The sequence below is a fragment of the Lissotriton helveticus genome, chromosome 12 (genome assembly GCF_964261635.1).
Source record: "Lissotriton helveticus chromosome 12, aLisHel1.1, whole genome shotgun sequence".
Classification (NCBI taxonomy): domain Eukaryota; kingdom Metazoa; phylum Chordata; class Amphibia; order Caudata; family Salamandridae; genus Lissotriton; species Lissotriton helveticus.
The window spans coordinates 825,432,685-825,679,505 of record NC_136073.1 but is presented as its reverse complement, the minus strand read 5'-3'; the positions used below and the strand labels follow the sequence as shown (position 1 = coordinate 825,679,505).

Genomic DNA, 246,821 nt, shown 5'->3' with positions numbered 1-246,821 from the left:
GATAGAGTGAGTGCGATAGATAGATAGAGGGAGGGTGATAGAGGGAGGGCGATAGAGGGAGGGAGGGTGATAGATAGAGGGAGGGAGATAGATTGAGGACGATAGATAGAGTGAGGGAGGGAGGGCGTGAGGGCGGTAGAGTGGTAGAGTGAGGGCGGTAGAGTGAGGGTGGTAGAGTGAGGGCGGTAGAGGGAGGGCGGTAGAGTGGTAGAGTGAGGGCGGTAGAGTGAGGGCGGTAGAGTGGTAGAGTGAGGGTGGTAGAGTGGTAGAGTGAGGGCGGTAGAGTGGTAGAGTGAGGACGGTAGAGTGAAGGCGTGAGGGTGGTAGAGTGAGGGCGGTAGAGTGGTAGAGTGAGGGCAGTAGAGTGAGGGCGTGAGGGCGGTAGAGTGGTAGAGTGAGGGCGGTAGAGTGGTAAAGTGACGGCGGTAGAGTGGTAGAGTGAGGGCGGTAGAGTGGTAGAGTGAGGGTGGTAGAGTGGTAGAGTGAGGGCGGTAGAGTGGTAGAAGTACAGGCTACCTGACTCTTCGCAACGCACCCATTCAGTTGTTGGCCTCTCAGCTGAGTCTGCCAACTAGACAAACAAGCATTTACAATTCAACGGTTTCACCTTTGCAAAAGTTAGAGCTATTGGCATTGTCAATGACAACATTTTTATTTATGTGTTGGTTTTGAAAACAGATAAATAAATGGCATTGTCATTTACAATGTCAATAGCTTAATCTCTCGCAAATGCCACACACACACACCCACAGAACGCCAGGCGAAACCTAAAAAACATTCCTAATTGTGTGCATGCTTGCTTACCTCTACCGGCCATGTTGCAAGTTTGGAAACAAACGTTCACAAAAACAACAACTCTATGCCTCATCATAAAAGGCGACAGTAGGCTTTGTTGACTCTTGTCCAGTAAGTGGCACAAGGACCCAAACTAACAAACCAGAGCAAACCGGGGCCTAACCCCTCGCTGGTAATCTGGGGCCCAGTCCTGCACTTGCAGACGTTTTATCTGTTACAAAAGATGTATTCGCAATAGTGCTCACATTTAACGCAGTGCTGCTGCTGGTCTTTAAGCTCTGGTGACGCCAGAAATCACTCAACTTTCCCTGTCCCGTTCCTTGAGGCCTAATAGCGCGGTTATTCACGGCTGTCAATCTATACCGCTAAACTCTGATCCCCACCGAAGCAAAGGCACCACAATCATAGGTGTGCGCTCCCTGCCCCCACCCACCACCGCATAAGCTGCACTCCGCTCCGAGACATAACAGCACATAATTGTCGTGTTCTGCTTACATATTTGGAGACGGGCTGTCTGACAATAAGGACAAAGGAATGCCGATGCTGTAACCAACACCGCGCAGCTGTTATAACGAGGACTTCTTTATTCCGCCTAATGGGCAACGCTATCCCCCTGAAAACGGCTCCCAAAAATCCCTTTGTTCTGCCCCTCGTGAGGCACATCGAAGCCCGCCAGCTCTTCCCAGACTCCATCCACGTGAGCCCGGCCCTCGCCTCCCTTTAGTTTGCGAGTCTTTACTGCAAAACAGTATTTACCTGCTGTGCCACTCAACTTTCAAGGAGCGGTTACAAGGAAAATACTCATCAATTTCCCCCTTCGCGGGCTGTAATTTCAGCATTACGGCTCGAATGCACATGCATTAGTCACACCAGCCCGCTGGACGGGAGCGCGCAGGGACATTCCATGTCTGAGGCTGCTAAAACATTCAGCACTTCAAAGCCTAAAGGTGGGGGTGATTTATTGGAGCAGTGATGGTTAAACATTTACCGGCTTGCACCCCGTGGACAGTAAGATTTATTCTGCTTTAATTGTACAGAAAACATTAAGGCCGACGCCCGTGGAGGGCTGTTCTACGCACTACAGTGCCTTGATTTTTTGCCTCTTAAGCCCGACGTGAACGTACTCATCGTGAGACCGCGGCGGGAGGGAGGAGGCACGGACAGTGGGCGGGCGGGCGGGAGGGAGAAGGCACGGACAATGGGAGGGAGGGCGGGGGATAAACAAAGGTTGGACAGCATCGAACACGGACAGTGGGCGGGCAGGAGGGAGGAGGCACGGACAGTGGGCGGGCGGGAGGGAGAACTTCGAGAAGGCAGGGACAACGGGACGGAGAGAGGGAGGGTGTGGGGGGCGGGACTTAAAAAAAGACCAAGAAACGCCCCCGAATCGCGTTCAGACGGGGAAAGAGTGATTGACAGCCAATCTCTTCCAATGGCTAGCCTCCATTTATGGAGCTAGCCAATAGAAGACAGAGGCAGGACAAAGCCCCATACTGTAGGATCATAAGATTTCGCCTGGGCGGAGCACTGCTTCGCAGTGCTACGGCCAGTCGAAACCTAAAAAGTGGAGGTGTGGCGGTTAACTAATGAGGCAGTAAAAAAAAAGGGCGTTCTGAATTAGTGAGACCGTGGCAGAAGTGCAGGCTACCTGACTCTTCGCATGCACCCATTCAGTTGTTGGCCTCTCAGCTGAGTCTGCCAACTAGACAAACAAGCATTTACAATGCAATAGGTCTCGCATTATTAAAGTTTGAGCTATTGGCATTGTAAATGACAATGCCTTTTCTTCATTTGCACCGTTGCGTAAACAAGCACTTTGCACTTATAGTCCATGCTTATGAGAAGCAAGGCTGTAAGTCTCTTTTACTGCCAGCTTTGCTCATTGTAAGCAAGGAATATACGTTCAAAGTGCGTGTTTATGCACCGATTGCAGGTTTTAAAAACAATGAATAAAATACATTGTCATTTACAATGCCAATTGCTCCAACTTTAATAATGCGAGACCTATTGCATTGTAAATGCTTGTTAAGGTGTATGTTGTCCGCCAAACTCAAAATAAGCCTCTTGGTCTGTACCTTATAGGTCGCTTCACCCCTCTCTCTCCCCGCTCCCAGGGTGGAGCATCAGCGAAGAGCTCTTGGATGACTTTTTTGACACACCCGAGTGGACCAGAGACAGCAATGTCAGGAAACAAGAGCATTGAGGTGCAGGTAGAACATAGATAGATAGAATGAGGGCGATAGATAGAGTGAGGGCGATAGAGTGAGGGCGATAGAGTGAGGGCGATTGATAGAGTGAGGGCGATTGATAGAGTGAGGGCGATTGATAGAGTGAGGGCGATTGATAGAGTGAGGGCGATTGATAGAGTGAGGGCGATTGATAGAGTGAGGGCGATAGAGTGAGTGAGGGCGATAGATAGAGTGAGGGCGATAGATAGAGTGAGGGCGATAGATAGAGTGAGGGCGATAGATAGAGTGAGTGAGGGCAATAAAGTGAGGGCGATAGAGTGAGGGCGGTAGGAGTGTGTGTGTGGGGGGTTGTGTAGGGGGGGTTGTGTGTGTGGGTTGTGTGTTTGGGGTTGTGTGTGTGGTTGTGTGTGTGGGGGGTTGTGTGTGGGGTTGTGTGTGTATGGTTGTGAGTGTGGGGAGTTGTGTGTGTATGGTTGTGTGTGTGTGGTTTTGTGTGTGTGTGGGGGGGTGTGTGTGTGGTTGTGTGTGGGGGTGTTGTGTGTGGGGTTGTATGTGTATGGTTGTGTGTGGGGTGTGTGTGTGGGGTTGTGTGTGGGGGGTGTGTGTGTGTGTGTGGGGGGGGTTGTGTGTGTGTGTGTGGCAGTGTGTGTGGCAGTGTGTGTGGGTGTGTGTGGCGGTGGGTGTGTGTGGCGGTGTGTGTGTGGGGCGTTGGGTATGTTATCCATACAAACTGGAAGAGCTTCCCTCTTGGCACATGTCTTCCGTTTGTAGGATACCAACGTGTTTGTATAGCTACATAATTTTCTTATCACAGTTGACTGGTGGCGTCACAACAGTAATAAGGAAATTAGAGACCTCTTTTGTACTGAAAATCCAGCTTCTATGTATTATAAAGCTATATTAAGTCAGTGAGGGGTTCCTTTATATGGTCATGGAACTCTGAGGAGGCTTGCAATTTAATTTTCAACATCGGCAGAGGGTAATTTATTATAGTACATGGTGACACCATTACCCATCCCCAAAAAGCATAAATCCTAGGCCTTTTGCTCTTTTGTATGAAAGAGTACAGTTGCAGATATATATAAAATCAATGCAGAATATGAGATGCAATGGTAAACGCACCAATATGCAGCTAGGAATTTGTTGGAAAAAACATCGAAAGAGATTTATTCTAAGAAACCTTCTACAACGGTTGCACTTAATAATACCAGTTAGCATGCAAGTGGAGTCCTGCTTTCTTTTGAATAAGAGCCCTGCTAAAAACAAACAGAATCCCATAACTGTCTCCTTTCTAACTGTGACTGTTCATTGTAGGGAATCAAACAACGAGAGCTAAAAAGCTCTTGTAAATGTGTACTGTGCACTACTTTCCTTGTCAAGCAAATGCTTTAATACATTATTATAGTTGAGGAGCTATGTCATTTTCTTATTCCAGGTGGCCAGCAAGATCTCAACTAGACTGCAATATGGAAATAGGTTTTTATACAAGGATTGACTGCTTCCATTGTTATAGTGAGCTATTCATTGACTGATCTACTGGGAGCATCATATCTTGGTGAGGGGATGGAGAGAAAGCTAATATTGGGTTTTATCTGCAGGAGCCTCCACATGGAATGTCCGATAGGGTCTTTCAGGTCACTCCCCTCACAGCTCTTGATCATGTCTTCTTACCCATCTATGGGCATTGGGCCACGTCTTTCCTCGACAGCAATAGACTAATGGAGCAATAATAAGATCGACCTGTCCTGCTACACTGCTCCAGCATCCTTCGGCACTCCTCACCAAGACAAGATGGCAGAGCACTCAAGACCGAACCCCGCAGCTTATAGGCCCATGGCTGGAAAGGTGTGTCAAGTAAAGGCTTCTTATAGGGTATTCAAGAAATCGGACAAGCAGCTAGGGGCAACAATCTATGCATTTCTGTTTGATGCTCGACTGACACTATATTTGCACTCACTGCTTCCCCGGCCCTATTGCCAATCTCATCAATATGGCAACTCTAGATGGCATAGATCGGGAACTATAGCAAAGGGCAGCTGAACAATCTCAGGGCGGGGGGTCCAATGCCTTATTCTTTGTGGCATAAACTGTATAATAAAGACCAATGCTAACATGGTTGTTATCAGCATGAGCAAATTAGTATATTCTTGCAGGTAGGTCTTCTGCACACATGCAAACTCGCAGCTTCAAAATTGCTATACAGGCACAGCACCAAAACATTACCCACAGAGACCACACCACTGAATCATTATCTAGTCATCCATAACTAGCATCTAATGCGTAAGCGTCCTGTCTCGCGCTCCTTTTCACTTTAATTCACTCCAAGGCACTGCACCGATATCTGAATAAGAGCACAACTTTGGGCCTTACGCTACAAATTCAAACACTACCCATATATGCAACATGACAGACACACTTTTGCATCTATAATCCGCCCACGTACTGCCTCCAGTCTGCAAATGTACTCGGAGCCTCCTCTGGATGGAAAAGTACTCTCGAAATACAAACACAATCCACTAAGTATTCAATACCGATGAGGACCATTCAGCATGAAAGAGCGAGAACATTGCTAAATGGCTACGAAGTGGATCACACTCCCTCTCTGCCCAGGTGCCCAACATGCAACTTTGCTACGAGATCACATAAGTTGTTCACTGCACCCCTTCTGAATTAGAACTCTCTACTGGCCTTGTAACTTTTAGAACAACGTCTAAACAGGACACGCCCTCTTTTCAAGCAATGCATTTTAACATTCCTCGCGTTTTTAGTTTCTCCTTCCTAAAATATCTAGAGCTGTAAAAAAAAAGTTTTTTTTCAATCTTTCTCTAGTGTTGACAAGTACTGCAGGTGTGCGGATTTTTTGGTAATAAATTATCTTTCAGCTGAAAAGTCTAAAATAGCAGGAGCATGAAGACGCCTTGAACAAATCAGTGTGAAATTTAAATAAGAGGGTCACAGATTTGAACCTCGGTAGATCGATTCAGCCAATCATCAGTCACCCAGATTCATAACATGAGAGCAGTTGAATTAAGCAAACTCATCACCTGCTGTACAGCGCGATAAAGTTGCAATACTGCGAGCAACCACACAAATACAGGTTACTATTCAAAACAAGCACTGAGCAGGGAAAACATTACAAGCATTACCCCTTCCTCCGCCTCCGTTGCTGCTCGTCTTGTCGGCCTGCGACCAGGAAGTCAGGCAGGCCGGCGCGACAACCGGAAACAGGAAGTAGGAGGGCGGGAGCCTACCCCGCCTCCCACGGAAGAGCCGCGATTGTATGGAGCACCGGAGCAGGCAGGAGCCTACCCTGCGCCCCGGTGCCGAAGGAGGGAGGAAGAGTCCTGCTGCCGGGCCCTGCAGCTGCCGATGAGGAGAGCCAGCCGCCGCACCAAGGAAGCCGGTGAGTGGGTTGCTGAGCTGCGAAGGCGGGGGGGGCGCGGCCTGTGTGTGCGCGCGCGCGCGTGCGGCGAGGCGGGGCGGGGGGGGGGCTGTGCCGCGCGGCGGGGGGGGCTGTGTATGTGTGTGTGTGCGTGCGTGTATGTGTCTTGGAGTGCGTGTGTGTGTGACTGTGGAGGGGGGGAGCGAGTGTCTGGCTGTATGCGCGCGCATGTGCACGGCCGCTGGACAGAACGTGCGCGTTCGCGCACCCAAATCCAGGGGAAAAGCGGGTAACACCCTCTTGTCCTCCTTCCCTCGTGACAGGCAACATTAGGTCTCTAGCTGTTACCAGCTCGACCTAAAAAGTGGAGGTGAGGCGGTTAACTAAAGAGGCAGTAAAAAAAAAAATGTGTTCTGAATTAGTGAGACCGTGGCAGAAGTGCAGGCTACCTGACTCTGAACTATCCCCCAAAGTGGGTCATCACACTGCCCTCCAAAGTCCGGCCAAGGAAAACTAACAAAGGGAGCTAAGCATGCATGCAGAGAGGCGAGTGAGAGACTAGCGCTGCCTGCTCTGTAAGCATTAGAAACAAAAGTGCGTGGCAGAAGTACAGGCTACCTGACTCTTCGCACGCACCCATTCAGTTGTTGGCCTCTCAGCTGAGTCTGCCAACTAGACAAAAAATCTCAATTTACTAAACTACCCATAAAACTGTAATGGGATCCATGCCTCGTGCGGTGGGGATTATTCAAGCAGAGTCCCGCTCGCGGGCAGATGTCAGAGGGGGCGGGGGTGGGATGCGCGCGCTCTGGATGAAGTCGGCCGATCTCTTCCTGAGCCCACGGGTCCCGCTCGTGCAATCAGGACATGCCGTGGATCACATAACATGAGCAAGACCAGCAAGTAGCACAAATTGATGCGGAGACCACAAGACGCAGCTGAGGGCCTGAGTGCATTTCTTCTTAGAGGGTGGATTTTAAGTGAAGCACATAGGAGGTTACCATGGGAAACACGAGGGAATGAGGTAGCATGAAATGGAGGAAATCTAGAAGGTTATTAACGGAAGCCGAGCTGCAGGTTACTTTGACAGTGAGGCAAATGTTGTTTAAATAAGACTGTCCGGAAATATAAACTCACTCTAAAGAAAAGAAATAGGGAGATACTGCAATTCTCAGTGTAATGAGCTCAGAATGCAAAACAAGCATTTGCAATGCAATAGGTCTCGCATTATGAAAGTTTGAGCTATTGGTCTTGTAAATGACAATTTTTTTATTTATGTGTTGATTTTGAAAATAGCTAAATTAATAGCTTTGTCATTTTCAATGCCAATAGTTATAACTTTCGCACATGTGACGACTATAGCATTTGTAATGCAACATGTTTTGTATTTACGTGACTTAGATGTATTGATATTACAAACAGCAACGGCTTTTAATTTTTTTAAATAATTAATACTTAAATAAAAGTGATTGTAATTTATATTGGCAATAGCTTAAACTTTTGTAAATAACGTTTGTGAAGATTATGTTCAGTGTATTTTATTGTGATGAAAATCCAAGAACAGAAGTGAAATAACATCTTTTTGTGACATTTGTAATAAAGCTTGAAACATTGAGAGAACATAATTGAACCAGTTGTTGTTGAATGGTTGCACAGATTGATGCTGTGGTGGTGGTGCTGCTGAGTCTTCTCTGAATCTGCACCCACAATCTGCACCCTGAATCTGCACCCTGAATCTGCACCCTGAATCTGCACCCTGAATCTGCACCCTGAATCTGCACCCACACTCTGCACCCACAATCTGCACCCTGAATCTGCACCCACAATCTGCACCCTGAATCTGCACCCACAATCTGCACCCACAATCTGCACCCACAATCTGCACCCATAATCTGCACTCTGAATCTGCACCCACAATCTGCACCCACAATCTGCACCCTGAATCTGCACCCACAAGCTGCACTCTGAATCTGCACCCACAATCTGCACCCACAATCTGCACCCACAATCTGCACCCACAATCTGCACTCACAATCTGCACCCACAATCTGCACCCACAATCTGCACCCACAATCTGCGCTCACAATCTGCGCCCACAATCTGCGCCCACAATCTGCGCCCACAATCTGCGCCCACAATCTGCACCCACAATCTGCACCCTGAATCTGCACTCTGAATCTGCACTCTGAATCTGCACTCTGAATCTGCACTCTGAATCTGCACTCTGAATCTGCACTCTGAATCTGCACTCTGAATCTGCACCCACAATCTGCACCCACAATCTGCACCCACAATCTGCACCCACAATCTGCACTCACAATCTGCACTCACAATCTGCACACTGCACTCTGAATCTGCACTCTGAATCTGCACTCTGCACTCTGCATATGGTATGTTATGCTTACATACGTTCCATATATTATCCATGTATATGCCACATTTAGTTAAGAATATATGTTCTGTTTAGTTACATTACTTTGTTTGTATACCCTTTTATGCTGCTCTAAAGTTATTTCAATGGGTGAAATGGGAGCCTGGGTAGCAGGAAGGAGAAGAAAACAGTACAACTTAACAATACTAAATATATTGTAAAAAACACAAAACGCTCGATTTCAAAGTGTTGTTGTTTCAGCTGCTGTATTGTAATTGTTGTTGATAGTTTAAGAATCTTCTAATAAACGACTAACGACCAAGTAAAACGGTTAAAAGGAAATGTAAAGAAAAAGAAAAGAAAGGGAAAACAAGGCAGTGCTGGGAGGGGGGCTGCGCACCAACTGAAGTGCTCTGGTTGCACGGCCTGCGGCCGTGTGAAGTGATAAGCCTTTGAAGTATGTCACGGCGCCTGAGGGGAGAGCAGAGTTCTGACGGCAAAGTTAGGGGAGGAGAAGTAAAGGCTGTGTTTGCGAGGGGAGGTGCTGGTGTGGGAGGAGTGCTGCTACGGCCTGGGGGAAGCTGGCTATGCAAGTTTATGGCCCAAATGCGCGTGCCTGTGGCCACGTGAACGTCATGAAAACGCCAGCAAAAAGCTGGTGGTTTCATGAGGATTTTGAGCACTTGAATTCTCGATCCCTCAATGCGCTTGCGCGCATTGTAGGTCACGAGACCTAAAAAAACAAGTAACGCGAGACGAGAACGTTAGCAGCCTTTGATGTCTGATGGTGGTGTAAGAGAGACAAATGTTGGTGTGCGAGGCTTCCTTTCAAGTCGGGTGGGGGGGCGGGGGAGCGAGCAAGTGGGAGGGAATGAGCATGGTGGTGTGCGAGGTGAACGGGATTTAATTCACCAACCTCATAATAATTATGGAATAAGCCGATTTTATCTGGTTATTCAGTCTGAGTGAGGCCTGCAGGCTAAAAATTGCGAAAGCAAGCGCTGGAGCGGTTTAAAGACTCTGCCTCCTGTCGGGCTTGTGGTGTCTAATATCTGCCCCTCCACTCGTTACTGTTAGTGTCTTTGTAACCGAGTCATATAACAGAGAGAGAAAGGGTGGATAAAGACCGAAGGAGGGAAAGTGGGCGAAAGGAGGAGGGGAGAGAGAGTGGAAACTAAGAGAGGAAGGAAAGATAGAAAAAACTAGGCAAATATTTTATTTCACTGAGCCTTGAGTTCAGAATGTGCGTCCTACAGACACATCTTGTGGAGAATTAATTGATCACAATGTTGCTCCATCTATAATAAGAATCTAGACCGCATACACAACAACTGACTTGCTTCTTAGTTTACAGGTGATATTGTCAGGGGCACTCTGTGAATGTTTCTAAATTCGTGTTTAACAACTATCAATTGCACTTTAAATAAATGCTTCTCAAATCAGTGATATTGTGGTAAATAAATAAATAATACCTCTATTTTTGGATGAATAAATGAATAACAGATAGCTCAATCAATAAGAGTCAAGATTCGAGGTAGTAGGAGTTTTGCAGGTTTAATACAGCATAAGGACAGGAACAGGACAACCTGCATAGGACTAGGATGGCAGGGCCCAGCAGCTGCTGGGGCTGGATCTGGGATGAGCGCGCTCTAACATTTAATAACAATACACGATCATATATACTAAAACAGTTGCATTACAATACATACGATAGGCGGAGCAGTGGGTGTGGTCAGTAGCAGTCGCGAAAGATAAGGGTGAAAGTGGGTGTAACAGGGCGTATACATAGACATGTGATGCAAACGTAACAGAATATGTCATGAATGGGGCGGAGACATGGAGGGGGCTACCTAAGGAGCCGGGACCTCTGACCTAATGGTGCGCGCAAACTGGCAATGACGTATTACTAGGAGAAGCTGGGGGCTTCGAACTCTGTGCTAGGAGCAGAGACTGAAGTCTGGAGAGTCAGGGCGACATGTACCTAAGCAGTATCTAGTATCTGATGTTTAGAGAACATGTTGATATGAACTAAGAGTCAGGAGGGGAGAGGCTAACGGACTCTAAGACTGGAGCATGCATTATTCTATATGTAGTGCGTGATGAAGAATATTAAATGACCATTAAAATGCAGTATTTCTCTAACGTGGAGACGTAAAGGCTAGACAATGACGGAAACTATTGATGCGATTCAGTAGCTTTAGGAATGCAGAGAAGGAGGACTGAACTGATAACTGGAATCATAACATACTCTTGGCAGACTCAGAGGCAGAGCCAGGCTGAGCCGGGCACTGCGAGGCAGGAAGTAAGTGAAGGGTCGAGGATACAGGTGGGGGCTGTATCGCTCCTCAGCGAGGCTTCAGGAGACAGGAGACAGGAGCTGAATCTGGTGTCCAGGCCCTTCTGAGGCCTAGAAACGGGGACTTTACAATGGAATAACGTGCACACTGAGAAACGTGGCAACGTAACTTTACATAGGCCTGATATTCGTAGTATTCACGAGAACTGGAAACTGACATACTAGAGGTGGACACAACTGTAATTGCGTCTTTAATCGAACATAGGGAATACATATGCATATTAATCATGCACAAATAACATATGATGGATGACGCGTAGGGACACAGAACATGGCAAAATTTACTTTTCCACATTCCCTCCTTGTCACTACGTTTCCATCAGGAAACATCAATATTCATGATACCATCTATCATTTCATACAGTATCATTTGCTCGTCTCGAATTATCCTGGAACGGGATCTAGAACGGGGCTTGGGACTAGGAATACATGATGTAGCACAAATGCCGCAAATCGCAGGGCCACATTGTATACAGAGGCAGCAGCTGAATATGATCGCTACTGCAATACCTAGAAAGGACAAGACTTTCCATCCCCAGGCGGAAATTATATTCCAGAACCAACCGGACCATGTCCAGGTGCCTGGATCTTGGTGTAACAGATGGGCAATTTTATGGAGTCTGGTTATAGCTGAATAAACAGACGGCGCGTTATTTGGAATGAAAATGCAGCAACTAGATCCGATGACTCTACAGGCCCCGCCCCTATCGGCCAGTATGGCGTCAAGGACGAGACGATTCTGTAAAACGACAAATCTCATAGCAGATTGCTCTTCAGTTAAGTTACCTAGAGCAGAGGCAGTCTCATTGACTACTACTTCAAGGGTTCTGGTTAACCTACGGATTAGCTTACTATTCTGGATAGGTCCTATAAAGAAGAAGAAACCTCTGTTGAAATCTGTATACTGTTCTAGGGCAGTTTCAGTATAATCGACAATGGGGGACTCCCTTCTATGTCTAATGTGTACTAGATGTGTATTTCTATGATAATCAGATGGGACTAGGAAAACTGGTGGCAGTAGGAAGGCAATGTAACAGGTTCCCTCCCAATCGAGGGGCAGACGAACATATGCAGTTTGACCACAAATAAAATAAGAATGACGTGAAGCTTTGAAAATAGATTTCCCACTGTCACTATACTTGACAATAGTAGTACAATCGCTATGTCCTAGATGTACGGAACCATTATTTCTAACACATAATTCGCCTTTGACTGGTAGTACTGAAATAGCAGGTAAGTCTGGAGTAGTATCAGACTGAACATTCAGGACCATGAAATTCGAAGAATAATTACCTAAATTGTAAACTTCGTTTTCTAGATCTAACCCTGTTCTGTGGGGAAGACCTTGCTTGTCTGGAAAACATGTACTGTTAAGAAAAGACATATCTGTTGAGGATGACGTTAACGTGGACCATGCTCCACACGAACCATTATGTGAAAATGGATAAGGAAAGAGTGGCAGAACTCCCTTCGGTGTCTGGAAAGGGGGGAGTCGACCACACACCCAACAATTTGTGGCATTGCTGGTCTGGTGTGAATAATGTAACATGCGGATGAAAGAATTATTACGCATAGCGAGGTGGTAAGAGAGTTCATGAGGAGGCAGATCACTAAACGTGTGTTCTACTGTAGCATTAGCAGACTTATTTACATGAGAAACTGAAAAATACAGATAAAATGCATAACTGGTGCAGGAAATCATAATGCTGAGAAATAATATGAAACATAGAAAAACGATACATCGGATTGAGTTTTGACTAACTCTCTCACTATGGGGGTCTATTTTATACATGTCAGAAACAGTCTAACCGTTTCACCTAGGGGAGGACTTAGACAATCAAACTGGCTGACTTATTTTACTAGACCGGAGTTTCAACTTATACTCCTGTTGCGGTGTTTTCTCTAACGGGGAGGGTGCAGTATCATTGTTCTTTGCGGGACAGTCCTTGAGAATGGTACTTTGGCAGTCCTTCGAATCCTGGGAAATGTTCTTTGAGACGGGTTTCAGTCCATAAAATTTCTTTACGTGCGAAAGGTGCACCCAGCCTTTGCGTCCCTCCAACTTCACGGCTGTACGGGTGGCGAGGAGGACCTGTCGGGGCTCCTTCCAGCGAGGCTCTAGCGGACTTGAGCGGTCAAAATTGCGAACCAGGACCATGGATCCTGGAACGATTTCATGCGGTGCCACCTCGGTATTGTCTGGAAATGCGGCGGCAACCTGTGAACGACAAGAGTTGAGGGCAGATATCAAGGAAGCTAGGTAATCTGTCAGCATATTACTTGAAACATCAGTAATACTTCGGGGTCTGGGTGTACCCCACATGTTAGGGGGGCGGCCGAATACGACCTCATACGGGGACAGGCCTGATCTGGAATGTGCGACCATGCGCATGTAGAACAGAGCAACTGGCAGAGCTACTAGCCAGTCTACACCTTTCTCTTGACAAACTTTTGCGATACGGATTTTCAAAGTCTGGTTATGTCTCTCTACGAGACCGGCTGCTTCAGGATGGCGTACACAATGGAACTTCCACTGGTACCCTAACAAAAGGGAAACATGTTTCATTAATTCTGAGGAGAATGGCTGGCCGTTATCAGAATATACGACCCTAGGGAGTCCATAACGGGGGAAGAACTCACGAACCAACTGCTTGGCAGTGGTCGCGGCTGTGTAATCTGGGACCGGATATGCTTCTGTCCACCTGGACAAAGCGCATACAACTACAAGGACATACTTGAAACCTCGACATCGCTCCATCTGAATATAATCCATCTGGAGGACTTCAAAAGGGTGGTCAGGAGGTTGGAATCCCCCTTGTTCCACCGGGACACTTTTACCTGGATTAAACTGGCAACATATCATACAGGTACGGACTTTCTGTTTGGCTGCAGCTCGTAAATGCTTGTTAAACCAAATGTTCTGGATACTGTCTAACATAGCTTTTTCTCCTAAATGTGCTGGACTATGTGCGGTATTGATAATGACTTGAACCATAGAGTCGGGGAGAAACCATGTGGCTTTTCCTTTCGTTAACCATCCTTGATCTGTCTGGACCCCTCCTTGTTCAGACCATTTCTTGATTTCATCGGGAGTAGCATGTAACTGGATATCTATGACATCTTGAGTAGGGTCTTTAACTGTCATACATGTAGTCGGATCTGGAGTGTGTGTCGGTGTCTTATTTACTGGAATGTCTGGGGTCTGAGCTGTAAGCTTGGCTGTGCGATCTGCTAGATCATTACCTTGGGAAATGGTGTCAGTAACCTTCGTATGTGCTTTGCACTTCATGATAGCGATAGATGTCGGTAAATGTATGGCATCTAACAGAGCCTGAATAAGGAGACCATGCTGAATCTTGGTTCCATGAGAAGTCATGAAACCTCTCTCTTGCCAGAGCACTCCGAAGTCGTGTACGACTCCAAATGCGTAGCGTGAATCTGTGTAAACATTAACTTTCCGGTTCTTGGCGTGTATGCAGGCTTGTGTCAGAGCAACTAGCTCTGCTGCTTGAGCGGACAGGGTGTCAATACGGTGTGTCTTAATAACTTCAGTGTCAGTAGTCACTGCATACGCGGCTACTAGTTCTCCTGTACTAGTTCTCATGCATGAACCATCCACATAAAGTGTCAGGTCTGGATCTGGAAATGGAATATCTGTCAAATCTTGTCTTGGCTTTGTCATGATGTTAACTATTTCCACACAGTCGTGTGTGGCAGAATTCGAAGTAACTGATGGTAACAGTGTAGCAGGATTTAAAATATTGCAGCGTCTGATTTCTATGTGTGGCTGAAACAGTGTCAATTCATAACCTGTTAAACGTGCAATTGTCAAGTGCTGAGTTTGTGTTCGGTTTAAAAGAACTTCCACGGAGTGTGGAACCTGTACTGTCAGGGAGTGTCCTAATACTATGGAATCACTTTGTCTAATAGCTAGTGCTGTGGCTGCAACTGACTTGAGGCACGCAGGCAGAGCCTGGGCTACAGGATCTAATGTGCTCGAAAAATAAGCACATGGCTTGTATTGTCCTGCTTGATCTTGTGTGAGAACAGATAATGCTGTACCTTCGCGTTCAGTGACGAAAAGTGTAAAAGGCTTACTGTAGTTCGGTGTTGCTAGAACTGGAGCTTGACATAGGGCTTTCTTTAACTCATTGAAACTGAGTGTATGTTCAGATGTCCAAGGGAGGACAGTCGATACGGCTGCCTCCTGTGTCGTTAACTGTATCAGTGGCTTGGCTAGAAATGCATACTGAGGAATCCATTGTCTGCAATAAGAAGTGAGGCCGATAAAAGCACGTACCTCCTTCTGGGTCTTGGGCTGAGGAAGACTCGCTATTAATTGAATACGGTCTGGTGTCAACTGCCTACCCCTCTTGGACAGTAAGTGTCCTAAGTAGACCACTTGCTGGACACAGAATTGAAGCTTCGAAGGGGACACCTTGTGTCCCATCTCGGCTAGGAAATACAAGACTGTAAGGGATGCTCGCTCGCAAGCACGTTCAGAACGGGCTGTGATCAGTAGATCATCGACATACTGGAGCAGGGCAGTGTCAGTTGGCATGTGAATGTTGTCTAGTTGTCTCTTGAGTGCTTGACTGTAAATACTAGGACTTTCTGTGAAACCTTGAGGAGCTCGTGTGAACATATAGCTCCTTCCATTTAAACAAAATCCGAAAAGAAACTGGCTGTCTGGATGAATGGGGACACTAAAAAAATGCATTCTTGAGGTCTATGACTGTAAAAAATGAAGCTTCGGAATCAATGGCTGTCAACAGGGAAGAGATATCTGGGACAACTGGATACTGGGGAATAATACATTTATTAAGTTCTCGGAGATCAATCACTAATCGATATACTGGGGATGCATTTGGATCAGTACGTTTCATGACTGGAATGATCGGAGAATTGCATACATTGGAGTCAGTTTCTACAACCACTCCTTGAGCCATGAGCTCGTCAATAATTTTGGATAAGGCTGCTACAGCCTCAGGTGGCAATCTGTACTGTCTGATTCGTGGTAACACTACACCTGGCTTGAGAGTCACACGATGGGGTGTGATTTGCATATAACCAACATCAGTTGGACCTTGCGCCCATAGATGCTGCGGAACATTAGACAATCTGGGATCAAAATCTCGTAATACATAGTGACCCTTGAAGTCACGTAGGAACAATCGTATTCCCTCTGGGGAACAGCATATAACTGCACCTAATTCTTTCAATGTTTTAATGCCTAACAGATTTTCTGGACATGACTTAGTAAGTAACAGATCAGTAGTGCGGGACAATGGACCTACTTCTAGAGTAACTGGCTTTGATATCTCATTTACGATAGGTTTTCCTGAAAATCCAAGGGAAACATTTCTTGAGCCTGAGAGCGGAGCCCCTGGAACTTCGGCATGACTTATAGTGGTCCTACTTGCCCCTGTATCGATCAAAAACTTTCTGTCTTTCCCTAATACTTGACTGTGAACATAGGGACCTTCTTGATCTACAGGTATCTCGATGAGAGGCAAGCCTACCTCCCTCTCTAGGCTGTTTCATGAATACGGCTGATACTCTGGATACTCAGACTGTGCATACTGGTACATCTGCTGTGTAACGTGCTGTGTTGCAGCGATAGGCTGCGGAGCTGTAACTGTCTGTGGTGCATTCTGTGGCTGAGGAATCTGTGAAACTTGTTCTTGTCTAGGCGGACGTGGTCTTTCTTTAGTCTTACCAGTAGCTATGTTGTGTTTCAGAACTGCACACTCGTTTATAAAATGACCTGGCTGTTTACAATAATTGCAGTTCCCTTTAACGGGAGCTGCAGGATGACTGGCTTGATTTGGACCCCTCTTCTGACTGTCTTGAGGAACGGATTGTGCAACTAGTACTTTCATTTTCGTGTCTTTCATACGCTTTCTCTCGTGTTCTTGCTCTTCCCTGATTCTATTCTGGTGGTATTGGAGCATCTGTAACATCTGGGACGGGGTATTACCTTGCCAGGTACTTTCGACTTTCAAAACTCGATTTTTAATTTGTGGGCTTGAATTCTCGACTAATTTAGTAACAAAAAGATGAGGGTATGACTCACTACTTGTCTTGAGGCCACTGTTTATGGTAAAACATTTCTCAAATCTAGAATAAAAATCACTAATGTCTTCGTCTTGTTTCTGTTTACAGGCTGAGATTGCATCCCAGTCTTCCTTTCTAGTTGTCAATAACCTAGGCAAAACTTGTATTAATAATTCTGGTAATTCTTTACATTTTGCTCCAAGACCGGTACCTGGTACTCGTGCCTTGTCTTCAGCTTCCAGAACTGCCCAATCGATCTTTTTCTCTCCCACCTCCCATTCTTTTTCCTTGAGCTTTTCATACACCCCTGCGGGCAGCAGAACCTTTAACATTTTAATTATATCTGGATACGTGTATTCTCCCATACGGAGCATGTCTTTTAATTCTCGATGGAACCCTGCTGGATCTTTATCATGACAGGGGATTAATTTTTTCATCTCTAAGAGTTCCATCTTTGTGATCGGAGTGTAAACAAACACTCGTTCTAGTTCGCCACCCGTTCCTCTAACTGGGTGGACTTCTCGTAACGGATTCTGTCTCTCCATGTAAAATGGTTTACTTTCTGGGGGTGAGACATGAACAAAATGCGGGTTCAGAAACGTTCTATATTTGTGGCGCTGTTCTAGAATGACACTAATTAAATCCGTACCTAGACCTTTCCATCTATACTGGAGTAACTCGTTCAGGATATCATGTAACGGGCCTGGATCAGAGTGTTGACCCTCATACAATGTAATGAGGTGCTGGATCATATACATACCCGCCAGTCGTTGCTCGGCTGGGGGCAATTTCAGAAACATTTGTGCCACTATTTCGTCTGGAAAAGTGGTAGAATCAGTAATCCATCGGACTGCTGATCGGACCAGTTCTTGTTCATGCATAGTACTTAACTCACTATAACCGATTCGTGATTTCAGAATGTGATCGGTAGCTTGAAATACTTGTTCTAGAGAACCTTGTTCTGGTGCTGGATGATGAAAAATAGACTTGTGTTCTAGGCGTAAATGGCGATCTGGAAATCTAGATTTTCCTACATACGCTATTCTGGCGGGATTCTCGTCGTCTACCTCTTCAGTATCAGAGTTACTTTCTTTCTCGCTTACTTGTGCTGCTTTACGCTGTTCGTGTAACTTTATTATTTCTTTACGGATTTTCTTGTACATACTTTCCATAGCACTGATGGTCCTGTGCTTACCCTCGGCTATATTATCACTCCACTTTGTCAGGGTTCTCATTTCGGCTTGATCTTTGGTCGGATAATCTTGTTCTCGTATTAGACAATTAATCAAAAACTTTAATAGCATGAGCTGGACTTCAGCTTTTCTTTGGCACATGACATCACTAATACTTTCTGGATCATTCCCTGTACGGATGAAACGATATATTCTGTCTAGATCTTCTTTCATATCTGGTAGGGTGACTAGATACTCGGTCACCTTTCTTACGCGTAATGAATATAAAACCATACTATCCTCGCCTGGGACTGGATCATAGCCACATTCGTTAAGGGCTTTTCTTATTTCTGCAACAGACTGATACCTGGGCGTACGCTGTGACGCTTGTGCATGTAATTCGGCTGACGTTAAACGCTTATGTGGCGGCGGGGTCTGAGGAGGACCTCCTCCTGCGGCCCCTAAACTAGAATCGTCGACTGATCCTCTCCGTACTAGTGTGGCAGGAAATTGAAATGCGGGCTGAACTGGTATGGCGGGCTGGACCGGGGGGACCGTAACAGGTACTGCAAGGGGTACCCCGGTGTCTGGAGGAACGGGAAGTGCCTGATTTACAGGGACTGGCGGAGCGCGAACAGGATTTGCATATTCTGGAACTGTGTCGTCCAAATAGGACGAAATAAAAATATCAGCTGCGGTCGGTTTATGACGTAGCTTGGTCGGAACTAATGGTGGCGGGAAATTACTGGATGCCTCTGGGGTCGCTTTTGGCAGGCCCTCGGCAAGAAGAGGATACATACCCTTAACAAGAGCATGCCTCTGTCTGTCTGACTGTTCAGTTTTAACTCGTTCACCAATCTCGATTAATTCCCTTTCTTGGGCTCGTTCCAAGGATTCTCTACCTAATTCTGACTTTCTGATTTCTTTTTCGGTTCTTTTATAAGCTTCTTTGCGCCATAACTCGATGGCATCTTTCTGTGACTGTCTGGCTTTCTTTTTCCATAATGCTTCTTCTACTCGCATGATGCACTCGGCATCCCATGTACCCGATACGGGCCATCTATACTTTTCTTCTAACTGTTTGGTATACTCTACCCATAAATCTAGATATAATATGGCACTTATGCCATGCTTCTGATACATAAAATGACCTGGACTGTCCCTAGGCGGAACTGGAACTGCTGCTTCCAGCAGACCCTTTCTAGTTTTTAACTGACGTAACTTAGAAAACAAGGGCATGACTGGACTGTAATCTAGACACAATACAATACACAATGAACACGATACTTATTCCTCATTCATACCACGACATTAAAGTACATGAAGAACATTTAAAATAACAGTTCGGACAGAATACTACCTGGAATACGGAACACAGAATACATGAATTTTTCTCCGGAACAGAACGGACTGGAACAGAAACTAGATGCACTGCTGAAACAGTACGAAACTTACCGGTCTCATACAGAGACACGTCAGGACCCGCATCCACCGAAGTGGACACTTCGTTTGTGGGACTGTGTACCACCAACCCACGGACCAGAGTCAATCAGATTGACCCTGTCTAGATACTACCCCAGTAACGGTACTCACCGGGCAGCAAGAACGGAAGGCCTCGGACTGGACTGTACTGCTTCGACGTCGGACGGACGAACTTCGGACTTCTGTTACGGGTGGGCCTCCGGATACCTCGGACCTTGGACTCTCGGCTTGGGCTCTGGTCGGGACTCGCCGCGTTCCTCCACCGCCTCGTCTGGATGCTGGACCGCCTCCTCCGTCTCCTCCGTGGGCCTGAGGGATACTTGAGGCAGAAATATCTGCACGTGCACGGTATGGTTCCGTCACGGCTGCAGAGGGTCAGGGGGCCGGCGTGGCTTCACCGGCGCGTGGGGAAAGGGCAAGTCCCTATTCGGGCGCCATTATGTGGTAAATAAATAAATAATACCTCTATTTTTGGATGAATAAATGAATAACAGATAGCTCAATCAATAAGAGTCAAGATTCGAGGTAGTAGGAGTTTTGCAGGTTTAATACAGCATAAGGACAGGAACAGGACAACCTGCATAGGACTAGGATGGCAGGGCCCAGCAGCTGCTGGGGCTGGATCTGGGATGAGCGCGCTCTAACATTTAATAACAATATACGATCATATATACTAAAACAGTTGCATTACAATACATACGATAGGCGGAGCAGTGGGTGTGGTCAGTAGCAGTCGCGAAAGATAAGGGTGAAAGTGGGTGTAACAGGGCGTATACATAGACATGTGATGCAAACGTAACAGAATATGTCATGAATGGGGCGGAGACATGGAGGGGGCTACCTAAGGAGCCGGGACCTCTGACCTAATGGTGCGCGCAAACTGGCAATGACGTATTACTAGGAGAAGCTGGGGGCTTCGAACTCTGTGCTAGGAGCAGAGACTGAAGTCTGGAGAGTCAGGGCGACATGTACCTAAGCAGTATCTAGTATCTGATGTTTAGAGAACATGTTGATATGAACTAAGAGTCAGGAGGGGAGAGGCTAACGGACTCTAAGACTGGAGCATGCATTATTCTATATGTAGTGCGTGATGAAGAATATTAAATGACCATTAAAATGCAGTATTTCTCTAACGTGGAGACGTAAAGGCTAGACAATGACGGAAACTATTGATGCGATTCAGTAGCTTTAGGAATGCAGAGAAGGAGGACTGAACTGATAACTGGAATCATAACATACTCTTGGCAGACTCAGAGGCAGAGCCAGGATGAGCCGGGCACTGCGAGGCAGGAAGTAAGTGAAGGGTCGAGGATACAGGTGGGGGCTGTATCGCTCCTCAGCGAGGCTTCAGGAGACAGGAGACAGGAGCTGAATCTGGTGTCCAGGCCCTTCTGAGGCCTAGAAACGGGGACTTTACAATGGAATAACGTGCACACTGAGAAACGTGGCAACGTAACTTTACATAGGCCTGATATTCGTAGTATTCACGAGAACTGGAAACTGACATACTAGAGGTGGACACAACTGTAATTGCGTCTTTAATCGAACATAGGGAATACATATGCATATTAATCATGCACAAATAACATATGATGGATGACGCGTAGGGACACAGAACATGGCAAAATTTACTTTTCCACAATATGATAAAGTGAAGTTTCCACATGCTAATGATCTATATATATATATATATATATATATATATATATATATATATATATATTTTTTTTTAAGAGACTTCATTATAATGTGTACGATGCTTGATGTATATTTTCACGACTCCGCTTGCACACAGGCTCAATACAGTACCTAGGAACATAAACATTAGTCTTCTACGCGGACGCCTTCAAACATTATTGGACTAGCTAGGGCAAACAACATGGGCAACAGGTTAATGCATGAAAACACGGAGACTTTAAAATAAAGGAGTAGGTGTGGCCTGATATCCGATGGGTTTCACTCCCAGTCGACTCAAGCGTTGTGAAGCCCTGTGGTGCAAGGGGCAGCCCGCAGCCTAGACCGCCTGCGGGTGCAGAGCGTGTGCGCCCTGTCCTGCAAAGTGGCGCACAGGAAAAGAAAACCCGGCCGAGAAACTCCTCGCCCGTGCTGTAAAGGGCAGCCTATGCGAGAGCCAGAGAGAGCTTAGGAAAGGACCGAAGAGAAGCTGGGCTAATAAGGCACAGATACAGGCAGCCAGGGCGGCAGTGACAGGCTTGGAGCGCCAAGGACAGGAGTACTCTAGGGACCGTGTTCTCGCAGTGGGTCTTACCTCAGTCCTGATAAAGAGATACAAGTGAAGAGTCAAGCAGCCCGCCAATGACGAAAGGTAGCCACGGGCAGCACCGGGACCTTGCATTCAATGGGAAACCATCGGAGCCAATGAACAACAAGCAAGCACTTCCCCGGCTAATCGTAAACCAGCGTAAGAGTATTCGAGGGAAATCAGCGGGTGGCGCTTGTTTCAAAAGATCTAAAAGGAGGGATCATTGTTAAATGTTTACCACGGAGACGGACAGGGAAACAGGGATGTTAACTAGGGGGGAGGAGAAGTAAGTGAGGCCGAGCCCACTGGGGGAAGCAACAGATGGCTTCGTGGGGACGCGCTTCGCGCGCTGGATGGAAAGCGCGTGCAGCAGGGGGCGGAGCGGATCCCTTTGAAGTGACGGTTAGAGTTGCATCAGGAAAGCTAAACCAGCAGGCGGATGCGGATCACATGCACTTGTGGAAATCCGCCGGCTGGTTTAGCTTTCCTGATGCAACCCTATAATTCTCGCTATTTATTCCTTGCGGAATGGAATAGCGAGACCTAATAAAGGACATTAATTGCGGAATATCCTCTGCAAAATCTGAATTTTAGCCTGTCATGTGTGACAAAGTATTTGTCGGAACGGACAAAATTTTCACTCTCTAAAGGTATACACGTCCGTAGACCTGACATTGGATTCATACACGTGATCTATCGGCTTGGGTAACTCTTTGTGCATGTTTGTGGGAACAAAGTCTTACCTTTTACAATTACACAGATATTGGTTGTGGCTTTTCATGATGAAGGCACAGTTGATCAAGGTGTAAAAAGAGGATTGGCCTCGGACCACCTCTCTGCAACGCAGCTCTGTGGCACTTACTGGAGGTACCTGGTGGGCTAGGTGGCCCCCTGTTGCAGAGAGGTGTAAAAAGGGGCGTGGCCTCGGACCACCTCTGTGCAAAGCAGCTCTGTGGCACTTACTGGAGGTACCTGGTGGGCGAGTTGGCCCCCAGGAACCCTCAGGATTCAAGAGGACTTAATCCTCCGATTTACAACGTGCTAGGGGGCGTGTTTGCACAGTGGTGCAGGGAGGGGGCGCGCCCTGATATAACAAGTTAGCAATTCTGCTGTGTGGGTCTTACTGGTGGTAATGAAAGGGGTAGTTGGCTCCCATGGTTGACGTTGGGGTCTAACTACTCCTGTTACCTCCAGTAAATCCCACACAGTGGGATTGTTAAGAGGTGTTTCGGAGGTCACGCTCACCTTTCTCCAGCACTCTGGAAAAGCGACTAGTATGTTATAGTTAGAAATTAGCATTTAAAAATTCTTTGAAATTCACTGAAAAAAACATAGGTTTCAGGGACGTTCTAGTTAGTTGGACATTTCACTCGTACAAAACCAGAGAAATTCCGCCGTTATAGTTAGTTCAGCTAACTATAACTCGCGCCCCTGCAACGCACTGCTGATGACGTCAAATATTACATCATTCAAGACATGATTCCCCAACTCGATACTTGCCCATGTGGGCGTGACTCCAAGCAGAGCATCCTGGTATCTGTAGTGCACGGCTGATAATCTTTGTCGATTTTCGCTAATAAATCCCAATTGGGTGGCTTTGAGTCACGCCCACATGGGCAGGTATCGAGGTGGGGAATATAAGTGCGCAAACTATTCTGTGCTTTGTGAGAAATATGCCTGTGAAGAAGTGCAACACTGCACGAAACGCGTCGGCAAGAATATTTCGAGGCTTTATGAACTGATGCAGGATATCCTGACTACTGTGCTGCAGCTTCCAATAAACAAACCTAAGCAAACCTACCTGCGTTGTGGCTCTTCCGATGGGGGCAACTCTTTACTTTAGATGTTTTACGGCTAGCTCAGCCGTGGAGGAAGCCCACGCTTGTCATGAGCGGAAGACAGCGATGTCACTCGACAATGCAGTCAGCAGGAGGCGGTTTTTGGAGGTGTTATGCGCAGCCCAGTGTCAATGAAATACTTTGCACACCCACTTGGGATTTATTAGCGAAAATCGACAAAGATTATCAGCTGGGCACTACAGATACCAGGATGCTCTGCTTGGAGTCACGCCCACATGTGCAGGTATCGAGTTGGGGAATATAAGTGCGCAAACTATTCTGTGCTTTGTGAGAAATATGCCTGTGAAGAAGTGCAACACTGCACGAAACGCGTCTGCAAGAATATTTCGAGGCTTTATGAACTGATGCAAGATATCCTGACTACTGTGCTGCAGCTTCCAATAAACAAACCTAAGAAAACCTACCTGCGTTGTGGCTCTTCCGATGGGGACAACTCTTTACGTTGGATGTTTTACGGCTAGCTCAGCCGTGGAGGAAGCCCACGCTTGTCATGAGTGGAAGACAGCGATGTCACTCGACAATGCAGTCAGCAGGAGGCGGATTTTGGAGGTGTTATGCGCAGCCCAGTGTGAATGGAATACTTTGCACACCCACTTGGGATTTATTAGTGAAAATCGACAAAGATGATCAGCCGTGCACTACAGATACCAGGATGCTCTGCTTGGAGTCACGCCCACATGGGCAGGTATCGAGTTGGGGAACATAAGTGCGCGAACTATTCTGTGCTTTGTGAGAAATATGCCTTTGAAGAAGTGCAACCCTGCACGAAACGCGCCGGCAAGAATATTCGAGGCTTTATGAACTGATGCAGGATATCCTGACTACTGTGCTGCAGCTTCCAATAAACAAACCTAAGCAAACCTACCTGCGTTGTGGCTCTTCCGATGGGGGCAAATCTTTACGTTGGATATCTATACTACTATTATAAAGGAAGAACTTTGAACCTTTGAGGCGAGTAAACTCGGGAACCACAGCGCCAATCCACACACCCGATACATCGTTGTAATCGTCAGGGTGTGCAGATGGACATAGGCTATATAAACTTAATAAATATACGTAATTTCAAAAATTTACCCCCAAAAAAAAGTAGTCCCTTGGAAGAAGCGCCGGCCGCGACGTGGGTGCTGACATTAGGAGCGCGGGGAGGAGCGGCGTACAGGAGCGCGAAGAGGACCGGTGGACATGAGCGCGGGGAGGAGCGGCGCACAGGTGGGGAGGAGCGGTGAGGAGCGGCGGACAGGTGGTGAGGAGCGGCGGACAGGCGACGAGGAGCGGCGGACAGGCGGGGAGGAGCGGCGGACAGGCGGGGAGGAACGGTGAGCGGCGGATCAGGTAGGTTATTTATTTATTTATTTAGGAGCGGTGAGAGGCGGCAAAATACAAAAGCAAACGTTACATTAAATGAAGCAAAAATGACAATCGTGAGCCACCAAAATACAAGAGGAAGCAAACGGTGCATTACAAAAGTGAGCCAAACGGTGCATTACAGGAGGAAAAAGTGACGTGTGCAGGTTACAAAAGCGTAGTGCATTACAAAAGTGAGCCAAACAGTACATTACAGGAGGAAAAAGTGATGTGTGCAGGTTACAAAAGCGTACAAAGTAAGCAAGCAAACGGTGCATTACAAAAGTGAGCCAAACGGTGCATTACAGGAGGAAAAAGTGGCGTGTGCAGGTTACAAAAGCGTACAAAGTAAACAGAGGTATAATACTGCATTACAGGAGGTAAAAGTGACGTGTGCAGGTTACAAAAGCATACAAAGTACACATAGAGGTATAATACTGCAATATATGGAGGAAGGCTCCGGGGGACCCACGGACAACGTCGGGCCGGGCGGGGGCACCTGAAGCCTAATTGCTCCCGGACAACGTCGGGACGGGCTGCTAGTATATATATATAGGACGGGCTGCTAGTATATATATATATATATATATATATATATATATAAACAAATTGGAATCCACTAAGGGGTTAGTGATGGTCCCTACTGTGGTGGGGAGCACACCGTGTTGTTTGAATACCCCTCACACACCAACAGGCCCCTTGGTGTCATGCTTTTTTCTCCCACGAGCCAGGTATTTTTTAACTATCACCATCACCACTCCACCACTCACGTATAATACCCCACACACTTTAACACATAGTTCACAGGAAGTGCTCCCTACGTAGCCGTAGGTCGCAGCACGCCGCATCCCGTAGAGGGGTGCGAAGACCCCAATGATGAAGCATGACACCAAGGGGCCTGTTGGTGTGTGAGGGGTATTCAAACAACACGGTGTGCTCCCCGCCACAGTAGGGACCACCACTAACCCCTTAGTGGATTCCAATTTGTTTATTTGTAAACGCCCAGGGAGAATGAATCCACTGTTTCTCTCCCTCCCTCCTTTGTTATATAGTTTTATATATATATATATATATATACACATATATAAATATATATATATATATATATCATTCACAACTTCCTTTTTCCAGGCAATAATCCAGCACTCCAAGGGGGGTAGTTTACTCAATTTTTATTGGAGTGATGGTATATATATATATATATATATATATATATATATATATATATATATATACACATATATATATATATATATATATATATATATATATATATACACACACACATATATCCTGATTCCAACAAGAAACTTCAGTTGAACATCAACATGCCCAATCCAACAGGCAAAGACAAACTTCCTTCGCAGCGATATAAATGATCAACCACCAGTAAAATGGTAGCCAGCTTCAAGTCGATTTAACATCCGTTTCTGAAAACAAAATATCGATAATAATATCGAATTCCTTAAAGATATTACAAACAATCACAGGTGAGAAAATGAGATAGCAATAAAGCAATGCAGCACAAAAAACAGCAATAGCATGTAGAAGGTAGAGGCCACAGTTAAACAACGTTTAGTTTCCTAGGGTGGGATAATCCTCGCCTCTGTGTCTTTAATAGAATTGAAAATTCTTAGCACGTCAGCTAGAAAAATGTTCATTTTATAGCAGGACTGGGGCTTCGGATTATGTTAGTTTAAAATTGAGCCACCACCATTGATGCAAAAATCCACAATAGATATATTATAAAACATCTTAAAGTGAAATCAGAAGACCAGCCCCACGCAGCCATAGTGTCCTCCAAACTAGAACCAGTAGAAAAAGCTTTAGAGGCCATAGCCCCTCTCACAGAGTGAGCACCAAAAATGGATACCTCAATACCAGTCTCAGCCAACAACCATTTAACCCATTAGGCTAAAGTTCTGTAGAGAAATTAGCAATTGCCCCACAGAATCTCTCCGCAACCCACGGGTACACTGCTCATAAGATTCATGGCATTTAACCACACATAACCTTTGATTATGAGGGAAAGCAGGATAACTGTTTCATCTCAATGCAGTTTTAAAATGCCTTGACCTAGAGAAAGACACCCCAGAGGGAGAAAATACTCTCCTAGCTAAGTCCAAGGCACTCACATCCGAAACACATCTACATGAAAGGACACTCAAAAGAAGCGTCAGCTTTGCAGACGGCTGATTGCGAGAGTAATCTTCATTTGCAGGCCAAGCTCTGAGAAAACACAAAATCATGTGAACATCATGTAACATGGAATACTTTGGTTGAGGGGGATGGACCAACTGAATACCCCTAAGCAACTTGCGTACTAGGGTATGTTCACCCACATATTTGCCATCCAGATGAGGATGTCCAGCAGAAATAGCAAAACGGAAGTAGTTGACCGTCCTATATGCTAAGTCCTGAAACGCCAGTTCAGATAAGAAATTCACAATCATATGGACATCCTTATCAGCGGCAAGCCACCTATTATCGTTTGTGTGTAGAGGGAGACCAAGACTGTGACAAAAAGAAAATAGCATCCTGCGAAACTCCTGGCACTTGCCAGCTTCGCCTGAAAGTCTCCATGCCATGAGGGATGAGTGCCCCTGAGTCACCAATGGGTGTGGAAGACTCATCGGGTTGGAGAGACGATTCAGGAAGGAAATAATCCACACTGGTGGAGCGCAAGACAGCAACGTCACTACAGGAAACTAAGACTGGGCCATTCAACAAGGGGTCACTAAAACCAACTCTGCTGTCTGCCGACTCAACTGCGAGAGTACCCTCTGGATCATAGAGAATCGAGAAACATGTATAGCAGACTCGTCGACCTGGACTGAAGAAAAGCATCTGAGTGGCCACCAGAGGATCCAGCTTCCAACTGTAAAAGATCGGGAGATGTGTATTCAGGCAGGATGCAAATAGATCGATCATGCAAGGACCCCAAAGCAGATTCAACTCGTGAAAAACTTGGGGATGGAGTCTCCAATCACTGGATTCGCGTAGGAAGTGAGAGTTCCAGTCCGCTATCACATTGGACTGACCCAGAATATACTCCGCTGTCGCAGAGATTTGATGCTGGAGACAATAATGCCAGAAATCCTTGGCAATCTCCACCAAAAGATGGGATCTTGCCCAGCCCAGACGGTTGATGTATCCTACAGCTGATACATTGTCCATTCTAAGAAGGATGCAATAACTTGTTTTGCGCGGGGATGGAGTGTGAAGTGCAAAGCACCCTGCTAACAGCTCAAGGAAATTGATGTGGAGATAAAACTGGTCCGGGCACCATCTGCCCCGCATCCCCACTGGGCCACACCAAGCCCTCCAACCCCATCAACTGGCATCCGCTTCTATGATCAACTCCAGAACCAATGCAGAGATGGCTTTACCATTCCACGTATCCATGTGATTGAAATTGTGCAGGAAGAACTGTATGCTTTCCCGCACCACAGCCTCTGAAGTTGGGATAACTTTCACCTGATTAAGTGGCATCAGCAGCATTGTTTCCGCGCCTATACCTGCCTCGCTGGGTGTTGGCACAGCCTCCTCTGTTGCAGGTGGGGTAGAAGTTGGAGGAGCCGGAGGGAGCAAATCTGTCTCTTGATGCATATCTACGTAAAGCCTGGTTGAAGTCAAGGTCTGGCGCACAGCCTCAGAAGTGCCCGGCCCTGGCAAAACGGCCACCAGAAAAAAAAATTCTCATGGATGTTTGGGCATTAGCCAATGCAGAAAAAGTGGCAACATACATGCAGAGGTCCTTGACTAATTTGTCCCCAAATAGTAAACCATTAGCCATAGTGCCAGCTTCCGTAGAGGCCCATTCAGGTCAATCCGCATGAGGAAGGACTTGTGCCGTTCTGTGGATCTTGTGTAGGTAGCATTGCAGAAAAGGCACAACGTCTGCTGCGCCCATTCAAGGACCTCCCCAAGATCCATCTGGGAATTTGCCTCCGTTGCCTGGACAGCCAAATCTAGGATCTCAGTAATTGGCCAGGAAGGATCCAAAAGTTCATCTTGGCATCCACACCACACCCTATCCAGGCCCTTTTTGGAGTCCTTCACAAACTTTTTAAGGAAGGTCGCCATAGTGGGATCCAATTCTGGTGCATCAGCAACTTTGCCCAAGAGAGAAATAAAATCCAGATGTTCTGCCCACCAAAGTGAGAAAAGTCTAAATTTTATGGCATGACACGGAGGCTAACATTATGCAACTTTAAAGTGCATTTAATACATTGTCAATTGCACTTGTAATAGGTCTAAAATAGCAAGATTTAAACATACTTTCACTGGTCCTATCCGCGGCCCTAGGGATTGCCTATAAAACTTCTCCCAGGAAGAAAGCTTGGGAGGATGAAGAAATCCCTAAGGGAGTGTGCCTCAAACATAGAAATATGTACACCACCGTCTTTCATTAATTCTATCACCCACCGTGCTAAGGTGGGAGTAAAAACTGCTTGATGAGGTGGTCTATGAGATATTAGCAGTTGCTCCGTATTTGCTCTCAGATTCACAGTCCTCCTCTAATACTCCATCAGGCACTTCACTATTTCATTCTGTGGAAAGAAAGGGTAGAAAATGGAAGTTAACATGGTCTTTGTGCCTCTTTTTAGATAGAAGCAAACCCCTTTGGGTTGGTATGCTCCGTTGGTGATGTCTAGTGCTCTCACATCTGAGGTCCTTCTACGTGATACTAGACAGAGTAGGACAGTTAATTTATAGGAAATACGTTTTAGGGATAAGCTAGATTTCTCGCCCCAACTCAATAGGACCTGTAGGACATCTCTAATGCCCCAGAAGGCTGTGTATTTTGCAGAAGGTCGGTTTAGTACCTGCATACTTCTCATGAGTTTTTTAGTCAATAGATTTTGTCCTTCGGAAATTCCGTCTATAAGGTCGTGGCCTGCTGCAATAGCGGATCTATAGACATTAACTGTTCTATAAGAGAGTCCTGATGTGAATAGTTTGGATAAGTAATTCATTACATGTACTAGATCAGTTGAAACAGAATTGTAATCTTGTTGAAGACACCAGCGAACCCATGTCTCCCAGGCCAGTGTATATGCTTTCCTTTTGTCAGGGGTCATGACTCCGATACAAGTCTGAAAGCATCTGCCGAAAGGCCTGGGATTTGCCACTGTCGCCTGAAATCCTCCAGGCCATCATTGTTAGAAGGCCCTGCTCTACAAGAGGGTATGGTTCTCCTTCTGGGTCTCTAATTATCTCTCTGAAGGTTAAGATTAGGATTGTTAGATCTATGCTCAGTTCTAAAAGGATTGGGAACCAGGCCTGTGACATCCAGTAAGAAGTTCTCATTAGCAGGTTTTCCTTGCTCCTGTGTGCGTGTAGAAGGAGTCTTCGTAGCATGACAAATGGAGGGAAGGCATAGGGTGCTAACCCCTTCCAATCCTGAAGGAAGGCATCCACTCCTTTGGATTGAGGGTCTGGCCTCCAGCTGAAGAAGTTTGGTAGTTGGATGTTCAGTCTGTCTGCGAAGAGGTCCACCCCAAAGGACCCCCCATCTCATTTAGATCTCGAGGAAGATTCCCCTGTTCAATCTCCAATTGCTGGAGTTCTTGAAGTTTCAGGAAAAACACCATTGTTTAACCCCGGATATGTTTTGCCACTATTGAAATCCCCTTGTTTAGGCAGTACCCCCAAAAGTTCTTGGTCAAGTCTTCGAGTCCCTTGGAATGAGGGCCCCCCATCTTGTTGACATATCTGACCGCAAATACGTCCATGCGTAACATCACAGAACATTTCATTGTGTTCTTGGTGAAGCAACAAATTGCAAAAGAACCTGCTAGTAATTCTAAACAGTTGATGTGCAATTCCTTCTCCTGATTTGTCCAGCGCCCTCTGTTTGATGAGTCGCCACATCTCGCACCCCATCCTTCTAAACTTGCATTCCATTTTATCACTATTTCTGGTTCTTCTCCAAAAATGGCTCTCGCATTCCATGCTTCTGCATTCTTCAGCCACCATACTAGTTCCCTCTGGTAGACTGGTTCTAGACACACTGTTTGATAATAGGATTGGTTTGTTCTCAAAGCTTTTGCTTTGGGTCTCTGTAGCACTCAGTCGTGCTCGGTAGTGTAGAAGACCTGGGTAGATTGCTTGAATTGTTGAAGACAGCAGACCTAGGATCCATGCTAAAGCCCTCAGGCGGAATTCCTTTCTCCCTAGGATTTTTTTCAAATCCTTGCAAAGTTTTCGTTGCTTCTCTCCTGGTAATTTCAATTCTGTCCATATAGTGTTTACCATAAATCCCAAGCATTGCATTTCCTGACATGGTATTACTCAAGATGTTTTCTTGTTAATGAAAAAACCCAGGTGTTCTAAGATGTTTGTGGTAAATTCTGTGTGACATGAAACCATCTTCCTTGTTTGGGGCATAATTAGAATATTATCTAGATATAGGATTAGTCTCACACCTCTTGCTCTGAGCCAACCTGCTACAGGGCGAAGTACCTTGGTGAAGCACCAGGGGGCCGAGGAGAGTCCGAAGGGGAGGCTGCAAAATTGCCAGTTTGTCCTTCCAGGTAAATTGGAGGTATGTTTGATGGGTTTCCACATTGGTATAGTCAAGTATGCGTCCTTTAGATCTAGTTGTGTTAGCCAGTCCCTATTCGTAATATATCTCTTAGGAGATGTACTCATTCTATTTTTAAATAGTGGTAGGCCACCCATTTGTTCAGCTCTTTTAGATTTATTAGTGGTCTCATCCCTTTGTCTTTCTTTTCCATTAAAAATATGTTGCGGATGAAGCCTAGCCCTGTCGCCTCTCAAATTGCCCCTTTGGTCAACAGGTCCTTTACCTCTCGTGAAACTAGGGTTGAATCTTCCTGTGAGAAGATCATTTCCAAAGGAACTTTGCTTTGTATTGGTGTACCTATGAATTCCATATTGTACCCCATTAGCAATTGGATTTTTGGTAGGCTAGGGCATGTGCCAAAGCCAGGCAGAAACCACCACTCCAGTAAGAATAAGGGAGTTACACTCCTAAAATAACCCCGGCTCACCCCCGTGGTAGCTTGGCACGAGCAGTCAGGTTTATCTTAGAGGCAGTGTGTTGTAAAGCATTTGCACATAACCAACAGTAATACAGTGTAAGCACTACAAAAGGACACCACACCAGTTTAGAAAAACTATCCAATAGTTTTATATACTTAAGACAAGACCAAAAATGATTTAAAAAAATCCACAATACAGTACTTAGAAATCTTCAGTTATCAAAATAACCTTGAAAAACAGTTCCTTGAAATCAATAGCTCTGTCCGGGGCTATCACGGCGTCGTGAAGAAACAAATCCAAACAGTTCTGGCTAACCGCGACGTCGCGGGCCAGCTACGATGTCGGGAAGACCCGCAAAAACAGCACCTTTTTGGATTGCAGGGCGTCGGCGACCTCTTGTTGAGCCTGCGAATGCACGGAGTCCGCAGGCGTCGGTTCCAGAGGTCGGTGCAGGAATCGTCGGGGCCCTTGAAGTCACATGGGTTGCCGATCGAACTCCTCTCTGTTGAAGTCAGGGGCGCTGGCGTCGGGAGGCGTCGGGTGCTGCGGGGCGCAGTGCAGTGCAGCGGTGCGGTGCCCTCAGGTCGCGGTGTGAGCAGCGGCTCAGTGGCCGCGTCAGGTGGTGTCGTCGGTGAAACCAGGGTCGCGGTGCGAAGTGTATGCGGTGCTTGTCGCAGTGCTTGCAGGTCGCGGTGCAAGCAGCGTCGTTGTGGTTGCTGGAGCGCTGTCTTCCTTTAGATTAAAAAGCACTGTTCGTCTGCCTTTGCCTTTAGCCTTCCTGCTTTCAATGTTTTGCCTTCAATAGTCCTTGAAGTTCATTTCATTCCATCTGCAAGCTGGCTTCAATCCACAAGATTGGAAGGCTAAAAGCAAAGGCAGATGAACAGTGCTTTTTAATCTAAAGGAATTTGCTTTCACACAATTATCCTCTGTGACGAGATTCGACAATGAAGGATTCCAATCTGACACGACTAGAGATATGACCGACTCCAGGTCCTGAGGAGAACCCCTGGAACAATTAGGGTCTTGAAACACGTTGACCCATGCCCTTGGGAAAGAACAGCTGCATCATTAGTCTCTGAGAAGGATCTAGCATTGTAGCTACTCTCTCCATGACAACATAAAAAATGTGCGACCCCGGGGCAAAAAACATTGGCAGGACATACTATATATAACATAAAGTGAACAATCCGCCTAGTGTTAATGTGTTAATGAAGGACAGGTCAAAGAAATATTTTATGTTATTTATGTATATGAATATGTTAGTAGGTCATTATATGTTGTTTGGTAATTCATATATATCAATTGTGCAATGTTTGTATTTTGTCTTTTCAAAACTAAGGGCCAGATGTAGGTCGCCCAATACCGGTCGGTAACGGCCGAAATTACCGAATTTCAGCCGTTACCGACCGGTATTGGGCTTTCCAGATGTAGGTGGCATTTTTTGTAGGATTCAGTATTTTACTGAATCTGTAATTCAAGGATTCGGTAAAATACCGAATTCTTGCTGATTCGGTAAATTACTGAATCCAGGATGTAGGGAGCACTTAAGTTAGTGCATTCCTCAGTTAAGGATTCGTTATTTACCACCAACTAGAAGTTGGTGGTAAATAATGAAAACCTTTGAAAAAGCATTTTTTTTGCTTTTCCAACAGTGCCATGTTGCAGACATACATGCCCTTAGGGCATGTATGTCTCAACATGTGCACCCATACACATTTAAGGGGTGCAACAGGGTGTCAAAGTGACACCCTGCCACCCTTCAATGTTTCCCCCTTTTACCGAATCGGTATTTACCGATTCGGTAATTGAGATTCATTCCTATGGGCCTCTAGGCCCATATGAATGAATGGCAATTACCGAATCGGTAAATACCGATTCGGTAATTACGGAAACTTACCGATTCGGTACTTTTTACAGAAAAATTACCTACATCCCATTTACCTGTTCTTAAATACCGAATCGGTATGATTAGGTATTTAAGAGTAGGTAAACTGGGATTACCTACATCTGGCCCTAAGTGTTGCCCTTGAGACATGCCTTAATAAAAAGTTTGCTTTTTTTTTTAAAGAAAAGTGAAATAAACCACAAGGGCTAATGAAATCAGAACATTGGTACCTTTATTTTTAAATAAATCAATAAATATGGCAACTAGATACCTTTTTAGTTTACACTAATGGATTTGAGACATTGTGACTCAAAGTAATGAGCCTATGTGTCTAGAGGCATGAGGGGGTCCATACACGAAAAAATATCATAGTAGCTGACGCTCCAGATCAACATCCTTTTTTTAGGTCTCCCCTACGCAGCACGCATGCGCTACTTAGGAGGACCTTTAGCCGTCGTACTGCTCTTTTTCGAAACACATACTTGTGCTTGTGGCGGCATACAGCTTGCGGGAGTGTGCAGCGGTGCACCACAAGCACAAGTATGTGCTTTGAAAAAGAACAGGCTGGGTGTGCACGCATGCAGCACTCCCGGGCTCTTTCTCTCACTCTCTTTCTCTCTCTCTCTCTTTCTCCCTGTCTCTCTCGCTCTCTCTTTCTCTCTCTCTCGCTTTCTGGTTCTTGTTAAGAGGTTCTGGTTTCCTTTTTCCTCCTGGGTTGACATTGTGTTCACCATCTTTTTCTTTGTGTGTGGATCTTGTCTAAATTGCTTTCCCAGCTGTCACTCTTATTTTTTTGTTCAAACCTCCAATTTCCTTTTTTTAAATCAAATTGCACCTCGATTCCCGGGATCAATAACAGTAAGTCATGGTGCTTTGCCTCCTCACTAGTGCGCTGCCCTGGTGCATTGCCTCCTCACTACTGTGCCGCCCTTGTGCTCTGCCTTCTCACTACTACGAGCACTGTTGCTCTGCCTCCTCACTACTGCGCCGCCCTGGTGCTCTGCCTCCTCACTAATGGTATGTCCTGGTGCTTTGCCTCCTCACTACTGTGCTGCCCTAGTGCTCTGCCTCCTCACTACTGCCCCGCCCTGGTGCTCTGCCTCCTCACTACTGGTGTTCATTACACATGTGGTGGTTTACGTGAACAGCTTTAAATGAATGAATCAATCATTTGATGCCGGTTTTCACCCTCCAGATGCGCAAATTACGTTTTGCATACAGTAAGCATTTATAAGGTTATGGAAAAATCACAATGTATTAACATTACAAATCCCCCCACCTCCCCCACCAAAATAAATTCCTTTCGTACACAGCCTGCAGTATCTGTGTGCACAGATAGGAGGAGCCCTTTACTGCTCCATCATGTTCTTTAACACCCAGGTCATTTGTAAGGTTAGCTGCTCGCGTGAGTGCAGAAAATGCAAGTCGGATATGCATACCTTAAAAGTTCACATGGTTTGCCTGAAAAGATCCTGCCCGATCCACACTTTCTGATAAACACATCCATTAAAAAACAAGCACAAGCACAGCCAAACGGCCGGGCGCTTGTCACCAGCCTTTTCACTTTGTCAGTGCTTTTCTCAACATGGGTTTTGCAAATTATTGTTGTGAGAGCTGCCGGGCCCTTGCTGGTGTACTGGAAAAAATTCTTCACTCTGCACACATGGCTAAACATTTGCGAGGTGAGCATTGTGAAAGGTGCGACTCCTCACTACTGCGCTGCCCTGGTGCTCTGCCTTCTCACTACTACACCGCCCTGGTGCTCTGCCTCCTCACTACTGCGCCGCCCTGGTGCTCTGCCTCCTCACTACTGCGGTGCCCTGGTGCTCTGCCTCCTCACTACTGCGGTGCCCTGGTGCTCTGCCTCCTCACTACTGCCCCGCCCTGGTGCTCTGCCTACTCACTACTGCCCCGCCCTGGTGCTCTGCCTACTCACTACTGCCCCGCCCTGGTGCTCCACCTCCTCACTACTGCGGTGCCCTGGTGCTCTGCCTCCTCACTACTGCGGTGCCCTGGTGCTCTGCCTCCTCACTACTGTGGTGCCCTGGTGCTCTGCCTCCTCACTACTGCGGTGCCCTGGTGCTCTGCCTCCTCACTACTGGGGTGCCCTGGTGCTCTGCCTCCTCACTACTGCACCACCCTGTTACTCTGCCTCCTCACTACTGCCCCGCCCTGGTGCTCTGGCTCCTCACTACTGGGGTGCCCTGGTGCTCTGCCTCCTCACTACTGCGGTGCCCTGGTGCTCTGCCTCCTCACTACTGCGCCGCCCTGGTGCTCTGCCTCCTCACTACTGCGGTGCCCTGGTGCTCTGCCTCCTCACTACTGCGGTGCCCTGGTGCTCTGCCTCCTCACTACTGCCCCGCCCTGGTGCTCTGCCTACTCACTACTGCCCCGCCCTGGTGCTCTGGCTCCTCACTACTGGGGTGCTCTGGTGCTCCGCCTCCTCACTACTGCGGTGCCCTGGTGCTCTGCCTCCTCACTACTGCGGTGCCCTGGTGCTCTGCCTCCTCACTACTGTGGTGCCCTGGTGCTCTGCCTCCTCACTACTGCGGTGCCCTGGTGCTCTGCCTCCTCACTACTGCACCACCCTGTTACTCTGCCTCCTCACTACTGCGCTGCCCTGGTGCTCTGCCTCCTCACTACTGGGGTGCCCTGGTGCTCTGCCTCCTCACTACTGCACCACCCTGTTACTCTGCCTCCTCACTACTGCCCCGCCCTGGTGCTCTGGCTCCTCACTACTGCGGTGCCCTGGTGCTCTGCCTCCTCACTACTGCGGTGCCCTGGTGCTCTGCCTCCTCACTACTGCCCCGCCCTGGTGCTCTGCCTCCTCACTACTGCCCCGCCCTGGTGCTCTGCCTACTCACTACTGCCCCGCCCTGGTGCTCTGCCTACTCACTACTGCCCCGCCCTGGTGCTCTGGCTCCTCACTACTGGCCTCAGGCCTCCCTCCTTTGTCTCTCTGGTGCTCTGCCTTCTGCCTCAGTCCTCGCTCCCTTCCTTCCTCTCTCCTCGGCCTTCTCTTCCTCTCCCCCAATCTACTCCTCCTCTGTACCAATACATTTCCCTTCCTCTCCCCCATCTTCCCCTGCCCTCCCCCTAGCCCTCCCACCCCCGCAACCCCTTCTCGTTCCCCACACCCATCTCCTGCCTGCGCGCGCCTAGCAAAACGCAGTGTGTTCTTTGTAATATTTGTAAACTCTCAGCTTCTATGCTGCATGGCTAACCACTTATATGGTCCCAAAGGCGAGACCTCTTGGCTATGCCAATGCTTGTTAATTTAATTGTATTATTGGAGACTTTTCTAGAGTGTTGTGTTCTAATTTCTCTGCTTGTGCTTTTATGGTTTTATTAAATCGAATAAGGAATGTTTTGACTGACTGTTCTGTGACACCTTCACACAAAGGTAAACAGTTCACAACACAGAGTTTAAGAACTTGAGGAAACACTGAATAAGAAATTTGCCTTGAATCTGTTTTTTCCTCCTGGACAAAATAAAGGTGAAAGCCCCTGAAGTAAACAAGCATTTACAATGCAATGGTCTCGGCATCATTAAAGGTAGAGCTATTGGCATTGCTCATGACATTTTTTTTTTCTTTAAATCATAAATAAATGGCATTGTCATTTACATTGTCAATACACACCACTCTGCACTCAACTGCACTCACCTGCACTGCACTCAACTGCACTCACCTGCACTGCACTGCACTCAACTGCACTGCACTCACCTGCACTGCACTCACCTGCACTGCACTCACCTGCACTGCACTCACCTGCACTGCACTCACCTGCACTGCACTCACCTCACTGCACTGCACTCACCTGCACTGCACTCACCTGCACTGCACTGCACTCACCTGCACTGCACTGCACTCACCTGCACTGCACTCACCTGCACTCACCTACACTGCACTCACCTGCACTGCACTCACCCGCACTGCACTCACCCGCACTGCACTCACCCGCACTGCACTCACCTGCACTGCACTCACCTGCACTCCACTGCACTGCACTCCACTGCACTCACCTGCACTGCACTCACCTGCACTGCACTCACCTGCACTGCACTGCACTCACCTGCACTGCACTCAAAGAGCATTTTGGGAGCATTATACATAGACTCATATTGCTAAACTTTGAAAACGCGTGTACACATTTTTATACTGGCACCACTGTCAATAGGGCAGGCGGAGCTTACAACATTTACTTCGAGCGCTCGCCCTAATAATTGAGGCTTGCAATTATTGAACCATAAATATAAGTTTGAACAGCATTAACATATGGGCAAAAATATTACCTTTTCTGCACTGTGCCCTTTCCTGATCCATAATGTGGTATTGCAAACTGGCAGCCAAAGGGTTTGTGCTGCAGGGGGTTGGGCCTACTTGTCCCAAGGACAAAGTACACATGAAAACTTGTTGCTCTTGACCCCAAACAATATGTCCTGGGCGTTGGTCTACAGGAATTCCACATTCCTGCACTGCAAAAGGGAGTTGTTTTTTTTTTGTTGTTTTTTTTTGTTTTTTTAAAAACCTTTATTGTACAGAGAGAGCTCACAAATACGGGCCTACAACCCACCGGGCTGGCCACCACAGAGCCGAATGTCAGGAGCAATGCACAGAGTATCACAGTATACAAAGGCGAAGAAACAGGAGAAATAACAAGCATCTTAGAGCGGTCACAGGAGATAAGAATTAGAAAGGTAGTTTTCTTATTTTTGAAAGGACGAGTTAGGGAGTACAGGAGTATGGCGGGCCGAGAAACAAACCAGAGGGGTGGGGCCGCGGCGGGCAGCAACACAGCGATCGTAAAAAACACAGGAGAAACAAATACGAAATAGGCATACCAATAAGCACCGGTCAAAACAACGGACATGAGGAAAGGCCACTGCACACATCGTCCAATGCCCGCCCACCGCAGCTACCACCCGTCCCACCGAACAGCACCAAAAAGGACCCAATTACAAAAACAATACGAAACGTACCCCCAATAAAAGAAGAGAACCCCACATAAGGGGGGGGGGGGGGGAAGGGAAGGGGGAAGAAGGAAAAGGAAGGGACTCTCACCCATACACCCGCCCCCGGGTGACGAAACAGGAAAACAATAACCCGGTACAAAATAGACATTAAAAATAAAGAAAACACACCCAGCAAATCAGAGACATCGTGATACCGGAAAAATATCCCAGAAAGACACCAGGGGGACAGACGACGAGACAGAGCCCCGAAAGAGGGGATACACAAGGGCCATAGAACCAAAAGGGGAGAAGAAAGGAGGAAAAAGATCCCCCAAAAACAACAACAGACCCCCCCACCCACCCCACAAGCCCACCCTACACCCCTGCAGAAGGCTACGGCCAACCCCCCAGCAGCGTGCCTGTCGCCCTAAATAGAACCCGAAATTTAGAAGAAAGAAACAAGGTAGAAACAAGGCAAAAGAGAAGGGCCAGGGAAAGGAGGGAACAATACACACGGGAGAGGGCGAAAAAACAGGATTATCTGCAACCATCCCACCACCTGTGAAAAGGGGCGAAGCAGGGCCCACGGGAAGTTAATATCAGGATGAGTTTCAGGAGTCTCACGAAGTTACGCAACATCACAACAGCACATGTCGGTCTTAGTTCAAAAACAAGACTACCGCCTATAATAAGTCATTTCAGCCCTGACCGCTTTTGTCCAAGGTTGTAATCATCCAAACAAACAAAGTCCAAACGACGAGGGACACAGGGTTCAGGAGTAATTCCAGCGGCAGTCCTGAGAAGAAACGTGAAAGAAAATACGGAGGATACAAAGAAGTTACGGTACAACCTTCGCACCGCAGGCACAGTTCTAAGGACAGGTCCAACGAGGCAAGCCCAGCTGGGTCGGCACAGGCGCCCCGGCCGGGGAGCCGACGCGATGAGAAACAGAAAGGATCCTCGAGGCCTGGACAGGATGCAAACGGACCGCAGACCAGCGGCCGAGGCAACAAAGCAGGACGACGAAGGGCGTCGGAGAGTCTCCAATCCAAGGATGCGGTCTCCGCCGGAGGCACAGTGACCAGGAGCACACCAGCCGTACCCTGCAACGAGGAAGCCAAATCCGACGATGGGGGCCCGCATACTTCGAAAAGTGGGTCGGCCTCCACAGGGGAAACAGGCGCAGCCACGGAAGACCGCCAGGAGTATAGTGCATCCAGGACAACTTGAAGTGCAGGAAACCCTTCACAAGATCCGACATCCGGGCCGTGCGGCGGGCCCCCAGTGCTCGCCCAGGCCCGGCAGAGACTCTCAGGGTCGGCCGCCATCTTAGGAGCCCAGCAAGCCCTCGGTCGTCGGGGGCCCCGGCCGGAGCAACACCAAAGCAAAAGGAGGTCAGCCGAACTGCGGCGGGGCGCCCCAAGGCAGGAAGGAGACCCACCAGAAGAAGGATGTTCGTCGGCCCTCTCGTGCCGCCGGCCCCGTTCTCCGAGCCCGGGCGGAAAATCCAAAATGGCCGGGCCGGGGAACAAAGGGGGGGACCAAGCCGGATAAACAAAGAGGCTCTCCCGCAGGAGGCAGCGCCCGCACCCCAAGGCCCAGGCCAGTCGGGTCCGCCAACGGGCACAGCCGGCCTATTCGCACATCAGCCTCCGCAACCAGATCCACAGCGCCAGCAAGGGCCGACCATCGCGCTCCGTCACGTCCCGTCGCTGCAAGGAGGTCCAGGCCAGTCCGCCCCGAAGGCTCCGAGCGGGACCACCGCACAGGATCGACAGCACCCAGGATCACCGGAGCAACGGGTAAGTGTCCGCAAAGTGCCCGCAATACCGAAACACAGCAAGGAGGGCTTCCCGGGGCAGGAGAAATACAGGATAATCGAAGAAAACAGGCGGTTGAACGGAGCCGAGCTAAAACGCGGCCATCTCGGTCGCGAGCTAGGCTCCTCCCCAAAAGGGAGTTGTTTGAAGGCAGTAAAGGAATCTATATATTTACTTGAAATGTGTTAAACTGGATTGCTAGGTGTTTAAATACATATAGATCTGGATATATCTACACAGTCACATGTAAACATTTTTTACCGCGAGTGAGTGTATAAACACGTACACACTCAAAATAGTTGCTATTAGGAAGTGGCCCCACTAGTTTGATCCGAGCCCCTCCGCAGTTTAAAAAAAACAAGAAAAAAAGAAATCTAAAAATGTGACTGCCTGGACTAGCTTGGCATTAGAAAACTGATCATGAGCACTTCAACAGCGCAAAATAAATCGGAGGTAACCAAGCGCTATAGACCAACAGAAGCATAATTTAAATTTTAAACCAGGAAAAGTTTTAGAACTTCCTTAAACTATCAATCTAAACTACCACTGAAAATGCAGTCAAATTGATTTAACAAGTTAAACAGAAGAGTAATCTGCAATCTGCGGATTAAGAGTCCACATTAGGGGTGCTTTTAATACGTTTTTATTTTTTGACGCAAGTGGTAACCGGGATTTTTTTCTTTTGTGTGTTCCCTACACGCTGGTTATCGCTGCTCACGCATTGGACTGTATATTGAGTACAAGGTGGGTTTCTAGGTCGACCCCATGTGTGGTCTAGGCAGTCCCAGTGGGGCTCTGCAGCCATTCAGAGTGCACCCCAAAAAAATGCCATGCTCCACAATGACTTGGGAACATCAACCTGCTCCTTCCCTTAAAGCTACAGAGACTATGGGGCATGCCCATGGGGTACTTATAACAAAACAACATACATGTAATTGTTAAAACAAAAGCAAATTAACAGAAAAGTATATTTTGTTAGGAGATAATTTACAATTTGGAAGAACAGAACATGTAAACCAAATCCAGCATTAACAAACTTCATGGCTGTGTCAAGAATAACTCAAATGAAAGATAACTAAGTTCCAGTGCTGTGGAAGGCTTTACAGCCAGTGAAATTCAAAAAATGTCTACATGCCAACAAAACACACATATGCCAGTCTTGATAGTGATCCTAACAGTTATGCTAATGTCATTTTTAATATAACGTACCTTTTGCTTTTTTAACACGAACGACAAACTATTCAACCTTCATTCGGGACTGCATACTCCTTGACTCATCCTTCGCACTTTGAAAACAAGAAAAACAGAAGACGGAAAGAATCCACGGACGGAATACACGGAGGCCGCCCCGGAAGTCAGGCACGGTCGCCTGTGACGGGGGCGGGGCCACGTCCAGACCGGAAGAGGAGGCAGGCGGAGTCGATGCGTCTCGCGGCCCGGGGCTCCTGTGAGCGGTGTGGAGACCCGGGGCCGCGCTAGCAGGAGGTTGGGCGCCGCGTGCTGAGAGAAGAGTCCCCGACATTGCCCAGGTAAGTTTCAAAAGGCTGGGGGGGCTTGGTGCACTTGTGTGTGTGTGTGTATGCTCGTGTGTGTATGCGACGGCGACGGTGACGGCGGGGGAGGGGGGAGGGGGGGCCTCGGTGCACTTGTGTGTGTGCGCGCGTATGTGTCAGGGGGGGTGTGTCTCTGTATGTATGTATGTATGTGCGTGCGTGCATGGGCGCTTGTGTGTGTATGCGCATGCGTGTGTGGTGCTTGCGCTTCCCAGGAGACAGCGCCTGGCCACAGCGCGCGTTCCCGTTTCAAATCGGCTCCAGGGATGCGCGCGCCCCAAACTGTCTCCTGGGGAGCACACTCCCTAACATAAGATCTCGGCGGAGACGCGCTTCCGCGCGTCTTTAGCCGAGACCTAAAAAACGTGCCAGTTGGTCTAATGCTTTTGATAGAGCAAGATTTCGCATATTACGCGACTTGCTTGAGTCATGAACCTCGAATCTGTTATAACCCGGTAATCCAAATTGTTCGTATTACTAATTTCCTTTATTTTTGATGTATGTGTGTCTTAGAGACGCTTGCTTATGTGTTTTACTAAAACAAATAACTCTCGTCCTTAAAAATGGCCGCTGCTTTGGAATTTGCTTCTGCGCATGCGTTAGTCACACTCACGTGACGTGACATAGTTGGAGTTCTGGTGGGAAAAAGGTGCGCATGCGTAATAGCCACAAGATGGCTGCTTATGTATTAACGTGGTGAAGCTTGCAAAGATGCTCTTGTGTTATTGTGTACTGCACTAATCTATAATTGCATAGTATATTTTCATAAAGTGGAATATAAAGTACCAACACATGAAATGTAGTACATTCATTTATTTCTATGTTTTAAATTTGTTTTCGCTTACTTTTCATGTACTGCGGTGTTGTGTGTCTGATGCGAGGCTCAAGACTCCATGTTAAGACGATAGTCTGCGCATGCCTGAGCGATGGCTGTGGCATTGACCAAGTGCCAACTGAATGTCCCTGCCAAGATGTGCCTGGGAAGATGCACCTTCACCCAGCCGGAGACACAGAATTTGTACTGCACTTGCAACATTTGTAATTTTCTCCATTGTATTCTGTAGAATAAGTCATGGGAACCCCAAATCTGCTAGGCGGTACCATAAGATGTAAATTAGGTCTTGCAGAAGTCTGTTCTGATTGGTGTGTTAACCTATCCTACTTTGGGACCAATCGGAATTGGGGATTCTGACACTATGCAACATTGGGGGGTGGTACACTGACCCGAAAACAGTATATCTAGCCTAGGTTCAGCTAGAGAATTTGTCCGACTTGTCCGAATAGCTGACCTGTCACTGACGCAACGCACTCAATAGGTGACAAATACAGAGGTGCTGCGGAGCACTCTGTCCGAATTTGACCATAGACTCAAGGGTTTTACTAAACCTTAAGTGCTGGCGGAGCACTTTGCTGGGGAGTTCGCTAACCCAATCGGGGTTCTGACTGATAGCTGCAGAGAGGGTGGAGCGCAGGCGTTGCTTCCAAACTGCGGGTGCTGGTCCTGTCCTGGTGGTCCTGTCCTGATCCTAATCTGGTTTTCCTGTCCTGACCTGGGGTGTCCATTCTGCACCTGCTGTCCCATTGATGACTGTTCTTCCTTGGGATATTTCCTGTCCTTGACTGATCCGTGGCCAGGGTTGGTTTTCACACCATTCTAGGTAAATATATCGCTGAGAACTCTGAAACTGCACCTTTCTATTTTTCTGTCTTTGCTTTAATAAAGACATACCTTTGCATACGTAAATTTCCATGCTTTCCGCAATCATCTAAATGAAAAGTCTATGCATTTATTTCCATAGCATGTTCCTATGTTTCCCTACCTTTTAGATGTACATTCATCTCAGCTGTCTATGAACTATAGATGTGGTTTACAATTTTCCTTTGCAAACTGAGTGAAATACCATTATTAGATTTATAGCTTGTTCCTCTTTTCACCCTTCCTATAGAATACAGGATCCCAGTAGTGTAATCTTAGTACGAGCATAAGTTCGCCCATCTATAGACGGTTATCTTTAAACTGCTTAGTGTATTTTCCTGTTCACCTCTCATATTAGAATTCATAAATGGTTGCTTTGATTTATTTCCTATACGGTTATGTGTTTTTCGTTATTTTGAGTATTGATTGCCTTTTAACTGTAAGCATAATGCTCTCTGAAACTGAATACTAAGATAAACTTTTAAAACTTCCTAGTTGTCCGTGGTCATTTCAATGAATATAAAATAAGGTATAAGAATTTGGTATTTGTATTTTGCCTACCTTTTCTTTTACAGCTAGCTCCCTGATCTATCGTAGTCATAGGTACCCGTAACGGTGGATGGTAAGTCGGGTACACTAGAATACAATAGGAAGGAATCAGGGTTACTGGTAGTAGAATCGTGAAGTCATCTGATTTATGAATAGGTTGAACTGGAATTTATGGGCCCGGAAAATATATGGTAAAATTATTGGTCGGGTGACCCACGATCTCTATCAGTAATTTTTCTGGTAGCAGAGGATATGGTTAGGGACTAGTTAAAGTTAGGTAGGACTAGTTAAGCTAGATAAGTTGGATGCTGCTAAAAAGTTTTTTTGTGTTTATGCTGTTACGAAAAGTGAAACAATTCCTGTGAACTGATCACTCACATGAAATGTTTTGTTTTGGAAAATTATGAAATGTTTTAAATTGTTTTTCCTATTATTGTACTGATATATGTATTAACACATTTGGTAAGTTAAGCATTATATGTTTGTTGGGAATCCCCGGGGAATTGAATAGCGAGTGGTGAAGAGAATCCACTTGCAGTGAGGTCACTGGCTCTAGGAAAGTTGGTGCAGGTTAGGCAGAACTGGAAGCACTAACTAGGGTTTCTGAATGTATGTATGAATAAATAATAGCAACGAGAACGCTGGCGAAAACTCAATTGTGATATAACCTAGTAAGGGTCACATCGGAAGGAGTAGCAGGTTCGTCGAAGCTTGGGTGATAGCAAAGGGGTTCGCGGGTGAAACTTTAGACTTAACATATATCCCAGAAAGTGGATGAGTCTATGGAAGTAACAGGTTCTCCAATGCTTGAGTGAAGGGTAGGCGGAAGAGATCTATCCGTAGTGAGTGAAAAGTAAATGGAAATAGTTTACTTGCAGTGAAACAAATCTTTTCTGTCTAGACACTTGAGTACAGTGGCGAATGTGTATTCGTTGTTAAATAACCAAGCACAAGCACTTTAGAGAGAAATTTAGTTGCCGTTACCTTGTGAAGGAGGGAGTCAGTTGCGAAGCTGCTCTGACGTCACTCTGTGCCGCGCTGGGATTGGTAGACGCAGCGGGTGTGTAGCGGAGCTGAAATTGTAAAGGAGGGGTGAGTGCCGAAGCGTGAGAACTGTCTCGCGAAAAGGCCGCGCACCCATTGGTCGAGACTATTTGAATTCGTGCATTTCATTGGTCGCACGGAAAATAAGAAACGCGTTTGGATTGGAAGTAATTTGTAAACAGAGTCCACAGCAGAAATTATATGTGGCATTCGTATAGACCGCATACTAGACCTGATCCGCGATATTTAGGGTTTGAGAACGATCAGTGGAAAGGGCATAAAACCGACATTATGTACGGAAATAAGAGAAAAATATCCCTTGTAAATAAGGTGAAAAATTATTTTAAAAAAGACAAACCAATTAGAACCAGAGAAGGTGTTGTCATTCCGCCACCTAATACTCCCGCATCTTTCATGATGTTTGATAAAGGGTATCACTCATGTGTATGGTTGGAAAACTGGGCGGAATACACAAAATATGATGGAGTATTGGCTTTTCCGTTAGAAGGTACATTTAACGGCAGGATTCTATTTAATTTGAGAACCCGAATGAATGATTTACATCCCAGAATTAGACTAACGCAGTATGAAGCACTAGAGGAATGGGAAATCGATGCTTTTGAAAGGGATAAGCCCCGAATGGATAAAGGGTTAACAAAATGTTATCCGAAATTGAAGCAAGAGACCCGAGACAAAAAGATGAAACAGTGGAGACAGAATATGATTGTAGAGGGACTGTTTCCAATGATGCCAGCGGGTGGTCCTCCCGGGGGGGGAAAAGAAAACAGAAAAATGCAAACACTGGGTACCCATTGGAGAGTCGGATGATGAGTTATTAGATGACATGTTTACAAGAAGTCCGCCTCCTTATAATGAAGGACACCGACCTTCTAGTAAAGGGGATAATTCTCGAAGACCTCCGCCCCAGGAAGAGGCCAGATCCGCAAGTGTAGGAGGGGGTTGTCATATACCTCCCTATACTGAGAGCCTAGGACCCATAGATGCTAGAGAAATGTATCCAAGAATACCCACTGGTGGAGAAGCAAGATACTCGCGAGAAAGGGGTTTTTGCTCTAGACTTCCCTATGAAGGCGAGGCAAGATCATCCAGTTCAGGAATGCCGTCCTTAAACCCTCAATATGAGGAAGAACCAAGATCCCTAGGTACAGGAAGTTTGTTTCCAAAACCTAATTATGGTGAGGGACCAAGAGAGACGCATCCCACTGCCCCGAGTTATGCCCCAACTTTGACCCCACAGGTATTACATGACAATTCAGTCGAAAGAATATTGGAGGACAGGGAAAGAGAGGCTCTAGCCAAACAGAGAGCTGAAATAATTCAGAAAATCTCCCAGTTAAATGCAAGTCCTGAGTCTTTAACAATCCCGGTTACTATTGGACCAGTGGTTCCATTGTATGGGGACCGACAGGGGAGTCCAAAAACTCCAGTTATTACCCCAGTTGTAGCACAGCCGAGACCAGAACCCTTAATTGTAGATGATCTAACAAGTGAATGTGAGTCTGAAGTCTCGCTAATGGATCTGCCCATTAGGGAAACAGGAAAAAGGATGCAGAAAAGACATAATCCCTTCAATACGAGGGAAATTCAAATGGAATCAGCTTCAGGTACTAAGAGCGTCACGGTAGTGACTCCTGAAGAAATTGACAGATGGAGTCGAGAATTAGAAAAACAAACTCTTCAGTCGAAACCTTTAGACCTCTACAAACTGAGAGTAGAAATAGAAGAATTATTGGCTGGAAATGTAGGATTAGATAGACTAAATACATACTCAGAAGAAGAGCTGTTGTTTATATGCAAAAGCCTTACTCGAAATGCCAGAGTACTCCATGAAAAACTAACTGACACTGCCGCTAGTATGGGAATAGACATTTCAAAATCAAAACCTTTGCAAAAACCGTACAGAGCAGATTTCTCAGACAAGGATCTGGAAAACCTGAATGTGTCAGGGAAAAAGGCACAGGTCAAAGAATTATTGACAGTAATGCAGAAATGGGGAGATGTGGACAGATGGAAAGCCAGGTGGGCCAGAAAGAAAGATGAGGCTAGATCAAAACAAGTGACTGCTGAATTCGTTCTAAAGGAAGCTGACAAACCAGAGCAGTTATATCCTATGCGCGAAGTGCCAGGTGGAAAATACGTGCATGTCCTCTGGTCCAGGCAGGATATGGTGTCCTTTACAAATGATTTCCCAAAATTACGATAAAAGCCTGTGGACTGGTACAGGCAAGTGGAAAGGTTTGTAAAAGTACAGAAATGCCTGTGGAAAGACTTGGATGGGTTCTTTGATATAGTGGTCCCTATAGATTTATGGACCGAGTGTAAGATCGCCATAGCTTGGCCTAGTGAGGAATACCCGAGGGATGCAAACACAGGAGCACCCTCTGATGAAGTAATGAAAAAATATGATCAGGTAATTTTACACCTGAAGCAAAAGGTGCCTGCAAAGGAAACTGACTGGACCAAGATAGATAGAAGCACGCAGGAAAGGGATGAGACTGTGCACTCTTTTTATGAAAGACTGTTGCAGGTGTTCAAAACGTACAGTGGTATAGATAACATCGAGATGAAGGACATGACCCACTTCATTTACAGGTTTGTAAACGGTTTAAGACCCGAAATTTGCCAGTGGATTAAAGACAATAAGATTTGTTGGCAGTCTAAGAAAATGGATGAGGTCCTACGGTACGCAAAGTACTGTGAGGACGAGATGGCAGATAAACGAAAGGCTTTAAAGGAGAAAGTGATGTAGGCACAAGTAAAGTTAGCAGAACAGCAGGAAAAGCAACTGAGTAAAATGAATAAGAATACCCAAGTTCAAGGCTCTGGGGGTGGAGGGAAGCCCAAAGTAAAAATGAGCAGAGAAGAAGCTAAAAAGAAATTTCCCTGTCACCAGTGCGGAGAAATCGGGCACTGGAGAGACGAGTGTCCATATTTACAGCATGATAATGCCCAAACCCCTGATTTAATTCCACAGACGCAGAATGAAAAACCAAGAAAGACCCAGCATCAGGTAAAAGCAAGTCAATTGCCCAGAGCGCCTAAGCCAAATTACAAGGGAAAATCACCGCAGGGTGACGACATAGAAATCTGGGGAGGAAATTAGAATAGAAATGCAGCAACTTCGCAGTTTCTGTTGAATGACACTTTTTTCTGTGATGACCAGTACTGACGGGGCCTGAGAGGGGAGGACAAGGAGTGTGTACTTGGCGCCTCCTTGCCGGTAGACCAGTCAGGGCCATACATTGAAGGAAAGGTTGATGGAAATGATGTCACCTTCCTATTGGACACTGGTGCTACCCGTTCTACTGTAAGAACAGCGGACGTTCCAAACCTACCCCTCTCGGGAGAAGCAATCCAAGTAGTGGGTGTATCTAATCAACTGATTAGTACCCCCGTTACCGAGCCCATGGAGATCACAATAGGGAATTTTAAAGAAATGCACAGATTTGTCGTTTGTGATACCAGTCCTGTAAACTTACTGGGACGTGATTTGTTGTGCAAAATGAACTGTACCATCTTTTGCTCACCAAAAGGCGTCGAAATTCAAACCCCAGACGAAGATGGCATCTACAAATGAATGTTAATCAGACATGGCTCAGAAATTAAACGAATGACTATACAAGACTTACCCGAAGAACTCCAACAGACAGTGAAATCAAAAGTATGGGGCTTTACTGGAAAGGATGTAGGATTAATGGCAAATGTAGATCCAATACAAATAGCCATGAAGGAAAATGCAGTTTACCCCAATACTAAGCCATACAGAATGAGTGCAGAAGTGAGAGCAGGAGTTGCCATTGAAATACAGAAGTTGCTAGAAGCCAACATCATACAAGAAGTAATGAGTAGCCCATGTAACTCTCCCATCATTGGAATCAAGAAACCTAGTGGCAAGTACAGAGTAGTGCAGGACCTGAGAAAGGTAAACAAAATTGTGGTTCCTTGCTGTCCTATTGTCCCGAACCCAGCAGTGATCCTGTATCTGATTCCCTGGGATGCTGAGTGGTTTACTGTGATAGATCTATGTCATGCATTCTTTTCGATCCCATTGCATCCAGATAGCAAATTTATTTTCTCATTTGCTTTCAACAGTCACGTGTATGTTTGGAATCGTGTCCCCCAAGGGTACACAGAAAGCCCCTCTATCTTTAATCAGATCTTGAAAAAGTGCCTTGAATCGTTAGTCTTACCTGGAAAGTCTGTATTGGTGCAATATATAGACGACCTCTTGGTGGCATCTAAAAGTCATAGAGATTGTGTGATTGACACCATTGCCTTGCTGAATCACCTAGGTGAAAAGGGACATAAAGTGGCCCCTGAAAAATTGCAGTTCTGTTCAAAGTCAGTGAAATATCTGGGGCACCAGATAGAAAAAGGCATCAGAAAAGTCACCTCCGAGAGAGTCAGAATAATTAAAAAAATGCAGTTACCCCGTACTCAGAAAGAGATCAGAATGTTCCTTGGGGTTGTAGGTTACTGCAGGCAATGGATTGTGGGATTTGCAGTCCTGGCAAAGCCTTTGATAAATATGACAAAGAAAGGAGCAAAGGACCCAGTGGAATGGGATGATGAAAGCTTAACAGCATTCACTACGAGATTGTCTGTGTACAGCCCCTGCTTTGGGAATGCCGGACTATTCTAAAGAATTTGCCCTGTTCTGTGACACGCGAGACAATTGTGCACTGTCAGTCTTAACTCAGGAGCATGGTTTGACTAGACGTCCAGTGGCATATTTTTCTGCCACTTTGGATCCAGTGGCTGCTGGATTACCTGGATGTCTGAAAGCAGTAGCTGCAACTTGCACAAGTTTAGAGCAGAGTGAATCTATTGTGATGGGACATCCTGTACCTGTATATGTTCCTCATTCAGTTGTGATTTTGTTGACCCGAACTAAGACTCAATATCTCACCCCTAGTCGGTTGACTAAATACGAGAGGATTCTCGTGGGTGCTGCAAATGTAGTCATTGCTCGATGTAATATTCTGAATCCTGCCACCTTACTCCCTGACTCAATGATTGTAGAAGATGAAGGAGAGAACGAGCATGACTGCATTGACCTGACCGAATTCAGTACTAAACCACGCCCAGACATTAAAGAAACACCTTTGCCTGTAAATGATGAGGAGTTCTTTGTGGATGGTTCATGTATGAGACACGAACTTGTAGGCCTAAGCGCTGCTTATGCTGTAGTCACTCTAAACAGCATTACAGAGGCCTCCTGTTTATTTGGGGTGAAGTCTGCACAAGTAGCTGAATTGATTGCATTGATAAGAGCCTGCAAAGTTGGGAAAAACAAAAGAATAACAGTGTATACTGATAGCCAGTACTGTTATGGGGTTGTGCATGATTTCGGCCAATTGTGGCTACAACGAGAGTTCCTGACTTCTTCAGGTACTCCCATTCGAAATGGGAGGGTGGTACAGGATTTACTGGAGGCAATCCAATTTCCAAAAGAATTGGCAGTGGTCAAATGTGCTGCTCATAAAAAGGGCCTTGACCATGTATCTTTGGGAAATAATTTTGCTGATGAGGTGGCCAGACATTGTGCAAAAAGCTGCATGTCTGTAAATATTAAATTGGGTGGATCTGGAAACAGCTGCCAACTTATGGTGTTTGAAGAAGTGCCTACCTGGGAGGAGGTGAGAGATTGGCAGCATGCTGTGCCATCGGAGGAGAAAGAAAAGTGGAGGAAACTTGGTTGTCGACCAAGAAGTGAGGATGGTGTCATTGTGGGCCCAAATGGTATGCCTGTGTTGCCTAGACATGTGCTTGCTTCTATGGCAAAACTGATACATGGAAATTCACACACTGGTAGGGACGCCATGGTTCTGGTTTTCCAACAAACTTGGTACAATCCGAAGTTCAGGAAGGTAGCAGAATCACTCTGCCAGAGGTGCTTGACATGTCAGCAGTTCAACGCTGGCAAAAGAACAGTAGTTGAACTGGGAAAGATTGGGAAATCAGGGGGTCCCTTTGTGAGAATACAAATTGACTTCATTACCATGCCTCGTTGTGAGGGAAAAAGATATGTCCTTGTCATTGTTTGCCTGTTTTCAAAATGGGTGGAAGCCTACCCTGCCAAACAGAGTGACGCCATAACAGTAGCCAAATTGTTACTACGAGAATTGATACCTAGGTTCGGGGTTCCAGTCACTATTGAATCAGATAGAGGAAAACATTTTCAGAATGAGGTAATCGATTAGCTCTGCAAAGCATTCGGGATCACACAAAAACTGCATTGTGCATATCGTCCAGAGGCTTCTGGAGTGGTAGAGCAAATAAATGGCACTATAAAATCGAGATTAGCAAAGATGTGTGACTCTACTAGCATGAACTGGATAAATGCCTTGCCTCTTGTTCTGATGGTACTCAGGAGCATTCCAGACCGAAAAACAGGCCTGAGCCCCCATGAAATCCTGATGGGAAGAGTGATGAGACAAGCATGGGTACCAGGATACAAACTGTTAAACATTTCTGATGATTTGGTACTTGAGTACTGCAAGCAACTAGGTGACAAAGTGCGTTCTATCTCTCGCCAGATTGGGGAAGACGCCGTCGCAAATCCAACAACTCCAGTCCACAAATTGGTTCCTGGCGACTGGGTTGTACTCAAGAAACATACTCGTTCGAGTTGCCTTGCACCGAGGTGGGGGAAAAAGCGCCAAGTGATACTGATGACCACGACAGCGGTGAAGTGTGCAGGCGTTCCCAAGTGGATCCATGCCAGCCATACACAGAAGGTGATTCCAGACAAGGAACCTTATGCTGAAGGTTGTCCAGCTGAGGGGTCTGCAGACGTTGGTCCTGAAGTAGCTGATGACGAGCAACCGAGCACCAGTAAAGATGATTGGATACCCATAATCGACCTAATTGAAGACCCAATCAGAACAAGAGAGCGAACCTACGAAGATAGAGAGTGGAGTAGAGAGGAGGAGATAGGCACAGGCGAAGAGCCTCAGATCATTGAGATTCACGTCAAATCTGAGGAAGGAGAAGGTCAGACAGGGACAGAACAGGTGATTGACACACCTCCACAAACTCCTGAAACTGAAAAGGGACAGATTAGAACTAGTCCAAAAGTTCGAGCAGAAGAAAATCAAGAGATCGAAGTGCTTGAACAGGATCAGATAGGATTAGAAGAACGTGTTCAGGACTCAGAAATAGAGACATTTGAAAGCCAAAACGAAAATTCTCCTGAACCAGGCCAGCTTAGTAACCAGGCAGAAGAAACAGATACAAGACCTGGGACTAGTCAGACAGGAAGGGAAGAGACAGAAGCAGAAGTGCCACAAACAAACAAAAATAAAAGAGCATTAGAAGAAAGCCAAATCACAGTGCCGGCTAAAAGACTCAAGAAAAAGAAAAATATTGAACCAGGATATATTAAGAAACTGAGACTGAGAATAAAAACAGTAGAAGAAAAGCTTGCAGAAAGAAGGAAAAGTTCCCGTATTTCAGAACAAACTGGAGAAAACTCCAAAAGAAAGAGTGATCGAATAAAAAGACTGAACGAGAAATACCAAGATCCTGAATGGACATACCTAATTTTAGAAGAATTTGAGGATCTTGATATAACTGACGAAAGTGACGAAGAACAGATTGCTGATCTGTCGGCCGAAGAAGACGAACTCACTTGAAGTTGCTCAGTGTAAGCTACCTGTGTAAAGTTACAAAGAGGGGTTGAGAAACTTCTTCTGAACGAAAAATGTCTGATTCAAACTTGAATGGAAGGCCTAAACGCAATTGTTGCAAAACATGCTGCAAAGTATGTATATGTAGTATAGCTATAGTGATAATAATATGGATAGGACTAACAGTTTTCATTCCTTTTATGGTGAGCAAAAATACTAATATTGACCCTACACAGACTGTGACTACTGACACTGAAGAACTGACAACACGAAGTATAGAAAGACGTGAAAAAGCACTCAGACAAACAAAACTAGACTTAGAAGCATCAGATGAGGAAGGACTACATTACCACGGAGTTAGGAACCAGACTCATTTAAACGTTTTCGCAAACCTGCTAGTGCATTATGTAGAAACTATGGAAATAGAAGACTGCTATGTCTGCATGAAGCTACCAACTTCTGTAGCTGAAGGCGTGACTTATCATCACCTGCCCCTGACTTATGGAATTTCCTGTAGTATTTTAGCAAGCTTATTTTACAAAAGAGGACCGTTACAGTACTACAACTCTAATGCGGACGTAATATTTTCTGAACTTCCTATACGTGGGAACCTGAATCCTGTACATACCAAAAGTGACGTTACCCGGTATATGGGAGAATACTTTCTGACTATAGGTACTATAGACTTAAATGAAGCACACAGAGACAACTTGACCTGTTCATTACATGAGCAAGAGAAAATATTCTTAAACATGGCGGAGAAAAGAAGGGAGAGTTTCCAAAGAAAGGCAAATGACAAAAGACAGAAAACTCCTAAATGGGCTGAAAACATGGAAAGCACCTCAAATGGTGGGGCTGGTCCTGCTTTGTTGCTGGATTTCGAAAGGAAAGGGAAACTCTGTCTACACCGCGAAAGGACTAGTTATTATAATAACATTTTCATTGGTTCCAGTCAATGTGAACACAATTACAAGGTAATTGGAGGTTGGGGTTTCAAAAATGGGTCAGAACTTGTGTTTCCCGGAATTTATTATATATGTGGAAACAAGGCTTATTTTAAATTGCCGGATCACTGGTATGGAAGCTGCTACTTTGGCATTGTCTTCCCGAAAATATACCATGTGAATGAAATTGCTGGAAGCAATGAAAACACTAATGGCTTAGTGCGTAGTAAAAGAGAAAGCGTAGGTGAAATAATGGGTAGTATTTTTAGTGCACTGATACCTGGAGTGGGAGTGGTTCTGAACACACACAGAATTTGCAAATTATCCACAATAGTGGATGTGCTGTCTACTGACACAGCTCATGGATTTCTGTTGGTCAATACCGAAATGGTTGCGATCAGATCAATGGTTTTGCAAAACAGACTTGCGCTTGACACCTTATTAGCAAAAGAGGGCGGAGTCTGCCGGATGCTGAAGGCGCAACATTGTTGCACTTACATACCGGACAAAAGTGTACAAATCAAAAGATATGTGAAAAACATTACTAATTTGGAAAAGGAACTCAAACCACTGGAGGTTGACAGTGCCTGGAAGAGACTCGTTGATGGTCTCTCCAACGTAGGTCATTGGTTTGCTAATTTAGGGAAAAGTTTATTGTTTAAGGTACTGATGCCAATTGGAGTGATAGGTTTCCTCATTTTCCTCATATTTGTCTGCTGCAAATGTCACAAACACACAAAGAAATACACTATGAATAGAAGAGGTGTGAAACGGAGTGTGGATGAACTTGAATTGGAAGACTTGAATAATAAGATTTACAAAAAGGTGAAAAACTCTCACCCTGATAAAGATGTGAAAGAGAAATTGAATCGAATGTTGGAAGAGATGGAAATGTACAAAGTGTGAGAAAAGTTGGCATCTGGTTCCATTAGTTTGTGATGATAGTAAATATCATCAAAGAGGGGATTGATAGAGCAAGATTTCGCATACTACGCGACTTGCTTGAGTCATGAACCTCGAATCTGTTATAACCCGGTAATCCAAATTGTTCGTATTACTAATTTCCTTTATTTTTGATGTATGTGTGTCTTAGAGACGCTTGCTTATGTGTTTTACTAAAACAAATAACTCTCGTCCTTAAAAATGGCCGCTGCTTTGGAATTTGCTTCTGCGCATGCGTTAGTCACACTCACGTGACGTGACATAGTTGGAGTTCTGGTGGGAAAAAGGTGCGCATGCGTAATAGCCACAAGATGGCTGCTTATGTATTAACGTGGTGAAGCTTGCGAAGATGCTCTTGTGTTATTGTGTACTGCACTAATCTATAATTGCATAGTATATTTTCATAAAATGGAATATAAAGTACCAACACATGAAATGTAGTACATTCATTTATTTCTATGTTTTAAATTTGTTTTCGCTTACTTTTCATGTACCGCGGTGTTGTGTGTCTGATGCGAGGCTCAAGACTCCATGTTAAGACGATAGTCTGCGCATGCCTGAGCGATGGCTGTGGCATTGACCAAGTGCCAACTGAAGGTCCCTGCCAAGATGTGCCTGGGAAGATGCACCTTCACCCAGCCGGAGACACAGAATTTGTACTGCACTTGCAACATTTGTAATTTTCTCCATTGTATTCTGTAGAATAAGTCATGGGAACCCCAAATCTGCTAGGCGGTACCATAAGATGTAAATTAGGTCTTGCAGAAGTCTGTTCTGATTGGTGTGTTAACCTATCCTACTTTGGGACCAATCGAAATTGGGGATTCTGACACTTTGCAACATTGGGGGGTGGTACACTGACCCGAAAACAGTATATCTAGCCTAGGTTCAGCTAGAGAATTTGTCCGACTTGTCCGAATAGCTGACCTGTCACTGACCCAACGCACTCAATAGGTGACTAATACAGAGGTGCTGCGGAGCACTCTGTCCGAATTTGACCATAGACTCAAGGGTTTTACTAAACCTTAAGTGCTGGCGGAGCACTTTGCTGGGGAGTTCGCTAACCCAATCGGGGTTCTGACTGATAGCTGCAGAGAGGGTGGAGCGCAGGCGTTGCTTCCAAACTGCGGGTGCTGGTCGTGTCCTGGTGGTCCTGTCCTGATCCTAATCTGGTTTTCCTGTCCTGACCTGGGGTGTCCATTCTGCACCTGCTGTCCCATTGATGACTGTTCTTCCTTGGGATATTTCCTGTCCTTGACTGATCCGTGGCCAGGGTTGGTTTTCACACCATTCTAGGTAAATCTATCGCTGAGAACTCTGAAACTGCACCTTTCTATTTTTCTGTCTTTGCTTTAATAAAGACATACCTTTGCATACGTAAATTTCCATGCTTTCCGCAATCATCTAAATGAAAAGTCTATGCATTTATTTCCATAGCATGTTCCTATGTTTCCCTACCTTTTAGATGTACATTCATCTCAGCTGTCTATGAACTATAGATGTGGTTTACAATTTTCCTTTGCAAACTGAGTGAAATACCATTATTAGATTTATAGCTTGTTCCTCTTTTCACCCTTCCTATAGAATACAGGATCCCAGTAGTGTAATCTTAGTACGAGCATAAGTTCGCCCATCTATAGACGTTCATCTTTAAACTGCTTAGTGTATTTTCCTGTTCACCTCTCATATTAGAATTCATAAATGGTTGCTTTGATTTATTTCCTATACGGTTATGTGTTTTTCGTTATTTTGAGTATTGATTGCCTTTTAACTGTAAGCATAATGCTCTCTGAAACTGAATACTAAGATAAACTTTTAAAACTTCCTAGTTGTCCGTGGTCATTTCAATGAATATAAAATAAGGTATAAGAATTTGGTATTTGTATTTTGCCTACCTTTTCTTTTACAGCTAGCTCCCTGATCTATCGTGGTTATAGGTACCCGTAACGGTGGATGGTAAGTCGGGTACACTAGAATACAATAGGAAGGAATCAGGGTTACTGGTAGTAGAATCGTGAAGTCATCTGATTTATGAATAGGTTGAACTGGAATTTATGGGCCCGGAAAATATATGGTAAAATTATTGGTCGGGTGACCCACGATCTCTATCACTTTGATATCCAGCACTGTGGATAGACACAAGTAAGATTTGTAGGAAATTGTTTTCTAGACAAACAGCGATTTCTAGCCAATTTTAAAGAAATATCAGAACGCTTGAAACATCATAAATAATATTTGGGTGGGGGGGGTAAACAAAATAGATGCCTTTGTGCAGTTTAGAGACAAGGCAATGTTCATCCATCCAATGATCCGCCACTGGAGTGTTTCCTGGGAAAATGGCTGCCGGATATGAATTGATGTTCTGGAAGAGAGGCCCTCAGCTTCAAAGATGTCCATGAAATCGACTATAAGCATCACATTTCCCCCCACGGGGTCAAGATCCCAATCAGAACACCAGAGTGCTCAACTTTCCCACATTGTATAATACAGTTGGCCAGCAGAAACTGAACAGGCCTTGTCCCTGAAAAAGAGAGATTGGGTCAGAAGTCCTGGCTCCTACTAAGGAGCCCTGAAAGATGTTTTGATTGTATTTGAAGCTTATTCTGAAGTGCCAGGGAGGGAGGTTGGTTCATACTGGAAGGAAGACAGCAGGACAGCTCCATAGGAATGGGGAACAACTGTTGTGTCCTCCACATTGGAGTTATCAGGAAGACCTCTGCTTCCAAACTACTTATGTGACAGGGTTATCTCTGGTAATCATCACAAAAGCGGGAAGGCATAGCTCTCTAAGACCACTTCTGTAGAAAGGCATCCACTGCTAGGTCTAGGGGGTCTGGTCTTCATCTGTAAGATACCAGGAATTGAAAAGTCAATCTGTAGGCAAAGAAATCTATCCGACAATTGCCCCAGGGTGTCCATCGGCCTCAAAAATATGGTGGATGCAGTTTCTACTCACTGTAGGCAGGGGCGGCTCTAGGCTCATGGCGGCCCTGGGCAGGGAACTTAGGTAGGGGGCCCGGAAGAGGGGGTCCGGGCGGGACGGAGCGCAGAGGCCAGTGAAGAGGGAAGGTCAGGGTGTTTGGAAGTGGAACAGAGCCGGAGGCCACCAAATCCCTGCCAGGGGCCGCCACACAAATATGTATCCATCCTCAGAGGATTATTATATTAAGGATATATATTGGCGTGGTGGCCCCTGGGTTTGGTGGCCCTGTGCAGGTGCACAGCTTGCACATGCCTAAGGCCGCCCCTGCTGTAGGCACGCAGAAGAATCAGTTACTTACCTTCGGTAGCGCCTTATCTGGGACAAACATGATCTAGCTGCAGATTCCTTGCCTTTGGACAGTGGCAACCAACACAATAAAGAGCTGGTAAGGCGGGTGGAGGGGGCACTGGGGAGCGCGTGGGGCAGTTAATAATAAAATATAAAAAAAACGTACCTGGAGCGGTCGCCGGCCTCTCTCGTCGTGCTTCCATCTTCTCTTCCTCGTCCTAGGCTCCCAGCATACATTGGGACAGACTCCCTGTGCAATCCCCAAGCTGCTCTCATGCTATGAGAGCAGTGTGGGGATTGGTCTGAGCGGGCTGAGAAGACTCTCCGCTCAGACCAGGGAGTCTGTGGTGTTTCTCGAGCCCAGATGTTCAATGTAGCCGGGCCGGAGAAACCTAAGTGCGCATTTGTGTTTGGCTTACCTGAGACGGCCGGCCAAACACATATGTGCACTTAGGGAGTACACAGAGCACTCATCCTCCCCTTCCCATGCCCTGGCCCACCCCTCCCTGAACACGCTGGCTCAGAGCCGGCAAATGAAAAATAAAATGATTTAGATAATTGTTTTATTTTTGACCTGCTGGCTCGAAGCCATTGAGGCAACGCTCTTCCACCATTGTGGAGGAGCTGCCCCTGCCTTTGAATTTCCCGGGTGTCAGACTGGATCCAGAAGATTTTTCTTTGAGCAATACCCCTACACGCTCGTAGGTGCTATCGGTCGGCTCCACGTGACATTGTCAGCGTGGTTCATGCTGTTGTGACATCTGCGTCACCTATATAGACACCACCTCACCTTGGCGCACTGATGTCAGTTACTTTTCACGACTTTCCACAACAAAAGCACAGAGCCATGAAGTACACTGACGTTGGTGTGTTTTGAAGAGTTAGGGCCCTGAAAGGGTTCAGCCCTGACCCTAAAAACCTGTCCGCAGTGCAGGAAGGATGGGTGGGTCGGTAAGGAATCTGCGGCTACATCATGTGTCTACCAGATAAGGCGCTACCAAAGGTAAGTAACTTGCTCATCTAATAGAGACATCTAGCCACATACTCCTTACCTTTGAATAGATGCACAAGCAATGCCATCCCCAGCGGAGGAACTGCAAATATGTTTAGACCAGGAAATCCTGCAGGACAGAGCATCCAAAAAGGCCATCCCTGCGGACTTGACGGTCTAGGTAGTAGTGCTTGGTAAACGTGTCCAGGGATTGTCCACGTTGATGCCTGTCAAATGTCGAGGACTGAAAGTCCACATTTCTATGCTGTGGTGGCAGCCTTTGCTCTGGTGGAATTAGCCCTTAAGCCTTCAGCAGGCTTCTTCTTGACAGAACGTAGCAAATTTTGTTGCAGAAAATAAACCATTGCGAGAAAGTCCTCTTCTACACCGCACAACATTTCTTTGTTCCAACATACCCCACGAAGAGTTGGTTGTCCACCTGGAACTCTTTAGTGCAGTCAATTTAGAAGGGCAACTCCCTTTTGGGGTCCAGACGGTGGAGTCACTCCTCTTCTTTAGAGGGGTGCGGAGGAGCGTAGAAAGTGGGCAAGGTGACAGATTGCCCCACATGGAATGGTGTTACCACTTTCGGTAAGAAAGAGGCCCTAGTGCGAAGCACCAACTTATTAGGGAAGATGGTCAGGTAAGGTGGCTTGGATGACAGAGCCTGCAATTAGCTCACCCTCCTGGCATATGTAGTTGCCATTAAAAGGCTGTTTTGATAGTAAGCAGCTGGAGGGTGCAATTGTGCAAAGGTTGAAATGGAGCACACATTAGAAAGGTGAGAACCAAAACAAGGTCCCACTGAAGCATAATGAAAGGAGAAGGCGTGCTAATTTTCAGAGCACTACAGTGACTAAAAAACTTGTATGCACTGGGAGGAGTGGAGGTGTTTTTGATGAGCAGAATGGTAATGTTGATGAGTGGGGGGCAGAGTGCAAAAAAGAAGAGAATTACAGTGTTATAAAGCCAGTTCCAGGTGGGTAAACAACAATTTTATTCTGGTGCTCCCATCGGATAGGATTTCTTAGATGAGGGAGCCCTTAATAATAACAGGGAGGCCCTTCTAGAAGCGCATCCAAGATTGAAAACAGAGAGACTAGTATGTAGGTGTAACACCCCTCTCCTCCCAGTGCATTCAGGAGTTGTAGCCCACACAAGGTACCTTGCGGTCCTTGTGTGAGGAGTGAGCCCTATGATGAAGCATGTCACCTTCCTATGAGTGAGGGTCCTCGTCCTTAACAGCTAAGTTCTCCTCTGGTATACTTTGGTATACTACCAAACGTACAAATAGTGTGCAAGACGATAATAAAATTGCTTGTCTGGATGAGAAAAAAAAGAACTGACATCAGTGTACCATGGTGGTCCCTATATAGGTGACAGGGGCATCACAACGGAGCAGAGGATGCCACCGAAGTCATGCGGAGCCGACCGACGCCATCTACCGTCGCACAGGAGTATTGCTCGAAGAAAACTCTTCTAAATCCAGTCTGGGAAATTCAAAGGTAAGGAATCTGTGGCTAGATGTTTCTATCAGATAACGTACGTTCCTGTCTGTAGTAAGGTTGCTGGTGCAAGGAAGTTGGACTGCTAGCACCAAGGTGTTGTTGGTCAAGCTAGTTATAAAAGCCCTTTGCAGTGTCCATTATTCCTCACAAGCGGCTGATATATCGAACCTCTGAATTATTATCCATACAGAGAAGAATGCAACAAAAGGAACTCTTCGGAGTTAGAGAACAGACTGCACATGATTCCCCCAGAAGCTCCTGACAGTTAATACATAACTGTCTCTATTCCTGTAACCATCAGGTTCCAGTGGAGTCCTCACTGCAGCTCTCTCCACAACCATGAGGCTGGTGTGATTTGATCAGTACGTCTGGGGCCATCGTAAAAATGGCACGACCATTCCAAGCTTCTATGTGGGCTAAACTACGGCTGAAGTACGTCTCACCTCTTGAAATGTAGGAATTGCTTGAGCATATGGAAGTTCTTTTCTTAATGCAAGATTTTCAGTCACTGTAGTGCCCTGTAAAGTAGCAGACCTGTAAAAATAGATTGGATGGAGGCATATAGCAATCCCGCAGACAAACAATCAAACCTAGGGTGACTTTGTCCTTTACTTGGTTATGTCTAATGTCTGGGCTGGAAAACTGTGCACCAGCAGGCAGACTGGTCAAAGCAGTAAGGCAGCTCAGGCGGATAAAAGCAAAAGAGGTGTGCACAGAGGGTTTTTCGGTTAGCCCTTTCCATTTATTGGTATGTCGACTATCATTCACATTTTTCTTCAGACTACCACAGCATACAGCATCGTGCAATGGGCCACCCTCTTGAGTATTTGGCTCACTTGTACTTGAGTCAACACATCTTTGCCTGATCACTTGTGCACATCTGTCTAAAAAGAGTGTACTTCAGTAACAGGTCATGTGGGCCAATACTTTACCAATCTTTTCTTTCTATTCTTTATCCTTTTTATGTATCACCTGGAGATAGTTTTAGTCTACTGGAGACATATTGTAACCAACACATATTTAGGGTAGGCTTTGGGACATATTGTAACCAACACATATTTAGGGTAGGCTTTGTGACTGTTCCTTGGTTATAAATACTGCTCCATTTGCTGTTTTTCTTAATTGTACATACAAAACAGACAGAAAACCATCTAGTTCTATGCCTATATTTAATGTGGAAATATTTATATAAAGCAAACGAGGTCTTTTATTTCAGTGACTTGGGTGTTTTTTGTAGTCATGTCTGCCAGGTCAATTGGTTTTCAGATTGATATGCAGCAGAATTAGTAGAATAAGAGGTTTCAAAATGACATAACCAGCTGGAGATGTGCGCATGTGTTTCGACTACAACTCATATCTCATATGTGTGTTAATGTAACACGTGGTACATATATTTTTAATATGCATCATACATTCTGGCCTGCATATGCACATATTGCTTAAATAAATACAATACTGTACTAGTTGCAGATGTATTTTTTTCACAAACCCAAAATGCATGTGGATAAATACAGATAAAATGTTCAACGAAAAAATATGGGTAAATACAGACAGAAATGTCAGAAAAAAAATACTATCAGAAAACTGTGAGCCCTTTTCATGATTCCATGACTTTCTTGTCTAGGTTTTCTGCTACTTATTCAATGACTTTCTTGTTGTCTAAGTTCCTGCCCCAGATTCAATGGCTTTCGCCCTAGTCTTATATTTGACCCGTACAGGTAGCATTTTGTTTTCATTGTTTTCCAACTGGATGAGTTATACTCCTTCCACTCCCAAAGTCAGGATCTTGCAAGATAGACAAGGACTATTTTTACCTCTATTCCTTTTTGATATACAGCTCCCTCCTTAGTGGTGTCCCTATTCAAGGTATGTAAATAAAAAGCCACACTATCCTAGCCCCTGCTTGCCAGTTTGTACATTCAGCACCCCAGCTGACAGCTTATACTAATATAGCATCAGGGGGAAAGATGGTGGCTCTTGCATGGAGATGCACAGCGGCTATGTGTGGATGATTTTCATTCGGTCGGAAGACCTTTCCTTTATGGCTGAAAAGCATGTAGGTCAGATGTGGCTGGTAACATATGAAAGTGGTGTGGCGAGTGAAGTGCCCCACCGCTTCCAAAAACAGACAAAACAAGAATGCAAAAAAAAAACAACCACACTGGCATGCATTACAATGAAATTAAAAAATACAACAAAGGAACTTACCCAGGCTGCATCCTCCGTGTCCTGTCTGGCTCCGAGCATGATTCAAACTGTAAAATTCCCTAAGTAATCCTGCCGCTACTCGTGAGAGCAGTGCATGGATTGGATGGAGTGGGCTGGTTAGACGCTCCATCAGGCCCTGGAGGTCTGTGCTTGGTCTCCACCCAGCTGTGTGGGGATATGCAAAGTGTGCATGTCAGGCTGGCCATCACAAAACAGCCGAACATACTGACATGCCTACTTTGCAGTGTCTGGCCAGCCTTCCTCTAGTCCTCCATACTGCCAATCGACAGCAGAGGACTGGACACGCCCCCATTTCTCCGGCTCCCTCAGGGGCAGACTGACTGACAGCTGCAGCGCGCCTAGTGAAAATTAAACTGGCAATTAAATCAATTCATAGCCATTTTATTGTTCACATTTACCGCAGTTCACAGCGGGCAGGAGGGCGACTTCCCTGCCCTCAAGAAGAAACCCCTGCTTATGTAGGCACACACGAATAGCTAGATTGTTAGCTCGCCAAGACCTACCGTCTAAAATCAAATAATACTACACTGGGTGGGCATTGGGTGAACCCCTTCCACATGGGTGGGTGACTTTATTGGCTATCTCAGTTTGATGGCCTTAATTACATGTCTTTTCTTTGTATTCTTGTTTTTGACTGACCCTAGGAACATAGCTTCTTAGTCATCATTTTAATGGGATGAGATGTATCCTTCTTCTGCTAATATGGAGAACTATTTTTCATTTGTCTTTTAAAACTAAAAATTAATGGCTTCCTAGCTCTCTTGTTTGTTCGCTTACCACCCCTTTTTGTCCTTGATCCCCGACTCTTGCACTACAATGTTTTTTAGGTCTCGCCTGAGACAGCGCATGCGCTACCCTGCAAGACATTTAGTAAGTGGGTTTTGAAAGTGCTACCAAAGGCTTTTGCTGGCGTCAAGCTTGCGGTTAAGTGCGCGTTCACGCGAGCAGCCGCCATCTAGCATTCCTATCTTTTCATCATTAAGGGCATCGCTCAAGCGCATCGCTCGCGGGCACCCTCGCAATCACTTCCACTTTCGCGCGCGGGCGTATTGATCGCGGGCACATTCGCGATCACTTTAACTTTTGCGGCGCTCAGTGCTCCGCACCTCCCCCACCACAGAGCGCGTCCCCGGGATGGCGGATATTTTTGCTTTCACGGACGAGTTACTTTTACGGCCGCGCGGCCAATGCTTGTTTTGAAAGTGCCTGGGCTCTTTGAAGGTCAAATCTCGCCTTTAAAGTCCGGGTTGGACTCGTGCCCTCGATTCGTCGTGGTGTGAGCGTAGTCTTCTTGAACACTGTCTCGCAGCCAACATCCCATGACAGGAGGGGGAGGGGCGGGAATGCAAGTGTGGAGTCTGTCTCCGGTGGAGACTTGCAATGCTTCAAGGTCATTTGATAGCCTTGTGGCCGAGAGATGAGCAGCAGGCTCCCAGAGAGACTGAGAAGAGCTCGGCTGATTTTGCGACATCCGTGCTCTTCCCCTGGCGTCGATGCTCTAATGGTGCCGTATGCCGCCTACTCTGCTGCGTGATCTCAACTGCAGCAGGCTACTCCAACTAGGTAGCGTTACCACCCATCTCACTGCCACTCTCGATGTCGCTCAACTCTTCTCTAAACCGAGGCAGCCGCATGCTTTACATCTTAAGATAAGTATCCAATATGTATAATTAATCACAGTTCCATGTGGGCATCTCACCTGTCTTCAATGAGTTCTAACCATGTCGCTGAGATGCAATTGTACAGTTGGGCTATAGCTTCTAATATATTATGTTGGTCCATTGCTCCTAATATATAATGTTGGTCAATAGCTCCTAATATGTTATGTACTCAGGACCGTTATGTAACTGCTCTGTTATCTTGTAACTTCTCACGTTACTCTCTCAAACCCACATCTTGGGTTTGTTTCCAAGTGCCACGGACCTCTGGTCCATTCTACCGCCTTAGATGTAGCTTCCATGTTACTTTCGCTTCGTGAAGCCTGTGATTGAAGAATGATGGACTGGGGGTTGTCCCCGCATCCTACTGGACTCCAGCTGAGAGAATCCTATTTCCTGTTTGTTTTCCTTCACTCTGTATATCTCAGCGCTAGGAAGGGACCTTAAATGACACTAAATACTATAAAAACATCTAAATAAAAACACAATATTTGCACCATTTCTGTATGAGATGCCAACCAAATAGATTAATGAAAATATATATAATTTTTCATAGCCGGTTTCTAAGCACTGACTATATTTGACAACAGCATAGGCACATCTAAAACGAAAAAAAAGGATTTGCCAAAGTGTCATCAAAGAGGCTTTTCTAGCTCCTTAGTCAACAAATTAAGCACTGAATTACAAAAAATGAAATGCGAGAATGTAAGAACAATTCTATACACAATAACTAATTTGAATATTTTTTTTATTTGAAAGGTTTCTCTTCTAATTAGGCCCTGAACACATTTTTTGTTACGACGGTGTAGTCTGGTGTAATTTCCTGCACTTTCTTGCACTTTTTTTATATTAAGTGCCCAAAATTATACAATGACGCATAATTTTCAATTGTATGGGGAATAAATCTTCATGTGGGAGCAGAAGAACAAGGTGAACAAATAGAATGCTAGAGACTACTGTGCTATTAAGTATTATTTCTTAACGCAAAATGCGCCCTCAAGCTGAAAGTGGACACGAGGGCGCACATTTGCGACTAAACAAATTGCTAAAAAGCATTTGATTTTTGTGTAATTTAGCCACAATTTCACATAATTACACAAAGGAATATTAAGTTCATTTTGTGCACCTATATTGTTATTCACTTAATAGGCAGTTTTGTCACAATCTTCATGTCGCTTTCTGCTTGCATTATAGATTGCAGATCTAAAACACACAAATACAGATTTAATCTCAGTGACTTAAAAAAAACAAGCATTTGCAATGCAATAGGTCTTGCAATTGTTAGAGTTTGAGCTATTGGCATTGTAAATGGCAATGCCTTTTGTTTATGTGTTGTTTTTTTAAAACATAAATAAAAGGGTTTGTCATTTACAATGCCAATAGGTTACACACTCGCAAATGCGCGACCTATTGCATTGCAAATGCTTGTATATGTATTGTTTTGATTTTAGAAGATTGCTTTAGCAAGGGATTGGCAGTTAACTTCTACTGAGCCCCTTGTGTCCGTATTTTTACATTTCTAACAGGTCTCATTCACCTAGCCTTTTAAAAAATGTTTGTATATTTTTTTTAATGTTCTCACTATAAAATAATCAGATAATTCCCATCACAAGCTCTGCAATAATTCCATCTTTACCTTCCACGTACACCGGTTTAGGGCAAACCTTCTCGGTTGTCACACAAAGATTTTGGAACGGCTTACCATTGAGTATTAAAACCCTTAATTACCGCAGGAATCACCTTCAGGATAAAACTTTAGATCTGAATAATGATGCTCCTTTTGTTGCACCCCGAGCAACCAGAAAGGGAAAGTAAGCTATTTAGAAATCAAGTATATGTCAAATATTTTTGCAATGGTCCCTCAACTGTTTCTACATTTTTCTACAGCATCTCGGGCATACCTTAATCTGCACCCCCCAGGATTTTGCGGCTTTGGGTGGCAAATTACGCTGCAAAAAAAAGCAAAATTTGAAGCCCAAAACCTCAAAATGCACGGTATTTTTACAGTGGCCAAAGATTGTGCCCGCCTCAAAAAAACCGAAGGCTTGTGCTCTGCCGCTGCTGGAGACTGTGCTATGTCACGATCTGTAACTTTCACAGTCTCCAGAAGCGCAGCGCCTGGAATCAGAGGGTGTCTGATGTCAAAAAGAGCAGATTACAATAAGAAAACCTGCTCTTTTTGGCATCCAACAACCTATGCGTGCATTGCAGAAAGGGTGGAGGGAGGGTGGTGGCAGAGAAGGTTGAGGGTAGGCAAAATAAAAACCAATAGGAGACATGTGGGAGGTTAGGGGTTAGTCCACAGGGGGCACCAAAACGTGTGAGGTGGCAGGATAATTGCTCAGGAGGGGGCGAGGTGCATTTCAAAGGCAGGTAGAAGAGGCATTTAACACCTCTGCTGCCTGCTGGCCGGTTGTTCACCATCTCTTTACTGGCTCAGTGGCAGCGCAGACCCAGTAAAGAGAGGGTGAACCGCAGTTTTTTTAAAAACATGTTTTGTGGGCACGTTTGTAAAAATCGCTGCATTTTTACAAAAATGCTGATTTTGCAAATTGCCAAATCAAGAAAACCTGGGGGGTGAGGAGGGGGGTCTGTTTAATTTCTTAATTCACTATTCCAGAATGGTTGTTCAGTGTCTTGGAATGGTACATTTATAATAATGTTTCAAAATAATCCAAGATGGCTGTTTAGCGTAAACATGACTACACATGAATGCACACGTAGCAAAGGCCTTCTTGGAATGATTTTTCGTATACTTTCAGTTGGGAGTATGTTTTCTTATGATAGGCATTAGAACTAGAAGTGTTTCTATACCTGCTCCAAGTGTTATCTTCCTGGTCATACTCCAGTTTTTATTTTATCTTCTTTTAATTTTTGTGGCATATGACAGTTATAAAAGTGAAAGGAAACAACAATCAAAGCAGCTTGACAAGGCCAGACATATTAGCTTCGCCGATGCTTCTTTTATTTATGAGTGACAACAAAACCAAACAATGCTAAGCCGTGAGTGGGTCTAAGTAAGTTTTTGGTACAGTCCACAGGAGGTCTTTCACAAACAATCAACTGAAGTAACACCTACATCTGTAAAGTAATCAGCTATGTCAACATGACAATATTCCCCTAAAATTCTCCACCTTTCCAAGAAGCAGGGAAGTCCTTCAAATAATTTATAATGTTGAAAATGAAAAAAAAATGTGTGCTGCTTCTTTTGACCATATGCATTAGTTTTAGTGCTGTCCATTAAGAAAAAAGATGTCTTTAACGAAACCAGAGAAGCCTAGGATAGGTGTACCAAGAAATGTGTAATTTTTATGAGTTAGGAATTGAGGAAACCTCTCCAAATGTGCACTATGCTCCACTGTGATATCCAGATTTCCGTGTGGATGTGGTAAGAGGAGAGCAAACAACTGTGCCTTCTGAGCCAAGATTTTCAAACAGCATATTTTGATGCAATCCCTGGGAGTGCAGGAGACGCGTATTTGCACAATGGTGATTTATAGGCAGACTGTGTGCTGTTTTCAGGTCACACAGCCCATTGGCCTCTTGCAGCACCGCCATTCCCCATGGAACACGTGCAGGAAGGGTGGGAATTAGGTAGGGCTGCTATGATTAACTGCTATATGTTCCAACCTAGCTTTTTGGGTGCGGCTTGACATGACTGTTGTTGCCAGCCCGCATGTGATTGACAAAAAAAGGAACATTCAGACTGATAATGGGAGATGGGCTTAGGCTCCATCCATACCCATATGCTGATCCTTCTGAGTACTGGATTTGATTGGACATAAGTTGGTTGCTTCCACTGAAAAGAGTGCTCTTTTTGTACTTTCTGGCTTGTGGCAAAGGTTACAATCAACAAAGATGGACCGAGTTGAAATAAGTGCCGGGGCTCTCGTCAAGAGGCAGCTTGCACCAGCCCAGATCTCCTGGTAGCTCCACCTAAAAAGAACCAACTACTAACCATGAAAGTGGGGAGAGAATGTGAGGTAATGGCCAGAGCTGCTGACTTCGGAGCTGGGTAACTGGGTTCGAGTCTCAGTGTCAGCTTAACATCCTGTGATTCTGGGCAAATCATGTGATTTCCCCGTGATGTGTCTTTAAGTGGTGCTCATGAGAAGTGCCGGTGTTGATGATTAAGTGCCAGTGCTGAGCACAGGAGACCACCAGCTCAAATGAAGCACTGCCATCTGTCACAAAACGTGGATATATGATTTGCTCTATGATAATCCTTATTAAGAGATTTTAGGAGAGAAGGTGTCATGCAACAAACAGTACAAATATCACTCTCACTCTGTCAGGGGGTTTGGTAAAGTGAAAGAAAATTTACAGTGCTCACAATTTGTGCGTTACCCACTCACAAGGGAGCAAGCCTCACAGCCTTATTGTGCCCCTGTCGGCTACTATATGCCAAAATACTTTTGTATGGCAGCTTCTAAAAGATCTTCCCAAATGTCAGTTTTATACAATAAAATCTTAAGGACAGAGATAAGCTTTGTCTTAGGGTAAACCACTCAAGCAACCTAGAGCTCTTTTTAACAACGTATGATCTTTTGCAAAGATCTTGGAGTTCAGAAAATAATATAATATTCATATCTGTAATTTTATAAATTAGTGTAGTGTAGTGTAGCTTAAATGCTATCCACATAACCACTAAAGCAGGTAAAGACACAAATTAAGGACTCATACATCGATTTATTAGTGGTCGGGCAACAAATAATGTCCCCCACCCCACCTTACATTCTTTCTTTTACTTGTGATGACCAAATCAACCTCTCTGGGTTTAACTGGGTCAGCCAAGTCATCGATCTTAGAACTAGTTAAATAGAGAACTTAAGGGTTATGATCACTCTCATGTCTGGGGATAACTCACACACCAATGAACCGTGTCACGGCAGTGATGAAAATTGAGAAGGTAGTCACTATTAATACAGTAATCACCCCTCCTAAATGCGGGAACTGCCATTCTGTCTGAGCGGCAACAGCCAATACATGTCCATAATCCGTATGACAATGTCATGTCCACATGTTGCAGGGCAGACCTACTCAGTTGCCACTTGGAGAGTATGATTAACAAGGGATGCCCAATAGCCATCCGCTTCCAAAGTCAATACCCTTATAAATCAGAAGGCTCAAACGACGTGCTAAAGTCACCCGCAACTATAACATGGGAATCACGGCCATAGGACTTTAAAATATTGTCAAGGATTAGTAATGTTGGAGATTCTGCATTCCTATATCTGCTACTGGTATAAATATTAATTAATAGTGTGTCACAGTTACTTGGGGAGATCATCACGTCCAATACATCCAGAGAACTCATGTAAATTTATTGGTTCAAGAAATTGTTTTTTTTAACCCAAACGCTGATTGCACAACCAACGTGCAAGGTCAAAGCTTCAATGTAAAAACTTTAATAACCCAGTCTTTGGACGCCATCAGTGGAATGTTTCTTGAACTAGACAGAACTCAAAGCTATCTACCAATGACCCACATTCATTGTCTGACAACTTCAAATGTATCAAATTAATCTGCAATTTTCCAGCTGATCATCGAAACGTAGAAATGTTTTTGAGGGTAGTGAATTTTGGGTGCCTACTAGTTGCAAAACTAATTGCCCTTTTAGCATCTCACATGTTTGTTGCCATTTCAAAATTATTATCCCACTCTTCAGCTGGAACATCAGCTCTATCAGTTGCAACATATGCTATCAACAGATGCAACAAAGTACTACTCTGCTGGGAAAGGCCTTTGTAGTATGGCTGCTAATGGTGAATCGAGTCGCAGAAGTCTGTTTCCTGTTTGAATTAGTGGGTGGTAATTTTTTGGGAGTAAAATCTCCAAGGGTGCATTGGGGTGGGCAGTGTGAGGGATTCTTGTGCTCCTTTGGGTCACCACTCTCCTCTCCAGGTAGTCAGTGAATCTCTTTAGAAGCAGTCAGTTAGTTTGTCTTGTATATACGTGCCTGTTTCATAGACTCTTTAGATGTAGAATCTGACTGTTCCCATAAACTTGGGCTTGTTGATGGGTTAATTTTAAACTGCATCTCAGATCCGAAAGGCGGATTGGACAGAGATCCAGTTTATGGTTACTACTTATCGGTGTGTGGAAGTGGGTGACACACTGTGGAGAATGTAATCAGTACCTTGTGGGATAAACCACATATTCCCATCCACAACCACTAAGATCTAAGCTGTAGCTAGCTCAGCACTCAGGATGCATGGTGCAGAGAATAAAGTTCAGTCCTCAAACTCCCAGGCAAGAAGCTGCAGACCAACACAGCAAAGCAAACAACAAATTGGCAGTCCCTCCTCGCAGCACAATAGCTCTTCTTCCTGGGAGAATGTCCTCAGTCCGGAGGAGTTCTGAGTATATGGTGTCAAAGGTCTAGTACTTAAACCCATTTTGATCTTTGAAGAAGGGAGACTTCAAATAAATGTCTTTGTAGTGCACAAAACCAGGACCATGGCTCCAGACACACAACAGGGGGTATGCAGCTCTTTGTGTGGGGACAGGCACAGCCGTATTAAGGTGCAAGTGTCAGCTCCTACCCCCACTGTATCTCAGGAAGGCTTATCAGCCTGGTGATGGGCCATCAAGGTATGCAGGGCACACTTCAGCTCCATTTGTGTGTGACTGTCTGGAGTGAATTCACAAAGCCCAACAGTCATCCAACCCAGACGTGTATTCAAGGGACAGGCCGTGGCACACAAGGGTTAAGTAAAAAATACAAACTTTCTGAAAGCGGCAATTTCAGGCCAGCAATTTACAAACCAACGTCACTAAATGATGTGTTTTGAAATTGTGAGTCCAGAGAGACCAAACTCCAATTTTCTTTCTGTTCCCAAATGGAAGATACAAGTGTACGATGTAACAAGGCAGCTCCAAAGCTAACCTATGGAAGAGATAGGCCTTGCTGGATTGAAAAACAAATTTAGCAGTTTTTCACTATCAAGACATGTAAAACTCATGAGTATATGTCCTATATTTTGAATACACTACCTAGGTCCTACCTTAGGGGTGCCTTACATGTAATAAAAGGGAAGGTTTGGGCCTGGCAAGTAGATGGACTTGCCAGGTCGACATGGCAGTTTAAAACGGCACACACAGGCCATGCGGTGGCAGGCCTGAAACAGGTTTGAAGGGTTACTCATGGGGGTGGCAGCACCAGTGCTGCCGGACCACTACTAGCATTTGATTTACAGGCCCCAAGTGCACACAGTGCATTGTACTAGGGACATATTAGTAATCAAACATGCCAATCATGGAGAAACCAATTGCCATTACATTTTAGATACGAAGCACATGCACTTTATCACTGATTAGCAGGCGTCCTAAAACCATTAAAAATGAAGTTCGGTACACAGTCTAAAACAGGAGGTCAGAAGCAAAAAGACTGTGGAAACCACACCAAAGGATGCCATGTCTTTTAACCTGGTTGTGATTCAATAATGCATGGAGCTACATAAAATAAGGAAGTGAGTGCTAGGTGGCCTCCTTCTCATTACCAAGTAAGTGGTACTCATATATAATCATTTTCAAATATAAAAGAACTTGGTAGATCCATTGGCATACAACCCTAGCCTTTTTGTAGGAGTCCTACCAACGACTGAATCATTGGTGTTCCAAGACTTGGCTAATATGTGGCCGTTTTGGTACTTTTGTTTCAGCAGGGACAAGATCGGATTTTCACAAGAGCTGCTGCACCTTGTCAAAGAAGGCAATTTCAGTTGCTGGTTCCGGGTCTTCTGGAAATGAGTAAGATCACGGTAAGGCCACAGAGCCAGTCACCATCGCAAATACCAAGACTACATATATCAGCTTTTGAAAGGATTATAAGGGCTTCCCTTCATCAGTTCAGGAGCTGTGTAGTGTACTATACCACAAGAGTGGACTTCAGGTTCTCTTCAATTCCATTAATGGATATGGAAAATGCATAGTCTGCCAATTTTAATAATTTATCTGATGTCATCGGGATATTTTCTGGATTGACAGCTCTGTGTTTAAGAGCCTTGGCAACCTGCACAATAAAAGGTTGAGCTTGTTCCTTGGAGAGATGGGCCTTATAGTCCAATGATTCAAAGAGATCAGACTAGGATTCTTCCATAACAAGGCATACATAACAATTTGTGGATACCTTGATCTAAAACTTTGACTCTGCTTGGAGGGGGGAAACGGGGTAGTTATGGCAAGCTACCTTGAAAGGAATTTGCTGAGGTAATCAGGTGGCAACTTATGAACATCAACTATTTAAATGGCAACGGCCTGGTGATGTTTTTGAGACAAGGCCCTCTTATCTGTTTACTAGGCATCTTCTCCCAGAATCTCTCCATGGTCATGCCGTGCACTGAGAGCAGTGGAATATTCCATTTTGTGATTTGTCACCTTTGACTTTCCTATTGCAGAACTGTCTTCTGCAGAAGCATAGACCCAACATGGGAATAATACATTGCATTTAGCAGTATGTTCAATTCCAAGAACATATGTAACAGCCGGAATTTGTGAATGCTGTTCTAGAACATCCATTATTGGTAGTCCAAGCTACTGAAAGAATCCAATCCGGCTGAAAGTCACATTTAGTTTCTGCTGAGCAGACTATACGTAACAGGGGTGCACGTTTCCTCCCGAAGCAGGCACATAACTGTGGTAGAAAAACAGGATGGGAGAGTGGATTGATGTACCCTTGTGCGTGACCACCGCCAGGCTGGAGTGCCAGAAAGGAGTTGGGAGAAAGGGAATAGGAAACGGATCTTAGACTGCCCAAGACATGACGTTACCTGTCAAATCACATAAATGTATGTCAAATTGTAGTAGCATATATCTTGGGTATTTCTTTACAGCATGCATGATTATCTCATTTGTTTAGTCTATTGGTTATGTTCATTTTGAAACCACCTCTACTCATCTGCAATTCCATAGTGTCCAAGCAGTTTGATTCTTTCTCAGTTGCTGGTCGGGATGAATGACTACTTTTTTGGACTTTCTTCATTAATGAACTCAACTTGTTTTTTCGTTTGTTGCCTGTACGATTTCGAACTTCTCCTAAAACCCTACACTACAAACACTGGTTGTTCGGCAGAATTTGTGATGATCATGAAATGCCTATCAGGAGCCTAATGTTCTTCTTTCTGTCGTCTTTATGGAAGTGCAAAACAAAGAAATCCATTATTCCCTTTAAACGGTAATCAGTTACCTGATGGAGAGCATGATAGAGGCATAACCTATATCCACTGATGTTCTACCTACTGATGGATAATTGCAACAACACAGTCAAAAACAGTCACAGCAAACACAATTCTTAGTTGCTTCCATTTAGCAAGAAGAGGCTCTGGCCACTAAATGCAAAATAGCTACCGCTGATCAACTGCTGTAGTAAATGGAAAAGCACCGCATGCATGTACTCCAGGCCCAGACAGCAAAGCGCGCCTTAATAAGTATTGTGTTACACTGCGCAGATAGGTGCTATGAAGTAAAGTCAGAACTGGTAAGAGTATACACTTATACAATAATGCCTTATTCATGACTAATGGTAGAGGTATTGTCAAAGCGTCTTCTGCTTTTATAAAGTTTCTTAATGTACGACATATTCTTTCTACCCCAACTACGCAAAGAACAAAAAAATAGCAAGCACTATTTACCTGCTGGCAATCTGTTAAGCACCCGAGGGTGTTAAAGGTAAGTTTCTGTAGCACACAAAACAATTTAGTTTAGAGGACTTAAATTTATCTAACAAAGCTTGTCCTTCGGCTGAAAGTTTGGCTAGCCATAGGACTTTGCAATGTCTGACCAGAGCCCTCTCCATTTACTCTGAACATAACACATGTTGGAGTGCAGTTGTCTGCATCTCAGTGGTCACAGAAGAGTTCTCTATTACTCCTTGTCACTTTTTTTTAACTATGGTACTTTTTTCATCTCTTACATTGTTTGTATTTTGTCCACTATAGTTATTACACATTTCATCGCCAAATGTCATTTTTTAGTTATTGTGTGTCCAAAGACTCTTTGTGGAAAAACAATTTGTATTTGTTAGATCCGCCAGAAGAGTTATATAGTCTACTGATTCCATCCACCTTTTAAATCTATTAAATTTGCTTATGTAATCAGTGGACTTGCAAATCTATACGAAGCTGGCATTCTCAACACCAGTTAACCAGTCGAGAATGGAGGCCTCAGAATCAGGTACATGAAGGACCCATTCACTCTGAAGCCCACGTTATAATTAAGGTGCACATCGCAGTGCTTTTGCTGCCCATGCATAGTCACATGTTCTTTACTGTCTGATAATGCTGGTGGGAGACAGCAGTGTATGGACAGTGTCACACACCAACAGTCATTAGTGGACGAAGGGGAAAAAGGAAACTAAAAAAGAAGTGGTAACCTGAATTCAAATAAAAAATTGTTCAAAACGTCAACATGCTATTACTCTCCTGATTCCCTTTCTTCACAACTACATCCTTTATATTTGCAATCCTTACCAACCACATTCAGATTTGACAGTTTTTCCTGTTTCACTGCCACCACACTGTGAGGATTCCACACGGAACCCAACCATGGTACTTACAGTGTTGTGCAGCATCCTTCTAACTTTAAGTGGGTCAAAATACCAATTGCACCTTTCAAATTTCCATCAGGTAGTTTTATACTTGCCAATCTCTCACATCTGTGTCCTTTGCGTTTTCCTAACATTGATTTATACTCTGCGCACCTTTCCTGGTGTTTCAACCATAACCCGACTTTCTTCTCCACACACACCATTTTACTTCTATTCATCTACCCAAGACCTAATCTGCAAATGTGTTCCATTCATCTTCAAGGGAATCAATCATTGTACCATTCACAATGATCTACTTATATGTTTTGTTGCATTTCTCCTCCATTCCACTGGCTTGCAGGTGGTAAAATACTGCAAGCTTCTGCTTTGTAACATTAGTTGTCAAAACCTCCATCTCACGGGACAAACATATGTACACGATCTTCGCGTAACCACTCAATAGGATGAACTTCTCCAAAGAATAGGGTATCCAAAAACATAATTATCTTTCACAACGCTACACTTCGGCCATTTGAAATAGCCTAAATGTTTCATATTAAAAAAAATTATTAAGTGGCAGTGCACAACAACCTCAACAGATAAAAACACGATTTGTAGGGATAACATACAAACACAAATCACCACATAACAGAAAACAAGATATTCAATATAGAACACCAACAGTGCAACAGTCTGGCACCTGACATAGCTCCTAACACAATCCTTTAACAATACCCCCTCATTCAAAATGGTCATCAATATAATCTTCCTGGAGTCAAAAATCTATATATTCTCTTCTTACTTGCTATGTCCAACAGCAACACTGGAACTTGGTTGCAGAGACAGAGTCTTCTCACACCTTGGACTCCAGTGAACGATCTTCCTAAGGTTTCTGCAAATTCTCTTGTCACACAACATGGAAGGATATCACACATGCACAGCTGCCACTTTTAAACAGTCACTGATCTTGACCCTCTAGCCGCTACTATTCATCTGTTAAATGTTAGTTGATGTTCTCACTTCTACAGCAGCAGCTCTATCTTTCAAAAAGGCTATCCTCCTTACAGACCTGCTGAACCGTACAGACTCATGCATGTTGAAAATACGTCACAATAATTCATTGAGGATCAGTGAGAATGCATTGGGCTCTGGATATCACTATTGTCACAATATTCTAACGTTGATCGAGGATAGTAGCAACTGACTCGCACAAGTTCTACTGCAGCGACTTCTAAAAATTTGTGAAATAAGTACTCCATTCAGCAAGGGCAACGCTTTGCTGTACTACTAGTATGGAAACAAACAGTACTTATGTCACAATTTTTTTATAAACGCCTGACTTACCAATCGTCACTCATGGCACTATAGTCAGTATGTCAAGGCTCTTGTAGACGTCATTACCAGTGTTGAAATGATACACTAGAAGCAAGGTACAACTTTAGAGAATCACATAAATATTTAGCTTCATATGCAGTGAAAACCTCAAACCACCACAACGCATCTTAAGTCTCCGGTGATCATGGAACAGTTACATCAAATTCAAAGAGTAAAGAGGGCTAAGAAATTGAAAGTGATTCCAAGGAGTGTGCCAGCCTACAAAGGAGGGAGAGCTGAGAGGTATGCAATACATCTCCACTCTCTCTAATTTAGAGGGCGTCACTCACACTTTTGTGACTATGCGGAAAACATTATGGCATCTTAGTATAGGATGAAAAAAGTATTGTAAAATGCACCATTTTTCCTAATGTTTTTGAACATTTAGTGGGGCGTGACCCAGCAAAGCTGATTTTTGTCTGTTAAGCTTCATTATTTTACCAATAAATATTTGTTATCAATTTGGTTTCACCCATACATTTTATATTTGTTTAACTGCACTGTGTTTATTTTTTTAATTGCTGGGATTTACACTACAGAGTTAACTCCTTAAAGCACAGTCCCTGCTACCTGCAAATTAAACAATTATTTTTATTTTAAAGAGACCTTTGATTAGGTACTCTCGGCCATTTCAGACAGGGTTTGCACTGGGTGCTTAGAACTTGTATCAAAATCTTTACCCATTCTCTCCCTTATCCTGCCAGTGTGTTTTCATAAATCAACAATTGTAAATGTAATTTGAAACTACAAATTAAACTACTGATATTTGTAGATGATATAATGCTTAATATAGACTAAAAGGTCAGTACAAAATGATGCGAGTATTACTAGCCACTCTTTAGAGAAATGGCTATATTCCTCACAGAGCATAAGTACTAACATCTGCAAATTACAGGTTCGCTCATCACGCATACTGCAATATGGGTAGAATGATAAAAAGAAGCCACAGCTTAAGACTATAGGACTCATCAAAGATGAGCATTGAGGAATCTAAAATGGCAGCACGTGTTGTGTGGACATTTTTGCTTCCTGTATACTCCGTTGTCGATCGTGACCCGGATACGTTTATCGAACTAGCAAGTCTCCACATGCTGATCCATTTTTTACTAGCAGTTCTGGCGCGTTTATCCTCGCTAGCCAGTATCGTATAAATCGGCAGTAAAACTCCTCACAAAATAATTTTACACGCTCGGAGTAACGGATAATGTTAAACCAGAGCTAACTTATTATTTCTGCCGGTTTGCAACAGTGGAGGCGAAGCATATTTGTCTTACATCTACGAGCCTTTCTCCTAGTGTGAGAAGTCGTGCTAACAATACATATTGTGTGCATGCATCATTTTTAAAAAGAATCTGAGAAATTGTTTGTCTTGAAAAAGGCGCTGGTCGCCGAAACGCGCGTCAACAACATATTTCATTTATGTTCCAACTAGGAATTAATATTATGTTTTTATGAAATTGTGATTGTTGTTTTTTACTTTTTCTTATTATATTTCGTTTAATTGTTCAACTGTATCGCATGTTTTTACATGCTTTTTTAAAAATTAAATATATAAAGAATTCCTTTGCTATTGTGGTTTTTTATGATTTTTGTTTAATTAAAAAACTGTCTTTGCTACAGAAGTGGGTTATTGTGTCCTACTACTATTATGTGGGCAAGTCCAGTTCATTACCGCCTGGGTTGATATCTTCGCAGTGCTTTTTCCCTGACCTAGGGGTTACTATTATCCTCACTACAGGGGACCCTTGTTTGCTACAAGCATTTTTGCTTTCATTACATCTCTTAATTTTTACAGTGCTATTGGTAAGTAATATATGCACTTATATTATAGTTTTTAAATCTTGAACCTTCATCTTCACCGTATGGATATTCAAATAACACATGCTTCTATGAAAGACATTGCCAGAGAAAAATAAATAATTTTGGGCATTTCAAATTTCAAAACAGTAGGCAGGAAAAGCATTACAATATTATTTGAAAATATGGTATTTGGATGTTCCTGGTTGTTATATGAATGTACATGAATGTATCAATTGTCTGTTTATTCAAATGAAATATTCAATGTATACATGGAATACTTTTATTTATTTTCGAAAGTATGCTTAATACAGTTATGTTCAATCATAGTCTGTTGAGGCCACTTAAACCATGGAGCTCCTTACATATTAATGATCTGTGAGGAACATTGGAAGAAAGAAATGTATTTTCCAGTAATCGATTGTATAACTCCTCTTTCATATGAGAAAACCAGAGCAATCGTTAAATAGAATACACAATTTTTCTAGGCCGCAACGCGACCTTTTACCAAGTGTACTCCATGGCGAGAACAGCTGAGAATGTTCCCAGGATGCAGCCGCAACGTGTTTTCAAACGTGGGATCTTTATACAAAAACTTAAAAGGAATTTTATAATAAACGTGAAAAGATTAAAATACTTAAACAAATAAAATAAATATTGGTTTACACTTTTTTTCATTTGTGTTTTTTAACACAATACAATTTCTATAAAGAATAGCAATATAATACATGGAAATTACATTGTCTCATAACAAGATGCATTCAATGCAAAGGACCATTGGATTTATAGCAACAATAAAGATTATCAGCTACTTGACCTCTACTTTTTCATTGTGAAAAAGCAACAAGACACCTCTAAATAAGTTCAGGCAGTCTGCTTCTATACTGAAGCTCAAATAAACATATACAGAGATATACCATACAAAGTACTGAAAACACAAAAATCTAAAACATGAAACTGGGATTCTACCCACTCATGTTGTAGGAAAAAGAATTGCAGCTTCATGGCCATTCTTGCCATTTTTGTCAAAAAAGTGCTAATGTCACAATGGATTTTGAAAACCAGTAAAAAAGGGCATTCATCCACGTAATCATCCTTTGAGGGTGTCCTCACCTTAAAATGTGTACTATGTTTTAAAACCACTGATTTGGCACAGAGGCAGTTTTATTAGTGTCTTAACTTATGCTGTTATATATTTGTAAGTCAAATGATGTGTAAGGTTAAATAGGCTCTTTATAATTACTTTTCATCAAGAACATGTGGTTGTTCTTAGCTAGTTTGCCACTCTTCGAGAAAATGGCCAAAGAACAAATCATACTGTAGTTTCATCCGCATTCTTCTTGATCAATTTTGCTGACAGCAAGGAATGCTGTGTCGTGTGAGAGTTCTTAGAGTCTGGAATCAGTAACAGGACTTTCTGATTGGTCCTTCTCCATTCTGAGTATAACTGGCAATGATAGCGAAATGAAACCTGAAACAAACATGTAATAATTTTACAAATAGTTCACGTAATCTTTAACAACTTTAATGGAACAAATGACTTGCACAGTCCTACAATTCTTTTATGGATTTAGAAGTGAAGTAATGTTTTGAGACAAGACACACAAGTTCTTGAATTGATGGGACTAACCTTAAACTGAGCCAACTATTATGAGTCACTACTGTACTCCAAGTCCTACAGAGCGGTCACAAATCAGGCTAATTGCTAACTTTACGGATTTGCTACCACTTTTTCTTATTTACTAAACCCATTTAGAAATTCAGATAAGTGTTTTCAAAATGCTACAGGAATTTTGAAATGTTTAGAAATGGTTTCCGAATCACTATTTGGTATGCTGTATTTTGGGCCTTGCTTCTAGACAGCGATTCAGACTCTGATGTAATTCCAGTCACTAACCACTGTCCTGTTAAAGACTCCAAAAATGGAAAACAGTAACTTCACCTTTGCTTAAGTTGATCCCTTGAGATACGAATGAACATTATTTCCTTTATAGTTTCACCATCACAATAAGATAGTCATTAGGTGGCCCTTAGTCATTTTTAACACCCCACTGTTTTTCTCTAATCTACACATTCAGCACCCTCATTTCAGGCTCATTAAGGCAAATCACGTTAAAAGATAACTGGCAAAGAGTCCCCCTCGATGGGCCCATTGGGCATTGCAGCACCTGCCCAATGAGGAGCTACTCGATGATGAAGCATGACACCCATTTGGATGGGCAATGGCTCTTGAATATTTATATTACACCAACCATTCTTGGCATGAGAGGGCACTAATGACGTTCCCCTCATAAGATGGATTTAGGAACTGCATAATCTTACTGCATTGATTATGGTAACTTGATTCACAAAGTGAAAAAGGTCCCCTTTGGATTCATTCCCTTTTGGGAATCATGGTGGCAACTTTAGTTAGAGTACGCCAGAGGTCTTCAAACTGGGGGGGGGGGGGGGGGGCGTCTCCCTGAGGGGCGCCAATGCCTCTGGAATTGCAAGTAAATGAAGATGGCCTGGAAGTGCGGAGATGTTTCTTTGCTGCATTTCCAGGATGTCTTCATTTACTTAGAGCCCTCATGAGGGCTGTGATTAGAGTGCCGTGGGGGCGGGGGTGAGAAAGTATGCTGGCAGGGTCAAAAAGGTTGCTAAAAAACACAATCATTTGCAATGCAATAGGTCTCGCATTTGTGAGAGTTAGAGCTATTGCATTGTAAATGATGTTTCTTGACGAATTGCTGAAAACAAAAGACATTTATGTATTTTTATTTTTGCCCCATTTCAATTCCTGACCCATGTGAGGATTGCTCAAGAATGTATTCAACTAACATCCTGCTAACAGCAAGAGTACCAAAATAAGTGCTTCAAAGCCCATTGAAATTCACTGAGTTAACAACTGGCAGTATTTATTGTAATGCATAAACTTCAATAGTTAGGCCTTTATTACAGAAATTTCCATAGTCCCGAATCTTGCGGAGCTGTTTTTTTTGCTTGAATCTTTATTATATGATATGTGGTAATTACAGAACAACACAGTGTTGGTAAATTAAATTGTTATTTCCTATGAAGTTTACACACATGGAGGGACTTGCAGGGCACTGGGTGGATTGGTAATAACTGCCGTCTTCACCCTGGGAGATTTGGGCGATGTAATTGCTTCACAGCACTGAATTCACAACCGAGCAGTTACTCAAGGGAAGCACTGAGACTACCAGCCCACTCTGGTACAGGGACAATAGGCTTTAGCAGCAGGTTGAGCACTGGGAAAGAGATGCAGTCAGAGAAAGAGGTATTAGTTATAGAGGTCAAGCTCATCAAAACGCACTAAGGACTAATTTAGAGGTAACAGGGAAAAGAGCAACAAAAAGTAATAGGAGAATGGTGAAATGAAAGGAAAGCAGGCTCCGTCCAGGGGCAGATAGGCTGGTTCGGTGCAAAGAAATATTGGAGTCAGGAGAAATGGTTTGTCACTAACGGAAGTTGTCAAAATGAAGTTAAAGAAGAAGTTGTTAAAGGGGGTGGGAACTGTTTAGCGGCAAAGGGAATAGTTAATGTTTGTTTGAGTGCTGTGAGGACATATTAATCTGTGCGGCAATAAGATGGTTGGTTTTATGTACTGGACCTCAAACGGCCATATGACAACAGCAACAAGGTGTCCGTGGCGATTACATCCCAAAGTAGGTATGGGAGACTATATGGCTGCTGAATCCACGCTCAACATATTTAAAAAACATAGCAGAAGACCACAAAAGAAGTGAATTGTGCAGCAAAATAAACCGCCACATACATAGAACTAGGTTCACTTAAAAACATAAGTGTGCAACAAGAACGCATTTATCTTCCTGTACTGCACAATAAAGCAGAATTATAGAAAATACATAAATCTGTCCTTCAGAATAGAAAGTTTGTAAGTATTAGTTTACAGCACTGAAGAACTGGACATGCAGTACTATGCAGCTGAAGATGGATTACGTAGCAAATGCGGTAATATAAGTGGCCTCCCCCCCTCCTTGTTTCTTTAAAAAAGGCCATTCGTTAGTGAAGCAGGTACTGCTGCCAGGTTTGTAAGTGGCCACTGCTGGTTATCAATAATTAAGCAGATGCAGCCGGACTGGGGCCCATGGGTTTAAGGGGCCCATGGGTTTGAGGGGCCCATTGCATCACAGTTATCACCGTCTACCTTTAAAAAGGGGGCATGGGAGCTTATTTTCCTTTTTAGCATTAGGACCAAGGCACCTTTGCAGAAAAAAGGGAAACAACGTGTGGGAGCTTCATTTTGTTTTGAAAGAGACAGAGAACCTGATTCAAAAATCGGAGTGATGGTCTGGCATGGTGGGGAAGAGGTGAAAGATGCAGAGGTGATAGCCTGCTACTCAGGACTGCTGTTATCAATAATGCAGCAGGTGTAGTTGTATTGGGGTCCAAGAGTTTGCGGGGCTTACAACACCCCAATTATGGGGAGCAGTATTTTTGGGACCATACATGTTTTTGTTTGATGCATTTGCTGTTTTAGAAGTATCATACTTAGTGTTGTTTATGAGCTATAGAAAAAGTACTCCTGAAATCATCTCATAAGACCCATCCCTTGCACACAACCATGTCCCTCCCGCTCCACCAATCGTTGCCTTAAAGTTTTGTAGGGGGTCTGACCTCAAAACATTTCGCTTAGGGGGGCTGAGAGCAAAAAAGTTTGAAGACCTCTGGAGTAAGCAGTATTCCAGGGAGACCATCGCCAACTCTCACTGAAGGTGTGGAAAACGTAAAAAAAAAAGATCAAAAATAAGCATTTCTAGTTCCTTAAAGGAAATCGGGCTGTTAAAAAAAAAAAAAGTTTCATTTTCAAAATGCAAAGACCGGCATGGTGGTGCTCAACTGCCATTGCAGGCCACCCGCCCTATCATTGCATCCAAATGGAGTGAGCCACAATTTAAGACATGCCTAATTAATATTCATTAGGCTGGTCATTCTGTGACCCACTCTGATCTAGTATTTTGCAAACCGTCCTACACGTAAATAGGTCTGTTGAGAAAATAGGATTGGATACGGAAAAATCTGTGTCCACATTGTAACCGCCAATACTCCACCTCCATGTGCTTTCTCTAGTAAACCTAATTTTCTCAAAGTCTACACCATGTTGTAATCATCCCGACCGAAAATGGACTTGTAGAGTAGATTACATGAAAGACTTTAGGACTACGAGCATGTAGACTCAGAGGAATATGCAATTAACTCCACATTATAGCCGTTAAAAGTGGTTAAAGAATGTAAAGCATCAATACTACAAAGCAAATGGACAGCCAAGGAGTACTCAGCTGCCCTTGCAAAAACAAAACAAAAAAAAAGCTTAAGTGCAAAAGGCTATTCCTGACCTCAATGCGTTTACATGCACACCGTTTTTGGGAGGCATCATGGCCTCACAGTGTAGAAGTTCAGATTACAGGAAACAATGTACATACGGTACCATCAGGAATGAGAATGAAACCACAATCAGATGTGCCAACGGAAATGTGAGGTCGGATGATTACATTTTTTCCAACGTTGAGGCTGCACATGTGATTACTACTTCGTTTATTTACATTCATTGAGAAAGAGGGTAAAAAAACGGGATTATATTTCTTAGATTTTTAAACAGCAAACGTCACTAATAAAAAATAAAAACCAATAATAAAAACTCTTTTTAAGCCAGGCAGGCCGTAACTGAAAGTCAGCTGTCATTAAATAAGGTTTGCTAAAACATTAAAGCAGACTGCTCATACAAGTCTCCAGAAGAAAGAGTAATCCATCAGCTATGCAAAGGTAAAAATTATAACTACGGTGAATGGGGCTAGTCGAGTGGCAAAGAGTGAGGCTTAGGAGTGGACCGAGCCTCACACACTTTTTTTTTTAAACGTCTTTTTATTTAGCAGTTGATTCATGAGTCATGACATATATCAATTACAACGCATCACATTACCATGAACAGGCCAATCGCTGGGGGCCATGTCTCATTCCAACTATCGACTGTCTTGTTCTTAGTCTCTGTGGTACTCTCGTTACTGCCTAGCTAATATCGAGCAAGCCACACACTCCTAAGTTTCTTAGATTCTCAGGCGTGGACTTGCTCAGGGGTACCATCCTATGAGGGTACCTCTCACTGACCGATTAGAAGGGATGGGGTTGCAGACCATGTCATGAGCAGCCTAAGAGGCTGCATGGGACACTGGGCACTTAAAGCCACCCTGGAGAAGGTGAATCAATCTGTAAACTCAACAGTTTCACTTTGGACCCTTTTTCCCTACTTCCATTCACAACAATCTTCAAAAGGGGCAGCAGATTTCAGATGCATCATAGGTCACTGTATGGAGTTCATGCACTGTATGAGATACTCAGCGAAGTATTTAAAAGGCGTGGTCAACATCACACTGAATCCATGTGCCAGCACACAGAAAGACAGCAAAACACACAAGATGATGGACGGAATGTTGCACAATGGCAAAACATTCACTCCCAGTCCCAGATCTGGGTTTAATCCATCGTTATTTTGCTCACTCCACCACCCCAGTTCAGACATGGCCATATGCAAATCAGTCTGACACTGTGCCTCATGGGAACAGTCCAGCCCTAACTGCCAAGCCATGTCTTCCCTGGACCGGAAACAAGCATCCTAGGACCAGTTTTGGATTCATAATCCTCATCAGCCAGGCTATCTTGAATCCAGTGATAGAGTGAGCAAGGGACCCACCTCTGGGCATACCCTGCCAACTTCGGGCGAACAAAGTGATACCAAAGGGGATGATGGACGGAGCGTTTGAGCAAATCGAACAATCGCCCCCAGTCAACTGATCTGGGTTTAATCAATCACCATTCTTTAGCTCACTCCACCACCCCAGTTCAGACATGGCCATATGCAAATCAGTCTGACCCTGTGCCTCATGGGTCTGATGAAAGTTCCGTCCTTACAGCTTTCGGTTTTCTTTTAGGAGTAGGTACATTTCCTGAGTCTTAGAAGTTCTGCATTTAGATATGCTGCTATAGAATTCAATTTCCAGAGAGATGATTTGTTCAGACATTGAATCGCCCTAATGCTTGTGAATATAACTTGTCCTGCAGTGCCCTCTTGTGGAATAAAAAATACCGCAGTTTTCTATGTCTATCAGTCTGTCGAAGAGAAAGACCTCTCTTTATCTGGAGAAGAGCACTCGCCCTGCCTCTTAGAGATACTGTAATTGTAAATGTATTTATATACTGCTTACGACCCCTGACGAGGAATTGAAGGGATTTTTGCAGCGATTAGCTGCTACTCCAGAACCCAATGTTAGTAATTCTTAAATTGATAAAAAAAAATTGTTTTATTTCTTGTGCGGTAGTTGTGATAGGATGGTGCTCTTTATTTCTTGCGTGTTTAGTAGAGTTTGGGGAAGGGAAACAATGAAAGGAGTGGATTTGAAAAGGGGAAGTAGTGAGTTGTTTTGTAAGTAATGATTATGCCATATTTATTACCTGCAATAAGTTGACTGAAAAGTGAGACTCTGAGATAGGATTGTTTGTTTGGTGGGCTCAATGAGTCGACTCGCTCTCCTTCTACCTAGTAAGGGCCAGAAGTTTAAACAAGCATTGGAAATGCAATAGGTCTCGCAGCATTAGAGTTAGTGCTTTTAGAATTGTTTATGGGTTTTTTTGTAAATCTTTAGCATTTTTGTTTCCTGTAGCCAATGCTAAAGAATAAAAAAAAAAAAAACATAAACATTTCTAAAAGCTCTAACTCAAATGCTCCGAGACCTATTCCACTGTGTGAGGGTGAGGGGTTGAGGGTGAGTGAGGGTGAGTGAGGGTGGGTGAGGGTGAGTGAGGGTGAGGGGTTGAGGGTGAGTGAGAGTGAGGGTGAGTGAGGGTGAGTAAGGGTGAGGGTGAGGGTGAGTGAGGGTGAGTGTGAGTGAGGGTGAGTGAGAGTGAGGGTGAGGGGTTGATGTTGAGGGTGAGGGGTTGAGGGTGAGTGAGGGGTTGAGGGTGAGTGAGGGTGAGGGTGAGTGAGGGTGAGGGGTTGAGGGTGAGTGAGGGGGTGAGGGTGAGGGGTTGAGGGTGAGTGAGGGTGAGGGGTTGAGGGTGAGTGAGGGTGAGGGTGAGTGAGGGTGAGTGAGGGTGATGGGTTGAGGGTGAGTGAGGGTGGGTGAGGGTGAGTGAGGGTGAGTGAGGGTGAGGGGTTGAGGGTGAGTGCAATTAGGTTAATGTCAGGTTGATTGCCCATTCAAATTATCACTGTCCTGTAACTCAGGATTGCTTTTAAAACCAGGGAATCCTGTCTGAGAAAAAAGCATGAAACATGCTATGCTTGGTATAACCCTGCTGGTCACAGGACAGGTTCCTGGGTCTTTCTCTGTCAGGGACAGGCCTCTGCCTCTGTGCACAGACTAGAATAATGTGACTCCAGGGGCAAAATAAAGGTCCGGGCCTTTTCACTGAGTCGGGCACTCGGGCAGGGGAACATGTTTATCATACAGGGAACATTCACGCCCCAACAGCCATGAAAGCCATTGGCTTTGTCAATGATTTCTTCCGCTACATGGCTGCCCTGCCAGTGCATGCAGTAAAACCTTGCTTGAAGAACAATCTTTCAGAGTCAGGTGTTGTGCCAAACCCATCGGCGATTTTTTGAGTTAATATTTTCTTTGCTCTACTGATCCAAGATTATAGAGGGCTGGAAGTGAGCAGCCAGGAATTATTATTATTATTATTATTCCTGACACTGTCGTCGGTGCTGGAGTGAGCATACGGGACATGGGGCACTCGCCAGGAGGCTTTAGGTCAGGGGGCTGTGTTGAGGGCTGGAGGGCAGCCCTCGGGCCCGCCAATCGTGAAAGCAGCCACGAAGTAAAATGTCACTGGCACAGCCATGTCTCAGAACTGCATGCCAAACCGAAAATCTTTCTTTAAAAAGAATGTTTTGGCGTAATTTAAAAATAAACAATAGGTAAAGAACCCCCTAGCCTCCCTTGAGAGGATCAGAATGTCTTAAACATTTTCGGATGCACTTTTTACCTCACTATTCTTCCTCCCGTTGTAGGCTCTACGCGGGAGGAGGGGGGTGGGCAGCCATCGCTTCCGAGGGCTCAAGGCCCCAGGCGGCCGCTGCAACTGGCGGCGACTGCAGAGGAGGCCGCTGTTTCTCAGTGATCGCATTAGGTTGTTATGGTAACGCGGGCTTTCTCCGTGATTGAAAGGAGCAGAGGTCACGGGAAGAGCTGGGTGATTAGAGGAGATGGAGGGCAGAAAGAAAGAAACCCGTGCCTGAGAACAGGTCTGGAATAGCAATGAAGGAGGGAGTCAACGATGGAGAAATGGAGCAAACAGCTATGGACGAAGGGAAGGAAATCCAGGGCAGGAGGAGAGTGTTATGGAAGTTAGTGAAAGATGGATAGAAGGAAGGAACGAAGGACAGAATTAAAAGAAGGGGGGGAGGAACGAGACGAAGGCAAACAAGCAACAAGCCTTTCACCGTAACACGGCGGGCAGGGGAGGGGGCGGGCAGGGGAGGGGGCGGAGAGGGGAGAGGTGCGACACGGCAGGCAGGCAGGGGAGGAGAGTAGGAGGAGGAGGGGGGAGGAGAGTAGGGGAGGCACGGCCTAGCGGCAGGCAGGCAGGGGAGGAAAGGAGGAGGGGGGAGGAGAGTAGGGGAGGCACGGCCTAGCGGCCGTGCAATCAAGTAGTGAGGGGCGGAGCTGGGGGAGGCTGTGAGAGAGAGTAGGCGGCTGGGGGCATGTGCACGCGCATTTAAGCTCAATGCGCATGCGCATTGAGCTTAAATTTCTCGTGCACTGCAAGGAATCGCCACGATTCCTTGCAGTGTGGATAAAGAGCGGATAAGTGCCAATACTCTCGCCTTGCTCGATGCGCATGCGCATCGACAGGCGAGACCTAAAAAGCTGACTTTTGACATCCCTTCAAGGATATCCTGTGAAATATCGATGGACGCTCAGTATTTGGCCCAGGGCAAGGAAGTAGATCCTATGCAATGCCTTCAGATTTTACTTGCCTGTACTGCAACATTTTGTATATCACTGGCTACCCCAATAAAGCACTTGCCTACATGGACAGCACTCAACACCGCGTAGGATGTGCATTTGAAAGTGTGTTGTCTTTGTTTTGTTCGAGCGTGGAAAATGTTTCCACGTCGTGAGAACAAGAAAAGGAAACCTAAATGTCGTTGAGTGGTGCTGAAGCATTTAATAACTGCCCTCAATGCTTCAGGTATCTTGACATGTTAAATGCATGGGACAGTGCACTTCTAGAAACCGAAAGAAAGAGAAAAACAAGCATTGGCATAGCCAATAGGTCTCGCCTTTGGGGCCTTATAAGTATTTAGTTATGCAGCACAATATCCTTCCTGCAACCTCAACATCAACTGTTGCATGGCTAAACACTTATAAGGTCCCAAAGGCGAGACCTATTTGCTATGCCAATGCTTGTTTTAAGATCTGGAGCCCTGGTGGAATGAGCATTTAATGCCATCATCCAGAGAGTCCTTTTCGTCTGCATGGTATCATATGATTTGCTTACAGTAATCTTAATAAAGAATTTACAAAGGAATACTGACCTATATATAAACCTCCCGTTAAATGCGTTTCCATCACTAGAAATATTATTTGGTCTTAGCCTTACAGACGTTTTTGACCTCTGGCTCCCTTTTATGGCATATTCATTGAAGCCAATTCAGCTTCTCTACTTCCCCTCTCTGCGCTCCCAGTTGACAATTTGTGGTTTGAAGTACTACAAAAACTATAAATAATTGAATACAAATATATACATTAAAAAGGTGACATTCAAAACTTCTAATTGGGTAGCAAAATAAAGAATATTAAATATGCAAAGTAACAGTACATCCCTATTTCATATATACTGCACGTCAAGAACACCATCCAGGTGTGGTTGTTGGCTAACTTCTTTCTATCCAGATACCACTGGAGTGAATAAATAGACACAAGGTACTGCTTGCTGTCTGGGGTGCAAAATGACTCATTATGTTTGACCACACTCACGCTGCCTCCTTGCTTGACAAGGTGTGAGGAAGTCTCGTTCTGTGGTTAGTGAGAAGTCGCCCACGTCCACTAGATTAGAAAGTACAGCAGCGTTTGACATAAGTGTACGGAAAATATACCGGACTCAAGAACTTGAGACGTTGAAAAGGACATGTCTGTTTGTGGGATTGTTTTATTTTATTGGAGTGCGGCGTCACTATTATTTGTAGTAACCATGACACATATTTAAAAGTAGTTAAATGAGTTGTACATTGACACCCTGATTGCAGAAGCAACTGAGAACTCGTCTTGAATAAGGGTGATGGAAATCTGTTAACAGCTAATACAGCATGCTTTCTGCTTTGATCCACTCCAAACATCGATCTAGCACTATATATTGTAAATAAAAAGCTTCATGTGTTTAAACCTCTTTCAGGAGAAAATGAGCATTTCATTACCCAGAAAAGGGTGACTTGAGGGAGTAGAAACCGTACACCCTAGTATTATGTTACTGCATCGTTCACGTTGCATTTTTGGGTTTTTCCGTGACTAAGGTCCACAGAGTTCAAACGTGAAATCTGTGTACAATAGACTTAATTATTTGCCAACCACTGGTCACTTATAGAAAAAAAATAATTGCCACGGGAAAGGGGCGCACTAGGAGAGCGGCGGAAGCAACAGAGGGCAGGGAATGAATGGAGGGAAGGGGAACAACATGATGGGTGGAGGAAGGGAAGAAAAGTAACAGGGAGCAAGCTGGCGAATGCGCGCGTGCGTACATGAACGCAAGTGCTAGGGCAGAGTAACATGGAGCAAGCTGGCGGCTGCGCGCGTGAACGCAAGCCCTAGGCCAGCAGAAGCCTGGGGTAGCACTTTTTAAAGCACACAACAAAATGTCTAGCAGAGCAGCGCATGCGCTGCCTCAGCGAGACCTAATAAATAATGGAGTATTGTAGCTTACCAGGAGTGGGACTGAACAAAAAGGAAAAGACATTTACCTGTATTTCTGGTTATTCATCATTGGATTCTTAATTAAAAGGCACAACAGTGAATAATCTGTTCCAGGTGTAGGATTCAAATGCACCCTTAAAAGATACAGCCTGTAGCAAAAAAATTGTTTTTCGCAAATCTATTTGCAAGCTACATTGACTACATTTCATATTCAGTTTTAAATTAAAAATAAAGGATTCAGATAAAAATGCCCAGGTTCAATACAAGGAGGCTGAATTAAACTTTCCTGAGCGATGTTAAAAGGCGGCGAGATGACAAACTAGGAGCAGTGGAGCCATGTAAACAGCAGCTCAATGCATCTAAAAATATGAAACTACATCTTTGAGATAGCCATCCATCTAGGTGTGGAGATGCTCTGAAGCTAATTGTGACCTCCTGCATGTAATTTTTGAATGTCCTTTTGTATAACAATTTTGGCAGAAAATAGGATCTACACTACAAGAAACTATTCCTCTTTCACTCCCTTTCACACCTGCCACTATTTTGCTACATGACTTTAGATGTTTTCCTACTATTTCACGACCTCAAAGTCGACTCTTACACACTGCACTTACTGCTGCTAAACTATGTGTTTTAAGACTGTGGCAATCACCTAGCCCTCCCTCCAAAGAGGACTGGATGGTTGTGGTGATACAGACAGCATCCTATGAACAGGTAATTTATAGGACGCAAGACCAAGAACAAATATTCCAGCAGGTGTGGACCCCCTTTCTTTGCGATTCCTGAAATTCTAATTCTCTTTTCTTTCCCTCCCTATATATAGCTTTTTCCCTTCTCCTTTTTCCCTTTCCCTCCTTTTTTCCTCTTCCTTAATATATTACAGGTGTAAATTATTTGTCGCATACTGATTTATATTTACTATATTGTTTTGTAACCTATGAAATTGCCTATCTTTGAACTCCAATAAAAAATTGACACAAAAAAAAGAGATAGCCATCCACCCTTCTATCCCATTCTAGCTTACCTAGTGCAGTTTGATTTGATCTTTTTTACAGCGCTCTTGACAGGGCCACTGAACTTTAATAAATATTCATGAAAACCTTCTGCTTCTTCCATGTTGTTCAATCTGCATCACCTTTTGCTATTTTGTTTTACAGGAAAAGAATATTTTAAAAATGTTTTCTGCGGCATGAAAACTTTACAGTCATGCCTTCAATATTTGAGAAATATCCTTAAGGTGGAGATTAAAATCAAATCAGTGAAGGGCACACACACTCTTTGTGTTCCCAGCTGACACATACTCTATTAAGAAACACACATTTTATGAGAGGCCAGAAAGGTATTAGAAAAGTTCCTACAGTGCTGCACAAAAGAATCACAGTGAGAGTAGACTCTCGGTCCACTGACCAGCTCCAAGGAGATCCAAACTTAATGCTGACCACATCCTACTCTGATTCGCCTGTCATGCGGTGGGAGGAGCAGCGACGCTGCAGAGAACCTTGCCAAAATGTGGACTTCAATACCCAGTCACCATCACCTCTAATCACAGAAGTCAGAAGTGCATATGAAACGTGGGAGTACCTCAAATCATCAAGCACAAAGTCATAAATAAGCACATCGATGCTCAGCACCAACACACGCTAATGGTGAAAGGACACATGCTGCTGAAGGAAGCATGAAAAATGCAGACGTTTTGCTGTTAGGGTAGTTTGCAAAAAAAGATAAGTAGCCTCTTTAGGCGTAAAGTCTGTCTCGCGGTTCATATGGGTTTTTGGTTTTTAGGTCGAGGACTCCGTCGCACTGCGTAAGCAGTGGGCAGAGCTCCGAGATTTTATGTTTCTTAGTGTAGGGGGCTTGAACCCGCGCCCCTCTTCTCCATTGGCTGGCCTCGTAAATGCTGGCCAGCCATTGGAGGAGAGGGGCGTCACTCCCTTTAAGCCCAGTCTTTTTCGGATTCGGGGGCGTGTTCTTTAGGTTCTTTCTATCTGTGACATCATCCGTCACTCAAACCTAAAAAACACGCCCAAAGTCTGAAAAGGACGGGGCTCTTTCACGATTCTCTTCTACCCTCAATCCGAGCCCTCGCATGGAACCGGGGGCGCTGTGAAGCCCCCCAGCGTCTCTCCGCAAGGCTTCGCTCCGCACCCGGCAGCCACCATGAGCCTCTTTGGCCAGAAGGAGCACGACGGTGTGAGGTCTGAGTTCAGCTGTTTAACCCACTGACAGACCCACTCCACCTGACGGACAACACACGGCACTGGTGTCTGTAACCCAGCGTAGCTTACAATGAGCCAATGGACAAAGGCATCGTCAGGGGAAGCAATGTGCACAAAGAGGAACCATCTGCAGACGGGATAATTTATACAAGACGGATGCCGGTTGTTTATATTTCATATTAAATGGGGGAAATTACAGTAAACTAAAAATAATGAAATGCATAGCTGAAACGCTTAGCACTTATAACTTGCTACACTGCATGAGAGACATACATATATACATTAACTACATGGAATTAAATACAGTTGCGCACGTTTATTTTAAGGTTAGACTAGAGTGCTAAATTGGAGCTTTCAGAGATTCCATTTTGACCAATTTTTTATTAAAAGTCACCTTGTTCTGGGCGAGTAACGGCAAAGGGAGCAGGAGCAGTGGCAGCAGGAAAGTGATGACGACATCTTTAAGCTGCCACAGCTGTTTGCAGACGGCCAGGGCCATGTGGAGCGAACGGACGAAAGGATGAGGGAGTCCGTGGCGGCAGACAATGAAGCTCGGAGCCCGCAGCGCCCTCACAGCCGCAGTGCACGCGCTGCAGCTCCAGTCCCGTCAGCCACCCAGCGGCGTCCGTGCTGCTCCCTCCGAGGTTCTTGGGTGAGGCGTACTAAGTCCCCTCACCTCCTCGGCATGTTTGAACGGAGCAGCCCCAAGGCTCGGTTCAGGCTGGTGGACGGTGTGCCCGCCGCGGGGGTTGCAGCCCTGCCCCCATCCGCAGCCTGTGATTAGCACAAGAATCATACAGAGCTGCGGCATCAGCCAACACCGACATTTACATGTCTTTAGCAAAACGTCTTACGAGGCAGACACTTTGCAGCGTCAGGAGACGCTCACAATTTACATTCCAGCTAAAATGGGCGAATGCTGTTATCTTGTGCACTGCTCACAGATAACCTATCCTCCATTTCTGACCCTGCATTTTGGCTATTGTTACGGAATAGAATTCCTCATGCGTTAACCCCATAACTACTGCCCCCCGCCCCATAATTTTCACGGACTGCCCGTGAATTAACCCAGTCCATTGTCCATGCTGAAGATTTTGACAGACGACATCTGTCTGTAATTTTAAGCTTTTGTGCTGAAAGACCTATGTTCTAAATGCCTCGGCTGAAGTGGAAGGTCTTGTGTGATCCCGAGGGAGGGGCAGTTACGTAAACAAGAAACAAGCTTTCTCGCCAGGGTGCCAGGTGCCTGAAAAGAAATGTAGATCAATGCATCTGGTTTGTCTGTAAATGTAAAGACTGCTTGGGAGTCGGTAGAGGTGACGTTAATTGATGGACACTTTAGGCTTCCTGAAGACAAGGATTTTAACTTTTTGAGTGGTATTGTGGGGGGGTGGGGTCCCAAGCTGAGTTGTGGAGTTTGAGCTTTTAATGGACAGTTGCAAAACTGTTTGCACTAGGTGCAATCTGTGTGTGTGGCTCTGTCTGTGTGTGTGCATGGCTGTGTCTGTGTGTGTGCATGGCTCTGTCTGTGTGTGTACGTGGCTGTGTGTGTGTGCATGGCTCTGTCTGTGTGTGTGCGTGGATCTGTCTGTGTGTGTGTGTGCGTGGCTCTGTCTGTGTGTGTGTGGCTCTGTGTGTGTGTGCGTGGCTCTGTCTGTGTGTGGGAGTGGCTCTGTCTGTGCGTGTGCGTGGCTCTGTCTGTCTGTGTGTGTGCGTGGCTCTGTCTGTCTGTGTGTGTGCGTGGCTCTGTGTGTGTGCGTGGCTCTGTCTGTGTGTGTGTGGCTCTGTGTGTGTGTGTGTGGCTCTGTGTGTGTGTGGCTCTGTGTGTGTGTGGCTCTGTGTGTGTGTGGCTCTGTGTGTGTGTGGCTCTGTGTGTGTGTGGCTGTGTGTGTGTGTATGTGGGTGTGGGAGGCTTTGTGTGTGTGGCTCTGTGTGGGTGTAAATGCAATAGGTCATGCATTTACGAGCGATTAAGCTATTGGCATTGTAAATGACAATGCCATTTATTTAACGATTAAACTATTGGCAATGTAAATGACAATGCCATTTATTTATGATTTAAAAAAAAAAGTCATGAGCAATGCCAATAGCTCTATCTTTAATAATGCCGAGACCATTGCATTGTAAATGCTTGTTTTCTTTGCAAAAAGGCACGGCGACGGCTTGCAGTGTGAGGTGTGCAACGGAGGACCATGCATTGTGTAGGTGAGGGATGCAAATATCGGGGTTTTTGATTTTATGAAATTACTAAAAGGGTGACTGGTTATCAAAGGGGGGCAGAACTGAGTAAACACACCCAATTCACATTATCAACCAAATAAGTGTAGTGCAAGAAAATATATAGTACTGCACTAACACTTCCTGTACACCCATCACGTGGCACAATAACAGTAGCATGAGCCAAACAAAGACTTGAAACATTCCTGGCAGCCACAGCATTCTCTCAAAACACATAAGTATTCGAAATGGACTAGTTTCCACAACATTTTGTAAAAACATTGAATCATGAATTAATATATTGCCTTGTGAATTCAGGTAGTGGACATTTTTACAGGTGCTGAAAAGCTCCATACTGCTCTTTGTTTATTACAATGTATCTAGCTGGTTGAATATGTGTTCCTTAGTTTACTTACCAATGTCCAAAGAACGTAGATTGTAAAAAGTGCTATAGTAAGTGCTACAAGTCCTACAGCTTCCAATCTGCTGTTAAACTGTAAATGATCTTGGGCACCTCGAAGACACAACCAGCCTGAAATTGCTGCCAATGGAGTAATGAATAGAAAGCACACCATATCACAGAATAGTGTCCTTTTCTCATTTCGAGGGCCTGGATCCTTCAGCCACTAATCAAGAGGAAAAAATATTACGGAATTAGAAAGGCATTTCAGATACATTTTAAACGAAATCTACATCTGTTTAGCTTTCAATTTTTTCAGACCAGAATTTAGTAATATATAGTTACACTTAGTGCTAAATTATACAACAAAGAACTCGCTTTCATGGCCAAAAATAATGTATTATACTTGAACTCCATCTGAATCTATAGTGAACCGAAAACCCCCGAAACCTTATCCAAATAGATACCAGTCTAGATAACATTAGCCTACCAAGAATCTCACAAACCGATAAAGACAACCATTAACAAGTTAACAGAGGTAATGCGCACCACCAGGACAATGCCCTGAAATAAGAAACACAGTTTCTATCTTGGTCTAAAAAGCTGATCCCAACTCTAAAAGGGAACCTTCAAAAGCTCTTTCAAATACACAATCAAACACCTAAACAAATATTATGACACCCAGAGTCAGACACCTTCAAGGATATCAGACACCCATAACCTCAAATTCAGACTGGCAAACACATCACACTAAATACTCACAAACAAACAATCAGACACACATGTACACCATCTGAAAACCATGCATACTAGCATACACCCTAAGCACACCAGGCACCTGTACAACACACACAATTAGATGATCATACACACACCAAACTCCCATCTTCTGGCCAGACATGACAATATCCGCCATTGAACGTAGCCATCACCATCATACAAGCACACATACACCACCAATCGACTATACGCACCCGGTCAGAGACCGATGCACACTATCAGAAACCCACCCATGCTAGTCCCACATACCTCCATCAGATATCCACACAAACACGAATTACACACACGATCGGGAACTCAAGCCTACACAAACTCACCATCAGATGCCCATCTACACACAAACACTAGACACCCACATGAAAATTGACATCCATGCACACAAAGCATGCCGTAAGACACCCTCGCATGCCATAAGACACCGGACCAAAGGCAGTCAGACACACTTTCAAGCATCAAACACCCAAACAGACCATCAGAATTCCACATACCTACCATCAGACAACAAAGCACGCACCTAGAGAATTCATACACTCACCAACCATTCGACAGTAACAACAACAACATCTGAAGCCAGCACCATCACCCTCAAAAGGACATATACATAACACCAAACAAGCACAAACACATCAGATGCCAACACTCTAAGCACACGCCGTCACACCCAATCAAACACCCACACAAGCCTGGAAAAACCAAAACATACACTAAACACTTAAACATCTCCATTATCGGGGGCCATTGTAAGGTTCTTCCTCTGTCTTCCTTGGCTGACACTAATTTTCAGCCCAAGGATGGCAGGGACACGCTATAGCAAACGGGGACCTTCTCAGACAAACTTTATCCTCCAAAAATTGCTGGGACAGTTGACAGTTGGCCTGATACACTTTCTGCAATAGCAAGCAGGCTGTTGAAGGAAGGACTTAGCTTCCAAACCATTATGAAAGCTGTGCATCTACAAAATAATTATATTTGGCGGGAGAGTCAAAATGAAAGAGAAAGTACCCAGCAATTCGGCCAGTAACCATGTTGTCTTGTCTGCTCATAATGCACCAATACAATATGTCTCCGACATCATGTGGATTCTAACTGGACACCAACTTAAAGAAGAAATAACATTATACAAGTCACACACCTCGATTTGCATTAAAGCCTCGGAGATTTTAAGGTTTGAGTTTGTGTAGTGACTGATTGTGCTTCGTTGACGAGCATTCATGGGCAGAATTTTGGCAGGTTTATGTTTGAAATGCTAGAGCTCTGCATGTGTGTTTGGGTTTCCAATAAATGTTTCAAACAATTACTAGCTCTATGCATCTTTAACAGGCCACCATTGCATAAAGCCCGAGTCCCAGTCATTTTGCTTTTGACATAGCTTCTGGTTATAAGTATGGGAAATAAATTATACTCTGACCAACCCCTGACTTGCACATCTTTTACAAACGATAATGTAATTTATGAATCTGCAAACAGTAAGAGAGTGAAAACATACATAAGCAAGGACTGATACCTCTGTCAAAGGCCTTGGTCTTCTTTCGACAACAAATTCTGTGTGACACAGTTCACAGTAACTTGTGTTTGAGGAAGAAAGCCATTTTTCCAGGCAGCTTTTGTGAACTGTTCCCAGTGTTCCTGTGCAGTCACAAGGAGAGAGCAGGCCTTCTCCACTTCCACCTTCATGACATATGCGGCAAATAGGGCCATCACTAAAGTATGCACACAAGAAATGAAAAAAGAGCATGAGGACATTTTGCGGTGACAAAAACTCGTCATAACATCACTACGTTGATTTAGATAAGGTAACAATGCAGAAGAAGTATCAAAAAGAAACACAAGACAACCTCCATAAAGTGAAAAAACCAAAAGGGGAAACAAATTATTTGCACAGTTGAAAAAGTGAAAGAACGCGGATGCAAAGCAATGCACAATCCACATCAGTGAGAAAATTAGAAACCGAGTAGGCTAAACATTACCCTCTTTGGTTCAATAGTACAAAATCCAAGTACCTGCTCCTAAGATTTATATGGTGGAACAGCTTCGCACAGCTAACCGGTTTAGCTATGACATCCCAATATTTATCCTTGCAGATTATACTTCCAGCGTTATTCACCATTTTGTTCCAACCTCAAGTGAATTCTCCAAGAAATAACCCCTTCTCAGCTGTTCACATTCACATTTTTTCAAAGATTTAGGTACATCTAGTTCAGAAAACGGTGTGCTCTTGATTATAATCACTAATCTCTTGTGTCCTTTCAATATCTTTCTTTCTAATTAATAGTCATAATCTTTGCAAAACTATTCAGAGGATTTATCAGAGCACTTTATTTGTTAATGGTTCATCCTGTATATTTGAGGAGATTACGCAATCTATATTTAGCATTCTCAGTATCTGTAAGGACACAGTTGCTCCAGTAATTCGAATGCAATGTTAATATTTAATTATAGAGATCACTTGGCGTCAGAATTATTCTTTTGCTACTTTTTTCAAAAGGCGTTTTCTTAATTTTGCTTTAACAGTTTATAGCTTCGCTTTAGCAAACATATTTGAGTCAATTTTACTTATCTTTTTAGAGACTTATAGGTCTCTAGTTTTCTGAAAAACCTCATTGTATTTAGAGGCATAATTTACTGAAGTAAAAGTGCAAATGCCAGGTAACGCTTGAGGTCTCAAATTTGGATTAATTTATCATTTTGTGCATATCAAATACATTTGTTCACTGTTGGTTAAAATACACTTTTACATAATCGGGCAGGAGCAGTTCTCGAATTCCCACTTTTAAATGCTTAATACTATGAAATAGAAAACATTCCCCTACGTGTCTTGCATTTTTTGTAACATTGGATTCTTCATGAAGAAAACTGAAATCTTATCAATAACATAGTCTCGTAGACTCTTTATCTGATGGGATCCTCAAACTAAAAGTTAAAAGTCTCCAGATTCTAACAATCTACACTGCGTAATTGTAAGTGGGAAAGTTAGTCTCATAGCATCTGCTTCAAATGAATTGTGGAGGATGGGTGATTGACAGGCTTCTGTCACAGTGATGGAGGCGATAGGCTCAAAAACAATTTCAATAACACATTTGAGGTTAACGAATTTGAGGTTAGCACATAACCTAGTATGTCATCCAGCCTGGTTTTGCTACACAGATATGTATTTATGTTCAGATTTACGGTGAAGTCTGGCAAAATGATACAGCATACATTTAACCTGAAACGTATTTGGGGCAAAGTAAAATATTAATCAATTCCCAACCAAAAATACCTTAGTTTGGTTGATGAACCAATTTTGTTATTTAACCTTTTATTTCCGGACCCAGGGATTGTGAATGCATCAATGGCAATGTAACTGAAATCTTTCCAATTGCAGTGATAACATCTAAAGTCATAAGTCCCCACCCTAAGGACTTATGTCCTGGATCTAAATATATTGCACAGTGAAACAGACTTGACGTTTGCGCTTTTGTAAGAATACCGCTAGTGAAATAGGAAATGTAAAAAGTAATAAATAACTTTATTGAACAGCAACATATGTAGGTAAACTTTAGGTAATATGGTATACATTTTCTGCTGTATAGTAATAAAGTCAGTCACTAGCCCTTTTCAGGGAACTCTAGCTTTACTTAATGATAGTGTAACAGAGCCTCCTGTCGCAACTGGGTGCATGCACCCTACTCGGATGATTTTCTCATTACATCTAGTGCCAATTACTGCACTCCACCTGCTGTGCTACCATAGGCCAGTTCGCACTGTAGTGTTGCAGTTACCAGCTGAGGCATTCTATATGCTCGCCTAATGCAGTGGGCATCAGCATGCAGTGAGACTGGCGCATCCATTGCCCCTTTGGCCTAGCTAAGCTTGCAGCACCATAGGAGAAACCGCAGCTGGCCAACTCCAACGGTCTCCACACGCTGCATGCAAAGTTCCACAACACCCCCGATTCCAGCACAGGAGCTCTTCCACATATAATTCGAGGTCATAGAGGACACACACACACAAATGTCTACAGACTAACTAGTGGAGTCTACAGAACACTTATAGCAATTCTGTATTATTGGCCACTCTTTCTTTCTCCCCCCCCCCCACCTCCCATTCTCCTCCCTTTTAACTGAAATCGCTATTATATATATTGTATATATTACACTTGCAAAAACCTCACTGAGCACCAATTGTCACCAATTTTCACTTTGTGCGCCACTGTATAATGATGACAGCCTTGTGAATGTCTTAACAAGAGTACTTATAAATGATTACAATTTATAAAGTAAATTTGCGATACTCCAGATGGTTTGGATTCCCCCTTTTCTCTCTGTAATGTATTTCTCTTTTTGATTGATTCATCTTTAAATGATTGAGTATGTTCGGTAGAATGTTAAGAAAGAAGGAAGAAATATAGCGCACCCAAAAGAACCAATTGCTTATGATTTACCTTACTGCCCAGGTTCTTAGGGACACTGGGTTACCCCATTGTTACTTAAACACACACAAATGAAGCACATGAGCTCTAGGGTGCAGCCTTGACGCAAACAACTATGGTAAAATGCATCCCAGGTATTTCATTTTTGGAAACATGCAGAATACTTAGAAATTAACCATCTGTGTTGTTTGCCTTATTGAAAATAGTAAACACTGAACCAGAAGAACTAATTATCCAAATATATATATATTATAAACATATACATACACACACGCACACATACATACACACTAGGCAAATAAATGGAAACAAATAACTTTTGTAATGAGATGGAAGTTGGAGTTTGCTTCACTTTTTTTTTATTAAACATTTCCTAAATTTACAAAGACAGCCGAACTTGCTCTTATTTCTATTTATCCTTTTTCCATTGCTGTCTTTCCAAGCAGCATCGTGTGTTCACGGTTATTTTTGGCCAGATGCTACCCTGATCTTGCAACCCTTTCTAACCCATTTAAAATGTAATGAGTGACATCTCTGTTATAATTGGTATTAAATCAATTTTCTATCTGAATAATGGCAGCTTCTGTCTTCATAGGGCCCTCCAGAAACAATGTCTCAACAGCCTCAATGTCCAACCGATTAAACAAAGGAATATTCTGGCTAACCTATATTTAATGGTTGTTACTGAGGCAGGAATGGGTCAAGAATAAGGTTTTATATCGGTACTCGAGGGCCTCTTAAACATTCATAGCATGTCATTTAGCTCCTTCATTTATCCAATTTTGTTTGTATTTCCAAGTGCTGTGGGTTACATTACCTCTGTGTACCTAGTGCTTTAATCACAGTTGAGAGGAGCCGTCCATCTTTCGCCGTGACTTGTGTGACGTATTGAGGACGGCCGATGTCCGTTTCCTCCACCGTCTTAAACAAAGCTGCATTGCCAGTACAATCACACAATGAGCCAGGAAGGTGGCAGCAGTCGCCTGTCGTCATGGCAACAAGGAGTGCCTAGCCGTTCAGCACGCAGCTTCTCCATTCATGATGGATCTAGAAAAGAATGAAAAGAGACTAGCATTCCAAAGCGAACGATACACATATTTGGAATAAAGTTCCCAAACTGTGATTTTGAGCACTGGACCAGTACACAAAGTCGAATAACAAAACTAATATGGAAAAATGTATGGATAGGTGTTCCTGCAGAACTGGTGGGCATGGATTCAGCAGAAATGAATTTAAAATACACAAACAACCAGCAGGAGTGATAACACATTGTACTGTAATTGCCTTTATATAGCGCTTCTTACCCCTGGATAGGATTCAAAGTGCTTTACGCCAGGCAGCATGCTGCTCTGGAACCCAAGGTTAATGGTTAGTTCAGTGTTATTGGTTACTGTTAGTTATTGGGATTAGTCTTGTGCACTCGGAGCAAATCATTATAATAGAGGTTGGTTGTGTACAAGAGTTAGAGGAGATTGAGTATGTTAGGTGGCATAGGTATGACTTTTAGCAGAAGGAGGAGACATTATGATCTTGTAAATGAGTGGTGGGAAATTTGCTGAAATAGAGATTAGTCAAACGTGCATGTCCCTGAGTAGGTTGTGCTCAGGGAGGAGGCATTCATAGGATGGAAGGGAAAGAAAGGGGCATTGAAAGAGAGAAGGAAAAGGAGAGGCAACAAACAGATGTTTTAATTAAAGGACAGTTTTTAATCCCGGATTTAAGGAATGTATTGAATATTATTGCGACGGAATGCAGTTTAAGGATTAAAAAATGTAGAAAGAAACATTATTAACTTGTGAAGATTGTGATACATTGGGAAATTTGAATAGGTACGAGAATCCGGTAAACCATCTCTCCGCTGCTAGGCTACTACTAGACCACCATACAGCCAGCTTAGTTGATCAGTTCAAGAGTTGCTAGTGAAAAATAATGGATGGGCACATATTGAGAATATACATGGGAAATAATGTACACAGTGAAAAAGAGATTCTGTTGTTCATCCTCAGATTTGACTAAGTATTAATGGCTGCTGATTAGACTTCCTGAAGCTCTGCCCTTTTTTTTGTAGATGCTAAGGGTGAGTAGGGGTGGAGCTGCAGGTTGGACGGGACCCTTTAAGTGAGGCCAAGCATGTGTCTACCTTAATGTCACTTCAGTGCAGAGTCCTCACAACTCTTTGTGCCTTTGTTGTGGATGGTCAAGGCTGGAGACAGCCCTGCTGTGAGGGGCATCACTACACAAAACCAGTGTCTGAAGCGCAGCCTGGAACATTGAACGTATTGAAATGTACCTTTCCTATATCAGGAAAGGTAGCTGGCTCCATCCTTGTATTTTCCGACATGGGCAATTTTAAAGGCAGGATAATAGTTTAAAAGATATCCAAAAACACTCAGAACACCCGAGCATCACTGGTTAAAATGCAGGAAGTCACCCAAGAACCTCTACACAGTGCGCCTGCAAATAGCGCACAAACGTACATAGGCGCTCAAGGGAAGCGCAAAAAACAAGGCACAACATATCCAAAATACACTCAGAACACCTCAGCACTACAGTGTTAAAATGCAGCAAATCACGCACCCCTATCCATCATGAATGAGTTGTAAACCATTGTCGATGTGGGTGAATCTAACAAGTTCCCAGCGCCCACCAACTGTTTAACTCGGAAAAATAAGCTGAAGAATTAAAAGACATTCCATGGAAACTGTGCACGTCGACTTCTACTGACCACGTTTTATAGTTAATTTACACTCAATTTGTTTTTGCGCAATTACGTGGTATGCCAGAAAAAGCATAACAGCGCTAATTCTGGTCATTTGTGTAGATATTGTCTATTTACTTTTAGATCATTTATAATGCACTCCATTAATAATGTCAACAAAGTGATTTTACGTGTGTTGCAGCTAGAAATTCAGGCATTCTGGAGCCTTGCAGGACAGGTTCTACCTCACAAATAAAGGAGCGTAATTAAGGACTACTTCTATTGAATCAGGATTATAATACAGGGTTGCTACAGTCCCAGAGAACAATACAAGCCATCTGTTCGTATTTTAGGATTCTGCAATGATCAAGACATTAAATAGAACATGATATGAAATTGGAATTGTTTTTTACATTACTTTTCTATCTTTGCATTAATTATCACAGCGATCATTAAATCAGTGTTGTAGAACACATTTTAAAGGGGGTTCTTCCTATATTTAGTCTTACAAATATGTACTGATAAGGTGGTGGCAGATAATTGTGTTTAAGTAATTTTTCCAAATTTTTTACCTGCCAGGACATTAAAATACAGGTCATGCTGGTAAAAAAAACCAAAAAAACTAACAGTGTGGTAAACCCTTGGTTTACCCAATGATTTAAACAGAGGCCAAAGTGTACTTGGCTATAATTCAAATTTTCAGTAATTATTATTGAATAAATCTCAGAGACTGGATAAACTAGGAGTGGTGCTTAAAGCTTTAGACCCAGATTTAACCCTCGATGGATAACCATAAAAATCAGGATGTGGGTTTCTAGGAACAATTAACACAAGTAGTAAATCAAAATGGAGGGCACTGTGATGTTTTTAGCTGTTATAAATACCCACTCTATTACTTAGTTTCATAGTTCTCTCACCTAACTTCGACTACCGTAGTAAAAAAATAAAATATATAGTCTTGACTTATCTCTCACTAACCTTGGCTAATGTAGTAAATACGTATGTATTGTCCCTGCTTTACCCATTTCAATGCTGAAACTTGGGATATTCATAATGCTTATGAATACAACTGTACTGATGTCTTAAACGTTTTTAGGACTTATTGTCCATTTTGTAGTGTCTCTGATAAAGAACTATAAAACAGAAACAAGCACTAGCAAAGCCAAAAGGTTTCGCAAATGCAAGATCTACTGGCTTGGTCAATGTTTTTTCTAAATGTTGCACATCGGTGCGAGCTGCTGTGTTCCATAGCATAAAAAAAAAAAACAAGCAATATGATGTGTACAGACCGCGTCCTAGGGTTTATTTTTACTTTTAGCTATGCATATACAAACTAGTTAAGCTATATAAAACAAGCTATGCGCACTGGGGCAGGGGCATGCAGTGATGGGTGTGAGGTGGTGATAGAGACATAACTGAATTCAAACGCTGTAAAGTAAAAAATAAAAAAAAATACAATTGCATGTACAACCAAGTTAAAATTGTTATACTTAATATGCATTTTATATTCTTGAACAAATCCCATTCCAGTTACCAGTGTGTCAAAGTGTAGCTACCTGAATCACTGAGCCCGGAGAGGCTGTGGTGTAATGGCCAGAGCTGCTGGCTTTGGAGCTGGGGAAGCAAGTTCGAGTCTCAGGGCTGGCTTACATTACATTTTACATTTACATTACAACATCCTGTGATTCTGGGCAAATCATTTAATCTCCCTGTGCCTGTAAAAATGAATGTATCCTTTTGAAACGTAACTGGAGCTTGTGTAAAGTGCTCCAAGTCCCTCCAGGTGACTTTGCTTTATATAAAACAAGCTATGATGGAGGTAAGCAAATAGTGACGGGGTGAGGAAGAGGCATGCGGCGACAGAAGTGAGGTGGTGGGAGAGACAAGCAAGCAACAAAAAGAAGCAGAAGCTGCACAGTAAAAAAAAAAATAATAATATTAATAAGGTATGTTACAAGTGCGCAGCCAGTGGAAGGACACTGGCCACCGGAAGTAGTATTTGGTCCAAGCTCCACAGAAAGGACGAAGACATGAAGCTGAGCAGTAGGCGGCGCTGACCAACCGGAAGAAAGGAAACGAGTAATGTGGGAGCCAACCAAAGGTAAGTAATCGACGGCCTCTAAGCCTCTTTTCAGATTTATTTTTTTCAGTACATGAGATTTTGCAAGCACCATGTATGCGAAACCCAAAAAACGCATGCCTTCAGCCTTACACGAACCAGCATTGAAATTAGAATATTGAATTAGAGAATCAATCTCTACTGAGAATTTGGACTACCTGTTTACCACAACCGTACATGCAGCAATCCTTTTCGGTGGCTCCTTAACCACCTCACTCAATCCACATGGGCTGCTTCCTGCTACAGCTTAAAAGGGATCCAGTTGCATCCATCTTGAGGACTTTCACGGTCAGCTATTAAATTCTCCGGCAGCACTACCTTTATATTATCTCTTGTAGAAATTGCTCTGCATTTAGAGATCACTTTCCAGAGCTAGAAGATGTAGTGTCAGCTTGTATCACCCACTTTTTTCGGTCTCTGCTTCCAGTTTCTGGAACACGAATGAATGGTGGAGGGATCTATAGCGTCAATTAATGTATTTTGCCAGTAGCACTAAGCCCAGCCACTTTAGGTACCCTGGCTTTGTGGATTGTCCTGCAAGGTATAGTTTTCTCTAAGTCTAGCAGGTTCCTGTTGGGACCTGACCACTTTACTGATCTGCCTCACTTTGCGGGTGGCTGGGTGGAGACACTGTCCTGCCACTGCTGTGAAAAGTGGTAGTCACTTGTTATTGGTATCATTTTTATTTATTTTTTATTTGAAAAGCTTTATATAGGGCTGGCTAGACCCGAAGGTATCAGAGCACTTTACATGACATAGGACATAGTTTCAGAACATTGTTACATAGTTACATCAGTTACAGTTGCAGTTGACAGTATATGCTTAGGAGAACAATGTGAGCTCACACAATAATATAAGACATTAATGCGTAGCATATCCAAGAAACAAGTCATATGGGGAATGGAAGGTAGTGGAGGAAAGGTAAACATGGGAGAGGAAAGCACACAGAGTCAGCTAGATCTGAAGGGGAAAAGTTCTCCGGGGGAACAAAGCAGTCGAAGAGAGAGACAGATAAAACCGTGAAGAACCGTGAAAAGCAATGTCCGGTGTCCGGCTGGGTAGGTGACAGCTGAGGGGGTGACCAGACTCCGCTATAGCTGCATAGGACAGCTCCACCGGGCAGCGGCGAAGGGTACTCTGGCTCCGCGGTAAGTAAAAAGAGTTATACTTTCAGCCTGTGGGGCATCGTCATAGTTCCATAGAAGGCATCATTCCCGGTGTTACTGGGAGGCGCCATCCGCCTCGTTCTCCATCTCGCCCAAAGGTCGGAGGACGTAGGGAGAGATCACTGGTGAAGTCAAAGGAAAAAGGATCCCTAGCGACGGAAGTAGTGGAAACAAATCGCTCAGAGGGGTGTTTAGTATGTAGAGGGAAGGTGCGTAGCCGCATCCAATGACTACGATTCATGCTCACATAACACACAACATGGGTCCAGTCAATGTCACAGAAGAACACACTGTCATGAGGTGACTCCACTCATGTGTACGGTCAGCTGTGTCACACGTTGTCTGTGCATGGCTAAGTCATGTCAGCATAAAACTTGGTCACAGAGACACCAATTACGACACCCTGAAAGCTATGGTCACATCAGCCTGTGTACAGGAGTGTACTCTGTCAGATTCTGCATCTGGTCACTTATGGAGTCTCCTGCTGTCCAGTGATTCAGCATCTTGTGTTCTCTGTCAGCTGTGTTATCATTCTAGCCTCTGCATTGGCTGGCTGACGGACTACTACAGTGTCATCTCACTGGTGCTTGTGTATTAAGCTTCACCACTGAGGCACTAACTTCACATTTAATTTAATTGCGGGTTTATATAGCGCTAGGAATCGACTCCCGGAGGAGTATCTCCACGCTTCGACCGCTGGGGAACCCGTCCTGGCTCACCCTGAGAGATGGTCCCTGATGGGTATCTCTAAGGTGCGACCAAGCATCCCCGGCGGTCAGAGGGGCCGTTGTGAAGATGAGGCAAGCTGATGCCCAGAGTTGCCGAGTGTGGTTTCTGACTAGAGTAGGCACCGAGGCGAGAATTATCGAGTCCGCTGACCCTGGTCCACGACCCTGCCGCGTCGGGAATCGAACCCTGGTCCCGGGCTGTTCTCTGCTTACGGGTCTGCCGCCTCTAACCAGTGAGCCACACTTCTCCACATTTAACATCCTGGGCCTGCAAAGTTTGGATGTTGGATAATAGGATTTGCTTATCTATAAACTGGAATTGCCGCCCCACGTTATAATCTGTTTTGCTCTCAAAGTTTTACAAAGTGACCACTTACTTGTTTAGAACATAAAAATGTATCCTTTATTCTTTGTCCTTGTCACTAGTGTTCATTTACATCTATTTACTTGTGTTTTATTTCTAATAATATTAACATGCGCCATCCCGAGTTATTTTGTAAAGCGCTTTGGTATAATGTGCTACAGATCTAACGCACAATAAAACACACTTAAACAAGTTTTTTGTAAAAGCAGTCAACCATCCAAGTGGTCTAAGGAGATATAATGACTTACAATGCTGCTTCTTACGTACTGGCCCATATATGTAACACAGCAGTCTGCTCCCCTTCTCAAATACCCTGCACCAAACCAAGGTGGGACTCACATGCTAAGGGAACATGACAGACCTGGACATGCTGGGACACTATGGCACAAGACTATTGTGCACTAAAATATTTTATCATACATAGTGTTTACAAAAATAATGCCTTACGGGGGTTAATTGAAAATCTATCCCAAATGGGAGAATATTTATGTACTCAATATTTAGGACAATACTTCTCTTACTCTGTCATTTCCATCAATGTTAGTCAGTCAGACCACTGCTGGAAGGTAGTCAATAAGAGTTGCCTAGCTCCTCTAGCAAGTTGCAGCCAAAAACAGTGACCAAAGTGGTTGGAGGTTTGATACTATAGAAGCTGTTTTCTGATTATAATCATATGTGCATATTAACATGAACCTATTGAAATGGAAACGAAACACAGATGTATAAACATATTTTCTGGCTTATGCTTAACTAGGCCTTGTCTCTATTTTGAAAAACATGGCTGCTGAATCATAATAATCGTATGTTTATATTTTCTCATTCTGACACCGAATGCAGCAAAATACGCACTTCTTATTATGCATTGATATGCTATTTTCGAAGAAGTCCAAAGGAAGCCTTTCCTACTTTCTAGGCTCTTCCTGCTTACAACATGTAGACACAACATCTATGAGTCTTCTTTCCATTGCTTACTGTAACACATTTGTTCGGCCACCTCAGATGACATTAGGTCAGAGAGTTTAATATATTCATATTAGGAGACAGTACTAAGATGGTGGGTCTATAGACGTTTTACAATGCTCAACTGTGATTTGTTCCTGAAAAGATACATTTGCTCATCTGATGTCGACTGTGCATTTCTTCATTTTTTTCTATGAAAGAATTTGTATAATCACTCCTTAATTTGAGGATGAGAGAGAACTTTCTGAACCTCTAGGAATACTGCCTGATTTCCTGTTGATGTGCAGTACATCTTGAGACCTTGGTTGTATTTTTCTAATTGTGCTCATTATTGCATCTATTCCTAATGCAGAGAGCTTTTATGGCAATTAGTTTTCTATGTCCTTTGACTGGTTTACTGAACTAGGCTATATCTTTGTACTTCTGCATTGTACCTTAGTATTTTAATCAACCTTCATGGTTTTCTCTGAACTACAGATTCTGCCCTACTTTTTTAAGTCAGTCCTTCCTTTCATTTTGACTGTACTTTTGCTCATGTCTTTAGGGGCACATTGCATCACCGATTCTGGAGATCAATGCCACCCCGACCCCGCATCTAGGCGCCACTGTCATGCAGATTGTCTAAGTGACATCTCGCCCACAATACTTTGACACCAGCTTTGAGATAAAAGAGTGTAATGCTCAGGTCCCAATTCACTTAGAAGGAGGAGCAGCCTAAATCCTATGGTGTCATGGCTAGCTAGAAATCAATGCGCATTTGGGGCGAATTGAGTCACAAAAAACAGTAATTAGCAATTAAGAGTACAGGCTGATCAAGCAGACGAGGGAAAAGTAAGCTATGAATTCAGAACATGTGTGGGGCAGGGCAACCACATCACTAAATCAACAGCCGTAAGAAAAGCAGGTTCCAGTCTCATTGACTCATTATTATTTAATCTGAAAGAAAACCCGGTGTATCTCTGTGCAACTGAAGACAGCATACCTGCACAGAGTTCATGACAAATTTTCAGTATTAGTCGCACAAAGAGGTGCCAGGGTAACCATATGTTGGAATTAGGAATGGGGAGAGACCTCGAAAGTAGGCATATACCTAGGTCTACTAAAAAGTGTTCCTCCGTTCATGAACAGACTATATTCAGTGAAGTTACCGAAGATGGGGACTCAGTATTACAGGCAACTCACGTTCCTACAACCCAATTAAAAACATACCTGGGCCCGTGGAGAAGCACTCGTACCATCCAATCAAAAGCATGGAATGCCATGAGTGGTCCACTATACTTTGAATGACCATGGCCCACAGCAGACCTGCTATTCGCTGTAAATATTACTACCTGCAGGCCTGCTGCACTACGGTCAGAGCAGACCACAGTAGATAGAGCTCATTATGTAGATCGGACACACGTTACAGACAATCCTCAGAATAACACTGACAAACAAATTAAGGGAGACCATTTGGACTGATTATTCCAAAATGGCATTCGTTATATCTCTATACAAATTTAAGGAAAATACGTACACAACAAACTAAGCATCACTGTGTGAGTGGTAACTGCAAGAAAGGAGCTTATATCTCTATACAAATTTAAGGAAAATACGTACACAACAAACTAAGCATCACTGTGTGAGCTGTAGTGTAGCTCCTATTTTCCCAATAGACTCTGCGCATTGGAATAGTACCTACAGCAGTAAAGGCCTAGGCCAGACGTTAACTAGGTCTACTACTGTCGATACTAGACTTAATTTTTGGGTTTGCCAGCTAAGCTCAGAGTTCGCTAGAAACTTTCTCGAATGTTCAAGGAAGGATTAACTTCCCTGATTAGACAAGAAGGGATTTAGTTTCTGACAACCATAGAACATGACAACTTTGCTCTCCCCTAATCAAGAGTCAATCTCAAGAGTCGTGTGAGCACAAGGCAATTATTTTACTCAGTCAGTACGTGCATTCTTAGTCTCATCAGAATGTAGAGAAAAGGAAGAGACGGGCGTGTTCAATAAAAGATGTTATTTATTGATCAGTCTCTTTTCTCGTACAAGAGAAATGGATCGATATTATTGCGATACTTATAGTTAAGTAAAGTGCATACATTAGAAGCAATAGTATAAAATAATACTGTAAAAACATTGATATGGTTTCTGAGCCATATGATGTTTAAAATGATTAAAATATATTTACATACACATATACATTTGACTAAACGTACTCAACTGGTGTTTCTAAATACGCCTACCCCGTGTACCTGACCTAAGTCTAATACGTGGGCGGGAATAGAAAGTTACAGTTTAAGTTAAGTTTGTTTTTGCCAAGTGAATAACTAAAGAATTCTCTAGGAGGGGTTATTCAGTTCTGTACCTGGAATTTAGGATGAATGAGGAATGGTATCTCTTTCTCTGCTCTCGATATTCCAGGCTGCCTGCGAGGGCTGCCCAGAAGCGCCGGTGCTGGGTCTCTCGGCTTGAGATAGCAGCGCGTCTCTCAGCGCGTCAGGAAGGCGGGGCTGCTGCCTGCGGGGTCTGCTTCGGCTCTCTGCTTCGGCAAGTATGGCTGCTCCGTCTTGTCACCACGCGTGTGTTTTGCATAGGGCAAGGTCGGCAATATTTATACCTTAAAGGTGCCGGGATTGACGTAAGGATGGACATAGGTACGTCAATAAAGATGTCATACGACTTGCTCGTTAGCACATTCTTTACTAAAGTTCTCTGTGAAATCAAAACAATGGCCGCACGGATTATCCAGGTTGTCATAGGTTTGATTTGTTATGAGAACGTCGTATGCCTTATCAGGGGCTGGAGGAATATCGCTTGTCTAATTAGATCTCAAGCGTTATGACCTAATCAGATAACACGTTCCTGTGCCGTAGTGTGACTGCGTCAGATAACGGTATCTGCATCATGGGGGATTTCTTGCCTCATGGGCTGACTGTTAGTTAACTAGCTAGTAAGTTTAACCAGAATAGGGTCAGGAATAGGGGGATCGATTCAGAACCTATAGAAATACACGACACCCACTCCACGCTAACTATGGTGATATCTACTAATCTATGCATAGTATAACATAGTACAACATACTATAGAGTATAGTGTATACCTTACCACCCCAAAATACATAAATGCATTTTGAAATTTTCAAATATACTGGAAAATTGCAGTCATATATATTGTATGCACTTAAGCTATGAATTAAATGCAAAAGTAAACACGCATTGTTATGCATTATTGCTTGTTGGTATATGAGAAATACACATGAAATGGCTCTTAATATGGCTATACAGAAAAAAAGTCGAAACCATTTCATCACATAAAATATATTGTGAACATACCAGTGGGCAGCTAAAGTCTATATAAAGTCTATAAAGTATCTAAAAAAAATAGAAATCTTAGTTCTCTAGGAATAGTTTCTTACTTTAAGCAGAAGATCAGTGTCCCGGGAAAAAATATATAGAAAAATATTTTAGGGGCTTGCTGAAAAAAGTTGCTGTCCGTGAACTGGATTGTAATTGTTCATGTGACTTTATTTTTAAAGTTGAAGGCCGAATTCAGGGAACGCCGTGTGCGAGTTTACTCAAAAGTCTCTATTTCTGTTCCGGAGAGAACATCATATCATTCAGGCTTTCGAAAAAACTGTCAACAGCTTCATGGGAAAGTTCCTCTAAGTCGGAAATAGGGGTAACCATGCATTCGTGCGCATGATTGTCTCCATTGACATTCTGATTTGCATTGCTGACAGAAGGTCGTACCTGTTCGATGCTGCTTTCATCTTGAACTTCACTACTCTTCAATCGCAGTGGTGAAGATTCCAGGAATGCCGTCATCAGAATTGGCAGCCTTTGAGGGCAGCACAGTGCGTGAACCTTGGTAGGAACCAACAGTGTATCTGCATCCACCGGCGCATCCGATTGTAGCGTCAGACAGGTGTCTAACACGCATTCTTCTCCGCATAGCAGACACCTTAGTACAGGTAAAACACACCTTTGCCACATTGGTCGAAATGATAGAAACCAAGTCATGTTTAGGTCTCTAAGCCGGGAGAGTCCCAGGATTTTTGATATCCGGTCCCGGTATCCAATGGCTAGGATCGTATCTTCCATTGTCGTGAGATTTTGTTCTGTGACATGGGTTGCCATAACGAAAAATAAGGACCAGGAATAGGATTCCTGCAATTAGTCCTAGGATCAGGGGAAGTCCGCCAAAAATCGAATGGACGAAATCTGGAAAGATACCCAGTATGGCTTTGAATGGTGTTAATGCCATCGAAAATACTGTCTTAAATACCTTTGAGACCCCAGTGGTATCAGAAATATTTAAGATTTCGCTCAGGATTTCCGCGAAATGTACGGGGGAATTGGTTGATAATAATGTATGTATCTCTGCAGTCGTCCTTGCGACTTGTAGATCATACGTTTCTTTAGATGACGTGAGCCTTGTAGGCGTCTGAAGAAGCACTGTTTTCATTCTGCTTAAAGTGTCTATTCGAATAGAAGTAATTTTCAGACCGGGCCATGCCCTTGCCTCCCTGTCTGGAAAGGAGCTGGGGAACAAAGAACGTCCACAGCACTTGACCTTCGCCGTCGTAGTGACGAGATAAGGAGTCCCGGGCATAAGACTACAGCATCTGCGGTCTACAATAAGAATGTAACTCCCATTATAGAGTCTTTGAAAGAATGGTTCTATTTCAGTTGCAGGTGCGCCTTGCTGGTGACATGAAAGGTTGTATGAATTCCCTTCACAGGCTCCGTGCAAACTAATACCGTTACACAGAAGCGTGCCGCTTAGTGACATAGCACAATTGTTGCCACTAAGAAACACTTTCTGTCCTTTGTTACTGACACATGCATGTGAATAGGGCAGGTTCCAAGTTGTTTTAAGGTACCCCTTTCCCAATTTCTCGTACATGCCAGCCTGTATATATTTTTGGCAGTATTGAAACCTGAAGGTTGAGATTGGAATATTTATGATTCCGTGGATTATCCATTCACTGACAGGTCGTTCTGACATTGTCATTGGTAATCTTTCTAGTTTTTCAATGCTCAAGATTGTATAATCAGCACCCTTCTGCGCCATACCGATTTGTCTATCAGTAAGGTTAAAGATTTGGAATAGTGACGTAGTGTTGATTAAACGCCAAGGCACGTAGCCTGAACGCAGATTTTGTAACGTCCAGCCAAGCTGTACAATAGAACGCAATTGTGACTGACCATGTTGTAATAACAGTAAGTCTTGCGATAATATATCGATTGCTGAAGACACAATGCTGTCCAATGAAAAAATTCTGGAGGACAGAGTCATTAACCCATTGTCCACTACAGAAAGTGATTTTTCCAAATTAATACGGTCAATTTCCCGTATTCTTTCTGCTGTCTCAATTTGAGTAACCTTCCAGGCCTCATTGTATGCTGCATATACAGAGGCTGCTATGAAACGCTTATGACGCTGTTTGCGTGGTCCCAGTATGAAATCACGCAAGTCAGCACCATCAGTAAGTAAAGTTAGGTGTTGCTTAATTTCAGGCAGTGTGGAAGTTTGTAGCCATTGAAGGCATAATTTGCCCACACTGTAGGTTGTTATTATCCCTGGGTGATGTCTTTGGGGATATCTAGGGTCTGGCCTGTTCATTTTGAAACCCTGTGTTTTATTCAGGAATCTATCTTGACAGTTATTTGTATCTGTGGGCCAGATCAACCATTGTTTCCAATCAGGATGTGTTCTGTTTTGGTTAAGTATATGGTTTATGTCTATATCAGAGTTATTGCTAAACATTGTTGGCTTTGGAATAGACAGGTTATTTAAATCTTTGATTTTCGCTAGGCCAAGACAGGTGGTTTGTTGAACGGTGTCATTTAAAAATATCATTTGTTCTGGGATCATGCAGGCTCTAAACAAAGCTTCTAAACCCTGTACTTGCCATTCTTTTGTACCCCAAACACTTTTCAAATCAACATTTTTGTCCCAATAATCAAATCCAAAGGTATTCATTTTTTCAAAGAAAGAATCTGAATATATCAATTTTGTGTTGGTTATCATGGTTTTCATCCCTGTCTTGTTTGACAATTTGTAATAAAATGTTTCAGCATTAGTTATGTTAAAACCTGAAAAATATGAATATTTGTCATAAACGGTTCTAGAGCTCCCTTTTGGAGGTGTAGCACAATGTTCCCATTGATTATAAATTAAAACATTTCTAGGTTGTGCAGATTTATGCACGAAATGGTTACCATAATGGTTATAGCAGTACATGCTGTCATAATTTGTAGAACCCTGCAAATAATCATGTTTTGTAAATTTAGCAGACATTACTAAGTCAGACATCATATTGTTAATACTTTCAAAGTCCCAATCATCAGCAAATGAGTTTGGTTTTGCAAAGTCACTCAAAGAGATCTTAATTTGGTGTGGATATTTCAGGATCTCGACCGGACCATAAATTTCATAGTCAGTGTTGTCCCAGGCTACCCCACCAGGTATTGGAATTGCTGTGAAGTTGGCTGAAGAAAGTTCTGAAGAAAGTTCTCGTTTCTCGACGTGTGAAGATGTGTGTGGTTTGAGGACCAAGTTGATGTTCTGACTTGCTGTGTCCATTTTAGCATATTTTCCCTCAATGAAGCGTCCCAAGGTAAATACCATGATGAGCCAAAGTATGAGGATAAATGCACCAAATCCCACCCAAAATTCAATCCATGGAGAAATCAGATATGTTTCTTTTAGTTGTTTCAAAAGTTCCTTCGCTTTGTCTTTAAAGGATTTTGATGATGGCTGTGTCTTTTGTTCGCTGAAACCGTCGGAGGAATCATCGAAGTTGATGAAGTAACCAGATGCAGTTCTGTCAATTGTTCCAATTGGTTCAGGATTTTTGTTTCTTGCATTTTCACTTGGTACTTCTGTATAGATTGGTGTGTCTCTGCTAAATGTCTTTATTTGGGTTTTCAGAGGTCTTAGTTCTATTGCATTGTTGCATAGTCCTTGTTGTTCTTCTGTAGGCGTTTCGAATGTGATGAGCCTCTTTGTTAGGACCTCTGTACTGGTAGCAAACCTTGGTGTTCTGCTACTTATTGGGAGTCCACTTGGCCTACCGTTGGTTATCGGCCACATGTTGTGGTTTTACCAGGTCGATGGATACAACTCGGTTCTCCTTTTTTCCAGCAAGTGGCGGTAGTACAACTGATCTTGTCCCGTTGACAGACAATACAGGAACTGCTTTTCTGTAAGAAGGCCCAAATTCCTTCTTTACCGCGATCTTCTCCCTGACTAGATCCCCGACTTTTGGAATCCAGACAGGTCTTGCTGGGACAGGTGGTGATTCTTCAGTGGTTGTTGGCTGTTCTTTCAACTGTATGTTGCTCAGGTCTTTTCTTGTTTTGTTTAAGTCCTGCAAAATAGCCAAACGGTCTTTGACATCAAAGCTTTTTTCTGTTACCACTGAAGTCTGACTATCAAGGTCAGAGATCAACATCCTAGTTCCGAATAATAATTCGTACGGACTGAATCCCTTCAGAGAATTTCTTGGCAAGTTATTTAGACTACGTTGGACACTTATTAGATGTTTGACCCACCCAGCTCCCGAACCTAATATCCTTTCTATTATAGATTGCTTTCTGTCTTGGTTTTTTCTTTACACCATCCCATACCCTCAGGAAGGAAGTGAGAAGATTCCCGCTGGGCTGTGCTCATTTGGCCATTCTTTCCCTCCCCCAGGCTGGATTTCCTGAGAAAAAGAAAAAATTGGTCGAACGTAGCATGCTCTTAGCGTATATGCCATTTAACTCGCAAATCTTGTATAACAGTCCGGACGTCAGCCGAGTGCTGTGGATCTACATTATAAGTGGGAACTAGCCTGTATATGTTAATCGCAAGCCATTCTTTTTACTGGTAATATTATCTGCCTTGATACGACGAGGTATTAAACTGCTTCTCTCCCCACTGCGATCTCTGTTGCAGTTTGGGCAGTTTTTTACAAACATGGTGTAGTGCAGGCTCATGCCTGGCCACCAGTACCGTGATTGTAATTCTTCCAGAGAATCTTTTAATTTAAGGTGTCTGAGACCCTCGCCCATGTGTGCGTCTGCGATTAACAAGTTTCTCCTGTCCATGTTTGGAATCACTCTATCCCCCACTCCAGGGATTCGAGCAAAAGGAATGGAGTTTGCATCTATGATGTATGTGTAATTGAGTGGATAGTTGATCGGTAACGCCGAGCAGTCGCCTTTTGATGACGTTTTTACTGCCAGCAATGTTTCGCCGTCAATGTATTTTAATGTACGCTTTTTCCGATCTACGGGAGCCGGTTTACTGGCTGCCGCTGCGGCTGTTTCAGCCAATGAATTCCCTACAACGTGAACGCCATCACGCTGGTGACTCAGTGAGTGTGTCACGTGAGTCTTTGGTAGTTCTTTTTTCAAAAGAGCTACCTGTTCCCAGAGCAGTCTCTGCTTTATTGGTGCATCCGTGTCATCTTTGTAATCGTTCTGAATCCAGGTCTGCAAATCCTTGTTATATGCTTTGACGCAGAAATATGAATCTGACACTATAAGTGTCGGGAATTCGCGATCCGCATTATCTAGCGCCATTTTCAAAGCTAATATTTCAGTTTGTAGTTCTGAATTAGTTTCTACTGAGTGTGATTTTGTTAATAGAGGTCTTAGTTTACCTCCGTGCCACACTTCTTTTGTAATCTCACATGTGGGATTGTATGCATGTTCTCCCCAAACGGAGGGTTGAGCATGTCCGTCTGTATAGATTACACAGGCGTAGTGTCGTAGAGGCAGAATGTCGATTGGCAGAGGATACGTTTTTTCATATTTTAGATTTTTTAATTCTTCTAGTTCTGGATCAAAGAAGTAATATACTTTGTCCGTTGTGATTGAATTTACCCATTGTAACCATTCTGGGTCCAATGTTGTTGTTGGTAAATTACACGGTGTTGTTAATGCCTCAAAGGCTGATTCTGCTGTTCTGACCGTGATATGTCTACCGTCAGCTATGTCTTTTTCTCTAGCTATTGCGGTTTGAACTGCTTGAACAATTTTTCCTTTGTTGTTGAATCTCTGTTCAGCTTTTGTGTACAAATGTGATTTGAATGCAATTGGTACCTTATCTCCTTCATTAGAAGTCAGGTATGTGAATCCGCATCTCCCTGGGATGACTCAGATCACAAGGTTGCGTGTATTATCACGGGTTTCTAATTTTGTTTTAATTAGCATGTCTGTTTGTAAGGATCTCAAAATTTCTGTGTGTGCTTGAGTCCAACTGGATCTTTTAAAGTCTGGTTTAATTAGATCATAAAGGGGTTTGACCCTTTCTGCGTAATTTGCAATATATGTTCTTCCGAAATTTAGGAAGCCTAGAATTGACTGTAGGTTTTTTAGTGTTTTAGGAGCTTGGATTACGGCACATTTCTCTAGGAAATTGTCTGCCAGGCTTTTGCCTTCACTTGATAACTCATATCCTAAGAATAGGACAGTCAGATGGGCAATTCTGGACTTTTTGAAGTTGAATTTGTAACCCTCTGCAGCGAAACCAAGTATTATGGTGTTCACTCTTTTCAAGTGAGTCTCCAAGTCATCATCTGTTAAGTAAATGTCATCGACATAAGATAATGCTTCATCATCATATAGTTGTAGTAATTCTGTTACTCTCGCTGAGAATACCCCCGGGCTGTTCTTGTACCCCTGGGCTAACCGACAGAATTGTTTTTGAGTGCCATTTACTGAGAATGCAGTTAAATATCTGCTCTCTGGTGCTATGTTTTGACAAAAGAATCCGTTGGAGATGTCCAAGGTTGTTTTGTATTTTTTGCGTACTATGTTATTCATTAGTGCAGCACTGTGTGAGTTTTGCACTGCAAAAGTTTTGCAACATGTGTTAAGGTGTCGGTAATCCAAAACTAGACGGTACGAATTGTCTGGTTTGGAGACCGGAAACAAAGGATTGTTCATTTGTGAGGTGCAAGTTTCAATCACCCCCTGGTATTCTAGCTGATCTAGTATTTCATTTACTTGTTTTTTAGCTTCTTGCTTAATTGGGTACTGCCTTTGTGCAGTTGGTTGTGATTTTAACTGGATTTTGTGAGGAGGAGAATCCTCATCCCATCCTACATGATTTTTATATAAAGCAGGTGCTAAGGCCACTGCCCACTTTCTAGCAAGTGTGTATTTTTTATGAATCGGTATTTGATTCGAGAAGGCAGGCATAATTACTTCTTCGCCATGAGGGCACTCCCTGACAAACTCTGGTGGCCAGTCTTTTTCAGCTAGAAGTATGTCATAGCCTTTGGATAGGTTATCCCAAAATGGTCCCCTTATTTTCCTAGTCTTATCTCCCTCTATACGTAATGTTATCTCGTATATTTTGTGGGGCTTGCTAACTCTGGTATCTGCAGTTTCCACTTGAAGGTATTCATTCGTGTCCACTGTCTCCAGATGATCCATAAGGACTTTGCGAGCTATGCTCACCTCTGCTGCGCTGTCTAGCATTGTCTGAGCCCATTCTCCGTTTTTCAGTTGTGTCCTCAGTATTCTCGGCATTGTTAACTACCTTGATACTGGCTACCTTCTTTTTTGGAAATTGTGATTTCTTTTTCAGTTGAGCAGGTTCCTTGTCTTTGGACTTGGCGTGCTCTTCTGATCGTCCTCTTCTTTCCGATTTCTGCGAGGAATTCTGAAAAGATTGAGAGGGACGTGTATCAATGTCTTGATATCTATCAGGTTTTTTAATATTATCCCTATTTCTAAGGTTATATCTATTCCCAGAGGGGTCACTCTGAGGTGACCTTTGTCTCGGGTTTGGAGATTTCTCTCTTCGCCTAGGAGACCTTCCTCTGGACTGGAATTTCTTTTCTTTGGGATTGGATTGTTTGTTCCCATCCCAGTTCTTTTTTGGTGAATTATTATTATTATTAAAAAACATTTTTTCTGGACTTGTAGTCAGTTGCGGTTTTACTGGTATTCCACCTAGACTATCTCTGCCTAGTTCTTCATAGGATTTTTCTATGATTCTGGCAATTTCAGCTGGTTGGTCTGCTATATCTGTCTCTTTTAACCTCTGGCGGATCGCCACGTTTGCTGCTTCACCTTTTATGTTGGCTAGTAATATAGCCGAGACCTGCTTGAAGTCTTTCAGTAATTTCATACCAAGAGTTAAAGCAGGTTCTGGACCGTATTCATCTTGAATTTGTTTAAGCACATCTGGTATTACCGAAATGGATGGAACACCGTGTGTTTTTGTATAGATGGAAGCAAAGACTGTACCCCAAGTGTCACAGTGCTCAATGTGTGGTGCGATTCCCATTGGGAGACATATAGTCAGAATCCTGTGTTTTTCCAGCGGGGTGGTGTCAGGAAACACCGCCTCTATTTGGGTAATTTTCTGTGCCAACCAGAATGGTATCTGTTCCCGTTTAGCTGGAACTTTACCTAGGCAGGATTGGATGTTCTGTGGTGTAATTTTATTTGTGTTCCCCTGGTGAGGGGTCAGCTGTGGAAGTTTAATCGCTGGCTGAATTGTTGAAGTCCGCATTACATACTGAACTAATTGTCTGTGAATTTTTAGTAGTTGTTTTAGCTGTATTAACAGCTCTGCTGCAGGCATTCTTTCGATGTCTGGATGTGGTGTGTATCCGGCTAAGACCGGCCACGTTGCTCCTGGTCTTCCTAAAGGACCGAGCCTTGTAATGTGATTATTATGTTTTAGGGCGCCATCAAATAAGAGCAAATGCTCTTGGAATTTGAGTGGTACTTCCACCTCCTCGAAAGGAGTGTACTCATTAGGAGGTTCCTCTACTTTGTAATAGTGGAAGTACTTTGTTACAGCATTTGCTGCTGGAAAATGTATCCATGTATAGTATACCTCTGTCTGCCGATATTCGTGTGCCTCGATTACGAATATGACTGTGCCACCTCTAGGTGTCAGTCCATTTTCTATAAGTTTTAAGGTTATAGATCTTCTTTTGGTGACCGGAATGAGTATTATATCCGCGTCTGCTGCTTGCATGGTAGCATCAGCATCTGCTATTTCAGTAGCTAATCTAATTGCCTCTCTTTCTCCATCACTGTCTCCCATTTTACTGACAGGATGGTATTATTTTTATTTGCAGATCAGGTTTTTTATGGAAACAGAGATTAGATGCACAATATTCTGGAACTGTTTTATCCTTCAACGTTGACTAGACCAAAAACCATACATAGGAGTTCCCTCCTGCGAGGTTTTGGAGGATATAATAACCTTTCACCCACTCCAGACGTCTTTGGAGTATTTGGAAAAAGGGGTCTGAGTGAGAAAGCACGACTGAGTTACTCTAAATGTCTTACGTTAGTTTTATCGCCCTTTCCAAACGCGTTGGGCGCCATGTAGTGTAGCTCCTATTTTCCCAATAGGCTCTGCGCATTGGAATAGTACCTACAGCAGTAAAGGCCTAGGCCAGACGTTAACTAGGTCTACTACTGTCGATACTAGACTTAATTTTTGGGTTTGCCAGCTAAGCTCAGAGTTCGCTAGAAACTTTCTCGAATGTTCAAGGAAGGATTAACTTCCCTGATTAGACAAGAAGGGATTTAGTTTCTGACAACCATAGAACATGACAACTTTGCTCTCCCCTAATCAAGAGTCAATCTCAAGAGTCGTGTGAGCACAAGGCAATTATTTTACTCAGTCAGTACGTGCATTCTTAGTCTCATCAGAATGTAGAGAAAAGGAAGAGACGGGCGTGTTCAATAAAAGATGTTATTTATTGATCAGTCTCTTTTCTCGTACAAGAGAAATGGATCGATATTATTGCGATACTTATAGTTAAGTAAAGTGCATACATTAGAAGCAATAGTATAAAATAATACTGTAAAAACATTGATATGGTTTCTGAGCCATATGATGTTTAAAATGATTAAAATATATTTACATACACATATACATTTGACTAAACGTACTCAACTGGTGTTTCTAAATACGCCTACCCCGTGTACCTGACCTAAGTCTAATACGTGGGCGGGAATAGAAAGTTACAGTTTAAGTTAAGTTTGTTTTTGCCAAGTGAATAACTAAAGAATTCTCTAGGAGGGGTTATTCAGTTCTGTACCTGGAATTTAGGATGAATGAGGAATGGTATCTCTTTCTCTGCTCTCGATATTCCAGGCTGCCTGCGAGGGCTGCCCAGAAGCGCCGGTGCTGGGTCTCTCGGCTTGAGATAGCAGCGCGTCTCTCAGCGCGTCAGGAAGGCGGGGCTGCTGCCTGCGGGGTCTGCTTCGGCTCTCTGCTTCGGCAAGTATGGCTGCTCCGTCTTGTCACCACGCGTGTGTTTTGCATAGGGCAAGGTCGGCAATATTTATACCTTAAAGGTGCCGGGATTGACGTAAGGATGGACATAGGTACGTCAATAAAGATGTCATACGACTTGCTCGTTAGCACATTCTTTACTAAAGTTCTCTGTGAAATCAAAACAATGGCCGCACGGATTATCCAGGTGGTCATAGGTTTGATTTGTTATGAGAACGTCGTATGCCTTATCAGGGGCTGGAGGAATATCGCTTGTCTAATTAGATCTCAAGCGTTATGACCTAATCAGATAACACGTTCCTGTGCCGTAGTGTGACTGCGTCAGATAACGGTATCTGCATCATGGGGGATTTCTTGCCTCATGGGCTGACTGTTAGTTAACTAGCTAGTAAGTTTAACCAGAATAGGGTCAGGAATAGGGGGATCGATTCAGAACCTATAGAAATACACGACACGTTCATGAACAGACTATATTCAGTGAAGTTACCGAAGATGGGGACTCAGTATTACAGGCAACTCACGTTCCTACAACCCAATTAAAAACATACCTGGGCCCGTGGAGAAGCACTCGTACCATCCAATCAAAAGCATGGAATGCCATGAGTGGTCCACTATACTTTGAATGACCATGGCCCACAGCAGACCTGCTATTCGCTGTAAATATTACTACCTGCAGGCCTGCTGCACTACGGTCAGAGCAGACCACAGTAGATAGAGCTCATTATGTAGATCGGACACACGTTACAGACAATCCTCAGAATAACACTGACAAACAAATTAAGGGAGACCATTTGGACTGATTATTCCAAAATGGCATTCGTTATATCTCTATACAAATTTAAGGAAAATACGTACACAACAAACTAAGCATCACTGTGTGAGTGGTAACTGCAAGAAAGGAGCTTTTATACAAGCCTAATGCAAAACTGAGTAGAATGAGGCCAAAGCAAATTTGGCCACATTGCCCAAAATGTGTATAAATAATGCAAAATAAAATTCACCATTATGTCACAAACTATTGCCCTCTTTAAGAACAATGTTGACTCTCTGTTTAAGTTTGTCAATAAGCAATAAACTTCTTATACACTGCTGTTGTCCATTTTCTAAATGTACCTGCTGTTAAGCGTTTGAAAAAAAACATAAAAAGGATCCACGTTTAACAAAGCTACAACTTTAACACATACCTGACTGGTGTCATCTTCCCTGTGGCAATCTTCTGAATTCTGCATATGCACATGTTCTTTTCTTGTGCGGTAGATTTCATAACACCACCTGAAATAATAATGGAGGGTTGGGATCTGTGTGTTCTGCAATGATTTAGGGTTGAGCGTTTCAGAAGGCATATTTCAGATTTCGCTGCAATTCCGATCACTGATCAATTTCACCAACAAACAAGTTCAATTGAATTCAAAGTTAGCTTTTTGCACATAGCCGATTGACTCTTAAATGGAAAATACTTTGCAAAATTGTCTAAACACGGGATATTTCCTAAACAGATACAATCAATTCATTGTAGTGTTCTTGCCAGAACTGAAATGCTACTGTTCTTGCATTTAAAACGCACATATCATTTGATGGTTAATGATCAAACAAAGGGGGTTTCACAAATCCCAGATTACATTCAAAGTGACGTTTACACAGGAACAGAACTGCTGTAAGGTTCAAAATATGCGCTGATGTTAGTGAGGGCAGAAGTTGCTGAAGGCAGAGGGTGGTGACAAGTGTATACAGCTAAAACCTTTATCCTGGTTTTCAAAATCTCCTTAGAACCAGAAATATATTTCCCTTTCAGAGCAGAGCAAAGCAACACCACAGTCTCTTCTCTGCTTAATGTTTAACAGGAAGAGGCCAGGAATGGGATTACTTGCTGGCTTTGGCCCCAGTTTAAGTCAAATCTAAAGGGAAACAGTATCCGCTCTAAACTGTTGTGTTCACATTCATTGAAAAAGCAAGATGGGTTAGCTTCAAGAAAAGACGTCAGTAAACTATTTTAGTGTACTTATGTTTGTAAACTTGCCAAAAACGGAAAAAGAGTTTGGAAAAACAGTGTCTCATCAAACCCCCCAGGTATTTTCCTGAACACGTGGTACACAAAGGGCAATATAGTCACGAGAGGTTCCTTGAACTGAAAATGTATTCCTGTTGCAAGGAAGCAGTGCACTGAAAAGACATATCTACCAAGGAACTTTGGCAAACATTGAAGAAGGGCATTGAATTTTTTACATAAAAACTGCTGCCGAGTCATTTATGAAACTTTTGTCAGTGCATTAAAGGACACCCAGAAGGCACTGCACACCAGGGCCAGAGGTTAATCTGGCTTCCTGTGTTTACCTGTAAGATTTGTGCCAATGGAATAATGTGCCTGCCAGCTGCAGGGCTGCGCCTGGATGTTAAAGTGATGACGACGAGAAGCGATCCACACCAATGCCTTACCAGTTATTCCAAGTAAACTCAAAGAACACTGGGTGTTCGACCGTGATGGATTCAATTGAGAGGTCTTAGAGAATAATTATGGAGGCTACAATCATTAGAGTTCGGAGTTAAATTGGTGACATCTACATAGAGGTTATCCCCATTTTCAATACTTCCAGCCACCACCTATATTCGATGGAATCTTACAAAAAAAATTAAGACTCTTTCCCATTGTCTCGGCCCACCAAGATGTTGCCTATGAACAAAAACAAAACTTGCATGTCTTAGTTTCGAACATCAAGTAAATGGTTGTCAGTAGCATGCTGGCCAAAGGTGAAAGCAAGTTTAAATGGCTTTACAGAAAAAGACACGACGAAAATTGATAGGATACTGAGATTTTTTTACTCCCATCTTTAGATAAAGTCCTACACACCTGAGAATCTCAGACCGGGGCTGATAGATTGGTTGGAAGTAGGGAATCCAGGAAGAAATATTTTAGTCCTTTTATCCAAATTGATCAGACTATGAAATTCAAAACATTATCGGATAGGTAGGTCTTAGTATGGCTAATCCAGTTATGAGGTTAAACGTTTAGCATAATGCCAGGACAATTTTGCAGTTTAGCACAACTGCAAATATTTTGGACAACTGATACAGGAGTATGGATGGTTAAAGGTGCATTACAGAAATCTGTCCGACTGGACAGAAAACTAGGATTTAGGGATACAAATATACATTTATATTTTATAGTTAATGCCTATTTTATCAGACTTCATCTACAACCTACATCCAGGGTCAGTCACAGGTAAAAGTATACAGTAATGATTTAAAACTTTCTCAGACTACCAACTTACTGAAAAGCGCATGGTTGATTCTGCCTCCTGAATGCCTAACTTTCCACTGGAAGCTTTTATTTGGACATGGTCAGCGACTGGCTGCCGCCCCCCCCAAACCGGCACCCAACACCCAAAAAGTGAACATGAGACTTCTTTACTTTTTGGAAGGCGGGCGCTAGTCGCCCGGCCGTATTTATTAAGATATGAAATAAAAAAGGTTTTAATTGCATGGTCAACAATTATACAAAAATCAGCAGGACATTAGATACAAATTTCGTCAACAAGTTTGAGAGGCTAACCTTAACAAAAACTCTAATACATGTTGTTTCTTAACCGAGTCTAACATCCTCATCTTGATTTCTGTACATTTCTGGCCATATGGCAAGGTCACTACCGTTGTCAGGTCCTACAAGCTGCGCCTCCCCTAGAGCCGTGCGCATGCGCAGTCGTGCCCCGGGAATTGCCCGGTCTACGCCGTGAACTCCATTTACCCACTAAAGGAGGGCCCTTACTCTGCGCCAGCCGGTGACGTCATGAGTATACGCGCGCGGGGTGGCTACCAGCCTAAGGAAAGCGTGACTACTCCTACCCGCGCTCCTTTGAAGCATCAATTACCTTGCCCCTGGAGTTCTAGGAGTGGCCCGCAGGCCCCTCCCCCTGGGCGGGAACCTCCATAGGATGATGCCCGCCCCCTCAGACCTTAAATATGTGCTCACCGATAATGACCTTACCGCATACCCCATACCTAATAAATACGACGACCTATGGGAAAAAATTCTAAAGGACAGCTACACTGGCTAATACATAACAGCATCAACGTACCGCTACAAAGGGAAAAAAGGCCTAAACACACTTGGCATCAAAGCAAAAGTACTTCACACACAGTTCACTAAAAAGGGGGAAAAAATTCCTAAACCAAATCACATCATCAAAATTATACCGACCCGATCAAATTTTATTACGCATGTAAAACATGTTAACAGTATACTCGCAAAATTACGCTCAAACCAAACATAATGCAGCCACAAGACTTTTGTTCCAAGGGATGGTGGGTGGGAAAACAAAGAAGCCCCGAGCGCGGGGCACACCGTGCTGTGAGGGAGCGTCCAGGGACAAGGGGGTCTCCTGGGCGCTCCCCGCCCCTTTATCCTTAAGGGGCCAGGCGGGGGGGGGGCAACGCCCCCCCGCCCCACCCCTCTAGTAGCCCGCCCCCCCTGACCCGGACCTTCTACCTTGGTATCCGGGTCAGGGAGGCCGCCGGCCAATCAGTGGTGGGTCGCGCCCAAAGGGCCCGCCCCCACCACCGAGAGGCACCAAAGGGGAAAGGGGTCGCCGCGCCGCCATGCGTGCGGGGGGGCCGAGGGCCCCCCCTTTTCACATGGTCAGCGACTGGCTGCCGCCCCCCCCCCCAAACCGGCACCCAACACCCAAAAAGTGAACATGAGACTTCTTTACTTTTTGGAAGGCGGGCGCTAGTCGCCCGGCCGTATTTATTAAGATATGAAATAAAAAAGGTTTTAATTGCATGGTCAACAATTATACAAAAATCAGCAGGACATTAGATACAAATTTCGTCAACAAGTTTGAGAGGCTAACCTTAACAAAAACTCTAATACATGTTGTTTCCTAACCGAGTCTAACATCCTCATCTTGATTTCTGTACATTTCTGGCCATATGGCAAGGTCACTACCGGTGTCAGGTCCTACAAGCTGCGCCTCCCCTAGAGCCGTGCGCATGCGCAGTCGTGCCCCGGGAATTGCCCGGTCTACGCCGTGAACTCCATTTACCCACTAAAGGAGGGCCCTTACTCTGCGCCAGCCGGTGACGTCATGAGTATACGCGCGCGGGGTGGCTACCAGCCTAAGGAAAGCGTGACTACTCCTACCCGCGCTCCTTTGAAGCATCAATTACCTTGCCCCTGGAGTTCTAGGAGTGGCCCGCAGGCCCCTCCCCCTGGGCGGGAACCTCCATAGGATGATGCCCGCCCCCTCAGACCTTAAATATGTGCTCACCGATAATGACCTTACCGCCACAGGCCAGCATTGTTAAGAAGCCCCGAGCGCGGGGCACACCGTGCTGTGAGGGAGCGTCCAGGGACAAGGGGGTCTCCTGGGCGCTCCCCGCCTCTTTATCCTTAAGGGGCCAGGCGGGGGGGGCAACGCCCCCCCGCCCCACCCCTCTAGTAGCCCGCCCCCCCTGACCCGGACCTTCTACCTTGGTATCCGGGTCAGGGAGGCCGCCGGCCAATCGGTGGTGGGTCGCGCCCAAAGGGCCCGCCCCCACCACCGAGAGGCACCAAAGGGGAAAGGGGGGAAGCGGTCGCCGCGCCGCCATGCGTGCGGGGGGGCCGAGGGCCCCCCCTTTTCATTCTCTCTCTCTCTCTCATGAAACTCATTTTCTATTTACCGCCTTTCCCTACCTTTGGTAGTCCTTGGCAATCGGGATATAATGTTATTTCGCCTGCCTCCGGACAATCCATGCACCTATAACATACTTAATGTAGTATCCCTGAAGATGATCACTATCTACTGTCTCACCACTACAACAAGAGGACAGGCCCAAATGGTTTGTGCAATCCTCCACAAGGGCCGCTTCAACATGAAGCCATGTCTCACATGCCAGTCGGCTAGTCTTTAAGAAACCAATCTGTAATGGCGACTTGAAGGCAGACTCCTGTCTCCGGGTGGAAAGGGTATGCAGTGACCTAGGAAATAAGGAGGATCAGGTAGGCTGGTGGGAAGTATATGCTGCTGTTATAGAGCTCAATCAGGATAGGGCTCTCTTTTAGTTTTACCACTAAAATAGTACACAACAACCACCCAAACCTACTTTATACATAAAGACCTGGCTTCATTGTTTCTTAGCTGCACTCCAAAACGCAATACATTCACTACTCGCAGGTTCTGTTAAATCCTTTTTTCGGCCTTTACTAGGCTTACGTTGGGTGGAAAACTCAGAGCTAGAGGTCCATCAATAGTACCACCTTTAGTAGAGAAAGACCAGGGATAAAAAAAAAAACGATAGCTTATAAAGTATTGGTATATTTGGTATAAGGTAGATTTTTGCACTGCTTCTGGACAAGAAAGCATACCAGTGAGGCAACAGAGGTACTAGACAAATCCCAAGAATACTGCCAAAGCAGTTGGACAGGCATAGGTGGATTGAGTAGTTTTGGGCAATGGTAGCATTTTTCTACAGGATCCCTTGCTCTTGATGTAGGACTGGAGGTGAAGCCTGCACAGGTTGTTGGCAAGATGTGGCAACAGCCTTCTCATCTTTTGTTAACCTTTCTGGAGCAACAGTGACGGGGATTTTTACCTCATCGACAGTGGCTGGTAACGCTGGCACATCACCAAGGAGACCAGGAATAGAGGTGGGGCTGTGTGGCAGATGCACTATCCCCTGTGAAGACAGGGAGCTACTCCATGAGTCAGCCACCCCCTCTAGGCCTCGTATATATCTGACTGGGGTCTCTTTTTAAACACTGCAACTATGGGGCCTGCAGAGCCCTACAACAGGTAGTCAGTGTCCCCTTGTCCTCCACAGATGCTTGGCAAGTATATGTAGTGTGGCATCACGATAAGTTTGCAGAGGAGAAAGGTGGGAAAACATCTGGTTATTAGCAGATATTGTTGCTGTCACAACAGCTTCACAACAAGACAAACAAAAATATGATGCTCTAATGAAATGCACCCAAAATTCTCTTTTACAGGCCGTTCAACCATGACCAATCTCACACTTGAACTAGAGACCCTGGTGAATTCCTTTTAGTTAATTTACCACAAAGGATTTCATTCTAGCTCTCAATTGCCATACTTCCAATGGACCTAGTTTAACTATCACTGAGCAAAACAAGACGAGGATTAAGATGGGACAGAAACAGTTACAGCTCGGCCCGGATGAGTAACAAGAGTAATATGTTTGAACGGAATGCACGTTTAATTAAACTTTTAAGGCATGGGCTGAAGATTTGAACAAATATAACAAAACTTTAAAGTGGCAGGCATCACCATCCAAAATCTTGGCCTTCCAGGCACCAATAAAACGAACAGGTTACTTCTGGTCAGTGCTTGTTTACTACTTGACAGAGATCAGTGGAAAAACATCGACTAGGTAACATTTCAAGTCCTCGTTTTCAAACACACCCTAAAGCAAATAAAGGACATTTTATAAACAATGTCAGGTGTAAGTAACTAATACATGTTCACCAGACGAAGCAAATGTACTTTTTGTTAACCAGATGGTTTTTATGTACTGTTTTCAATTGCTTTGCAGCACAACGAGTGACTCACATGGAAAGAATTTACATACAAGTCCTTGCCCTGCTTTTGGAAATTGGAACAGATTCAAATATGAGGTTTAGTCAAACGTTCCATTTTTAAAAGCAATGCTGGGCTTCCCACAGAATTCAGATTAAACACTCGAAACAGTAATAAATAAATCACATACAAGGTCACAAACCACGTTGCGGGGCGCTAAAAAAATACTAACTTCCATAACAACGAGAATTGACAAATCTAATGTTTGGCCCTGGTATAATATAAGAAAAGAAACATACACAGCTAAAAATATATGTACGCATACACCACCACCTTCATGGAGTAAATTCGAGATTGCCAAATAAGCATGTCTGTGAATACCGTCTGCTGACGCACCATGTGCGGAATACCAGATATGAACCACTAAAGCACCAGACAACTGGAAAACAAGCCTATGTGAAGGCGGAGACTGATCATTTCTACATGTTCTTCTAGCTGTGTGCTCTTTAGTCATCTGCATCAATCGCTGGATTTTTTTTAAACAAAATAACACTGCAGAATGTCCATTTTCTTCTATATCCGGTAAAAAGGGAGAATCAGCACCAGACAAGATACATTTACTGTTGTACATGTAAGAGAAAGTATGGCGACATAGAACATTCGTTCATCATCTACTTCATTATACACAACACAAAAGTATTTGTGGCAGAATATACAGCAACTAGACTAAAATATCCTCTGCTACTCACGCCTACGGGCCTGAAGCTTAACCCACAGGCAGACAACAAGCCCCATGAAAATAACCCCCGCTCAGGAGCCAGATTCACCCCCGCCTCATCTTCATGCCCTAGATTGCATCATTAACGGATCCCTTAGTGCACCACAGGGCTAAGTCTGAGACTCATTTGAAGATGAGGGGAAGAAGAGGGGACGTGGGCAACCCCCCCCCCCCCCAAAAAAAATCAAGGTTTTCCAGGCCACATCAGAAAACAATCCTACCAGATCCAGAGTGGATTTAAACACACTGCCTGATTCATTCAAATGCACTAGAATGTAAGGGAGCCAGGCTTCAATGAACAACCAGAAGTTGACCCTGGAGAGAACTGAAGAAACTTCAAAATGGAAAGACATACTGAAATGCTACAAAGTGACCGCCCAAAGAACGGGCCAGGTTGCCACCATCCAAACTCCCTATATCTGTGCATCACTAAGATGATTCACACAGAGTTTAGGAAAGCCTAACCGAACCAAAGTGGGTGACAAAAGAGACAATTAACCCAACTCTGAAGAAATGATACAATGTTGGACCTGAGTATCATAAAGATACCATGTGAAGACTGAACAGGATATCCACACGGATCCAATGCCTTCTTTAAAATTTCTACTACAAATCTCTTCTCACGCTAGACGCCAGAGAGGATAAAGGTCTTGTGGCGAAAATGGCTGCGGAGCCAAGAGTGCAGCAACATCTTTCTATGGACAAGTCAATTCAAACCTCGAAGTTCAATTTGGCGCATCTAAGTCTAAAAATCAACAAGCAAGCCCAGAGAGACATCTCAATAAGAACACCTGGTACAAAATACATATTTGCTACTCTATGATCTACCTCCTCAATCCCTGTAAACCAAAAGGAATAAAGGAAAGCTAAAAAGTACTCTTCTCCGGAGCTACATTACATTCTTCCATCACCTCCGACTGCTTAGCAGTATTATCCCTTTTCTGTTCCATCTGCACAAAATCATCCTTGGAGAACCCTCTACCCATTGCTCTGATAAAAGTTCTTATGCATACCTCAAAGAGTGCAGAACCATGGCAACCGGGACATCATCTACATAAACAATGCATTTTATTAAGATAATTTTAACATTTTTTTTTAGAATGGAAAATTCCCCACCAGGCATTATACGATGATCATATCATAGAGAACAAAGCAACAGAGTCCAATACAAATTGGAAACAGGCACATAGATACAAAACATAGTAGCTCTTGCAATGAGGAAGAAATCCCTAAAGCATTAGGAACAACCTTCTTAAAAGACAAATCAAAATAGAAGCTAGTGTTATGGGAAGGAATAAACCGTCTTCCAGCTCATGTGTCAAGACCTTTCTATTCTATTAAGGACTCGGAGGAGAGGATTAGGCTTCTGCAAAACTGACAGCAGCCAATAAAAACACTTAAAATACAAGACTGCATTTCCCAAGAAAATACGTACACTGTCAATAGTATGCGGGCCTGTGAGTATTTGGCAGAGTGTGTATTCTTAGGTTTTACTGCAACCCATGCTAAGCGGAGGTAGTAGAGTGGAATAACCGATGAAAGGGGCTCTCTAGTTGTGAAAGGTTTGCATTAGGGAGAAGACATCAAAGTTGTAGTCTAGGTTAATGCAAGAGTTCGGCATTAGAAAAACATGCAGCTGTGAAAAAGAAAATCGCAGGCGATTGAGGACTGTGATTCTTTTAGAAGGCTTACGATCAGTAAATTCTAATGAGGATTCTTACGAGTAGTGTCCTAATGTGAGGATGGTTGATGATTTTTGGAATGATAAGGTAAGGATCGAGAAAAGTCTTTATGCTTTATGCTTCATTTGCTGTTTTCCGATCTACTTTCATCTTTGGGTATGTTTTAATGCTTTGTCTCCGTCTAAGGGGTTTTACAAACCACAGTTCAACGCATTAATTTTTTATTTTTTTTTAATTGCTTGAAAATACTTTATTCGAAACAAAATTTCATAAAAGTACATATACAGTATCCATAATAAATCCATAATAACTGTACGTAAAACAAATCATAATCATGAAACAATTCAGACAATGGGTACGAGTTTTGATCTAATGAACCAAGCATTCGCCACAAATTTAGCCACCCCACAGACCATATGCATTGAAGAAACATCTGTTAAAAAAATACGCATAGCTAATTTATGATCCCTCACCCCTAGGTTCCTACAAACAGGTTTCAACCACCTTCCTCTAGGTATTTTGTAGGCTACACATGCAAATAGGAAGTGGCCCAACGATTCTTTTGGACAGGGACAGCCTGGGCATTTCTGCTCTGTTCCTCTATATCCCTTCCAACCTGCCTTGAATGTGTTAAGGGGTAGAATACCATATCGGAGTTTCAAAAACAGTGTTCTATCACGTGGGACCTGGATAAAATCCAAAAAGGGCTCTAACTTCCTAAGGGGCTTGTGATCAAGGAAGGTACTAGTTAGGTGACCCCAGTTTGGATTCCTGTGTTCTTTGGCAACAACCCAATCCCAATAAAGTTTTTTGACAATTGCCTTTGGGGGTGGCAGTTGCGAAATCCAACTCTCTTCTAGACCTATTGATTTAACAAGCCTCTTTAAATTATTGAGCCATTTGATTTTATTTGCTACGTTTAAACTAATCAGCTCATCCAGAACCTGAGCATAATTATGAAGTTCTGGGGTCCTTCTAAGACGAACCCAGAATAACAAGGGACGAATTTGCACTAGATCAACAACCGATTTTTTACCCATGTCAAGAAAAGGGGGTTTCAGAGGGGCCGATAAGGGTAGCGAGACCATATCTCTAATAAACTTATTCTCAGCTACCGCTAAAACTTTGGTATTTTCCGCCCCCCAAAGTTCTGAACCATAAACTGCCGCTGCCAATGCTTTCCCTTCATAAATTGCCAGGGTTGGGGCTATGGGACGACTGAAAGATCGACGCTGGTTCTTAAGAATTACTCCTGCAACCCTTTTGAGGTTTAAAACCATTTTGGCGATATGGGCTGACCAGCTCAGGTTATTACAAAGTCTCACCCCAAGGTAATCAAATTCCTCTACCACCTCCAGCGGGGTGTCATTCAGCCTGAGGTTTACCTTCCTATGTTTCTTTTTATTAGATAACACCATCAGCTTTGTTTTTGAGGTGTTTATTGACAACCCCCTATCTATACAAAAACTGCAAAAACGATCGAGTAGTTTTTGCAAACCCATGGGGGACTTTGACATGAGCAGAGTATCGTCGGCAAAGAGGAGAGTGGGTGTTTTCTCTCCTGCAAGGACGGGGGCATCAGCAGGATCCTCCCTCAGATGGGCTACAACCCCATTAATAAAGAGGGAGAACAAGGTTGGAGCCATCACACACCCTTGCCTCACTCCCCTATTTACCGGGATCTTCTCTGTCAGTTGACCCTGGGATCCCCATCGGATCCTGGCATAGTTCCCCTCATGGAGTTTAATAATGAATTGTAGGAGGTAACTAGGAAAACCCATATCGGATAGGACCGACCAGAGCTTATTCCGTGGGATCACATCAAATGCGGTCTTCAAGTCTATGAAAGCCAGATATAGACTACCCTTAGTAATTAACACTGACTTCCAACAGACTGCACAGAATCTAAATACCTGGTCTATTGCACCTATATTGCTTCTAAACCCGGCCTGGAAATGGGACAAAATACTCTTATCCACAAGCCATACTTCTGTACGGTTTATGATCACCCTTCCAACCACCTTCTGAATTGTGTCTATCAGACTTATTGGTCTGTAATTGGAAGGGTCGTCCCTATCGCCCTTTTTATAAATGGTTATTACCTCAGCACCTTTCCAGGAATCGGGAACTGGATGACCAGCTTGTATCAAATTCATCAAATTAGAGATGTATTTAGCCCACACATTCGGTTCATACTTTAACAAGTCCCCTGGAAGACCATCTTGGCCTGGGGCCTTCCCTGGCAATAATTTAGAGATGGCATCTAGTACTTCTCTCTGGGAAAATGGATCTGTGTTGAAAATAAAATTACCACAAGGCGTGCTTTCGGGGATATTAGCTGATAATATTGTCAAGCTATCCACATTCTCCTCACAATATAGTTTAAAAAAATGGGAATACCATTCCTGGTCCGTAATATGATTTAAAATGGGACCTGCTCCCTTTCTATCTAGAGCATTAATTAATTTCCAAAAGGCAACAGTATTTTTCCCACGAGCTGCTTCTTTCAACTGTTGCCAATGCTCTTCCTCCCATTCTCTTTTGGCAGTTTTTATACTGCACGCATAATCTTTCCTGGCTAACCGGACGGCCACGGAATCCTTACTGCATATTGCTTTAGTAATTGCTTCCCTTTTGCTTCTACAATTACTCGTATACCATGGATTACTATTTAATTTGGTACCATTAGGACGGGTTTTTCCCGGTTGCTTCTTACAAAAGTGGGCTCCCACTTTACCTATTAGATTACTATAGGAGACCGACAAGCTAGGATCGGCTAGATTAACTGGAACAGACTCTAAGGCTGCCAAACTACTAATTTCTTTAAATACCAAGTCTTTGATATTTTTTCAAATTAATACGTTACATGACCAGAGGCTCGAGCACGTTTCTTCCGACAGCAGAATCACATTTCATTGGTTGACTTTTCCTGTGTCGCAGACTAACACTTCACAAATAAGAAAACAATAGTGTTCTAGACATTCTATAATAGGCAAATTAAAATTTCAAGATCGCTGCCAGGAGTGTGCCTGTTACCCAGCCCTACTGTCACCCGACACCAGCATGGTATGCTATAGTATATTAGAACCATTTGCAGACTTCTTGAGAAGTGGGAATAGAGATAGATAGGATTTTGTTTTTGATGCTTAGAAAGTGTGTCACATCGGATCTGAAACTCCACAATCAGAGCCAATCTGGTTGTGCTTTACATAAGGCAAGGTTGAACCATCAGCGAATCCAGTCAATCTCCCTGAACGGCTAAGCATGTAGCCCTGCACATCTTTCTCTGCCTCATGGGCTTTGACGCACTGGTGTTCCCTCATGCCTTCTTCACGGTGCAAAAAAAAAACAACACTATGTGACTTCAGGAGCTAGGGACCATTATATGAGGGCACTTGAAATCGAGTAATGCTGTAAATGCCACTCTACAACAGCCAGGAATTCACCAGGGTCTCTTCGCTGCATGAAACTTGCATGGGCAATTTATAGACTGAATCAGAACTAGGTGTAATTTGCAATTTAATCAGCATTTCTGATCAGATGCAGCTTAAGAAAAGAAAGCCAGATGACCACATTGTTTGTACCATTGTTTAAGTGGTTCGTTTTGAACTTAAAGAAAGCCACTTGCTTCACCAACCAAGTCCTTTCATCCAGGTCTGATACCTTGATTCATGCCTTGACTGTAAAGCCTATAGGCCCTCCTTAGCAATAAAGGATCTTCCTACAGTGCAATATGGAGCTCCCATCGGTATACTGAGAAGATTTCCCTTGTATAGTATGTAGCAACACCAGCATAGTGTACATGTACTTCTTGTACAGTGGGGTTTCCTTCTGCACAGAAAATACTTTCCTCCTGTATATTGTGGCACTTTATTATGAACATTATGAATTATGTATTATGACAAAACTGCATGTGTATAGCATGGAGAGATCCATTGCACAGGTTCCCATCTGGCTAGCTATGCCTAAAATAGTGTGAGATGCCTCATCTATGCCATGTCTCTCCTTGTAGGTTGTAGATGTCCCTCCTCTGCAAGAGTGATCCCTCACCTCCCCAGTATGGTGTGGATTTCCTGCCTGTGGATTCTGCGGCCTGCATTCTGTGCCCCTCTTACAAAACATTCCCATTTTGGCTCAGTATCAATAGTTGAACAACCCGTTTCCTTTTCCTGGAATCAAATCATAAATTCTGCTTTAAAATGTCAAGTCGAAAAAACTCTCTTCAATATTGGAATGCTCCCAATTTTCATCTCAGATCCACCGCCTCAAAGGAGGCCTCTTGCTCTGTGCACTCCATCCAAGTGGACCTTGGATTTAAATCTTTTTCTGCATCTTCCACATTTTGTAGGAAGGATGTTTAGGGCATTTATACTGGATTCCTTGCAGTAAAAACATGCCCTTGTGGACAAGGATTTGGAGGTGAAATCGAACACTCTGATCAAGCACAGCTGGAACAGGGAGGCCATGAGAAGTCCCCACTCACTCTTCTGAGCATCTCAAAATCACTCCTGCTCCAGAGTCAACTATTCATTACCCCGGCCATGGCACCAATCTGTAGGATATATGCAGGTATTCCCGACATATGCCAGTTCAGTACTTTGGAAGAGGCAGTACACTCAATTAAGCAACCCTTGCATGTGGGTAGACTTGGAGAAAAGAAGGTAGAATTTTCGCAAGGCTAGGCATTAAGACATTGGCCATAGGACTTACTAAGAACAGACCCTATACCAGAATGGGGAAGGAAGAGGTTATCCCTTTTAAAGGATTTAGCCATTCGTTGGAATTTTAATTAACTAATTGTTGGCTTAGAAAACACAACTTGCACCCAACTGGGCTACTAAGTGCTACACAGAAGGCACGGTAAACAAAAGTCAACCATGCACTGAGTGGTAGCATAAAAACAGATTGGTGCAAAGTCAATACAGATCACGATAATCACAGATGTGAAGAAAATTACAACAAACTAAGTGTATACAAAATCAATGAATAAATAATAGGAAAGCAACGAGTAATAACTTCTGATTCGGTGATGCCATAGTCTTCACAGGATAAATCTCTGTATGTATGGATTGATGAACGCCAAGCAGTGCAGCTCACCACTCTTTCTTAGGGGAACATAATCTGTGCAAAAAACACTTTTTTCACTGAGTTCTTCGGCATCTTGTGCTTACAAATAAACAAATTCTGCATCAGCAAAGGCACTGCAAATTAAAAGCATCAAATCTTTGCTTTAGTCCACACTTTGTGATTTCTGTAGTTTTTTTTTAACCCCTTATGAGCTGGGGCTTTGTGCTGAGCCCTTTTTCGATGTTTGAGACAGTCGGCACTTAAACTTTCTAAATTGTTTTTCCGCAAAAGGTATCCAAATCAAATATGCATCCCTTCCCACCATGTGTTGGGGATTCTAGAGGTAGTCAAGGTTTGTTTACTACCCTGTAGAGAACCCAGAAAACAGCCACTGAGCCAAATTTAGATTTTTTTCTTAAAATGGAGAAATAGTGCTATTCAAAAAGAAAAAGTTACTTACCTTCGGTAACAATATTTTTGCTGAACACTCGATCTACCTACAGATTCCTCACCTCTTGATTACTCCTCCAGGCTGGTCTGGAAAACTAGAAATAGAAGCTGATCCCTGCCCTGAATAGGGAGAGGGAATAACAGGAAGGATTGGCGGAAGACAGGGCATATCTCTTTTTCCACAATTTGTAGACCCATTCGTCCGAAGTTAATGTCCACCAGGGCTGTGGAAAAGCAAGCACGTGGCCTCTCAAATGACCCGAGTGTCCTGACAAGGCAAACTAGAGCTGCGTCCGCCGGTGGCTTGCGAAGGGGAGGAGGCAATGGCTGGCTGGGAAGAGATAGACCTTTTCCCTTTCCACAGCCCCTGTATTGTCGCACAAGGGTACTGTAGGCCTGTTGGTGTGCGATAGCCGCCTGACACTGGCAAAAGTTGAGGCCTCTTGCAAAACCCAAACATTTGCAAAATCCCTTGTTGTCTCTTTTGGGCTGCAAATTCAGGGATTGGGCAGTCACCGGACTGGTCTTAAAGCGTTCCAGGGCTGTGTCCGACTTGTCACCAAAAAGCTTGAAGGAATCAAACAATATGCCCATTAGGGTTGACTGGACATTTTTAGAGAATCCTAAAATCCTGAGCCATGTCTGTTTCCGCACCATACTTTTGAAAACCGAATTGCCACTGTCGAGACCAGACTGGATGACCTGACCCACAGCAGCCTGACCATCACAAATGATGCCCATAAAGTGAGACTGAAGATTGTTGGGCAGTTCAAGTGCTATTAGACTAGCCGTATCACATAAAACACAGAGGTAACTTCTGAGGAGGCCTGAGGCATTTAGACACTTTAGAGCTAGTCTCCCAGAGGTAACACTTTTTTGGGACCAGGCCTCCAAATGCTTGGATTCTCTTTTAGCCGGAGCCGAAGGGAATTTGCCAGCTGAGAATTTGGAGGATGAAGTATGACCAAGCTTTTGTGGTTAGGGTGCTCAGAGAGAAAATGGGGGTCACTCAGTGCTGGTCTAGATCTTCCTGCTATGGTTTTGATAACAGCTGGAGTAGGCAATGACTGCCAAAGCAGAGAGGACAGGATCTAGTAGGGCTTCCATGAAAAGAAGTGGGCATTCTGCTAACTGGTGTTTAGTTTGTAGGACTTCTGATCAAATGTTTGCTTTGGTCATTACTTTTGAAAATCAGCCATTCGTGCAAATGTTCACATGTGAAAACGTCACCAATTTATACTTTTTTTCTACTTATTTTCATGTCCTCTCTAACCAGGTGCAGCCTTCTACCACAAGGTAGGACATTGGAATTACCTCTGCCACCTATTAAGACCAAGGTAAACGAGAGCCCCTCAATAACAAAAAACAACAACAAAAACAGAAAAACTAATCACTTTGAAAATTCTTTGTGGTTTCTACCTACTTGCAGCATGAGGTGGAAATGGGTGTGAAACCCATGGGTGAACTTGGAATACTATTTATTTATTAAAGCTAGACAAAATTCAGAATTCTGCACGAGATCATTTATTTTGCAGATTGTCCATAATTTTCTCAAAGAAACTAAGTGCGGGGATAAAAAAAATGACATAATGAAAATAAGTAGTCTGTGGCCCAGTCCCCCTTTCCAGACAACAGGAGATGCCTCGGATAATGAACAGTTCATGGACGACAAGTACTGGCCAGAAGAGTTCAATGAAAACTACACCTAAAGAGTATGCTTGCAAAGGTGGAAGACTTTAGTTGCGATGATCCAGATTATTTTAAATGTGGACACAAACCAGTTGTCGTATTATGGAGTACTTTCAAAACCTGCGTGGCTCTTCTGCTGTAACCACTATAACCCAAAGAAATGCTGCTACTCTCTTACCAAAGAATTCCACTTTGTTAAATGGGTTACTGCTTACAGCGCTTGCCTTATGTCTGCTGAACGATAGGGTAAAAGTTCTCTAATTTTGAACCTTTTTAAACAACCTTATGTCAGTCACTTTAATTAAACACATTGTACATAAAGGGCAAGGTGGTTTGTATGTTCTGGGCATTAGTATTACATATTTTTATTTTACTTAATTCCTCTGTTGCATGCATACATTTTCTGTAATTTGTGAGTGCATTGCTTTCAAACTGGCTGGCTCGGTTTTATTTGTGAAAAAGCAAATACATACTGCTTGTGATTTCCTATTTGCCCATTACTTCCCTAAAGTATAATTTAATAATATTAATACTACTTATTTTATATAAATACCCAAAATCTTATGCTTTTTTCTATGTTTACACATAAAGTACTGTATTTGGTTCGTACTCCTGAGGCAAAACAGCCGGGAGCTTGATTTTAAAAGTATATTTTGTGTATTTCCTGTGTTTTATTAAGCCTACCTGATTGCTGCTAGCACTTTTTGCACTTCACCCCCCGAGGGCGCCGTGTAGCGGATCCAGCGCTCACGTGTCACCCTCCACGCCGCTTCCTTGGCGCCTGGCCACGCCCACCCGGAGGCCACGCCCCCTACCCGCCCTACTTAAAGCGCTGACCCACAAGCGCTCAGTTGGTTCGTACTCCTGAGGCAAAACAGCCGGGAGCTTGATTTTAAAAGTATATTTTGTGTATTTCCTGTGTTTTATTAAGCCTACCTGATTGCTGCTAGCACTTTTTGCACTTCACCCCCCGAGTGCGCCGTGTAGCGGATTCAGCGCTCACGTGTCACCCTCCACGCCGCTTCCTTGGCGCCTGGCCACGCCCACCCGGAGGCCACGCCCCCTACCCGCCCTAGAGATCCCCTATTTCAATGTGCAACCCCAGAACGCGCAGCGGACGTGCGCAGCGGGCGCGCCGTTTGCGCGCCGAAGGCGCGCCTAAGGCAAGCCCGTCTGCGCCCGTCCGCGGCCGGACGGGGCTAGGGGCACGTCCCCATGCCAATTTTATGTGCTACTCCTCTGAGGAGCTGACCTCTCTCCAGGGCCATTGGCCACTCTCTGAATCCATCGGAAAGCACATTGCATCGTTAAAACTCACTCCCTCTTCTATCCCTATACTGCTGCCGCCATTGCCGGCCCCACCGTTGCTTTGCCCTTCCTTACCTGACCCCCCCCCCCTCTACTCCTCCGTTATCTGTCATCTTACTCAATACCAGATCTGCGGTCAAACACCACCATGAGATATCCGTCCTCCTCGACTCTGAGAAGCCGGATCTATTGCTCTTGACCGAGACCTGGTTTTGTGACTCGTCCCTCCCCGTTCTCCTGGCCACCCTTCCCCCTACCTATGTTGCCCTACGCACTGACCGCCCGGCGGGCAGGACAGGCGGTGGTGTGGCATTGATTGCTCGGGCGGATTTTAATTTTCAGATCCTTCCATCTTCCTCTATCCCCTCTTCTGAATTCCTTGTTGCCCGATCCCTTTATTTCTCTCCCCCCATCACTTGCCTCTTGATGTATCGCCCACCCCAGCCCTCGCCCCTATTCCTACCTGCGTTCCAGGACCTACTGGCCACCCTGATGGTCAACTACGCTTCGATCCTGGTCCTCGGTGATTTTAATTATTGGCCTTCCGACCCTTCCGAGTGCGCCACTTCGAAGGAATTCACAGATTCTCTGCTCTCCCTGAACTTGGTGCCGCATATTTCGGTTCCCACCCATTCTCACGGTCACATTCTCGACCAGGTATGGTCCCTTAACCTCCCAATTTCCCCGGTGACTGTCTCTCCCTGCCCCTGGTCGGATCATGACCTCATTTCCTTTTTCATCTTAATTGAACCAGCGCCGAAAATCCCACGCCCCAAAAACACATGGGCCAGAAATTGGAATAGAGTTGACCTCCCCGCTTTGACCTCCCTGCTCCGGAATTCCCCTCCAACCCTTGCTGGCCTCTCGTCAAACTCTCAAGCCGAGGCAATTAATGCCTGGCTAGCCAGAGGCTGTGACTCTGAAGCCCCCTTGCGCCGTATTTCCATCCGTCGACCCAAGGATTCAAATAGATGGTTTGATGGCAACTTAAAAGAACTTAAATTGACCGTTCGTCAAGCAGAGAGACACTGGAGGAAGGACTATTGTCCTTAATTAAAAACCCTCTACCTCTCTGCACTTGCCAAATATAAAACGGCAATCCTTGATGCCAAAACCGCCTATTTTTCCACCAAAATCACGTCAGCCGAAAACAAGCCCAGGGAGATCTTCAACATTGTGAATGATCTAGCCTTCTCTGACAGAGCCTCACCCCAAATTCCTCCATCCCAGTCTTTATGTACCCAACTCAACTCATATTTCCTAGACAAGATTATTACCATCAAGGCTAACATCCCTCCCCCTTCATCTGCCTTCGTCGATCTTCCCCCTCAGACCTTCCCAAGTTGTCTTACCTCTATTCCCCCCCTTACCCAGGAAGTTTTCTTGGAGATTCTCCCTAAGGTTAAATCGGGCTCCCCTGCAGATGTCTGCCCTGCACGCATTCTGCAGCAAATTTATTCCTGCTGCCCTGAACCCCCTGTCACTGTCCTGAACAACTCTTTGGCCCAGGGAGTCGTGACACCTGCACTCAAATCTGCCACCATAGTGCCCATACTGAAGAAGCCTGGCGCGGACCCAACCATCTCAGCCAATTATCGCCCCATCTCCCTACTGCCCTATTTAGCCAAGGTACTAGAGCGCCACGTCACCGCGGTACTCAGTGCCCACGTAGAGGCAAATGGGGGGCTGGCTTCCCGCCAGGCTGGCTTTCGTCCCAGGCACTCGACCGAATCAGTCGTGGTATCGGTCCTAGATGAACTCAGGAAGGGAATGGATCACAACCAACACCAGGCGCTGGTGCTCCTGGACCTCTCCGCCGCTTTTGACACGGTTGACCATAACATCCTCTTGTCCCGTGTCAAGGCGGCTGGAATCCAGGGAACAGCCCTGGTTTGGCTTTCCTCCTTTCTGAGGGACCGTACCCAGGCGGTTCGGCTGGGAGCCTTCACGACCACCCCACTCCCCGTCACTTGTGGTGTCCCCCAGGGTTCTTCCCTTTCCCCCTTACTTTTCAACCTTTACATCTCCCCTCTTATTTTCGCTCTTCAGCAGCTGGAGGTCACTGTATTTAATTATGCAGATGACCTCCAGCTCATCTTCGACCTGTCTTCTTCCTCTCTCTCTGTTTCTAATTTTCAGTCCATTATGATTTTCATCAGGGATTGGATGAACCACAACCACCTCAAATTGAACCCGGAGAAGACCGAGTTGGTTCTCACTGGTGGTTCATCCAGTCCCTGGAACCCCCACTTTTGGCCCCCCTCTCTTGGTCCCGCCCCTACCCCTTCAGCCACAGTAAAAACACTGGGAGTGAAAATGAACAGTCACCTCACTCTTCACTCCCAAATCAGTTCCGTAGTCTCCTCTTGCTTCCTCACCCTTCGAACAATCCGTATTGTTTCCCGTTTTTTCTCCCCCCAGGCTCTCAAACTGATCATGGCCGCATTGGTAATCTCACGGCTGGATTACGCCAATGCCCTTTATAATGGCATTCCGGCATACAGCTTAGGGAGGCTCCAGGTGGTGCAGAACCACGCGGCCCGGCTTATCTACGGTCTCCCACGCTACCATCACTCCTCCCCCCTTCTTAGGGAGCTCCACTGGCTGCCTATCAGGGAGCGCTCCCTCTTTAAGACCGCCTGTATGACCTTCCAGGCCCAGCAAGGCACTGCCCCGGCCTTCATCTCTTCGCTGATTAGCGATTATGTTCCCTCCAGAGAGCTCCGGTCCTCCTCCAAAGCTTTCCTCCAAACCCCCCGTTTTAAGCGGAAAAAGTGGGGTGGTGCCAATTTCTCCACCTTGGCCCCTGCTTTGTGGAACTCTCTGCCTGATCACCTACGTTTTGCCACCCACTATGCCTCTTTTCGAAAGGATCTCAAAACGTTCCTGTTTAGACAGGCCTTCCTTTTATAAACTCGCTTACCCCTGCAATCCTCAGTAAATCGGACTTTGTTAGCGCCAAGAAACCGCTTGGTGGACGTTGCGCTCTACAAATGTTTTAAATTAGAAATTAGAAGTAGTAATGTACCATTAGGTCGGACAGTCTCGACATCCTTCAGTACCATCTCCCGCTAACGGAGCTCCAAAGAGCCAATCAACCTTGGTGGATAAAATGGGGAAAGACACTGATTAGGCACGGGTGCAGCTCATTCTAAATACATTGAACACACAGATACGCAGAAGAGTTCAGTTTGCTTTCACCTCCTTAAGTTTAGAAGGCAATGTTCTTCGCTGAGTCTGCAGACTTCAGTCTACGTAAGTCTCTGGTAACACTCTAGGCCATCTAGTTAACTAAAGTTTGGAACTGTACTTCAAATGATGCAGTATAGACATGTGCAGTTGTCCTGCACAAGAGCCTCTTACACCTTCGACGTTATGGTTGCGCATCGCTCAGAACTTGAATGCTTGGAAATTTTAGGGCGGTGGCTCATCTTTGGCAGTAGAAGCCATCCAAACTTGGATGCTGACAGGACAAAGGATTGAAAGGTAGGGTCTCCAGGCATGCCCTGGCCAAGTGGACTTCTTCAGCAAATTGAGCCTCCAGACTGATCAGGAATCGCATCTCGGCAACAAAGAGTTCTGACTACAATATTGGCAATACTATCTGTACGCCTCAAAGCAGAATGCCAGTCTCACAGGATGATTGTCACTTGTTGGCAGTGTGTGTAGGGAATCTGCTTTTCTGCATGTTCACCCTGACTTTTTGCCTTTCACTGGACCATATCATTTTACTGGTGTACTGGCTCGGTTAAATTGGCTTATTACAGATTGACACATTTAACTAGCCTATAAGTATACGGAGTAAGAAGTGCACCCAAAGCAGGGAAGTTAAATACCACCAAGGACTGCAATATCTATTGTGCCATCCACTACAGTGGCAGTGCAAACACAGCTTCAAGTTTACACTGTGTTGTCTCACTGTTGCAGTGTAAACATTCACTACGAACCGATAAAATAAACCCTTTTTGACAGTTAAAAACCTCTGTTTAAGTATTAGTAAGTCACCCTTTGTAAGCCTTGTAGCCCACAAGGTAGGATGTATGATATTTAAACGGGGGACATGTAGAATGTTACTTTACCATGTTGTGACAGTGACAAGGTGCCAAAAGCTATTTTGACTCTGGCAGGCGCTCTTATGTCCTGGTCTACCAGGACCATTTACTATCATTGGTGCATTGTGCTTTTGTTACACAAAATGATCCAGCACCAGAATCTTATTTTCCCAAATCAATGATAGTGATATGATATTTCAAACGAAAAATATTGTACAATAATAACAAAATAATTTCTTAAGGATAGGCAATTTCAACAGCTTGATTGTGCTTTTGCAAGGTTATTTCTACCTCCGTTTCCACGTATTGGATTTGAGTCAGTCTGCTAATTAAAGTTTACTATTTTTCTAATTCAATTTAGAGTTTTTACTGTTTTGCATTTTGACGCTGTTAGTATTTTGGCATTGCATGAATACTTTACATAATGCCCTAAGCTAAGCTTGTCCGCTCCGTCCACAGCAATTAGGGGTTGAGCTCGGGTTAATTTTGTGACTTGGAGGATTCATCCTAACAAGGCTATTTGTTTCTATCGTAATTACTATATGAAGTGGACAATCACCCAACTTAAATCATAATTCAATATCGTACACAATTCACAGCAAAAACCTCTCAAGGAGATCCAGGGAACTCCAACTTATAAGAGTTGTGACTGGATTTGCGCTCTCATAGTCTCATGTTTTCTCTACCGGATATGATGCCCTGAGCTTCTCTTCCGTGACAGTCTTCCCTTCTGCAGGGTCAGGCACACTTATGGGCTTTGGTCAGACCCTCCAGCAAAAAAGTGCAGGCTTCAATGTATGTACCTGACATCTAGGAGACTGGGTGCCATCCAGAGCCCAGCCTTGTTCACACAGCAGTTCTTTGGGAACTCTCGGGAGCACTCCTTAACTTGGATGATGAAAAACTTGGAATTGAAACAAAGCAATTTGGATCCCAATTTTATAGATACTTTTCAGAGTGGGATTGTCTAAGGTTTTACAGCCGGCGTTTGTTGTTTCCTTTTTCAAATGTAATTTTCGGTCTCTTTTTCTGAAACTGTCTTTAAAAAGATGTATGCTCTGTCAGGAGGTAGCATAGATACTGGTATCACACAAGAGTATCCAATACCAGGGCACGATGAAGTGTTACGCCTCCACACCTTGATGTCATTAACCTTCCCAGAAGGCAGTAATCAGGGACAGACAAAAGGACAGACTCTGACTAGAAACGTCCTCACCAGGAACAACAGAACCTGCAGCCACCGCCCCTACCCCACCTATCTATCAAATGGCAGCACTCAAATAGAACTAATCAGCAGCCCTTGCTAACAAGGCCCCCATTTAATTTCTAATAGAAGCTTGTCTCCATGATCCCTCCCTTAAGTGCCTTGGCCAACGCCATCCAGCCACATGAAAGCCTATACACTTCAACGGTCTGTGGAAGATGTGTCCACCCTTTATCTTGTGCCATGCTAAACCCAGGGCCACCAAAAATAGATTGTGCTGGTAGTACTCAGACTTTCACCACACACTGAGTGAGAATTTCACCATACATGGGCTACACATTCATTACACACACAATGTACACTAGGGCAAGCTATGGGGTTCACATTAAAAGAGAAGGAGTAGTTTCTGTCCTGTAACTCCAGTTCTGTAGTAGGGGTATCTCTGTTATAGTCATAATCTAGTGAATAGTCCCGCCCATGTGCGTGGACCCCGGAGCAATCAAAAATAATCTCTTACAGTGTCAAAAAATTCAGAAAATGCATAGACACTTAAGAGAGAATTTAAAGACAGATAAGGCAGCCAAAAAGGCTACACTGTCCAGTACTTCAACTAGAAATTCCACCATAAAATCCACAAAACAGCAAAGCCTGTACAGATTTCCCTTGCTTAACAGCAAAAAATCCCTCAGGAATGATAGAGAGAAGAACCTGGACAGACAAGCCCCATAGGCTGCCATTATGTGGCTTAATTAGGATACTGTGCCTTTAAGGAACCTTCCAGAACCTTCTCCCAGTATCCCAGAATGCATAGCAGGTCCAACTTAGTTTCAGTTCTTTTTGAAGGCGTAGACAACGCCAGACCTGTAGCATTATGAACATGAATAACTCTCCACCGGGGAGGCGGGAGGGCGCTTATGACTATAACAGAGATACCCCTACTACAGAACTGGAGTTACAGGACAGAAACTACTCCTTCTGTAGTAGGGGATCTCTGTGTATATTCATAATCTAGTGAATAGAATGGCAAGCCCATCCCCACACCAAGCGGCGGTGGAGAATAAAATAACGCCACTACTGTGCGAACAGATTCCGCAGCGAAGCCTGCCCAACCTGAGCGTCTGCCCTGGCATCAGTGTCCAGGCAGTAATGCTTAGCAAAGGTATGGACCGACTTCCAAGTGGCCGCCTTGCAGATCTCTGCAATGGGAACATTACGGAGCATAGCTGTCGTAGCAGCTTTGCCCCTGGTGGAATGAGCCTTAGGCTTACCTCCTAAGGTCTTATTAGCTTTGTAGTAACACAACTGTATGCAGGACACAATCCACCTCGAGATGGACTGTTTAGAGGTAGCAAGACCTGTTCTGACTGAGCCATAATTGACGAACAATTGGTCTGACCTACGAATATCTTTAGTCTTATCAAGATAAAACTTCAGCACCCTCCGCACATCCAGGGAATGTAAAGACCTTTCCGCTGGAGATGAAGGGTTCTGAAAGAACGTAGGCAAAGTGATAGTCTGGTTGATATGAAAATCAGAAACAACCTTGGGAAGAAACTTAGGGTGAGTACGCATAACAACCTTAGCATTATGAAACACAGTATAAGGTTCTTGGCAACACAATGCCTGAATCTCACTCACCCTGCGGGCCGATGTAATGGCCACGAGGAACGCCGCCTTCCAGGACAGGTGCTGCAACGAAGCCTTATGAATGGGTTCAAAAGGCTCCTTCATCAATCTGGACAGCACCACATTCAGGTCCCATGAAGGCGAAGGAAGCCTGACAGGAGGGAACACTTTCTTCAAGCCTTCCAAAAAATCTTTGATCACAGGGATCTGGAAAAAGGAAGTCTGTGAAGGGCCTTTCCTGTAGGCAGTCAAAGCAGCCAGATGAACCTTAATGGAATGGACATTAAGGCCCGACTGCGCCAGATGTAGCAGATATGGAAGGATGACATCTTCCTTGCATGTCGTAGGGTCATAGCTCTTAGACCTACACCAGATGCAAAACCTCTTCCACTTGTAAGCATAGGAAGTCCTAGTGGAAGGACGCTTAGCCTCCTTCAGTATGTCCATACAATCCTCTGGGAGATTCAGATGGCCATATTGCACTATTTCAGGAGCCATGCCGCCAAACTCAAAGACGAGAGGTTGGGGTGCACCATCCGCCCCCCGAACTTCGTGAGAAGGTCCGGCCTGCACGGCAGCTTCATGTGAGGAAGGAGAGACCGGTGAAGCAGGTCCGTGAACCACCACTGTCTGGGCCATTCCGGGGCAATCAGAATCATCTTTGCCCTGGATCGGGAGAGCTTGATGAGAACCGCTGGAATCAGGGGAATGGGTGGAAAAGCGTACAGAAAGCTGTTCGACCAGTTGATCCATAACGCGTTCCCCAGCGTCCCCGGCTGGTAGTACCTGGAGGCGAAGTCTCGGCATTTGCTGTTTTCGGCGGTGGCGAACAGATCGATGTCTGGAGTGCCCCACCTTGCGAAGACTTCTCCTAGTACTTCGTCGTTTAGGACCCACTCGTGGTTTTCCTGAATCAGTCTGCTCAGCTCGTCTGCCTGAACATTCTGCACACCTGGCAGATGAGTGGCTGTTATCGAGAGTCCTCGAGCCAGAAGCCAATGCCAGATCGCCTGCGCCTCCTGCGACAGAGTACGCGATCTCGAGCCCCCCTGCTTGTTGAGGTAATACATCGTAGTCGTGTTGTCCGTCTGAACAAGCAGAGAGTTGGTCTGAAAGGACGGATGAAAGGCCTTCAGTGCCAAGTGAACAGCTCTCAGTTCCAGGAAATTGATGTGGTACGTGGACTCCGTCGGGGACCACGTCCCTTGAATTTGCAGGTCTCCGGAGTGCGCCCCCCAGCCTTGGAGAGACGCATCCGTCACGATGGTCTGTGTGGGAATGTCCTTGTGGAAGGGATCCCCTCTGAGGAGATTCTCCTTCGAGCACCACCACCTCAGAGACTGAAGAGCATGGAGAGACAGTCGTATCTCGTCGTCCCAAGAACCTCTCCTCTGGTGCCACTGATCCTCCAAGCACTCCTGCAGAGGTCTCATCTGTAGCCGTGCGTGAGGAGTGAGAAAGATGCAAGAGGCCATCGATCCCAGTAGAGAAGACACCGTCCTCACAGTCGTAGACGGAGTGTTCATGAGAGCCTGAGCCTTCCGAACGAGTGATAAACGTCGCTCTTCCGAAGGAGACACGCTTGCTGACAGCGTATTGATGGAGGCTCCCAAGTACTGGATGCACTGGACCGGAATCGGGACCGACTTGGACATGTTGATGTGCAACCCCAGCTTGTTCAAGAGAACGCACGTCTTCTGGAAGTCTGCTTGAGCTTCCGAGAAGGAGGAGGCCTTGATCAACCAATCGTCCAGGTACGGGTAGACAAACACCTTGTTCTTCCGCAGGTGTGCTGCTACCACTGCCATACATTTCGAGAATGTCCTGGGTGCAGACTTCAGCCCGAAGGGTAGCACCGTGTACTGATAGTGATTGGTGCCGACTTGAAAGCGCAGAAACTTCCTGTGTTTGCATGCAATGGGCACGTGGAAGTATGCGTCCTGTAGATCTATGGCACACATCCAATCTCTTTAACAACAAAAGGAGAGGTAGGGAGAATGAGGCACTCTCTTAGTCCCCGGTTAGTTATGCAAAAACAAGAAAAGAGAGGTCAGATCAAACACTTGATCAATCTAAGCGTAATCTATACAGACCACAATTCAAGGAGTCAACACAAGATTATCACATCCGATTTGGGTGATAAAGAAAGCCCTCACACACTGACCTAGTCAGTGTCATGCTTCATCATCGGGCCCCACCGAAAGAGGCCGAATGCCTCTTCGGTGTGCTACGACGCCAGAAAGACTGCGGAGCTGGTTTTGTGTGTGGAGGGCTTGCTCTTGTTTACAGTGAAATATTAAAAGTGCCTAAAAAAAGGGTATCGAAAAAAATTATTTTAATAAATGATCCCTGAGGCACAAAGTAAAGAGTATTACGTGTCTGTATTTACATGCCAAGGTTCAAGATTGGTAAAATACAGAATATACTCAGTTTCTTTTAGTCAACATGTTTCAGCCATAAGGGTGGTATATTACCGTGGCATTCTTCAGGACTATACCCCGGCGGTATGGGCTCTCTAATCACCCACCCTGACCTGGGGACGTGAAAGTGAAAATAAAGAGTGAAAAAAGTGCATAAAAATATTGGAAGAGTAAAATACTCGATTCCAAAAAAATACTCCGTAAATTTGGAGTGTCACTGCACTTTCAAAAGGGGCGCTACTAGCACCATGGGTCTCGGGAGGGGGTCGGAGCGACCTGGCACATCGCCCTCAGCGCTCTCGACCCGCTGATAAACCTGGTTGTGGCCTCAAATCCGGACCTCCAATCTCCTCGTTGCAGCTGAGGGTAGATCTGATGCAACGACAGCATGCAAAACTTTTCTCTGCGAATCCACTTGTTTGCCTGTCGCAAATCCAGAATGGGCCTGAACTCTTTCTTGTCCTTCTTGCGGACAAGAAAGAACCGAGAGTAAAGACCTCTTCCTCTTTGAGACAGAGGTACGTCTTCGATCGCCCTCTTCCTTAGCAGAATGTCCGCCTCCGCCTGAAGCTCGCGCAGTTGATACTGCGAGCTGACGGGAGGAATCGATGGAGGAGGGCTGGTGAAACGTAGACTGTATCCATTGCAAACAATATTCAGCACCCACTTGTCCTGAGTAATTTTTCTCCACTCTGCCAGAAAAAATTGAACGCTTCCCCCCACCGGAGCGGGTAACGGACGAGGGGGAAGTAACCGCTCAGGGTCGGGACCCGGCCGGGCCCTTGGTCGCGGTAGAGGACTGTTGTCGACCTCTACCCCCTTGGAGTTTCTGGAAGGGCCGCCTGTGCTGCTGCTGCTGTTGCTGCTGTTGATGTTGTCCAGCAGACTGTCCCCTTCCACGACCCTGCGACCCAAACCGACGTTGGTACTGTCGGAAGGGTTTCTTCTCCTTGGGCTTCTCCAAGCCCACCGCCGTCAGGGTCTCCGCCTCGGCCTTCATCCTGGCCATCTCGTCATCAGCGTGTTTTCCGAAGAGAGTATCTCCGGAAAACGGGAGATTCGCCACGCGTTGCTGTGCTTCCGGTTTCAGTGACGTCAACCTGAGCCAAGCATGGCGTCTCTGGTGAATCCCGTGGCAGTATCCGTGCGCTGACAGCAAGGATATGTCCGCTGCGGCGCCGATGGCCTGGTTAGAGACCAGCATCCCCTCCTGGACGATCTCCATGAAGTCCTCCTTGCGGTCTCGAGGGACAAGGTCTGCAAACTGCTCCATCGAGTCCCACAGTGACCTGTCGTAACGCCCCAGTAACGCCGAGTCACTGGCGGCCTTCATTGAAGAGGCGGACGTCCCACACGCCTTACGACCAGCAGAGTCGATCCAGTGGCTCTCCTTGTCCGGAGGCACCGTGGACGCAGGGGAGGTGGCATGAAGCTTTCGGGCAGCTGTCACGATCACTGAGTCCGGCACCGGGTCCTTCCTCAAGAAGGCAGGGTCCGAGTCCGGAGCCCTGTACTTTTTTAGGATCCTGGAAGGCGCAGACTTCACCACTGCCGGCGTCAGGAATAGCTGTTCGGCGGGCTCAAGGAGCCCTGGCACCAGAGGTAACAGGGGGCGAGACAAGTGCCGTTTGTGTAATGTCTCAAATATCACAGAGGTAGAAGCCGTAGGCGCTTCAACCTTGATTCCCAACTTCGCCGCTCCACGCAGGAGAACCTCCTTAAACGTGCCTATATCGTCTATAGGAGACACCCTAGTCTCCGGCGAATCGGACAACGTGGGCGAGTAGGAACGGGTCCCAGAGGCAGAACGTGACCTGGACCGACGTCTCTTGTGGTGATGCCTGGATCGTGAGGAAGATCCATGCCCACTCCTCGATCTGTCCCGTCTCCCCGAGCGAGACCTCGACCTCTTGGGCCTCGGACGTTCCTTCGGCCTCCCAGGGTCAGGAATCCTAGGCTTCTTAGGAGTCTTCTTCGGTGGCGTCGGAAACTTAGGCATCGACACCGCCCTCGGCGGGACCGGGGGTGGAGGAGTAACCGGACGCGGGGTCTGCGGAGCCGGCTTCGGAGGTGGGGTCGGGGCCTTCGGAGGCGGACCCTTCGGCACAGCCGGCCGCGAAGGAGGTGTAGAGGGCTTCATCGGAGTATCTACCCCGGAATGCGCCGTTCCCGGCGAGCCACCATCCCGTCCGGAGCGTGGGGAGCCCCCCACAGTCCTGGGCCTGTCCTTAGTACCTCCAGACGCCGAAGATCGGTGCCCAGACGACGACCGATGGCCCCTCGACGTCGAACGGCCCTTCGGCGTCGACCGTTTCTCACTTCTCGACGTCGAACCGTGTCTGCGTCTCGACGTCGACCCCGACCAGATCGACGAACCACGAAACCTCGACGACGGGCGATGGTGCCTCGACGGCGACCTCGACCTCTTCGCCTGCCTCGACGTCGACCTCTTGGATCTTCTCGACGTCGACCTCTCGGACCTTCTCGACGTCGATCTCCTTGAGCGTCTCGACGTCGGTCTTTTCGAATGCTTCGACGTCGACCTCTTCGGCGCCGGAGACTCCTTCCGTCTCGACGGCGGCTTCGACGACGAGGATCCCCTCGACGGCGAACGGCGGTGTCGCCTCGACGGCGAGCGCTGACGCCGGGCCCTCCGATGTCGACCACTCGACGCCGACGAGGAGATCGACACCGGCTTCGACGGCGGCCGGAACACGTTCCTCGACGTCGACGGACAACGTTTTCTCGACCCAGAGCCCTGGGGAGACCTGGAACTGGCCGTTGACCGTCCCCTCGACGTCGTGGTCAGTGCAACTGACCCAGGCGGAGATCTAGGGCGAGGGCTGGTCTTCCTGCCCCTGGGGAGCCCCCCAGAGGCCTCAGCATGGGTAGAAGGAGCCCCTCCTGACCCACCTCGTGCCTTCAACCTTCTCTCTTCAAGTCCCTGAAGCCTGATCTTCTTCCTCTCCTTCAGGGTCCTTCCAGAGAAGCCTCTGCAGATCACACAGTCCTCAGGAATGTGGGAAGAGGGAAGGCAGAGAATACAGACCTCATGGGGGTCTGACTTGGCCTTCTTCCTTGAGCACTCAGGGCATTTGTCGAATAATGCAGGCATTATGGACAAAAAAGAGTGCAGAAACACAGAAAGAAAGTCACCAAAGTACTTTTAAAGCACCAAAAATCGAAATTAGTGTAAAACACTAACAAAACCCTTGAAAAGGGAGAGCTCAATGCTCCAGGGTCCTGCTTGCAGGAGCCGGAAAAAAGAACTGAAACTAAGTTGGACCTGCTATGCATTCTGGGATACTGGGAGAAGGTTCTGGAAGGTTCCTTAAAGGCACAGTATCCTAATTAAGCCACATAATGGCAGCCTATGGGGCTTGTCTGTCCAGGTTCTTCTCTCTATCATTCCTGAGGGATTTTTTGCTGTTAAGCAAGGGAAATCTGTACAGGCTTTGCTGTTTTGTGGATTTTATGGTGGAATTTCTAGTTGAAGTACTGGACAGTGTAGCCTTTTTGGCTGCCTTATCTGTCTTTAAATTCTCTCTTAAGTGTCTATGCATTTTCTGCATTTTTGGGTTTCGCCTGCCGAAGGCTGCTGCGCAGCCTTTCAGCGCAGGTGAAATCCTATGTCCCCAATAAGCACTTCGGGAACGTCCCCCGGCTCTCATTGGCTAGCTCCATAAATGGAGGCTAGCCATTGAGTGCCGGATCTGTCCGTCAAGGCCGGACCAGATTCGGGGGCGTTCCCGAGATTTTTTCCCAGGGCGGAGTTACGTTTTTTCCTGTTCCCTCCCCTTTCCCGCCGTCTGTGTCCTCTCCCGCCCCCCTCCCGTCGTCCGTGTCCTCTCCCGTCGTCCGTGTTCTCTCCCGCCCCCCTCCCGTCGTCCGTGTTCTCTCCCGCCCCCCTCCCGTTCGTGCAACTCGAGTCAGGGACCTTGCCGCTGTTGTGGTACCCCGAGCGAGTGCCCACCTCGCTTAATATTTAGATTTAAGGCCGGTGCCCACCCGGCATTGCTCCGTGTATTCACCGCCGCGGCCCCGAGTGAGAGGAGGAAGCAGCGCCCGCCTTCAAGCCCGGGCCGCGCTGGGATTGGCCCAGCCGGTCGAGCCCCCTTCCGCGTCATCGCAGGAGGAGGAGGAGAGAGCCGGAAGGAGGAAGCAGCCTGCATCGACCGTCCCGAGGCTCCCGAGCACAGGAGGAGCCCCGGGGAAAGAGAACGTCCCTCCGCGGCCCCGGAGAGTCCCGAGGAGCGGGAGCTCTCCTCTGCACTCCCAACCCCCCCCCCCTCAAGTGCCTGTGTAGTCTTCTCCCCTCTATTCCCGCCAGCTTGCCATTGGGAGGTCTGTCGGGCACTTTGCACGCTTTGAAAAATGGACTTAGCTTCGTCTCTGATACTGTCTTCTCTGTGCTCTGCCACTATCTTGGCGTCCTTCCCCTCGCCTCGTAGTCTCGCCGTGCTTCCTCTGTTAACCCGGAAGCCGACCGCCAAAATCGCCACTCTAGTCTTTCTCCATATTGGGGCAGCCCAACGCCAGGCTCCATGTTCTTTCACCACCACTGTACTCATATGACCTGGAGCATGGTACTGTATACTTTAAATCCTCACGCTATGTTGCCGCGCTTCCTGCATAGTACAATCTGCGCAATTTTATCAGTTTTTAGTATATGCCTCCTCTCCACCTCGTGCAAGAGCTCCCGCGACCAGCGTCAGCCCGACGCCATGTTTCCCTCCCTGGCGTTACAGCTATAATGATGGTGATACTTGGATCATCTTAAAACTGAAACAACTTTCTAGTGTCAAGAATTATGACCTCAACAAATATCTAATGTGTTTCTAACAGTGGATGCAAGAGAATCACGTCAAACCGAACATGAAGATGTTACTGAAACACAACATAAGCTCAACCCTTTTTTTGAAATGATGGACAGGATGTTGATTGTGCTAGCCATTCTTTTATTGGGCACACTATCATGTTAAGCTAAAAAGGTAGCTTGTTATTTAAAATCTCATTGGAGCTGGAAAATTGTAATGCAGGGATTGTGATCTGTGTTGATAGTTAGGTAGTGTGCTTACTACCCTGACCTTTCTCCTCATGAAGAAAAACTTGCTCTAACGCACTGAAAGTCTACATGAAATGTAATGCACTTCAAGAAATATGGGTGATCATAGAATATTTTCCCTTATTTGTAGTGAATCTATGTTGGAGAATTTGTGAAGGGTCATGACCTTCGGCAACAAATTGAAGAATTCATTCCACCCTATTACAGATATGATGTATTTGGACTGGCAGCTTTTCATGCTGGTTAATACACAGTTTTGTTTTGTTGGTGAAGAAAGGCAATGCTAAATATGTCAAAGGTAAAGGGAGTTTAATGTGTATTTTTGGGGAGGACTACAGGTATTCAACATTTATTTGCTCGTCCCTAAAGAATTTGGTATCAAGGGGTTTAGAGACATAATAATGTTAAATAACAGCAATTATTTTTGTCGATAATTAGCAAAGTTAGCAATAAAACACATTCTTCTGGATTTCAAAATATTTTTGGATGATCTTAGAACATGGCTGAGCTCAGTTTTTTCTCAAATAGGGGATGCACACTTGCCAGAATGCTATTAAGTTAATTGCACAGATGCATTTTTGTACGTTTGGATCTGGGGCTCATTTATTAAACTGAAGTGATGTTGTAAGTGTTTTAAAATGTGCTTAAAATGATATATCAGTTTGTGGCAAATTGCCTGAATGAAGTACATTGTAAACAAGCATTTACAATGCAACGGTTTCGCCTTTGGAAAAGTTTGAGCTATTGACATTGTAAATCCCAAAATGTGTTTTTATGTGTTGGTTAAGAAAACAGATAAATAAATGGCATTGTCATTTACATTGCCAATAGCTCTAACTTTTCCAAAGGCGAAACCGTTGCATTGTAAATGCTTGTTTGACACTGTAAGAGATTATTTTTGATTGCTCCGGGGTCCACGCACATGGGCGGGACTATTCACTAGATTATGACTATACACAGAGATCCCCTACTACAGAAGTTGACACACACAAGGGGTCAGCAGACCACATCATATTTGACACAGCGACAAAATATCTGGTCACACTAATGATTCACACAACTAAGTACGCTCTCACCGCCGCTCTGTGACTTACTAAGGGAATGGACCAAAGTCCTACACCCACTATGAGGGTATGCTTAGTGCGGCCCTCTAGATCACAGTCCGGGTTCCGAACCTTGCCTTACCAAGGATAGGCCAATGCCTCTGCATAAAGGCTAGATTAGTGTGACACACGTCAAAGAAAAAGTTAGGATACAAGTTTCATGTGCATATGGACACTCATGGTTACAAGCCCTTTTACCAAACAGGGAACATTCTCATACCAACAAACAATATTTAAACTTAACCCATTCAAATGCCATCAACGCAAGACAAAAACTTTTTTATCCCGAATTTAAAACATGTAGTAGGCCAGATCAAGCCCTGACAAAACAAGAAGGTAGCTTTACTAGATACAGTTCGATTCACTAAACAATATGTTTGTAGTAAACATCTATGCTCTCCCCACAGAGCTGGGCAGCAACATACACTATGTTCTGCTGTTTCATTGTTATACTGACAAACTACAACCACCAAATCCCAACTGAATGAATCTGATTGCAAGAGGTGCATTTGAAGAAGGGTAGGCCTACTGGATGGAGTCATGTATTCTAGCAAATACAATCAGACTGCATGAAATTAACATGCTTTTTCTGATTATCACAATAATTAAATTCCCAAAGAATTCCAATGGCTCAAGTTACAAACGTTGTTCGCTATGCAACAAAGGAAGCACAAACATCACTAGGGATCATAGCCATCACAACCAATGTGGAAAATTCTTATTGAGGAGGTTGTGGTGCTGTTTACTAAAACCCTCAGACGTGTTTTAAAAAAACTAGTTGCTTCAGAAGGGATACGTTTAGAGACATGTTTTCCCTCATCCTTTTTTGATATTACATTGATAGGCCTCTAGTAAATGGTCAACAAAAGGCAACCTTGGGATGGTTTGGATATAATCAAAGAAGAATGGGACACCCAGTCTCAAACGCCAGACTTAGTTTATTTTGTACAAACCCAACAGAAATTAATAAAAAAGGTATGATTGATTGTACTTAAAATAAAAATAAATTTTTAAAAGGTTAAGGTAAAAAAAAAACTACAAAACTAAAACAGATTACAGTGCTTCCAAGAGCATAACTTACTTCTGAGCCTTTTAACTAGCTTTGACACTTAAACTCTTAGGTTGGGTACATCCTATCACAGATGTACCAAGCAATCACCTCCATTCTGCACATCAAGCTGATAGATTCAAACGGCCAGTGCTACATATAAACCAATAGGTCAATCCACAGGTTGAGGTGATGACCAAAACGTAGGTGGTCTCGCATGATTCTACTATTCTAAAGTAATGTAACTCTTTCCTGGGGGGGGGGGGGCTACAGATCTCATTGAAATCTAGTCAAGTAAGAACAGTGTCATGTTGTTAAATACCTTTAAATCTGGTGCCCTTAAACAAAAAGGAAATATCTCATGTGTGCCAGAAACAAATCAACTTGAAAAAGATGAGCATGTGCATGGTTTGGTACCAAAAGAGATGTCCCCACAGTGGGTTGCCCTGACTGTCGTAAAGAAATGTACAGATATGTCTTCAAGGAAAGGTGCTGCTTAGCAAAGCAGACCAAAGCTTGACCGTTAAAATCCTACACTTACCTATGCTGATTCACCTCACCCACCTCGGGCCTAGTAAACCAGACATCTGGTATTATGTTTCATGGTATGTTTACAGATATTTCATTTGCATAAAGCCGCAGTGTCAGTAGTAAAGCCTCACATCATGAGAAAATGTAGGCTGCAAAAACAAAATGTTTTGAGGAAACGAAAGTGTCCCTGACTGCAAGTGAACCCCACTCCACAAACAACAGGGCCTGGTAGCTACAAGCAAAAACCTCAGATCCACGATGTGCATGCCACATGCTGCTCCGTCCAAAGTAAAGTCATAACTGTTATAAAAGTATTCTGGGCAAAACTGCTACTATAAACAGAAAATCCCAAATTACAACTTAATATAAAATCCAAGTCTTGTGTTTCCACTAAAAAAAGTCCTGCAGGCCCTGCTTTAGATTTTACCCAAGAGCATTAGAATGTCCTCAATTGAACTTTGTGATTTCAGCTCTGCTTTTTGTCTGACATTTTCGGTTTGTCAGTCACTCTAATATTTCTTGTCATTTCTATTTTAGAAATATGGACTGCCTTCACACAAAGCACAGCATAATTATTGCAGTACATATTTTTCCATACTCTGAGATGGAAACCAGTAGACAAATAGAAGGATTAAAGTTGTGGGTTTCCTTCTCTGAAATTATTACAGAACGTACATTCTTGGGACTCAAACACGGTCAAATGTGAGGGCTGTGATGCCTATCACAGTACGCGATTCGCAATGCAAAGTGCGGTATTCAGCAAAAGATAGTGTTGAGATGTGTTGTGCTCTCACAGAGCATGATTTGTAGTACACAACCTGCAGACTAATGCTACTGGTATATGGCCTGTATAACATCACTGAATAGTCTTGGGTAAAAGGCAAGTTGGGTCAATCCAACAGCAACATGCAAAATATAATTAAATGATAGTGGTGTGTGTGTGTACCATAGTAAACATTCTGGTACTGTCTACATTTTTACAGAGAGGTGTGGCATAATAATATGATGTGTGTGTGTGTATATATATATATATATATATATATATATATATATATATATATATATATACACACACACATACACATACATACACACACAGACACTCACCCATATATATAGCTATAAACTGAATGGAGAAAGAAATGTCTGTATGCTATCACAGTACCTCGATGACACCAACTCCAGAGAAGCAAATTTGCTCTGCATACAGGACTTGGATTTTGGGGCCGGTAAAACGCCTAAAAGGCAGTGCTCGATCAACATTTCGACTGAGAGTCTGGTTGAGTCTCGCAACAATTCCATGATCTCCGTCAGAAAATTGTTTATTGAGCGAAGGGGTAACTCGTGTGGAAAGTACGAGGACGGTAGTGCAACACAATGCTCTGATCACTACCCCAAGTGCTGAGTCACATCTATTGTGGATTAGATCCTCATAGCACAGTTTCTACCTTACCTGTCTTCGATTAAGTATTGTGCACTTTCTTTTAGTGTTCCCGCAACAAGGCATCTGGCTTCTAAATCTTCCAGAATGCCGTTCCGATAATACTTCTGTGCAGAGCACCATGCATATTATGTTGTTTTGTGCCTTATAGAACAGTCTGCGCTCAGTTTCTTCAGATTTTTTGCACGGCAGGGATTAGAAATTACATAGTAGGTTTGATACACCTACAGAGTCTAGAGTCACAAGCTACTTGTTATGTAGTTATAAATTATATATGTGGCGCTCTAGCAATCAGGAAAAACTACTGAATGTTTTAATAAAACAGTAGTATTTAACAGTATGTTTCATTGCACTTTAGAGTCCTTGTGACAGATGATAGGTCTCAGAGGGTCACTTCAGGACGCTTACCGAAGACATCTCATTTGTTATTCACGGTTTGTTAATTTATATAATGTAATTCTGTTTCTATTGTATGAATGTTAAGCATTTGTTGTGTGTTTATCTATGTGCTTTTATTGCTACAAGCCGAATAAAGAAACTTGACAGACTGATAACACCTGTTTTACAGTACATATGACTCGATATTCCACTTCTGTTTGTCAAAGTTTTAGTCCCACTGCTCTTAAAACTTATATTTAATTCATGAAAACTTCTGACATTTATATTATTACAAATCTTCTTAAAAAGGGACACTCTGCGAGTATGGTCGGCATCAGTGTGCCCTCGTCCGACATAATGGCATCCTCTATTTTATTAGTAGTTTCTTGGTCCTATTACTGAAAACAGATTACAAAAAATGTTATTTACGCCAATTCTTGGGCATGAACATTATTCTTTTACTCGTTTTGCAGAAAAAGGCGAAGAGACGCCAACAAAGATCTTCCAGAGACGATCTATCATGGGCCCTCACTGTGGCATAGGGATTTGCGATAGCTTGCATTTAACGACCTTGTTATGTAGTCAGCAGTCTAGCAGTTGGGTGGGTGGAGCTAGATGGGAGTGAGGGGAAGAGGAGGAGTATATACAGGATAGGAGTAGTTAGAGTAGGGACAGGGTCAGGATGAGACCTGCGGAATAAAGCTCCAGTAAACAGTAAGCTGTGTCTGTATTCATTAGTAGCACGATGCTACAACTGGCGACGAGGGTGGGATGAGGTGACCCACTAGCAACACTGGAGAGCAAGAAAAGAAGCTGACCTGTCCAGGACACCAGCCAGACGCGATCGCTGTTCGCGACGTCTGTGCCCCGTGATTGCCGCCGCCTCCAGCCTGAGGCCAGCGGTGGAGAAGTTGCCCACGACCAGGAGATCGTGTGTGGCCACGTTAGAGCAGTGAAAAGCAAGACGCTGCCCCTCTGGTGTCCGGCGCTCCGTTCGCGCCAAATTCGGGAGTGTGCCCCGAAGCATAGAATCAAGAAGGAAGGGACTGGGAGCCCACCCCAGCCTTCCTGAAGTGTCCTGCACAAGTGAGGAGTGCAGCGAGAAGCGAGCGAAACTCGCGGAGGCGCCAGAACAAAAGCGCCGATGCCGCCGCCACCGGGTCTCACCCCCGATGCGTGAGAAACGGCACGCCGCGGTAAACAAGACGCGGGAACCTGCATTGGCCTACCTGAATGGTGGAAAGTGGCCAGAAGGTGAAGGGGAACTGCCAAATCCTGGTTACTGGAAGGAAGGACCCTCGGTGAGTACAGAAAGAGACCGAGTGTGACTGAGAGTGAAGAGGAGCTCAAACCTCGTGGATGACTGGTGGTGGCCATCTTGGAGTCAGGCAGGCGTGAGGACAGACTCCATAGTCATTGTGTGGCGGCCATCTTAAAGGCAGGCGGAGTAAGAAATGACACGCATAAGCAGCAGAAAAGCATGAGAAATATGAGACAAAGTCAAAACAAGCACAAGTCAAGCCAAGTGAGCTGTGGAAAAGCATAAGAAGTGCGAGACAAGCTCGAACAAGCACAAGCCAAACCAAGTGAACTCTGGAAAAGTGATGACCAGAACTAAACTGCGCAGGCACCCGAGAGCGAGCGGCGAAAAGCAAATAAGAGGTAGAATAAGCGGGAAGCTCGCGCCACCAAGACGCTCCAGTGGCAAACAAGCATTGGTGCACACGAACTGTTGAAAATAAACAAGCACGGGTTAATGCAAGACTGAAATGTGAACAAGCACATGCAAATTTCAAGAGTGAACAAACACAAGCAAACGCAAGTCCTGAAGTAAACAAGCACAAGCGAACACAAGAGCCAACACAAGCAAGCACGAGCAAAGGCAAGTTCCAAAATAGACTTCAGTGCCACGTGAAGACAAATAACTAATAAGTAGAAGAAGCTAAGAAAACAAATGATCCCGAAATAGGAGCAAAACAAATATAAAAGAAGCCTTCTCTCATCAACTCAGTGACCGGATAACCCGCATTAGTCTGGAACGACACGCAAGAACAACATCAACGTTGCCACGTATCACTGCGGAAGCACCACCGACCACCTGCAGTTAGCACGAAACGCCAAAGGAAGAGGGAATTCGTAGAGCCACGAGTCACATATGGTGCAGCTGAATAGTGGCCAGTTGACCTCAGGAATTCCCGATTCAACTCACAGAAGCACACCGAGACAGTCGCGTCAAAGGCGGACAACAAAAGGCGGACAACATAAATAGTCACCTGGGAGCGAGGAACCTTACCAGAATTCAAAGGAAGCCACCAAACAAAGACTAGCAGCCGGAAGGGTCAGCAAAAGAAAACAAGAAGAAGAGTAAGGGAACAGTCCTGCGACATCGCCATGCCAGCACATTCCATCATCATGTCGGTGAGAGAAGAAACACATACATCAAGCCCCTGCATTGGAGTGCCACCCCCAGTGACACAGACTGGCAACCGGAGTCTGGGTCCAGAATGGAACCGGTGGCTGGAATCACTGGATGCATTTCTTGACGCTACCGGAGAGCGAAGAGATAGAAAACGTCTACTACTACTACTCCAATTGGTGGGTCACGAAGGCCGACGCCTGATCAGAACCTTTTCAGCAAAGGAGACAGGAACATATAGAACACTTAAAAGAACGATACGTGCTCATTTCACCACAAAGGAAGATGTCGATCATGAACGCATCGTTTTCAATGCAGCACGGCGGGAACCAAGGGAATCACTATCAAACTTTATAACGAGGTTACAAAAGTTAGTACGATACTGTCAATTCAACACATTCACAAATGAGGAAGCGGTCCGCCTCCGAGCGATTGAGAGCTGTCTAGAACCAGACGCACAGCGCAAGATACTTCGAAGGCAATTCTCGTTAAAGGAAATCATCAGGAGGGCTAAAACTGGAGAGCGAGATGAAACAAGAGAGCTGTCAAGAGAATTGCATGTCAATGCAAGAAAGGAAGATAAGCGTAAGGAGACATCCCTCGTGTCAGACCATCAAATCCTAGAGGCAAACGAAACCAGAAAGAGGGAGGATGAAGGTAGACCAGGGACAAGACAGCGGGAAAGACAAAGTAACAGGAATTACTCTGAGTCAAAAACGCGAAGACAAAAGACTGAGATGATCCAAGATCATGACAGCCCCACCGACATGACCTCAGAGAGTTGCTCAACTCCAAGGAGTCACTCAACAAATGGTACAAACTATTCTGAAAAGGAGTCAAATGGGACGGATCACATGGACAGAACTGATGTCAGCCTGCTCAACAAGTATGAAGGAAAGACAAGCCACAGAACACCGGACCAGTCACGTCAACTCTGGGAGCTGCTACACAAGCACGCACGAGCAACGTGCGGGTCACCAATTTTCACAGACAAGTCAGAAGAACCATGTAGCCGACGAAAACACCACTCTCAGGACACAGACACCAGGGCCCCCAACAAGCGAGAAGAAGAAGGAGACCTCACAAAACTAGGTGATTCACTCCGACACCAGAAAGTGATAGGCAAGCACACTCATGATACCAGTGAAAATGAGGAAACTGGGAAGGGACAAATAACATCATACGAGAGGAGCAGCGACAAAAAGCCTTGGGATCGAACAAAAGAAATAAACGCTTGGTTGTCAGACAGTCTCTCCACGGAAACAGCGTGGAAGACAATTCGAGAGACATATCCCAAGAAATGTCCCAAAGACAGTTCTGACTATAAAAGCAGTTTGTCACAGTCTACCGGTACAAGAAGTGTATCAATCAAGACACACTTGAAAGAAGGGTCCAGAAGAAAATCAGCAAGAGACTTCCCTGAGTTAAAAGACATGTCGGTACGATCACTCGGATCAACAGACTCAAGCTCACGACAAACCCCATGGCATCGATCACCTGAGCAGACATTGGACTCAGAGACTGTTCCACCCATCCAAAGCAACACATCTCACGCCGATGGTTCAGAACAATCGATCACCTCGTCAAGCAACTTGTCCAGTCCGTTGCAGTCTTATCCGGACCGGAGGAGGGTACCGTCACCCCTGACGGGGTTTGCGAGGCTGACTCCAAGGACTTTCGGAAGAAAGACAACCATATGGGACACTGTACATTGGCGGGGAAAAGGACCGTCCCATCACTCCGTCAAGAAGACAAGGTGTGGTGACAAAAACGGATCAGCGTCACGAAGACAAGAGAGGACGAGAACGGAACGTGCCCATGCCCCAATGCTCAAGGAGTTCAACACTGACAAACGCGAGTGGGAGCAGACAGAACCTATCGAGCCTGCATATGAGTCACAAAACCGAATCAGGACACTCAGTACTCTATTGTTCAATATGCAGGGCCCTGAGCACGAGAGCGTTGATGCCCTTGACCGAATGGACACACGAAGTGAACTCACAAACGAATGCTTAGAAAAGCAAGTGCCACAATGGAGAACAGACCGCCACTACCACGCCGAGACATCAGTAGTCACACAGCAAAAAGAAATCGTGACAGCTGTGGACTCTGAGAACAAGCAATTCACGCACGATGTCTCACATTTTCAAGAAAGCGCTCCTGTGGTCAAGGATGTCTGTGTTGAGACAACGGAAGGATCGACCAAAGACCGGCCCATCACTGATTCGACCCTACTGATGCTGGAAGACCGGATTGGATCTGAACTCTTGCATGGGGACACCTTCCTGTGGCCCAAACAGACTGTCTGCCAATTCATGGAGCTGGGTGGACAAGTGCGAACTTGGTAGAAGCTAATTTCATTTTGTTAAGAAAGGGGGAGATGTTATGTAGTCAGCAGTCTAGCAGTTGGGTGGGTGGAGCTAGATGGGAGTGAGGGGAAGAGGAGGAGTATAGACAGGATAGGAGTAGTTAGAGTAGGGACAGGGTCAGGATGAGACCTGTGGAATAAAGCTCCAGTAAACAGTAAGCTGTGTCTGTATTCATTAGTCGCACGATGCTACAGACCTGATCAGGAGTATATATATCCTTATATCAAGTCAAGCTTTCAAAAGGTCTCTTCCTTTAAATAAGATTGCATACCGTACTATTTATACTAAGGCGATGGAGAGGGATTTAATACTCTCATTCTTCCGATTAGATGCTTCCCACATCTACGTAAAACTGCAAGAATGTATAGTAATGAAGAAAAGGTTTATATAAAACGTGATAAAAAAATAAAACCCTGTAATAGTAGTACGGATTGATCTATTTGCACGATGTTTTAAAAGTCATTACGACATCGACTGCATGATATGAAGAAATCTGGAATTGTGACTTCTCCAAAAATAAATATATCCGAGCGAAACAAAATCTAGAGCTCTCATTGGACGATTCTCCGAGGCCCAATGTTGACAACAGCTGGCAACAACCGGACTAAATGGCATTACGTTTCAGCTCGGAGTGTCACCTGGCTGGGCACCCAGACGCCAATGACAGCAGCAGTGGAAGTGACAGCGGCGCGCGCTGTCATCTCACACCTGAGCCTGGGTGCTCAGGAAATGACGCACGGATGCTCCGAACGTGACGTCCCGCTTATTTTCTTACCATCAGTTAAGGCGAGCCATACTTCCCTGTGGGTGATTGCCACCCGCGGCGCGCGCGCCTCAGTGCGCGTGCCGCGGAGGTTGTCAGCTCGTGCAGCCCCAGGGCGCGCCTTTCGCCATGGGGAGGCGGAGCCGGTCTGTGACGCATTACAGCTGGAGCAGTGGGGAGTGGCAGGTCCGGGTGGAGCTCCACTTACCTATCCGCCCCCGCCCTTCTCCTCACCGTGCGGCCCCCCTCCAGCCTTCAGTACGGCGGCTCCATGGTGCAGACTGCCCTCGGTTGTGGTCAGCCTCAGCTGTCACAAGCACCAGCGTAACAGGCGCAGCCACGCGACCAGCGGCGCAGGCTACGTAAAGAGGGCAGACCATTGTGAGCAGCAGAAGGGAAGGGGCGGGCGGGTGCCTGAAGGACGCTGATAACATCCAATGAGAACGACACAATCCTTACACCGGCCAATCCCCGGGCGTGTAGGAGAAGTGGGCTCGGTTGTCTGCAGAGGGACGAGTCTATTTTTCGTAACAATGACGTCATTGTGTATACTGGGAGGGAGACGGGTTAAAGGGGTTTGGCGCTGGGTAGTGGGTGCTGGCACGGTTTTGCAGACAGGAAGTGCTGTATATCATATTTCGACGGCAGATGTCCTACTGTGACTGGAGTGCGCTTCGTGGCTGGCAGTGAATGGGAATGGCTGCGAATAACGGTGGTTCGAGAGATGTGGCTGACATAGTTTGATTGGCGAGAGAGACCGTTGAATATTTTTAAACGAGGGCTGGATGAGCTGCTTGGCGACAGAAATGGCTACAGTTGGTCTTGACCGCGAGCCTGCAAGGAGGGGCGAGTGTATTATGATTGGTTGCAGTGATATGCTCACCCTTGATGATCAGAGGGTTTGCTTTACATTTTATTAATGACAGCTTTCTGATGGGCGGAGGGGGACGAGAGGTGAAGGACATATTGCGGCTTGAAAACTAGAAAACGAAGACGGCAGCTGCCCAATTTGTAATTTTGCTGAGCTGCCTGGGCCACTAGAATTATGCGGCAGGTTGACTAAATTATGTAGCATAACTTGCACATTTTTTTTATCTAACTACTTCAATATTTTGTCATTTTTACACATGTTAATTTGCCTCGGCAAAGATTTCACCTAATCAGTACCATTTTAACGACCAAAAACAGAAATAATAAACTGAACAGGCCCGGTTCCAGGAATTTTCATCTGAATGGGCCAAGGGTTCATTCAGTTGGGCCCAATTTTGTCGATTCTGGAGGTACCCTACAAGCCCTATATTTACATCATATCTCCTTCCAAACAGGCATACAGTGAACGTAGAGTTATTTGGGATGTGCTGATGTCTATACTCAGGGCTTTAAGCGGGATGAAAAAACTGGGGGGGGGGGGGGGGGGGGGTCTCAGGGGCGTGGTCAATGTAATTAAGGGCGTGGCTTAAAACACTTAAGCTAAAAATCTGTGCTTAGGATAATGTCCCACCCGACTTGTATTTTGCTGTTTTCTGTCATTGCATCCAGATATATGATACAAGTAACATCAGCACACCTACAAGAAGTCAGGACTATTGGCTTTTGTCAATGGTTGTTAGTTGCATTGACTTTGTCAATGGTTAGTTGCATAAGATGAATAAGCAGCAACTATGGCTTGTATATAATATTGAAAACGCTTCTACTTAAAGCCCTGGTGACACCACAACAATGTTGCTGCTCCTGGGTTTCAAACAGAGAAGGGAAATATAGAGAGAAAATGACTCTCTTTAACCCCTCTCACACTTATGACGGAACCGCTCCGTCATGGCCCTCGGGTGGGCTGTGCTGGTGAAGGAGCGGTTCCGTCATGGCCCGCTCGCCGCGCCTGTGCGGCGCTGATTTGGCGCCTGCGCTGACGTTCTAAAGAACGGGCGGGGCCATGACGGAACCGCTCCGTCACAAGCACAGCCCACCCGAGGGCCATGACGGAGCGGTTCCGTCATAAGCGTCGGAGCGCCGCACGGCCGCCCCACCCCCTTAGCGCTGCGGCGGAATTGCTGCCGCAGCAAAAGGGTTAAAGAATTTCCCTTTCCCTACAACGCTTACTTGGCTCATGCCGTAACTTCTCCAATAGTGAGAAGTGAGCAGCGTGAGCACGCGCACCCCAATGTGCCTGCTGTCACTACATACCGAAAACAAAACGGACCGCCTGTGCCAGGGTACAAAACAGAGCCCGATAGAGACCCCTTTCGAGGCCCCCTTTAAAAAAACTGACGGTGCTCAGCACCGGTGAGAACTGGCCCATTTAATGCCCAGTCTATACTCATCAGCCACAACCCTTATAATTTTCAGCGGGCCAGGCTTCAACACAAGCACCAGGATTCTAGGAAGATTGTACTAGTAGCTCAAGCTTAAGGAGGACCCAGTTACGACACCTAAGTAAGCCTTGACACTTTTCACTATCAGACTGGCTACGTACTCCTTGTAATGTGTCCAAAACATATTCCTTTGCACACAGTGAACTTTGTAACTCTTTATTTTCATGTCATTCTTTTGTGGTGTACTTTCATTAAAAAAATATTTTGAAAAACAGCAACACAATTGGAAAAAAAAGAAGTATTCTTGACAACTAAGCACAGTTTTCATGCCTCACAAGTGTCAAACACAGTAATTTCAGTGAAACCGGTAACCTTTTGGGGCCATATTACACAGAGTGCCCCTGTTACAGGAGGGGCTGCAGATGCTTGTGCGGCCCCTTTTGTAATACTGATAGCGCTGGCACACATGTATAGCCATTGCTATATTCAGAGGGCATTCCCTCATTTGCATGAGGTGTGACCAAGAAAATTAGGGAAAACTATGCCTCTGAGACAGTCCCATCTGAGGGATATGGGCGTAGAAGCAAACAGGCACACAACAAGGGAAACAAAAGCAATCAACCAGACTAACAGAATCCTTCAGCCATGATTGGGTTTTGTACCAGTCTGAACTGAATGCTCTGTAAAGTGCATTTGCTTCTCATGGGTCAGGAAATGTCATGTTATTTTGATCTGTAAAGCACACTCACACCCAGGTAGTTATCCTGGCACTGAGCATGTGTGAGATTAGCCAAGTCTAGGTCTTCAGCTTCTCATGGAATTCAAGAAGTGTGGGGGAGGCTCAGATGTGTAGTAGCACCTTATTTCGCACTTTTAGGAGCGACGTAGAAGACTCAACCACCAGATCTGGTTTTCCGTATGTGTGGAATGTGTACAAATAAGAGTCCTGCTGAGCTGAGGTGTCGGGAAGGTTTGTGAAAGCAGATGTATTGTTGAGTTCTGCTGGGCCAGAGTGTCTTGAAAGTTTGGGTGAGGAGTTTGGAATGTGCTCATTTGTGTATGGTTAGCCAGTGTAGCTCCTCGAGGTGAGATGAGATGTGTGAGTGGTGTGGGAGGTTGAGGGTGATTCTGGCCACAAGTTCTGGATGTTCTGCAGCCTCCAGATGAGATGCTTGTTGATCCAGCATAGAGGGTATTCTTTTAGTCTAGTTTGCTGGTGGCAAGATTGTGGGTGATGATTTTCCGGGTGTTGTTTGGGAGTCATTTGAAAATCTTCCTCATCGTCTTCAGTATGTGAAAGCGTATAGCAATGATGGAGGTTGACTCGGGCTGTGATGTTGAGTTTGCAGTCAGTGATGATCCATAGGTTCTTGGTGTGGGTTATTTAGTTCTGAGATAAGTCTAGATAATTAGCATTAATGCCACCATCTGTATATCATGCCACATTGCATAACCTGTAGTAGCCCTTTATTGAACTGAATTATGATTAGTCCCATTGCAAGTAGATCTGGTTAGATAAAGAGTATTACTATAACTAGGTCCACTGAATCTTACACAAAGTAAAATACATAAACACTTTCAGAACCCTCACACAGACCATAATCGAGGTGCAGAAGGCCTTTACAGGCCTGGGCCCTGGTGTCACTGTACCTGCTTCGTCATTGGCACGTAAACCTCTGTCCCCACTCTCCCAACTAGAGATGGGATACTCATTGAACGCTTGAGCCCTGGCTCAGTACGAGGTCCTGTTGAAACTTCAAGCCCATAACGAGCTGAGCTTTCATGTACCTTCTGCCTGCCACCCACAGTCTACCCAATATGTGGCGTTTCTGCCTGAGCTTCCAACTTTGGAACTGAAGCAGCTAGGTTCGAGTCTTGCCCTCGGCTCAGCATCCTGTGATTCTGGGCAAATCTCTGGCACCTATAAGAAATGAATGTGACCTTGTGTAATGTAACTGGTGTTCTTGTAAAGCGCTTCAATACTTCCAGGTTGAGAATGCACTATATAAAAACTGCACAGAGAGGTAAAAAAAAGAAGTAACATAAAAGGAGAGACACATAGATAGCTGTGTAGTCACTGATTTGTACAAAGTGAAACAGTAACACCTGGATGAATTGCAGATTCCCCACTTAATTTGTGTGACTATCAGCAAATATTTAATTTAATCAAAACTCTTTTTGCTTCGTATTTGCTCATGAAAGCACGTTCAAATACGTGATTCAGGAAACAAACTATACAAAAACATATTGTGTTTGAATCAATAGACTAATGTTGCTCTATAATAATCTGGGCCACATGCAGGTCCACGTGACAACTCTCTTGCCTCTTGGTTCACTAATTGCACTGTCACCAGTGTGAGGATTAAGGCAGGAATAACTGTAATTTCATTTTTAAAAACGATCACATTTAATAAGTACTTCTCAGTGCAGCGTTATTATGTAACATAGTAATGTCAAAGATTTCATGTGTTAAAGAAATAATACTTTTTTGAATTTGGAAATCTTTATCATATTTTACCTGATGTTTGTTATATGATTTACATAGAAAACATGTTCAGGGCTCAGCTCATGCACTGGGTCTAAGAGCCAAGCCAGACCCTTGGTCAAAGAGCCAAGCCACACCTTTCACTCAGCTCTGGCTTGACTCTTCATGTTTATTCGTTGGCTCGCCCACCTTCTCCTCCCAACACAGACCACTCAATAGCAGTTTGCAGAGAGAGACCAGCTAGGGTTCCCACCTGGATGTTTTTTCAACCAACATGACCAGTATTTTAATGTAATAACACCAAACCAAGTAAGAAGAGGGTCTGAGGGAAGTTTAAAGACCTGCGCAGGCTAATCCCCACTCTATATATGACAAAACACAAAATCTGCGTGTCTAGTGGAAAGTACAAACAGATCACACAGCACAGCAACAGGGAAAAGAAACAAACTGGGGAAGTCCTATTTGAGAGGACAGAATCCCATCAACCACAGGAGTGGCATGCTTCATCATCTGGGATCTCCCCTTGGCTGCAAACCTAGTGCAACCAAGGAGCTACAACTCCTTTCTCGTGTTTGGAGGAGCTCGCGGATGTGTTAATGTAATCCAGGGGCTAGATTTCCTTAAATCAATGGAGCATGTAAAAAGTGTGAGTGTTAGGTAGACAAGATTCACAAATGTCGTTTTTACAAAAGGCTGCTCTTGAGGGACTGATTTTCCTATCCAGTCTGTCACTTCAAAGAGTGGTCTGTAGGCCCAACAAAGAGATACCAGTGCTTGGACTCTTAACCCAATAGGAAGACCGATATTCCTTTATGGCGGTCTGAATATGCCACCGCCGCACTGTTAGATTTCTCAGATTTGCCTCTCTGAAGCCACGGGAGAGGGAATTCATTTTAAAATAAGTATGTGTTTGGAGTAGTGGATGGGGGGACTGGATAAGTGGTAAATACTTTCGTCTAATGGACTGACACAACCAGCCTAGCTCTACATTGATCCGACATACTCAGTACACAAACATAAGGTCCAAGGACTATGTACTAAGGTGACACGTCTGCATATTAAATACAATTTTGAATTTTGAAGACACCTTATCACATGATCTTTGTTGCATGATTACATGCCAAATATTTTCAGGGCTTTGCTCGTGCTCAGGCTCCTAGAGCCAGCCCCGATTCGTGGCTCGGCTCTCCCTGTTAATTTGTTGACTCCCTGCCTTTAACACTTGATCTGTAAGTTCTGTTTTTTTTAATATGCATTTTTATTTATGAACATTTGGTAGTACACAGGTAATCATCGTAGTGACCAATAATAGAGTACAGTACATATCAAATGTGGTTGCATTACTGGCACTTGATACACATTATAGGACAACAGACCACACAGAATACAATTCTAACTTATACATGCAGTATGGCAAGGCAACATCCACATTTTCTGCAATCTGCGTGGCACACTGGGTATATGTTGGTCATCCTCATTACAGTCTGGTGGAGTCATGGATTAAGACAGAGGGAACCGTAGAGTAACTAGTCATGTAAGTGAGGAATATGCGGCCACCGTAGTCGGGCGGTGTCTTTGCAGCGGAGGAAGGAAATAGAGGGTTCCCAGATGTCACGGGGTGAGCCCCCAGTGTCATCAGGTCCCAGTATGCGGAGAGTTGTCCATGACAGTATGCAATATCTGTGATCCAATTTTGGGACTTGGGGGCCTGCGACCTGCCCCAGTGGATTGCAACTCTACGCTTCGTGAGAAGGAGCATTAGGGAGACTAAACCTGCACAGGTCATCTTTCACATAGCCAAGAAGTCTAGTGAGTGGGGAAAGGGGAATCAACGTGTTTGTGACATTCTCTATTGTGTGAAAAACTTTGGTCCAGTAAGCAGCGACCGCTGGGCAGTGCCACATGGTTGTATGAAGTCTGACTGAGACGTGTGGCAGCGTTGACAGTGAGAATTGGGGAGAGCCCCATCCGTAGTAGTTCTGTGGGCATGCGGTATAGTCGGTGTAAGAATTTAAAGTGGATGAGACGAAGTCGATTGTTGGGGGATAGCATTTTGAGTTGAGTGCAGCAGAAGGACCACTGAGTGTCAGTCAAGGGAGTAGCAAGGTCCGCGTTTCAGGCTTCTCGCACCTTTGGGGAGGTCACTGGAGCAGATTGTTGCATGTGACGATAAAGACATGTTATCAGCTTGCGCTGTGATGCTGTTTTGTATATATGCTCCAGCACCGTGAGTGTCCTGGGGGGGCAGAGAAAGTGTCATGAACTGCGCAGCAGGTGGCTCGCAGCTGGAAATGTAGCAAGGTGCCCAGCAGCACCAGGGTGGCAGTGTTAGTGGTTCCCGGAGGGGCAAGAAAGTGATTGTCAGGATAGAGATCTGCAAATAAATGGATGCCTAGCCTGTTTGTGCGACCAATTGTGCCTTTATCCTGTAAAGGAGACAGTAAGGGGTGGTTGGCTATAGGGACGGAGGGGGCCTATAGCTGTGTGATGCCTGCAAGTTCAGTCCACGCCCAGCGAATACATTGCCCCTGACTTTTGTGAACAAAGGGCATGGCGGGGAAGTCCCAGATGGGCCCCCGAGGAAGGTCAGTTGGCCTGGGAGCACCTGAGGTGCTGGTATGGTGCAATGCCCTAATGCGATGCATAATGTGTTTATGCCTAATGTGATGCATAATGTGTTTATGCCTAATGCGATGCATAATGTGTTTATGCCTAATGTGATGAAGCTGAGTACAGTATTATACCAGTAGTTGCTGGTTGTTTTATAGTTGCTACTTGTGCTTTCTAATGGTTCTGACAATGGCCCAATTGGCCCTGTCATGTATATAATCCCCTGTAAAATATTGCCTAGTGCCAGGTTGCACAGTGTATATTTGTGATTATGCTTGAATGTGTTTATGATAATACAAAGGCTATTTTTATATAACCTTGTGTGGATTTTCTTTTGTGGTGTGCCTAGTGTGTCGCTGCTGTGTGAGTGTGTTGCGCAAACGCTTTACACATTGCCTCTGGGATAAGCCTCACTGCTCGTGCCAAGCTACCAAGGTGGTGAGCAGGGGTTATCGTCATCGTGTAACTCCCTTGCCCTGACTACAGTGGTGGTGTAATATGGACTGTGGTGAGACCGGAGCGGCCGAGGAATCTAAGATGGCGCCCAGATGGACACTAGCCGACAGGGAAGTGAGCGGTCTAGAGACCCGGGACGCAGGTGGTATGAGGTCGCAGAAGGAGGCAAAAAGCGTCGGTTGGAACAGGTATGGACGATCGGGGAATTGCGAGGTGGAAGGAGAGAGGCGGCACGAGGAAAGGAGGACCGGAGGAGCTGGAGACTGCAAAGAAAGACCGGAGGACGGAGGAGGCCAGCGGAAGACGTCGGACCAGCCCCGAAGAGGGAGAGTTCCCCAACAAACACCATGCAAGTATCCGGACATTCCGCGAGGGAACAGGACGCCGCGATACCAGACGCTATGGTCCTGGAGGACCGTAGCTCCAGGCAAGTGTCTTGGACAGAAGGGTGGAGGAGGAGGTTGGCGGGGAAGGGCTTCATGGGGGCTCTGGCACAAATAGGGCACTTACAGTTGTGGAGTGATAGCCCCATCACAGAACCCTCACTTTCCAAGCCCTTCAGTTATTCTTTCCTCTCCCTCACTATTTCGGTGACCCCAGGAATGATGGGGACAGGGAGCACAGTATGGAGTCATAAGAATACAGTACAGACAGTGACAGTAGTGTTATTTCTGGTTTCCTTTTGGGGGACGCTGATCCTGGTTGAAGTATTGGATGACGACGGCTTGAAGAAGAAGGCCTTCCATTAAATGACCATGCTTCGGGACTTCGTTACCCTTCCATTGTGTTAACAGTATTGGTGGTGCACATAAACTGTCGGACTGTTAGTCTTGAATAAAGTACCACATTGTAATCTTCCCAAGGACCATGTGTCTTATCCTTAGTAAAGACTCTAAGTTCAGGGTTCCCCATAAGTGAGAAAGGGGAAAACCATCACAGGTGGTTTCTGCCTGGCTTGGGCGCAAGCCCTAACCAACCAGAAATTCCATTTCTAACAGGCAGTGATAGCCCTCCCCTTAACATTAGTAACTGGGATTTACCCCGTGTGGGAGTGGAGTCTCCAAGCCAACTCCCAGCTAATAAGGCTGGAAGGCCAAGCGTTGAAAGCCATCAGGGTCTCCTAGTCAAGGCTAATGTAGAAAGAAACATGCACTTGCAGATGGACATAGCTAAATGAAAAACAGTGTGATTTTAGGGGAGTATCAACATTAGTTAGGGTAAACTAAGTGTGTCAGGAGACCAGCCCACACCAACAAAGTACAAATTAGATGCTTTCTCTATAGTAAAACATGGAAAATAACCAGTGATCAGTCAGTCACTCAGTTGTGTCCCAGCTGAGGGGTGTAGCGAGTTTGCCGGAGAGCTTACCCTCTAGCGTGGTCTTAATTTTTGCCAGGTATAAGAGAGCGTATTGCGCACCCACCTGCTGTAGCAGTCGTTTGGTGGGTAGGAAGTCCCGGCAGGATGCCTGCACTGCCATGGTAAAATAGGGATAAAAGGATATAGTGTTGCCCAGGTGTTGAATTAGACCCTTTTCTCGAGCAGCCTGAGGATTGTGTCGTTGCTCTTGTAGTTCTTGTACAGGCGAGCTACAATGGGCCAAGGAGTGGCACCCAGGACCGAGTGACCTGTGGGCCCTTTCTATGATAAACACCAGTGACAGTTCTGCCCCAAAGAGTTCTTTTAGCAAGGTTTCAACAATGTCTTCCGTTTTAGAGATTGCGGTTGTCTCTGGTAGTCCCATGATGCGAATGTTGTTGCACCTCGAACGGGCTTCGAGGTCCTCATTTTTGGCCTTTATGAGTCTCAGTACCGTGCGTAAGAACTGTCCCTTTGCGACAACTTGTCTATAGTCAGCATCAGATACGTGGGTTTCCAGCTGATCTAGCCTGTTGTCATGTATGCCTACACGCTTCTTCACATGATCTAGGCGCGAGGTGAGTAAATCTAGTTTGGAGCCTATTGTTTTCCATCTTGATTTGACCTCCATGAGCATTTCCCTTAAGCCAATCTCCTGCTCATCGGAATCCTCCGCACGAGTAGGGCCAGCTCCATCATCATAGGTGTGATCACCACGTCGCTTTTCAAATGAAAGCTTGGTCTGTCGTCCCTCGTGTTTGCCCATTGTGTAGTGAGGGTGGGGGACAGCAGTATATTGTCACTCTGCATTGTGGGAAAGTCGGGTTGCAGAGCTGTCTCCCACTGCAGGGTTGCCCAGCCTCCAAGTCAGACACTGCTTCAGCGCAAGCTGCACCACAGGTAGGCCCGCATGTGCCAGTTGCCGCTGGGTTCTGTGGGCGCCCACGTGGGTTGATGCTGCTGGGGGACCCCAGGATGTAGTTTAGATGCAGGATTAATGGCTCGGCCTGCAGAGCTCACTTAAAGAGCATCCATCTTGCTGCTCGGCAAGCCCTCTCCCCAACTGTAAGGTCTGTTTGGTTGGAACTGGTATCTTTCATTCTGAATGGCAAGTACTTTCACTTTCTTAGTCTCCTAGGAAGTGCTAAATGACAAATGTCATTTCTTTAAGTCAACACGCATGTGTCCTTTTGGTGGTACCTCAATGTAGGAAGATGGCTCTGTATATACTATACCAAAGTAAGGTATAGTGTGCACAGAGTCCAGTGGATCCCCAAAGGCTTACAGAGGTAAAAGTAGAAAATACCTTACTTATGGTAGTGTGGGCGAGAAGTAAGGCTTTATCAGAGAGTAGTGTTAAGCATTTATTGTATACACTTAGGCAAGACATGATGCCACAACCCAAAGACTGAACTCAGACCAATTGTATTAAAAATATTTCTTTAGTTCTATTTTATTTATAGAACCGAGCAGGACTTGGTACAGGTAAATAGAATTGTACTTTTCAAGACAGACTGATCAACAAGCAAGGTTGATGAGAATGACTTTTGTGTACAGGTTTGGAAAATATTTAAGTACAGTTGAAATTACTTTTTCTACTCAGTGTGATATGCCTAGATATCACCCTGGGATATTTCCTAGATAAAAAGTAAGTAAAACAGTTCATCAAAACACAGTTGTTTAGGTTTTCATTCAAACACCCTCAACACGTAGAAGTTTTTCAGTGAAAAAACCACTCAATACAATCCTATGGGGAAAAATGAGGATATCGGTTTGTAGGTCAGTAAACGGTCTTGAGGGTCGAGCTTCTGAGGTTAGGATAAGGGTTCCCCCAGGGTCAAGGATGCACTCAAAAAGCACCGCCAGCTACACTCTTGCGGCCAGGTGCAGAATGCTGAGGCCCAATGTTAGCCTATGGGGCTAGGGGGCAGTCAGTTGGTGGCTGCTCTCGGGCAAGCCACAGGGTTGAGGGAGCAAAGCTCCCAGGGTTAAGGTCAGAGCAAAGGGGGATCTGAGTTAGCACACAAGGTGCACCCACAGCTGCACAAGGGCGGATGGGTATAGAGTGCTGATTTGACATCGGGTGGTCAGTTGTTTTCTATGGGAGTTGCAGGTTTTGGATTTTGGCTGCAGGCTCGGTCCAGTAAGTCTTCTGGGAGGTGCCAACAGCAGGGCAGGGAAGTTGGAGGACTCGGGGACGTAGGTGCACCCCAGGTCCTCTTCTCCAGGGTGGCTGGATGCAGGGGTGCCTTTTGAGGTCGGATTTCACCTTACCGGCCCATTCATTGTTGGGGCGGTCTCCGTGCAGAGGCTGCAGGCGATGTCTGGGAGTCCTGGAGGGATCCACCCATGGTGGACTCTGACTCAGGAGCACTGGGGGACCTCGCTGGAACCAGTGAGTCACTTAGACTTGGGCCGTAGGCGATGGGTGCAGTGTTGTTTACCAGGCTTCGGGTTTCTTTGCCTTCAGCAGACTCTAAGTCTTTCTTTTGAGATTCTTTTGAACAAAGCTGCGTTTGGCAGGAGAACCAGTCTTTGTTGAAGGCAGTCAGTCCTCCCAGGGGTTCTGTGGGTCGTTGGCTGCAGGACAAGGTGACTTTTGCTACAGGATCTCTTGAAACTGAAGACGGCTGGTAGGGCTGGGGCCAAGTCAGTTCTTCTCTGCAGTCTCCTCTGCTGTGCATTTTCTTTTGTCCCTCTTCGTAGGTTGCGCGAAAACTCCTTCTGGGTTCAGGGCCACCCCTTAAATACTATATTTAGGGGGCCTTTTAGGGATCTCGAAGTAGTAGCCAATGGGCTATTGACTTTAGGGTGACAACACCCTTGGTGTGCTCACCCCACTTGGGGGAGCGAGCACAATTCTTTATCCTGTTTAGAGAGTGCCTGCCATCTGCAAGATGGCTGGCACTGAAGAGTGGGCTTCACCTCGCCTCCTCCAGCTAAGGGGTGGGGTCGGCACATCTTCTGGCGGCTCAAACTTTTCCCGCCTGTCCTCCAGCCGAAAATGGGGTGAGCCAGGAAAAAATGGGGGTTGTGTTACAAAGGCGGCAGGGCATTTGAAGCTCCTCTGCCACAGATGGCTCTTCCTGACATGGTGGAGGTGTGGACACCTCCACCCAGGAAAGGCTTTGTTCCTGGGCCCAGGGAGCGAAGGCTCCCACCCCAGGGGTCCAGAAACATGTCTCGTGGTGGCAGGCTGGTGACTACCAATCAGGAAATCCGCCAGAGGCTAGTTGTTTTTCAGGGGTCATCTCTGAGATGCCCTCTGATTGCATTATATAATAAATGCCATACTGGCATCAGTGTGGGTTTATTATGCTGAGACCTTTGCTACCAAACTTCCCAGAATTCAGTAAAGCAATTATTGTGCTGTGGAGTTCGTAATGACAAACTCCCAGACCATATACTCTTCATGGCTTCACTGCACTTACAGTCTCTAAGAATGGACTTAGAACCTGTAGGGGTACAGTGCTCATGCAGCTGTATGCTCACCAGTGGTATAGTGCATCCAGATAGACAGGTATCTTCCCTATACCTTAAGCAGTGGGTTGCAGGCTGTGTGTCATGTCGACTCTTCACTTTTCTCTGCGCCAAAACACGCAACATGCAATGGCAATGTGTGTGTGTTGGGTTACAGGACCACTAAGGGTGGCACTATATGTGCTGCAGCCCTTAGAGGCCTTTGCCGGTCACAGTGCCCTTGATACACATGGTACCTTTTATAAGGGAATTACATGTGTCAGAGAGATGCCAATTGGGGTACAAAGGAACAGTTTTGGGGAAAAAACACATGCCCTTGGAACCCGTTTGGCAGGAACCCAGAGTACATCAAGTCAAAGTGCATCAGAAATATTTCAAAAAGTGTGTGTGTGTGTGTGTGTGTGGGGGGGGGGGTTACTGCAACAGAAACCCACTTTCCTACACTCAATATAATGGAAACGCTTTGCACAGCATTCCTGGCACCAAGGTTTTAAAGCAGTCATATGATTTGATCACCAAATCTGTGACTGAGATCAGGTATCTTCTGTTGCACTGGTACGCTTCTCTTGAGAAGCAATGCGTAGCCCTGCTTTGTCAATAATGATCCCCCCAAGAACACTAATTGGCCTAATTTCTGAGCCATGAGGAATATGCCAGTGTGGACTAGCCATACTCTGTCCATGCCTCTATAATCTGCATACCGCTAAGTGTGTCACTATAGCACACACTTAAGTTATGGTTGCCACAAAGTCCGGCAACTCCCACAATGCTAGTATCCTGCTGTGGTCTCTCTTAAGATGGGGGTGCTACAAGTCTTCGTTGTGCATGGACTTCCTACATGTACTCTATACTAGAGTAAATGGCCAATAAATAAATCATTTACAGGATATATTCTATAATTATTTATTTGTGTTGTTCATAGGTCTTAAATAGACATCTAGAGTAAATCAGAAAAAAATATTGAGGGAACAAATACTGAATGAAATAGTTCAAAACAACAGGGAACAAAGACGTAATAAAAAATAACAGGCATAAAACAGCAAGAAGATACATTTCAAAGGGTTTATATCCAAGAATTAAAACAAAAATTAATTATAATCAGACCCTCCAGGATTTTGCGATTTGACGCGAAATCGGCACTTTTGTAAAAATGCCGCGAATTTTACAAAAGTGTCCACGAAATCGGCACTTTTGTAAAAATGGCAGGATTTTTACAAAAGTGCCCGCGAAATCTAGACATCCAGACCTTTCAAGGGGGTGGGGGGTGGAAAGAGCCATCTGGTCAATTTCAGGCCTCTGGAGGCAGTGGCAGCCTCCGCTCCGTGTGAAGCCTGGGGAGGGGCCGCTCTGTGGGACCCTCCAGGGGTGCTCTCTGCTGATCCCACGATCGAGGGGAGAGAGAGGCGTGTTGTAACTTGGAGGCTCCAAGGAGAGCATCCGACCTGTGTGTGTGTGTGTGTGGGGGGGGGGGGGGTGCTGTCACTGATGGCTCTTTCAAAGAAAGCCGTGTCTGTAATCACAGGAAAATTGAATGCTGCTGCAGACCAGGGGATCCGTCCCTGCCGGAAGCCTGACTCTTCCCCAGCCCTTCTGGGGGCTTCCTTCACTCTCCTGGCTCCCAGACGGGCCCTTGTCTGGAGACGTGCACTGCCTGGGCACTACAGACCAACACACTGGGAACAACACACACAGACCACAAACACACCAGGGACCAACACACACAGACCACAAACACACCAGGGAACAACAAACACAGACCACAAACACACCAGGGACCAACACACACAGACCACAGACACACCAGGGACCAACACACACAGATATCTGTGTTTGTTGTAGGAAAAAACGCCAAATAAAATGCAGCTAAATTGCCGCTAAATTTCCATATTTGTGCCGCTAAATTTCCATTTTTGGGCCGCTAAATTTGCTAATCCATGCCACTATATCCTGGGGGGTCTGTATAATGGGGTACATGAGCAGCAAGACTACTACATTTGTCATGTGTCAGTGATATATGCCTGAGTCTAGAACATAATTAGACAAGATGCATGATATTCGATAAGTTACAACAAGAGCATGTCCCAAACAAAGACCCCAAACAGTTTTTAGAGCCAAGTTACCGTCTGCCACAGTATAACTGTGGGAGGCAGTTATCTACTATTACCTAGAATAGGTACAAATAAGTGCAGTCCTGTAGACCCAAAACATGGAGGATATATAAAATCATCAGTGGAACAAAAACTGTGAGTTTCAGTGTATTTAAAAAGTATGAAGAACAATTCATTAAAAAACATGAGAGATTTATTAAAACGTTACACAATCCAAGACATTGTCTTAGTATCAATACATAGATCAACAAATGAATAAAAACCAATCATTAAAAACCAACAAAAGTCGACGCGGCGTTTCGGTGCTTTGGAATGATGAGACACCTTCTTCAGAACGGTTTTTTTTCTACAAGGAAATGCAATAATTATAAAACACATCACTCACAGTGTTCCAACTGGCCCTTACCATTTTTGTAATCTATTTTTTATTAAAAACAATTCTTAAAAAATTTGCAGGAAAACGAGATTTATGTCATTTTGAATCCCTATTATAACTAACACATACATTATCAAAAAAGGTAAGAAATTACTTATTTAAATCAATCATTTTCGTATTTTAAGTCCCACGCTTGGGACAGCAGGTGATATCAACATACCTCAATTCTTTAGAGACTAAGGTGAAAATTACACACAGTAGTGGGGAGTGTATGTGTGACCGCGGGACTAAGGAGAGGCAGGAGCCGTGTCTTGGTTAAGCCTGGTTTTATTTTCTCCAACAGAGAATCGGTACAAGTTTTTCTAGATACTCCTTTCCTGGGAGAACGGCTCCTCTTTTGGCGGGTTTTTCGGAGTACTCCCTCCTCCTTTCTTCGGACGGGGCTCCTCCTCCTGACGGTCTTCGGAGGCTCCGTTATGTCCTCGCTCGCCGACACCCAAAAGGGAACAGAAGAGAGGCATGTATCAGTAATGGGGGTGAGGAGTGGAACAACCCAAATACCAGGGGGGGGGGGGGTTCGCACCCAGTGACAATCACACTCGGTCGTGTTAACTTAAACAAAATAGGGCTTGTGGGTTAAACGGTGCAGGTTACACAGACTTTCAGGGATATGTTACGCTAAGTCAGGCGTCTGCCCCTCCCTCTCCACCACCCCAGGAATCGATTACGCACCTCTGCTAGCCGTACCCCTCCTGGTGTACGGCTGGGCGAATCGTGGTGTTGGCCTCCTGGCGTCTCGCGTCCTCCCGACCCGGTCTCTCCTCTTCCTCCTGATGCCTCAGTAGACTCAGCTGTTCCTTGGACCTTCGGCTCGGCTCCTGGATTCCGTCTCGTCGATCCCTCCTCTTCCGACTGTCGTCCCTCTCCGCTCCACCACACTCCGCTCGTCCTCTCCTCCTCTTCGCTTCGCCCTCCTCCGCTGCTCCACTCCTCCACGCTGCTTCCCGCCACTCCGCTCTGCTTCTCACTGTCCACTCCTCCGGTGTAGTAACACACCTGAGAATCGTCGACGCCGCCCTTTATCGTCGCTCCGGACTCCTCCTCCTCCATTAGATCCTCGGTCCGTTTAAAGGGCTCGCACTCTTCCTCCTCGTCGTGGCAGTACCTCTCCTGACCCGTCCACAACGGAGTATGCGGAGGCTGTGAAAACAAGAGGGGGGGTCACAAAAGGTCAGTGGGCGCCCGGCCTCGGGGCGTGTCTCGTGGCCCTGGTTACAGTATGACACCCTAGTCATTGCAATTCGAGATACAAGGATGGGGTGAGTCTATTAAACATCCACCTGTAGTATGGAATACAGTACAGTTTTTATTAAATGATATCCATACAGAATTGTCAAGAAAACGTTTGTTCTTATAATGGACCCAATTATCTCCGTCCGTTATAAAAACAAACGTTTTCTTGACAATTCTGTATGGATATCATTTAATAAAAACTGTACTGTATTCCATACTACAGGTGGATGTTTAATAGACTCACACCATCCTCGTATCTCGAATTGCAATGACTAGGGTGTCATACACTCCCCACTGCTGTGTGTAATTTTTACCTTAGTCTCTAAAGAATTGAGGTATGTTGATATCACCTGCTGTCCCAAGCGTGGGACTTAAAATGCGATAATGAGTGATTTAAATAAGTCATTTCTTACCTTTTTTGATAATGTATGTGTTAGTTATAATAGGGATTCAAAATGACATAAATCTTGTTTTCCTGCAAATTCTTTAAGAATTGTTTTTAATAAAAAAAAGATTACAAAAATGGTAAGGGCCAGTTGGAACACTGTGAGTGATGTGTTTTATAATTATTGCATTTCCTTGTAGATAAAAAACCGTCCTGAAGAAGGTGTCTCATCATTCCAAAGCACCGAAACGCCGCGTCGACTTTTGTTGGTTTTTAATGATTGTTTTTTATGAATTTGTTGATCTATGTATTGATACTAAGACAATGTCTTGGATTTTGTAACGTTTTAATAAATCTCATGTTTTTTAATGAATTGTTCTTCATACTTTTTAAATACACTGAAACTCAGTTTTTGTTCCACTGATGATTTTATATATCCTCCATGTTTTGGGTCTGCAGGACTGCACTTATTTGTACCTATTCTAGGTAATAGTAGATAACTGCCTTCCACAGTTATACTGAGGCAGACGGTAACTTGGCTCTAAAAACTGTTTGGGGTCTTTGTTTGGGACATGCTCTTGTTGTAATTCATTGTACATACCCTGTCCCTTATTGGTTCAAAGGGTACCTCCTTTTTGTTTGAGGTGATATTCGATAAGGTCAGTTAATTGGTGTTAGTTTCAGTGTAAACATTCAGTCCCCAAACGAAGAGTAGTGGATGAGAAGTGGAACTTTCGTCAACATTTCGGTATCTGGGGTCTTGCATTTGAGACCATCTTCAGGACTGCTAGACACAAGTGTAGGATACCCCTGTTTGAATGAGTGAGAGCTGGATATAACAGACTTAAGACAGAGCTCATCAAGCGGTCAGATCAATTATGGCAAATGCAACTTGAATAGAGTAAGAACCAACACTTTCCTCTTATTGAATATACAGTAAATAATAAGGGGGGGTGGAGCTACAGCAGCTAATATGTTCCCTAATGGTATGGTACTGAAACTGAAAGTCCTGTTTTGCACGATGGCTTACCTCCAAGATGATCATTGCACCATGCACTTTGGATATGGTGGGTGCCACAATGTCTGGAAATTCCCATTATGCCAGTGTCCTGCTGCATCTCACTTAAGACGGGCTGTATTAGTCTTTGTTGTGCATGGACTTGCTGCATGTGCTCCATGACACGGCTGCTTCTGCATACAAAATTTGTAGACGTCTGCTCCTGCACATGATTTGGATAGTGCTGCATCCCCTCGGGATTTAAGTACTAGATCCATGCAAGGGTCCAAGCTTATGGCACCCTTCACTCGGTGTTCGGGACTCTGTAGGTTGCAGCCCCCAAGTGTTGCAGATTTCCATATGTTGCCTTATTGCACTTTCAGTCCAAGGCATCTCATGACATTCGAAGCAGGCCAGCACTCGCTCCTTCCAGTACTCTGTACAAGTCTCCAAAAAAGGAAACACAGTGCAGGCACTTTACAAAACTCTGTAAACTGTTACATATGGGCCAACACAGAACTAGTAAACTGTGTTGCTTGGAATGGGCCCCTCACTAGCAAATGGCGAGTGTAATGGCTCCCAATTAATACAGCCCTTGTCCAAATGGGATATACCAACTCAAACATTCTTCCTTCAGGCCACTGGCTTTCCCCCTCAGTCACCTGGCCAATCCTGTTTACTGATCATTCCTGCTGATGGCCACGCGGTCACAGGTAGTCTCTCATTCACCGTACTGCTGCTGTTTGATACCAATATTTAGTGCACACGCTCTAACCAATGTCACAGCACTATCACCAAAGGAGCCATATGGTTCAGACATACAGGGTTCTCTCCCCACTATTATTATTCAGACTTTCACCTGTAACCCTGGACTGCATGCATGTATTCATTTAACTACTCATGTAGTTTGAGGTGCTTGCACTGGTCTATGCTTGTCATATATAAACCAAATATATACTTTACATTTTCCATAATTCAGCCAGCTATGGCCTTAAGCCACTGGATATGGCAGCACTGGGCACCAAAGTGTAGAGGCAACTGAATCCTTCTGTTTAAAGAGAGGTGGGGTATCCGAGCGAAATAGAGACAGCGTGACTCATGGCTCGCTTCTTAACTGTTTTTATCCATTTTGCATACTGTGCTAGGACATAGACAACTCACAGTTGTATTGGAAAAAGCCCATAAGAGCAATCCAAAATTGAATATCGCTGCCGATTGGACAGTTGACTTCAGCTAAGGATGAAATAGCTAGCTAGATCTCTTGTCCTCACATATGGCTGCTATGTATCCCCATTGCAACTGCAACTAATTTGTCTAGTCCTGGGTTTTTAGGAAGTAACACTTTGGACCAGTTTCACTTTTGTATTGGATGTGTTTTTTGATGTACCAATATGATTACAATCATTAAAATGTCCCTTGCTTCAAATGATAGTATACAAGAAAAAAATATAGACATCAATCTTGTGTACTGGTGACTACAAAGAGGTTGCTGTTGATTGAAGTTTATTATTATGCATTATGTACCTTTTTTGATATTATATTAACATTCTTTGTTCAGGGGGCGTGGCCTGGCCACTCGATAAGATGGCCCCTTAATCCCAGAGCTCCGTGCTGTGGGGAGCCCCGGAGAGTGACAAAATCATTTTTCAGGAGACTAACCTGCATTTGAATCTGGACTCCAGGCAGCGGAACAGATGGAGATCATTTTGCGGTGACCATTTTGTTGAATGGCACCCACTGGTGTCGTTTTTTTCTACAAAGACCTGATTGTGGCCTGAGGAGCGGGAATTTGTGGTCTGCGACACACGTACCGAGCTGAGGAGAGGAGCCCGCGCAGAACGCGGCAAGTGCCTTTCAGCTACATGTCTGTCCCGCGGCCGCGTGTTTTGTGGTGTGACGCCTCTCGACTTTGTTTTTCCCCTCAAGCAAGCACACTGTACTGGTGCCAGGCTGGGTAGGGTTATTTGTCTGACCTGACGGGTGGAGTACTGCAATCTAGGACACATGTACGGGGCTCAGAAGAGACATCTGTGGTGAGTGCACCCAATGACTTTAAACTATACGGAGGCTTAACAGCCGTGCATTTTGTGAAGTGCTGCCTCTTTATTCCGGCGATTACTCTCCAGAATGGACCAGGCTCGACTGTTATTTACCCGGATAGACTTACTTGATTAGCCCGACGAGCGCACAGTTGCAGCCTGTGAGACACACACGGAATGGAGGTGACAAGCCTAAGTTAGATGTGCCCAGTGTTTTCAGGTTTTATGACGACCCTGCGGCCGCTAATGTGGTGCTGTTCTGCCTCCTGATTCCAGTTCTTTCAAAGATTAGCCTGCACTATTTTCAGATTAAGTAGGCATATTAAATTGATCTGTGCTCTTTGTCTGACCGTCCACTTCAATGCGTTAAGCAGCCTGGTGCTACAGGTGAAGAGTTGAATATCCCTGCCTCATTGTATTTTTCAACGCTGTTATTACTGTTCCTAAGATGATTTCAATATTTGTTGGACAGTAAATAGTTTTATATTACTATTGAGCTTCACATGGGTTATTTGCGACTGTTGCCATCATAGTCTGATTCAAATACCAATTTTAGCTAAGTGCTAAAACTGAACTGATACCCATATATTAGCTCCCTCTACTTTGTCTACTGCACATATCTATATACCCATGTTCGCTGAAGAATTGATTACAGTCACCAATTCAGTAAATCAGTTATACCCGAGGTCTGACACAATAGATTTGGCGATGCCACCTGGAAAACGCACCAGACAGCTTATTTTCTCAGAAGCCCTAAATCAAGGCTGCTCCAATCCAGATATGAACAGTGTCAATCCCTTGACTCAGAAACCACCAAATCCAATGGTGACAGCCTCATCAGATTCCACCATGGAACGGATCCTTTAAGAAATTTCTACTGTGGGCCGACAATTAGAGGGTATGGAGTCCTCCATATCTACCCTCACAACTGGAACCAAATCCATGCGCTCTGATATAGCTGGATTCCAGACCCGGTTGGATGGCCTTACTACACGGATGATCACAGTAGAAAATCGTCTCGACTCAATACCGGACCATGATCAAGAACTTCTGTTCCTAAGAAGTAAAATGGTCGATTTAGAAGACAGAAGATGTCGAAATTTTTTATTTTATTTGGTTTCACAGAACAATCTGAGGGAACAGACGCCAAATCCTTCCTCAAACAAACTTTTCCAAAACTTACAGGCTTTCCTTTGATCCACCACTAGAAATGCAGAGAGCTCGTCGTATTTTTCCACCTAACACAAGGAAAAATATGCAACCACGTACACTCACTTCCAGTTTTCTCAAAGACTTACTATCCCTTAATCTTCTCTTTACCCAGTATTTATCCTTTTCTCTTCATTATTCCTCCCGCTTTCCTCCTTTCCTTCACTCCCTCCCCTCACATAAACTCGTTTTACCCTTTATTCTTGTAATCTTCACCCCAATACTTGTTCAGCCTTTATTTCTAAATTTCACTACTTTCTCAATTTTCACCATGCATAGAACTTCACACCTCTTATCATCCATATCAACTTTTCTTTAAAATTAACCTTTTTACACTTTCATTGCACACATGGCAGGGAATACACCCTCTTTCTCTCATCCATTATGCATAATCTCATGGAATGTTAATGGCCTTACGCACTTTATAAAACGTAAATAAGTTCTCTTATCTAAAAAAGAAGAGATCAAATATTGCTCTTTTACAAGAGTCTCATCTAGATGCCTAGAAATCAGCTAAGTTGCAGCGAGATTGGGTAGGAAAAGGTATTCATCGTGGGTTCACTTCACAATCCTCTTCTGAGAAGAACCAACCACGGAAATGCAGTGCGACCATCCTTTTACACAAATCTCTACCTATCACAATTGTGAAAACCTGGATTGATCCAGAGGGCAGATATGTCTTTGCTAAGTTAAAAATGGGAGAAAAGGTCTTCTGTGTAGGCTGTCTATGCCCCAGCAGGTGCTATGCACTCCTATTTTCTCAACCTGAATCGTTTACTTGTGGAAATTGGAGCATCCAGTTACATCATCTGTGGCAACTGGAACTTGACTAGTGATGCGATTTTAGATCAAACAGGCCCCTTGGACAGATGTAATGCTGGGAACAGAGCTTTATTAACCGCATGTGTGCGGCGGCTTTTTTCGCGCTGCGCGGCTTTTTAAAAAAGCAGCGTTACATGACGAGCTCAGCTCGTGATCAGCGTGCAAGCGACACAACTCATGACGAGCTGAGCTCGTCATGAGCGTCGAAGCGGTTAAATGATATAATAACAGACCATGTTCTAATAGATCACTGGCGATTCTGTCATTCGTCAGATAAAGAATATATCTTTCTTTCCTCTGCTCATGGCACGCAATCTAGGATTGACTATTTCCTTATTTCCCATTCAGTTGTTAAAATCCCAAATTTAGAAGCTGTTATAGCTGATCATTCTCCAGTCCTTCTTGCTCTGGAAATAGGTTTAACAACTCCTGGTCGAAAAGCATGGCGTATGAATATCCAAAGATACAGTTCACCTCAGGGTAAAACCCAAATACCTTCTCATCTCTCTGAATACCTAATTAACAATAAATCATCAGTTACTTCTTGTAGAACCGTCCGTGCGGCCGCAAAAGCAATAATTGGCGGACAATTTATGTGAGTTGCAGCTATGGCTATGAAGTCGATTCAGAAAAGGGGGTGGTGATGAACAGAGTGTCTGAATTAAGCAGACCACTCTTACCCAGTCCAAAGATCAGGGCTTGATCCATCACCGTTATTTAGCTCACTGCCCCATCCCAAGCTCAGAACCTGGCTATATGCAAATTAGTCTGTCCCTGGCCCAGTGCATCATGGGAACAGGGCAGACCAAACTACCAAGCCAATTCTTCACCAGAAAGGATACAAGCTACCGGGGACCGGTTTCTGGCATTTCAGCCTCGTCGGCCCGGCTTGCTTGAATCCTGATGGAGCAGTGAGCAAGGGACTCATGTCTGAGTATACCCTGCCACCATAAGCGTGGAAGGGTATACTCAGATGCGAGTCCCTTGCTCATTGCACCATCAGGATTCAAGCAAGCCGGGCCGACGACGCCTGAAATGGCAGAAACCGGTCCCCGGAAGCTTGTTTCCTTCCCAGTACAAGAATTGGCTTGGTAGTTTGGTTTGCCCTGTTCCCATCATGCACTGGGACAGGAACAGACTAATTTGCATATAGCCAAGTTCTGAGCTGGGATGGTGCAGTGAGCTAAAAAACAGTGATGGATCAAGCCCTGATCTTTGGACTGGGTAAGAGTGGTCTGCTTAATTCAGGCACTCTGTTCATCACCACCCCCTTTTCTGAATCATTTTGTCCACCATAAGCGTGGAAGGGTATACTCAGATGTGAGTCCCTTGCTCATTGCACCATCAGGATTCAAGCAAGCCGGGCCGACGACGCCTGAAATGGCAGAAACCGGTCCCCGGAAGCTTGTTTCCTTCCCAGTACAAGAATTGGCTTGGTAGTTTGGTTTGCCCTGTTCCCATCATGCACTGGGACAGGAACAGACTAATTTGCATATAGCCAAGTTCTGAGCTGGGATGGTGCAGTGAGCTAAAAAAACGGTGATGGATCAAGCTCTGATCTTTGGACTGGGTAAGAGTGGTCTGCTTAATTCAGGCACTCTGTTCATCACCACCCCCTTTTCTGAATCATGGCTATTAAGTCAGCATCCCAGTGTCTTACTGAACTTGAGGCCCAAATTATTTCCCTTACTCGTTTATATACTTCTTGTCCCAATGTTACAAATCATAAAAACCTAGAACTAGCTAAAATGGCACTTAATAACCTATATACTTCCAAAGCACAATATGCTCTTCAACGTCTAAAAGGTAGGCATTATGAGCAATGTGAGAAAGCTGGTCGATTACTCGCAGCACAGCTAAAACAACATGAAGCTTCCATAGCTATTTCTACAATACGAACCGATTCGGGTGAGATTCTCACTAAACCACAGGAAATAGTAAATGCCTTCGCATCCTTCTATAAAGAACTTTACACTCCTGAAAATACAGCGACTGAAGATCAAATTAGTACATACCTTGCAAATATTGACCATCCAGGTCTTACAGATGAAGGCAGATATTTACTTGGTGGTGGTATCACTAAAGAAGAAGTAGCTACAGCCATCTCCAAATTACCCTATCACAAATCTACAGGTGAAGATGGATTCCCTGCAGAATACTATAATTGGTCTGGGGTAGAAACAATTGACACTCTTCATTCTGCCTTTCAAGAGGCTGATCAAACATCCTCTCTGGGTCCCATCTCTAATAAGGCATTAATTCCGGTTATCCCTAAACTGGGTAAAGACCCACTCACTTGTGCTAGCTATCGCCCCATCTCCTTAATAAATTGCAGCTAAAATGTTGGCAAGTATACTTGCATCGGGACTTCGTAAAGTTAAAAGTTATTCCCAGGTTGGCTTTGTCCCAGGTCGTTCCTCTAGAAATCCTCTCTGAATATTAGCACATACATTATGGTCTCCGAGAGAATTGGTGGAAGACTCGATCGCTCTTTCTTTGGACGCAGAGAAAGCCTTTGACCGCATTAGTTGGGTATACCTTTTTGCCACTATGAAATGTTTTGGTCTAGGAGATCAATTTATCTCCAAGGTTCGCTTACTATATGACAATCCTACAGCCCAGGTTAATTGTGGAGGTTTTCTCTCCGACCCCTTTCAAATTCAAAGAGGTACTCGTCATGGCTGTCCTTTATCCCCCCTTTTACTAACGATGGGGCCACTTGCCTCCCTCATTCGTCATTCATCTCAAATCCAGGGTATACCCATAGCTGGAGATATATCAAAACTATATTTATACACTGATAATATTCTCACTCTTAAAGATCTTTCCAATTACTTAGCTTCTTTGCTCAAGATTATGAATGAGTTCTCAACTATCTCTGGTTATAAAGTAAACTGGGATAAAAGTGAAGCTCTTCCACTTTCCCCTGGCACTACTAAAGCTTCAATCGATGGATATCCCTTTCGCAGGAAATCGTCCCACTTAAAATATTTGGGAATATTGATTAATCGAGGTCTCGAGGGCATGGTTTCAGATAATCTCTCGCCTCTTATAGCGCAAATGGAAATTGATTTTGCTAAATGGTCGCTTTTAGGCTTTTCCATGTGGGGTAGAGTACAGGCAATTAGAATGGTTACCTTACCCCATTTTACTTATGTCCTAGGAATGCTTCAGGTTGTAGTACCTTAGACCACACTTCGTCGCATAGATTCTCATATTCAGGCTTTTGTATGGGGAACTAAGTGTCCTCGTTTAACTGCTGCAAAGTTAATAGTTTGTCGCTCACATGGTGGCTTAGGTTTGCCATCATTGGAACATTATTCCTTAGCCTTGCATCTTTCACAATTGGATTAATTATTACCAGGTGTGACTGATCTTCCACAATGGGTCACAGCAGAACAATCAATACCCTATTGTGACGATGGTCTTAATTTCCTATACAGTACTCGTAAACCCTGTATTTCTCCTCCACATCCTGTGCTTCATGCTCCATATCAAGCTTGGCAAAGAGCACACTGTTTTTTAGGGGTTTCCCACCGCTTGCATTCTAAAGCTCCATTATGGGGTAATGAAAGTATCTGTATCAACAGTTGAGCGTTCTTCTGGTCTGAATGGAGTTCATAAGGAATCCAAACATTAGATCAGATTATAACAAATCGTGAATTGAAATCCTTTGATCTCCTTTATGAAGAATTTAATCTTCCTCTGCATCAAGCTTCATGACATATACAACTACACCACTGTCTGAGGAGATGTTTTGGAACCTTCCCCTGGTCATTAGAATTCTCACCGATCCTGGACTATCTTCACAATTGGGGTTGGCATAAAGGGGTAATGTCATGACTATACTGTAGTTTATCATCTGTACACACAGCCACTTCTTGAAGCTCTATGCGAGAAATGGCAGGATCGTCTACATATCACTATAGACCAAGACACTTGGCCGGACATACTGGAAGCCCTTGACAAAGGTACCCATGAAGCGAGCCTGAAATTTTGTCTTTTTAAAACTTTACATTACTAGTACTGGGCACCTTCGAAATTGCAACAAGCAAGATTACTTACACATTCCAAATGTTGGAGATTTTCTGAAGTTAATTGTGACCTTCCTCATATACTTTGCAAATGTCCCTCTATACAACACTCCTGGGCGCAAATAGGAGATGCATTAAAGGAAACTATTCTTTCATTTACCCTTACCTCTTCTATTATTTTACTACACGATCTTCACCGGACATCACAAGTCCTCAGCACCGACTTTTACATACTGCTCGCTCTACTGCTAAAAATGTTATCTTAAGATTGTGGCAGTCACCCAGTCCTCCAGCCAAAGAGGATTGGATGGTTGCGATGATTCAGACGGCATCACATGAGCGCATAATATATAAACGACAAGATCAAGAAGAAATATTCCAACAAGTGTGGACTTACTTTCTCCGTGATTCTTGAATACTTCACTCTTATTGCCCTGTCTGTTCTCCTTCTATCCGGGTAAGGAGACGTCTGTCTCTCCTCATGTGTTTCTCCTCTATTTTTTTCATTTCTTTATTTATTCACTCTACCATTTGTTCATTTCCCTATTTGTTCATCTATCTTCCCAATTATTTATTTATCTTTCTATTTACTTGCTTATATATTTATTTATTGACATTCATGATTCTTCATCATTCCCAACATGCATCATATTTTATGTATGTAAAAATGTAATGCTTCTAAAATATTTGCTCGTTTCACAACTTATTCTGTTTCTTATTCCGTGATTATAATTAATTGTGTATGTTATGTCAATATAGCATTGTGGGTTTTTTATGCTGTACTATTCTTTTATGAATAGTATTTTCATTTCATTTTTCAATAAAGAATTACGACACAAAAAAACACTTTGTTCAGCTCCACTCACTGTAATAACAGTTGATGCAAATCAGTCATAGGCAAGTTGTTCTGAAGATCCATTACTTTCCAGTTTTGGACAATTTTCTCTACTGCACAAACTGATTTTAGGTCCACTTATGAATGCAGTCTCACATTTCTTTAGAGCTAGGTTTCAAACCTTTAATGTTCAAGGTAAAAACTGCTCAAACATAACTGTGTTTTTGGTTAAAAAAATATTTTTCAATTAGAGCATCAGGTTTGTCTCCGCAGGGATTATCCAACAGCTGTGACCCCTCACAACCTTCCTTTCTTTATTAATGATCATTTACATTTATCTAAGCTTGGTATTCTGTATGGTCTGTAACATCTTCCTCCCATCTAATATTTTCACTCATTTCTAAAGCATGGTACTTACTTTACATCTTTAATAAAAAAAAAAAATCCCTTAATGATTTTCCCCTTCTAACTGTTGTCCCTTCGTTCTTCTCCCTTATAGCTCTAAGATAAGCAAGGACATTGCTTATAACCAGCTTGCTTCTAGTTTTGGTTCAAATATCATACCCCTCCAGCGAGCTTCTAACAACGTTGGGTATTAGTGCGCGTTACAAATTAAAATTTAATTTCATTTAATTTAATGAATTATTCATATGTGAATAGATTTATGAAGGACATTCCGTTTGGCTTTCCAATTTTTATGGAAATAATCTAAGCCCACACTTTCGATAGTAGCCATTTTGCAAAAAGTAGTTCAGATTCACTTGCCTATATTTTTAGACGTTTTTGAAAGGATTAAAAATTCAAACTCCTTATCTTCCAACAAGAGTGGTGAATCTGGGTAGAACTTAAAATATAATTTCACTGAAATTACTTGATACAGTACCATCTAGTACTGTAGATACTACTGTATCAAACATATGATAATCTGTTTTAATTGGTTATTTTGTCGATATTGTCACACATCACAGCATTTGTCACTTTTAAGTCAGTGAAGCTTAATTCCAAATTATTTGGTTATTTTGTAAGACACTGCGTAACGTCTTAAACACTCATTTAAATGGTCAGACACCATATATATTTTATTATATTGGATCCTCCCTCAGAAATTTTGCAGATGTTAATTAACCTAGCAGGACTAGTGTTATGGTTGAAAAGTCTGCTTCTATGGCCTCATGTTGGTCATTTACTGGATAGGATATTTCCAAAATGTTTATGTATTTTAACTTGCAAGCCCATTACCTAAATTGTTACATTTCTCAGAGATGATCCTCAGTTCATCCTCTTCGAAGGTCTGCATGTCTTCTGTAGTTTCCTACAATGACAACAAACATTTGTTTCTATGTGGCCAGCCAACCTTAAGCTTAATTACCAATGCAATGTTGCTCCCTCTCAATTTGTAGTAATAGTTGCTTTTCATACTAGGACGTGATGTGCTTCTGAGTGCAGTAACCGTGTGCATCATAAGTAAATTCAACCTGTGTATTCATAGTATCTGCTTCTTCGGAATAACATGAAATTCTCCTTACAATGCAGCTAAGGACCAGACACAACAGATGCTCCATCATAGCACTGACCCATAACATTAATAAGATATTCTCATATTTTGGTCAGTGTTCTTTCTGACAATGAGTGAAAACACACACACACTGCGCTCACAGCATTTAGCGGACTTTAATCAGTTTTTCGGCTTTTAAAGATCAGGCAGAGTCACATCATAACTACTCTCTTTATGAGGGATACCTCCGAATTATGGTCCCATTGCTTCCAAAGTCCATTACCACCTACATACCATTGGCTCATACTTCTCTCTCTCAACCAGTGTTTTTTTTTTTCATTCTCCCCACTCCTTTAAGGTTATTGCAATTCTTAATGGTTGAATCCATTTATTCTCCATCCTACCCAACATATCAGTTTTTCCCATACTTGCAAATGGCTCCACAGATTCCCTCCTGTAGGATATTAGATTCTTATTCCGCAACATTTCGTTTTTTTCTCCAATCTCTCAACTTTTCTACTTAAATGTACTGAGGTGCTTTTCTTATTTGATTACATCATGCTCCATTCTTCCAACCTTTGCACCTCTTCATCTCCACCAAATGTCCTGGCATTTCACTTCTACAAAACACTGGAGAATCGTGCTCTTCTTACAGTCTTGGTCTCTGGGCCGTCTACCATTATCCTATATATTTATGGTGATATGCCGTTTCATCTTGCTGCTTAGACTTAATGTATAGTTCTTCAGTCTTTTTGCCTGCCAATTATTCTTAATTCTATTTCATTAAATGGATTTCCTTGTTGCATTCTAAGTGACAATATTTTGCAGTAGGTCTCTGGTTCTTTGTATTCCCATGTGAAGTTTGTGTCTTCAAACCCTGGTCTGTTGGCCACAACGGCAGCTCAGCAATCTTCAGCCTTCTTTCAGTTTCCTGGAGTATCTTTAGTTTCAGTGCTGTATTCTTCTGCTCCTGGTGAGCATCTGTGCAATCAAATAGCGTATAGGGATAATGTTTTTTTCGGCTCACCTTCATGAAGCTTATCCTCGAAATTTAATTTAGTTTTTATCAATACTTCATCTTGGGCTTTAGGAAAACAGTCATATCCTTTCAACGGTGGTGAATCGCCAACCGTGCCTTGGAAGTGAATTTCCAAGTGCACGAAGGGAAGGAAAAACAGTTTTGAGAGCCAGTTTGGACGACCTTTGTATTCATGAAATCAGAGGAGACAATATGGGGGGAGGGGGTATATACAAAACACTTCAGAAGGTCTCATGTATTATAAAACTAATTGAAGTTTGGAAGCAATGGCATTGAGACAAGTGTAGTCTTTCGAGACTAGCAGACTGGATTTTCAACATTTGCTTAGTGTATATAATGCAACGACTTTAAGACTTTGTATCTTTGAAAGGTATTGTGTAAATTAAGCTCATTATCCTCCAGTTTATGGTAGTGTGCAAGCGTTAGATGGTTGATAAGAATGTGTGTAAAGTTATGGCTTAAATGTTGGCATTCTAGAGAGGGTGAGAGCAGGACCACCCAGTCTTGTCAGTCTAGAGCTTTACAGGTTCCTGTGTAAGGTTCTCAAACCACACTTGTGCTGTTTTCATTACACTGGCCTCCACAATGTTTACTTGATCTCCCTTTGAGTCTGCATGGACTCGATCCTCCAATGACAGACACCTCAACACAGTCCTGCAATAAACATAGTAGGTCACTTCATTCTCAAATCTTCCAGACAGGGTATTCACAACTAGAGGCCGCTGTGGGGGAAAAGTCCACCCATTACTTAGGAAGAGCGTAATCAGAACTTCACTCAATGTCTATACACAACTTTGGGACAAAAATAAAGTGTGCTCCTCTATCCTCGGAGAACTGAACTATCCCAGGCAAACGGTTGAGCTTTCTCTCATTATTACTCGATCACTTCTCCATTACTATTGTGCTCCATGTTTTTATTGATTAAAAAATATCCTCCACCTAAATCGAGCCAGGTTTGCCAAACAGGAGAAACAAGCCTTTGATTAGGTTGTTGCTCCACGACTTCTATATTTTCCTGGCTGCGGTGGTGCAAAGGTATCAGCACCATAATAACATTAGAACTTTCCTGATATTGAGACCGTAAATGCTAAGCTCTTGACCAGCTGGCATCAGTAAGGGTTCTTTATCAACCTGCGTTGAGATGATTTGGGTAGTTTTAAATAAGATTTTCTTTAAAAAGAAAAAAAGCCACATCTCACAGGTTTTAGCACCCTAAGCATTTCATGATTTCCATGCTCAAAACCAACTCCACACACCTGAAGTCTGAAGAGTTTCTAACTCACATGGTCACACTTTGTGTCACACAATATCTGCTTCCTTCACACTGTCTCCCGAGAATAGCCAATATGAAATGGAAAAACTGAATTTAAATAGAAACAAAGGGGCCCATTAGGCCTGGCGGGGGCAATCCGCCTGCCATCCTCACATAAATGACCCCCGCCATATTAGTATGGCGGGGGGGGGGAGACAGCAGCGGACGGAAAGACCGTCTGCCGTTTTTCCGCCCCGGTCGCCTTGCGGCCCGGGGTGGGAAAGGTTTAATATGGTGGCTTAGTTAGATGCCTTGGCCCCCTGCGGGCCCCCAAAGTGAACGCGAAGTGGGGGTGCACACGGGGGGTACCAGTGTCCCCCCTGCATTTGCATGAACAAAGCGGCAGGCACTGCGCGGTGCCTGCCGCTTTGGTAATGCAAATGCATTTGTGCATTTTTAGCATTGTGGCGGGCGATGCTGAGAGCAACGCCCGCCACAATGCTAACAATGCAAGATGCGCCCGCCACAGTGGCGGGCGCATCCTAATATCCCCCACGGGACCCCGCCCTTATGGCGGGCAGTCCCAATACCCAATAAGATGGCTAATGACCTCCAAAGTGTCATGGAAACCCTAGCACAGTGGTCTTCAAACTTTTTAATGCCCCCCCGCCCCAACTGGGAAAGAAGAAAAAAAAGAAAAAATAATAAATCGGGCCCCCCTCAGAATTATTCGCAATTATTTTTTATTAAACTGGCAATGTTTAAGTAGGTCTATACATATTTAAACACTGCAGTTACGTTCTATTGTAAAAACAAAGCACTATTATCAGTACAATGCTTCTTTTGGCCAGAGCCTTGCACCCCCCCCCGCTCTGAATAACTTGAGGCCTGCCCTAGGGAGGCCCGACCCCCAGTTTGAAGACACATGCCCTAGAATATTGTGGGTTTCCTGCTCACATTGGGTGCATTGCATAGTTGGTGTCCATTCCGGAGTGTGAAAACTCCCCGGGACAAGGGGTAGCAGACTCAGAATTTTTTTGTTTTTTTATTTGGTTGTGGAGGGCGTGTTGAGGTGCCTCAAACTGTGCTTGGCCAAAACTCCCTTCCCCCAATTGCCCGCCTCCTCATCACATAGTGAATACTTACCAGAAGTTGGTAGGCCTGTGTTTACCTAATTTTAAAGCTAAGACTTCATCTGAACCACAATCAGGCTTCACTTTATCTCTTAGCATACACTTAAAACATCAGGTTCTTCTTTTTCAATTAGGAACCATTTGAGTCAGTGTGAGTTTACTTTTATGCCTAAAGATTGGCTGTTCTGGAAAGATTTTAAGGTTGTTTACTTAATGGAATAAAGCTGTCCAATGAAACACATTCATCCTTGTTTTGACCCATTCTCTTTTCCTGCCAAAAACCTGTCCAAGAAGAAGCAAGCTAGGAGAGGAATCTTTAGAAATTAACAATATGTTAAATAAAACATTCTACAATTTCCGTGCTCTTGGAAGCAGGGATTTAATTTTTTTCCTCAAAGGAGAACAAAAGTAGCATTCTTGTGCTGAACAAGAAATGGCTCATTGACAAAAATTCTTTGGCCAAAGTACATTATGACTCATTTTTGTAGAGAAAGAGGAACTTCCCCTATTAGTTCCACCATATAATGTATAGGTAGAACAATTTCAGCTGAAATGCATTGTGAGGAAAAAAGGTAAATTGTCAGGCTACTTCTTTCAACTGGTTAAAGAAATATATCTGATAAGGTGACTGGTACAGTTACACTGTCATATTCCCCATCCAAGTTAAAAAACACACATTAAAAAAAAAATCACCCCCATGACATGGGTATCCAAATGGAAGCAGATTATTCCCACTTTGAAAAGTCTGTTTAGAACTTGCCCACAGGTCACTTGGGGCTAACATCACATCAAAAATGTGATTCTAGTCAACTTTCACTCCTGATGGAGGGTTGGGGTATTAAACTAGGGTACAATCTTTGTATAAGAACAATTTCACATTATTTTGATTTATTTGTTGGTGTTAGTTTTTCATACAGATGTTTTAAAGTGGTCTGTTAAATTCAAGACCCGCACAGCGTTGCACATTTGCATGCCTCCAGCTGTCTACATATTTTAGCAAATCAAAATTGAGCAATGGCACCCATGGTCAAAGGTGGAGTACATTCAGCTCATAGGTAAAACAATTAAACCCAAATTTGTGCTATTTGGTTTCATCACACATAATGTACTCGTGTACATATTACCCAAATGTATCAATAACACAATATTGCTTCATGAACTCGCATATTTAAATGAAGAAAATAGATACTGCGGAAGAGACTAAGGAGGTACGAGGTGTGCAATCTAAATATTGACTGCAAAACATAGGCATTGCAAAAATTAAATAAAAAGTTGTGAAAATACGTATATTCACACTTCCTGTTCAGAAACCATCAGAATGTACTTCACAGACAGACAAAAGTACATAAACACGGACGCCAAGCCATAGTTCAAGGATATAAATCGTATTTAAGCAAAGTCATACTTCAAAGTATAGTATGCATTAGTACACATAAATGGATGGATGCTAGGCATAAATTGTATAGTGTTCCATGCTCCACCTAAATAATGGCACAATATACTCCTCAGTCAAAACGTAATACTGCAGGCGGACAAAAACTGAATAAAAATGCCTTTAGTCCAAGAAAAGAGACCAGGGATCACATGTGCATCCACTGAAAATGATGTGCATTACTGAGTTGTTTGTTATATATAACTTTAATTTGGTAGAGTAGCATATTTTACCCTCCATTTTTATACACAAAACATTATGCACTGTGATTATTAAAACATTATTATTAAGTAAAATTCTTACTATCAGAAAAAAACAACAAAACCTTTTTTCTTGTGTTAATAATCATGTCTTCATTCACTTTCCACAAAAGACCAACATCTGAAGAGAGAGCAGCAATGTAATATCCGGCCGCAGATGTTTCAACACTTTGATCCGTCTAAACCCCCCAAACACGTATCAGGTCAGTGCCAACATTTCAAGCCCAAACATCATCACATTGAAAGGGAGTTTTTACAATGTACAGGATACCGATCCTAAAACGAAAGACAAAGAGGAAGGGCAGGTGAGTGAGGAGTCACTGCGTTACAGGGTGCACTTGAATGAAGCAAACACATGGTTCTAGTTGAAGTGCATGTGGAAGCGAGGAGGAGCACACACAGAGTGTACTGTACAAGAGGTCACAGGTTCTGGCAGCACTGGAGTTTGTTGGATTTTTGTCCGTCAGTTGTTGGCGGCACACTGATGTCAACCACATTGTTGCCTGGGGATTCGTCATGTGCAGATCGGTCTGCTATTTGTTTCTGCGATACTATGCGATAAATTTCTGAAACAAAAACAAATATTTGTACGTGTATATATACCATTAAAAAAAATTATACATATTTTCAGTTCTTAGTATCAACTCGGAATAAAAAAGTGAAGATTCTTCGCGGATGTTCGCATTGCGACCATGGGCCCTAAATTTCATGCACAGGTTTTACGATGAACATTAAGTTTGCCTATGTAGAAGCCAACAAACTCAGTTAATAAAACAGGTAAAAGCAGTAGAATATAGTAAAAGTCACTGATTAACAGCAGTTAAGCATAGATCAAGCTACTTCGACATTTTAATATGCGATCCTTATAATTTGGGTTTACCATAGTACGCTGTAGCAACACCTAGCAACAGATCGTACAAGTTCAGAACTAGACCACATTGGCATATGTGAAAATCAGGCAATTTATTTTACAGTTTATTTAGCTCTCCAACTCTAAATTGGTGCTTTATATTATAATAAATATAAAGGTGCTTTCTAATTCAACTACCGATACATCAAGATGAAGGAAAACAACAAATGTTGGAGTGGGATAGAAAACCCCAGGAAATATATGTTAGATAATCTTTTTAGACACAGTCAGAATAGTTGAAATATCTATTGTCGTCTGAAGAATATCACTGAGGATTGGACCCTAACTTTGCGGTCAGTGAGGTCCAAAAAGAGGTTGCCACTGCGAAGAAGAAGGAATACTTAACTAGGGATTTTAAGGGGTATCGTGTACCCTCCTCTCTATACTCTTTGAGTCAGATGTAGGAAGCCAAATAGCGATCGCAAACCCCGAAATTCGCAGAATTTCAGCATTTGCGATCGCAATTTGGCTTTCAGCAATGTAGGCAAGATTAAACCTACTTGCTAAATAAGGAATCGCAAAAATTGTGATTCCCCATTTTGCGATTGCTTTTCAGGAATCGCAAATTGCAATTCCTTAAATGCAATGTAAGTAGCACAAAAGAAAGTGCACTTTAGCCTTAAGGAATCGCTAATTACCACCAACTTCAAGTTGGTGGTAATTAGTGATTTCCCTTAAAAAAAACACTTTTTTGTAAGTGCCATGTGGCACACATTTATGCCCTTAGGACCTGTATGTGCGCCACATGTGTACACATGCACATTTCAGGGGTGCAACAGGATGTCCCTCTGGAACCCTTGCACCCGCAATTTGTGAATACCTATTGGGTACTCGCAAATTGCGGGCGCAAATCCTATTCATTCCTTTGGGCCTCTTGGCCCCTAGGAATGAATGGGATGGTATTCCTTGATTGCGAATCTCAATTTGCGATTAGCAATTAAGGAATATTAAGGAATCGCAAATATTTTTGCGATTCCTACCTACATTCAATTTTGTGAGTCCTTAAAATCGATTCGGTAAAAATCGCTATTAAGGACTCGCAAAATTGAATTAACCTACATCTGGCCCTTTATCCGTCTGATAAGATGAATAAGTTGGTACGGTAAGGTAGCACAGTCAGGGGCAGTCCAGTTCAAATTAGTGTGTCACCTCAACCTGTAGCCAGTGCGAATAGGGGAGGATGTGGTAATATTACAGAATTTACAAGTTGTAGAAATAAATCAGACACTTGCATAAATGCCTTTTCTCCCACTGCACTGATCCATCATGCACTTCAAAAGTTCAAGAACTTGTGAAAGGCAAAAATGTGGCTTCATGGATCTTGCTCAAATTTGTTTTGTGAACTTCATCTTTGACCAAGTCTTTAGTCCAAGCACAGGTTCAATATCTCTTAGTTTAGCTGTGGGGCCAATTATTCACCCTCCCTTCTTCTTCAAGGTTACTTAAAAAACTAAGCTCACCGCAATTATGACTCATGTTTTGTTGCAGTTCTCCTAATAAATCCACTATTGCAAGCATCCTTAAAAGACCCAATACGGTTTATGGACTACCCAGGTGACCGAGATCTCTACAGATTCCCATAGGCACTGATCTTCGGTGAATCTGACCTTTGTTTACTGGGCTTCAGTTATTTAAATCCCGTTGTCTGCGATTCAACACTGCAACGGGATCTTATGTCATGTGAGCATTTATACAACATTTTTTAAAATGCTGTTTTTTGGAACATTACTTACTGACTTGGATGCTAGCTTCTCTGGTTTCAGTCAACTCTAAAGAGCTCCACCTTATTTTCCATAAAAAGAAAGTGCGTAACAAATATTTTATGTTCGGAACAAAAAGCGCACTTGCCTTCTTGGGTGATAAAACGCCCCAAAATCATGTTACTTTCAATGCCTTGAAATTGTATTTGAAAAGAGACATTTACTCAACTGGTAAACATTTTTTAAATTATTCTTTCAGAGTATCATATATTCAAAACTACATACTCCTTGCACGTGCACCTTGCCATTCGCCCAGTGCACCCTCAGCAAAACAGACCTTAGCGCTGATTGGGGAATCTCTCCAGGGCTGACATCACGGACTGGAAGCACTGTGGCCACGCCCACCACCCTTAGGCCACGCCCCCTTCACTCGGTATTTAGGCGCGCTGATCTGCGAGCGCGGCTAGAGTACTGGTAAGCTCCTGAGGTGGAAAGCCGGGAGACTTTTTGTGGTGACTGTAGAGTTTTTAAGACTTTTAATCTATTGTGTGATACTGTGTTTTTTAAACTAGCTACAAGCTCACCTTGCCATTCGCCCAGTGCACCCTCAGCAAAACAGACCTTAGCGCTGATTGGGGAATCTCTCCAGGGCTGACATCACGGACTGGAAGCACTGTGGCCACGCCCACCACCCTTAGGCCACGCCCCCTCGCCCTAGAGAAATGTGCCTCCCCCGGAAGCGCAGCGGGCGCGCCTAAGGCAAGCCCGTCTGCGCCCGTCCGCGACCAGACGGGCCTAGGGCCTCGGGGCGCTGCCCTTTCCATTACTTATTCTCCTGCCTCACTTAGAGGTCTACAGTACCCCCCCTGCGCCCTTTCATCTACAACCTGGGACCACCTTGTATCTCTTGGCATTTCGGCTGACACACCTTGTCCTAAGCTCACCCAAAAATCCTTGTCGGCCCCCATCTCGTCCGAGACCCAGATTCGTATACTATATCTTAACACACGTTCCCTCCCCCAACATCATGTCGATATTTTTCTCCTGTTGACAGCTGAGAACCCTGAGGTCCTGCTGCTTACCGAGACCTGGCTGTCCGACCTCTCCCTCCCCGACATCTTGGCTGCCCTACCTCCTAACTACTATATGTTGAACGCCAACCGGCCTACAGCCCGTCGTGGCGGGGGGGTGGCGGCAATCATACGTAAAGATCTGTCACTTATTGCGTCTTCTTCGTTATGCCTCCCTGAGGTCGAGAATCTTGTCATTAACCTAGCAACGGAAGCTGGTGCCCTGACCCTTATCGTTCTATACCGCCCCCCCACCCCTATGCCCCTGTTTCCTGCTGCCCTTAGTGAACAGCTCGCCGCCCTGATGACCTCTTCCGCCCGTATCGCCATGTTTGGCGATTTCAATTACTGGTTTAACCACACTGATGCCGGCCCCCACGCCACTGAACTGTTTGAGGCACTCCTCAGCTTAAACCTGACCCAGCACGTCACTACCCCCACTCACATCGGGGGCCACATTCTGGATCATATCTGGACGCAGGGGGTTTTGCTCTCCCGTCCGAGTATTTCCCCCTGCGTCTGGTCTGACCATTCGCTGATCGAGTCCTCTATCTCTGTAAAGGGCCTGGTTAAGCCACCTCCTTTGGAGGGTGGGATCGCCCGGAAATGGAACGCGCTTGATTCCTCTGCCTTTCTCTCCTTTCTTGCGGAGACTCAGCCCCCAATTAGTAATGCCCTTAGCGTCAATACACTGGACGCCAATGTTGTCCATTGGCTTACTACTGCTAGCGACCAATTCGCCCCCCTGTCCCGTTTCCCTCGCTCACGCCATAGCAAATCCCACAAATGGTTCAACTCAACACTGAAATCTCAACACCTCGTGCTGCGCCAATTGGAGCGCAGGTGGAGGCGTACTTATTCTAGCGCAGACAGGGAGGTGTACGTGCTTGCACGTAAAGCATATAAAAAAGCCATTATTACAACTAAATCTGCTTTCTTCTCTGAGAGAATATCAACAGCCCCCAATAAATCTAAAGAGATCTTCAAGGTTCTTGGTGAATTAACATCGGACACCAGGACACTCCAGAATCTGTCTCCCTCCGCAGAGTCATGTAACGCCTTGAACACCTTCTTTATCGACAAGATCTTGGCAATTAAAAAGTCTATCCCTCTTTCCCCTTCTTCAGCTATCACTGAAGTCCCTTCCATCAACACTTTCACTTTGACTTGTTTTCCAACACTCGATCCCGATTCTTTAGCCAAGTTGGCTACCCGGGTGAAATCCGGCTCCCCTAAGGACTGTTGTCCCCCTTCTGTGCTCTGCGACATTTGCCATACTCTACCGCACTGTATTTTACCCCTACTTAACACTTCCCTTAATTCTGGCACAGTCCCTAGCTCTTTCAAGGAGGCCGTACTGGTGCCCTTGTTAAAAAAACCTGGCGCAGACCCAGCGGTCCTCGCCAACTACCGGCCCATCTCTCTCCTGCCTTACCTGTCTAAAATCTTGGAGGCACATGTGACTACCTGCCTCTCGCAATTCATCGAGGAGTCCAACTTCCTGGAAATGAACCAGGCCGGCTTCAGACCAGCCCATTCTACAGAGGCGGTGATCCTCGCCGTGTTGGACAACCTCAGACGTAATGCTGATAGAGGACGCCCTCAGGCATTGGTCCTATTGGACTTGTCGGCGGCATTCGACACGGTGGATCATAACATCTTACTCCACCGTGTCGAGGCCGCCGGAGTCCGCGGGCTCGCCCTGTCCTAAGTCCTTCTTAGAGAGCAGATCCCAGGCAGTTAGTTTGGGTCCCTTTAGCGCCACCAGTGCACAATCTCCCTGTGGGGTCCCCCAGGGTTCTTCTCTGTCCCCACTCCTTTTTAATTTGTATCTTCAGCCTCTTATTCACTCCCTGGGCAGCTGGGACGTCACCGTATTCAATTATGCTGACGACTTACAAATTATATTTCCCCTCTCTTCCCCCGATGCCGTCACCAACTTTAAGGCGGTCATGATACACATCCAGCACTGGATGAACCAAAATCAATTAAAGCGCAACCCTGGGAAAACTGAGCTCCTCCTCCCTGGGAGAAGCGCTCTCCACTGGGGCCCCCAGTATTGGCCATCTGAGCTTGGTCCGTCTCCTTCTCCAGCTGGCTGTGTAAAGAGCCTTGGTGTCATTATTGACTCTGAGCTCACTCTTAAGGCCCAGGTGAGTGCCGTAACATCTTCCTGTATGTTCCAGCTACACATGATACGGAAAGTGGCCCACCTCTTGACCCCTGAAGCTCTGCTACAAGTTCTAATAGCATTGGTGATGTCCTGCCTGGATTTTTCCAATTCCTTGTACCTCGGCCTCTCCAAATCCCTGCTGTCTAGGCTACAGATCATTCAAAACCAGGCTACCAGACTGGCATTCAAAATCCCTAGATGGCAGTCGGCCAAACCCTTATTACATCAACTTCATTGGCTCCCAGTCAGTGAAAGAATAGCCTTCAAGGTCGGCTGCCTGGTCTTTAAAGCCTTGACTGGCCCCTCTCCTGGTTTTCTGAAGTCCTTGGTCATCCCCTATTGCCCTTCCCGTACTCTGAGGTCCACTCACCTTCAGCTTCTAGTCACTTCCCGGTTTAAACTTGTCAAATTAGGTGGCCGCAGCTTTTCTCATCTAGCTCCCAAATTATGGAATTCTTTTCCACTCTCACTCAAGACCTCACATTCCCTCTTATCATTTAGGAAATCTTTAAAAACTCTGCTTTTCTCACACTCCCAATAAAACCCCTCTTGTACAGTCTCAGTGCTCTATCAGCGCCAGGAAACTCATGGTGACAGTGCGCTCAACAAATGTCCATTAACATAACATAACATACTCTATTATAAATTGATGTTATGGATTTAAAAAAAATATATCTTAATAAAGATATGATTTGACTCACAATATGCAATAAAAGCTATTTTCACTACAAACAGTCTTGTGTATCTCTAAATCCTTTGAGGAGTCCAACGCCCTCCAAGAATTCAACCATATTCTACAAGAACAAAGGTAGCTTTAGTGGCTTTCAAAAGCGAATATACCCATCACAGGAAGTTATGATTTATTAATTGTATACACCCATTGAAAACATCTTGCAAATATGCATCTGGGACAAATCATTTACCTGAAATCATTTTCCTAGCTATGTGGTCTACCTTTTCCAGGAAATTATGGACTGGCAAATAAGGTTCTCCAAGTTTGGAAGGAAGGTAGGCAAAGAATATGGTAAGCGTATGCATAACCTTTGAGGATTTGGGCACTTTTAGTCCCTGACTCCCTACAACTGCTTCCATTCACCACTCGGCACACACACTACATGCTCCACTTTTGGCTGTTAGGAAAAAAAAACATTCGGGACCTAGTGTGGATGGTGGTACACAGGGTGTCTCAAGGTGCATGGAAGGTGACACTAACACGGAGGATGCAGTAAAGATTTTATGTGACTGCATTCTTTACTAAAAGCATTTTAGCTCCCACCTGCAGCTCAGACAATGCCAAACTAGTTTTGAAGGAAGGAAAGCATGGACCAAGATTATGTGGTGCAGGGGAAGCCTGTCTCAACTGTTGATTTCTGAAACTAGGTGTTTCCACACTGAACTAGCATTCATGGAGTTTCTCGCAAGGTAGGTGGGGGGGAGGGGAGGGTGTTCTGATGTTTCTTACCCCATTGACTGACAATTTGAAAAATAAGTTAAAAAAACACAACAGTACACTCTTATGATGTACATAAACATCACAAAGCAGATCTGTGCATGCACTGGAGAAAATATCTAACATAGGGGTGCAAAGACAACCAGACAGCAGTATTGTTGAAAAAAAAAATGATGCAGTAGTGGGTATATACAAGGTTATATATAAACGAGCACCATCTGAAGTTAGTCAGCCTTTTAACTATGGATGTTGCAAAGTCTTGCGCAATGTAATCTGTGTTTCCGCCTTCACCCTTACCTCAATGCCTTAGGAAGTCTGATCTGCCACTCAACTTCCTATCAACGTCTCGTTTAATGACCTACTGTCTAAGGGGATTTGAAGCAGTTTCAATCTATTTTTAGAGTTTCTTCTAGCTCAAAATTGTGTAATTTCCAATACTTCTCTTTTCCCATAGAATTCATTGCTTTGGTTTGCTTGTAAGAAAGTGTGACTCAGTGGTATACATTTGGTTGTGGAACAGCACTCATAAGTACACTGATACCTTGACAATGGCAGACATGGAATCTGAAAATGTGGCAGCTATGTCCTCATTGGCATTGCTTCAAACAGCAAACAATAAACACTTTTGACCCAGCTCTAGATGTAGCTGTAGCGATCCATCCCCATAAGTCTACTGAAACCTTAAAATACGCACACACATATGCAATCTGAAAACTTGGCAGCTATGTCCTCAATGTCATTACAAAGCAAACACAAGGAGTAGAGTAGGGATGCCCAACCCTCCACATAAAAAGACTGTGAAACATTGGAGCTCTGTGTTTGATGCTTTTGAAGCAAGTTTTTAATTCTGCTGAGAATGGTTTATAAATCTTTGATTCAGAGACTAACATTTTTGGAAAGAAATGTTTCCCTTAAAAAAGTGAACACCAAATCAGTAACAAATCTCCTGAAAACAGATTCTTCAAACTATGCTTAGGAGAACCCAGAGAACAGGAAAGATGCCAAGTATCAAGAGAAAAGATAAACATGTGAGTTTTGGGAAAGAGTATACGAACCACTATGACAGTTAGGCATACAAGGCCACAGTTCAAGGATTCAAGCTGTGAGCTCTTATTTAGTTTAACCTACTTGCATCCAATTAAACGACCCTTAAGTACCTCAGGTTAAGAAGGGGTCAACTATGACACTGGTAGCAGACAATCAAAATACAATAACTTTTAAAGCAGAGCTTCCCATGACAAGTCCATGCAATTTATGCAGTTGATATGGCTGAAGAAGTTCCACAGTAAGGTGCTTGCTCTCCAGTTGAAAACTCTATGCAATTAAGACTTGATCGCACCTGAAGTAATTTAAAGGGATGAGATACAGTGACTCTGGGAAGATACATGATGAAGAAAGTGCAAAAGCCTGGATTTTTCATAGTCCGAAGACTGACTGACCGACATGTGACTAAAGTCATCTGCCAAAGATGAACCTCCTCCAGGGATTCCCATAAATATAAAGGCATCTGAGTTGACTGTGCAGCCAGCAGCCAGCAGCAGCACCAAGCATCAGATATCAGCCCCCCTACGCAATATATGATGGGACTAAAGTCTTATTTGTGCAGCAAGTACAAATACGAAAGATTTAGTAGTAGTACCAGTCCCACAAACTGCAACACTTGGGGTCGTGCTAAGGCACTAACTGTCACACATGTTGCAGTTCGCTTAATCATAGGGTTTGCAACAGCTAAATGGCTTTTTAGTATATATGAAACCAATTTTGTGATCAGTAAATAGTTAACAAATTGCGAAATGAGTTTACAAATGCATAACTAATCAGTATCTTGAAAGGCATCTCTTCCAAATCTCGAATCAATGGTTTGGAACTAATATTTTTTTTCGGTTGCAAACCACTGAAATGTTAGTGGCTCCTCGGGAGGTGGTAACCTACTGTAAATGTAAAAAAAAGAAAAAAGAAGAAGTTAAGTTGCAGTTGTCTGCTGGACCACTGCCAACTCACAAACTTTTTTTTTAAATAAACTTTTTCAGACAGGTAGCCCCATTTCCTTTAAGGGAAATTGACAGATTTTTAGAAAAGGTTTATTCAAATGTGATTACAGACGTGGTAGTCTTTTGACGGCAGCAGGCCACTATCCCTGTGACGGCATCCAATCAGAATAAGTTGCAATTTGTGACCAACCTTGTTAATTTTCAAAAGACTGCGACCAACTTAAAAAGGTAATTTTGCAAAGCGAATTAGCAGAATCTAGGTCAGTTTCCAAAAATCTATTTTGAGTCACAAAAACTTGGTGTGAAATTTGCAAACCTCTTTTTACAAGTTGAAAGGCTGTACATATGGCCCTTAGCTCAGACTGTGCCCACTTGGCAACAGGTGATGATAAGCAACAGCCTACTTTTTCAAAGTCAAAAACACTAACAGGTAATGGAAATTTGAAATCAAAATGTTATATTCTGGCGGGTTAAAACCCATAATATCAATCTTTTAATAAAGACCAAATGAAAAACTGATCAATAATGTACCCAAAATTACAAGCTGAGAACCTTTCAAGACCCTTTGTAAAGTCTTAGTATAACTAAAGGTCAAAGTGGAGTGGACATGATCAGTCAGCGGAATGAAGAGATTAAAAAGATTTCACACTCCAGAACGACCAGAGAAAGATTCCATTATCAACAGCGGTGGAAACAAATTTGCAGCGACAATAGTGAAGCGGTAAATGGGCAGGAAGTGTTTGAACCTTAAGTTCATTGTCAATTGTACTTTTCAGCATCATCCATTTTGTCTAGAGCCGTGAGATTAGTTAACATTTTCCATTAATAAATGCTGCGCATCTCTGGATCTGTCGGATTGCACTTCATCAAAGAGTTACCTATAGCCAATCAATTTCGTTCTTATTTGTCAAGACCATTAAATTATGATTCAATTTCCTTTAACAGGTAGGTCTTCTTATCCTCCATGCGTGACTACTTCATTTTTTTCTTTGTTTCACCAAGACTCCCATAATGTTCCAATCATATTGGTCAAATTTTTTTTTTTAACTCCATTCAACATATTCATTGACTAATAGTCTTTTTGGGTTTTTTTATGCACAGTTTATGTGTGTATTTAATGGTCTGCTTGCACACAAGGCTCAGATGAGCTAGAGATGCTTTAATCAAGTCATTGCCAAACACTGGGACACTCCCTGGTGAAACAAATAGTGCACACAGTAAGTTTTTTTGCTTTTCAGTAACACAATGGTGGTCTACTCACTGTTCTAGGCCTGCGCCTGTTCAATCAGTTTTGCCAGATGGGAAAATTAAAACCCTTTGATCTCTGAAATTGGGACAAACAGTCTTCTGGTACTCAATGGGCACAGAGCTAATGTCCATTTGCAACCACATCAATTTTTGTTAAGACTCAACAGAGGATATGCATTTTGGCCTAAACATGTACTTTAAATCTTCATAAAAGTAGGTATATATTCATGTGGTATTTGTACAGTGCAAACGTAGCTGAAAGGCAGTGGAGTATTGTACACGGTCAATGGTAAAGATACAGTCAGTAGGCGATTTGGAAAAAAACGATGTAAGGTAAAAGCAGAAGTGGACTGTTAATGAGTTGTGAAGTGCCAATCTTTAAAGCAGTGTGCCTTCAGCTCCAACCTAAATAGTAGCATGATCAACAGTATTATGGGGTCTTGAGAGAGAAATCAAGCAGTTAAATGATTCTTACTGGTTTCATTATTCACCTGTCCTGTCATTTAAAGCAAATATAGCAGTGTCCCAGACACTCACTATTGTATTTCAGAGAATTTGCCATGGTCGCTATCAAATAAGAGCCAGAAAACTTCAACCCATTTCTTCAAATAATTTTACGAACACATGCTCTGTGAACCCAATTCTTCTAGTAATATTTCCCTGTTGACTTTTAAGGTTGCTTCCTTGGTGGTGGATATTTCAGCCTGGCAAATTAGTGAATCACAGACTGCTTTATCCAATGACCCTTTAACAGTTTAACACAAAATAATCCACCCTTTTATTCTGCCACAGTTGGTCTTGTATACGTTAAAACCTAGTCAGTTTGACTTTTATTTTCTTCTCCAACCTACTGCCTGACACAGAAAGGGCTTTTCACAACTGGGTGAGGCAGAGTCCAGACCTATTATTTTGATCATACCGTTCAGTTTCTAAATGATGGAGACTGTAAAATAAAGGAACTCTAAAAATGGCAAGAATGCAGTCAAGATGACAGCACGGCACTGGTCAGATATAGTTTCACCGGGGCTGAAAGGCAGGAAACTCTGCCAGCAGTCTGATAAGCATGAGAGAAAAAAATATTGTTATTCACCGACACGTCAAAAGTGAATCTCACAATGATTGGAAGAATTGGACATTCGTTTTTCATGTCCACATCAAGGATAGTAATTTAGCTTCTCCAAAATAGATCACTCACTACTTAAAACGTCTGGGTGAACAATGACTGTCTTCAAACTTTTCAACTTCACTTTGCAGCAATACTTTGTTTTGATTTCTTCATACATCAAATGAAGAAACAGTTCATCAATGTACTGATTTGGATTCACCCACAATAAATATAATAAAACCAAAGTATCAAAGAAAGAAAAAGCACAATAGCATAGAGAAGTTTTAAAATTGCATACTAAATGCCCATTATCACATACCACAAGCGAGTCCTTGTCCAGACTCACCCTTTCCAACATCTAAAGCAGGATTCATTCCTTCTTTGCTCGCCTTGGCGTAAATAGGCAGCTTTATGATGGATACATCTGCCTGTGGATTCCTCACCTTATGAATTACCCCATGCGCAGTACAGGTGGCAATTATTCTGCCTCAAAATCCCTTATAATGTGGCAGAAGTGACCGTACACGATTTCTGTATTTTGACAGCATAAGCTGCAATTTCCGCATTTATATAAGGTCTAAACATCTCCTCATCCCTTGAGTATCTTCCAAAGATCCACCTAAGGACATTTCCAATGTAAAGAAATGTTTGAAGTATTTATATTTGAAAGTACGCATGTTAAGTGCATTACTAAAAATTAAAAAAATGCCATATTCAGAGTCTGATAATCTACCATAAGTGAACATCGGATTTAGGCCTGACCAAGGACTTCAGGTTCAGTAGCAAGCCTGTTTATCTTGGTTGTGATTTGGAGGCGTGAGGCGATTTTGGCATTCTTTTCCTTAACACAGGATTTCCTTTTGAGTGGCACCTGTTTTCAGGATTCTCTGGTCACCGATCAGAGGGAATACCACTAGCCTTGCTTGTTGATCTGTTCGATCTTTCACTAGTCTCTCTGAGGGACACAAAACCCTTTTGGACCCAGAGCTCACTGTAGTCCTGGGTTCACCATATGGCAAACATACGGTCCTTAAATTGGCAAAATTCTACCGGATAATCAATGTTTCAAATGTTGTATCCTTCTGGGCTAGATCACTATACTGGCAAACAGTAAATTTTTATTCTTGCTGGAGGACATACAAGTCTCTCCGTTAACTATTTCTCCAAGAAGCCACAATATTTGTTGAATCAAACTTTTTAGAGCAATTCATAAAGGATCTAAAGTTTTCCTTCTCCAAGCTTTAATCTTGGGGTTCCTTCTGCATGGCCAAAATGTATTACAGAGTCAGCATGGAAGAAATGCTTATGGGAGAAAAAGTATGACATTTATGAATAAAGTTCACGTAAAAAAAATCTGAAATCGTTACAATTTTCCTTAAAAATCCACTGAAAACATCTGTATCCCTACCTCAAGGCAAGAGCATCTCTTTTAGTTTTTAAGTAAGGTTTAAAATTTCATGAAAGAATAGTTATACCTGTAAGAATGTTTTTGAAGGCTTCTTCCACGTTGGTTGAATCCAGCGCTGAGGTTTCAATAAATGACAAGTTATTTTTTTCTGTGGTAGAGAACAAAGAAACAATCACAATTTGGATAAAAACCTAGTCACACCAACTCTCTCAGGTTTAAATACTTATCTTCCAGTTCTAAACATGGAAACTCTAGCATAATTCTTAATAGGGTCAGAGCGAATCATAGATTTATCAAAGTAGAGCTCAGGGAAATATTTTAAATTGTTAATCAATTAGCCTGAAGCTGTGTTTTATTTGGACTACAATGTGTTTTCTGCATAATCTCAACCCAGTCCAGCAAACTATCTTCTGGAAGCATGGCTCTAATTCCCCATGGAACTAGCCGAACTGTTACAGCTCAGCTGCCTATAGTAGTCAAGTGTAAAGCAAGGGGTACAAATTTCCTTTAAGGTTCAGTTCCTCTGGGAACTGGACAGTCACCTGCTCCATCGACTCTTTTGCTTTACAGCTCAACTGCTACTGCCTATCTGGATGCCAAATTTTTGCCTCCGTTACATCCTAGAAATAGGCCGCTCTCATTCTAGTCTCTTTGCAGATGATTCATTGCAATGAACCCTTATCATTCCTCCCTCCATTGGTGCTAACTGGGGGCCCTGGTAATGACAGATTCCTCTAGAGGGTGGCGACATACTGGGGATTAAAACCTATCTTTTGCTATGGAGGCCATTTGTCGCACTCATTCCTCTTTTTCCCCCGATTGTTCACCGGGAGTAACCACCTAGTCAGCAAACAATGCCTTTGAGCACGACCAAGCTAAGGAGGCTTTCCTCCTCCATTGTTTCGGCATGATTTTGCTCACCAGGAACATGGGGGTAGTAGTGTGGGCACTTCGAGACACTGCTCACCAAAGAGTCATCCTCTCTGGTTGAGCACCATGAAAAACCTGTCCGGTTCACTTCAACACAACAGCAGCACTGTACCCACAAAACAAGACAAGCACTTTTTAATTTCGCACAAAATGTCAGGTGGACAGACACCTGCAGGAGGCCTGCTCATGACAAGCATGAGTTCAGCTGGCACTTCGTTTCTCAGGACTCCTCTGCTTCAAAGATACTCCCTGGCTGGCCAACTCTATGTGAAGAGTGGACTCCTCAAACGTGCTAACTCGGGAAGAACTAGATCTTAAGCTAGCTGGGAAGAGATACATGAATTAAGTAAGGAACTAAGAAGTGGGAGGAGAGAAAAGTAATGTGGCCTCACAAGGGTGTAAAGTGGGGCGGATGTGTAAAAGGGAGGGGTAAAAGGAATAAAGGAAGGCAAATATTTGATAGGGATGAATGACAATAGGAAGGAGATATGCTGAAGAAGAGGAAGAATGGAGAAAGTATGGAAGAATTGAATAAATAAAGAAAATGAAGGAGAGAAGAGGGAACTGGAGTAAACAGACAGGTGAGAGATGTAGAGTGGTGGCTTAATTTCCAACTTTTGAATTTGGGTTCCAAGTGTACATGGATCATGCCAAAAATCTAAGAATTCCATACACCAGAAAATATACTCCTATTGTACTAATTGCATAAGCAAAAAATGCTTTGACACATGCAAGCCGTACAAACCATACGTACACACATTTTTGTTACAAACAGGCCCTTTACTTTCTCACCAATGCCTACTACAAGGGAGAAGAATGCTGGTACTTAATTTACCATGTTTACCTTGGTGCAAGAGAAATTGAATTATTCTTTCATATATGTATTATTATCATGGACACAAATTAAGTAATTTTCATTCAGAGTAGGCTTTGCTGTTTGTTTAAAAGTTAACTTTACATCTGCACTTGTAAAATGGCTATGTACAAGGAATCTCAGTGTTCCAATTAGTCCAAAGATATTCATACAAGCCCACTGACCAGTACTCCCACAAGAAAATCTGACCTCCAATTAGGAAGGAAGGCAGATATACCCAATTTCATAGTCACTTCATGAATCTGGTTAGAAAGAACTGTTCTTCAAACCTGCAAAAGCCCGGGCCTCATCGGTAGGTACAGCTCTCAAATGACGCAGGTCACTTTTGTTTCCCACCAGCATGATAACAATGTTATTGTCCGCGTGATCGCGAAGTTCCTTTAACCAACGTTCAACATTCTCGTAAGTTAGGTGTTTGGCTATGTCGTAAACCAGCAGAGCTCCAACTGCACCACGGTAATACCTGGAATTACAATTCAGATTTTACTATTAGGACTACAGGTAATTCAGAGTGCCTCAACAGATCACAATATTTATTCACAACACTCGAAAAAGACCTGAAGCGTAAACGGTGTATGAACAAAAGACTAATTCACATTCCATAACTTAAAGAAACAGGTCCACCAAGACGGACAATTAAAGAACAAACATAAGCCACAAAAACACTTGAGACAGGGAAATGGGATTTGGTGGACACCCATACACGAATATATCACTTTCAACATCATCAATGTCACATCTGTACCATGAATGGTAAAACAGAGATATGGAAAGAGTTGGGCATGGTAGGCAGGTTTTACAATGGGAAGGATACCAGAAACAACTAGTATGAGTGAATGATTCCCAATTAAAATGCTTGACATAGATAGCAAAGATGCACACATGGGTAGAAACAAGAAACAGCCTGATGGAATAGCAAATCAGTAATAGCCTAGTAATGCACTGTGAAACAGAGTTACAGCCTGGGGGTAGTCAAGAGTAGCTTCCACACATATTTCGCATGTGGTGACATGTCCCATGAAAGAAACTTGGTTAGATCTGTCACAAAGTATCAAAAGGACCACTATTTATGTATGTGACTTACTGTAGCTATTTTAGGACACTGGGAACTTGGACCTTAGACTACACTTAAATAAACACACAATATCTGTGTTTATCAGTGGTGTTTGCAACCAAGAATAAACTTGTTGGTTCAAAACCGAGACGGAAACCTTTCCCAGGCTATGCTGCATTTCATAACAGTACTAGTAGAACCTGCCGCTCCTCAGCCTTGCAAATACGCGAGGATGGGGAATGACATTTTTGATGAAAAAAATAGCATTTTGAAAATTCAAGTTATAAGTTTCCCTGAGATATGCATGTTCAAATTTGGCTTCACAGTAGTCGACGGAAAGCAGCCTCGGGTGACAGACATGGTAAAGGAGTATGTGGTAAAGGCAAACAGTTGAAGACTTTTCACAGATGTAGTATGGGTGGTAACCCTCAGAACTCAACAGCCAACCCACAGACACAATAACGTAATGCCCTGCCCAATGCTTACCTTTTATGGAAAAAGAAAGTACTTTAACCACACAGCAAAACTAAATACTACACAAAACTATGAAGGCTTAAAATGCGATTGTAATCAGTTGCATCCAACAGTGAAGTGCTATATTGCCCTTCATCCTAGCATCCCTCTCCTTTCCACTATGATTCGGTCTCTGAAGTTCCCAACAGTATATGAAGTAAGCAAGAATTTGGCACGTGCAGATAACTCAAAGTAGTATCATAGGAAGGAAAAAAGTAGTTTCAATTTCTTTTTTCAAGTCTTGGTAGAAAGTTGAATGTGTTGCAGCGGTCTTGTCGGCATGAGTCTGTGTGTCCCTGTATGGAGTCCAAGCATTGCATTTACCTAATCTTACTTGTGCTGCTGTTCAGGCTGTACGACAGCCGCAAGATGGGTCCCTTCTTTGGAGGAGGGGCACAGCGGCAGCATTGTCCAGGTCTGGGTTTGAGGACCAGGGGCCACATTACACAAAATGTGTCGGGGCACAACGGACATTTGCTCCTGCTTTGCGCTCTCCCGGGGCACTTGGGTATTACAGAAGTCTGCGGCCACTTCTGAGTAGATAGTGCTGGCGCACATATCACTCCAGCGCAATCATCAGACGGAGTTTCCTCATTGGCATGGGGGCATGGCCCCATGCAATTGAGGGAATTTACTTGCCTCTGCACCCATGCTGTATTATAGACACGGGCACAAAGGTAAAGAAGATGCCATGAGGTGCGCTGACAGTGTGCCACCTAAAAGGCGGCGCACTGTCATTGCGCCCCCTTATGGCAGCTTTCTGGAGGTAGTAAAGAGGGTCCTACTGATCCCCCCTAAACATCCCCTTGAAGGCGGGGGCAGTCACTCACTGCACTCTCCTGCAAAGGGATCTATCACCCCTCTTAAAAGTGCCGGTAGCTTGCCGCCTGCGCAGTGAAAACGGAGCAGCAACCTCAAAGTTCTTTGAATACTCTTTAGTGAACTTCCTTCCTTGGTCATCAAGAACTAGGAGCTGGAACAGAGTGGAGTGGTTGGTATCCCAGTTCTGCAAATTTTACAGACTAGAGACGTGGATCCACTCTCTAATGTTTAGAACTTGTTTGGGCGGTTCCCTTTCATATGCCATCTTCTGGCTGTTCCTCAGACGCAGCGTGAGTGCTTGCGATGGCTCTCAGAGTCAGTAGCAATGATGATGGCTCCAGGTATCAATATCCAAATCAAGGTCACCACAAAGTGTAGATCTCTGCAAGGTCAACACAAAGTATAGATCACTGCACGGTCACCATAAAGTGTAGATCTCTGCACCCGGTTGTCAATGGCACCCCTAAAGCAGTTTATCCTCTGGGTAAATATTGTTGAAGACTGTAGGAAGGTGGATATCTGACTATGGTTACCCCCAAACTTTTTGCCTGGTGTTTAGCTGGTTTTTGACATAGTTGGCCTGGGATCCTGCTATTCAGGGCCCCAGGCTAATTGCTCTCTCCTTAAAATGGACTCCATGTACCTTAGGTACATACACAATTGGAACTGGTTCACCTTATTGGCCCCTGTAACAGTGTACCCAGGTACCCAGGGCATAGGTGCTTCCAAGGCCTACCAGGGGCTGCAGCATGTATTATGCCACCCCTGGCCTGGCCTCCATATTTGACACAACTGGCTGATCACTCAGCTGGGGTAAGTCGGTGTAACCACCCCTTACTTAGGTGTAGTATGCCTATACCTAACCTAAAATGGACACATATGTTCCTATCAGTCACTCCTATGGAAGGCCTCATCAATCCTGGAGGCAGAGTGCTTGGAAATATGTGAGATGGTGCTCTGGCATGAGCTAAGCCTGTCTGCAGCTTTCGGAACCATGTCCTTTAGCTGTTCCATGATATTGCCATACCAAGTGCATTATAATCCTCGCGGTTAAATGCTATCTTGGGTTTGGCTTTATCAAAACATGTCGAGTAAGGTGTCATACGAATTGGAATACTATCCCCTCGCCAGTTCTGGCGACGGGGGTAGCATTCCACCCTTCTAGAGGGATACGACATGTACCTAGCCTGAACCCCGGTTAAAGTTAAACAGAGCCTTAGCATCACAAAATGGATGCTGCCACCACAGACACAAGTCTGACCTCCTGCTGCTAGGAGTCCTTCCAGCGAGGGCAGCTTGGACAAAGGGTTTCCTGCCTGGGGAGGTGCTAGCACCACCCCAGACAGGATTTTGTGTATTGGGTAGGACAGGGCTGAATAGAATCAGACATGCCTGGGGCACACAAGGTGTCCCTGTGCATAGGCCAGTTCAAACCGGTGCTGGGGCTTTCCAGCCCCAGTCCTGGCGTGAAACTGGACAAAGGAAAGGGGGTGTAACCACCCCCCTTCCTGGTTCCACCCAGAGGAGGGACCTAGTAGGTGATCCGGCCCCCCAGATTCGAATAAGAGTGGGAGCTGTGTCCTGAGACTTCAGATCATCCTGAATCAACTTGAAATAAAGAAGAAGACTGGACTTCGACATTCTGCTGCACAGAAGACGGAAGAGAATCTCCCTTGTGGCCAAGGAGTGACCACCCTGTGAACACAGGCACCAACCAGCAACTCGACGTCTGCTTTGCCGCCGCCTGCCGCCGGAGCCCGAGCCCAGAGCCTGACAAGACCCAGACTCCCAGACTTCTCACAGCCCGATCCACAGTCCCTGCAAAGAAGGGACCCGTGGAGGCACCGAGAGACGTGGGACCGGACATCTTGGAAGACCCCCGAGACGCTGACTGCGCAGCATCAGAGGCACCCTCGATGCTGTGCTTTGGGGTTTGAGAAGCCCCAACCTCGAGCAGCCCTTGCACCGAAGATCAGCCCCCCAGCATCTCCACGATCTGCGTGGGGCCCTTTTGCATCGTGCCACTCGACGCGCCATCCCGGCCACTTGCCACGTGGCTAGCGGCCATCTTGGCGACGAAACCTACAACTTTCACTGCGGGTCTGGTTGCTCCAGACTTGCCCTTGCTCCTGTAAAAAGGAGCCCCTGCTCAGACCTTGCTGGTCCGAGTAACAAGCCTTTTTAGATTCCTGTGTGGCTTGCATTAGCCAAGGCCTGTTTGCTTCTATCAAGTCGCCGACACCGCCAACAGCGAGAAGCCTGCGCGGGACAGCTCGTGACCGACTCCTGGACGTCTTCGACCCCTCGTGTCCATGTGGCTGCAGAGAGAAGCTACACCTCGACGCCTGTTTGCACCCGACATCGCCTGGTTCCACTCGTTCCACGGTAGTCACTGGCTAGTGACTTTGAACATTGTCCCCTCTGCTTTCAGGTCTTCACCTCTTCAGATCCACCCTTGGATCCACCGGAACTCTTCACATCGAGCCGCCTGCAGCATCTTCAGCTCCAAGCACCATCGACCTGCGTGACGAAACCCGACACTACTTCGACCCTATGCACCCGCTTCCTGTGGGTGAGGTAACTCGGCTCCGCCGGTGTTCCCACACTGGTACACACCTCTAGTGTCTGTGTCTCAAGTTTCAGCTTTCTAGGTCACTCGGAAGGTTCCTTTATAACTAACTTTGTACTTTTTACGCACCATTGACATTGCATTGGTAAAGCGTGCACTTTCCGCACTGCTCCCGAGTCCCGCGGGCCTTTCCCGACTTCTTCACTGCTAGTCCCGAACAGCTCCAGCGATTCCCCAGGCCCTAGGCCTCTTCACTTTCCCCATAGTGGTTCTTATACCACTATTTTAGTATATGGTTTAGGTGGCCCCTAGGGCTCATCCATATTGTGCAACTTTTGTGTATTTAAACTGTGTTTTGTTTTAACGCATTTGCTTCTGTGCTCATAAAGAGTATCAGGGATAATTGTAGTAATAAATCCATATATATTTTCAATATATATCTGTGTGGTGTCCTTTCATTTGGTATTCAAGGGATTGTGTATGGTAAAACAGCTTGCTTCACATGCCTTTACAGAGTTTAGCCTAAGACTGCTTAGTCCATGCTACCCCTAGGATAGCTTGTCTATAAGGTTGACTTTACAACCTGCACCATAAGGGTTGCTTGGCATGATACAAGGTGATCACTAGAACTAGTGAGCATCATATATCAGGCCAACTTCTCACAAAGACTGACAGTATTTTTTCGCACATTCACTGCTGAAGTTTGGTCAGTTATGGCTGTCGAACTGAAAAGAGAAATACGCACAGGAACTTTGAAGATAACCTAGAATCATATATTCTTTTGTAGGTTACTATGACTCCCTATAGTTGTATTACTATTGTAACTGATTAGACCTGATTGAGAAGAAGTGTTTTGTGCCAGGCTCGAAAATTTCTATACTTTCTCTATTACAGTTTGCATAATATTGATAATTAGCTCAACATTTTGGCTTTTTAAAATCATCATTGCTAAAACCTATTTACAAAAAGACAAAAAAGTATGAGTTTTAATGTTCATGGGGAAACCCATGTAGGAAAAAAAAATGAGTTGTCAGTCTCTCTACTGGGTAGCTGAAAAAGATGCTCAGTTTTAGGACAGTGATTTAACATCCTAAGAGTGGAGGGAGGAAACATACAAATTAAAAGTAACACAATGTAGAGAAAAAAATCTATACTGATTTAATTTTCTTCTGAGTCTATCAAAAGCGAGAGTTCAGGTATTAAAACGTGGTGGTATTTTCCTAAAAAGACAGAGTTCCTGGCACCTGCTATATGGGATTCGGGCACAAGCCATGAAGAAACAGTACAGCAGACTAAAGACGTTCAACTGGTATTATAGTTTATCTTGGCCAAAAGACCAACAGCAATATTATACCCACTATACCATGCTTCATATTAAATTGCTCTAGATGGAACCCTTTAACACAGCCCCAGCACAAAGTTCAAAAGCATACTTGAAACACTGACCTTATTATATGTACACTCATCTTCCCCTTATTCAGGAAAACAACCAACCTTGATGCTTTTTGATTTTAAGAAATGTTGTGTACTTTTGCACAAGTTTAGTAAAATAACTTTCATAATAGCCTGCGATTTACTTAGAAATAAGGGTTAACCATCCCAGTTGTTTGAAGCAACTATCGGAAGATCGAAAATTTGATCTAGAAAGCATTGCTGATTTGTAATTCCATCATGAAATAATCCAGTATGTTGTTGTTATGAAATAAAAGTAGACAGAGATAAAAAAAAGAAAAAGAAAACAAATCAAAGGACCATTGTTCAAAACTGCCAGGGGCACATGAATAGTTTCATAGTTTGAGGAAGTTGTTATCAAATGGTTTTTTCCAGGAACAAGCAATTGGGTAAACCTAGCTGAGCCTTTTTCGTAACAGCACAAACGGTAAGACATGTTTTTCATTGGTCCATCTTTGCACAACATAACCGATTTAACGTATTCTATTTCTTTTCTAGGCTGTTTTTAAGGCCCAAATTCTCTATTTCCTGATGCTATCTTTCAGGAATGTAATAGTTTCCTGACTTCAGAACACCCCACGGATATTGCAATACACAGTTCACACATTAGGAGCCAATTACAAGAAACGTATATTAGACAAAATGCCAGTGTATCAGTTTCCTGACAAACCTACACCACAAATGCAAAGTTGTAACCGTTTGATCAAAATGTGCAAACAAAAAAACAACTACTTCAGCCGGATCTCTCTTGTACTTGAAACACTGCTCAAGTGTTTTACACCTCACTCCACCCAAGTAGAGTTTGTTACAATCCTCGCATTTCATTAACAGTTAGTTGCCTTTAATATCACCTAACATAGATTTGGGCGCTGGTTACTTCTCTCAACAAGCATTTACAATGCAACGGTCTCGGCTTTGCAAAAGTTAGAGCTATTGTCATTGTAAATGACAAACTTTTTATTTATGTGTTGGTTTTGAAAACAGATAAATAAATGGCATTGTCATTTACAATGCCAATAGCTTAATCTCTCGCAAACGCGAGACCTATTGCATTTTCAATGCAATAGGTCGCGTATTTACGCGAGTTTGAGCTATTGACATTGCAAATAACAATGCGTTTTATTTATGCTTCAAAAACCAAAACATAAATAAAAGGTCTCACACTGCAGTCTCCCTAGAACACACACTCTGCTGTTTCTCACACACAATGCTGTCTCTCACACTGCAGGTGTGAGTTGTGGGACTCCAGCTCATATATATATATATATATATATAACACACACACACACACACACACACACACACACACACACACACTTTAGTGATCTGTCAAAAGCGTGGTTTGCAGCGCCCACCTCTTCTCTCGAGGGAGCCAAGCCCAGTACCGGCAGTGTGCAGTGACGCTGTCAAAACAGGTCTGTGCTCTCAAAGGGGACAAAGCCACTCCTTTCTAGTAGGTCACATCAGATGACCATTTTCTAAATTACATCTTTACGTGCCCGAGATTTACAGTTAGGCAGCATTATCTCACAATATTCCAGAATTTAAACTGTGGGGTGGAAGAGTCAATGCCTATCATAAACTGTGCTGCTGCAATCATATTGGAAGGAAGGGTAAGCCACAAAAAGCACAGGATATTTTCTAAAGGTGCAAAAAAAATTTTTTTTAAACAAGATATTGCACCCCGCGACGCACCTTTCCACCAGTTTCCGAAAATGAAAAAGCGTTTGTCGCCATAAAATTGAAACATGCGTGCGGCGTCAGCCGCCCCACATTTTTTCTTTTGTGAAAAGCGCCCACTTTTTTCCCATGGCAGCCAGCCGGCGTGACCTGCTCTCAGCAGCATCTTATTCCGATCAGTTTCAGGCATGAACATTAAGGTTCTTTATTGAAGATTTCTGGACATCAGTATGACCTAACAGTTACTGGCGTGCACACTATTTCTAGAAAGACTAGCAGTTCCAGATGAAGCCACGTGCACGGACCCCATCTTTGGGATGTGCGGATGCAACCCTGCATGCCTTGCAGGGCAAATCAGTGCTGTGCCTGTGCACACTATTTAGAGGGTGTGATTAGGCTCCAGGCGGCATCTTTAAGCGTGTACGGAAGATCAAACAGTGATGCGCACATTAATGAATCTTTAAATGTGATCCTGAAAAGAGCACACACTGATCAAAAGACAGACCAGGCCAGAGTTCTGGTTATACCAGTACCGTGAGGTGCGCCATATCCCCGTGATGCACACAATAATTACAAGTGCATAGCGAGACTTTGATATATAACATTCAGGTATGATTTGCCCAGAAACACGGTGTTATCCTCAAACTACACAGATGCAATGTGCTTTATTTAACTAGCTTAGGATGCGATCTGCCAAGCCTCCCAGTTTGTTGAGTGCCGCCGAGACTTGAACCTGCTTCTCCCGCATTAACGTTGGGAGTCTATGGAGCTTCCTCCCCCCTTGTTGCACTACCTGCCCATTCTTGCTACAGATGTCCCGGTTTCGCGCCATTTCTCACCTCGCTCTATGCTGCCAACGAGGCATCATTGCCCGCACCAACCCCTCCATGGTGCGAGACCTGCCCGTTCGAGGGGGGGGGGGGGTGTATGTGCCTACTTGGGCCATTGGTCACTTTTATCCCCCCCCCTCAACTAGTCTACCCCTTGATTTGGAGGGGGCTCGCCTCATTTGAGGGGGGCCAATCCTAGCCCCCGCCGGCCTAGTCTGCATACAAATGGGGGCGGGGAGGGCCTCCTGCCTCGGAGGGCGTTTTACCCGGCCCTTTATCTTCATAGTGTAACAGGCCATGTTCAGAAAAGCTGTTTTCGGGAATGGGTTGGGCCTCCGAATCTGACAAAACTATCCGATCGGGCATGGAGCTGAAGCAGGCGGCAAAATGCTCAATGATGGGGGGACGGGTGGGGCAGTCAGCGTCAAGGATTAATCGGTCTACGGATCTCCGACAGGCTGCCACCTGGAATCCTTGGCACCCGAAGGCGCTACAGCTGGATCTGGTGGGATACAACCCGTAACACGCTCCCCACCCCTGGGGGGTGCTGGCATGCGGCCATTTACACTTGGGGATTTTTTGTAATAGCCACATCACTTGGCAGTAACAGCAAAAGGCGTTTGGCCACGGCCCCCACCACCAAACCTCTTCCTGTGCCTCGGGGGCTTGGATGACGAACCTGTGCTCTTCGGGGTGGGTGGCGCGGGGGGCCAATGCGCGAGTCGTGTACAGCGGAGTGTGTCGGGGGGGGGGGGGGGGGGGGGAGTTGGCGGGGGAGTGTTTGAAAATAGCAGCCCTTGGCAGTACAAACCCACACAAACACTGACACGGGGAGTGAGCTGAACCCCCACCCCCTACGGACGGGAGCATGAGACGCTGAAAATACCAGGCACGGGAGGGTATGCTCACACACAGGGAGGAAGCGACCTGTAAGCAGGGCCCTACACCACACCCCACCCTCACTCGGAGTCTGACACTGTAGCACAACACAAGTGGAAGAGGGATGCACACAATCTTAGGATCAGAGGCGCCGAGACGCCCTCCGGCCACCTTCTGCAAACCAGTTGCGCAACTCAATTTATATAACACTGGCTATTATACAATCACAAGGTGAATGCACAGATTAAAAAAAATACAACAGAATGCAAAAGAATCAACGGGAAATAGGTACACTCCTCGGCAAGTATTCCGTACAGGCAGTCCAAAAAAAAGAAAAACATTAAAAAGTAAACAGTCAAAAACACGCCCCCCAGTCTGAAAAGGACGGGCTTAGATAGAAAGAAGAACGTCACTAGGACCTCTTCTCCAATGGCTGGCCACCATTTAGGAGGCCAGCCAATGGAGAAGAGGGGCGGGGCTTAACCTTGCTAGTGATGTTCTCCTCTATATCATTAAATCTCGCCATCGAGACTGCGCAAGCGAAGCCATCGCAGGCTGAGACCTAAAAAGTAGGAAAAAAAGTTACATTTCTTGTTCCTTTCCCATTATGACCTAGACAACGAATACTGTGCGCTTCTGCCTGTATTAAACTAACTACTTGGAGCCGACGGCCTCGCACAATAATTAACTGCAGTTTATTCAAACAATGCACTTGGAAACGTGCTGGGCATAAACCAGTGAGAGAACCCTTCAACAATGTGTCCTGCTCTCAAGTAGCTCCCTATCTTGCCTATTTAATTTTAAGGTACGTTGTGATACCCCGAGATGGTCTATAAAGGTACCGGCTTTTGAGCCGACAAGCTCAAACATTAACTTCCTGCCTGTTAAGACTTATCAGATACATATGAAACAGCAACATGCTTTAGAAAAAGCCAAGTTAAGCGATGTGGCTAACTGTAATTTTGGCACCACAGCTATGAAATTCTCTTCCATTTCTTTGGTACCATTAAGGACTACTGTGAGTTCCATAAACTTGTGTCACGTGTTGTGCCCTAGATGCAACTCAGTCTTCTAGCATTGAGAGTCTACTTGCTGAAATTGTGTATGGCTGAAGGCTCTAAAATACAACAAACCCAATCAAATCATATTACGTTAGTCAAGCCTCGCAGTCAAACAGTTATCAGACAGCCGTAATGTGCATTTCTTTTTCCTTTCAACAATAGTTTCCTTTTGTCTGGGTTTTAAATGTAAATGTTGATGGAGATTTGGAGCGGTTGATGGTTGAATTCAGAGGCTTTTGTTATAACTAAATGCCACACCCCTTGCCCAAATGGCAAACAAACTAGCGACAAGTCAGACTGTTTCCTATTCATGAGAAATAACTGAAAAAGCAACTATCTTTTACAATACAATTCTATAGGAATAAAGCTGCAGGCAAACACGCCTCAGAGCTATGGCTCTCTACCACCCAGAAACCACATTATTTGGAGTATGTAGTAGTGCACTCTAACTTTGTAGGCCTTATTACATCAGGAGTAACTGCCTACAAAAATACATCAACGGTGCCACCCATGGGAGGAAAAACAGGTGAGACATGAAAACAAAATCAGCTACAGGTTCCTGCATGAAAGCTTCACATTTGCCTTCTAATTTAATTTTGTGTTGTCATTTCTTCAGTCTTGCAGATATGACAAAATCTGCTACCAACATCTGGTTTTATTTTCGGTGAGAATTATTTACTATTCCACCCGGACATATACATATAATAAGGCTAAGAAGGGAATCCTTATGTGTTCTTGGATTTTTTCCTGACTTGTATCATTACAATAAAGAACTTTGGAAAAGAAAATCTCACTGAAATCCGGACTTATTTGTCACAAGACTTTTATATGCATTATGGACCTTTGAAATTATTGAGAAAACACTTTTTGGATGGGTGCTGATTCCTTATTATTCATATACATATAATAAGCTAGGAAAACTTTTCGGGACAATATAGTACTACTAAAGAATCAACGTACATGTGTTGAGAAATGAGTTTTAACAACTTTTTACTGATGACATTACAGAAATTATAAAACGCTCACCAAAACTTATTACAGAATCAGGAAACAGACTAGTTCTGAACCCTTACATTAGGAAAACAATACTAATTTAAAGCACTGGCCTTTGTTCACAAAGCTGTAGTTTTCAATATCTGGGAACAAGTCTCCTAATGGCATAAGTACAAGCTGCAGGAGCACTCAGTTTCTTTAACTTCACCCCAAAATGTTCTCTCAATGTTTGCTGGAGGTCTTTGGTGAGAGGAGTGATCCTTTGGAACGCTTGGCCACTTCCTGAAAACAAAGGATTCCTCTAATGCCATGTAGGCACTGATTCAAAAAGAGCAGATGCCAAATTTGCTTCCAGTTCGTGCTGGAGCCTAACAGACTATCTGACTGGCATGCTATAAAGATTATACAAAATAAATAAATGAAAAATATGGGATAGAACTGAGGCCTACGCCTGATCTATTTGGTAAAGCTTATCTCCGTTTCAAGAAGATACTGGGACATTACTTTCTAGTGCTAGCCACATGAATTATATTAAACATATGTAACAAAACACAAGGTCAGATTACAAAACTGTGCTGTCTATAAACACAAGCCATATGTCACTGGGAGTGCTTCTGGCTATTAGGACTATCTAGTGAAGAAAGAAAAACAATCTTTGCCTCACACCCATTGGCATAAGTATAACTCACGCAGAAGTTATCGCACGATATCTTTCTTGTCCTGCGGTGTCCCAAATTTGTGCTTTAATTGTTTTTCCATCGACCTGGATACTCCTGGTTGCAAACTCCACTCCGATGGTGCTTTTGCTCTCAAGATTGAATTCATTGCGTGTGAATCGTGAGAGGAGATTACTCTTCCCGACACCAGAGTCGCCAATTAACACAACTGTAGAAAAAGAGAATAAATTATTAACGTACATTGAAGGCATAACACACTGTTCTCAAAACCTACTGATGTCTTCACAGTCGTGTTTTAATAAAGCAAGACAAATCATCTCAGTGACACTGCTGGGCACTAGAGTAAGTGTAAAAAGTTTGAGGCATAATCAATCAGTACAAGTCCAATCACATCAGAATTGTGTAACCTAGTTTTATTTCTTCATCAAGACCTTCTCATCATAGGTCACCAGCAGGACGGGAGCCTAAAGACTGTTTTGAAGGTTTCCAGAACTAGGGGTTGCTGGTTGCGCACTCAAAGCTGGGTTAACGATATTCCAGAGCCTGGAGCATTGGACTCCAAGGCCCATATTTAGCAAGGTTTTGCATCAGTCTTGCGCCATGCATGGGGGCTCAAGGGTGATGCAAAACCCAAGTTAAATTAATCAAGCCGTGCTTGAGTGGCCCTGCATTGCTTGATAAATATAGAGTAAGGCAAGGCAGCGCAAATCGCTGCCCTGGGAAGGCGTTCCATGGGTGCAGCATGGTTGTTCCCACGCATCCACTCATGGATTTTGACATTCCCAGATTTACTATTAGTGGTAGAACTGGGAATGCGTCAAAAAGGCTACACCTCCCCAGGTGAGGCATAACGAGGCGAAAAATCTTTACTTTGCCTCGTTTTTAGGTCTCGCTGGAATAGCATCCGAAGGATGCGTCCAGCTGGAGACGTATAGCTGCCCGTCTCGGGGGAATTAGGGACAAGAGGGTGTTACGAGCTTTTCATGCGGATTTGGGTGCGCGAACGCGCACGTCCAGCCCCGCGCCGCGCACATCCCCGGCTCCGATTTCTTGAAGTTGGCACACATGCTCGCTCACACACACACCCTCCCCCCCCACAGTCATCGGCCTCTTTTAAACACACGCGCATACACACAGACTCCAAGACACACACACACACGCACACTCACACACATACAGAGCCCCCCGCCGCAGCTCTTAGTGCAAATGGCGCCTTCGTTGGAGTCCCTCCCGGACTCAAGACAGCCAGAGAATGCCCCCGAGAGCCACCAAGGCGAAGCCTCACTCACCGGCTTCCTTGGTGCGGCGGCTCTCCTCTCATCGGCAGCTGCAGGGCTCGTCTATGCCGGTTACCACGGGCTCTCCCTCACTCGTGGAAGGCGCCGGCAGCAGGACTCTTCCTCACTCCTTCTCAGGGCAAGTGCACCGGGGCGCAGGGTAGGCTCCTGCCTGCTCCGGTGCTCAAAACAGCCGCGGCTCTTCCGTGGGAGGCGGGGTAGGCTCCCGCCCTCCTACTTCCGGTTTCCGGTTGTCCTGCCCGGCCTGCCTGACTTCCTGGTCGCAGGCCGGCGGCGATGTTCGGTTTGACACACGAGGGGTAGGCTCCCTCCAGAATTTAATTATAAAGCGAGGTGACACTCGCTACAAGTGGAAATACGCCGCAATTTGGGGCAAATACCGGGTGGGCACCGGCTTGGAGCTCCACGCGCTTCAACGGCAAACACAGCGCTCTAAAGCGCTAAGGAGGCAAATCCCGCGGCCAATGCCGGGTGGGCACCGGCCTCCTGCAACAAAGCACTCCCAGGCGCTTCAGGGAAATGAAGCGCTCCCAAGCGCTAGGCAGGTGAATACAGCACTCCCAAGCGCTATAAAACTTGTCGCTTCAGAGCCCCCACATCCTAAAAATCTCACCACACACTGGAAGGGAGCAGGCTCTGGGGTCATCGGTCTAAAGCACTTTTCTAGTAAAAACATTATTCCACACAAACTGTCATCCAGAGACCCAGTACCCCTGATACTCTCCTGCAGCACTCTCACCACAGTGAGACTCGTGTGAAACCAATGACGTGTCAGAGGGAGAATGACACCAAAGGATAACAGGCAGAGGCTGCCCAGCAGAAATGTGAACCTATAATCTGCAGAGAATCACACACACACACACACACATACATACACGCAAACACATAAACACACACGCACATACATATATGCACACGCACGCATGCACACAAAGTCACTGAAAAAAAAGGACAAATTAACACTAGGTATCAATTACATTAAACAATGTTCCATGTGTAGCGCTTAACACAAAAACGAATGAATAGCCCCTGACAACTATCCAACACTGCCAGCTCTTTCCTGTATACCCGACCATATTGTATAAGGCTATTAAAACAGAGACTTTTTATGTCGATCCTGAGCAGCGCATGTGCTGCTCTTCGAAGCACGCTGTATTCAGGTATGGACTTGCTAAGATAAGCTTGCAGTTTTGTCCTATCGCTGAAGGTTGGTAGGTTGGGGAAGAAGTGTCTGGGGCGTCCTTAAAACAAGCATTTGCAATGCAATAGGTCTCACTTTTGCGAGAGTTTAAGCTATTAGCATTGTAAATGACAATGCCTTTTATTTATGTTTTAAAAGCAAAAACATAAATAAAAGGCATTGCCATTTACAATGCCAATAGCTCTAACTTTAATAATGCGAGAACTATTGCATTGCAAATGCTTGTTTCTACATGTGCTGCATTCTGCAGCACACGTAAAAGTGGAAAATGCCGCTCAGATTTGTTTTTGTGTGAGAAGGCAACCATTCATGCAAAAAAAAAATCCTGCATACAAAGCAGGCACCCATGCACCATGACGCACGTGCGCCTGCGTTGGCGCTAGGCTGCTAATTGTGAGCCAGCACATGCAGAGGATAGGAATGCACCATATCTTGATAGATATGGCACATTCCTGCCCTCCCTTTTTCACAAAGTGCAACAAGATGTCTTGCCGAGTTGAGCTGCGTCAAAATGTAATAACTACGGCCAACAATTTTTAATTATCTGGATGTTCCCTAATGAAGCTTGTGGACAATGGCAATAGAATGCGGTGCAGACTAAATTGTAGTTTGAAGTCACATTTTGCAAACTGCTAGAATCTCTGTTTCGGAAGGACTTCTTGTGGTGATCTGTGTTAGGAACAGTCAGCGAGAGCCTAGTTTTGCAACTGCCGCCATCTGCCAGTGAGCTTTTCTCAGACCTGTATATAGGTTATATTTCTGTAGTGCAACTGCACAATTACTAAGGCCTGTTTACAAGACAGTTTTTGTAACATGGACATTTGTTGATTGGCAACCTTGATCATGGCATTCATTCTGAAGAAACAATAAATGGTCTACTTCCATCAGGCTTCCCCAATGAGCTGCTCAAGAGATACTGGTGAATCTCCAGCTACCTCCAAGCTCTCCTGCATGCAGCACAGCCTAACAAATTAGAGGTTTTTGTTTGATTGTATTAATATATGTATACCAAAGTTAAAAATTGTATTTGTGACAACAATGTGTATTTTCAGAACTCATAAGCTGATGTCTAGAGAAAAATAGTTGAATTTCTGAATTATATTGAAAGCAGTTATTTGAGTGATAAATCAGATGGTAATGGAGAGAATTATTATGATTATTATTACTGTGATGCCCGGGGCATTGCAGCTATGGGTGGTATGTATTACCCATCTAAAGGCATTCCAAATTGACAAAGTTATTTTTGACATTGTTGCTGGCAAGCCTGATGCACTGTGGGATCACTGCTGGTATTGTTGCATAGGTTAGCAATGTCTCATGGTGTCACTTCTACAACACCAAAACTAGTAGCTCGGGATGATTTTCATTGAACAAAAGAAGCTCTTATTACAAAAAAGGTTGAAGACTCCCGATTTACATAAACATGAAAAATTGATTTCTTGTGTTCTGTGAGCCAATTGTTGGGAGGGAACTACGCTTGTGAGGCAACTGAAAGAAGAATGCTGCGAGGGATCCCTCTGATTACCAGGATCTGTTTTCCCTCACTTCATGTAGGGAAAATGTACATCTGAGCACATCATCAAGTTTGTCTTCGGGCCAATTTTCTTAGATCGGGTGTACATTCGGATCTAGTCAGCTTATGTGTGGAAATGACCTGACAGCGCCTAAATATCTATACCACTGTGGGCATGTAAATAAAGAACAGCAGAGGTGCAAGGACAGGTCACTGTGCAGCATGGTATATAACCAAACCAAAGGAAGGTTTACCAGAACTGAAGCATATTTTACTTGTAAAAATGATTGACAAACGTGACCACTTTGCTTTACTTCTACCATCACTTCATTCCAGTTCTACTTAACACAATCACAGCTAGAGAGGGGAACCCAAACTGTCTAAATAACAATTACACTACAATTCGTGTATTCACTTAGCAAGATGAATAGAGAACATGTAGTTCAATCACTTGACAAGATAAGATAACCCACAGGTAACACTCCTTCAACACAAAGGTCACGCAGAGAAAACACTGCATGAAGGCACAACAGAAAACCGAATGCTTGAACATCAGGCTATGAAAGTTTCAAATCCCAAAGCCTTGCATTCCTTTCAAAAAACACTAACCCTACATTCACACATACTCACCTAAGGACCTCATCCACTATTCGCACAAGGGCGTCACACACAAATACAGATAAAACATATCGGTTTCTATCAAAAACCGAGAATACAAACATGGAAAGAAGCCTTCTAAGCCTTTAAACCAAGAGTTTGGGAAGTGTCCAGTGAACTGCACGTGGCACCAAACTATTAGTATTCATAGTGTATCATAACTCATAGTAGCGTACGAACTCTGTCTGCACTGTACCAAAGTAGTCTAAAAAAGCATACCATAAAACCAGATAAGACTATACACTCATTCATATTATACCACATAATGCGATACCATAGACTTGCTCAGTTCAACCGCATAATCTACACATCACAGGAGCACTACACTAAAATTATTGATGTGTTATAAGGAAGCCTGTATTACCAGGATAATCTTGTGCTATACAATAACCACCTATTATTATCAGACATCGTGAACATACTCTCTTTCTCGCTCGTGCCCTCTCTCCCCCTCTACAGTAGTAACACAAACTTCTTTTTATGGTTTTGCCTGCCCATCTCATAAAGTTGGCCCGTATCACATGTGGCCCCATCAGGTAGTTTAGATGTTTTAATCTGCATCGTTTTGCTTGCCAGGATTGGCCTGCTGGGACATATAGTCTCAATTTCGCTATTCCAGCTTTAGTACTACAAGTCCCAGCATCCCATGCAGTGTTGGCTGAGGACAGAACACTGGATGACGGCGTTCACCACATGACATGCGCCAGTTGTACATCGCCCTTTACTCTCAGCCTCCCCTATGGATACTATAGGGCCATCAGAGGCCCTCTGGGACCCTCTCGTTGTCTCTCTCCTACTGTTATGTATTGAGGGCCTGGCTGAACACCAGAGTGCTCGTAGACCTTCTTCGGAGGGTCGGGGTCGGGGGGGGAAATTGTATTCCTTCTGCAATCACGCCAAATGCCTGGAAGTCCCGTCCCCTTTCTGTGGGCACTGGTTCTTTCGTCGTGAAGCGCTTTGCTTTTTATTCTATCAAACACATTCATCCTTTCACATCCACCCATTTATCCATTCTCCATCCATCCACTCACACATACACTTCCCTAACCACCCGTTTACATTAACCCCTTCGACGCTCATGACGAGCTCAGCTCGTCATGGAGTTTCCATCGATTTCAATGGAAATTACATGGGAGAATATCAGGTGCCTTAGCATCCAAGTGGTTAATGCACCCAAATACTAATCCACCCAGTCCTTCCACTCGTCCACCATGTCCCCTACTACCCACCTTTTCAATAATTCATCCCTCCGCCCATTGTATAACTGAAGCGCTGGCAAAAGGAACAAGCAGCCCAAATGACCAAAGAATGATAAAAAAGCAGCGCAGCGTTATAATTTGTAAATAAGTTTCAGGAAAATTAGAATGGAGATATGCAAAACAAACCACGCCCCTTTTCCAGAGCGTGTGGCGAAACCTACAGTAAAGTAGAATGCTGAAATGCTGAGATGGTCACCCTCGGAAGAGCACGGCGGCCCTTTAAATGCTCCATTGTCTTGGCCAACACTTGCGCTAAGGGAATTAGATACTCGCGCCTTTTTTTTTTTTTAAACTCGATACTGAGGCCCCTCGTTTGGGTGGCAGCACCTCAGCCTCCCCCAGGGGGTTCGTACTAGGCGCTGCATGTGCTTCTAAAATGATCGCCAATTTACACACGTCAAGGGTGCTAAACCCGCACTTCAAGGCGCCTTCATAATTATGAAGATAACGCCACCCTCGGTCTTTGAGGATTCGCTGGGGGCGAGTGGAAGGTGGGGTACACTGGTCGCACAAGCAACAAGAATGTGGTGTGGCCATGTCCTCCCTTCCGCGCCGGTCTGCCGTAGCGCGGAGGAAGCTGGCGCTGAACACTCAAGGCTGGGGTGGAAGGGGCGCCGTGCAGACCCCAGAGACGGCGTAGGGGACCTTCGAGCCACCGAAACAGTCACACTGCTTCGCTCATGGCCGCCGCTCATGCCCTCCCTCCGCTCCTCAGGGCGCCATCCATCCGGCGCTTGCTGCTCCGCTCTTACCACACGCCTACGATACGATCCATGCAGCAGGCAGTGAGTAAACACGCTTGCAGCTCCACGGAACCGTTACCGTGAGTCGGCCTTCATTTTGGGCGCTTCCCCAAATGTACTTGTGGTTGTGGTATCAATGGCTGAGTCCGGGGCAGAGGGGCATGGACATTCAGCAGTCAGAGAACAGGAGGAGGCTGAATCGCTCGCGGGTCAAAATGGCCACAACAGAAATGAGGAGGCGTGTTGACTACCGACATCCAATTAGATGCGATCAGGGAGCAAGGGCAAGATTGAGTCCAAAGGCCCATGTCTTCTAATCAGGCGATTATGACGTTTTCTGTCTCGAGCCTCGTGAGCCGATCTGGACGGGGAGGCTAGCTTTTTGTTCTGTGTCTCTACACCCAACAATGACGACATGTTCCAAGCAAAAACAAGCAGCAGAGGTCCGTGGCGGAGGATGAACCTCGGACCACGCCATGAACAGCACCATGTTTCTCCGAGCCGAAGCAGGAATGCCTCAGAGAAACGCAGCGCCATTTTGGGATTCGGGGGCGTGTTTTTCTTTCTCTCCTCTTCCCATTGGCTGGAAGGTAAAATTTCAGCCAATGGGAAGAGCAGAGAAAGAAAGTAAACCCCCCCCCCCCCCGAATCCGGGCTTGAACGGAGTGATGCCCCTCTCCTCCAATGGCTGGACTCCGTTTAGGAAGCCAGCCAATGGAGAAAAGGGGCGGGTTCAAGCCCCACACTGTAAAACATAAGATCTCCCCAGCGAGACTAAGCATGTGCAGCCTTCGCTAGGCGGAGACCTAAAAAGGCTTTGTTTTGCTGTGCGCAAAATGGAGCATATTAAACACAAACTACTTGACTTTCAGACATTTGACAGTGTTTCTGGAAAGTATTAATGTGCTTCAATGTTAAACAAACGCTTTAAATGCTCATTAGTTAGAGAAAGCAGACAGGTCTGTTTGTACCTACAGACTTCCTGACAGAGCTTTTGAAGCAAAGCAGCACAGGGGAAGTGAAAAGACATACACTTGGCCAAAGAACACTGCAATCAATCGCTTTTAAGGAAGCAGACTACCCCTTGCCCCGTAGTCCTATCCTTTGCAATATGTAGACAACACACACAGGCTCCGTTTATGACAGGACCCGCTTATCACCGGCAGTAGAGCTGTCCCTCTCTTGCCAGACAGGCAAAGCCATTCTTCATTTGTGCCAGACAGCAGAACTATCCCAGGCTCAGCAGACTCATCCCTCGCTCAAGGCAGACAGCAGAGCTACCCTTCACTTACAACAACCAGTTGAGCTCCTCCTCTCTTGCCAGACAACAAACCTATTCCTCACTTGTGCCAGACAGCAGAACGATATCAGGCTCAGCAGACTGATCCCTTGCTCATGGCAGACAGCAGAGCTATCGTCCCCTTACCGCAACCAGCGGAGATGCACCCCGCTTGACAGACAGCAAAACTATTCTTCACTTGTGGCAGACAGCAGAACCATCTCATGCTCAGCAGACTCATCCCTCGCTCATGGCAGACAGCAGAGCTATCGTCCCCTTACCGCACTCAATGGAGATGCACCCCGCTTGACAGTCAGCAAAACTATTCCTCACTTGTGGCAGACAGCAGACTGACCCCTCAGCTCAGGCAGACAGCAGAGCTATCCTTCACTGACCACAGACAGGGGAGTTCTGCTTTGCTCTGCTGATTTTACCCTGACATGTTGCATACCGGTCAGTGCTCTGGGTTTTGCTCTATACTATTAATTTCGGGGTGCCCTGGAAGAGAAAGCCTGGGGCACCAGGGCTCTTGACAACCGAGAACAGGGATCCCTGGTGAAACGGATTCCAAGACACAGCTCTAGTGAACCAAAGAAAGCAAGGGGGTAGAGACCTGTGGGTACCGAGAAGGAAGTTCACACGGATTCCAAGAAACAACTCTGGTGAACAAAAGAAAGCAAGGGGGGTAGAGACCTGTAGGTACCGAGAAGGAAGTTCACACTCAAAGGTGGAGAGAATTGAAGACGAGATACATGGCTATCAGATGGCAGGCCTGTGCCATAACAAAGAAATCAGGAAATCACGACTCCGAGTGGGGTGGCTGGGGCAGTGTTCTTCTGTAACCCTAGAGGGCCACTGTGCGTCCCGTCCTCTTCCAACGGGTCCAGCCAGTGCTTTGAAATCCGGGTTTCCATTTCCGCGTTCTAGAAAGCTTTAAAAGTGCACCGCATGGCGCTTTACACAATGGAAAGATAACGCACTTCCACCCCATCGTTAAAAGACACACATCCCGACAGGAAATGTTTACTCCCTGTTGGATTATCTCACAAATCCCATGAGTCAGGCCCCGATATCAGGGCTGAGCATGTGCTGCAAGGGTGAGTCACTGATGAACCCCAGAGCTCCCTGGTTACTCCATATAGCTCACAAAATACATTCGAAATAACCCCTGTGGGGGTAGGAAAAGAACACCTCCTCTTAAGTCCCCATGGTACAAATGAATTAGACACACAAAAACGAATTCCTCTACTGCTCCGATTGCAAAGGAAGCTAAAACAGAGTCCAAAGGGCGCCTGGATATCTTCACAGACACCTTGCAATAAACAAGGCCCAGCTCTCCTTGAACCGAATGTCCTGCCGCCTGACTCAGCAGGCCTGGGTGCCTTCCAATCAGTGCCTGCCTGCAAGAGCCCATAATGGCTGCTTCCATTAGGGACATCAGGCTTCGCTCTGGTTACCCACTTCAGCCTCTGTGTGTGACTGTCTTTCGCCTCAAGTATAGTCAACTCATCAGATGCCTTGCTTATTTGGTTACATGTCAGTGGTGGTCCACCTCCTAAAATTTGGAGATAACTAAATAGAAATATTTTTATTGGATGCTGGTGAGGTTGAAAGAAGTCAGGAAGCTGTGGCCAAATTGCAGAAACCACAGTTTAAAATCCTTGAACGCATGGAAATGTCCATTAATAAATTGTCTGATAATAAGATAAAAGGAACCTGATCAATAGTGCCTTGTTTAATTCAGTAATAATATTTTTCTTAAGTGCTTCCGTGCTGGTGACCTTACAAGAAACAGAGATAACATTGAAGAGTATAAGGAGCGGAGTAAAGCCAAACATTTTAGAAACTGAGACCATATAGATACTTGCAGAACATTTAAAAAAGAGCAGTAATAGACGCGATAATTCAAACAGGGGCAAAAGAGATGCATTTAACCGAAATATTTGGGTCATTTATTAGTGAAGTGTGACTCCCAATATGATTGTTCGAAATACTGGTCTAATCTGTGGCCTTGTGACCTAAATGCAACTGCCAGTGGCTGTGGTCTAATCCCACAAATCCACTATACCAGTGTGTACCAGTTTGAGAAGAACTGATTGATTTTAACAAACTTTTGTATAAGTCTCTAAGCAAAAAACATATTTTACATATTGTATCTCAGTAGCACTTTCAAAGAACATACGTCAATAAATTTGATGGCCAATGGCGCCAATTAATGCCAAAGAGTTGTCTAAATTATGAAGCAAAAGGAAGACAAATTAGGAGTCGAGGAAAGTTAAATTCCATAGTGTATTATGCAATTAATGCCTAATCCTGTAGTATTATAAAGGACATCTTTTAACACACAGGGATGTATATTGAAAATCTAAAGAGATAAAAATAAGTAGGATTAAACACAATCTGAAGATCGCATTCAAATTGTTCTAAACCAAACATAGGTAATGCCAGTTTACTAATATTGTCTTTTCTACCTCCATAAAAAAACCGTTTTGTGATAAATGTTTAAAGTTTTAGGCTCAGAAGACAAGGATTAAGGGAAGCCCTTCTTTTATTTCATGCAGCTCCAAAAGGTTACAGAGCTGAACTTCAACTTCGGGATTACACTAACTTAACAATATAGGACCACTGGAGGCACCTTTCTCTTAAAATGCACCCCTGCAGATCAGCAAGGTTAATTACATATTTAGTATATCTCACTAGGAGTTATGATAATATACAAGACATAAAACGTGAAGACACTTAATATGGTTGACTTGTACAAACTCAGAGTCCCATCTTGAAACACCTGCAGATTCAACAGCAACGTCGGTGAGGCAAACATGATTTTTCATCGAAAGTGAAACTGCGTTTTCAAGCCAAACAATTAACTATTCTTTCATCATGTTTAATTTACATCTAAGCAAATAGGTTTTTGTCATCCAAATAAAAGGATTTGCTCAATCTACTATTTGTAGATAGTAACACTTTAGCATACCCAAATACACCAATAAACAGCTGAAAGGAGATTGGGTAACTTTTGTGGAGCTCCCGCCTCTTTGCTACACTGATGTATTAACTTTTTAGCAATTTTTGATCTGCTTGAAGAACAGACTATTTTTGTTGAAATCTGGAAATTCTTTAGCGAATGGGTTATATGTCATCAAATTAAAATCTACCATTATGCTTAAAACACATGCAATTCGAGTAGGTGTGCCAATCCTGACAATTTAACCACATATAAAAAACAATCTTATAGAACATTATCTCGCAAAGTTTTCCTTACGTTAACCGCATTTTGCAATACCAACTCAAACTTTACAATATGGCATAAACCACTACCTCGATGTTCAACATATTAGTTGCTTAAGATTTACAAATTACTTAGCAACACAAGGTGCCCCAATAATCAAAATCTTATGGACTCTGCTGTGATCCTGGCTCAAATAAAAGTCAGAATTTTTACTTTAACATTCAAAAACCTGGACGTCATGCAATTCACCTGTTTCAGTGATGGGCACGGTTTTCAGATGATCTAAAAAGTCTCAAAAAAGGAGGAGATATTCCCAGAGTCGATGAACAAATTTATATCTGAAAGTCCTACCTTACCCCGTTCTGATGGTCCAATTTTCGACACAAGAATGTACACTATGAGAGCTGTATAAGACCAAAAGTACAAACACATCTCAACCCTGTGCAAATCATCAATAATCTATGTGTACATCTCTTCATAATATTCATGACAACTTTAAATATTCTTAAAACTGTCTTTATCAAAAAGAAAAAAGACGTTTGGGTCACAATACAGCTTCAGGTCCACTCTGATCTTTGGAATTATGGAGGAGTCTGTAAAGAACTAGGTTTTCAAGCCTTTAGGCCAATCCTCTAAACAGATGAAACCAAGAGAGCAGGGCCATCATACTGCCATCCTCCTAACTGAACTCATGGCATGCTGCCAAGGCCAACAGTTTAGGTTGTGGTTACACAGTTTCTTAAAAAAAAAAAAAGATTAAAATGCAAAAACCTAGAACCGAACAATTACAACATGATATCAAGTCTCCCATACTTTGACAAAATTACAAAAATGATATTGTCCCACCAAGTAAAGCTGTAAGAGGTTTTCAACCTCAAACAAGCTAGCTCTTGCACCATGGGACTGAATCCGCATTACTAGATGTAAAGGAGAAGCTTCTCTGGATAAAACATTATGGTAAGTTGGTGGTACCTATAGGAGCGTCTGCAACCTTGGATAGTAAACAAAGGGGCAGTAAAATAATTATTGTAGGACTAACATGATTGTAGCTACACTTTCATAAAATGACTACTCATGGCCCAACGCACCCATATTACATCGGTGTGCATCATGGTTAAAAGTGAGCCTCTTTTAAACACACACTTGTTTCCTGTAGCCTTTCATTGAGCACAAAAGAAAGGTCACCGAGTCAATGGAACTGTCAGTCACCGACTGTCTTGCCATCTCTGATCATGATGGCATTCTGGTGTTCCTATAATTTAAAGGAGCCCGGGGCAGGTCCTTAACCCAGAGTATCTCACCACTAACACGCCAATTATCTCAGCACAATGCTTGGTAGGTGTCAAGCTTCGTTAGCGCAGTATGACCTAGTTGCTAGGGTCCCTTGGGGACAAAAACACAATCTCACGCACTAGAGTAGTTAGTGTCTTACTTCCACTATGTAAGACACCCAATAGACGCTACTGCAGACCCAGTGAAGCCCCAATGTTGACCGCAGGAAGCCTCCCAGGAGAAGCCGAGACACTCCTGCAAAATCAAGGCTGCACGTTTCCTGACCTCAGAATGCCCCTGCACAGCCCACGAGGGCACCTATGTGGAACAATAAAGATGCAATAGTGCCTACGCCCTACCACTGCAACACCAATGCCTCCTTCCCCGACCTCATAATGGTATTCCTCCTGCAGAGTCCAGGATTCGCCATTTCTTAGCTCGCCCTAGGCCCCACCCGCAGTCCCTTCCCCATCTGCATTCCTTCAAATGCCCACTTTACAGACACCGCAAAACGGACACATTCAACATGCCCCGGTGGAATACCCCTGTATTCCATATAATGACTCAATCATTAATCTACAACAGCAGTGTCAGGGCGACTGCACATCTCCCATCCCCACACCGCCCCGCCTCCTTCCCGGTAGTGGTCGCAGAGGCACAGCGGCTGCGGACCCGCTACTCCGGCCCCTCCCAGCCCTCTCAACCGCCTCCCTGGTCCCAGGGTCCCTTGCCCCCGTACCTTTGAACAGGTAGTCGTACTCGTCGTCCCGGGTGCCCATGTCCGTGTCGGTCTCCGGACAATGCAGCCTCTGTTGGATCCTGACCCTGCAGGGTGGAAGCGACCAATCACAAGCGGCGAGCAGGAAGTGGACACGGGATGCCAGGCACGCAGCCAGTCGAATGCTACGGCGCGCTGACTGGCAGAGCAGCGGACCAATGGAATTCAGGGCATTAGGAACCGAGTAACGGCCACTGTACGGTAACGCTATTATTGTCAGTTCAACGTTCAACCCGGAAATACATGGGGTGGAACGGTGTACGGTCGGTGCAGCCGGAAGTACAACGGGAATACCTTGCAGGGTCGGCTGTTGTAATTAGAACCTGAGTTGATTATAAATGCTGGAAGGGTACAATAATATGCCCGTGGAGTAGCCGCCGGCGTATCTGTAAATATAAGGGATGAAAACACGCAGGTTCAAGGCTAGGTTCCTGTGAACAGCAGGGCGTAACAAGCGTGATGGGGTTGGAACTATTCTGTAAAAATAAAATGTATGTGCTACTTAAGCCAACGGAATGCCTCGCAAACTTCTGTCTTTAGGAAGGTTTGGTCCCTGGTTTTGGATGAGGATCCAATTGAAATCAATGGAGATGTAAACATGTTAGGGGAAGCAGTTGAAGTGCATTAAAAAACAAGCCCTGGCAAAGCCAATAGGTCTCGCTTATGCTTTGTCAATGTGTTTTAGCCATGTTGTACACCAGTGTGGCTGCTGTTTAGCATGGCTAAAAGTTAGTGGAGTAGGTCAGATTGACGTAGATTGGAGTGGCAAAAAGTGTCATAGTGTGGAGAAGAGTGTCATAGAGTGGAATAAAGTGTAGTAGAGTAGAGTGTCGTAGCGGGGAGTGAAGTAGAGTCTGAGTGGCAGAAAGTAGAGTGTAGAGGTTAATATTGGATTGGAGTGGAGTAGAGAGTTGTGGAGTACAGTGTCATTGAATTGAGTGGCATACAGTGGAGTAGAGTGGAGTCCAGCAGAGTCATAGAGTGGACAGGTTTAGAGTTGATGGGTATAAAGTGGATACATTGACGTAGAGTAGCGCGGCGTAGCGTAGAGTGGAGTAAAGTGTCAGTGGAGTAGAGTGGCATAGAGTGAAGTAATGGGGCATGGAGTGTCATAGAGTAGAGTGGAGTGTCGTAAAGTGGAGTAGGATGTCGAAGAGAGTAGTGGATCACAGTGGAGGTAGGGTGACCACATTTTGAGAAGCAAAAACCGGGCCAGGCCAGACATAAAAGAAGGACCAAAGCCTTTAGTCTAAGTCTAATTCTATGTCTGGCCAAACCTGTTTTTTTGCGTGGCCAGAGGTAAAACAAATGATATGCTACTTAAAGGGACTCGATTGCCCACTGGTGCATAATTGTTCAAGTAATGTTTTAAAAATAAATGTTTATTAAATGTGTTTAAAACATGTTAGAAATATGATGCTGTACACCAAGCAGTATAAACAACTGGCTCTAAGAACATGATAACATGAGAGCCCAAAGAAACGTAATTACGAATTGCAACCATAATATAAACCCAGGTTGCCATCATCACATATATGATCATGCATTGTGTACTTGAATTGATCGTGAAATTTATGTTAAAATAAGCTTTAACAGATATGTGGAACAATTCTATGCAGTTTGTAACATGATACACACACACGCACACACACACACTCTCTCTCGCTTACATAACATTATCTATGATAGAACCTCCACCATGAGCCCCCACAGCTGTCCCACACACCCTATCTCCCCTCTGCTGGGTGTATTCAGTTGCACTCCTCCTATGCTTCCTGACAGAAACAGATAAAATACTTACTTTGAAAGGAAGCTATATCTTTCAATTCTTCTTTGCAGAATGATCTGATGTTTGTCCCAAAAACCGGGACATGTATACTTAAAATTAAGAAAAGTGTCAGGGTACCGGAACAGTCCTCTAAAACCGTGACTGTCCGGGGAAATCTGGGACGTCTGGTCACTCTAATTGCAGGGCCATAAAGTGTAGGAGAGTGTTGTAGAGTGGAGGGGTGCAGTGTGGACTATGCATCGGGTGGTAGTGCACTGCCATTACAGACTACACATTTTCAATTAAAATGACAATTACATTTGCACATGCAGTTTTACTGATAAAACTATACAGAGCACAATGATAATGCGTGGAAATGGCATCACCTAGTGTACCGATTTGTTTTGATCATATTAAAATATTTGTTTCCACCATACTTCCAAATTATATTTTTTTTACTTCAGTTGTGCTTTCGAAATTCTGATATATTCTGAAATATTTGCACAGTTCATTTATTTTGTTGTGTGTCACAAAAAAATCTTTCCCATTACCCAACAAGATTATCACATAAATCCTCTCTCTTTGAAGTCAGAGAAAGAAAAGTAGACACCTAGCTCCCTCGGAAGACAGAGCCTGACATTTGACCTCTGTCTTTGAATGCAAAGCAAATGTGACAAGATAAGACCTAAATTTAATGACCTGTTTACAGAAGCAAGGACTGATGGAAGAATACCAGGAGCAATGGTGAGCAAGGTTTGCTCCACATGCATGACAAACACATGCTGGACAGCCTAAAACAAAGCCAGCAAGTAGAAAGCCAGAAAATGTGAGTTACAAACTCAAAAGAAAATGGTAAGCAATGGGCAGAATGCATTCAAAGGGAAGCTTTCAGAATGCCCCCAAGATGTTTTTTCACTGAATTGTGGGAACTGTGATACTGTGTGCAAATGGCCTTGGGGCGAGGGAGTGTTGGGGGTCAAAGGCATGGCTAAAAACAAAATATTCTGTAACTTTTTTTGGTCTTTCAACCTTCAGGTAACTGAATATAAAGTAACGCAGAGCTTAACTTAAAAAAATCAGTGGGAAATGCACTATCGTACATGATGAAATCTCTATTAGTTAGCACTGCAGTGGTGTGTGTCTGTAACCAGAGGGCCATGGAATTGGATCCTGGTTGGTGCAGTGGAAAATAGTGACTTGTGTATGTACAGTCCCACGAGATCCCAGTCTGTGACAGAAAGTGCAGTGAATATGTAAGTAGTTATTTTAACCGTGCATTACACACAGAAGATAGGCTGCTCTAAAATGTGCCAAATGGTTTAAGATAAAAAGAGGCTTCCAAAATATAGATTTTAGTAATACCTGGACTATGCATCATGCAATTGTTTTCATAACTGTCCTTTAAAAGCATACGTACTACCACTCTGCTTTCAACTCCCTTGCAATACCACTCAAAAAGAATGAATCTATGTTATCAGGAAGCTTCAAGTGATTCCATCAATTAAAGCCAATACTGGCTTCCAAGCACCCTTTACATGTGCAGATTAACTAGTTGTGCACATTAAAAAAAAATTCAGGCACGCAGGCACCCTGGCATGAAGACTTGTTTAGCTTCTCTGCCCCACCTGGGTTTCCCAGCATAGGATATTCCCTGGCTTACTTTTCAGCTAAAGCATTTCAACTGTCAGAACTAACTGTCCTTGGACAGTTGTCTTTTTACAAAAAGTAGGGGAACTGTTTTCTTAAATTAAAAAAGTATTGGCACGTCGTGCACTTCAGATCACGCCCAATTCAGCCACTGGTTGGGAAGCTTTCGGTATGGGTGATCCCACTGACGTCAATGGGAGGCATATTGCTTCTGTGGAAGATAAAAACAATACCCCAGGGGGTGTTATGGGAACTTCAGTGGCAGGAGACACAGAAGCAGGTCAGTGACTTTCAATATCCAGACGGAATGGAAAAAAAGATCATCAAGGCATATTTGCCAGGTTTTGTTTTAAGTGATAGGTTGCTGCTTTTTTGGGAGCACTACCCCCTAATGAATTTTACCTGCTATACCGCTTTTGTATGAGGCCAGGGTAGGTCATCGCATTTCCAACCTGCAGCAGTGGAATATTAAATAAAGTCCCATAGAGGCTAGAGATTACATTTCCTTAAATTTGTTTCAGAAAATGGATCTTAAGAAAGAGGGAAGAGGGGAGCAGTGCATTGCTGGCTTTTTGTTTTTGGCTTGCATGGACCTTTAAGAATTGTTTGAAGTATCATCATTGTCAGTGCAGATTTATGCCTCTGCATTCATGCCCCTATTTTTCACTCGTTTCCTCCCTTTCCCTCTTCCCTTCATGTGCAACTTTTTTGTACTCATTTGTCAAATTCACTATTCTTGTGCCATTTATTCCTTGTATAATTTTCTCTGCCTCCTTTCTTCTGCCTTCCCTTTCTTTTTCTCTATGCAGCTCCTCTTTTCTTTACCCATATCATTGTTATGTGTAGGAGAGTAGGGTCTGCTATCCTATGGTCACCCCAAATTTTTGCTTTTTGCTTCACTGGTTTTCGACAACTGAGGCTGTGGGCCTGCTGATCAGACCCCCAGCCTGCTGTTCTCTCACTAAATTACTAATACATGTGCTATAGGCACATACCACAATTGGAAATGGACTCCTTGTCAGCCCCTGTATAATGCACTATAGGTGCCCAGGGCATAGGGGCCACCAAGGCCTACCAGGGGCTGCAGCATATCTTTTGCCACCCCTGGCTGGTTCTTAAATTGACACAACTGGCTGATCACTCAGCTGGGGTAAGGTGGTGTAATCACCCCTTACTTAGATATAGTATACCTATATCTAAACCTATATCTGGACACATATAAACCTGTGAGCCACTCCTAGGGAAGGCCTCATCAATCCTGGAGGCAGAGTGCGTGGTTTGATGTGAGATGGAGCTCTAGCATGAGCTGAGCCTGTCTGCAGCTGTCGGGAACAACTCCCTAAGCTGTTTCAGGATAATGCCATACCATATACTCTTAAGTGCCTTATAATCCTCGCGGTTATATAGCAACTTTGGTTTGGCTTTATCAAAACATGTCGTGTAAGGTGTCATACGATTTGGAATACTATCCCCTCGCCAGTTCTGGCGACGGGGATAGCATTCCACCCCTCTAGAGGGGTAAGACATGTTACTTTACTTAAATGCGGTTAATATCTAAAAGGACCTTAGATCCACAAAATGGATGCCTCTGCCACAGACAAAAGTCTGACCCCCTGAAGCTGACCGAAACTCAGCCAAATGGGGCCTGGACAAAGGGTTTCCTGTCGCAGGGTGGTGTTATCACCCTCCAGACAGGAGATAGTGGATTGTAGCAGGGAGGTTTGAAAGAAACCAGACACTGCCTGGGGCGCACAAGGCTGCCCCTTGCATAATCCGGCCAAACCGGTTCTGGGGCACTCCAGCCCTCGTGCCAGGGCGGCCTGGATCAAAGGAAGGGGGTGTATCCACCCACTTCCTGGGTCCCACCCATAGGAGGGGACCTAGCAGGTAATCCAGCCCCCAAAATTAGTATAAGACTGGGAGCAGTGCCAATGCACTTCAGATTATCCTGAAGAAACATAACAAACGAAATTCTGGACCCTTCGACATCCTACTCGACGTAGAAGCCCGAAGAATCTCCCTTGTGGTCAAGGAGTGACCACCCTGTGCAAACAGGCACCATCCAGCTATCGACGTCTACTTTGTTGCAGTTCCCGCCGGAACTCGAGCGACAGAGATCGACGAGATCAAGCTTGCCTGCTTTCCAACAGCCCGATCCACAGTCCCTGCAGAGCTGAGACCCGTGTAGGCGACCGGAAGCGTGGGGCACGCCATCTTGAATTGACCACGAGACGCTGACCGTGCAGCCCACGAGTGACCCTCGAAGCTGTACACCGGGGTTTGAGAAGCCCCAACCCTGAGCCACACTTGCACCGAAGTTCAGCCCTCCACACTCGACGAGTGCTGCGTGGGGCCCTTCTGCTCCATTTGGCTCAACGCGTTGGCCCGGTCACTTGCCAGCCGGCTAGTGGCCCCTGTACCGACGAACTTTGAAATTCGACCTGTGAATCTGGTTGCTCCAGATCTACACCAGCTCCCCTGAAAAGGAGCCCCACTCTGACCCTCCTGGTTCGAGTGAGAAGCAATCTCCCGGTTCCGCGTGGATTGCTTTTGCCAAGTGTTGTTTGCTCCAATCTTGAAGCCGACAGCGCCGACGGCGAGAATCTGCGTGGGACAGATCGTGACCTGCTCCTGGACGTCGTAGATGCCCCAGAGCCCACGTGACAGCGGAGAGAAGCTCCTCGACAGCGACCTGATTGCGCCCGACATTGCCTGGTTCCGTCCTGGTTCCACCCTGGTCACTGCTGAGTGACCCAGACTCTGTCCCCTCTGCTTTCAGGTACTTTTTGACTCGAGTCCACCCTTGGACTCCACCGGACACTTCTCTTTCACCCCGCCTGCAGCCCTTTCAGCTTCAAGCACCAAGAGCCTGCGTGACGAAACCCGACTCAACTTCGACCCTGTGCACCCGCTTCCTGTGGGTGAGGTAACTTTGCTCCGCCGGTGTTCCCACACTGGTACACATCTCTAGGGTCTGTGTCTTAAGTTTTGTTCCTCTAGGTTCAGCGGAAGTGTCCTTAAACTTTAACTTTACAACTTTTACGCACCATTGGTTAACATTGGTGCATGCGTGCGCTTTCCGCACTGCTCCCGAATCCCGTGGGCCTCTCCCGACTTCAGCACTGCTTGTCCTGACTGCTCCCAGCGATTCCCTAGGCCCTAGGCCTAACCACTGTTCGATTGGTATCTCTTATACCACTTGTTTAGTATATGGTTTGAGTGGCCCCCCGCCCTCATCCATAATTGTGCAACTATGTATGTTTAAACTGTGCTTTTGATTTAACGCTTGTGCCCCTTTATTCATAAAGAATACTGGGGATTGTTTTTAGTAATAAACACATATATTTTTATAATATATACTTGTGTGGTGTCCTTTCATTTGATATTACAGGATTGTATGTGGTAAAACAGCTCGCTTAACACGACCTCTTAAGTTAAGCCTTTAGGCTGCTTAGTCCATGCTACCCCTAGGATAGCTTGTCTAACAAGGTTGACTTACAACCTGACACCATAAGGGATTGTTTGGTCTGATAATAGGTGGTTCCAGAATTGGAAACATCACCTATCAGGCCAACTTCTCACATTGGTGAGCAGCGGTGCGGATTTGAGCTTGCTGTTGTTTTACCATTGCAATCTTTTATCAAATTGAAAGATCACATCAAGTACCTCTAGGTACATATAAATCAAAAGCTTAGCATATTAAGTTCTACTGAACTTAGTAGTTGTAGGTTAAAGGGATTAGCACACCCTAACTACAACTCACTAGCAAGGTACAGTAGGAAAACACTTAGTGTAGGTAAGTGCACCACTTACACCTCACTAGCAGTCATGTCTGACACAGGAAAAGCCTCAGGGTCTGCTCCTGTGACAGTTGACCTTACCAAGGCAACTTCCAGCTATGACAAGTTAACCCGAAAGGACTTGATTGCCTTGTGCATATCAAGAGGGTTAAAAAGGGGCAGAAGTCCCACATGTCCTATCCTGATAGCCATTCTAGAGCAGGAGGACTTAGAGAAGGGAAATGAAGCTCCCTTAGACTCAGGAGATGGAGGGAACCCCCCTGTAACTGATACCCCTCAAGAGGAAGGAGAAGAGGAGGAAGAAGAGGAGGAGGAGGACTCAGATGTAGAGGACCCAGAAGATCAGGATCAGAGGGGTGGCCAGGTCCAAGTTGCCAGGCTTAACCAGGCCAACTTAGACCTACTGGGAAATGGAGAGGGCCAGCACCTCCCCAGATCCAACCATGTCATTCTCCCAGGCAACAGAAGAGTGAGATCTCCCTCAGGGGACTCTCATATTTCTAGTGCCTCAAGAGAATCTCAGAGAGGCATGACTGCTTCTCAAAGGCTAGAGCATAGGGCCAGAATGAGGGCTGTCAAACTCCAAATAGAGAGGGAGGAGGTAGTCTTGGCTCAAGCTAGACTTGCCTTGGCAAGAGAGCAGAAATTGTGTGGCTTAGATGCCACTGGTGGCAGCAATATTCCTAGAGAAAAAGACAGGAGCTATGACAATAGAAACCTGACAAAAATTGTGGCCCCCTACAAGGAAGGGGATGACATC

The 246,821-nt window shown here is 44.4% G+C and overlaps 2 protein-coding genes across 6 annotated transcripts; both read right to left on the bottom strand.

Moving 5' to 3' along the window:
• Positions 1 to 78,945: 78,945 nt before the first annotated feature.
• Positions 78,946 to 165,210, bottom strand: MARCHF2 (membrane associated ring-CH-type finger 2). Of its 5 annotated transcripts, none has more exons than XM_078669965.1 (6): positions 165,029 to 165,210; positions 123,107 to 123,194; positions 101,451 to 101,680; positions 97,727 to 97,922; positions 95,459 to 95,668; positions 78,946 to 80,147 (listed from the first exon to the last, which is right to left on the bottom strand). In XM_078669965.1, exons 3-6 carry the CDS (start codon positions 101,624 to 101,626, stop codon positions 79,989 to 79,991), a joined length of 741 nt encoding a protein of 246 aa, XP_078526091.1. In that variant the 5' UTR covers positions 101,627 to 101,680; positions 123,107 to 123,194; positions 165,029 to 165,210; the 3' UTR covers positions 78,946 to 79,988. The 5 variants fall into 5 exon arrangements, with proteins under 5 accessions (XP_078526091.1, XP_078526093.1, XP_078526094.1 ...); XM_078669967.1 differs by having other exon boundaries at positions 165,055 to 165,096; XM_078669968.1 differs by lacking the exon at positions 165,029 to 165,210 and adding an exon at positions 164,833 to 164,876.
• Positions 165,211 to 197,900: 32,690 nt separating this feature from the next.
• RAB11B (RAB11B, member RAS oncogene family) lies at positions 197,901 to 239,255 on the bottom strand. The gene is made up of 5 exons (XM_078670292.1): positions 238,808 to 239,255; positions 225,630 to 225,825; positions 213,357 to 213,550; positions 211,351 to 211,431; positions 197,901 to 198,794 (listed from the first exon to the last, which is right to left on the bottom strand). The coding sequence occupies exons 1-5, from the start codon at positions 238,845 to 238,847 to the stop codon at positions 198,649 to 198,651; spliced, it is 657 nt and encodes a 218-aa protein (XP_078526418.1). The 5' UTR covers positions 238,848 to 239,255; the 3' UTR covers positions 197,901 to 198,648.
• Positions 239,256 to 246,821: the final 7,566 nt, after the last annotated feature.

Excerpts from the sequence above, each read along its gene's own strand:
- MARCHF2 (XM_078669965.1), bottom strand. The coding sequence starts at position 101,626 with ATGACGACAGGCGACTGCTGCCACCTTCCTGGCTCATTGTGTGATTGT. Across the intron at positions 97,923-101,450 it reads AAAGCACTAGGTACACAGAG|TGATGGCCCTATTTGCCGCA; the intron begins GTAATGTAACCC and ends TGCATACTTTAG. Across the intron at positions 95,669-97,726 it reads GACCAAGGCCTTTGACAGAG|TGGCTGAAGGATCCAGGCCC; the intron begins GTATCAGTCCTT and ends CCTCTTGATTAG.
- RAB11B (XM_078670292.1), bottom strand. The coding sequence starts at position 238,847 with ATGGGCACCCGGGACGACGAGTACGACTACCTGTTCAAAG. Across the intron at positions 225,826-238,807 it reads GTACGACTACCTGTTCAAAG|TTGTGTTAATTGGCGACTCT; the intron begins GTACGGGGGCAA and ends CTTTTTCTACAG. Across the intron at positions 198,795-211,350 it reads CTTCAAAAACATTCTTACAG|AAATTTATCGCATAGTATCG; the intron begins GTATAACTATTC and ends TTTTTGTTTCAG.